The sequence below is a fragment of the Oncorhynchus keta genome, chromosome 15 (assembly GCF_023373465.1).
Source record: "Oncorhynchus keta strain PuntledgeMale-10-30-2019 chromosome 15, Oket_V2, whole genome shotgun sequence".
NCBI classification, from domain to species: domain Eukaryota; kingdom Metazoa; phylum Chordata; class Actinopteri; order Salmoniformes; family Salmonidae; genus Oncorhynchus; species Oncorhynchus keta.
Genome location: NC_068435.1, coordinates 17,340,327 through 17,614,194, shown reverse-complemented (window position 1 = coordinate 17,614,194; position 273,868 = coordinate 17,340,327). Strand labels below are relative to the sequence as shown.

Here is a 273,868-nt window from a genome sequence, read left to right as displayed (position 1 = left end):
CCTAAAATTCACTAAAATGTTGTGCACAACATCTTTAACAACCACCACAGAACATTCCCCTGAGGTTCTTATTAGGTTTCCAGGTAATGTAATAACAACATGTGTTCTGGGAATGTTCTTGCAACATCAGGCGAATTAGCACAACTGGACAGTTTTTGTGTAATTAGACATTTTGGGGCAACCTAATGAATGTTCTGGGAATATTGACAGAACCACTTTTGGTTTGCTATGTAACCTCAAGCTCAAGCACTTGATTACTAGCTAGATAACTACAGATATCTTGAAAAGAGAACGATTTCAGAAAATAATGATAAGACTAAATGTGACTGTAGTTACTCCTTCCGAACAGCATACTTCCTTCCTTTACATCCATGGACAGAAAATCATTAGAGACAGAGCTCAGTGGGGAGATAATATGAAAATCACTGTAATAGTGCTCAATGAAAGCAAATCCTACTCTAATAAGATGCCTGTAGAATAATAAGGCAACGTTTGCCCAGTGTGATCTGACGCATAATTTGTAGAGTGGTTGAAAAACAAGTTTTAATGACTACAACCTAAGTGTATGTAAACTTCTGACTTCAACTGTGTATCCAATCTTGTGTTTATGTCTGTCTGTCTGTCTTCTTCTTCTTCTTCTTCTTCTTCTTCTTCTTCTTCTTCTTCTTCTTCTTCTTCTTCTTCTTCTTCTTCTTCTTCTTTTTCAGCAGCAGCAGCAGCATTTCTGTTGCCACTGTTATTGCCACTGTCCTCCTCACCGTCCTCATAAATCTTAAATCTTATCTTATGTTGATGTCATCATCTTTAACAGTGTTATTCTTGTAACCACTGATGTAGAGAGGGTTTCTGATGGTGATCTGATGAGAGTTTGGTTCCTAATAGTCCATCCTAAAATGTGCTAAATGTGCTGTGACTGTCACAATCCCTCTTCCTAAAAGTTGTGGCCCAGCTAAACAAGGTGGGTGCTCCATAATTTATTCAGCAACCTCATGATTATTTCAAAGGAAACCAAGTATTGTTCCAGTGGCAACCCTGAATTTCTTTAATCTTTTGGTGTATTGCATAATATACATGGCACCCTTTCTAAGTAAAAGGGAGCCGATTGGAAGTATCCTACAGTAGCCACATATTTTTGTAGATTATGAATATCAAATTATGGATTATGAAAATCAGATGTTGATACTGTTATGTCGTTCCCCTCATCATCGAGATCAAAAGGTTCTTGTGATGATAGTACAGCACAGAAACATTGTACAGTGAATATGGAATGTGTTTACTGTGAATTAATTGAATGTATATGAGGAATGAAATACTGTATGCTACAGTAACATCAAGACTGATAAGGTGTCTTGTTTTCCTAGTATTTACTACTGTCGTATTCACCAAGAAAAGCTGACACTACTCACATTCAGATCACCTTGACAATCAGGTAGATTTAATAGAAGGACCATCTAAGACATATTCAGTAACACTTTATATTGTAGAAATGGTTAACTAAGAACATTTCCTTCTTGATAACATTAATTCATCGCGATTTGTTTTAGTTCCCTCATTTTAACAATATTGTGGCATGTCCGTGCACCCTCTAGTGGAATATGCCGAACAGAAAAATATTTGTCTCCTAGTACTAACAACCTGATGACCTCGTTGTTACTGAATGACACACTAGATGAACTGCTGTTTTTTCATATCCAGTCAAACAAGTCCTATTTCATAACATCAAATCAATGTCACCTTTTCAGTAAAGATCCACTGCCATACACCTGAATATCTTTACTAAATTAATCTTTCTCAGGTCGGCACAACAGAAATAGACAGAAAAATACATACAATCCCCTTAGACCTTTTGCAATGAGACAGGGTAACCTAAATCTGAATATAAGATGGTGAGACTTGCCATCCCAATCAGGCATGTGGAGTTGAGACAGAGAGTAGCCTACAAATGGATTTGTCACAGTCCCTAAAATAACGCAGGGTAGCTCAGTCAGCGAGCGAAACTAAACAGTCATCTTGGTTCAGAAACTGTATTTGTCCTCTATGGACAGTCTTGGTGTGATAATAATTTATTTTGCTTTGTTTTTTTTTGCGGTTGCTTAGTGACTAATGTTTAGGTGGTGGCCCAGACAGGACTGGATTGGAGACAATTTAGGGACAGAGAACTGTGAATAATTGCTTTGACAAAACTATCTAATAATAAGAAGAGACAGCAAACACATTCTCCTCCTTTCTCTTCCTAAAGGTCTCATCCTACTAAATTATGAATAATTTAACTAGGAAGCCTTTATATAAAAATGAGGTTGTGTTAATATGAAGGCAAACACTTCTGATTAGCAGCTATGGGACTGGTTTAAGGTTTAGCCTGGTCTTTATGTAGAGGAAACATTGTTTCCGACAGCTTATTCTTCATCTTCACATAGACCTAGAGTTAGCTAGACCCAAGGGAACTACACAATCCCGTCGTCTACCCTTCTATGTGGTTAGACTTGCAGTGTAGACACCGACTGAGAAGGTCGCAGTGGTGAAATTGGATTTTCAGACACTTCCTTACTGCTAATTATGTTTTATTTTTTTCAGGGGTTATCAAACTTTACCAACTTAGTGATACTCCTGTGGTCACCTTGTTGTCACAATGCAAAAGGTCAGATGTTAAATCAACAAGGTGTAACCGCAACAATCTGCGATTCAGAACGACTGCGGCGGACGACGGCAGAATCACAACTCCAAAGTTCACTACTACAGGACAGTTTACTGTACAGCGACCTTATCAGGAGCTGCCACTTCCCACTGGAGAATCACGAAGGCCTAACCAAAACATAAGAAGCCCAAAATCCTGTAAGGGGAAGGCTGTCCTATGCAAACTCACATTTTCTTGCCTGTGCAGCCATATTGACTTTTTCAATCCAAACTTTAGAACTGTAAATAATAGGGAATAAATTGGAACCAAAGGAAAATAGACATCTCCATTGTTTAAAAAAAACCCAGCCATAACTTCCAAATACTGGGGTCCTAGTCCCCTTGGTTGAGATTCACTGCTACACAATGCTGCATCATGACAATCATGAGAGTGGTTAGGGGCAACTTTTACCTACTCATCAGTTTGTTCCAACATGATCCCCTGTGTGTGAAATGTACCAGGTCACCATATTGGAAGCTGGTCCAGGACGGGATGTACCCCTTGAGCATTTCTTGTAGTGGACAACTGTTTGACGCTGTTACAAAATCATTAATAATAATTCGCTTTTTCCCCCATGTGAATACATTCATTAAGATATAAAGTGGGAACATACTGTAGATACATTCAACATAATTCATGAGTTGAATCAAAACCTATGTTTAAACTGTTTCTCATTCTTTGAGTCTTCACATATTTGGCAAAAATCGTGTGACTTAAAACACTAACTTTCTTTCCTTACATGTATGATAGTGTTGTTTGTTGTTAAATCATATACTAAGCATTTAACAATTGAATTACACATTGACCTTGATCCGGTGAACCTCTTGTGTGAAAACCAGTGGCGAATTTAACATGTAATTCTTGGCGGGGCAAACAAAACAAAATGTGGGATGCAGCAAAGCCACACAACACAACACTAAGCAATACATGAATTACATTATATTGGTGACAAACGGTGCCCACAAACTGTTAGGGCCAACATAAATCTGTCCCAACAGCAGAGTCCCAACAGCAGTCCAAACACTTTGGCTTTCAGCAGAGCCTTGTCTGGCAGAAAAACAGTTAATTTAGCCTAATTTACTGCCTTTAAAAAAAAACATTGCTGATATGGCAGACTTGCTTAACCAAATGTGGTTCCTACCGACAATTGAGATGTACAAACTATGGCATAAGGGGACGACAGGCGGATAAGAGGCAATCCGTAATTTCGATTAAGCCATTAATGACCGAGCGACAACGGACATAGTCAATATAACTATTTGTTCAGCAATTTTGAAATGTAAAGCAACAGAATTCAGAACATGTGCCATTCTTACAGTGTACTGCTATCAGGAGAACTGTCAAAGCTGTACAAAAAAAAGTTTGCAAACGAGCACACACCGGGACACGAACGATGTGTTTACAATACCGCGTTGGTAAAAATAGACCAAAATTATTAGGGTGAGGCACATGGGCTACTAACAGCTTACTACACAACATACACTTAGTATTACTTTCTTAGCGACAGTATACATATCTCTCTGACATCCTACATAATTTATGAAGCACCATAAGACATATTTTGACAACATTGTTATGATGTGCTTGAACAGGAAAGTGGCGCGGCGGTCCTTTTTGGGCAAATTTGTCATCAAAAAGAAAGATGCCGGATTTACAATTCCGAGTTGAATGACCACTCAAAACGTATTTTCCCAGTTTGAGCTGTTTATTCCAGACTTCCCAGTTGCAATGCTTGCAGTTAGCCACTGTCACTGATTAATTACGAAGCACTCAGTTGAATTTGCGATATCCAAACTGTTGTGTAATGTTTATGTCCAATGGCCGATGAGCACTGATATGTTTTATCTATATTTATCTATACTTTCTCCTCATTATTTCTCTTCATATGACAAGGATTAAAAAGGATTTGCCAGTAGACTTGATTCATGATCATGACTACTAGCTAAGATTGTGAAAGTAAGATATTTACATGATCAGCCCAGTCAAAGCTACTGTACATATAGCGTGATTTGACGTAATTTCTGTGGCCAATGACCTTGAGCCTTCTTGGAAGGGAACTTGTTATGTAACTCTACGGCAGCACCAAAAGGGCTCACATTTTTTATGTCTACCCTTACTAAAGGCGGGTGACGTAGTGTCCCCAAAGGTGACTTAACACTGAGCCGATCACGGTGCAATGCTTAGCCAATCATGGTGCAATGCTCCTATTTTCTGCTGGCCTGTCCCACCACCATAGAAAGCACTGAGCTAGGGTGAAACACCTGCATTTTGGAGCTGCCTGTTTGTATGCGGCTTTATTAACTGAATGATATATATAATTTTTTTACATTGTTTGCATACTGATTTTAATATTTAATGCTAAAATAACATGCCCCCCCCCAAAAAAAATATATATATATATATAAACTTCGACGTTTCCTTGTTTTTTAAAGACAAGCACATTTCTTGTCCATTAAAATAACATAAAATTGATCAGAAATAAAGTGTACACATTGTTAATGTTGTAAATGACTATTGTAGCTGGAAACGGTTGATTTTTAATGGAATATGTACATTGAAATGTGCCGCACTGCTGAAGTCACTGACATGAGAATGAGAGCAATGGAAATCAACACCACACGCTCCGACGTTGATACTGTTCACGCTGTTGCCAGTCAGACATTCCGACAAAACCAATCGAGGCAGAGTAATACACCACGAACGGTGAACACAGAGAGCCCCATAGCATGTAAATACTGTGGGAATACACACAACCGTGGCAAAGAGCACTGCCCTGCCTACGGAAAACCACGCAGTGCTTGTGGAACTAATAATCACTTTGTGTGTCTCAGAAGCAAAAGAAGGGTGAGGGCAAGATTCACTGTTGATGATGTCACTCAATGTTCAGAGCAGAACAGTGAAAGTGACATTTACATGCATGAATCCATTGGGGCTGTACACTTAAGAGGGAAGAAATGGTTTGTGACACTACGATTACACAACAAGCAACAACAATGTCAACTGGATTCCAGTGCTACATGCAATGTAATGAGCTCCAAAGACAAAATCAATCTGGCACCTGACACACAACTATTGCCCAGCGATACTAAACTAAAGCTCTACTCAGGAGAGCTAATGAGCTCTATGGGCACCTTTGAGACCGAATGTGTTATTCAGGGACGCAAACACAAGCTGGAGTTTGAGATTGTGAAAACCAGTCAACATCCTCTCCTCTCAGGCTCTACATGTGAACGCCTGGGACTGATGCAGTTCACTGTACCAAATGACCTGCACATTGTAGAGCATGTCCAGCATGGACCCCTGTCCAAAGAACAACTACTCAGCAGATATGACAATGTATTCAACAGTCCAGTTGAATCAGTGCCTGGGGAGGTACACTTTGAATTGGATGAGAGCGTCACTCCATTCCAGTGTGCTCCTCGCAATATGCCCATTGCAATGAAAGTGGCAGTGAAGGCCCAGCTGGACAAGTAGGAGACAGATGGCCACATGACATCTGTGACTGAACCAACTGACAGGATCAGCAATATGGTCATAGTGAAAAAAACAGAGAAGCTGAGGGTCTGCATCGACCCAAAGCATCTGAACCAAGCACTGAAAGGATCCCACTACATCATGCCGACACTAGAGGATGTCCTATACGAGCTACCCAAGGCCAAGATGCATTCCTTCAATGCAAGCTGGATGAAGAAAGCAGCTTCATGACTACCTTCTGGACCCGCTAGGGTCAGAAACGCTGGCTCAAGCTCCTATTTGGTGTCTCAGTGGCACCTGAGGTATACCAACGCAAGCAGCACGAGTTACTGGTTGGGCTCAAGGGCATTGAACCCATCGCAGACGATGTCCTGGTCGTAGGCTGTGGTGACACAGACGAAGAAGCAGAATGCGACCACGGTGTGAAGCTCCTGGCACTGATGGTGCGCTGCCGATCGGTTAAGCTTCGTCTTGGCCTGAAGAATCTGTAGTTCAAGGTGAAAGATGTCCACTTCCATGGCCACATTCTCTCTGCAAAAGGCCTGAAGCCGGATCCAGACAAGGTCAGAGCGATCCTCGACATGCCAAACCCTGATGCAAAAGGAGTACAGTATCTCATCGGTTTTGCAAACTATCTTGCAAAGTTCATGCCACACCTATCAGCAATCTGTGAGCCTCTGAACCGGTTTCTGAACAAAGACACACCATGGCACTGGCTACCCAAGCACGAGGCCGCAGTGCAGGAGTTTAAATCTCTGGCTTCATCCATGCCAGTGTTGTGCTACTATAACGTCACGAAGCCTGTCACAATCCAGAGTGACTCCAGCCAAAGGGGACGTGGATGTTGCCTTCCACAGGAAGGCCAGCCCGTTGCGTTTGCCTCAAGAGCGCTCACCTCCACCGAACAAAACTATGCACAAATTGAGAAAGAGTGCCTAAGCATCGTCTTCTCCTGCCAGCGCTTCCATCACTACTTATATGGTCGAGAGCTGGTCACCACTGAAACTGACCACAAACCACTCATTGTCATATTCAGTAAACCTCTCCTCAACAAGCCCTAGAGGCTTCAAAGCATGCTCCTGACTCTGCAAAACTACAGCTTGAAGGTCATTTACAAGCCAGAACCAGAGATGTACATCAGCGACACACTGAGCAGGGCAACAGCACAATGTACAGGCAGAGGCACTGCCTATCAGTGGCATGCCATCTGTTTGCTACAGCAGGAACAACAAGATGTTCAACAGATCAATCAGGCAGACTACTTAAACACACAGATCACTGCCTAGCCCAGATCAGGCAACACACTGACAAGGACGAACACCTACAGTCAAGTCCATGGCTCTTGCAGGGTGGCCATACCTGAAAAAGGAGACACCTTTCACAGTGAGAGAATACTGGACCTTTCGAGATGAGATCAGCGTGCAAAATGGCGTCTTGTTCAGAGGTCAGAAGGTCATTATTCCCAAATCACGTTGGAGTCACGTTGGAGGTGACGCATGCTACCGCCAGGCTCGTGAAACATTATACTGGCCAAACATGGAAGCCAAAATTAAAGACTTTGTCAGCAGCTGTACCACATGCAACGAGTACGCTCATGAACAGCAGAAGTAAACCATGATGTCACACAAACTGCCCACAAGGGCCTGGCAAATAGTCAGCATGGACTTATTCAGCCGCAGACATAAGGACTATCTTCTCATTGTTGATCACTACTCTGACTTTTGGGAAATTGAACTGCTCCCTGACTTGTCTGCAGAGACGGTCATGGATGCAAGGCGCAGTTTGCAATGCAAGGTCAGCCTGACAAGGTCATCACGAACAATGGCCCACAATTCACTGCACAGTTCAAGCGTTTCGCCTCAGAATGGGAGTTTGACCACGTGACCTCCTCTTCAAGACACCCAAAAGCAAATGGCAAGGCAGAGTCAACTGTCAAGATTGCAAAAAACCTGTTAAGCAGGGCCTTGCGTGACAGCAACGACCCATGGAAAGCGATCTTACAGTGGAACTGTAAGAGGAACACACCCACCGAAAACATGAACAGCAGCCCCGTAGCTAACAAACTACTTGAGCCCTGCGTCATGGTTGGTGTCACGGACAAACTGCGTCACAGAAACCAGCTTCCACGACCGGACTGCTCCAGACCTACCAGAGCTGGAGGTGGGTGAAACGATAAGGATGAAACCGCTGCCGGGAGACCACACAGGACTTTGGAGGCTGGGCACGTGCCCAGAGTTGCACCACATTCTTACCTGGTGGATGTTGGTGGCTCCCTCCATCGTCGCAATCGGGTGGATCTGCGCGTAGCAGAGCAGACAAACCAGAACACACCATACACTCACCTAGATGAGCTGGATCACAGTCCAGGCCTAAGGGTAAGGGATGCAGAATTGAGACATGAGCCAACTGAAGGTGATGCTTCTACCCCACCAAGTTCTCCAGCTCGTAGCCCTAATCCTACCCCTGTCAGAGCCAATACTTACTCACAGGTGGGTCGGCTGTGCAAGCCACCGGACAGGCTTACTCTGTAAGCAAGAGGCTGCGTTAACTTCTTATGGCTGAGGGCAGTATTGAGTAGCTTGGATGAATAAGGTGCCCAAAGGTGCCCAGAGTAAACTGCCTGCTACTCAGTCCCAGTTGCTAATATATGCATATTATTAGTATATTTGGATAGAACTCATATGGCAGGCAAAAACCTGAGAAAAAATCCAACCAGGAAGTGGGAAATCTGAGGTTGGACGTTTTTCAACTAATTTCCTATTGAAGATACAGTGGGATATTGGTCATGTTGCACTTCCTAAGGCTTCCACTAGATGTCAACAGTCTTTAGGACCTTGTTTGATGCTTCTACTGTGAAGTGAGGGCAAATGAGAGGGGAACGAGTCAGAGGTCTGCCAGAATGCCTTGAGATCGTGACGCTCGTTCACGTGAGAGCGAGCTCTGTTCCATCGCAATTCTACAGACAAAGAAATTCTCTGGATTGGAACATTGTTTAAGATGTATGTTAAAAACATCCTAAAGATTGATTCTACACTTCGTTTGACATGTTTCTACGGACTTTAACGGAACTTTTGGACTTTTCGTCTACTCGTGCGTCATGAAGTTGGATTACTGGGCTGAACGCGTTAACAACAAGGAGGACATAAATGATGGACTTTATCGAACAAAACAAACATGTATTGTGGAACTGGGATTCCTGGGAGTGCATTCTGATGAAGATCATCAAAGGTAGGTGAATATTTATAATGCTATTTCTGACTTCTGTTGACTGCACAATATGGCGGATATATGTTTGGCTTGTTTGGTATCTGAGCACCGTACTCAGATTATTGCATGGTTTGCTTTTTCCGTAAAGCTTTTCTGAAATCTGACACAGTGGTTGCATTAAGGAGAAGTGTATCTAAAGTTCCATGTATAACACTTGTATTTTCATCAACATTTGTAATGAGTATTTCTGTAAATTGATGTGGCTCTCTGCAAAATCACCGGATGTTTTTGGAACTACTGAACATAACGCGCCAATGTATACTGAGATTTTTTTATATAAATATGAACTTTATCGAACAAAACATACATGTATTGTGTAACATAAAGTCCAATGAGTGTCATCTGATGAAAATCATCAAAGGTTAGTGATGAATTATATCTCTATTTCTGATTTTTGTGACTCCTCTCTTTGGCTGGAAAAATGGCTGTGTTTTTCTGTGACTTGGCTCTGACCTAACATAATCGTTTGTGGTGCTTTCTCCGTAAAGCCTATTTGAAATCGGACACTGTGGTGGGATTAACAAGAAGTGTATCTTTAAAATGGTGTGAAGTACTTGTATGTCTGAGGAATTTTAATTATGATATTTCTGTTGTTTTGAATTTGGCGCCCTGCACTTTCACTGGCTGTTGTCATATCGATCCCGTTAGCGGGATCTCAGCCATAAGAAGTTTTAACTTGTCCTCTGTTTATTAAAAATAAATTAAAAAAGAGGAAGATGACAACTGAAGTAAAAAGAAAATGTAATGCTTTTTCAATTGTTATGACTTGACTGTTAAGAACTTAATGTTATGCCGTTATGTTTGCACTTTCTATTGAAAAGGATGATGTTATGGAGTCTAGTTGATAGGTAATCGACTGGCTGGACTGTTCCCTGGACTCTGAGTGTAGGGATTTGTACAATGCATGAACAAGGCTATTGAACTTGAAATTTGGTGTCTGTCTTTATTCCTTTATCCAACATATCATACTGAAACAGATATTGACCAATACCTTGCACTGCAGTCTTTCACCACAGGACCCTAGAGGTATTACAGTCAATGCTTATGAACTGAATATTTGTATGTGCATTTCCATATATCAATGACACTAACAAACTGGTTGAATTGTTCAGCAACATATCCGGTGAACATGACTTTAGTGATGAAACTTACAGTTGAAGTCGGAAGTTTACATTCACTTACGTTGGAGTCATTAAAACTCATTTTTCAACCACTCCACAAATGTCTTGTTAACAAACTATAGTTTTGGCAAGTCGGTTAGGACATCTACTTTGTGCATGACACAAGTAATTTTTTCCAACAATTGTTCTCAGACAGATTATTTCACTTATAATTCACAATTCCAGTGGGTCAGAAGTTTACATACACTAAGTTGACTGTGCATTTAAACAGCTTGGAATATTCCAGAAAATTATGTAATGGTTTTAGAAGCGTCTGACAGATTAATTGACATTATTTGAGTCAATTGGAGGTGTACCTGTGGATGTATTTTGAGGCCAACCTTCAAACTCAGTGCCTCTTTGCTTGACATCATGGGAAAATCAAAAGAAATCAGCCAAGACCTCAGAAAAATAATTGTAGACCTCCACAAGTCTGGTTCATCCTTGGGAGCAATTTCCAAATGCCTGAAGGTACCACGTTCATCTGTACAAACAATAGTACGCAAGTATAAACACAATGGGACCATGCAGCCGTCATACCGCTCAGGAAGGAGACGCGTTCTGTCTCCTAGAGATGAATGTACTTTGGTGCGAAAAGTGCAAATCAATCCCAGAACAACAGAAAAGGACATTGTGAAGATGCTGGAGGAAACAGGTACAAAAGTATCTATATCCACAGTAAAACAAGTCCTATATCGACATAACCTGAAAGGCCGCTCAGCAAGGAAGAGGCCACTGCTCCAAAACCTCTATAAAAAGCCAGACTACGGTTTGCAACTGCACATGGGGACAAAGTTCGTACTTTTTGGAGAAATGTCCTCTGGTCTGATGAAACAAAAATAGAACTGTTTGGCCACAATGACCATCGTTATTTGTGGAGGAAAAAGGGGGAGGCTTGCAAGCCGAAGAATACCTTCCCAACTGTGAAGCACGGGGGTGGCAGCATCATGTTGTGGGGGTGCTTTGCTGCCAGAGAGACTGGTGCACTTCACAAAATTGATGGCATAATGACGAAGGAAAATTATGTGGATTTATTGAAGCAACATCTCAAGACATCAGTCATGAAGTTAAAGCTTGGTCGCAAATGAGTCTTCCAAATGGTCAATGACCCCAAGCATACTTCCAAAGCTGTGGAAAAATGGCTTAAGGACAACAAAGTCAAGGTATTGGAGTGGCCATCACAAACCCTGACCTCAATCCTATAGAACATGTGTGGGCAGAACTGAAAAAGCATGTGTGAGCAAGGAGGCCTACAAACCTGCCTGAGTTACACAGCTGTGTCAGGAGGATTGGCCAAAATTCACCCAACTTATTGTGGGAAGCTTGTGGAAGGCTTCCCGAGACGTTTGGCCCAAATTGAACAATTTAAAGGCAATGCTACCAAATGCTAATTGAGTGTATGTAAACTTCTGACCCACTGGGAATGTGATGAAAGAAATAAAAGCTGATAGAAATAATTCTCTCTACTATTATTCTCACATTTCACATTCTTAAAATAAAGTGGTGATCCTAACTGACCTAAGACAGGACATTTTTACAAGGATTAAATGTCAAGAATTGTGAAAAACTGAGTTTAAATGTATTTGGCTAAGGTGTATGTAAACTTTCGACTTCAATTGTAAAACAAAAAAAGGGACTTATCAGATTGATACATATTTGCACTACTCATATACTGTATATATTTTTTTGTGAAACATGTAATTTAATTAATTGTCAAAGTTCCAAGATGAGGTAAGATTTCTCAATTGCTGCATATGATTTAGTGCTAATTGACTTAGTAATGAACTGCAGTTACTGTCAATGGTTAGCTGACTGATATATCCTAGCTACTTAGCTAACTATTGATAATCTTATTAAATGAGGCTATACAGACAAAACAACAGCATCTATTGCTAGACTAGAGATATCAGGGACCTTCCGAGTGACACAGCAGTCTGAAGGCACTGCATCGCTGTGCTTGAGGTGTCACTACAGATCCGGGTTCGATCCCGGCCGAGACCGGGAAACCCATGAGGCGGCGCACAATTGGCACAGTGTTGTCTGGGTTAGGGGAGGGTTTGGCTGGCCAGGAAGCCCTTGTCCCATCGCGCGTTAGTGACTCCTTGTGGCAATCTGGGTGCATGATAGTTGTACAGTGTTTCCTCCGACACATTGGTCAGCTGACTTAAGCGAGCAGTGTGTCAAAAAGCAGTGCGGCTTGGCAGGGTCTTGTTTTTTAATCCCTTTTTCTCCCCGATCTCTAACTAATGAGAATGAAGAACTAGAGAAAGTACACAAGCCTTGATAAGTTCCATCCATCTCGTATGATTACCTAGCCAAGGCCAGTGTGCATCCTTCATAAATGTGAGTTCATATTCTTACAATTCATGTGTTGTGGACGCACTCCTTTGTTATGCGAATTTGCATTTTTACTGAGAGCTAGTAACTCTAAGCTTGCTCTTGTTTCTGTCATCCAATTTTAGACATTTAGCATATCAGTGTCTAGTCGTATATTCCCTGTGGTTGTATGGATTTATACTTTATAGATTGTGTGGGTTTTTTGTTAGCAATGACCTTGTGGATGCATTATACATTAAAATTCATGAAGCTGTGTGAGGATGATGGTGCTCCTCAGTACTGTTGTGTAGTTTCACTCCTCTGATCATTCATTAGTGAAGTCACAGCTATGGTGTAAGGTTGTATTGCCCTGTGCAGCAGACAACCTATTGTAGCCATATTATTTATAGCTTATGTAATTGCAGGTTGTACCTTCCTATCCTATACCTTCCATTTACTATTGTATTTAATTTCTCCCTTTTCAGAATCACACACTCTTGGTTAACACAATTGTCAAGCCATGCACTGTGCTGTGCTGTGCCATTACTACGATATGTGAATCAGCGTCATTAAACAACCTCAACTAGATTCCTACCGGTCTGTCATCTGTGCCCTTACAAGTGCCTGGAAGAGAACAAGTAAACCTAACCCTACAGAATATACAGTCCACCAAGTCCTCAACTACAGTAACTACCAATTGGATATAACGAAATTGTGGAGAAACAATGGGTAAAAAGTTACAAAAACATATACCCCCCCCCAAAAAATCTAATAAAGACTAGAGATATCCCCTAGCTATAGCTGGTCGGGGGTTGGGATCCTCTCTCACATCAAAACATACCTGCAGTTGTGAGACAGATGGAGAGAGAGAGAGAGAGAGAGTCATCATAATCATCAGGAGGTGAAGTGCAAAACTGACCTTGGATCATTAACTCTGAGACTACTACATCTCTATCTGTATTTCTATGTAAAACATCTCTTTAATAATACTTCCTGTTGACCCGACCAAGTGACCTCTCACCTCTGAACATGTTGTGCCCTCTATGTAGCCAGTTCAAAGGGGGGAGGGGTTCACCGACACAGCTGATATAACCTAAAGGATTTAGGGAGAAGGTGAGAGAGATAAAGTGAAGGATAGAGACTGTTATTGAGAAAATGAGGTAGTAAAGAGACAATGTTCAACAGGAATATGTGTGTGTGGCCTCACCTGGTGTCCACACTAATTGGCTGCAGAGTACTTTATGCTGAAAAACATGCACAGACACAAGGACAAGCAATATAGCGTAGTTATAGAAATAATGAAGTGTCTTACTATTCTCCATGGTTAGCACTCTTGCTGTTCTTTGAAGGTGGAAGGAGCCACAGTTATACACCTGAGCCTGCTTACTTGCACAACACAATCCATCAATCAGATTGATACATGAGTGTGTAGGTGTGGGTTATATATAGGGTGTCTAATTGTTCTCCATTGTTTCAATATGGATGACTTAAAATATCCTGTTTTGTTTTTGTACAGACATCACACCCTTACCTGAGAAGTAGAAATCAAAGGGAGAGAAACTGGAAATTGAATAACTGCAGTTGACATAGCTAAGTAAATGGAAGAATACTCTTATTGCAATGTGAATGGCTCTTAAAAGAGCCTTTGGTTGTGCATAGTGTAGTCTATGGTGTTGCCATGGAACAGCATCATCTTTGAAGAAGTAGGAGGTGACGATCTCCCACACGGATTGCCTCTCTTGCTGCGTTGTTGGACCCCATCCTTGAAACATCCTGCAGAGCAGCAGACTTCTCCTCTGGCACACGGCGTCGAGCTGCAGATCCCCTCTTGGTCCTCGTTTCCATCCTCATGAAGTTAATGTATGCAGGACACAGGTATCAAATCAAATTGTATTAGTCACATGCACCGAATACAACAGGTGCAGACCTTACAGTGAAATGATTACTTACGAGCCCCTGACCAACAATGCAGTAAAAAAAAATATGGATAAGAGTAAGAAATAAAAGTACCAAGTAATTAAAGAGCATCAGTAAAATAACAATAGCGAGACTATATACCGGGGGTACCGGTACAGAGTCAATGTGCAGGGGCACCGGTTAGTTGAGGTAATATGTACATGTAGGTAGAGTTTAATTAGGTATTCAGGAGTCTTATGGCTTGGGGGTAGAAGCTGTTAAGAAGCCTCTTGGACCCAGACTTGGTGCTCTGGTACCGGAGTTTGCCGTGCAGTAGCAGAGAGAACAGTATGTGACCAGGGTTGCTGAAGTCTTTGACAGGTAACCTTCACAGGCCTGAATTCCCCCAGGAGGCAGTCCCAGATGGTCCAGGTCATCCAACCTTGCAGTGCCCTACACGGTAACTGTAGACAATCGTTTTGAAGGAATCTCCAGTTACAAGGCATCTGTAGGAACAGTGGCGGTTCTAGCTTGTATGGCTCCTGGGCAAGCCCCCCTTCAGCGACCCCCTGAATTTTGGCACCACACGGACAGGTCTGTGAACTCATCTCTATAGGCTGTCTCGTCGTTGTCGGTGATCAGGCCTACCACTGTTGTGTCATCGGCAAGCTTAATGATGGTGTTGCAGTCGTTCCTGGCCGTGTAGTCAAGAGTGAACAGGGAGTACAGGAGGGTACTGAGCACGCACCCCTGAGGGGCCCCCGTGTTGAGGATCAGTGTGGCGGATGCGTTGTTACCTATCCTTACCACATGGGGGCGGCCCGTCAGGAAGTCCAGGATCCAAGTTGCAGAGGGATGTGTTTAGTCCCAGGGTCCTTAGCTCATCGATGAGCTTTGAGGGCACTATGTTGTTGAACGCTGAGCTGTAGTCACTGAATATCATTCTCACATAGGTGTTTTTTTTTTAAATATTTTTTATTTCACCTTTATTTAACCAGGTAGGCAAGTTGAGAATATATATAATAATAATATATGCCATTTAGCAGACGCTTTTATCCAAAGCGACTTACAGTCATGTGTGCATACATTCTACGTATGGGTGGTCCCGGGAATCGAACCCACTAACCTGGCGTTACAAGTGCCATGCTCTACCAACTGAGCTACAGAAGGACCTGTTCTCATTTACAATTGCGACCTGGCCAAGATAAAGAAAAGCAGTTCGACAGATACAACAACACAGAGTTACACATGGAGTAAAACAAACATACAGTCAATAATACAGTATAAACAAGTCTATATACAATGTGAGCAAATTAGTGTTACTTTTGTCCAGGTGGGAAAGGGCAGTGTGGAGTGCAATAGAGATTGCATCATCTGTGGATCTTTTAGGGTGGTATGCGAATTGGAGTGGGTCTAGGGTTTCTGGGATAATGGTATTGATGTGAGCCATGACCAGATTTTCAAAGCACTTCATGGCTACAGCCGTGAGTGCTACGAGTTGATTTCTCCATTGTGTTATTGACTGTACGTTTGTTTATCTAATGTGTAACTATGTGTTGTTTGTGTCGCACTGCTTTGCTTTATCTTGGCCAGGTTGCAGTTGTAAATGAGGACTTGCTCTCAACTGGCCTACCTGGTTAAATAAAGGTGAAATAAAAAAATAAAAATGAGCCGTCCCACATTCGCACCGCCCAACGGTCCCACGCCCTCTCCGCTCCTCACCACTATCCTTCCATTGAAAATAAATGGGAAGCGGTGTTTCACTGCGCGGCTTCGTGTGCTAGTGTACACGGAGAATTAGAGGGTAAGGTGGAGCTCCCACCATGTCACCACCCATCAATTCCTCTCAGATCTCCACAAATGTCTATACTCTTGGCAGTAAGGACTAGGGGTTGTTTCTGGACAGGCCATGTGTATTGTGATTGCTCAGCCAGTCAAGCAGTCTGGGCACAGACTAAAAAAATGTCATAGCTGTCAAATATTTGCTTATTCTGTCCTTGGAAGATTATCTCAATTACATTTCCTTGATTCGTTGCATCCTCATCTCCTCTTCTTCTTCTCATAACCCATTGGATGAGAAGGTCAGGGGTCCCTCCCCTTGATGCAAATAATCAAGGAAATGCAATTGAGATTCTCCCCTAACAGAGGGAGTTGAAGAGACGTGCGACTGCCTGCCTGCCTGCCTGCCTGCCTGCCTGCCTGCCTGATGTGGTTATTCTGAGCTATGAATTTGTGGGTTTTAAGGACCTTACGTGTTTTATAGCACACCATTAGCAATATTCCAGTACTATATAATAGCACTATTTCCTAGTTAATCACTGATAGTTGAAATGTCTGGAATTAATCTTTTCAATAATACTTTCAGTTAGAGCCCCTGGATTCTTCCTGACCATGTTACTTGACCAGGAAAAACTCTGTGTTATGCAGTAGTTGTACTCTATCACAAGGACAGTTTGTCTGGTCAGCTCACATGTCTCAGAAGAACTCAGGGCATTGTTTTATCAGGTCCTTGAAGATGATTGGTCGTCAAGGTACAGTACTAAGGTAGAAGGGAAAGGAAGCTTTTCCAAACAATTGGGATGCTGTCTTCCCTTCTATTGTAATATTAAAGCTCTACCATTAGATGGCAGGAGTTATCTGCTTTGACTTCTGGACACCTGAGGTCAAACACATCTCATCAAACTTTTCTGCAGCCTACACTACAGCAATGGTTAATCCCCAAGCGCTTTTTATCTCATATCTGAAGTAATTCAAGAGAGAGTTAAACTGGAGATGAACGTGTGGGGGGGGTTCCATTTCTGTCTGCATGAAGCTACTGTGGGTTATAAATAAGCTAATTGTCCAGTGTTTATTGGAAGGAGAGGGCAACTGATGGTGTGCTCTGAAATTCCCAAATGCCTTCCAGATAATGAATAAAGCTGAAATGACAGTTACAATACCATGATGATGCAACTGCCACCACCACATAAGAACATGAAGTGAACTCACTGACCACATGAAGGAGTTAACAGACACTGTGGTTGAGCTGAGAGTTTCAATCCCAGATGGGGTGACACATTTCAACTAACTGTCTCAGTATTCACTAGGTTGTCATAAGAAGAGGTGGAAGATGGCAGGATTCTCACACTTAAAGACATGTGTGGAATAACACAGCAAAACTGGATTGGAAAGCATTCTGTAAAAAGGGGAAAACCAGGGGGAAGTTGAGGATGTGTTTGTGTTGTACAGCAATGAAATTGGAGGTGGGTATTTGTGTGTGTGTGTGTGTGTGTGTGTGTGTGTGTGTGTGTGTGTGTGTGTGTGTGTGTGTGTGTGTGTGTGTGTGTGTGTGTGTGTGTGTGTGTGTGTGTGTGTGTGTGTGTGTGTGTGTGTGTGTGTGTGTGTGTGTGTGTGTCCTCTGCATCCAGCTCTCTGCCTGCAGCTCTCTGATCTAGACACTTAGGCTACAAAGGCAAAATTGATTTTGTGTTGATATGAAAATGAACAATTAGTGGTGCAACACTAGAGGGGCGACTCTACAATAGTTATATGTGTAACACATACAAACACTTGTCATGCACCCAGTATTCATTCGGCTATGCGCGTACTCTTATGCGCGCCACCCGTGCGAAAAATAGGTTTTAAGTACATTTGTTCTGACGTCACTTGTATCGATCTTTTTAGCATTTTCCTTCTCGAGTCGTTCCACATCGTTGTCACCTGCAAATACTAAATACTCATAAGGAATGTAATGCAATATTTGTAACATGTTTCTGCCCTCTAGATATCTAAATACGCACAATGTTTTGAATTGTATCATTTGCTTTTGTGGCTGGTTTCGATACAGTGATTCTTTGCGCGAGTGACTGACTGCAGTGGAGTGGTTCCTTCAACACAAGCGCGACACTTGGCGATGGAGCAGAAACCACCAGCTACAGAAGCATAATCTCTTACATTGCCAAAATTACGGGCGGAATTAAATACAACTCTCTGTCTCCGGCCTCTCAAAGGAGAGACAGGAGGTTCATCATGTCTGCAAAAGAGAGATTAAAAGGAAAGGTGACCAAAGACAGCGTTACCTTACTGCCATGTTTCTATTTCGTTGAGGTAGGTGAGTTAATACAATTAGGAATTAGAACATTATAATAATAATATAATTTAATAGAATATCTATGGTTTTGAATGAATATGCGGTCACTGACAGCGGAAATGCAACAAAATGCAGCTGTATCTTATTGTATGCATCTCATTGCCTACAGGTAGCCGCGCAAAATGTGTGTAATTTTCAGACACGGCGCTGTGCATTGGTATGGCAGTCACGATCAAAGCTAGGATTAATGATGAGGTTGCCATAAAGCTACTTATTCAAGGTTAACGAGCTCTCCTCATGTATTTCTGTCATTTGTGTCATATCACAGATTCATACAGTAGCGATGATGTAAAGTGGTGAACATGATAGAGAATAACTCATTTTAATCTTGTGACTCGAATAGTCACATCTCTCTTGTTTAATCTCTATTTTATCGATCATATAACTCAACACCCACATAATTTAGAGAATGTCCGTCCAAAACTAGTTGGATTATGCAAAATTGACTCCCAAGGGTGCGTTCAAGATAAAACAGGAAGGAAACATATTTAGCCCTGTTAGTTTTCTCCCACGCAGTGATTATAATGAAACTGCAAATCATGAATATTGATATGCCATGCTAGTTTATGCAGGATTACTCTGTTATACAGCATGTGACGCCTATGTAAAATGACATAAGCCTATACAGCCAATGGATTAATAAATGCATTAGCATTTTTTTGTGACTAGAGGCCTAACTGACAAAGACAGTAATGTCATCTGCTGAATCTGGGAGCTCTCCATAGTACTGAAGACTGCTGCGTGGTTTCAATGCATTATTATGAGTTTGATGATGCTCCAACACATTTGTAGGTTTTACCATTCATTATAGATCAAGTGAAGATTAACCATAGATGATTACCTGAAAGAGCATCGGGTGTGTCTAATGTTTTCCCCTACATAGGCTGCATTTACACAGGCAGCCCAATTCTGATATTTTTTACACAAATTGATCTTTTGACCAATCAGCTCTGAAAAAGATCTGAATTGGGCTGCCTGTGTAAATGCAGCCATTGAAGGCTATATGGCCTGGTTCTTGGATGTACACATGGGAGAGGGGCACGATGCCCATACTAAGTAGGACAAGCATTCTCAGGGGGCTTCTATAGTGCAGGTAAGGAGGGTTGCAATGCAAACCTATGTCATTGACAAGCAGAGGTTCTCTCTTCTTTGTCTGTTAACGCTGACTCTTTTGGTTTTACATTTACATGTTTTGTCATTTCGCAGACGCTCTTATTCAGAGAGACTTACAGTTTGTGCATTCATTTTACGGTACAGTTGAAGTCAGGCGTTTACATACACCTTAGCCAAATACATTTAAACTCAGTTTTTCACAATTCATGACATTTGATCCTAGTAAAAATTCCCTGTCTTAGGTCAGTTAGGATCACCACTCTATTTCAAGAATGTGAAATGTCAGGTTTGTAGGCCTCCTTGGTCGCACCTGCTTTTTCAGTTCTGCCCACACATTTTCTATAGGATTGAGGTCAGGGCTTTGTGATGGCCACTCCAATACCTTGACTTTGTTGTCCTTCAGCCATTTTCCATGACTTTGGAAGTATGCTTGGGCACATTGTCCATTTGGAAGACCCATTTGCGACCAAGCTTTAACTTCCTGACTGAAGCTTCAATTTATCCACATTATTTTCCTCCCTCATGATCTATTTTGTGAAGTGCACCGGTCCCTCTTGCAGCCAAGCACCCCCAGAACATGATGCTGCCACCCCCATGCTTCATGGTTGGGAAGGTGTTATTCGGCTTGCAAGTGTAACAGTATAATTTCTGTCCCTCTCCTCACCGCTACCTGGCCTCGAACCAGGGACCGTCCGCACACATCAACAACTGACACCCACAAAGCAGCGTTACCAATCGCTCCACAAAAGCCGTGGCAGAGCAAGGGGAACAACTACTTCAAGGCCTCAGAGCAAGTGACGTCACTGATTGAAATGCTATTAGCGCACACCCAGCTAACTACCTAGCCATTTCACATCGGTTACACTCACCCCCCTTTTGACCTCCTACTTTTCTGCAGCAGCCAGTGATCCGGGTCAACAGCATTAATGTAACAGTTTTAGCTTCTGTCCCTTTCCTCACCCCTACCTGGGCTCAAACCAGGGACCCTCTGCACACATCAACAATTGACACCCACGAAGCATCGTTACTCATCGCTCCACAATAGCCGCAGCCCTTGCAGAGCAAGGGGAACAACTACTTCAAGGTCTCAGAGTGAGTGTCATCACAGATTGAAATGCTATTAGTGCGCACCCCGCTAACTAGCTAGCCATTTCACATTGGTTACACAAGCCTCCCCCTTTTCCTCCAAACATATTGATGGTCATTATAGCCAAACAGTTCTATTTTTGTTTCATCAGACCAGAGGACATTACTCCAAAAAGTACGATCTTTGTCCCCATGTGCAGTTGCAAACCGTTGTCTGTCTTTTTATGGCGGTTTTGGAGCAGTGGCTTCTTCCTTGCTGAGCGGCCTTTCAGGTTATGTCGATATAGGACTTGTGTTACTGTGGATATAGATACTTTTGTACTGTTTCCTCCAGCATCCTCACAAGGTCCTTTGCTGTTGTTCTGGGATTGATTTGCACTTTTCGCACCAAAGTACGTTCATCTCTAGGAGATAGAACGCGTCTCCTTTCTGGAGCGGTATGACGGCTGCGTGGTCCCATGGTGTTTATACTTGCGTACTATTGTTTGTACAGATGAACGTAGTACCTTCAGTCATTTGGAAATTGCTCCCAAGGTTGAACCAGACTTGTGGAGGTCTACAATTATTTTTCAGAGGTCTTGGCTGATTTCTTTTGATTGTCTTATTATGTCAAGCAAAGAGGCACTGAGTCTGAAGGTAGTCCTTGAAATACATTAATAGGTACACCTCCAATTAACTCAAATTATGTCAATTAGTGTCACGCGCTGGTCGAAGTATTTTGTGTTTATCTGCATGTATTGGGTCAGGCCAGGGTGTGGCATGGGTTTTTTGTATGTGGTGTGTATATATTGGGATTGTAGCTTAGTGGGGTGATCTAGCAAAGTCTATGGCTTTCTGGAGTGGTTCTCAATCAGAGGCAGGTGTTTATCGTTGTCTCTGATTGGGAACCATATTTAGGCAGCCATATTCTTTGAGTTTGTTGTGGGTGATTGTCCTTAGTGTCTTTGTTCCTGTCGCTGTATTAGTTGACAAGTATAGGCTGTTTCGGTTTTTGTGTTATTTCGTGTTTACGTTTGTTTGATTAAACATGGATCGCAATCTACACGCTGCGTTTTGGTCCGGCTCTCCTTCACCACACCTAGAAAACCGTTACAATTAGCCTATCAGAAGCTTCTAAAGTCATGACATCATTTTCTGGAATTTTCCAAGCTGTTTAAAGGCACAGTCAACTTAGTGTATGTTAACTTCTGACCCACTGGAATTGTGATACAGTGAATTATAAGTGAAATAATCTGTATGTTAACAATTGTTGGAAAAATTACTTGTGTCATGCACAAAGTAGATGTACTAACCCGACTTGCCAAAACTATTGTTTGTTAACAAGGAACTTGTGGAGTGGTTGAAAAACGAGTATAAATAACTCCAACCTAAGTGTATGTAAACTTCCCACTTCAATTGTAGCTAGGTAAGACAACAAGATATCAGTCATAGTAAGTAGAACTGTTCATCAATAAAGCAGCTATCAGCAAGGTCAGTGCTGCTCGATAACAACACAAATGTCCTGCTAACTTGTGAGTGAGAGGAAAACAAGATACGAGTAGTGAAAATGGAGAAACCACACAGTGGTGCACAATGTCTAATTTGAGCACCAAGCAGCGTTCTCTGCTCCATCCTCTACTTCTTCCTCTACCCTCTTTAGCTGAATATGTCGACTGTGTTTGCTATGCTTCAGTAAACATAAAGAACCTCAACAGGACATGAATGCAGGCTAACTCTCTGTCTAAGTGTGACATCAACAAGAAGGATAGCCCTTGGTAGACAATGGATCTGCTCCCTGAGAGAGAGAGAGAGAGAGAGAGAGAGAGAGAGAGAGAGAGAGAGACTCCATCTTGGGAGAGTATGAGGGATCATTGGATTATAAAAGTGTCAAACCCTGGGACCTAAATCACTGGCCTCGCTAGTCACTTGATCTTGTGAGCTGCCCTGGTGGCCCAGTCTCTTCTATCATAGGATTGCAATGAAATACAAAACATTATCTCTGGAAACCATGAACTCAAGTTATGTTGAATAACTTAAAAATAGTGTATGGTCATAGAAATAGAATCGCTAGAATGCCATCCATCATGGCGTTATTGACTTGAATGGGGATTCCTATTTCTATGGTTATGGTTAGTATTCGACGTTTGCTACATAACTACAGCAGACGTGGCTAAAAACAATGGTTGCTCAAACAGAGCCTTCCAGATTTACTGGAATTGCATTTTTGTAATTTGCCCTTTGGTGGGGGACAACCTACTGTTCCTCCTTACCTTCAGCCTATTCAGATGGATGTTCCTTTACAACTGCTTAGTGACAGGCAAGATGGTCGTGCAGATCATCATTCAGTTATTTGCTTCATGGAGCTCAATTATATAGTAAATTAACTGGTGTCATCACAACAAGCAGAAAGCCTACACATAACCTGGATGTCAGTAATCAAACAGATGCAGGAACAGACTTGCATGATAAGCTCTTATTAAACGAGCACAAGGTTGCAAAGTGCTGTCAGTGTGGTGGGCAACCAGGCAGCATCCATGTAGCACAGCTTCTAAGGTGTTTGTTTGTGATTAGGTCCATACCAATAGTTTGCTAGGCATTATTTTGATGCCATTGTTTATGTCCGTTTATTCTTTTGCTCATAAATAGTAGGTCAAAATTCTGGTTTTGGTTGTTTTAGTAGTAGTAGTAGTAGTAGTAGTAGTAGTAGTAGTAGTAGTAGTATAGTAGTAGCAGTAGTATAGTATAGTAGTAGTAGTAGTAGTAGTAGTAGTAGTAGTATAGTAGTAGCAATAGTATAGTATAGTAGTAGTAGTATAGTAGTAGCATTATTAGCATCAGTAGTAGTATTAATAGTAGTATAGTAGATGTAGTAGTATAGTATTAATAGTACTAGTAGTAGTATAGTAGTAGTAGCATTGTCAGCTGTTGTGGTCGTTAGTTGAACCAGTTATCGTAGCATTATATCAATCATGATGATCCTCTTCATTATTTTGTTAATGCCAGTATAATTTTAAGCAAGACCTTATCGTTTATAGTTCTGGTATATTAGCAGGTTGGAAACTGCATGAAGAAATAACCCATTGACCCATACTGGGTTGGTTCTAAATTCCTTCTGGTTGGAGTCTTAAATGACCGGAATTAGTCTCATTTAGAACTAGTGATTCAATCAGATCAAACGTTAATGGGCAGTAGGCGACACCTACATAGCTGATGTTTTGGCGGTGTCAGAGGTGTAACTGCATTGGAGCTGTCAAATCGGGGAACAGCTGCTTGTCACGAACCTACACCCGTCCCATTCGCGTTACAAGTTCAGAAAGAGAAAGTTTAGGCTATATAGAAATAGTTATTTATTTAACCTTTATTTAACTAGGCAAGTCAGTTAAGAACAAATTCTTATTTACAATGAAGACCTACTCCGGCCAAACCCGGACGACGCTGGGCCAATTGTGCGCTGCCCTATGGGACTTCCAATCACGATGGGATGTGATACAGCCTGGATTCAAACAAGGGACTGTAGTGACACCTCTTGCACTGAGATGCATGAGATGCAGTGCCTTAGACCAGTACGCCACTCGGGAGCCCTAATAACAAAGATCAAATCATTCAATTAAATAATTAGGATTTCTATCAGCCTATTGGAAGCAGTTCCACCTCCGACATGTGGATATCGGCTAAAGCAGATCTGATTGAATTGAACCCTTAGTCTCCAGTGCATGATGGAGAAAGCCTCAGGAGGGAGGAGTTGTGTAGGGCCAGGAGTTTTTCCTTACCTTGTGACCTGGTGCGAGAAACTCCTGGTGCGAGAAAGTCCCATTTGTGTATTTACTTTAAAGAGTTCCGTACTGTAACCCCCGTCCCCAACAAAGAACATTGATCTCACTCATGTAAGATCTGTAAATGTAGCTCCTCAGCACTCAGGAAGGATGAGGATCACTCAGGAAGGATGAGGATCACCCAGGAAGGATGAGGATCACTCAGGAAGGATGAGGATCACTCAGGAAGGATGAGGATTACTCAGAAAGGATGAGGATAACTCAGGAAAGATGATGATCACTCAGGAAGGATGAGGATTACTCAAGGAGAATGAGGATCACTCAGGAAGGATGAGAATCACTCAGGAAGGATGAGGATTACTGAGGAAGGATGAGGATTACTCAGGAAGGATGAGAATTACTCAGGAAGGGTGAGGATTACTCAGGAAGGGTGAGTATCATTCTGGAAGGATTAGGATTACTCAGGTCAAGATAAGGATCAATCAGGAAGGATGAAGTTTACTCAGGAAGAATGAGGATCACTCGGGAGGATGAGGATCACTCAGGGAGGATGAGGATCACTCAGGAAGGTGGGAAGAGTGGGTTGTCTTTTGGATGGCTTGTCTGACAGTGCTCTAATGTTAGTCTGTTTTCGGTCTGCTGCTTGCCATATGTTCTTAAGACAGCTTCTAACTTTTCCCCCTCTTTGTCTCTCGTCCCTCATCTCTCTCTCTCTCTCTCTCTCTCTCTCTCTCATCTCTCTCTCTCTCTCTCTCTCTCTCTCTCTCTCTCTCTCTCTCTCTCTCTCTCTCTCTCTCTCTCTCTCTCTCTCTCTCTCTCTCTCTCTCTCTCTCTCTCTCTCTCTCTCTCTCTCTCTCTCTCTCTCTCTCTCTCTCTCTCTCTCTCTCTCTCTCTCTCTCTCTCTCTCTCTCTCTCTCTCTCTCTCTCTCTCTCTCTCTCTCTCTCTAGCTTCCCATCCTGGCCTCCTCTGTGGTCAGTCTGTATTTTCTGGAGCTGACAGATGTGTTCAAACCGGTGCGGTCAGGTTACAGCTGCAATGACCGAAGTCTGAGCATGCCCTACATCGAGCCCGCTCAGGAGGCCATCCCCTTCCTCATTCTCTTCAGTCTGGCCTTCGCTGGACCTGCAGCCACGGTCAGTGTAACCACAAACCTCATTCCTGTGGTGGAATTATTGTAATCAAAAGGAGAGACTTTTAGATTTCTTCAAAACAATCCAACTTTATTATTGAATTAGTGCAGTAATGGAGCTGGTCGGTAAACACCGCTGGAGGTGATCACTGAGAACTCAACGAGGGGATTTGAGCCACAGAATTTTATAGCAAAATCCATCCTCCTGGATGTTCTGGACAAACAACAGATGTATGGAATTAATTTAAGAATTTTAACTCACATGTAGAAAATGCATACATTCTTCATAAAACAAGAAGCATAAAACAATAACTCATTGCATGTGTTCCTGCACGTGACCAGCTGTTATAGCACTGGCTCAGCCTCCTCCCAAGAAACTTAGCACTGTCTCCCATTTCAACCTCCAACACATATTCTAACTATTCTACCAATTTGTCTGGGGAGGTCATGATGCACAGTCACCTGCACGAACCCATGAAGAAAAACATAAGATGCATACAGATTATGAGGTTCAAAGCTATATCTTCATGAAAAGCACATATTTAATGCATAATGCAGTACATGCAACAATGGAGTTGAATAAAATAAGCTTTAGTTATCTAGCATACTCCAATGGATCAGCATGGTGGAAATAGCTATTTCCAACCCAGAAACAGAAATTAGCATATCTTGTTGGACAAATCCAGATAGCGACTCCTGGTTTAAGTCAAATGTATTCTGTTGGTGCCAAATGAACATGACCCAAGACAAGCATCATGATTCCAATAGATCAAATAGATTAGGATCAGTTTTACTCTCCGGATCAGAGTTCACCCTCTCCATTCACCAGAGCATGCTGAGAATAGTGTCAACATCTTAAATTCATAACAGCAGTGTGCTCTTACTCTCAAGGGACCCTAATTGCACTACCAAGGGATCACATCTAAGGCTTTAGGGCCTGTTTGCTGGCAAACTCACTCAGTCCTGGTTTACTCTCTGTGAGTGTGGATAGTCCCCCTCTAAGGGTTCTATATTTAGTGTACCAGCAAAATTCACTTCTATTCATATTTCACTTCTAAGGGTTACTCACGGCCAGCATGTTCTTATACTCAGTGTGTTCCTTCCAAAGGGTTCATCCACTTATCAGTGCTCACATCTTATGGTTTATTCATGCTGAATGAGAGTTCACTCCTAAGGGTCCAGGGAGAATCCAAAGGGTTTGCTTACAATGTCTGGGGTTCATTCCAAAAAGTATCACATTTAATAATTTAGCATTCTCATTTTCCTGGATTAATCAGAAGGGTTTTCTCCCTAAAGTATGCTCAGATGTGTTTACTCATGCAGATGAATTCGCTCATAGGCAATGGGATCACTTCTGAGGGAAGTGTATGCTCCCGAGAGTTTTTTCTTGTAGAGTGGTTCCGCTTTCAGGGTCTAGTTAAGAATAGGATTTCATTGTTTTAATATTTAATATCTCACTCTTCCAGAAGTGTTCTGCTCTTGGGTGTAGGGGTCAAGTGTCATCATTTTGCTAAAGGTCATGGTTTTGTAATAGTATCTTCTATAAAGATAACATCTCTATGTTGTTCTGTCCATGGTGTCTTCTGTATTCTATACACTAGTAATGTGAGAAAACAGCAAACCTTAAGGTGTCTGCGAGACACTTTCCCATGGACTTTTATGAAAAGTGTTGGCCTAAAATATAATGTCCTGATTTTGCTGGTTGATGATCATCCCAAATCTCCATTAATTGGACGTGTTATATTTGTAGAATTCTTAGCATCACTCTGCTGCTGCTCTCTCTCAATGCTCCTCAGCAAATATTCCCTTGACTGCGTTTCGCTCGGCGACACATTCTCTTTCTCTCCTTCGACTGTTATCACCTAGGCAACCTGCGGGGTGGTGCTTCTTGCAGTGTCATGCCTTGTCCACCTAGGGCCACTGTCAGAACATCAACACAGGCAGACAGAGGGACAGACAGACAGAAAGACAGACAGATTTTATGACTTATAAAACAGCTTCCCATGGAAGGCTTTTCTTGTTTTTGTTTATGCTTGAATGACTTGGTTTTGATGTTTGGTCGAAACACACAGATTACACTTGGTTTCTCTCTGTTGCTTTCTTTGACTTTAGCTATGACAACGTTATCGCAGTATGACACTGGCTTCGCAGGCAACTTGGATACGGTTCAGATGTTTAGCTGCGACTTGTAATCAAATTCCTTTTGTTGAGAAGAAATAGGTCACTAGGTCATCTTTAGTATTACACACAACAACTACAGACAGCCATACAAAGCCATACTAAAAACATTTCAGTATAATGGCTTTGCCTCTAGCAACATGTTCTATGATGGTTAATGCAACTCCTATCGCTCTCCTTGAGTCATTAACTTCATATTGGGTCCCTTCTTTAAGAAATGCAGTATCATCTATATAACATCACTACACTGCAGCAGGAGATATGATTGCCTTGACTATATATACTGCCTGTTTAATTTGTTCCCACTCACTGATCCTCTCATCATTAAAGTAAATGCAGGCAATGCCCTATTAAATGTCATGTGCCTCCTACTGTGCCGAACGCACATGTTTTTCTGTACAGTATAGGCTATACAGTAGTAATTGATCCTAGAATCAAAATTTTAAAAAACATAGGCTGTTAAAGAACAGTAACAAAATTTGACAATGAATACTAAGTTGTTCAGCAAGGGCGTGCCTTTGTGTACCTTCTGTATACTTCTGGCCCTTCCTTGGACACTGTGTTAACTAACCTCGAAACGAGCTTCAATGCCATACAATACTCCTTCCGTGGCCTCCAACTGCTCTTAAACGCTAGTAAAACCAAATGCATGCTTTTCAACCGTTCGCTTTTCACCCGCCCGACTAGCATCACCACCCATGGACGGTTCCAACCTAGAATATGTGGACAACTATAAATACCTAGGTGTCTGACTAGACTGTAAACTCTCCTTCCAGACTCATATAAAACATATCCAATCCAAAATCAAATATAGAATCGGCATTCTATTTCGCAACAAAGCCTCCTTCACTCAAGCCGCCAAACTTACCCTAGTAAAACTGACTATCCTACCGATCCTCGACTTCGGCGATGTCATCTACAAAATAGCTTCCAACACTCTACTCAGCAAACTGGATGCAGTCTATCACAGTGCCATCTGTTTTGTTGCCAAATCACCTTATACCACCCACCACTGCGACCTGTATGCTCTAGTCAGCTGGCCCTCGCTACATATTCGTCGCCAGACTCATTGGCTCCAGGTCATCTATAAGTCTATGCTAGGTAGCCTCCCGGGTGGCGCAGTGGTAAAGGGTGCAGTACTGCAGCTCCAGCTGTGCCACCAGAGAATCTGGGTTCGCGCCTAGGCTCTGTCGTAACCGGCCACGACCGGGAGGTCTGTGGGGTGACGCACAATTGGCCTAGCATTGTCCGGGTTAGGGAGCGTTTGGCCAGTAGGGAAATCCTTGTCTCATCGTGCACCAGCGACTCCTGTGGCGGGCCAGGCGCAGTGCATGCTAACCAAGGTTGCCAGGTGCACAGTGTTTCCTCCGATACATTGGTGTGGCTGGCTTCCGGGTTGGATGGCGCTGTGTTAAGAAGCAGTGCGGCTTGGTTGGGTTGTGTATCAAAGGACGCATGAATTTCAACCTTCGTCTCTCCCGAGCCCGTACGGGAGTTGTAGCGATGAGACAAGATAGTAGCTACTAAACAATTGGATACCACGAAATTGGGGAGAAAAAGGGGTAAACATTTTTAAAAGTATATATAAAAATATATATATAAAAAAAGTCTAGGCTAGGTAAAGCTCCGGCTTATCTCAATTCACTGGTCATGAAAACAACACCCACCCGTAGCACACGTTCCAGCAGGTATATCTCACTGATCATCCCCAAAGCCAACACCCCGTTTGGCCGCTTTCTGGTTAAATAAAGGTGAAATTTAAAAATGTGCCAAGGGAAATCTCACACGCTGGTTAGATGGTTCGACCGAGATGTTTAGTGTTTCCACACAGGTCAGTTGTTTCTCCCCAGCAGGTGAGATGGTACGTGCTAGCTGTCTAAGGTTTGTCGCAGCTGCCGTCCTGTTGTAACAGATCTCTACCTCAGCATGTCGTCAGGTGTCACAGGCAGACAGTTAGTGTAGCTGCCCCACAGGCAGGCAGTTAGCGTAGCTGCCCCACATGCAGACAGTTAGTGTAGCTGCCCCACAGGCAGACAGTTAGCGTAGCTGCCCCACATGCAGACAGTTAGTGTAGCTGCCTCATTGTCAGGCTGTCATAGGCACATACTGTAGTTGTTTTAGCTGATTCACAACAGAAGGCTTAGGTGGTGGAGCAGCCCTGCATTGACTTTAGCTATCTCTCCTTCCCTAACAGCTGCTGCTATCCACAGGCAACTCATAACTGAGATTATGAATAACTTATCTGTCAGTTAGTGTCATTGCCATTTAAATTCCAGTCAATTCAGGAATGGAATTGCGCTCCTATTAATAAATTATTTGGTCCAATTATTCAACATACAGGAATTAAACCCTCACTCTGTCTGTCCTTTCTGTCAAATCTCTCCCTAGATAATGATAGGAGAAGGTATCCTGTATTGCTGTCTGTCCAGGAAAAAGAGTGGGGTCAAAACGGAGGCCAATATCAACGCAGCCGGCTGCAATTTCAACTCGTATATACGGCGAGCTGTTCGGTTTGTTGGTAAGTTTTGATATTTTCTCAATCATGACATATGAAAACATATGGTGTATCTCACTTCACAAAACATAAACTCTGTGGGACCTATCTGTGTAGTGAACAGCCACATGTTTTGTATAGTGTTTTGTCTTGTCTTTTGGTGATTAGCTGAGTAATATCTCCCTTGCTCTCCCTCTTTCTGTCCCCACCTTTGCGGGTTGTCTCTCACCTCTTCCTCCCATCTCTCTCTACCAGGGGTCCATGTATTTGGCTTATGCATCACGGCTCTCATCACTGACATCATCCAGCTGTCGACGGGTTACCACGCCCCCTACTTCCTGACAGTGTGTAAACCCAACTACACCATACTCAACATGACCTGTGACGACAGCTCCTTCATCATAGAGGACATCTGTTCTGATGGAGCAGACCCAGCCGTCATCAACTCTGGCAGGTTAGAGTGCTGATCTAGGATCATTTTTGCGTTAATAAACAAGTAATAATAAATAAGATTAAATGGACAGGGAAAATCTGATCCTAGATCAGAATTCCTACCCTTGGACAGTTTATGGATACGGGCCCAGTAAACCAGACTGTACTGAAAATGTATTTAAAATATGCATAGAGGTTGGAATAATGCATGCACCATCACCCTCAGGAGAAACTAGATGGTTGGTAGAACATGTGGTTGACCATGGCAGTCAGCATTTATGAATAATCTCCACTGTGTCTGTGGAAACAGGTGTAGGGTGAAGTTGCACCTAGACCAGGGGTGGGCAAAATACTGCCCGCGGGAAGTATCACTATTTTTATTTGAAGGGGGAGGTATTATTAGAAAAACACTCCAGGCCACTCTTGAATGTCTAAAACTTGACAGAAATTATAATGGACCTGTGTATTTTAAAATAACTGCCCTTTTTCTGGCACGCAAATTGCATTTGTTGAACAAATCAGCCCAAATATAAATCTGTGCGGCCCTCCGCTAAATTTTGAAATCCTGATGTGGCCTCTTCAGCCAAAACATTTGCCCACCCCTGCCCTAGACAGTTTAGCATTTTCCCCACTAATGGTTACGATTAGGACTAGTGTAGGGGAAGCTGATCCTAGATTAGAACCTAGGGCAAACTTAACCTTGGAGCTTGGCCTGCAAGGTCATCTCTAGTGGGTTACCACATATGGTCATTAGCATGCCTCTGTAATGTAGTAAAGTTTGAAACAGTATACAGTGCCTTCAGAAAGTAAAAAATATTGTAGTAGTATACAGAAACTGTAGTAAACGATAGGATACTTTACTACATACTGTAGTATCCCTCGATCATGTGTTGTACTCATAGAATGTTATATTATACTGTAAAATACTCAACACTATAGTATTATCCACAAAATAAAATATCTGCAAAAACACTACAGTCCACAAAAACACTGAAAGACTATAGTAAATACTAGTATTTAATTTGCATATACCATGCTCATTCCACTCTCCCATATCCCGATTTGTGCCATCCGTAGATGAGAAGCCTGCATGCCAAGTATAGACAATATATTGTGTTCCCTACAGGTTATAGGAAATAGCAGAAGCTATGAACTATCCATTCAGACCTACTGTTTATGGAATAATTGCTCTTTTTTTATTTCTTCACTAGGTTTCCTAGAAAGCACCCCCCTCACTTCTATGCCGAAGATAATAAAACAAAAACACTAGTAAATACTACAGTAATGTCCCCAAAAACACTCAAGTAAATAGCACAGTATACTGTACTACAGTCCGCAAAAACATAACAATAAATACTACAGTATACTACAGTCCGCAAAACACTAGAGTAAATATTACAGTATACTACAGTGTGCAAAAACACGACAGTCATTTCTATAGTATACACTACAATTTCTTTAACTACAGTACTTATACTATAGTAAACTGTAATACTACAGTATACTACAGTAAATATTGTAGACTTCAGTCTGCAAAAAAAACTAAAGTGAATACTGAAGCATGAGGGGTGACGTGGAAATTACGTTGATTCAACCAATTTTTGCCCGGTGAGATGTTACAAAATGCTCATTAGCAATGTTAATAACAGTGTAATGTTAATAAAAGTGTAATGTTAATAACAGCGTAATGTTAATAACAGCGTATTGTTAATAAAAGTGTAATGTTAATAACAGCGTAATGTTAATAAAAGAGTAATGTTAATAACAGTGTAATGTTAATAACAGCGTAATGTTAATAACAGTGTAATGTTAATAACAGTGTAATGTTAATAACAGCGTAATGTTAATAACAGTGTAATGTTAATAACAGTGTAATGTTAATAACAGCGTAATGTTAATAACAGTGTAATGTTAATAACAGTGTAATGTTAATAACAGTGTAATGTTAATAACAGCGTAATGTTAATAACAGTGTAATGTTAATAACAGTGTAATGTTAATAACAGTGTAATGTTAATAACAGCGTAATGTTAATAAAAGTGTAATGTTAATAACAGTGTAATGTTAATAACAGCGTAATGTTAATAAAAGTGTAATGTTAATAACAGTGTAATGTTAATAACAGTGTAATGTTAATAACAGCGTAATGTTAATAACAGCGTACTATTAATAACAGCGTAATGTTAATAACAGTGTAATGTTAATAACAGTGTAATGTTAATAACAGCGTAATGTTAATAACAGCGTACTATTAATAACAGCGTAATGTTAATAACAGTGTAATGTTAATAACAGCGCTAGCTTGCAGAAAAACACCCATAGTAGCCTCTACCTCAGGAGTGACTCAATACCAGTCTCAGAGACATTAGTTTGTTAAAGGCACTTAATGTCTCCACTCTATACCAAGTCACTGGCTTAACCTAATGAATACTGTGTCTGACTCACTGAACAATGTAGCAGTCCTAGCTACGGTCTGCTGGTACCGCAATGAGAAGAGAGCGAGGAAAACTGAAGATGGTGTTTCTACAACCCACTCAGTTCATCCCCCGTGCACTTACGAAACAGGGAATGTTGTGGCAGACCTGCCTGCACCCACACACAGCCCAGGCAGCTGAGCGTTTCACAGCTATCATTTTCAGATCTTACCACGGCTGTCACTTCCTGTTACTCATCAATATGCGGAATGTATACTGTGTGTCTTCTGTTCTGTCCAGCCTCTCATGAAGGGAAGTTGGCCTGTTAACATTTGCCCTAACTACGGCATCGATATTAGAAAGTCCCTCAGTTGTCAGACAAAACTTGCTTTTAAGTCCTTTAAGGGTGCTGTTTTTGTATTGTACAGATGATGTAGGGTTTGGAAAACTCTAGTAGACAAGTGGGTCTGGACCATAGACAAATGGTGGCGACAGCACAGCCCTGAAATCAGATTGGCTGTCATTTTATTATTAAAGTAAATAAAGGGCTATTTGTTGACTTTACTGGAAAGCTAGCTTGGTATAAAACAAAAGCCTGCTATGCGTATGTGCTCAAACTGCTTATAATATGGTCAGTGATTTGAGGGGCAAATAAAACCAACTCACTGCTGTGGCAATGCGATCATGGGTTGTACCCTTTACGGTGGATTTCCTTTCAGAGTCTGTCTCACTATCTCTCAAGCAGAAGATTAAAACGTCTGTCTCCCTCCCCTGTCGTTCTAGGAAGTCCTTTCCCTCGCAGCATGCTACTCTGGCTGCCTTCGCTGCTGTCTATATCTCTGTAAGTAATCCAGCTACAAGCACACACGCACACACACACATACTGTAGGGGTACACACGCATACACACACACAGAAACACACACACACATACTGTAGGGGTACACACACATACACACACACAGAAACACACACACACATACCTCCTCTGTCTACTGCCTCACAGGAATCTGGTATAACTGGTTCTCATCAAGTGCACTGGATGCTGGCTGCTCTATGATGATTTTCACTGTGCTTCCTGCAGTCAAATAACAAAATCACCCTCTAGAGGCCTCATGGGCGTAATTTCATAATTAAATAACATAAAAATAAGAAAACGCAGAAAATCTGGTGTTTATGTCAAACGTTTTGTTATATTTAATTATTCTGTGATGTACACTACATTACCAACAGTATGTGGACACCTGGTTGTCTCATTCCAAAATCATGGGCATTGATATGGAGTTGGTCCCCCTTTTGCTGCTTTAACAGCCTCCACGCTTCTGGGAAGGCTTTCCTCTAAATGTTGGAACATTGCTGCAGGGACTTGCTTCCATTCAGCCACAAGAGCATTAGTGAGGTCGGGCACTGATGTTGGCCGATTAGACCTGGCTCGCAGTCGGCATTCCAATTCATCCCGAAGGTGTTCGATGAGGTTGAGGTCAGGACTCTGTAGAGGCCAGTCAAGTTCTGGCAGGTAGCACTCTCTGGCTGAGCCAATGTTGCTTTGAGACGTTTCCACTTCACAATAACAGCACTTAGAGTTGACAGGGGCAGCTCTAGGAGGGCAGAAATATGAGAAACTGACTTGCTGGAAAGGTGGCATCCTATGACGGTGCCACGTTGAAAGTCACTGAGCTCTTCAGTAAGGCCATTCTACTGCCAATGTTTGTCTATGGAGATTGCATGGCGGTGTGCTCGCTTGTCAGCAATGGGTGTGGCTGAAATAGCCAAATCCACTCCTTTGAAGGGGTGTCTACATACATACATGTTATATGTACTGCAGTGAAAGGTTGTAATGTTCTCCAAAACATGAGTCATCCTTGTAATGATTGAATTGGACTGCAGTCATAATGCAAATCAAGTTTTGAACAAGGGGCTACCTCCGTTTGAAGTTAAAAGTCCTTTGTTTATAGTATATTGATTCCAGGCCTCTCTACAGACAATAACAATTTGTTCACAGTAGAATCCTTAATTAAACTGGATATACAGTATCTATAGATAACTGTGTAGAAGACAGCTGAATTATTAGCTGTATGCAATCCATACTAGGAAGTCTTTAGTTAGTTCGTTGGTGACTTCCTGATATGGATGCCGGAGTGTATTGCTCCTCTCTTCTCCAGATGTACTTCAACGCGACGTTGACAGAATCCTCCAAGCTGCTGAAGCCCCTGTTGGTCTTCTCCTTCATCATGGGTGGCATCATCTGTGGGCTGACCCGCATCATCCAGTTCAAGAACCACGCCATCGACGTCTACTGTGGCTTCCTCATCGGAGGAGGGATCGCCGTCTACCTGGTGAGATGCTTCAGTAGAGCTCTAGTAGAGCTACAGATGCCGTATCTTAATTTGATCATGCTGTTGTTACAGAAATTTACCTGCACAGCAGGAAATGCACATTTGTATTCCATTTGAGGTATAAAAAGGCTAATTTCCCCTTAAAAATGTCAGACTTGGCCTCCCGGGTGGTGCAGTGGTCTAAGGCACTGCATTGCAGTGCTAGCTGTGCCACCAGAGACTCTGGGTTCGAGCCCAGGCTCAGTCGCAGCCGGCCGCGACCGGGAGGCCCATGGGGTGACACGCGGCCTAGCGTTGTCCGGGTTAGGGAGGGTTTGGCCGGTAGGGACATCCTTGTCTCATAGCGCACTAGCGACTCCTGTGGCGGACCGCGCGCAGTGCAAACTGACCAGGTCGCCAGGTGTACGGTGTTTCCTCCTACACATTGGTGCGGCTGGCTTCCGGGTTGGATGCGCGCTGTGTTAAGAAGCAGTGCGGCTTGGTTGGGTTGTGTTTTAGAGGACTCTTGACCTGTTGTAGTGATGAGACAAGACAGTAACTACTAACAATTGGATACCAGGAAATTGGGTAAAGAAAATCCATTTAAAAAAATAAATGTTAGACTTGATTAGCCCTAACAAATATTTTATCAACCCCCCCAAAAAAATGTCCATTAATTATAATTTATTTATAATCTACAGGATTATTTTCCTTTTGTGAGAAACTGGGTCAAATTAAGGTACAGCATCTGCAGTACATCTCAAGTAAATCTAGCATATCTCTATTAGATCACTGATCTTCTCGGTCTTGGTCCATGGACACTACCTGGTGATACTATTGTACTATTGTAGATATAGGCTGCTCTGCCAGTCGCACCGTAGCCCCTATAAAGGGCACTATGTTTTCTGGTCAAAAGAAGTGCACTATATAGGGGAAATGGTGCCATTTTGGACACATCCCTAGGCTCTTCAGTCCTGGTCCTGGAGACCGACAGGAGATGCAGGTTTTTGTTCTAGTCCATGTTGTAACATACCTCGCTGATTCATCTAGTCAATGAAATAACAGGTCAAATTGATTAATTGAATTGGGTGTGTTAGTACTGGGATAGAACAAAAGCCTGCATACCCGATAGGTTACTAGGACCAGGATTGGAGAGCACTAATCTAAAGATGAATCTTATTGAAACCATTCAAACGAAGGAGCTGATCGTGGACTTCGGAAGACAGCAGAGGGAGAACACCCCTATATACATCCACGGGGCCACAGTGCAGTAGGTGAAAAGCTTCAAGTTACTCTGTGTACACTTCACTGACAATCTGAAATGGTCCACCCACAAAGACAGTGTGGTGAAGAAGGTACAACAGCGGCTCTTCAACCTCAGGAGGCTGAAGAAATTCGGCTTGGCCCCTAAAACCCTCACAAACTTCTACTGATGCACCATTGAGAACATCCTGTCGGGCTGAATCACTGCCTGGTACGGCAGCTGCACAGCCTGCAAGTGCTGGGCTCTCCAGAGGGTAGTACGGTTTTCCCAACGCATCACCGGGGGCACACTACCTACCCTCCAGGACATCTACAGCACCCGATGTCACAGGAAGGTCAAAAAGATCATCAAGGACATTAACCACCCGAGTCACTGCCTGTTCACCCAGTCATCATCCAGAAGGCAAGGTCAATACAGGTGCATCAATGTTGGGACCGAGAGACTGAAAAACAGCTTATATCTCAAGGCCATCAGATTGTTAAATAGACATCAGAATGCGTCTCCTTCCTGAATGGTATGACGGCTGCGTGGTCCCATGGTGTTTATACTTGCATACTATTGTTTGTACTGAGGAATATAGTACCTCCAGGTGTTGGGAAATTGCTCCCAAGGATGAACCAGACTTGTGGAGGTCTACAATATTTTTTCTGAGGTCTTGGCTGATTTCTTTAGATTTTCCCATGATGTCAATCAAAGAGGCACTGACTTTGAATGTAGGTGTCATGGTTGTTAGAAGAGACGGACCAAGGCGCAGCGTGATTTGAGTTCCACATATTTTATTTGCAGTGAAACTTAACAAAACAATAAACAAACAACAAAACGTGACTTACTTGTTACTTGCAACAAGCACAAGCACAAACAGTATCCCACAAATGCAGGTAGGTACAGGGAGACCTTAAGTATGATCCCCAATTATAGACAACGATAATCAGCTGCCTCTAATTGGGAACCATACTAAAACCCAAACATAGAAATAATTGACACCCCCTAGTCACGCCCTGACCTACAACACCATAGAGAACCAAGGGCTCTCTATGGTCAGGGCGTGACAGTAGGCCTTGAAATACATCCACAGGTACACCTCCAATTGACTCAAATACTGTCAATTAGCCTTTCAGAAGATTATAAAGCCATGATATAATTTTCTGGAATTGTCTAAGTTTTTTAAAGGCACAGTCATCTTAGTGTATGTAAACTTCTGACCCACTGGAATTGTGATACAGTAGATAAGTTAAATAATCTGTCTGTAAACAATTGTTGGAAAAATGACTTGTGTCATGCACAAAGTAGATGTCCTATCCGACTTGCAAAAACGATAGTTTGTTAACAAGGAGGTTGTGGAGTGGTTGAAAAAATAGTTTTAATGACTCCAACCTAAGTGTATGTAAAATTCCGACTCCAACTGTATATACTGTATTTATACTCCGGACTCCGACATTGCTTGTCCTGATATTATATATTTCTTAATTCCATTTGTGTTTATTGTTGTGAATTGTTAGGTATTACTGCAATGTCGGACCAACGAACACAAGCATTTTGCTACACCTGCAATTACATCTGCTAAATTACATTTGATTTTATTTGATTATTCTCTGATATAAGGTGATATAAAATGGTCTGTCTGTATATTGATGGATGTAATGAATGTTTCGCTATCTTGTTTGAGTCCTGTTGCACTTTTGTATAGGGTGTTAGAGATATTCAATCATCTGTATGAATGAGAACAGGATGCTCTAGTTTTGAGCAATATGTTTCATGCTATTATAAACTCAGTAAAAGTCAACTGCGTTTATTTTCAGCAAACTTAACATGTGTAAAATTTGTATGAACATAACAATATTCAACAACTGAGACAAACTGAACAAATAATGTGTCCCTGAACAAAGAGGGGTTCAAAATCAAAAGTAACAGTCAGTATCTGGTGTGGCCACCAGCTGCATTAAGTACTGCAGTGGATCTCCTCCTCATGGACTGCACCAGATTGGCCAGTTTTTGCTGTGTGATGTTACCCCACACTTCCACCAAGGCACCTGCAAGTTCCTGGACATTTCTGGGGGGAATGGCCCTAGCCCTCACCCTCCGATCCAACAGGTCCCAGACGTACTCAATGGGATTGAGATCTGGGCTCTCTCAGTGGCAGAACACTGACATTCCTGTCTTGCAGGAAATCACGTACAGAACGAGCAGTATGGCTGGTGGCATTGTCATGCTGGATGGTCATGTCAGGATGAGCCTGCAGGAAGGGTACCACATGAGGGAGGAGGATGTCTTCCCTGTAACGCACAGCGTTGAGATTGCCGGCAATGACAACAAGCTCCATCCGATGATGCTGTGACACTCCACCCCAGACCATGATGGACCCTCCACCTCCAAATCGATCCCGCTCGGTGACAATAAACGCAAATCCGACCATCACCCCTGGTGAGACAAACCGCAACTCTTCAGTGAGGTTTGCCAGTCCAGCGATGGTGGGTTTGTGCCCATAGGCAACTATGTTGCCGGGGATGTCTGGTGAGGACCTGCCTTACAACAGGCCTACAAGCCCTCAGTCCAGCCTCTGTCAGCCTAATGCGGACAGTGTGAGCAGTGATGAAGGGATTGTGCGTTCCTGGTGTAATTCGGGCAGTTGTTGTTGCCCTCCTGTACCTGTCCCGCAGGTGTGATATTTGGATGTACCGATCCTGGGCAGGTGTTGTTACACGTGGTCTGCCACTGCGAGGACAATCAGTTGTCCGCCCTGTCTGCCTGTAGCGCTGTCTTAGGCGTCTCACAGTACACACATTGTAATTTATTGCCCTGGCCACATCTGCAGTCCTCATGCCTCGCAGCATGTCTAAGGCACGTTCAGGCAGGTGAGAAGGGACCCTGGGCATCTTTCTTTCTGTGTTTTTCGGAGTCAGTAGAAAGGCCTCTTTAGTGTCCTAAGTTTTCATAACTGTGCCCTTAATTGCCTACCGCCTGTAAGCTGTTAGTGTCTTAACGACCGTTCCACAGGTGCATGTTCATTAATTGTTTATGGTTCATTGAACAAGCACGGGAAACCCTTTATAACAAACCCTTTATAATGAAGATCTGTGAATATTGTCAATATTGTAGGCTATATGGTAAGTAGGAAATACGGTAATGGGAATGTGAGAAAATGAAATGTGCATTGAATTAGCTTAATGTGCAGATACATAACATGATTACGATTGGGAAAGATACTGTCCATTTCAGCAATGTGCTGTAAAATCCACTTCCATCTTTGACTGTACTGAATCATAGCAAGTTATAAATATCACATATGCACATCCCACACACACACACCGCCTACACAAACCCATGCAATATCCTCACATTTAATATTCTTCAATCAGAGGTGCTTGAGGCTATGATCGTGCTACTGGTAATTTACCCCAACAGTAATGCAGTTTAGTTTGGACTGCTGCATTCTATCTGACTCAATGACCAAGACAAATCCACTGTCACAATCTTGCAGTCCTCCTGTTGAACAAATGTCTCTTGGCTCTTGGTTAGGCTATTTATGTCTTATTGTGTCAGATACTGTATATTCACTGTGCTTCAATAGTGCTTGAAAAAACGTCATGGAATCCTGGAATTTTATACTAATGTCTGTCTTGAGACGCCTAAGACCATTTTGTTATAGGTAGATATAGACATTGTAGGAATGGAAAGGAAGGTAGAGGTAGTTCAGGATAGGTCATTCAACCTATAATGAATGCTGTCTTCCCAAAAGATACTACTTATTTTAGACAGTTGTAGGTAGATAGATACAGTAGGTAGAGGTAGATTTAGGTTATAGATAAGTTGAACCAATAATGAATGCTGTCATGGTCTCTCCTCTTCTCAGGGTCTGTATGCAGTGGGTAACTTCCAGCCCAGTGAGGACACATCCAGACAGCAACCCCAGCCTCCCCCGCTCCGAGAGCCCCCCAGGAGCAACACTGTGCCCAATGTCAGCCAGAATGCAGGTCGCCACCTGCAGCCCAACAGCCTCAACAGCATGAACAGCCTAAATAGCGTGAGCACCGCGGATGGCCTCACCGCGGCCCACCCCGAGACCATCCTGACCCGGGTGCCCTCCTGCCGCGAGTCCAGCTCCCTGAATAATCTGAAGAGGGCCAGCGCCGATTTGGAGTGCATCACCCCGCCGAGTCCCATGGGTAAACAGGACTGTCTGGTGACCTTTAACAGTAGCACGTTACCCAGGTCACATGGTGGCTCACTACCTGAGGAGCACCGCGTCCCTCGCCGCCACGCCAGCATCCACTCCTCCATGGATTCCACGCGCTCCAAGCAGCTGCTGTCTCAGTGGAAGAGCAAGAACGAGAACCGGAAGCTCTCTCTTCAGGTGATGGACAGCGGGGTGGTTGTGGGACGCCACCATTCAACATCCTCCTCCTCCTCGCCTCAGAGGACCATGGAGCTGAGGTGCAGCTCTGAGCCATCCGCCATGGGCCTGGAGGCAGAGCTCCGTGCTCAGGGACACATCCCCGCCCAGTATATGAAGCTGGCAGCCAGCACCGTGCCACTGTCCAACCACCTCCCCCACAATGGGGGCAGCAGCGGCCTGGCAGGGGGGGCCCGCGTGTCCATCCAGTCCCGGCCAGGCTCCTCCCAGCTCGTCCACATCCCAGAGGAGACGCAGGAGCACGTCAACAGCGGCACCTCCAGTAGGGAGGACGAGGATGATGACGACAGGGAGGATAACTATGGCGGCGGTGGGATTCCTGGTGGGGGAGGCTCGGTTCGCTCCAAGTGGCTGAAGGAGGGCGCCCCCTGCAGGACTAACAGTCTAACTAACCAGCCACGCATCATGCAGGTCATCACCATGTCCAAGCAGCAGGGTCTGCTCCAGCACGGCAGCCCCAAGAGCTCCGAGGACGGCAGCGTGGTCAGCTGCACAGGCTCCATCCAGTACAAGGCCCTGATGGACCAGGAGGCCGGCCAGGGGATCGTGAGGGTGGAGGCCCATCCAGAGAACAAGCCTGTGATCAAGCCTCCGGACGGCAGTGGCTCCTGGAGGTGGAAGCCCCAGGAGCAGCGTGGCAGCATCCGCCAGGCCTTCGAGCTCAACGACCTCAACCGCGACACGGAGAGCTGCGACTCGCTCAAGGACGGCTACGGCTCCTTCGATGGCAGGAGGAGCCAGACAGGCACCGACACCGGCAGCGAGCATGGCGGTGGCAGCGGGGGAGGTGGTCACCCACACGTGCACCACCCTCACTACCACCACCACCACCACCCCCACCAAGGCATCACCACCATCCGTGTGACCCCTGTGGAGGGACTAGGAGGAGGAAGCGAAGCCGCCTCCGAGACCCTCTCCATCGCCTCCAGCAGGGAGTCCACCCTGCGGAGAAAAGGCAACATCATCCTGCTCCCGGATAGAGGTCAGAGTCCAGACAACTCCAGAAACTATTTCAAAGGGACCTCCCCCACACCGCCCCCCACACTGGGACTGGCCTATAGAGAGTGAACAGCTGCCCCAGTCATCCCTTACCCTTACCATTCCCCCTTACCGCCCATGTGGTGGCCTATCTGTCCCCCCATGAGTGGCCTTCTACACTGGGTCTAGTCTGGAACCCACAATAGGACCATTGAACACATTCAGCTAGGACTGTATATTATCAAACCCATCATGGATTCAGTGGTGTTAACTGGGCTGGCTTACCTTTTCCAGTGCTATTCTGAAGGTCATAATTCATTAGCTAGCTCAGTGTGTCCAGTACAGGAAGGCCACTACAGTGTTTTTCCATTCTGCAAAAATCTGTTTTTTTTGTTGTTGTTTTCAGCAGTTTATTGTTAGACTTGGTTTGATAGGACCTGATTAAATGTATTGGTGTGTGTTCTTTGAGAAATGCAGTGAAAATATATATATTTTAAACATGAAATAATGAAGTAAGCTTTACGTGACAGAGTTTTGAGTGCAGACCCATTACACCTCTTTGTTTGGCTGACCTTGCTGTTTTTACGCCCCAGCCAAGCACCATGGTTCTTTTTTGATTTGAAAATGAAACACTATCACACACAATGGTCCTTTAAGAATGCAGGAGATGCTGGAATAATCGCCACAAAGTAATTTTGCGCACACCTTTCAAACCTTATTTCATTACATAAACTTCCATTTGACAAGCACAAGTACTAACTCTTTTAATACAATGGCTATAGTGGTTTAAACTTCGAATTTGATACTATTTGTTATCAACAAGAGGCTTTGATGGCAATGAACCATGCAGGTTATGTATTAAGTTGATGGACATGATGTTTTGTAGGCCTTTTCCATTGATGTACTGTGCGCTTTCTCAGCAACATATAAATGTCCTTGTGTAATGTGACCGTGATTGGGTGTTGCACTGCATAGCAACGCTGGAGGGGCTTTTCATAAGACGACAATTGTGAAAATACATTTTTATATTTTTTGCTATGTACATATTTATAGTTCTCCCGATTGATCTGCAACAATATTCAGATGTTTTCATTGGCTTATTACTAATTATTGATAGTCTATTTTAACAAATATGGGTTTATTCAATGTTGTTTGTTTTTAGAACTTTTGCGGGATATGAATTGGTTTGGCAGGTGATTTATAACAGAGCAATGTTTTAAGAAATCACCAAATATTATCCATGGGTTGCAAAATTCCGTTAACTTTCCCCGAATTCCCGGGTTGTCCAGAAATCCTGGTTGAATTCCCTCACAACTCCAGGGTTCTTCCAACTGGGATTTCTGTAAACCCTGGGAATTTGGGGGAAATTAACATAATTTTGCAACCCTAATTATCGCTGTGAACACACCAGTCTTTCCCTGTGCTTTAGCCACACATTGTATCCCTTGAACAGTATAACATGCTTTTCTTAGCTTACAAGGGCAGCAAATGAAGTATGTTAATAGACAACCAGGGGCAGTGGATACAGTACCTTAATCAAATTAGTTTTGCTTAAAGACTGGAAATTCAAGAGGGACTTTACACTTTGCATCCTGTATTGCCTTTGACGAAGTATACTAACAAGTATTCGCTGTTTTTTGATACAGTGACCTTTTTCCTATTAGCAACCTGTATGGTAGTTTAAGAAAATGTTAGTTTTTTCTGCAAAATGTTTAACAGCTGTACAAGTTGTTAATGCTACTTACTGTGCACTCAAATATTTTTTAAGTAAATGTATCTATTGATGAGTGACATAAAAGGGAAACCACTTTCGGTAGAGGCTGGTCTTCCTGGTACATTGATATGCGCACAATAATTGATTTAATTGTCCAGTTTGATTTTCCTGATTGAACAATGTGGCAGCAGAGCCTGTGCTGGGAACTTTGGTTATGCTGTTAGATTAAAATCAATCATACATTAGTGTTCCTTGGGCGATAATGAACCGTGCATGATTCAGGACTGAGGAGAGGTTGTATAATGGCAATAGCATCCCTCTCCCTCCCACAAGAGAACAGTAAACAAGTGAGTCATACTCAGTATCCAAACTAAGTAAGTGCAACAATAACATTACAAACACTACCATTGGTTAGTGGCACTGTAATTCTAACATTACTCTATGTGTGTTATATGCTGCCATTGAACAATATAATTGTTCAATGAAAACCTTTCAATGATTTTTATCCAGTTTGTTGTGCAAAGGTAGGGCCAATCAACAATACATGAACGGAAGTGTGGCTTTTACAGTACATATAGTATACTATGCTGCAGAGGAAGCTGGTGGGAGGAGCTATAGGAGGATGTGCTCATTGTAATGAGTGGAATGGAATAAATGGAATGGTATCAAACACATCAAACATACAGAAGCATATGGAAACCATTTTTTTTCATTCCAGCCATTACAATGAGCCCATCCTCATATAGCTCCTCCCACCAGCCTCTGATATGCTGATACCTTTAGAAAACTGCCAAGAGCTTACTGTTCATATACATCAGGGGTTTCAAAGACATTTCACCCGGGTCCACATTCTGTCTTTAATGAGGCCTGCGGGCCGTCAGTTTGAGATCCCTGATATACAGTGCTATCTGCATAGAACACTAGCTTTACTCATGACACCTGAGATAGCTACAATAGTGTTTACACTCGTTTTTACAGTGGTCATAATATGCCAGTTGCATTTGGATTACCAATATAATTCATGTATTGAGCTTGTTTGTGTTTGTACCAGAGGTTGGAACTGAAATTATTTTCCAATCGTTTCGTTCTGAACAGTACCAACCATTATTATTTTTTTGTTCCTTTACACTGTTCCGACCAGCTAAATAAAGTTCTGAAACGGTTCGAACCCCAAAAATGGTTAATATCGTTCATTTCTGTTCCTTTTTAAACCTCTGAAATTAAAGTTAAATATATATATATATTTAAATGACTTCATCAATCAGTGGATAGAGCAGCTTGCTATGGAGCTATAGGTGTTTACATTGGACAGACAACTGTAGGGTGCGAGATGTGACAGAAATTTTGCGGGTGGGGAGAGAACAAGAGAGGGTGGAGGTGGCTTGGCTTGAAACACTGAGCATCTTGTTAAGACATGCATGATCTGAATTAGGCCTACAGAATTGTACCTACGTAGGAGGGGCTTCTATGGAGGAACATTGAATGTCTTTGAACCTCCGAGAGTTGGTTTAACGTTGGACCAATGTGAAAGGTAATTACTATAGTATCCTTAACTAGCATTGAAATAGTGAATCCATTCTTCTCCAATTAAAAATGTTTCTCCCTAATTTATGAATCACGCTAGTAATGTAAGTAGGCTGCAGTAGCCTATGCTTCAGATGGGAGGGGCAGGTAGCCTACACACGTACACACACAGGCAAAGATTTTCAGCTGGGTCTCCCGAGTGGCATGGTGGTCTAAGGCACTGCTGTGCTTGCTGTGCCACTAGAGATTCTGAGTTTGAGTCCAGGCTCTGTTGCAGCCAGCCGTGACCGGGAGACCCATGGGGCGGCGCACAATTGGCCCAGCGTCGTCCAGGTTAGGGGAGGGTTTGGCCGGGATATCCTTGTCCCATCACGCACTAGCAACTCCTGTGGCGGGCCAGGCGCAGTGCACGCTAACACAGTCACCAGGTGTAGGGTGTTTCCTCCGACACATTGGTGCGGCTGGCTTCCGGGTTAAGTGGGCATTGTGTCAAGAAGCAGTGCGGCTTGGTTGTGTTTCGGAGGACGCACGGCTCTCGACCTTCGCCTCTCTCGAGTCCGTACAAGAGTTGCAGCGATGAGACAAGACTGTAACTACTAATTGGATACCACAAAGTTAAAAAATAAAAATATATATTTTTTAAGACTTTCAGCTGGCAGTCAGGCAGACACTGGAATATGTTTCTGAGTGACAGAGTGAGGGCTTTGTATAGGCACTTTGTATCATTTTTTGAGGGACAGAAAAAAACATGCCTGGAGCATAAAATAATGTTATTAAATGGTTCCCATCCTTTTAAAATAAGAGTTATGTTCCGGAACAGTATAAATCACTTTCATTCCTGGTTCTGATTCTGTTCCTTGAAAAATGTTGTTTATTTCCAGTTTTTGGTTCTGTTCCCTGAGCTGGTTCCAACTCCTGGTTTGTACACAATAATACAAAAGTAAGACTGGATGTATAGATTTTAGATATTGTTGAACATTTCTATCAATAATCAAGTTTTTTTTTTGTTTTTCATTGAAACTGAATTGATATTATATAACTATTACACATATTTTTTACTTCTCAAAGGGTATATTAGCAGCGACAACTGAAGGGAAAAAGTTGTATATTTTCCTGTATACTTGTACCTTCCATGATGGCTTTAAACTGTGGTCATATCTGCATGGTAATTTGATATGTACTGTATCTAAATGCTTATTTTCTGTATATGACACCTTTTGAAAGTTATGGCTGGTACCTTGATTTATACCTGTACCTATATACCTATTCATCAATCAATCAACCAATTGATTAACTCTTCATTCTTTCTATCACTGTAAATACAATCTTTGTAACTTTGCCATGCAGACAATGCTGTTACAGTGTAGAGTAGGTAGGACAACATATCTACAGAAAGAAATCAGGTTTGGCAGAAGAAGATGTTTGACGTTTAGGCAGAGGATGTATTTGTGACGAGTTGAGAGCATAGAAATAGAATTTATAGAAATATAATCTAGTCATTATATTTCCATGGTTGCTCGGTCAGTTGGCTTTATTATACATCTGTAAGATTGGCCTGTGTGCATTCAGAATAGACGTGGTGATTGGTGGATAGCGTGGTTGCTAACGAAACAGACGTCTCAGTCAGAAGTCACTCTGTATTTCACCATTCTATGAGGTCGACTATGTCTAAATATTGAAATAAATGTTTGATATCAAACTAGAGAAAGGTTTGTTGATGGTGATGTATTTGTCTGTCTCACTCTGTGTCACAGAGATGCATAGTGATATAATGTACTTTTGTCTCACAGGTATACATTGTGGTGTAATGGTATATCTCTGCATCACAGTAACATTTTGTGATGTACATTTTCTGTGTCACAGAATCAAATTCTTTGTGATGTGATTTCTCTGTAACAGCAGGACCGAATTATGACATCACTGTGTCATGGTACATAGTGATATGATTTCTCTGTGTCACAGAGCCAATCATAATGTAATGTATCTCTGTCACACAGGCATTTCAAACTTTCAGGTCCCTGTGACACAGAAGCACAAACAGTATGTTGACATGTAAGGCCTTTTCACACTGCATTGTTCTTAGCCCCCAGGCTATCTTAGCCCCAGGCTATCTTAGCCCCAGGCTAAGACTGGTCCTGGGCTAGCTTATCCTGTGTTCACACAAGCATTTGTTAAGCTGGCGCTAAGCATTAGCCCTAGGCTAAGGATTCACACTTGTATTCCAAAGCCCTGGGCTAACGGACAAACACAATATGCAACCAACAATCTATCTCTCCCATGCGACCAATGTTATAAGTAAGGCATTTATTAACAAATGATGTCCTCTTGCTTCTAGCCTAGCATTGTATTTCCAACAGTGATGGTTTGTAAACCTTGCTGTCTGCCTTTCTGACCTAGGAAACAATTTCTCACTTTTGAAATGCGCTCTTGCCCATCTACGGAGAATGCTGTGCACGGACGAGACAAACTTTTCTGATCCAGACAAAATCATGCAACAATATTATTATCATGGATAGCTATATCTAATTAAATGGTAATAGAAAAGCAATGAAAATGGACACTTATTTTGCTGCCCTTCCAACTGTAGAGTTTGTGGCTTCAGTTGACTGGTGTATTTGCACAGATGAAAGTATTGTGCTTTTTTTGTCCGGTTTTTGTCCTTAGATGGAAAGATTAAATAGTATAGCTACATTTACTTATCAAAATGGCTGCAGAACGCATCACAATCATATTCAAATTAAGTGAAAGTGGAGCTTTTGTGATTGGACAGTGAAAGTTATATGCGTTGTTCTTGACCCCGTTTCACACGGCTTCATCCATAACCAATGGTGATCCTCTTCACTGCCATGACTTTTTCAAGCCTCTGCATTTCCATGACCCCACAGGCAATATTGACTGTTCACCCCTTAACATCCTATTTTCAACTCTTTATAATGACAAATTAATAGCATTGCTGTATATATGAAACACATGCGTGTGCGGACATGTGATGGTGGAAATGGGCCTTGTTATCACGGCACAGAGAGAGAGAAAGAGAGAGGGAGTAATAATCATCAGGTCTTAAGTAGGCCAAGGAGTTGACCTAAATTGAAAGAGAGATATCCTGCTCGTCTCCAGCTTAAACAGCATCCCTGAAGACCAAATGGAATGCGCTGAGGGAGAGAGGAAAGAGAAAGAGAAGGAGAGAGAGAGAGAGAGAGAGAGAGAGAGAGAGAGAGAGAGAGAGAGAGAGAGAGAGAGAGAGAGAGAGAGAGAGAGAGTGTAACGGTTGTCGTCTTCCTCTTCTGAGGAGGAGTAGGAAATATCGGACCAATATGCAGCGTGGTAAGTGTTCGTCATATTTATTTAATGAACACAGGAAACAAACGAACACGCAAATAAAGAAAAACTGAAACAGTCCTGAATGGTGAAAAACACTAAAATGGAAAATAAACACCCACCACCAAAATGGGGAAAACAGGCTACCTAAGTATGGTCCTCAATCAGAGACAACGAACGACACCTGCCTCTGATTGAGAACCATACTAAGCCAAACACATAGAAATATAACAACCTAGAAAAAATAACATAGACTACCCACCCCAACTCATGCCCTGATCAACCTAACACAAAGACATAAAAAAGGAACTAAGGTCAGAACGTGACAGGGAGAGGGAGAGAGAGAGAGAGAGAGAGAGAGAGAGAGAGAGAGAGAGGGAGGAGAGAGAGAGAGAGAGAGAGAGAGAGAGAGAGAGAGAGAGAGAGAGAGAGAGAGAGAGAGAGAGAGAGAGAGAGGGAGAGAGATAGAGAGAGAGAGAGAGAGAGAGAGAGAGAGAGAGAGAGAGAGAGAGAGAGAGAGAGATAGAGAGAGAGAGAGAGAGAGAGAGAGAGAGAGAGAGAGGGAGAGAGAGAGAGAGACAGAGAGAGAGAGAGAGAGAGAGAGAGAGAGAGAGAGAGAGAGAGAGAGAGAGAGAGAGAGAGAGAGAGAGAGAGAGAGAGAGGGAGAGAGAGAGAGAGAGCCTGGTGATAGACAACTATGGGAAAAAGAGAGACAGCGTGAAACAGATGCGCATGCATTTGAGAAGCTTTAGGTGGGAACTAAGGAGTCCAAGAGTTGACACTGAGTTAGAGACTGGCCACTACAACTTCAAAAGAGATGCAGAAATCAAAAGAGCTAGAGACTGGCCACAACAGCTTTAGAAGAGAAGCATAAATCAATGGCCACCTCTCAAGACAGGTAGTGGGCTCTGAAACGGCGCTTGGGGACAAGGAGTGGGTTCTGTGGTGGAACAATAAAATAAAATGACTTCACCTTTTATTTAACCAGGTAGGCTAGTTGAGAACAAGTTCTCATTTACAACTGCGACCTGGCCAAGATAAAGCAAAGCAGTGTGACACAGACAACAACACAGAGTTACACATGGAGTAAACAATAAACAAGTCAATGACACAGTAGCAAAAAAAGAAAGTCTATATACAGTGTGTGCAAAAGGCATGAGGAGGTAGGCAATAAATAGGCCATAGTAGCAAATAATGACAATTTAGCAGATTAACACTGAAGTGATAAATGAGCAGATGATGATGTGCAAGTAGAGATACTGGTGTGCAAAAGAGCAGAAAAGTAAATAAAAACAGTATGGGGATGAGGTAGGTAGATTGGGTGGGCTATTTACAGATGGACTATGTACAGCTGCAGCGATCGGTTAGCTGCTCAGATAGCTGATATTTAAAGTTGGTGAGGGAAATATAAGCCTCCAGCTTCAGCGATTTTTGCAATTAGTTCCAGTCACTGGCAGCAGAGAACTGGAAGGAAAGGTGGCCAAATTAGGTGTTGGCTTTGGGGATGATCAGTGAGATATACCTTATGGAACGTGTGCTACGGGTGGGTGTTGTTATCGTGACCAGTGAACTGAGATAAGGCGGAGCATTACCTAGCATAGACTTATAGATGACCTGGAGCCAGTGGGTCTGGTGACGAATATGTAGCGAGGGCCAGCCGACTAGAGCATACAGGTCGCAGTGGTGTGTGGTATCAGGTGATTTGGTAACAAAATGGATGGCACTGTGATAGACTGCATCCAGTTTGCTGAGTAGATTATTGGAAGCTATTTTGTAGATGACATTGCCGAAGTCGAGGATCGATAGGATAGTCAGTTTTACCTGGATAAGTTTGGCGGCATGAGTGAAGGAGGAGATGTTTAATATGAGTCTGGAAGCAGAGTTTACAGTCTAACCAGACACCTAGGTATTTATAATTGTCCATAAATTCTAGGTCAGAACCGCCCAGGATGGTGATTCTAGTCGGGCCGGCGGGCAGCGAACGGTTGAAAAGCATGCGTTTGGTTTTACTAGCTTTTAAGAGCAGTTGGAGGCCATGGAAGGAGTGTTGTATGGCATTGAAGCTCGTTTGGAGGTTAGTTAGCACAGTGTCCAAGGAAGGGCCAGAAGTATACAGAATAGTGTCGTCTGCGTAGAGGTGGATCAGAGAATCAAGAGCAACATCATTGATATATACAGAGAAAAGAGTCGGCCCGATAGCATGCCTTGTGATGGAACTATGTAATAGAGCAATAGTAGGTCCTCTCATGGAACTCTGTGACAGAGCAATAGTAGGTCCTCTCATGGAACTCTGTGACAGAGCGATAGTAGGTCCTCTCATGGAACTCTGTGACAGAGCAATAGCAGGTCCTCTCATGGAACTCTGTGACAGAGCAATAGCAGGTCCTCTCATGGAACTCTGTGACATAGCAATAGTAAGTCCTCTCATGGAACTCTGTGACAGAGCAATAGCTGGTCCTCTCATGGAACTCTGTGACATAGCAATAGTAGGTCCTCTCATGGAACTCTCTGACAGAGCAATAGCAGGTCCTCTCATGGAACTCTGTTACAGAGCAATAGCAGGTCCTCTCATGGAACCAAAGACAGTGATAACTGCCCTTGTGTGTTAGAACCCTAAAACCATTATGCCATCCGAGATTGGTAAATGATACATTATTTTCCACTGTGAGTGTGAATGGCCTTCAGATAAAAACATTTTTCAAATTGTCTGTATTTCTGCCATATTTTTTCCTCAGGCACATTAAATGGCATAGCAACAGGACAATTGCAAAGAGCATACGGTATGTCCTCTCAATACATCAACATCATATAACATAGATGAATCCTTTATTATTTCAAATCTGTTGTAGGTGCAACGTTCGTCGGAAGAAGTGGACCAAGGTGCAGCGTGGTAGGTGTTCATGATTCTTTATTTAATCCGAACACCAAACAAAACAACAAAAGACCAACGAACGTCACGTTCTGAAGGCTACACAGAGCTAACAAAAAAACAACATCCCACAGCCTAAGGTGGCTAAACAGGCTGCCTAAGTATGATTCCCAATCAGAGACAACGATAGACAGCTGTCCCTTATTGAGAACCATACCCGGCCAAAACATAGAAACACAAAACCTAGAAATAAAGAACATAGACTGCCCACCCAAATCACACCCTGACCAAACCAAATAGAGAAAGGCTCTCTAAGGTCAATGCGTGACAGTAGGAATTCCATGATTGTAGCAACATTGCAATAGACACAACCCACTGGGCACAGATGTCAATTCAACGTCTATTCCACATTGGTTCAACATCATTTCAATGAAATGACACTGGAACAACGTTGATTCAACCAGTGTCCCCAGTGGGAGGGTATTGTGTCTAAATCATGCATTCATATTTCAGATCGATTTCAAAGGGGTTATTCTGTCAGGACCAGTACATTATTATTTGGCTCCAGTATCTGAATCAGCTGTGTGGATCAATTTAGTCCTGTCTACATCATAGAGGAACAAGAAAAACCATGATTGTAATAATGTACAACATTAATACCCAATCTACAGTACATGGAGCTCCATTGGACAGGACTCTTCTTTTTTCTCTCCCTAGCAGAGCACACACACACACACACACACACACACACACTGGTGTCCTATTTAACTGTCACCAGCAGCCTCTGAATCTGTGCAGAGAGAAGCACCGCAACTTTGCTGTCTCACCCGCGTTGCCATGGTAATTCCGGAGAGGCGAGAGCGGGAGCTCTAGTCCCTGTTCTCCAGATAGAAGAGAGTAAGCGTTACCAATCAATGCTTTTTGTCAAAAGATGGGCATGAGTGTTCAGCATTGTGGACTAGACAGTCCCACACACACACACACACATCCAAAAGCAAAACAATCTGACAGTAGATCATGTTTCATTACATCCTTGTGATTAAAGCTGGATGCCCGTCAACACACAGTATTAAAACACCAAGACTATCTTGTTGTTTGTAGTTCAAGATGGGGGAGCTGTCAGTCTCTCTGTGTTGCTATGTGTGTTTGAGCTGATGTCACCAAGAAATAGAACCAAACAGTCATCCCTGTATTAGCCTGATCTGTGGCTTATTATTCTCCAACTCTATGTGGTTTTCAAAATCAGAGGCAGGGAGGGAAAATAAAAAACAACTCAAGAGCTCTAATGTGCTCTCTGGCCCTGAGGTGGGAAACAAAATGAAAACCCATGTCCAATATCTCTCCTGAGGGGATATGTTGTTTAGTTTCTGTATTTTTGACAAGCCGCTACAAAGTACTGTATAATGTTGGAGCCTCGGGAGGTATATAAACAGAAGGATATTGGTGCGTAGACAAGTCATAAAAGCATAATAGTGATGGCTAGATCAAGGCCAGGGGCGTCGATATGACAACCTACTCTAATTAGTTTGTTTCATTCACTGCTTTTATGTGTCTGGGGCATTCCTTTGAATGTTGAATGAATGGTTGATACGACACTGCAGGGTTTCACTTTATCTTTCTATCTACCTCTCTCTCTCTCTAGCTTTTTATTGATTTATTTCAATTAATCTCTCTTCTCGGGGCTACTCTCTCTGTCTCTTTCTCTCTCTCTCTCTCCCTCTCTCTCTCTCTCTCTCTCTCTCTCTCTCTCTCTCTCTCTCTCTCTCTCTCTCTCTCTATTTAAATCCATCTCTCTTCCCTTTCTGGGGTATTCCCAAATGGAGCACTAAGGCAAATGTTCCAATTAGTCGACATGTTGGAACTGCTAATGTGGGTGGGTCTGCTAATGCACCCAATTATTTATTTATTTCTCTTCATATTTATTTATTTACATATTTATTTATTTATCCCTATATTTAGCCACCCATGACCTCTGAGCCAAACAAATGTGGTCAGGAAAATCTAGTCACTCATTTCTCAATGAGACTTCTCTTCCCAGGTAGAGAGTTGGCACTAATATTGAAATACTATGCTCCACTGACAAAATAATTGTCCAATATATCTAGTGTTCCACCCAAGGTAATTTGATGGAGGTCGGCCACAAACATACAAAACATAGCCTAACAAAATATCTCAGCATTCACTGTCAGTATCGTATTACTTGTTCCTTAACGCTTGTGAATAATGGATATTTTTTTTCATTGCTAAGTGATCAGTAGGAATATAAATGTACAGGGAAATGGTGAGAACCATCTTTCTATTAAAGCCAGTGCACAAGTATGATATTTCTCTCTCATACATGACACACTGTAGTGGAATCAGTTTACTACAGTGTAGGAGACGCAGTAAGGTGAATGCACCAATTTGTAAGTCGCTCTGGATAAGAGCGTCTGCTAAATGACTTAAATGTAAATGTAAATGTTATGACCTTGCGTTTGCACTTATGAGCTGCTGAACAGCTGAGTGAAATCATCAGAGCTCTGCAATAGGAGTCATTCTATGGGTGTGACCTGGGTGCAACACAGAACCATTAAAATATACTTTCCTGTCAAAGAGTTGAAGACACTGTACTGGAAGGTCTTTAGGTTCAACTCTATGGTCGTTAATTACTCACTCGCTTTCAACAGTTTTATGTTTGCACACATGTTGCTCTGAACTTAAAGAACTGGATTAAGCCTATCCTTGACTAAAAACCAATGGAGAATCTCCAATGAAATCACTTTTTGGTCCAGGATTAGGTTTATGAGTCCAGGAACCCCAAAATGGTCCAAATGTCATTCAATATGTTAGGATAAAGCACATTGTCTTTGTGAATAGGTTTTAACAGCCGTATTTAAGTAATGCATGTCCTTGTTAGATTTTTACTGCTAATTTTAAATTATGCTGCAACTTTGATGCACCACTGCATCATCCGTTCAGTCTGTCTCTCCTCTTAGCTCAGACCTTACTCAGCTATCGCTTAGCTATGTAGCTTTTGTTTATTTTTATTATATTGTTTTATCCTTTTTTAGTTTTTACTCTCTTGCTGTAGAGTGTCCTTGGGTTTCTTGAAAGGCTCTTTAAATCCCATGTATCAACTCTGTTCGTTGGGCTTTTAACTCTACACTATTGAGTGATTGTTAACTGCTCCAGATTTGGAAATCTTATAATGAAGTTGTTATTTGAAGAATCTACAGTATCCCTTCCTTTTGGTTAGAATTTCCAAGACATGATGTGAATTCGGTTTGGATTTGGGGACTGTGAAGAAACCCCTGGTGGCATGTCTGGTGGGGTATGTACGGGTGAATGTTATTTGATTATGCAGACAATCTGGAATTTCTATCACAGTAATATTTATCATAAAAACTAGAAGAGAAGCAGTTCATCTCTCGTCAATCCTCAACCAGGAAAGACTGGCATGTTGTTGATGTTAGTTCTATATGTGCAGTTAAGGGCAAGATGTGATGATCTGTTTTGAGCTTTCTTTGCTGCTCTTGGCTATATGCTTTTCATTTTAGATGTATTTAAGACCAGTTTGTTATTAATCACCTAATCACCTGATACTGACTGTTACTTCTTACTTAGAATTTCAGTGAGCTCATTGGCTTTGGGTGTTACATGTAGAGTGTGGAATCCTCCGCATGCATAGTCATTCTAGCTTCTTGTAAGACCAGGCTTGTTATTCTTCTCTCAGTGTGAGGTCATCAACACAGACATGACTGATAATATGATCCTTCCACTTCCAAGATGGCTCCCCTCTGGGCAGACGTGTGGCACCATGTCTGCCACCTCTCAACCCCCAATGCACGATACAAATCTACAGAAGGCAGGTGTCTGCTGACCCCCAAATACATTCCACTCTGCATGCATTTCACACACACACACACACACACACACACACACACACACACACACACACACACACACACACACACACACACACACACACACACACACACACACACACACACACACACACACACTACTTCATTGCCTGAACTTGTCTGACACTTTATGTGGAGCCATTTCAGTCTCAGAGTCCAGTCCTCTGTTGTTTAGTGAGGTCTATAAGAGATAAGTGTCTCAGAGTCCAGTCCTCTATTATTTAGTGAGGTCTATAAGAGATAAGTGTCTCAGAGTCCAGTCCTCTATTATTTAGTGAGGTCTATAAGAGATAAGGGCCTCAGAGTCCAGTCCTCTATTATTTAGTGAGGTCTATAAGAGATAAGGGCCTCAGAGTCCAGTCCTCTGTTGTTTAGTGAGGTCTATAAGAGATAGGGGCCTCAGAGTCCAGTCATCTGTTGTTTAACCTCAGACTGAGTCAGTAATGAAGTGGCACACTCTATCAGACGTCAATCAAGCTCATCTCTGACTTGCTGGAGAGAGAGAGAGAGAGAGAGCAGAGCAACAGGCCCAACCCCCACTATTACACCCGCCCAAGCCCTATCCTGCGACCTAAGAGGTATGTATCAGATGCTCAACATGCTCTGCTCACACCTACTGTGATGGTCCAGGCCTAAAGCACACAAAAACAACACTAGACACTATGGAACACAACGTTTTTACTATCTCATCCTTTGGCCTAAAGAGCAGGAACCCAGATGTCATCAAAGAAATTGGAAATACAGACATTGTCATCCTACAAGAAACATGGTATAAAGGAGACGGACCCACAGGCTACCCTCTAGGTTACAGAGAGCTGGGAGTCCCATCCACCAAATTATCAGGTGTGAAACAGGGAAAAGACTCAGGGGGTATGCTAATTTGGTATAGAGCAGACCTAACTCAATCCATTAAATTAATCAAAACAGGAACAGTTTACATTTGGTTAGAAATTCAAAAGTCTGCTATAGAAACTGATAGAAAGTGGTGTTGGGGGAAAAACATACAACATTATAAAATCCTTGTACACAAACACACATTTGTGTGGTTAAAATAGGCAAAATAGGCACAAACATTTCTTCTAAATGGTGTTTGTTCTTCTCTGGCTGCCCTTTTCTTGTGGCAACAGGTCACACATCTTGCTGCTGTGATGGCACACTGTGGTATTTCACCCAGTAGATATGGGAGTTTATCAAAATTCGATTTGTTTTCGAATTCTTTGTTGATCTGTGTAATCTGAGGAAATATGTGTCTCTAATATGGTCATACATTTGGCAGGAGGTTAGGAAGTGCAGCTCAGTTTCCACCTCATTTTGTGGGCAGTGGGCACATATCCTGTCTTCTCTTGAGAGCCAGATCTGCCTACTTTCTCAATAGCAAGGCTATGCTCACTGAGTCTGTACATAGTCAAAGCTTTCCTTAAGTTTGGGTCAGTCACAGTGGGCAGGTATTCTGCCACTGTGTAGTCTCTGTTTAGGGTCAAATAGCATTCTAGTTTGCTCTGTTTTTTTTTTTGTTAATTCTTTCCAATGTGTTAATTAATTATCCTTTTGTTTTCTCATGATTTGGTTGGGTCTAATTGTGTTGCTGTGCTGGGGATCTGTGTGGTCTGTTTGTGTTTGTGAACAGAGCCCCAGGACCAGCTTGCTTAGGGGACTCTTCTCCATGTTAATCTCTCTGTAGGTGACGGCTTTGTTATGGAAGGTTTGGGAATTGCTTCCTTTTGGGTGGTTGTAGAATTTAACGGCTCTTTTCTGGATTTTGATAATTAGAGGGGATTCGCCTAATTCTGCTCTGCATGCATTTGGTATTTGGTGTTCTACGTTGTACACGGAGGATATTCTGCATGCAGAGTCTGCATGCAGAGTCTCAATTTGGTGAATTATTGGTTGGTGAGCAGACCTCAGACCTCACAACCGTAAAGGGCAATGGGTTCTATAAGTGATTCAAGTATTTTTTAGCCAGATCCTAATTGATATGTCAAATTACATGTTCCCTTTGATGGCATAAAACACCCTTCTTACCTTGTCTCTCAGATCGTTCACAGCTTTGTGGAAGATATCTGTGGCGCTGATGGTTAGGGCAGGGTATAGTTTCTTGTGTGCTCTGTGTCTAGATGGAATTTGTATTTGTGGTCTTGGCGACTGGACCTTTTTTGGAACACCATTAGTCTTACTGAGATTTACTGTCAGTGCCCATGTCTGGCAGAATCTGTGCAGAAGATCTAGGTGCTGCTGTAGGCTCTCCTTGGTTGGTGACAGAAGCACCAGATAATCAGCAAACAGTAGACATTTGGTGATGCCGGGTGCTGCAGAGTTTTCTAGTGCCCTCGCCAATTCGTTGATACATATGTTGGAGAGGGTGGGGGTTAAGCTGCATCCCTATATCACCCCACGGCCCTGTGGGAAGATACAACCCATATTTATGTTTATATATTTTCCCTTTTATACTTTAACCATTTGCACATCGTTACAACACTGTATATAGACATAATAGGACATTTGTAATGTCTTTATTCTTTTGGAACTTCTGTGAGTGTAATGTTTACTGTCCATTTTTATTGTTTATTTCACTTTTGTATATTATCTACTTCGCTTGCTTTGGAAATGTTAACATGTGTTTCCCATGCCAATGGAGCCCCTTGAATTGAATTGAGAGAGAGGCAGAAAAAGAGAGAGACAGAAAAAGAGAGACAGAAAAAGAGAGAAAGAAAGAGAAAGAAAGAGAAAGAGAGAAAGAAAGAGAAAAAGAGAGAAAGAGAAAGAGAAAGAGAGAAAGAGAGAGAAAAAGAGAGAAAGAGAAAGAGAGAGAAAGAGAGAGAAAAAGACAGAGTGAAAGAGAGGGCGAGAAAGAGCGAGAAAGAGAAGGGAAGAAAGAAGGGAAGAAAGAAAGAGAAGGGTTGCTCTCTACCAATAAAGACTGAGACAGACACGATAGATCATCGCTGCATTGTGAGCTATAGCCTAATTTTGTCAATGGTAGGGGTGTTATGGGTGCTATAACCGAGATGTTGTATTACTGGTGTCTATATTCAGTATTGGTGGAATAAAACAGCAATCGTTATAAGCAATTGTTGTGACAAACATATTTTCTATTGCCCTGAAGCACCCCCCATAGACTTCAGTTCTCCATAAAATAAATGGAAAACTATTCCTATTGAGATCTCTATTATAGCGCTATCATGTCTTATTCTGGCAGAGAAATTCACGGGGGCTTATTCTCTCTGAAACTAAGAAGAGGGTTGGTCTAGAGAATGTAGGTCAGGCCATGAGAGAGAGATCCTGTGAATGAGTAGAGAAAGAAGGAAAAATCTGCACATCCGTTAACTGATCTTCAATTACCGCTAATATAGCCATTACAATCATTGTTCCTGGTCCCTTTGTGGGTTAAATTACTGAGTGTTTGTCTGTTCTTGTTCCCACTGGTTATTCCACTCAGAGAACAGAGAGAGAATGTGAACCATTTTGATTTTGAGCACAGTACAATGATACATGCTACCCAGAAGCAGGAAGACCTTACTTTATTTCCCTTATGTAATAGAATAAAACAACTCAACAACTATGAAACAGCATATTGTTACTACATAGTATAACAACCATCAGTGGTGTAAAATACTTAAGTAAAAATACTTTCAAGTACTACTTAAGTAGTTTTTTGGGGGTATCTGTACTTCACTTTACTATTTATATTTTTGACAACTTTTACTTTTACTACACTACATCTTTAAAGACAACAATGTACTTTTTACTCCATACATTTTCCCTGACACCCAAAAGTACTTGTTCCATTTTGACAGGAAAATGGTCCAATTCACACACTTATCAAGAGAACATCCCTGGTCATCCTTACTGCCTCTGATCTGGTGGACTCACTAAACACAAGCGCTTCATTGGTAAATTATGTCTGAGTGTTCGAGTGTGCCCCTGGCTATCCATCAATTTAAAAAAAAACTGTGGTTTGCTTAATATAAGGAATTTTAAATGATTTATACTTTTGATAAGTACATTTTAGCAATTCCATTTACTTTTGATCCTTAAAAGTATATTTAAAACCAAATACTTTTAGACTTTTACTCAAGTAATGTTTTACTGGGTGACTTTCACTTTTCCTTGAGTCATTTTCTATTAAGGTATCTTTACCTTTACTCAAGTAGGACAATTGAGTACTTTTTCCACCACTGACAGCAATATCAAATATCACCGGTGACAATGCAGGTTAGGAAAGGTGACAAGTGAAATGTGACCACACATCAATGTCAAATGTACTGTGTATATCGAGTGACATGTTCTGCCGATAGCAGTCACAAGACACCAGTGACGACATAATGCGCTCGGGTTCATGTACGGTTCAGCGCTCAGCCAGGTTTTACCGCAGACATGAAATGAACACAAATGCTCCCACGGCTATAGAATGTCTTCTGCCCGCAGTAATGCAACGTGACTTTCTCTACAGCCCCTCACAAACTAATACCTCAGCTGAATTTCATCCCACAGGGCAAAATGAAGGTTCGATGCTCAAGCTTCATTATATATAAGGCTGGCAGAGATTCAAACACTACCCTGTGGAGAGCTGCTTCTGGGGATCTGTGGGTCGAAGTTGCATCGGGACGGTTTGAAGTGAAAGTGAAGTTCTGTCCCACTGCAGGAGTGCTAGAATAATACTGTAAGAGGATGTAAGTGATAGGGGTGAGTAGTAGCAGTTTCCCACACTGTCACTATAAATAGGTATGTCGGCGTTACTACTAACCCTGGTTTCGTCCCAGTCAAACTGCATGGCCAGGTTGGAAGTAGGAAAAGTGAGGAAAACTAAAGAAATGGCTTACGGGTTGACTATAAACAGTCAGATCAGCATTTGTGTTCAGTAATCAGGTGATCTCCACAGGATGAGCTCCATAGCAGGAGTTCCTCAGGGGGAGGTGCATCGGTAGAATCCCCATGGAGAGGCCCCCCTAGGCAGGTAACCGAGGCTGAAGATGATGGAGATGACAGGGGATTGATTGAACATGTCAGGACCATGGTGCTCTACAGGATACAGCATATGTTACAGGAATGAATCAGACATGATGCAATATGCTTCAATATGTTTTATGTCATTTTTTGGCATTGAATGATTTCAAAATGCAATAATTTGTATATACACCATCTACCGATACAGAAACAGTAGCAATGCTAGTCAACCCTGTTTTCTGCATTTGGCCACAGGTTCTCATCCACATCACATCTTATGGCAATACACCTAGGAAATAATATTTTGGCATACCTGGTCCGTCCCTGGCAATCTTCTGCAGATATGTCCAGGTATCCAGCGATCATTGCATCCAGGAAGGATATTTGATCATGTGGATGGTGTACACGGGCCCCTTTGTGTACATGTGGATGACCACCATGTGGGTGGTGTACACGGGCCCCTTTGTGTACATGTGGATGACCACCATGTGGGTGGTGTACACGGGCCCCTTTGTGTACATGTGGATGACCACCATGTGGGTGGTGTACACGGGCCCCTTTGTGTACATGTGGATGACCACCATGTGGGTGGTGTACACGGGCCCCTTTGTGTACATGTGGATGACCACCATGTGGATGGTGTACACGGGCCCCTTTGTGTACATGTGGATGACCACCATGTGGGTGGTGTACACGGGCCCCTTTGTGTACATGTGGATGACCACCATGTGGGTGGTGTACACGGGCCCCTTTGTGTACATGTGGATGACCACCATGTGGATGGTGTACACGGGCCCCTTTGTGTACATGTGGATGACCACCATGTGGATGGTGTACACGGGCCCCTTTGTGTACATGTGGATGACCACCATGTGGGTGGTGTACACGGGCCCCTTTGTGTACATGTGGATGACCACCATGTGGTTGGTCATAAACCTTCCACCTCCATGAGGAAAATAATTCCTCTATGAGGTTGAGGAATGGAGAGTAAGGATGGAGGAAAAGTGACACCATCTCATCCAGGAATGAAATGCGCTCGGTGTTGTATGGCCCAATTAGCAGTTTGTGTAACAGCCATCCATCAGAGGATATTGCTGCATACATTGTGATGTTGTCCCCTCTGACCCGGGACATCCACTGTGGCTCTTTTCCCAATCACATTCCTCGCCACCGTGTTTTGGCCAAGCTGAAACCAGCCTCATCCACAAAGATGAATATGTGGGGTGTTTGTCTGGCTTCAATCTCCATGACTCTCTAAAATAAATCCACAAGGCAACATAAGAGTTAGGCTTTTACGGTAGTTTACATTATACCTTAAAACAGGCCATTGTGTGCCTCTGCCCTGTTTGGTTTAGTTTAAAACCAGTTCTGTATTTTATAGTCATCTTACCTGGACATATTGTGTTGCTTGACTCGTTCAGAGTTCCTCTCAGAGGGGACAGTGTACAACTGCTTCATCCTGACTTTATGTTGTTTCAGGACTCTAGAAAGAGTTGTTATTGTTACATTGTGAATATTTCCAAATGTAATGTTGTCTGCTAACACTCTGTCCCGAATCTGTGAGTATTATGCCATTGTTTCTGATGACCATATCAATGATTGCATGGCAGTGAAAATCCTACCTCTCCTGCCTGTGGGAGCTAACCGTTTGTTCATAAGCAGAAATACAAAAACAATTACACACATTACACAAGTGGGTTTGGAGGCTTTGCTCAATTGACTTCTGTAATGTGCAGTTCAGTCAGATGCCCCTGCAGAATGCACATCTTACCTGTTGTTTTGCCCGAAATTTCTCACAATAGATGCCACTGTTGAGCATTGCAGATTTGGCTGCACTCTCAGACCAGCCTCTCTCAATGATTGATTATGTAATAAATCATGGTCTGTTATATAGTAGTGCTAATCTCATCTGACACTACAGCTCTTGATATTCCTCTCAGTCTTCTTCCACCACGCATACTGTACATACTCCTCTCCCACTCCCAGCCACTCTTACTCTGTCAGCCACTTCTCTATCTCTGGCTGGGTCCATGTTTACATTAAAGCACAGAATTATTCCTAAAATGTCCCCTTTTGTATAGATGGTAATGAAATTGAAAGACTAACACCTGGGTAGGGGTTCAGCTACAATGGGAATCAGCTGTGGTTGGTCTAATTGTTTTGATAGTATTTAATTTTTAAGATGTGGAATATATTTCAATACGGATTTACTGTAGAAATGTAGCAAATAATATGGTTTTGACCTGCTGTACTAGAGTTCTCTCAAGCTCAAAGAGCCTACGCCTTTTAGAGTCTCAGAGTAGGAGTGCTTATCTAAGATCAGTTTTATCTTCTAGATAAAAAAAACATTTTAACGCTATATGGACAAAGGGGGACCTGATTCTAGCTCATCACTCTTACTATCAGACTTTATTAATATAAGCCCGATAGTAACAAGAACAAAAACACTTCTGCTTTATTACGGTTTTCCCCAATGGTTTACACACTAAAACTAGCCCATGAGGCACAATGACCTGAATCTGTAACTCATTTGGTAGAACCATACACCAAATCTGCAATACTACTGGCACATGTTTTGCTTTACACTCAGATTGTAATTCTGTAACAAACATTTGGCAAAACACAAGACACAATTATTTACCTTTGGCACAACCTTCACAACTAAAATATATTGTGTGTGAAAAGCAACACTGTTCAACAGGTTAAACTCAATTACCAATAGATCCCTTACAGTCTTCATATGTGCAAACACTAATTGCGTAAATGTTCACTTTAAAATCAGACTTTTGGTATGGATTACATTTTTTCTCAATTGCTAAAACACTAAAACCAATTGGCTGAAAAAAGTTCTCAGTTGTCTGGACTCCTTTAGCTAATTATGCAGTCTGTTGTCAATGCCTTAAAACATTTCACATGATAAAACACAATTTGCAGATCTCACTTAGACTTTTCAGCAAAACTCTAAACACATTCTCATTCTCAAAACGCATTCTGCACTCTAATGCACATGTCATCCATACTGGTAAACACAAGTGGCAACAATCAAATACAAATAGAGAACACATGTCATTGATTGAACACAACCACTCAAAATTGATTTAACCTGTTTTAAATTATACGACACAACCAATATAAGCCAGTTCAGAGAGCAAACAGGTTGTTGAAGGTAGGTAGGAGAAAGTCTGATAACGGATAGAAGAAACAATGTGAGTGGACGAGGACGAGTGCGTATGCGAGGTGGGCGACAGGGAGGAAGAGGAGGAGGAGGGCAAGAAAGAGGAAGAGGAGGACGAAGAGGAAGACAAAGAGTGGAAATATCTGATGAAATTCGAGCAACAGTTATAGACCATGTTCTTGTCCACGGACTGACAATGAGGGAAGCAGGACTTAGAGTGCAACCCAATTTGAGCCGATTTTCTGTGTCCACCATAGTAAGGACATTCAGAGAAGAGAACAGGTACAGGATACTACTGTATTTTTGTAATTGCAAATGTACTGTACTACACTATATGCAGCTGTTTCAATAGACATGTGTAAAGTTAATCACTGTATGTATTGTACTGCATGAATATCTTTTGTAACTGCACAACTACTTTTTGTAGAATTGGAAGGCTGCCACATGCAGGTGGAAGGACAGCTATATTCACTCAGGAGCAAGAGGCCGTTATAGTTGGCCTGGTCCTTCAAGATAATGCAATACGACTCAGAGAAATCCAGGAACGAGTGATACAAGACAACACACACTTCCAGGGAATCGAAAGTGTGAGCATTTCCACAATTGACCGTGTCCTCCATTGTCGATGAAGCAGGCTTCAATCTAACAAAGAGGAGAAGGGGAGGCTGAAACATGATTGGACAGCGGGCCATTGTTCAAGTCCCTGGTCAACGAGCTGGCAATGTCACAATCTGTGCTGCTATCAGCAACCATGGTGTTTTACATCACCATGTTACACTCGGCCATATAACACCCAGCACCTTCTAAGATTTATTGCCAATCTAAGAGATATTTTATTTGAGCAGCAGGTTCAAGAGCAGCAGGGTCAAGAGCTAAATGAGAATCCCATTCCCACCTATGTGATAGTGTGGCACAATGTCAGTTTCCACCAAGCTGCTCAGGGAAGGGAATGGTTTAACATCAATGGGCAGTTTATGAACTTGTACCTCCCTCCATATTCACCTTTCCTGAATCCGATTGAGGAGTTTTTCTCCTCTTGGAGATAGAAAGTGTATGGTAGACAACCCTACACCAGAGTAAACCTGCTGCAAGCCATGGATTTAGCCTGTGTTGATATAGGTGAGGAATCATGTCAGGGCTGGATACGGCACACAAGAGGGTTCTTCCCCCGTTGCTTCAGGAGTGGCAATATTGCTTGTGATGTCGATGAAGTGCTCTGGCCTGACCCAGCCCAAAGACAAGAAGAAGCACATTGATCACATGTTTACTCCTTTGATTTTTGTCCCTTTTAGTATTGTATACTGTAGTACAGTGCATTGTGGGCTATATACTGTACAATTATGGCCCTGTATGGCCCTGAACATTGTGCTTTCCATTTATTAACAGTACTGACTGCGCAATAGATTTTTACTGGTTGCAGGTTCATATCAACAAAGAACAAGAATTACAGTATCACAGAGACAAAGGACAAGTTTGTGAGATGCAGGGTACAGTACTGTAAAAATAGGGGTACAAGGAGGAGGAACAAAAAACACTGTAACGTTCTGGGTGTAGTGGGTGAGAAGTCAGGCGCAGGAAGCAGAGAGTTCAGGGTAGTGCTAATTTAATGCACAAAACGGCGAACATAAGCCAACCCCACGAAAACACAGGGCGTAAAACAAAACAAACGCCCCAAACACAGGGACTTAAACTGTCCAGCAAAACCCACGAAATGGGAAACACGTAACCCACAGACGTGCACACAAGTTACACAAAACAATCCCGAACAAAGAGCAGGCGGGCCGGCTGGCTAATAAAGCCCAACTAATCAGCAAATACACAACAGGTGTAACCAATAAACAGACAAGGAGGGGAGACCGGTGACTACGACCGCCGAGCGCCACCCGAACAGGAAGGGGAGCCACCTTCGGTAGGAGTCGTGACAAACACCATGAATGTCTTACCCTTCTCCAGGCAATGGAGGAGGCCTGTGGTGACATTCCAGCAGGGGTGGATGCGTCATGCCACAAGATATTTCCCCTTCTGTCTGGCCAGGGAGAATTTCACCTGTGATGTTGATGGAAATCTGTAGCCGGACCAAAACAACAGACCTAACTGATTTTGTTAAAGCAATTGAGTATTTTTTTTGTTGTGACTTACGATTTAGATTTTACTTTATTTTGACTATTTTTTTAAATCTATTCCATACAATTGATCTAACGTGCAGTACAGTAGTACAAATAGGTCTATTTTTCTTCCTTTGCATATGCAAAATATTGTAGCAACCGGGGGATTGGGCAGGGGGATGGAGCATTGTAAGTTAAGACCATGTTAAGTCATTGAGCTCTCTCTTACGTCTGGTCTTCACAAGAGAAGGTGTCACGGTTTTCTAATGGTGAAGGAGAGTCGGACCATACATTCGTAAACTCCTCTGTGTGGACAATTGTTTCTTTCTGATCTAGCCAGGTCATTACAATGTATTTACTGTATGTGTGTAACAGTATGCTGTCTGGCATGTATTGAGTCATGTTGAAATACAAAACTAAAATGTTTGCCTTTGTGTTCCTTTCTGGTTTGAGTACACAAACAATATACGGTATAACAACAAAAACTTAGTCTACACTGAAATAGGTTCTGATAGTAGTGTTTAGAATATGTCACATTAGTGTGATCTCGGTTGTCACTAAGTTAGATTCATTCATAGTGTGTGTATGTCTCATTTGTTTGCAGAGTTTCATTTTGAGCAGGGAGTACATGATTTTGATTGCTGTGTTTCATTTTGCTAGATGTCTGTGGGGTTTGGCAAAAATTGGTAAGTGTTTTGTGTTTAGAGTTTTGAGTACTTGAGATGTAGTTTCAGCAAACGTGTGTTAACAATTGGGAAAGAAACTGTCATTAAAACCTGGAGTCGATGTTCACCATCCTATGAAAATCAAATTAGCATAATAATACCTTTTTTTTATTGCTATTTTTTTCAGTCTGTTTAACCTCCTGTTGTGTTTAACCCTCCTGTTGTGTTTAACCCTCCTGTTGTGTTTAACCCTCCTGTTCTGTTTAATCCTCCTGTTGTGTTTAACCCTCCTGTTCTGTTTAACCCTCCTGTTGTGTTTAACCCTCCTGTTGTGTTTAACCCTCCTGTTCTGTTTAATCCTCCTGTTGTGTTTAACCCTCCTGTTGTGTTTAACCCTCCTGTTGTGTTTAACCCTCCTGTTGTGTTTAACCCTCCTGTTGTGTTTAACCCTCCTGTTGTGTTTAACCCTCCTGTTGTGTTTAACCCTCCTGTTGTGTTTAACCCTCCTGTTGTGTTTAATCCTCCTGTTGTGTTTAACCCTCCTGTTCTGTTTAACCCTCCTGTTGTGTTTAATCCTCCTGTTGTGTTTAACCCTCCTGTTCTGTTTAACCCTCCTGTTCTGTTTAATCCTCCTTTTGTGTTTAACCCTCCTGTTCTGTTTAATCCTCCTGTTGTGTTTAACCCTCTTGTTGTGTTTAATCCTCCTGTTGTGTTTAACCCTCCTGTTGTGTTTAATCCTCCTGTTCTGTTTAACCCTCTTGTTGTGTTCCTTTCATGTTAATTCATTCTGTGTTCCTGGTCCAAAATGACCGCTCCATTATAGCTGATTGTAAATCCATAATAATCCATATATTATCATATAATGTTGTGTTAGATCTTTTATCAACATAAATTCTTGTGAACATTACACGTTTTTAACTTCTATTTGCTATTTATGGCCTGTAGGCCTCATTGACCTGAGCTCATAAAAATCGCTTTTGTGTTTAAAAAAGCATAATGTATGGATTATTTTGACTATAACACATACTCAGATGAAACATATTGTGCTATTTATCACAGACTACTTTGTGTCAACGTTTAACAAGGACTCTCTCCTCCTCACCAGTGTCATGATCAAAGATATGATCAAGAGCCTCACATACAGTATATAATTTGGTCATTGTGCTGCCACAGAATGAATTGTGAGCAAGGCCTCAAAAAAACTTTATATACCAGAGTTGCGAGAAAAGTTCTATATATTATTGAAACAATGTTGCGATTATTTATGAGAATGCCAACAAGTGTGGTTCCCGTAGGGGAAAGATTCTATTGAGGAAAGGTTCCAGTTGGGGTTGCCATGGAAGCCAAGAAGGGGAGTGAGGTGTGAGTGTGTGTGTGTGTGTGTGTGTGTGTGTGTGTGTGTGTGTGTGTGTGTGTGTGTGTGTGTGTGTGTGTGTGTGTGTGTGTGTGTGTGTGTGTGTGTGTGTGTGTGTGTGTGTGTGTGTGTGTGTGTGTGTGTGTGTGTGTGTGTGTGTGTGTGTGTGTGTGTGTATGTGTGTGTCTGCTCAAACACACATTCATGTGGGGGTCTGGGAGAGGAAGTGTGTCCATCTGATGAATGGGCATGTGCCTGAACTCAATTTTATACACTAATTGTAGTCTCACCCATTCATTTCTAATGACCGGTCATTTTTGACCGGGAACAACACAGGTGTACAAAGTTAAGTAAAACACCAAAAATGCTGGGAAAATCAATAAAAATCATAAACATTTTGTGTGTTCAGATGCCCTGTGTGGACAAAGTCATGGAACCTAATGACAATCAGATTAAATTAACTACATTTTGAGAAAACTTTGTCCAATTCGACTGGAACACAGCAGGAGGGTTAAACTAGACATATCTTGTCTCAATCCACCGCATCCGCCAATGGCCTTCCATATCTGCAGTGGAAGGTGGCCAAGCTACAGTGGTGTTTGTCAGACCATGAGACATCCCGAGAATCGGTCTTCTCACAAAAACGCCCGTAGCGACCGAACGGTTTGGCCTACAAATCTAATATCACCCATCTATGGAAAGATGAAAAGACTCATCTGAAGGTAGCCGGTATCAGTTTAAGTATATATGGAAGTAGTTTAGTGCCAAAGCGAAATTGGTTAAATATGGGCAAAAAAATTAAATAATATTTAACTCATCTTTCTTATATCTCCTCTTAAGGATCGGACCGGACACTTTTTTGACATTTTTGCCTAAAATGACATACCCAAATCTAACTGCCTGTAGCTCAGGCCCTGAAGCAAGGATATGCATATTCTTGGTACCATTTGAAAGGAAACGCGTTGAAGGTTGTGGAAATGTGAAAGGAATGTAGGAAAATATAAAACATTAGATTTGGTAAAAGATAATACCATCATCTTTGGAATGCAAGAGAAAGGCCAGAATGTATTATTCCAACCCAGGTGCAATTTAGGTTTTGGCCACTAGATGGCAGCAGTGCATGTGCAACGTTTTAGACTGATCCAATGAACCATTGCAGTTAAAAAATGTGTATCAAGACTGCCCAAATGTGCCTAATTTGTTTATTAACATCTTTTCATGTTCAAAATTGTGCACTCTCCTCAAACAATAGCATGGTAATATTTCACTGTAATAGATACTCTAAATTGGACAGTGTGGTTATATTAACAATATCAGATATGTCTATGTCTTGGTAAAACTTCATGTTACTTACAACCTCATGCTAATTGCATACGCCTCCATTAGCTCAACAGTCCCGCAGGGGACCCACCGATCCTGAAGAATATCTTTCAGATATAGGACAGACACTTTAAAACAAACTCAATTAAAATGTATTTCTTTTTCCATGTATGAATCGGTTATTCAATGCATTTCTATGGGCTAATAGCAGTAAGGCCAAATAAAAAAATTCATCAAATAAATGTGTTTTATATATATTTTTTATGCCTAAAGCGGTCCTAAAATTCTAAATCAAACACCTAAATGATCCTTGGCATGACCATTTTAAAACAATTCCATGTGTCAGCTTAGTAGAACCCCCAATCCGGCTTAGACTCTTAGGGATTAAGACATGAAAGCAAATGCAGTAGCTACACATTGCATGACTGCCTGTACCTCCAATGTTCTGACATACAGTGCATTCAGAAAGTATTCAGACCCTTTCCCTTTTTCCACATCTTGTTAAACAACCTTTTTCGAAAATGGATTAAATTACATGTTTTCCTCATCAATCTACACACAATACCCCATCATGACAAAGCGAAAACAGTTTTATTTGTGTGTGCGTGGAAATAACAGAAATACCTTACTTACATAAGTATTCAGACTGTTACATCTCTCGTCAGAATGAGGATCGGAACAAAGCGCAGCGTGATAAGTGTTCATGATTCTTTATTACTCAAAAACACTCTAACAAAATAACAAAGTGAAAAAACGAACAGTTCTGTATGACAACTAAACTATACAGAAAACAACTGCCCACAAAACACAGGTGGGAAAAAGGCTACCTAAGTATGATTCCCAATCAGAGACAACGATAGACAACTGCCTCTGATTGGGAACCACACTCAGCCAAAAACAAAGAAATAGAAAACATAGAAATAAAGAAACTATAATGCCCACCCTAGTCACACCCTGGCCTAACCAAAATAGAGAATAAAAGCCTCTCTATAACCAGGGCGTGACACAGACCCTTCGCTCTGAGACTCAAAATTGATGTTTTATTTAACTGGGCAAGTCAGTTAAGAACAAATTCTTATTTACAATGACAGCCTACCCCAGCCAAACGCAGGGCAAATCGTGCACCGCCCTATGGGACTCTCAATCCCAGCCAGATTTGATACAGCCTGGATTTGAACCAGGGACTGTAGTGATGCCTCTTGCACTGAGATCCAGTGCCTTAGACTGCTGCACCACTCGGGAGCCCAAGAAAATGAGGGGGCACCGAATTTCCATTGATCATCCTTAAAATGTTCCTAGAACTTGATTGGAGTCCACCTGTGGTAAATTCAATTGAATGGACATGATTTGGAATGGCACACACCTGTCTATATAAGGTCCTACAGTTGACAGTGCATGTCAGAGCAAAAACCAAGCCATGAGGTCGAAGGAATTGTCTGTAGAGCTCTGAGACAGGATTGTGTCAAGGCACAGATCTAAGGAAATGGTACCGGAAAATGTCTGCAGCATTGAAGGTCCCCAAGAACATAGTGGCCTCCTTCATTCTTAAATGGAAGAAGTTTGGAACCACCAAGACTCTTCCTAGAGCTGGCCTCCTGGCCAAACTGAGCATACCAGGGGAGAAGGGCCTTGGTCAGGGAGGTGACCAAGAACTCGATGGTCACTCTGATAGAGCTCCAGAGTTCCTCTGTGGAGATGGGAGAACCTTCCAGAAGGACAACCATCTCTGCAGCACTCCACCAATCAGGTCTTTATGGTAGAGTGGCCAGACAGATGCCACTCCTCAATAAAAAGGCACATGACAGCCCGCTTGGAGTTTGCCAAATTGCACCTAAAGGACTCTGACCATGAGAAACAAGATTGTCTGGTCTGATGAAACCAAGATGGAACTCTTTGGCCTGAATGGAGGAAACATGGCACCATCCCTACAGTGAAGTATGGTGGTGGCAGCATCATGCTGTGGGGATGTTTTTCGGAGGCAGGGACTGGAAGTCTAGTCAGGCTTGAGGGAAAGATGAACGGAGCAAAGTACAGAGAGATCCTTGATGAACACCTGTTCCAGAGAGCTCAGGACCTAAGACTGGGGGCGACGGTTCACCTTCCAACAGGATAATGACCCTAAGCACACAGCCAAGACAACACAGGAGTGGCTTCAAGACAAATCTCTAAAGGTTCAAGCCCGGACTTGAACCCAATCGAACATCTCTAGAGAGACCTGAAAATAGCTGTGCAGAAACACTTCCCATCCAACCTGACAGAGCTTAAGAGGATCTGCAGAGAATTGTGCCAAGCTTGTAGCATCATACCCAAGAAGACTCTAGGCTGAAATTGCTGCCAAAGGTTCTTCAACAAAGTACTGAGTAAAGGGTCTAAATACTTATGTAAATGTGATATTTCCATTAATTTTTTTAATACATTTGCAAACATTTCTAAAAACCTGTTTTTGCTTTGTCATTATGGGGTATTGTGTGTAGATTGATGAGGAAAAAATGATTTCATCCATTTTAGAATAAGGCTGTAACGTAACGAAATGTGAAAAAATTCAAGGGGTCTGAATACTTTCCGAATGCACTGTAGAACATATAGCAAAGCAAAGCATAGCATCATGTCTCCTGTGTCTTCTCCTCTGACGTAGAAACAACATTCTATTCAACAGCGAGATTATCCACCGAAACAGCTTTTCAATGAGGAAATCTCTCCTCTCATTTCTTCACCAGCCAACCCACCGTGTTATACTACGATACCCCTGGTCTATTCAGGAGAGTGCATCGTTGCGGAGCATTGAAATAGAAATGTATTGTGTAGAAAATGCATTATTCTCTGTCATATACAACAATGAATTTGTGTCAGCTTTATACATTGTATTTCTATCAGGTTGCACTACACTGAATAATCCCTACGTGTAGATTAGTCATAGTTCACAGGCTGATGTTAAATAACACTGTGCGTGTGTGAGTGTATTGATTGAAGGGGTGCTTACAGCTGAATGCTGATTGTTCTTTTCTATTTTTCACAGTTCTATCTTGGTTCTTTATTTCTGTGGGTCTCTCCACAGAAAGCTGCTTGACACACAGTGGAGGGCTGCGGAACATGCCATCCTCGATCGCCCATGTAGAAATTCACCATGGCAACCATGCCACGGAGACAGTGTAAGCTCAGCAAGTTTGAGCGGTCAACACAAAGAGCTCACAAACACATACACACACACACACTGCTTGTGCATGCACAAACACACACACAATTACACAATTAAAGTGTGTGCGTTTGCGTGGATAGGTAAGTATGTGCATGCAAGACAGTTCGAGAGAGAGAGAGTGCGTGACTAGTCAATACAGTATGGATATAGCTGCGTGAGAAAGTGGTTCTGAGTTGATTAGATGTCAGATTAATGTTCTCCACAGCAAAGAACACAGTATGAGCACAATCTCTGTATGGGGTCTATGCAGGGGTGGACTGGCCATCTGACATTTCAGGCAAATGCCAGATGGGCTGGTCTGTCTCACTTGGGTATTTTGTGAAAAATGATAATTATCTGGCAAATAATGAGGGCCTCAAAGGAAAAATGGGCCGGTGTGGTGCCCTCAACAACAGAAATTGGGCCAGTGTGGGGGGCCTAAAGGAAAAAAATGGGTGGTGTGTTAGATATGCCAGGACCAATTTCTGGTCCCAGCCCACCCTGGTTCTGTGGTTGCCTGGTGGTTAACATTCAACCTCCAGGCAATCCCAAACTAACCCCACTCTCCCCTGTAGCCACAGATTCTAATCCCAGGGCTTAATCCCATTTTATTTAGGTTTGACTGAACCCAGAACAGTCAACAACAAGGGTGAGACATTCTCATCAGACAGTGTCAGAATTCACACGCTGATCCACAGACAGACTGAAAGGGAGGATGTACAGTAACTGTAGCTATCAGGCTGCCAACATTCTATCTCTCCTGATAGACTATGTTGTCCTTTTCAAATCAGTTTTGATTGCTATTATGACACAAAATAAGAGTGGTATAAGGGTTCGTTGTTTGTCCCCATAGCATAAGTATTTTTTGGTTCCAGGTAGAACATTTGGTGGTGAAAAAGCTTCCACTTAGATCCTTTTAGAGGCGAAAGGGTTCCACGTAGAACCTTGTATTAGTGAAAGGTTTCCACTTGGAGCCAAAAATTGTTATTTGCAGAGGTTTCTCGTATAGGCACAACTGAAGAACCCTAAATGGTTCTAGGTAGCAGAGGTGAAGCCCAGAGGTATTCAACTTTAGGCCAGCAGGGCTAAAGTGCTGTTGGTTTTCACAGAGTCCACTCCCCTAGCCTCCCAGTTCTAAATAAGTTCCTGATTAGAAATAGAGAAAACAAAGAGTGTTTTGGCCCCTGCTCTATTCATTCACCCATGCTGAGTGGATTTGTGACTGACACTTTGAGAGGTCTTCTGCCTCTGTCGTATCCTCCTCTCTGGTGTCACTCAAAAGAAAAAACCTCTGGAGATGTGACCTGCCATCCCATATGCCTCACTGGATTAGTCTCACTCTCCAGTTTTAAATGAGATGTATCATACTGCCACCTGCTGGTCCTAAAGTATCACCAATACCTAATTAGATTCAGTTTGCTTCTGAAGGTGACAGCAGCCAAAACGTGTGGCCCAATTGGCAAAGTAGGAAGCTTCAGGGTATGCTTTGAACTTCAGCTTGTGAAAAAATAACAATCATCCATCATTCTCTCTTAATAAGCAATAATATATGTTGGGGGGGGGACTTATTGTGATTTTAGCACAGCTGTGATGCGGATGGTCATAGGTAGGCTACGAGGTGCTAGGTCATAGGCTACAGCAGCGTTTCCATTTGGGATCGCCTGATTTGAAAATGGGGTCGTTTTGATAAACTTTAAAATAAAATGTAAAAATTGTGCTCGAGATGAGGTTGTAATAAACAGAGCGGTTTTTCTTCCTACACATGTGGGTTTTTCTACAATCCTGAAAGATAAGACACATGTGGCACTATTTCACAGAGTGGACAAGACCAGGCACTTTACATCAATGGTAATGTATTTTTATCAGAAGATTTACAATCACTGAAAGATAAGATTCTCAGTGGGAACATGTATGTGTCTAGGTATTCCTGGGGTTTCAGGTTCTCCACGTGAGGGAGTTTGTTCCACAATGTTTTCCACAAGCCAGTGGTCAGGCCAGAGGTGGATGACAAGACCAGAGCCACTAAATCAGACTGGGGGGAAAAGAACATCAATGGTAATGTATTTTCTATACAGAAGATCATACAAAATTATTGCCTGAAGATCTTCTGAACTTTCCAATACCTTTTGGATGCACTTCGGTCACTTCAAACCGTACTTCCTTCAGATTGAAATACTTTCAAAAGTACTGTCTGACTAATTTGTAATAGACTGTCATAGCCCATATTAAAAAAGTAAACATTGGCCGTTGATTCCATCACTTTTTTTACATACATGGTGGATCACACAAAAAAATGTATATCAAAATGGGGTCTCGGGCCAAAAAACTTTACAGTGTTGTAATGATACAACTCTCAGAAGTCACAAGGACCTGTGTCTGATGAAGTAACTAGAAACGTTGCTCAAACGTGTCTCACAAAGTGACATTCACTCACATGTACGGGGCACACACGCAGAAGAACCTGCTAAAGAGCCAGACACTAATTCGCAAACAATAGATTAGTTCATGGTAAGTTGCTAGAATTCGGTATCCATGGACAACACAACAGAGCCTACACTGCACATGAACTTGAGGTTGAAAGACACTTATAGACAGTGGAGGAAAAGTACCCAATTATCATACTTGAGTAAAAGTAAACATACTTTAAAAGAAAATGACTCAAGTAAAAGTGAAAGTCACCCAGTAAAATACTACTTGAGTAAAAGTCTAAAGTATTTGGTTTTAAATGTATTTAAGTATCAGAAGTAAATGTAATGGCTAAAATATACTTAAGTATCAAAAGTAAAAGTATAAATCATTTAAAATTCCTTATATTAAGCAAACCAGATGACATGACTTTCTTGATTTTTAAATTTACGGATAGCCAGGGGCACACTTCAACACTCAGACATCCTTTACAAACGAGGCATTTGTGTTTAGTAAGTCTGCCAGATCAGAGGCAGTAGGGATGACCGGGGATGTTCTCTTGATGAGTGTGTGAATTAAATCATTTTCATGTCCTGCTCAGCATTCAAAATGTAACTAGTACTTTTGGGTGTCAGGGAAAATGTAAGGGGTAAAAAGTACATTATTTTCTTTAGGAATGTAGTGGAGTAAAGTAATAGTTGTCAAAAATATAAATAGTGTGCTAGCTGTGCCACCAGAGACTCTGGGTTCGAGCCCAGGCTCTGTCGCATCCGGCTGTGCCCGGGAGGCCCACGGGGCGGCGCACAATTGGCCTAGCGTCGTCCGGGTTAGGGAGGGTTTGGCCGGCAGGGATATCCATGCCTCATCGTGCACTAGCGACCAGGTCGCTAGGTGTACGGTGTTTCCTCCGACACATTGGTGCGGCTGTCTTCCGGGTTGGATGCAAGCTGTGTTAAGAAGCAGTGCAGCTTGGTTGTGTTGTGTTTCGGAGGACCTTCGCCTCTCCCAAGTCCATGCGGGAGTTGTAGCGATGAGACAAGACAGTAACTACTAACAATTGGATACCACGAAAAGGGGGGTAAAATGTTTTATTTATTTTTGAAATAAAAATATATATAAATAGTTAAGTACAGATACACCAAAAACCAACTTAAGTAGTACTTTAAAGTATTTTTACTGACATACTTTACACCACTGCTTATAGACAGTATATAAAATGATCGCATATATACAGTAGATGGCCTATAGATAGTAGAATGTGTCTATTGACTCAACATTTTACTCATTTTCATATGGTTTGTGTGATTTCATTCCATTGGGGTTTACTTCTGCTGCTAGCCATGTAATCACACCAGAACTTTGATTGAGGGATTACATAATTTTGCATATAAACAGGCAATCTACAAATAATATTTTTCTGTTTAGACCAAATATTACAAATGTTTTGTCAGACAACTGTTTCTTTCAGTCCAAAATGTTGCTGCATCATCATCAACAATACAGAGGACGTGCCTGCTTGATGAGGCAACAGAGTGTGCCTGCTTGATGAGGCAACAGAGTGTGCCTGCTTGATGAGGCAACAGAGTGTGCCTGCTTGATGAGGCAACAGAGTGTGCCTGCTTGATGAGGCAACAGAGTGTGCCTGCTTGATGAGGCAACAGAGTGTGCCTGCTTGATGAGGCAACAGAGTGTGCATGCTTGATGAGGCAACAGTGTGCCTGCTTGATGAGGCAACAGAGTGTGCCTGCTTGATGAGGCAACAGAGTGTGCCTGCTTGATGAGGCAACAGAGTGTGCCTGCTTGATGAGGCAACAGAGTGTGCCTGCTTGATGAGGCAACAGAGTGTGCCTGCTTGATGAGGCAACAGAGTGCCTGCTTGATGAGGCAACAGAGTGCCTGCTTGATGAGGCAACAGAGTGCCTGCTTGATGAGGCAACAGAGTGCCTGCTTGATGAGGCAACAGAGTGTGCATGCTTGATGAGGCAACAGAGTGTGCCTGCTTGATGAGGCAACAGAGTGTGCCTGCTTGATGAGGCAACAGAGTGTGCCTGCTTGATGAGGCAACAGAGTGCCTGCTTGATGAGGCAACAGAGTGCCTGCTTGATGAGGCAACAGAGTGTGCCTGCTTGATGAGGCAACAGAGTGCCTGCTTGATGAGGCAACAGAGTGTGCCTGCTTGATGAGGCAACAGAGTGCCTGCTTGATGAGGCAACAGAGTGTGCCTGCTTGATGAGGCAACAGAGTGGGCGTCACAGTTGTTACACAACCCTCCTTAAATTCAGTTAGAAAGAGTCTATTAAAAGACCAGCTTCCAGATGCTGGATGTTTTTATGGGAATGACCACACCATATGGGTATTTCCCACTAACCTGATACATACCTCTCTCATTAGGTCAGTCATGACACAAAGCTTTATGGTAAGAGTACTAAGATAGCATTGGGACCTAGAAGCTAGAAGAACCGCGCATCAATTCAATTCAACTCCCATTACACATTGGTTCAACGTAATTTAATTGAAATGACGTGGAAACAACATTGATTCAACCAGTGTGTGCCCAGTGGGTAGCAATTGTGGTTCTCAATGTTCAGCAATTTTTTACTGCTATGTACAGGTCATGAAGTAAAAGATTTTTTCAACAAAAAAAAATCAAGCCGAATGGACACATTTGCAACTATGTTGACTTGTCTTCTAGAGCCTAAACCACTGGGATTCTCTGCCTCTAACCCTATTACAGGGGCTGAGTCACTGGCTTACTGGTGCTCTTTCATGCCGTCCCTAGGAGGGGTGCGTCACTTGAGTGGGTTGAGTCACGGATGTGATCTTCCTGTCTGGGTTGGCGCTCCCCCTTGGGTTGTGCCGTGGCGGAGATCTTTGTGGGCTATACTCGGCCTTGTCTCAGGATGTTAAGTTGGTGGTTGAAGATATCCCTCTAGTGGTGTGGCAAAGTCCCTCTATCCCTCTTGCTTTGGCAAAGTGCGTGGGGTTATATCCTTCCTGTTTGGCCATGTCCGGGGGTATCATCGGATGGGGCCACAGTGACTCCTGACCCCTCCTGTCTCAGCCTCCAGTATTTATGCTGCAGTAGTTTATGTGTCGGGGGGCTAGGGTCAGTTTGTTATATCTGGAGTACTTCTCCTCTCTTATCCAGTGTCCTGTGTGAATTTAAGTATGCTCTCTCTAATTCTCTCTTTCTCTCTTTCTTTCTCTCTCTCGGAGGATCTGAGCCCTAGGACCATGCCTCAGGACTACCGGGCATGATGACTCCTTGCTGTCCCCAGTCCACCTGGCCGTGCTGCGGCTCCAGTTTCAACTGTTCTGCCTGCGGCTATGGAACCCTGACCTGTTCACCGGATGTGCTACCTGTCCCAGACCTATTATTTGACCATGCTGGTCATTTATGAACATTTGAACATCTTGGCCATGTTCTGTTATAATCTCCACCCGGCACAGCCAGAAGAGGACTGGCCACCCCTCATAGCCTGGTTCCTCTCTAGGTTTCTTCCTAGGTTTTGGCCTTTCTAGGGCGTTTTTCCTAGCCAACGTGCTTCAACACCTGCATTGCTTGCTGTTTGGGGTTTTAGGCTGTGTTTCTGTGCAGCACTTTGAGATATCAGCTGATGTATGAAGGGCTATATAAATACATTTGATTTGATTTGGATCCTCTCACAATGGCTACAGTTGAAAAGCCTCAGTAGCTTTTCTAGTATGGCAGGTCATTGTAGATTAATGAAGAGGAGAAATGATCAAACACAAAGCCTTTGCCTGACCACATCCATCTTACTGGACTGGAGAAGGGTCCTAGGAAAGGGAAACAAGGTAACAGTCAGAGAGCTAATGGAAGGAAGAGATGGATAGGGAGACACAGGTAGATGATTAAAGAGGAGGATGAGACAGAAAGAGAAATATAAGAGAATTGGAAAAGCAGAGGAGAAACAGAGAGAAGGACGATAGAGAGAAAGAGAAAAGACTGTGTGGAAGAGGGTGAGAGAGAAAAACAGAAGGAAGAGGAAGAGGGCGAGGATCTTGTAAGAGTTCAGAATCCCTGGGCGTAGTCTTGAATAGCGTCTGAGGACTGTGGCTTACGGTCTCTCTCAGTTGTGGCAGCAGGTAGCCTAGCGGTGAAGCGCATTGGGCCAGTAAAGAAAGGTAGCTAGTTCAAATCCCTTAGCCGACTAGGTAAAGAATCTGTTGATGTGCCCTTCAGCAGGGCACTTAACCCTAGTTGCTCTGGATAAGATTGTCTGCTAAATAACTAAACTGTCAAATCTGAGTGTCTCCATAGGATCAACACCTCTTCCCATTGGAGGGAAAGAAGACAGAGGCCCTGATTGGATTAAGGCTGTACGTAGGTTAAGTGTCCACATGCCTGAACCACACAAACACAATGGCTCTTTACCTGACACAGGGCTGTAACTCCCAATGATGTCAATTAACACAAATTATATTTTGGAGCGAGAGAGGAAGATTATGTGATGGTGTGTTGAATGACTTGTCTACGACAATAGCCAACCACATTGGCAACCATTACTTGACACATACAGTATATAAACAAAAGTATGTGGATGCCCCCTCAAATTAGTGGACTCACGCACCTGACGCACACATACAAACAAACAAACACACTCTTTTGGGATCCCTCGTGGGCTATATCATTTCTCTCTTGGAGCCTGAACTTGTGAACTGTGTAACTCTGGTCATGACCTTCTTGCCCTGGGTTGAACGTTCATAGTTAAATCTTGTGATGGTTAGAGGAATGCCCAAGGCTATAGCCGTACCATACACAGGCACAGGAGTTTTTCCTGACAATGTTTCCTGAACAGGAACAACTCTGGGCCCTAGTTATGTAGACTATTGCAGGCCTGTAGTTTTTCCTTGTCAGATTACATGATCAGGTAAAACTCCTGGCCCTAGCTATTTGTGTCTCTTCTTTGTGCTTTTGGGCGGCAGGTGGCCTAGCAGTTAAGAGCATTGGGCCAGTAACCGAAAGGTTGCTGGTTCGAATCCCCGAGCTGACAAGGTGAAAAATCTGTCGATGTGCTGTTGATCAAGGCACCTCACCATAATTGCTCCTGTTAATAACTCTGGATAAGAGCTTCTGCTAAATTACTAAAATGTTAAAAATAAGTTAAATGTAATTGCCTCAGTGATGAGGCAGGACAGGGAAGGTCACTGATGCTCTCTCTGGGTGGTCTGACTGTTGCTGTCATTGAAGAGGACAATAAACCTGCTGGCTAACAAAAACCTTTAGACGTCATTGGAGCATTTAAAGAACACTGTAATGTGATGGCTGTACTTGAATGACCTTTGTTAGAGTAGTGCAACATAGAAAAGAAAGCATCTGTTGTGGGCTGAGTCACCTTACTTGTGTGTACAATTATTAAACACATATACAGTACCAGTCAAAAGTTTGCACACACCAACTCATTCAAGGGTTTTTCTTTATTTTCACTATTTTCTACATTGTAGAGTAATAGTGAAGACATCAAAACTATGAAATAACACATGTAGGAATCACATAGGAACCAAAAAAAATGCTAAACAAATCAAAATATATTTTAATTTGAGATTCTTCAAAGTAGCTGCCCTGTGCCTTCATGACAGCTTTGCACACTCTTGCCATTCTCTCAACCAGCTTCATGAGGTAGTCACCTGGAATATGTTCCAATTAAAAGGTGTGCCTTGTTAAAAGTTAATTTGTGGAATTTATTTCCTTCTTAATGTATTTGAGCCAGTCAGTTGTGTTGTGAAATGGTAGGGGTGGTATTCAGAAGATAGCCCTATTTGGTAAAATACCAAGTCCATACTATGGCAAAAAAGCTCAAATAAGCAAAGAGAAATTACAGTCCACCATTACTTTAAGGCATGAAGGTCAGTCAATGCAGAAGTTTCTTCAAGTGCAGTCACAAAAACCATCAGGCGCTATGATAAAACTGGCTCTCATGAAGACCGCCACAGGAAAGGAAGACCCAGAGTTACATCTGCTGCAGAGGATAAGTTCATTAGAGTTACAAGCGTCTGAAACTCCAGCCCAAATAAATGCTTCACAGAGTTCAAGTAACAGACACGACCTCAATCCAATTGAAATGGTTTGGGATGAGTTGGACCGCAGAGTGAAGGAGAAGCAGCCAACAAATGCTCAGCATATGTGGGATCTCCTTCAAGACTGTTGGAAAAGCATTCAAGGTGAAGCTGGTTGAGAGAATGCCAATAGTGTGCAAAGCTGTCATTAAGGCAAATGGTGACTACTTTTAAGAATCTCAAATCTAAAATATATTTTGATTTGTTTAACATTTTTTATGGTTACTCCATATGTGTTATTTCATAGTTTTGATGTCTTCACTATTATTCTACAATCTAGACATTTTTAAAAATGAAGAAAAACTTTGGAATGAGTTGGTGTGTCCAAACTTTTGACTGGTACTGTATGATTGCCATGATTTCTGCTTCTGTATGGGATTTGAGTACTCAAAGACATTTGATACTCAAATCCCACAAGAAGCCTTTTGCGGAGTAGGAATTATGTTAGATATACTGTTAACTCAATATCCTCTCTGTGTGTGTGTGTGTGTGTGTGTGTGTGTGTGTGTGTGTGTGTGTGTGTGTGTGTGTGTGTGTGTGTGTGTGTGTGTGTGTGTGTGTGTGTGTGTGTGTGTGTGTGTGTGTGTGTGTGTGTGTGTGTGTGTGTGTGTGTGTGTGTGTGTGTGTGTGTGTGTGTGTGTGTGTGTGTGTGTGTGCATGCGTGTGTCACTGCCTGCGTGTTCTGATCGCTACTGACGTGTTCCTGTTCATTAGAGGCTGCACTAAGAATGTCTCATGCCACCGAGGGTGACATTTCTTAATGGGAGCACAAACAAGCGCAACACAACTTAGGAATGTCTCCCACCAGGGTGTGTTCTGGTGCAGTCTGTGAGCTGTCCCATGCTGAGGTGATTTGTGGATGCATTATTGTTTGACCAGCAGGTCTACTCTGTACCTATGAGCTAACTGTTGGACGTTCCACTGAGATGAGAGAAGGAGACCTACAACATAGCCCAAAAATGCATTCCTGGAAATACTCAAATAGAAATAAACACACTGAGCTTAGAGGAGAAAACAGGCAGGGAGTGAAGCCACAAGTGCAAAACCTTATAACATGACTCACACAGACAGACATGGGTATTTGGAGACGTGTGTTGTTGCCATAGCTACACTCCCACTTCCCACACCTGTCCCCACATGCCTGCATGATGGATGTGCTTGGAGCACGTGTCAGTTATTTATGGAATCTTTAATGACTTGGCCATAAACATGCATGTGCTATGGGTGTTCAGGACACGGTCTGTCCCATGGTCGAAGTAGTTGATAAAAAACTCCAAAACATTCCCTGGAATGTGACATAATAAATAAATGAATTGTTCAAAATAGCATGACTGTGATGGATGACTATTTTGGGTTTCTAATTATTCTAGGTTCTGGGTCAATGTCTGTCCATGTTTGTCAAGGAGGATCAAAGCAAAGACAGCTATGCACATTTAGAGAAAAGGCCAATTTGGAACTTTGCAAGGAAAGCAAAGAGGAACTTTGTTTCACAGTGAGATGATGAGAGCAAGCACATGGTTTTCTCAAAACTTCAGATAACGGGTAGGAAGCTGTTTTTACTCACCAATGTAACAACACAGTGTGGTCAGACTCAGTAACTTAGTTGTAGTCACAATCTGGTTACCTATAAGTACAGATGTAGTTATGTTTTTGAGTTATTACATATTTATTTACTTATTTACGGAAAAAAAGGCTAAACTACCCACAATGCACTATTTCTCAACGTAATGTGGAGTGTCTACTCTGTGCTATCGAGTTCTTATCCTAGCTCAAGCTAGCCACACCTCATGCTATTCACAAACTTTGTGGCTGTGTTATCTAGTGGTAACCCGTTAGCCCGGCAGGCTTTGGTGCTTTCTTGCCGTGGGCTCAAAATGAAAGAGAAAATCATACCTGTTTGCTCTATTGTGTAGTACCTCGTCTGTTGTCATTTTTGTTTTGTCAACTTCTCGGCATGTTCTCTGTGAAGTAGGCTACGGGAGTTTTGTAACTTTTTCTGGAATCTATCTATTTTGGATTTCGGCCTGGTGAAGCGCCCACCTTCCCCTTGCTTTGGTAGCTAAAAGAGCCTGCACTCTTTTAAAAGTTTTCGGGTGGGCCCCAACAATCAATCTGTAAATCTCTGCTCGTACCCCTTACATTCTGAAATTGCATTTTTGTCCCCCCCAGTTTCATCATTGGAATGTGGTACAAAACCAGCCGTGGTGTGCTTTAGGACCATGCGGACAACTCCGAGCAGTCGGGTAGGCTGTTTGGAGTGTTTATCCGACTATATTAACAAATATATATTATGTCCCCCGCACTTCTAAAACCAAAGTTGCGCCCCTACATCACAGCCTTGAAAATACATGACTTCGGAGTTCTTTCGGAATACTGATCAGTTTTATGTAATAACTCCAAAAATAGAAAAGTGCATTGGGACTTTTGATGCATATACTAACGCAAATCTCGTTGAATCAACATTTTTCAAAGTAATTTCAACTACAGAAATCTATGTTATGACTTTGAATCTAGGTGGAAAACTGATTGGATTTGCAAAAAGTCATCAATGTTAGGGAATCTCGTTTATTATTATCTTTATCAAACCCAAATCCAATTACATGGTGACATTTTTGGTTGATTTCACGTTGAATTCACGTTAGTGGACAACACAACCAAATGTGACGTTGGCGTTGAACTGACATCTGTGTTCAGTGGGATACACCACTTGCCCTGTTGCTATTGGTGTAAAGGCAAGCTGCCAATCATGCATTCGCTTGGCTCTGTTCAAGGCACCCGCGCTGTACCTGACTGTCGCGTTGTTTAGGACAGAGCGCTTTACGCTGTCCACCAATAGTGAACTTGGGTCACCAAGGCATTTATAATCCATATCCAGCATTTGTTCACGCACAACTGGTGAGTGTTCTTGCCATTTTCTCAATCCGTTTTTGCTTGGCAATATTGTAAAATAAGGCTAATAGCCTAACCACCGATCAAGCAACATTATGGACTAAACTTTAAAATCATGTTGCTGCTCTGTATGCTGCTGTGACAATATAGGTCAAATTAAGATCCTGCATATATTATAACTTTGTATGGGTTTTAGGTTTTAACCTGAGTTAGTTATTTTTAAATCACTTCAACATAAATTCACTCTCATATGTTCAATTTCTCTTTTAGCCTGCATGTATAAAACAATTGGACAGGCGCACTGCGGGGTCTCCAGTGATCTCTTCATTTAAACCACTTCAGTTTTTACCGCCAGTGTTCCTGTTCTAACATGCGAAGGCATGGGGATTTATTGTAATTTTATATGAACTTTTACTTGGGACACTGTTTCACTCATGTGAGAGCTGCAAAATCACAGACGACTATTCCTCAGTCCAATGTTTGGGCAGTGTACTCAAGCGCGTGTTCTCCTTTTGTTTCCTTCGTATTCACCTTATACTTGTGTGAATAAACTATTCTAATTTACCAAAATAGGTCCAGAATATACAGCAGTTATGTCTCATCATTTGGGCATTCTTTGTGCATCTTGGCTATGGTATTGACAAATACTTTGCATGAGCCCTATACTCATGCAAAGCCCTATATTGGAATGAAATACACACCCATTAAATAATAGCATAAAGCATAAAGAAAATGAAGGAAGAATGCACATGAAATTGTATACTACAAATATGCATACTGTTTTACCATCCTACTGTACATGTGCCCTTTTGAAAACCATGTGTCCATGCAGTTACTGTTGTGGAAGCAGATGCCCCAACAGATTTGCTGCCTGGCTAAATCACCGCAGTGATCAGCTTAGGGCAGGCAGCTTAGAGAAAACCTCCTTCCACTAGAACTGTCAGTCTGCCTGAGGAGGGATTGGAGCTGGGAACTGACCATCACAGTTTGTAGCTGCCACTCTTCACATGGGGACATATTGGGGACATATTGAAACACATCCGATTGATCTGGGCAGGTGCTGATGAAGAAGTAGCCTATAATATGTCTATAAAGAAAATAAAAGAGTCTGCATACTGCAACGCTCTATATGCGCCCAAGTGTGATATATCAGGCCAGCTAAACATGTTTCTTAAGTCTTTCATCAGGTCTCAAACCTTATTAGAAGTGATGAACTCAGGGTCAAAGCTGTGTCCAGCCAAATTAGGCTTGGTTTACACAGGCAGCCCAATTCTGAGCTTTTTTTCACTAATTGGTCTGCTAGATCTGATGTGAAAAGATCTGATGTGATTGGTCAGAGAAATGCAGTCTTTGTCACACGTGGGAGGACATATGGCACAGTTCATAATGCTGACCAGGGTTGGGATCAGTGAGTCCTGTTTCAGTTCTTTCTAATCAGGAGATTCATTGAAATTCCCCTTCAAGAACTGAAAAGTGCCATTCATTTTCAGTGAGGATTTTTCTAATGTATTCTTGTTTAAAATAATATTTAGCCTTTTGATTTTAAACATGAAAATAATTAGAATTTGAATTGCATTGCATTGTTTATACAGAGCTGTGTGACGATGTCACTGTAATCATGATAGACATAACTGGCCCTATGCCACCTGGCAATATTTCATCACAAGGGCTTTATGTCAATAACATTTACAACCATAACAGCTGCCCAAATGTTTCTACATCACCCCATTTCCTCCTACAATATCAGAGTAGTGTATCTCCCATGTCCTCATAGAAGAACCCCAAAAATGTAATAACATGTAAATGAAGAACAGGAACTGTACTTTAGTTTGCTTATCTCTGTTTTGGAGACAAACAGACGCATGCTTTGCCGCAGAGTGCAACACTTGTCTATTGTTGTTATGACCTCCTATTTATAGACTCTCCTTGAGTTTACAGTGTCTTCAGAAAGTATTCAAACCCCTTGACTTATTCCACATTTTGTTGTGTTACAGCCTGAATACAAAATGGATCAAATATTTGCAAAAAAAGTCTCACCCATCTACACACAATACCCAATAATGTTTGCACATTTTCTTGGAAATGAAATACAGAAATATCTCATTTACTTAAGTATTCACACCCCTGAATCAATATTTTGTAGAATCACCTTTGGCAGTGATTACATCTGTGAGTCTTTCTGAGTTTATCTATTAAGAGCTTTCTACACCTGGATTGTGCAACATTTAACCATTATTTTCAAACGTCTTCAAGATCTGTCAAATTAGTTGTTGATCTTAGCTGGACAACCATTTTCAGGTCTTACCATAGATTTTCAAGTAGATTTAAGTAGAAACTGAAACTTGGCCACTCAGGAACATTCACTGTGTTCTTGGTAAGCAACTCCAGTGTAGATATGGCCTTGTTTTATAGGTTATTGTTCGGCTGAAAGGTGAATGGATCTACCAGTGTCTGGTGGAAAGCAAAGTGAACCAGGTTTTTCTCTAGGATTTTGCCTGTGTTAAGCTACATTCCGTTTCTTTTTTATCCTGAAAAACTCCCAAGCCTTAACGATTACAACCATACCCATAACATGAGGCAGCCACCACTATTCTTGAAAATATGGAGAGTGTGTCACAATTGTGTGTATAGGTGGCAGGGAAGTCAGGCGCAGGAGAATTAACCTTGGTAAAATTGAGTAATTGAATAAAACAAAACATAACTCCAAAAACCATAAATACAAATGAAACAAATTGGGTACGAGGGCCCGTCGCGCACCAAGTACAAACAACACAAAACTGAACATAAAACAATCTCTGACAAATACATGATGGGAAACAGAGGGTTAAATACACAACAGGTAATGAATGGGATTGAAACCAGGTGTGTAGGAAGACAAGACAAAACCAATGGAAAATGAAAAATGGATCAATGATGGCTACAAGACCGGTGACGTCGACCACCGAGTACCACCCAAACAAGGAGAGGCATCGACTTCGGCAGAAATCGTGACAGAGTGGTACTCCGTAATTTTTTGTATTTGATTTGTCCCAAACATAGTACTTTGTATTCTGGACAAAAAGTTAATTGCTTTGCCACATGTTTTCCAGTATTGCTTTAGTGACTTGTTGCAAACAGGATACATGTTTTGTAATATTTTTTTTCTGTACAGGCTTCCTTCTTTTCACTCTGTTAATTAGGTTAGTATTGTGGAGTAACAACCATGTTGTTGACCCATCCTTAGTTTTGTCCTATCACAGCCATTAAACTCTGTACCTGTTTTAAAGTCACCATTGAACTCATGGTAATATCCTTGAGCGGTTTCCTTACTCTCCGGCAGCTGAGTTAGGAAGGGTGCCTGTATCTTTCTAGTGACTGGGTGTATTGATACACCATCCAAATTGTCATTAATAACTTCACCAGGCTCAAAAGGGATATTCAATGTCTTCTTTTTTTACCCATCTACCAATAGGTGCCCTTCTTTGCGAGGCATTGGAAAACCTCCCTGGTCTTTGTGGTTGAATCTGTGCTTGAAATTCCCAGTGCGACTGAGGGACAGATAAATGTATGTGTGGGGTACAGAGATGAGGTAGTCATTCAAAAATGTCCATTCAACTTATTATGTGACATTTTTCTCCTGAACTTATTTAGGCTTACCATAACAAAGGATTAAATCATTATTGACTCAAGATTTTTCAGTTTATCATGTTTTATTAATTTGTTACAATTTCAAAAAACATAATCCCACATTGACATTATGGGGTATTGTGTGTAGGCCAGTGACCAAAAATCTCTATTTAATCCATTTTAAATTCAGTCTGTAACACAACAAAATTTGGTCATGGGGTGTGACTACTTTCTGTAGTTAGGGTGTATATTGTAGTTAAGGTTGCAAAAGATAAACTTTCCCTGAATCACCCAGTTTTTGTTTATTTCAGGAATTCCAGTTCGAGGATTACCAGAATCAGGGGGAATAAGCAGTTACAGTTGCAGTCTGAAGTTTACATACACCTCAGCCAAATACATTTAAACTCAGTTTTTCACAATTTCTGACATTTAATCATTGTAAAAATCCCCTGTTTTAGGTCAGTTAGGATCACCACTTTATTTTCAGATTTTAAATGTCAGAATAATAGTAGAGAGAATGATTTATTTTACTTTTTCTTGTCAGATGTTTACATACACTCAATTAGTATTTGGTAGCATTGCCTTTAAATGGTTTAACTTGGGTCAAATGTTTCAGGTAGCCTTCCACAAGCTTCCCACAATAAATTGGTGAATTTTGGCCCATTCCTCCTGACAGAGCTGGTGTAACTGAGTCAGGTTTGTAAGGCCTCCTTGCTCGCACACACTTTTTCAATTCTGTCAACACATTTTCTATAGGATTGAGGTCAGGGCTTTGTGATGGCCACTCCAATACCTTGACTTTGTTGTCCTTAAGCCATTTTTCCACAACTTTGGAAGTATGCTTGGGGTCATTGTCCATTTGGAAGACCCATTTGTGACCAAGCTTTAACTTCCTGACTAATGTCTTGAGATGTTGCTTCAATATATCCACATCATTTTCCTACCTCATGATACCATCTGTTTTGTGAAGTGCACCATGCCCTCCTGCAGCAAAGTACCCCAACAACATGATGCTGCCACCCCCGTGCTTCACAGTTGGGTGTTCACGGTCTGGTGTTCTTCGGCTTGCAAGCCTTCCTCGTTTTTCTCCAAACATAACAGTGGTCATTATAGCCAAACAGTTCTATTTTCGTTTCATCAGACCAGAAGAATTTTCTCCAAAAAGTACGAACTTCCAAATGTGCAGTTGCAAACCATAGTTGTTTTTTTAAATGGTGGTTTTGGAACAGTGGCTTCTTCCATGCTGAGCAGCCTTTCAAGTTATGTCAATATAGGACGCGTTTTACTGTGGATAAATATACTTTTGTACCCATTTCCTCCAGCATCTTCACAAGGTCCTTTGCTCTGGGATTGATTTGCACTTTTCGCACCAAAGTACGTTCACCTCTAGGAGACAAAACGCATCTCCTTCCTGAGCGGTATGACGGCTGCATGGTCCCATTGTGTTTATACTTGCGTACTATTGTTTGTACAGATGAACGTGGTACCTTCAGGCATTTGGAAATTGCTCCCAAGGATGAGCCAGACTTGTGGAGGTCTACAATCTTTTTTCTGAAGTCTTGGCTGATTTCTATTGATTTTCCCATGATGTCAAGCAAAGAGGCACTGAGTTTGAAGGTAGGCCTTGAAATACATCCACAGGTACACCTCCAATTGACTCAAATGATGTCAATTAGCCTATCAAAAGCTTCTAAAGCCATGACATAATTTTATGGAATTTTCCAAGCTGTTTAAAGGCACAGTCAACTTAGTGTATGTAAACCTCTGACCCACTGGAATTGTGAGACAGTGAAAAATAAGTGAAATAATCTGTCTCTAAACAATTGTTGGCAAAATGACTTGTGTCATGCATAAAGTAGATGTCCTTACCCGACTTGCCGAAACTATTGTTCGTTAACAAGAAATTTGTGGAGTGGTTGAAAAAAAGGTTTTAATGACTCCAACCTAAGTGTATGTAAACTTCCGACTTCAACTGTATGTACAGAACATTTTACCATATTCTCCTCACTTATCAGACTATCTCTTTCAGGTTCCTACCTCTATGTGAAGAGCAAATATAGAGGCTGCTGCTGAGTCATCCCATTAAGGGGGCTGTCTGAGAAAATAGCTAGTCTAGAATATCTGTGGAGCATGGTGAGAGACAGGAAGTCTGCGGTAGGGCTCACATTTCGTGGAAAGATGTAAGGAGAGACCAGGGAGATGCTGGCATGCCCTTTCAGGGCCATAGGTCATCACTGTCACTGTCACTGTCACCACACACAGAAGCACACCCCTAAGGTACCCCAGAGTGCATTTGTTTTTGCACTTTATGATTTTTGAAAGTATGTGTATCGGCATTCCAGTTGGAGACTCTTGCCTTGTAGGTCAGTACATTTCTGTAATATGATATTAGGGGCCTGAATGCTATGCTCTCTCAGACCAAAAATTGAGTGTGTTATTGGCTAGACCAGACTCTTGTTTCAGGTCTGGTCAGGTAGAATTGAGTGTGAAATCCCTAATCCCTAAGTGTCATCTGTGGTGGAACTCAAACCCTCTTGTTTCTGGTCAAATTTTTCTAGTCACTCTTTCAAAGTGTGTCAATCACCACTGACACTCTTCCTGGTTCAACTGTTAAAGGGATAGTTCACATAAAAAGGTGACGTATCCCTTTAACCTTCCCTCTCAATGGATCATAAAGCCCTATTCACTGGATGACTGGTATGTGTGTCAACGCATCACATTTTAGCTGTTGTTTTTGTTCTAGAGTTTCCTTCTCATCGCCATTGTTTTTTCTTTCTTAATTTTTCTTTGGTCCAGGGTCGGTATGGAAGAGGCAGACCTGGTCAAGGAGCGGCTCCAAGCCATAACGGTAAACTGACCTAGAGTTCTGGTTCTCTTACAGCAAATCAACGACTGCATAATATCTGTGTCAAGTACTTTAAGGTTCACAACTTTCTTTTTTAAATACTTTATCTGCAGGATAAGAGGAAAGTCCAAGAGGACATTGCTCATAAAAAGCTGGAGATTGACAAGGAGAAATTAAAGCTTCAGCACTTAAAGGTACAGTTAGGTAATTTGACCATCAATGAAGTGCAAACATTACAGTTTCTTACTGTCATATTGTCAAACCACATTGTTTCAATAATTCGTAACTATCTGATGACAGCGAGAGTTCCAAGTATATAAGCTGGATGACAGTTTGTACATTTTATGGTCACTGTGGCTGAGCAGTCCATTAAAGACACATGTTAGAGTGCAAAAATAACACGTCATTCATGACAGTTAAGAAATAATGCTGTGTCACCCTCACTTACTTTGAACAGAAAAAGTCCTTGAGAGAGCAATGGCTCATGGATGGAGCAGCCATCCAGAGCCCACAGCAGAGAGAGACTTTGAGGGGAGATCAACAACAAACTAAGCTCCTCCAGACCAGCATCCACAGGTACAGTAAGCCAGGACAACTGATACTCCATTTGTTCATGTCTAAACTGATCTACAGTATGTTTACATTGCTCGTTTATTAACATGGCTGCCTGATGGAATATAGGCCTTGGTATGTCGAGATATGCTTTTCATCTTGGATGCTTCATTCGATTAAACCTTACCCATGTTAAATCTGTACCACTTACGGTGAAGTGTTGCTTTTAAATGGGGACGCCCTGGCAACGTGTATTGGACTGTCTGCGGTGAAGGGTAGCCCCTCAACTGTCCAGTTAGAACTATATTTGTCCGTAGATTGGTCCAAGTGGCAGTCAGTGCGATCCCTGAAACCCATAAGGTGCTGGTAATAAGACACCCGTAACTGAGATGGAAGTAACAGAGTTCCTTTTTTTTACCTAATGAAAACCACCTTGGATTTAAACATTTATGTATTTGTCATTACTATGAAAGGGTGGTGTTCTGGCCTTTTTGTTTCTTTAGTAAGAGTGAGGGACGTCAACAAATAGACTCATTGTATTTCACAGGGTAGGTTCCAATCTGTTAGGGTCGTACCGCTTTGGGGTATAGCCATTTGAACTGTAGGTGTCAAGTGGCAGGGTTGTGCTATTCTAATGGGGTGATTTAATGCCAGTTGGGTGGGATAGCACAGCATTGATGGGGTTGTCAGAGGTGGGATGCCCTGGTGGTTGACCCTGAGTCTGTCTACTGCCAGCCATGATCAGTTTGCCAAGTTACACCTCTGACGAGATTAGAGCCAGAAAAGGAAGTCTTCCGAAGATGAGAAAACTGTCAGTTCACTGATCCGTTCTTCATCCCTTCTCCGCCTGTCTATGAGGTGATATGACCTTTGACCCTTTCTGTCTCGGCTTGCAGGATTGAGAAAGAGATTGAGGCTATGGAGAGGGAAGAGACGATGATATCAAAAAACGAGGGCTTCATACTGAAGAGACTGAAGGCTATTGAGAAAACCCCCGAGGAGATAATAAAGGTACTTGGACATAACATAATTGACATATTGACATATATAATTGAGATATTTCTGGTTTAGATGTTTTGCTTTGGCCACAATGAGGGTACTGTTAATATGAGGTTTTGTTGATCTGAGTTGTATCTCTAAAAGTGCTGTATGTATGTTGTCTTACAGGAGGCAAATGAGAATTTCAAAGAAGGTAAGGCCTTTTGCTAACTTTCTGATTGCGTTATTCATTTAATGTATTTGATCAAGCGTGTTACACTATACACATAATCATTGTGTATAGTGTATGATACAAAAAACATAGCTTATTTTTTTCACAGAGACAATCTATATTTCCCCAGCTACTCTAGATGTCCCAAAGTTCTACAAGCCTCAAATTTCAAGGAAGCAGTCCTTTAAATTTAATAAGGACACACCCAAACAAAGTAAGAAACTTCCTAGTAACATTTATTACAACAATAGCGTGTACTGTAGATATGTCAAAACACTATTTGTATCTAATTTCAACCCATCTCTCTCTCCATCTCTCCCTTCCTCGTACTCTCTGTCTCTCCTCCTTCTCTTCTCCTCCAGCCATGTTTGCAATGGAGATCAACGTCCAGAAGGACCTCCGTACCGGGGAGAGCCGGGTCCTGTCTACATCCACCGTCACCCCCCAGGAGCTCCAGCAGAGAGGGGTTAAAGTCTACGACGACGGCCGTAAGTCCGTCTATGCCCTGCAGTCTGATGGGTCTCACCTGGGGAATGGAGTGGATGAGCTCAGCCCTATAGAGGTGGAGGAGCTGCTGCGAGCAGCCACAGAACAGAAGAAGTCTCAGAGAGGACCTCGGGGCCACCAGGGCCATCAGGAATCAGCACCTGCATTCTCCCCCAACTATAGCCCTCGGGGCCACCAGGAACCAGTGCCTGTAATTTCCCCCAACTGTGGCCTTCGTGGCCACCAGGAAGCAGTGCCTGCATTCTCCCCCAACTATAGCCCTCGGGGCCACCAGGAACCAGTGCCTGCATTCTCCCCCAACTGTGGCCCTCGTGGCCACCAGGAAGCAGTGCCTGTATTCTCCCCCAACTGTGGCCCTTTGGTCCACCAGGAACCAGTGCCTGCATTCTCCACCCCCTGTGGCCCTCGGAGCCACCAGGAGCTCAGCCCTATGGAGGTGGAGAAGCTGCTCCGAAAGGCTATAGTGCAGAAGATGCCTCAAAGCGGAGCTTTCCCACAGGCCCATCAGGTTCACCAGGAATCAGTGCCTGCATTCTCCACCACCTCCAGCAGGAGTGCCTCAGCCTCCAACAGGCCCCAACAGAGTCATGCTAAAGTCCTCCAAGGAACCAATGGGAATGGGTATCAGCAGGAGTTGTATGAGCATGACGTCCTCTCCAGGAAGGAGCTCCACTACATTGATGGAGTCCACTACTCAGGGCCGGAGAGTCTCTCCTCCTCCCCTCACATTCCAGTCCCCTCTTTCATCTGCAGGAAGGACGAGGAGTACACAACCAACCGGTACAACCAGAACCCTTTCTCCTATGGCGGGGAGTTTCACCCCACCCACAACTCCTACCATAGCCCTAGAGAGAGCCAGCAAGGTGGGATGTTTTACAACTCGTCGGCTAAAAAGGACCAGAAAACATCTCCGATCTACCAGGAAGACTTGCACTTCAGTATCCTGAACGCCATAGACACATCGGAGCCTATCACTGCGATCTTTATGGGCTACCAAACCGCCAAGGATGACAGTGGACGTGGTCTGGGCTACGAAGGGTCCATCCGGGCTGAGATTGTCGTCATTGGCGATGAGGATGGGGTGGACGAGAGTAACCCTCAGCTTAACACCTACGACCCGGATGGATGCAACAACTGGGGTTATCATCACTCTCAACCTCAACAGAAATTAATACAGTACATGGCAGAGCCCACCGCTAATATTAACGCTAACAATGCGTCACCGTACACAGCGTCAAAGAAGTTGGTCTACCCTGGTCAACAGGCCAAAGAGGCATGCTACCCTTATTCAGACGGACAGTTGGACAGGACAGAGAAGCACCCAGTCCCAGGTATCAGAAAGATTCAAATGATTCAAAAGAGAAAGAAGCCATGCTGCATGCTCATGTAACCAACCTGCAACTGTTGACACTAGCTACCTAACATCATTTCCTTTGCTTTGACTGACAGCACTTTTGAGGTTTCTCATTGGCTGGCTAGTGTGTTGAACTGTATTCTGTATGCTGGCTTCTCTGTTGCATCAGTTTGTTCTTGTCTTAATCATTGTAACACATACTGACCTGAAACTCTCATTCTAATCACACTCTGTCACTGTTTACATACACAGTGATGTTGTGTATCCATACCAGAGCTTGTTTTGATACTTGAAGTCAAACTCTGCCTCTCTCTAGTGGCTGGAAGACAGTAATGCTGTAACTTTGGTTTCCTACAGGCCAAAATGTGCTTGACTGCTTGTATAATATGTCAAATATTATTGGATATTTTTTATGTTTATACTTTTGGATAACAAAGTTAGAATGAACTTTTTTACTGACATATTATAAATAACTGGTCTGAAGGTACAGTGCAAATCAAATGTACACTCTGATTAAATCATTGTTTTGCACTAACTTAATATTTATTATTTTGCATGTGTTTTTTAGAATCTCTTTTCCACATTGCAATGTTCTTATGCCATGTCTGTACTCTGTATACTTACAGTAATATGCATGATTTCTTGCCCAGTAACTTAAACAGTAATTAACTCATTATTGACTGCCTTAATCCTCTTGTGTAACAATGATCTGTGTGTGTGTGTGTGTGTGTGTGTGTGTGTGTGTGTGTGTGTGTGTGTGTGTGTGTGTGTGTGTGTGTGTGTGTGTGTGTGTGTGTGTGTGTGTGTGTGTGTGTGTGTGTGTGTGTGTGTGTGTGTGTGTGTGTGTGTGTGTGTGAGAGAGACATTGCGCTTTTTGAAATAAACACGTAACAATATGAATGGAGAATGCAAAACATTAAGAACAATTGATCTTTCCATGACATAGTCTGTCCAGGATGAATCCAGGTAAAAGTTATGATCCCTTATTGATGTCACTCGTTCAATTCATTTCAATCAGTGTAGATGAAGGGGAGGAGACAGGTTATAGAAGGATTTTTAAGCCTTGAGACAATTGAGACATGGATTGTGTATGTGTGCCATTCAGAGGGTGAATGGACAAGAAAAAATATTGAAGTGCCTTTGAACGAGGTATGGTAGTAGTTGCCAGGCACACCGGTTTGTGTTAAGAACTGCAACAAAGTTGGGGTGGCAGGGTAGCCTAGTGGTTAGAGCGGTGGACTAGTAACTGGAAGGTTGCAAGTTCAAATCCCCGAGCTGACAAGGTACAAATCTGTCGTTCTGCCCCTGAACAGGCAGTTAACCCACTGTTCCTAGGTGGTCATTGCCTGACTTGCCTAGTTAAATAAAGGTAAAACAAATAAAAACCGCTACTGGGTTTTTCACGCTCAACATGTGTATCAAGAATGGTCCACCACCCGAAGGACATCCAGCCAACTTGACAACTTGACAAGTAAATATTAGGAAGGTGTTCCTAATGTTCTTTACACTCAGTGTATTTCTGCTGAACAATTGTTGTGTATTTGTTCAATGTTTGCTTTATTTATTATTAAAACATTTCATCACACCGTCACTATGTAGCTAATGAGATTCAGAACAAAGTGGAAGAAAGTGCATGGCAATATGTTAAGGTCTTCAGTAGAACTGTAACTGAAGCTAATGTCAGAATAATTTCCTATACATAACCATCACTGTGTTATTACTGATCACTTCACATCTGAGGAGTCAAAGGAAGAGGGATAAGACATGCGTTCCACCCACCCACGCACCCACGCACGCACGCACGCACGCACGCACTCACGCACGCACGCACGCACGCACGCACGCACGCACGCACGCACTCACGCACGCACGCACGCACGCACGCACGCACGCACGCACGCACGCACGCACGCACGCACACACACACACACACACACACACACACACACACACACACACACACACACACACACACACACACACACACACTTTAACACCATCTGACAGTGCTAATGACCTTTCTGTCACCTCTCATGATCTCTCTGAGGACAAGGACAGTGGATGGTCTGGACCTTAACAGACTTAACGGTCCAGACATCAATCAGATCATTAGACATGGATGTCTCCCGAACTAAGAGGCTTTTAAAAGGAATGTGTCATCCTGTAATATGTGATTGAGACAAACTTATATAACTATAATTTGAGTTACATAAATGCTGATGACACATGACTGAGGACATACACCAATCTTAGCTCTCCTGGGGTTGGTTCAGACAGTGTTTTTCCTCACAACTTTGTCTGCTTGATGGGTAGGCTATTGGAAGGGTGGTGTTAATATACTTCACATAAAGACTTGTCCCATACTTTTGTCATGAGGTTATTTCAGGACACACATTACTATAAACATAACACAACTAATCTGGACGAATCTTAATTAGTCTTAATTGATGTGATATGATATTTACATGGTAAATGTGTTTTATTTTCCCTTACATTTCCTACAGCTTCAAGTACGTGTATGGAGAAACCGGAACAGTTTGTGTAGAAATACTCCAGGCAAGACTCATCAACCCTTCAAGGTCCATGACGAGAAGGAAGAAACACATGTTTGCGCAACACATTCGACGAACACCGAGCACACTTCTGTGAGGCCATCAACTTTATATTTGGATTCAAAATATAATTCTCAATACAAGGTTCTGTTTAAAAGTGTAATATGTGTTTGCTCATAATGTTTCCTTACACAGAGTATTAGAGCTTAAAATATACCAATGATGTCATTTCGAGAAGGAACAACCAGTCTAAAACAGACTTTTGAAGGGAATCGCTGATCTTAAATGAAATATCTGCTTGTTCAATGTTCCTGAAGATATCAGTGCATTTGATGTTTACTCTCCCGCCTTTACGCTGCTGTCAGATATATTTTCCTCCTCTACTGTAGGCTACTCGCCAGCACTTTTGATATGCTAATAAACCTTTTTAGAGTGCCTTAATGTAATTTGCTGTTGAAACTGTAACCTGCTTGTGTATTGGTATAAGAAAGTCATGCTAACAAAATCATTAAAAAGCTCATTGTCACACAACTGAGTGTTAAGCTGTTATACAAAGGAAATGCCAATAAGTCGTTGAAACTGAGTTTTTCTTAGAATGTCCCTTGACAAAGGCTTTGATTTAACTAGAGTGTGGTGATGTGATATTAACTTTCTTTCCGCTCAAGGGGAGGATGCTGCAGATATTTGTCTATATCCATTATAAGACACAGAAACCAATATATATATATTGTCTCGTGCCCCCAAATATCTCTCACTTAAGATATAATTGTCTTCACTGACCCTATAGAACAGTGTTTCTCAACCTTGGTCCTCGAGTACCCTCAACAGTACACAGTTTTGTTATAGCCCTTGACAAAACAAACTTCATTCAACTCATTGAGGGCTTGATGATTAGTTGACAGTTGAATCAGGTGTGTTTGTCCAGGGTTACAATAAAAATATGTACTGTTGGGAGTAGTCAAGTACTAGGGTCGGGAAACACTGTTATGGAGGAAAGATCAATTGTGAAGGCAGAAAAAAATCCATATTCACAGACCTTGATTCTACCATTTAAACTCCCTGACAGGAGTAGTATTTGGTATTTTCTAAGGATCCCCGTTAGCTGCTACTAACGCAGCAGCTACTCTTTCTGGGGTCCACACAAAATCTGACAGAGTAGCTAACGCTTAGCTGTGTAGGAGGCTGTGTGGGGGAGTCTTTGTATTCCATCCCAGCTGTTGGTGCCATGCATGTAACAACAACACATCAAATAGTCAGGTTGTTGTTTTGCATCTTTATTCTGCTACTGCTGCTGCTCTGAGCCAGTGTGATTAATGAGGATGAAGGAGATTAGAATGTCAAGTTGACAGATGTAACACGTGCCATATGTGATTATGAAAAGTAGTAAGTCCTTTGAAAATGTCATGTTGTGTGTGTGTGTGTGTGTGTGTGTGTGTGTGTGTGTGTGTGTGTGTGTGTGTGTATGCAAGATCTACACTGAGTGTACAAAACATTAGGAACACCTGGTCTTTCCATGACATAGACTGACCAGATTTAAGTTATGATCCCATTTTGATGACACTTGTTAAATCCATTTCAATCAGTGTAGATGAAGGGGAGGAGACAGGTTAAAGAATCAATTTTAAACCTTGAGACATGGAATGTGTCTGTGTGCCATTCAGAGGGTGAATGGGCAAGACAAAATATTGAAGTGCCTTTGAACGGGGGTGTGATAGTAGGTGCCAAGTGCACCGATTTGTGTCAAGAACTGCAACGCTGCTGGGTTTTTCACACTAAACAGTTTCCTGTGTGTATCAAGAATGGTCCACCACCCAAAGTACGTCCAGCCAACTTGACCCAACTGTGGGAAGTATTGGAGTCACCATGAGCCAGCATCCCTGTGGAATGCTTTCGACGCCTTGTAAAATCCATGCCCCAATGAATTGAGGCAGTTCTGAGGGCTAAAGGGGGTGTAGCTCAATATTCTGAATGTTTTGTACAGTCAGTGCATTTACCGTGTCGCTGCCCTTAGCTTGTGATATTCAATGTGTGAGCCTGTGAACGCATGTTGCACACACAACTGTCATCAAAGCTTCTGTTTCGTGATTGGCTGATTTCCACACACCCGATTTGTGTCGCTGCCTGCCGCTGTGGTGACTGTGTGTGTGTCAGACAGATGCAGACAGGCACACTCCACCACTGGACCAGTACGAGCCCGAATCACTGTGGAAAGACCCTGAGAGGTAAGAGATCAGTAGGACAACATGACATTTGGTCATCACCTAGTTATTCAGCATCAAGCTGATGCTTGATGCTGATTAGCGACACTTTAGAGACGGTGACCAAAGTAGGAAGGTCACAAAAATGTGCTTTGCACTTGATAGTCTTGTAGAGGTGGTTACCAGTTCAGAGTATTGATTTAGTAGTGCTGGGATTGTATTCTGGAAGGCAAAAAGAGTGATAAATATGGAGAGTGTTTGAGAAAAACAGGGAAAGAGAGATACAGAGAGAAAAAGTGAGAGAGGGGGAGATAAAGATAGAGATGTAGGCTAGAGTGTGAGAAAAAGAGGAGGAGAGAGCTCTGCTTTAACATAAGGTAGGTTGTGTTATTGGTATTTGGTTGATTCGGTTCTTACTGTGGCTTAAGTGTGTGGTTGAAGTGGATAGAAACAAAGCTCTCCTCCAGTGAGCCAGCTGAGCTGAGGAGAACATAGAGTGAGGGTGGATTAAACTGTAAAAACACTCACAGCAGCATTGAGCATTCCTGCATACACTAAAGAGGTTGTCAAGCTGACCACTGGTTTAAGACTGAGAGTAGTGTTTTTAAAAATGTGTTTTATAGGTTTTAATGCTGGATGGAGAGCTGAGAAAAGTTGTAGTGAGTTGAGGAAAGCTACTCTGACATACAGTTTAGGGTATTTTGTACAGCTGGAATGCCCCCCTGGAACTCAAAATGTCAGAGTTATACAGGCCATTCACATTACAAGAGACAGATATATATCCAGGGTTGCCATTTTAGCCAATTTGGGCCACTAAAACTAACTGTGCTTTGTAGACATTTTGTTTAGCATTTGGGGTAGATATGGTGGCTTTTGTTGGGGTTCTCCTCTTATTTTATTGAATTATTATTTTATTTAGTATTTAACCTTTATTTTATCAGGGAGTCATATTGGGAACAATGTCTATTTTACAGATGAGCACTGAGTTACATAAATTACAGAAAATACACACATCAAAATATAAATAGAAAATGGAAGCAGAAATGAAAACACGGTCCTAAAAAACAAACGTGTTCAGCAGATTAACTGAACACCTTTAATCGTGGGCATACGGCCTCATTTATCCCAGCATGCCCAAAGTGAACAACTGATCCCAAATGTTGGACATAGAACAAAAGTGGAGCATTAAAAGATTAAAAAGCCAGTCCTGCCAAGGCACTCTCATCCACCTCACTTAAAGATCCATCATTGATCCAGATTGGAATGGCTTTTTAACAACTGTGTCTAGGGGTTATTCTTCAATACAGTACCCTCACCAGAGACTTCACTCACTTGCACCACTCAGCTCTGGTTTATCCTTGAAACGACTGAAATATTTAGATGTTCTAATTGTCCACTTAGTCACAGAAGATTAATACTATAACCCAGACAGCCCAAGCAATGAACTTAGGGGTCAGTCAATTTAAATAATTGTATGGACAAATCCTGACAGCTGGTAAAACACTGAAGCCCATTATGGGAAAGGATTTTAATGGACCACAATGAATAATCAGTGAGCTAATGATTTCAGAGCAGCAGTGACGTTGGTCATGGAAATCGACAGGGTTCTAAAAAGTGCAGGCAAAATCAAACGTTCCATAGCTGGTCTCTGAAAGAGAAGGAGCCTGGGGGCGATAGCTGGATGCTGCAGTATCCGATGCATACGCGCCCAACGTATCTATCTGTATGGGGATTGGGCAGGATGCTGTGAGAGAAGCGCGGGGGGTCGCGGGCGATGCAATGCATTTCAGTGGCGTTTATGCCAATACTTATTGCGTCTGCTCTAGTTAACTTCAGACAAATTTGCCTTTCGAATCGATAATTCCGACCGACACCTACCACACACCCCCACATAAACGCGAATCTCTTCCTCCTTCAAATTAAACCTATGAATTACTCGCAACGGGTGGCGGCTTGGTTGAGTTCTCTACCAGTGAATGTAGTTCAAATAATATGTGGTCGATTCGGTAAATTGGAGATGATATCCTTCTGGTTGCTCTGTTGGAGGCTGCTGGTAGGTACCAGATATGTTATTTTATCCAAGTATACTGTATATTTTCGCCACGGCCATCCTGTTTTGATTGGCAGCTCAAGGCTTGGATGGGTACATAAATCGCATGGATTTTGCACAGCTACGGCACGTGAGTTAATCTGTCACTATGCTGGGCATTTGCCTGGTCGGTGCATGTCTGTTTGCTATCAACATCACCCCGCAGAATGGTGGACATGTCTGTAATTTGCGCAGTGGGGTATCCTAAGCATTTTGCGCGTGACTATTTTATCTGTTGTCCAACATGTCTTTGGTCCTCAGCCATATGACAGGTGGTTGGCCTTTACGAAGATTTTTAAAAATGTCCCTTTAAATTAAGGCATTTTTCACATTATTATCAGCCAAGCAATTCATTCTCATAAACATATTTACTCTCTGAGATTTCCTAGAATTGAATTTTCTCATTCTGTATCACTGCAAATGGTGGATCATTTTCCCATTGGTTGGGTATCTTGGGAAAATTGTGAACAGGTTATTCAGAGTACATCACTCAACCTTTGATGTAACAAGGGAAGGGGTGTGAGGGACTTTCCTCATACTCAACAATCAAGTCATCTTTCAGTTGTATTTTCCACCTCCCATGTAAACTGAACTGAGGGATTTCATCCTACTGTAACCAGCTGTTGATATCATCCTTGTTGTGTCTGCAGACGATCAAAACAGTAAACCTATCTTGGCTGTGCAGACCACAGACTCCATTTTGCAATGATTGAGTAGAAAACAGAACACATTACCTGTAGGATGTGCTGGGTCCATACACCTACAGCAGGCCACGTAGTCATGATATAACAGAAATGAGTTGCTGATAGCCTGGCAGGTGAATCCATCCCTAGGCTTGTGGTAATTTGACCTTCTGCAAAGCACTCAAAATATTTATTTCTCATTGAATTTTCAAACTGTACATGTAAACATTCATAATGCTATTCAGTAAAATATTTGTGTGTGTAAAGTAAAGCTTCCCACTGAGCACAACCTGCTATTGCAATTGGTCTCCCATCCCCGGGTTTAACCAAGCCCAGCTTTAAAATGTGTCACTAACTACTACCAATGTGTTACCGTGAGAATGATTATTTAGAGATTTCTTAATAACTAAATATATTCACCATTGCTATCGAAGTCATTCAAATTACATTTAACCATACTGTATAAGTGTTTGCAAAGAAATCAAAAGCTATTGTTTCAATTCAGCCCAGGGTTCAACAAAAATAAACAATACATATAGGCCTAGGGTTCAACAAAAATAAACAATACATATAGGCCCAGGGTTCAACAAAAATAAACAATACATATAGGCCCAGTGTTCAACAAAATAAACAATACATATAGGCCCAGGGTTCAACAAAATAAACAATACATATAGGCCCAGGGTTCAACAAAATAAACAATACATATAGGCCCAGGGTTCAACAAAATAAACAATACATATAGGCCCAGGGTTCAACAAAAATAAACAATACATATAGGCCCAGGGTTCAACAAAATAAACAATACATATAGGCCCAGGGTTCAACAAAATAAACAATACATATAGGCCCAGGGTTCAACAAAATAAACAATACATATATGCCCAGAGTTCAACAAAATAAACAATACACATAGGCCCAGGGTTCAGCAAAATAAACAATACACATAGGCCCAGGGTTCAGCAAAATAAACAATACACATAGGCCCAGGGTTCAACAAAAATAAACAATATATATAGGCCCGGGGTTCAACAAAATAAACAATACATATAGGCCCAGGGTTCAACAAAATAAACAATACATATAGGCCCAGGGTTCAACAAAATAAACAATACATATAGGCCCAGGGTTCAACAAAAATAAACAATACATATAGGCCCAGGGTTCAACAAAAATAAACAATACATATAGGCCCAGGGTTCAACAAAAATAAACAATACATATAGGCCCAGGGTTCAACAAAATAAACAATACATATAGGCCCAGGGTTCAACAAAATAAATAATACATATAGGCCCAGGGTTCAACAAAATAAACAATACATATAGGCCCAGGGTTCAACAAAATAAACAATACACATAGGCCCAGGGTTCAACAAAATAAACAATACATATAGGGTCAGGGTTCAACAAAAATAAACAATACATTTAGGCCCAGGGTTCAACAAAATAAACAATACATATAGGCCCAGGGTTCAACAAAATAAACAATACATATAGGGTCAGGGTTCAACAAAAATAAACAATACATTTAGGCCCAGGGTTCAACAAAAATAAACAATACATATAGGCCCAGGGTTCAACAAAATAAACAATACATATAGGCCCAGGGTTTCAAGCTTTAGTGAATGTCAAATTTAATATGTTGGATTCACGTCTCCATTTCAACCAGAAAATCTAAGTTAAAAGAACAGGAATAAATCAAATCAAACTTTATTTGAAGTGCATTTAAAGTTTGATTTGATAGTCCTGTTTTATTACTTCGAATTTTGGTTGAGATGGAGATATTTGGCTGCGTTGACAACCAAACACAATTTAATCTCACTTTTGCAATACGTAAATAGCCTATTAACTTGTTGGATTCAATAGTCTACATGTTGGATTCACGTCTCCAACTAAAACAAAAATAAAAGCTAACGAATAGGATTAAGCCAGTGGCTCAGATGAAACTACCCAAGCTTTAGATACATCTCCTTTCAAATGTTGATATTTGTTTGTCAACCAACACAATTCAATGTAACTTTTGTAATTCAGTAAATAGCCTAAAGTTAAGGCTATGTAACAGTTTTAATTCAACTCATTCATGGCCACATTTAGAGGTTACTGTAACTCTAAAGGTCTTATTATGTCATCATTTTTAATATAATTAATGATATTATATATTAACAAATATAATGAACAAATGAATAAATCTTGTAATATAATCTCAACTACAATCCAGGTCATTTGGTCGTGCTATTAGATGAAGCACAGTGATAACACCTTAAATTGTAGTATAAATACAACATATCTGACATTGTAATCCCATTTGAACCTTGTTGTGTTTTTAAATGGTTGAAATTGAAGTCGTAACACATTTAGATGACAACTAAACCAAAAATCTGACATTGTTTTTCCATGGGGAATTTGGTTGTGCTTTTAGATGGTTGAATGCATGTGATAACACATTGGGAATTCAACAAACTTCTGGCTGTCTTTTTGAGTGGGTAAATAAAGGTTGACATTTCATTGATCAACGTCTCAACCAAAAATGAGCCACATTTCCATCTTGAACTGACGTGGTGTGGCCAGTGGGTTAGGCTACCCTACTTTTCAACATATGTCCCTGTTGTATCATTCAAGATAAATCTGGTCTATCTGGCAGATCTAGCCATTACTGCTATTGCAGAGAGCTTACTGTACATTTAATACTGCTCTATGTACATTAAATATGACCCAGAGGATAAAACATGTGAAAAGGCATCTCTCTTACAAGCTGCTCCCAGGAGGGCTTGGATTTTCATATCAGCAAGTTTCTAGGCAACCGTTCCAAAGCTATATTTATACCATATACAGTACAGCATGTTTGCTAAGAGATTCACACCAAGTGGACTTGATCTCCATCCAGGAGACAGTCAGAAACACCAGTATATGGGAGGAATAGTTTGTATGGTGGTGCACTGGAGAAGCAAAGCTAGTGCAAGTTAAGAGCTTCAAAGAAATCACTCCAACCATCAGCATTAGGATTGATACAGCATTATGGATGAATGACCAGTACATGTTGAATTCAGGTCTTAGTACAGTGTGGTGGATGGAGGATGGGTTGGATGCCCTGAGGGCTCGAATGTACTGATTCCCTGTACTGCAGTACCAGGACCCAATGTTCAAACGCTATTGGGACACAACCGAAATGACGGGGGCCGAGGTATTTCATTCTTACATAATGGATCCAATTTGTTCTTTCAGATGGGTTTATTCTGTTCTCTTTCCAATGCCATTGTCACAGTATGCAGCGCCACATGTTTGCAACATGTGCGTAAACAAACACACACACACACACACTCAGAAACATGTGCAATGCTTTCAGCGTATTTTTGTTTTTCTTCAGATAAAGAAACTGTTGATTATTTGCAGATATGGGGTCTCCAAGCTTTCAAACAACTTAGGCAATAAGCACGCTACACAGCTTCACTTGAAAAATAAGTGCTGTCCAACTGGTGGACAGTAGCCTATGCCAACTCCAATGGTGTGAATTATCAGTGTTGGTGTGTGGGTGTATTCACTATGCAATAAATGTTGTCTTAGCAATAGCTAGGTATGTTGATTAGGGCAACTGTGTGGGCTGATTTGCTTACATCCCCCAATCAAGAAGTCAGTTTTAATCACATGTAAACTGTTATTAAGGGCCTCAGAAAATGGTCTGGTCACCATGTTTCATGCATACATGTACTGTATGTAGACAGCTTGCATCTCTTGTATGAAAACCTTATCCAAACGTTCATCTAAAGACATACAATATGTATGAGAACAAGCCCATCTCCCTTCACCTAGCCATTTTCTGTGTTTTTTTTTATGTATGTCAGTACTATGTTTGTTTTGACATCAACATGTTATCCCTGGCAGAATCACATGCTTGGCTGTGAAATGATCAAAATCATGCTAATTCTCACCCACTTACAGCGAAGCCATGCTCGGTTTGAAGCATGTCTCATGGTATTTTATGCTTTGAAAAGATTTCCTCCCACCCTCGGTGAGCACCAGAGTGAAGACGGCGTTTTGATGAAATTAAAATGGCGTGGTGAAACCCTGGTGTGTCACATCACAGAGAACCAAAATGATAACCAGTTAACCAGTTACTGTGGTGGGTGTTAAAAGCATAACATTATACCACCTATAAGGATAAACTATATATTTTTTACATGGAACTGAGGGTACTGGCTGGTATAGGTGTTACTTAATTTGAGATTCACTAAATAAGGAATTCCACTCGCCACCACACTTCATCAAAAGAGCCATCGAAGAAAGACAAAAATACCTCATACCAGGTTCAGTAGGCTATCCCATTGATCTATTCAGATACCGTTTTTTTTGTGTCTCTGCCTTATCCTACCCTTAAAGTGCTTTATTTGACTTCCATAGAGAGCCACCGCTGGAGTGAAGAGGATAAAGGGGAATGAAGTGAGAGAGAGCTGCAGTGCCAGTGCCAGCGACACTCCACAAGAGAAACAACAAGAACAAGAATCCCACTCTGGGGCCGTAGCCATGGAGACCAGCCAGCTTTCAGAGACGGACGAGCTAACAGACTATAAAATGGATTCTGGGGAAACGGAGGACCAGAGACCCCTGCTTAGTGAGAGCGAGGAAGAATGTGACCAAGAACCTTTCGCAGAATACAGAGGAACAAAAGAGAACATAAAAACGTCAGTGGATGAACCAGACGAGGATGATGAACATGTGGAGGGAAACAGAGAGGAGGGGATTCTCAACTTTGGGACAGGACAAGATGACTTCAGTCTAAAAGAGTTACTCAACTCCTCAAGTATATTTGGGAGTGAACCCGTTTGCAAGGTGGAAGACCTGCTTGCAGAAGCTGACGTGGACATCTCTGCTCCATCAGAAGTGATGGTGACACAAGAGTCCATCTTGGAGCAGCTTATCCGAGAGGAGGTCTCCTCTGACGTTTCTACGGGGTCCTGTCATGACCTTGACCGAGACGACCTGAGTGACTGTCTGCAGGTAGAAATGGCCATCGTGTCATCAGACAGCGAGACTGATGACCAATGGAGGTCCACTTTTGCATCTACAGTCAACAAGGAGGAAAGGTGTGATGGAAATGCTCAAGATGCTCTCAAGAAGGATACATTTGCAGGGGAGGCAGAGAATGGGGCCAAGAATGAAACTGCAGATAGTCCTCACGAGCTTGAACAACCCGATTGCCCCACAGAATGCGAGATCCAAGACCAAGATATGTCCTCTGGCCAGTTCAAGGTCTTATCAGAGATTCCAGAGGATGAGGAAGAGGCCAGCCAAGGCGGAGCTTGCAAAGTACGTCGTTCTACATCTGCAAGCTCTTCTGTAAGCTCTGACCCTGACAAGAAGGTTCCTCAAGACTACTGTGTGATACAAGAAATGACGAGCAAGAACGTTAGTACAGAGCATGTGGACTTCCAGGGGGCTCGGAAGCAGTGGCGCCAAATGGAGGAGCAGACCAAAGGACAGGTCCAGGTCCACCAGCCCACTGTCAGACAGCAAGGGATGTGCCAGGGAGGCCACAGCGCCATGTACACACCCGTCAGGAACATCGACCGACCCAGGAGGGACACCGAACTCGACAGCCTCGCCCTGGGTGACTTTCATCACACCCAGTTCAGCCCATGTTCAGAAGACTCAGGTCTGGATGACCTCAGCTACAGGTCCCCTTACGAGGACTCAGACAACCCTGTCGAAAGGGAGATACGACAGACCATAGAGCGCGAGGAAAACTTCAGGCGGGAGAGAGGGATCGCAAAACAGGGTCAAGCTGGAGAATCGTCTGCACATCCCAGACCAACCACTCTCTACCCCGGCAAGTACGGGAAAGGTTTTTGCCAGGAGGTGGAGGAGAAACGGAAGATGTTTGACTCTAGTGATCCCGGATGCAGGCCACTGAGGTCTCCCGACGCAAAAACCCCAACCTTCTCCATAGCCACCTCCCCCTCACCCACACCGAGGTGTGCGACCTTCCATGAAATGACCGCCCAAAACGTGATCATCCTGGAGCCAGACTCCTACACCACCAGCCCAAGGCACCGCACCCGAGGATCCCTGCTCTCCCCGGGTCCCAGCCGTTACAGCGAGTGGCCTTTGGAGACGTCAGCCAACGTCATCATTCTAGAGACGTCCAACCTGATCATTCGGAGCGCCTCAGAGTTCTGCCTGAGCTCGGCCTCCTGCCAGGAGACCCAGGAGAGCACATTTGTCAACAACCCCTTCTTCAAACTGCGCTCGCGGAGCTCCATGTCCCTGGTGGACCAGGAGATTAAGATGGTGAAGCAGAGGGAGGAGGAGTGGAGGAGGCAGAGGAGCCAGATGCACACCAGGGAGAAGTATGACACTGTTGTGGTGTCCCCGAACCTGGAGAACCTGAGCTTTGATACAGCAGGTATGTGCTGATGACTGATGAAGAGCACAGTTAATATGGGAAAGAGTTTGTGGTTTGTAGCTGTGTTGTGTTTTCATTGCATCACTAGTGGTCACCACTTGTCCAAATTCGTGATATAGGTCTCTAAGCATATGAATGTATGAGTATTAATGGTTTCTCTTTCTTCTTCAGAAGTGCCACTGAAATGTGTGTCTTCCCCTTCATCACCATCAAGGACTCGAAAGCTGGACCGCTCCACCCTGTCATGTGACCATAGGGTATGTCCTATCTTCTCCAATCGTAATTAATCAACGAACAGATGTTAGCCTAGTCACCTGATCAAATGTTTGTGCTTTAGTCAACTCCCTTGTGGTGTTCGTTGTCATGCCAATTGCAAAACATGACCAGTGTAGAAAAATATATTTTGTCATCTGATTACCTCACTAAATGTCATCTGAATGCCTCACTAAATAACATTGCATGTGCTCATATTTAATTGTGTTCATTACATTTTCTGATACTGTTTTTTCATTACAAACCATTTTATACACCATCCATTTTCACCTTGAAACTGCATGCAGTTTTACAGGTGAAACTCTTTCCCCCAGTTCCCAGAATCACTCTCCACATTACCAAGGAAAAAGAATGCGATGGCTCAGAGATGGGAGGCAAGACTATTTGTCAACCACGAACAAGAGTGAAGAACATTCAAACCTGAATAATCCCATTCCATATTACTACAGCTGCCAACTTCCTGAACTTTGCTAGATGTTTCCAGTTCTATTATTGATACAGCTTGAATATATATATATTCATTACTTGTACTGTACTTTTAAAGTTATTGTGAAATAAAATATGTAATGGTATTGTAAGAGATATGACACAATGTAATGAACATAGATGGACTACCGGATGAGTACATTACGATATTGTTCAGTTAAGATCTTTACATATTTTTAAGTACCGTCTTGGTTATACAAAAGAAAGATATTTATGGTATTTTCGTATTGTATTTTCCTCTAAATAGAGTTTAAACTAAAGAGGCAATAAGAATGTTATGATAAATGTGGAAATCCAAAGCAGTAAAAAACGAAACTATCATTGTTCTAAAATAAAGAATGCATATTATGATTACCTATATAATTAACTTCATTTAAAATGTTTAATGTGATAGCCACTTATAGTATAGGATATTCAAAGCTTGACCCGACATTGCCATTTTGAGATGCCTTTTTCAACTATACTACTGTTTTTTATGCTTCACAATGTGATCTTTTTTTGTTTGCAGGTGGTCTAGTATTACGTACTAAACTAATGCAAAACTCCAAGGTGAATACTTTAAAGTTTAAATTGCATTCTCTGTTATTTTAAGTGTTAAGTTGTTCCATGGAGATTTCGCTTTTGTTTGTTTTTGTTATTCTCAATTAATAATTCTGCATCAAAATAAAGTTGTATTGACATTAAGGAAAATAATTGACTTGTCCTCTTGTTACCTAGAAATGGGTGTGCCTGTAAGTGTGTATGGTTGTGTGTGTGTGTGTGTGTGTGTGTGTGTGTGTGTGTGTGTGTGTGTGTGTGTCACGTTCTAACCTTATTTCCTTCGTTATGTCTTTGTTTTAGTTTGGTCAGAGCGTGAATTGGGGTAGGTAGCCTATGTTCGTTTTTCTCTGTTGCGTTTATGTGTTTGGCCTGGTATGGTTCTCAATCAGAGGTAGGTGTCGTTCGCTGTCTCTTTTTGAGAATCGTACTTAGGTAGCCTTTTCCCACCTGTGTTTTGTGGGTGATTATTTTCTGTTCGGTGTTTTTCCATTCACCGTACAAGACTGTTCGTTTGTCGTATTTTTGTTCAGTTATTTGATTAAAAACATGGACACTTACCACGCTGCGCATTGGTCCTCCTCTTCTTCCACCTACGACGATCGTTACAGTGTGTTGATTGGGTTATTGACTGGGAAGTCCACACTAGCTATAACACCAATAAAATAAAATCACAGGTACAGTAGTCACAGGACGGGATAGTTAACTACAAATTCATGCATGATTAATTTATACAGTAGTATACTACAATATACTACAGGATACATTCCGTTTTGGAAAGATATCTGACATGCACATTAAAGTTCAAGAAAAAGTGCATTTTCTAATTATTAATTAAGATATCAATAATTGATTGAAAGAATAATTTGTGCATTCTCCCTTACAGCGCTTTACCAACACTTAGCAGAAATGTAATACACATGAACTCATATGGGACAAGGTTGTATCAAGATAATGCATTTCAATATACAGCTTAAATAGTTACATTCAAATGGTTCTCAATCAACCATTCATTTTTTTATATGAAATTACACAATCTACATTTAAAGTGGCCTGTATGAATGTAGCTGCATTATACTGAGTATAACATTGAGGACAAAAACTTGAAAAAAACACTTGAATCTTTGCTATATGGCATGCAGTACAGAGCTGCTCTGTTCAGATATAGACTAATTATAGTTATCTTTCAACAAAATGTGAAGATTGTAATCATGATAATAGATTTACAGTACTCTGCATTTTCCTGAGAAGTTGGAATAACAACATAAGCACAAAATCAATAGTACAAAAATGCTTTTGTTATGTGTGTGAAATTGATCATCTATCCAGTAAAAATGTTTTTGTTTAAATTATTCCCTACCATTTCCTTTCCCTCGATCTAGAGATCGTACATCTGGTTCAGTGCCTTGATCTGCCTGTGGCCTGAATCTGAATAAGAATCACAATCCTTCATCATTCTAACAGCCAGTGACTTGTCCTGTATCATGAAAAGGCCATCCTCACAGTTGTCACAATACAGCGATGGTGTAAATAAAGCTGAGCAGGAAATCCGCTATTCCCAATAACAAAGGTAACCATTTTGAACCATGCATCCTGTGAAAAAAGGATGACATTATATTAAATTGTCAAAAGTGCACAATTAAATAATATCCGACAAATAAAAATGGTGTCTTTGCACCAATCTGTCAAGACAGCCATAATATGGAACTGTTAATAATTAGCTAAAAACCAGCAGCTGATTAGGTTCTGGGGCCAATATTATACGTTGCACAATCAGTTATTAGTAAATCCCAAATATTTACTCATGAACATGAGCTTCTTGCGATATCTAGTCAAACCAAGACAATTTCATCAAAATATCAAGTTCAGTAGAAGAGTTCCATCCTAATTATCCGTCAATGGCTTTAAACCTGAATTCTTACTGGCCCGTATACTTCAAATCACTTAAAAGCTTCACAGAGATAACTCTTAAGTCTGTGCTTATGGTGTTACCCAAGTGCAGCCCTCTGAGTAGTAAGCAAGAATCCCCTGCTGGTCATTAGGGTCACTCGCTGTGGAAACAAGGTCACAACATCACAAAACAGGAAATTGGTGCTGAAAAGCTTTTCACCTTTGAATATGAAACAATGACAGCTCTTTCTACAGAAAGTGTGATCAATCACCTTTAACCTGCTATACATGTTAAAATTAATGGGAAAAGTGCATTGTCTGAAAATAATTTATATATTCAAGTAACAGACCTATAAATCATGAAACAAGTTACGTGTTTTCATGTAGGCTTTTTTATGGAGCCCAAGGAACACTCTCAAGGAGAACCCCAGTCAGCACCCCCAGCCACCAGGGTTGAGGCAGACTGCTGACCAATCCCCCAAAACATGGCCGACTGCATCACAACAGGAAAAGAGTATCACACGAAAAGGGTTGTCAGTAGCTTTTATAGACACAGTCACAAACCATGCCCATTTCCACAATTTATCTTCTTAAAATTAGATTTTCAACCTAACCTTATGCCTAACACTAACTTTAAACCAAAGAGCTAATTTTGTAGCTAATTTTGACTTTGTGGCTGTGGAACCTGACTCAGTGACAGTGGAACCTGACGTTGTGACTGTGGAACAGGACCTTGGGACGGTAGAAACTAGTGGAAACCAATGAGAAGGGCTAATAATTTTCATGGCCAGACGGTCAGGAAAAACTATGGGCCCAAGTTATAGATAGGGTGAAGAGATTTTCCTGTTAAAGTCAGGAAAAACTCCTGGCTCTAAACAACAATTATTCAATGATGGGAAGTGGTCATAATCAGCTAACTGCGCAGTAACAGTGACATGAAATACGACAAAATTAGGATAACGTATGCACTTTTAAGTTATTTAGCTTGACTATCAAATAGAAAGATGTACTAAAATAACACAAGTTCCAAAGGTGGACTAACCAGCCATAATCTCCCCATTGCATCCAGTGAAATACCCACCTCCTGCATCGAGAGAACAGCTAATCAGTGGTAAGAGTACAGTTTAATAATAGAAGCACACCTTATATAACAGCCATGGAGAGGATTTACAGAAAACAACAGCACCCCATTAAACACAGCATCCATCCACACATACACAGGTAATAACCAAACATCCATACCAGCAGCTTAGAGAAACCTTATTTTACAGCATCAGCATCTTGAGAATATAATCATGTATGTGATGTAGATGACAGTTGGGCGTTACCTGGAGAAGGTCTGAGAGAGGCCATTATGGGCTGAAGTATAGCCAGGGCTGGGACAGTACAAATTCAACCACACCTTTGTTTCATCACAAAACCGGAGAGCAACAGCTGTCTGGTGAAGTCCACAAAGCATGTGGTATTAAATGACCGACAACATGGTCAAGCAGGTTAATGTTTCTGACTAGTAAACAACTATTGATTTAGAACCAGAGTGTTATCGCAACTCACAAAGAAAACAGGAGCTGCCTCCACTATTTCAGCACCATTTCAACATCAAATAATCTATGCTTTCCGTTACACCCAAAATTATTACATTTTGAATGCTTAGCAAGACAGAACATTTTCCCAATTCACACGTAACTAATCCCTGGTCATCCTTACTGATCTAGCAGACTCACTGAACACAAAATCTTCCTTTGTAAATGATGTCTTGAGTGTTAGAGTACACCTGGCTATCCATAAATAAATCAAAAGAACAAGAAAATGGTGCCGTCTGGTTTGCTTAATATAAGGAATTTTAAATGATTTATACTTTTACTTTCGATACTTATATATTTTAGCAGTTGTTTACTTTTGATACTTAAGTATATTTAAAACCAAATACTTTTAGACTTTTACTGAAGTAGTTTTTTATTAGGTGACTTTCATTTTCTATTAAGGCATCTTTACTTTTACTCAAGTATGACAATTGGGTTATTTTTCCACCACTGCATACAGGATTATCACCCAATTGTATTTTTATTTTATTACCATTTTAATATTAATTGTACAACAAGTATGCTGGCAGGCTTGGGTTACCACAAAACCCAGCTCTCAAAAATAAAATATTCTGGGAAAAAAACAAAAAGACAGACTCAACACATATATATACACACACACACACACTGCCATCCTCCGGCACCCTAGGCTCCCTGCCTACAAGCAATCTCACTCCACACTCAGTTTGGCAAACATGGTTCTTCGCATGTGTTCTGTAAATCTGCATGCTGTCCTACACTGTCGGTGAAAGGTTGCGATGCTCCCTGGGTTGGTAGGGTGGCCATGTCCTCCTCAGCCTTTCTCTTCCTTGGGGAAAGGGTCAGTGTGAGATCTTTATCCTGTGGGACAAGTCCTTTCATTTCCTGCAATAGGCTTTGCAGATGTGAAGACAGGCCAGTCATGTACTGTTCATCTTGAAGATGATATGTGAGGTCTGTGATTTCTTTTAGATAGCCTGCACATTGCTTCTGCAACATCTTCAAGTTCTTCTTAGAGGACCTCTTTGGGATAAAGAATATGGGTTTATCACAGAGGAGTAATTTATAAAAAATAAAAGTATATCATTCTTAGGTAGGACAGCTTGCATATACATATATATACACACATACCTCACCAACAAGTGCGTGTGAGCTATGCTCAGAGAGAGAGGGGAACCTGACACAGTAGACAACCTCTGCCTTCACAGAGCTTGGTTTTTCACTTAGAGCTGCCTTCAGATCTTTGGAGGCCTCCTTTTTAGAGCGCACAGTACTCTCCTCAATCTAGACAGGAAATAACATGCTTGTTAAATGTGTACTGTTATGTACAGCATTAGACGGTCAGTTACAGGGCTAAATCATGATAGTTCTTCATATTTACCTTAAAACCAGGAAAGCGGATAATGTGGGCGATGTTTATTAAAGCCTTGCAGTCCACCTTCTTTGTATTTTGTTTCCGTCTCTTTAAGGCATGGTCTTCAAGCTATGGAAGGTGGCAAAACATTTAATAATAATTGATTGGAATTATATAGCAATTTGAGACAACTGAAGCACTTTACTGTGTAGGGGGAACTCACCTCATCCACCAATTTATACGTAACTGCCAAAATAAAGGAAACACCAAGTTTCTTAATAGGGCATTGGGCCACCAGAGCAGCTTCAATGCGCCTTGGCATAGATTCTACAAGTGTATTTGGAGGGAGGCAACATCATTTGGTGTTTTGTTGGTGGTGGTGAAAAACGGTGTCTCAAGCACCGCTCCAGAATCTCCCATAAATGTTCAATTGGGTTGAGATCTGGTGACAGACAGCCCCTATACTTCTTTGAGACCCCTCTTTCAAAGTTACAGATCTCTTCTTCTAATCATGGTAGCCAAAATAATGGGCAACTGGGTATTTTTTATACATGATCTTAAGCATGATAATTACTTAATTAACTCACAAACCACATTTGTGTGGAAGCACCTGCATTCAATATACTTATTATCCTTCATTTACTCGTGTTTCCTCTTTTTGGGCAGTTACCTGTATCTCACCCACTACCATTTTGATCCAGACTGCTCACCACACATCAGCTATCATGGTGGAGAGACGAGGAGTGATATATATGCCAATTACAAGAATGATAATGGAATGAGGCCTGGTTGGGAATTGGATTTTAGCCAGAGGCTACTCTTGCAATAAGTGCCATGGGATCTTTCTTTAGTGACCACATAGGGTCAAGAAACCCATTTAACGTCCAATCTTCTATTTCATTGAGTTAGTCTATTGTTAGTTAGCCTAGTACACTTCAACATTATTGAAATTAAATTAATGTTGCAAAAGAGTATGGTAGAAATGACAGCAATCCGACTTTGAACTTACCGCCTTCTTGTTCATTTTAGCAGCATGTTTCTCTTTAGCTTTTACTTGTCGGTCTTTCCCCTGATGGCATTCATATGTGCTTGTGCCCACAACCTGAAATGGAACGCCATTGAATGGGTGACTTTTTACCTCCCAGCTGATCTTCTTTCCTTCCAAAGGGTGTGCATCTGTCGAAGGACAAGAAACGGATATATTACTATTGGGAAACTAACGTAGGGCGGCAGGTAACCTAGCAGTTAAGCACGTTGGGCCAGTAACCGAAAGGTCGCTGGTTCGACGCCCCGAGCAGACTAGGTGAAAAATATGTGGATGTGCCCTTGAACAAGGCACTTAACCCTAATTGCTCCTGTAAGCCGCTCTGGATAAAAGCGGCTGCTAAATGCAAAAATAAATAAAGAAGCAAAGTTTCTCTATCCAAGAACTCCTCTGTGCTTGGAATATAATCCCATATGCTAGAAACTATTAAAGATATTGTCTGTTCCAGCTGGCTGGCTGGGTGTTATTAGATAGGTAATGTTTGGTGTGACACAGATCATTTGACCAACCTTAACGTGTTGATACTTCCTGACTCAGACAACCAATGTCTTCTAAACGTCCATATCTAGCTGCAGGGGGTTTGTATGAATTTAGAAAATGATCGGGAGTCTACAACAGCTCAATACAATGGAGGTGACAAAGATGCATTTTTTTTTAGGTTGTATGTAGCTTGATGATAGCAATCTAAACTCCATACTTGGTGACTATCTAGCATATTTTCTCATTATTAAACTTGAAAAGCTGGTGAATGGCTGCTTCCTTGGATCCTGAGAGGTGCAGCGGTCTAAGGCTAGAGGCGTCACTACAGACCTGGGTTTGATCGCGGGCTATATCACAACCGGATATGATTGGGAGTCCCATAAGGCAGCGCACAATTGGCCCAGCATCATCCAGGTTAGGAGAGGGTTTGGCCCGGGGTAGGCAGTCATTGTAAATAATAATTTGTTCTTAACTGACTTGCCTAGTTAAATAAAAAATTCTGGGCTTAAAAGGAGATTCACCATATCAACAGCTCCTGTAAGGCTAGTCCTTGATCATGACTCTCAGTTCCATTACATTACAGATAAGTCATTGGATGAAGGTGTCTTCTATACAAGGGAGTTTTGTTAAGAGCACGCCACTCAATCTGAACATAAACATATCACTTCCAGTACAGTTTTGGAAGCATAAGGACCTTATCTTCCATATCATTGATAAGGTTTGGTTTAGCATTCCCATACAGCCATATCCCCATGTTTCAGCGCATGTTTACGGAAAACAGACAGAAGACCACCTATGCTAATTACAGTGCCTTGCAAAAGTATTCATCCCTCTTAGCGTTTTTTCCTATTTTGTTGCATTACAACCTATAATTTAAATAGATTTTTATTTGGATTTCATGTAATGAACATACACAAAATAGTCCAAATTGATTTAGTGAAATTAAAAATATTCTATAAAATAAAAAGCTGAAAAGTGGTGTGCGCATATATATGCACCCCATTTGCTATGAAACCCCTAAATAAGATCTGGTGCAACCAATTACCTTCAGAAGTGACACAATTTGTTAAATAGGGTCCACCTGTGTGCAATCTAAGTGTCACATGATCTGTCACATGATCTCAGTTTATATACACCTGTTCTGATAGGCCCCAGAGTCTGCAACACCACCAAGCCAGACACACCATGAAGACCAAGGAGCTCTCCAAACAGGTCAGGGATAAAGTTGTGGAGAAGTAAATATCAGGGTTGGGTTATAAAAAAAGTATCTAAAACTTTGAACATCCCACAGAGCACCATTAAATCTATTATTTAAAAAATGAAAGAATATGGCACCACAAAACTGCTCAGAGAGGGCCGCCCACCAAAACTCACGAACCAGGCAAGGAGGGCATTAATCAGAGAGGCGCCAAAGATAACCCTGAAGGAGCTGCAAAGGTCCACAGCGAAGATTGGAGTACCTGTCCATAGGACTATTTTAAGCTGTACACTCCACAGAGCTGGGCTATATGGAAGAGTGGCCAGAAAAGCCATTAATTAAAGAAAATATGCAAACATGTTTGGTGTTTGCCAAAAGGCATGTGGGAGACTCCCCAAACATATGGAAGAATGTACTCTGCTCAGATGAGACTAAAATTAAGCTTTTTGGCCATCAAGGAAAACTGTCAGGCACAAACCCAACACCTCATCACCCTGAGAACATAATCCCATGATGGTGGCAGCATCATGCTGTGGGGATGTTTTTCCATCGGCAGGAACTGGGACACTGGTCAGGAATGATGGATGCCGCTAAATACAGGGAAATCCTTGAGGGAAACCTGTTTCAGTCTTCCAGAGATTTGAGACTGGGATGGAGGTTCACCTTCCAGCAGGACAATGATCCTAAGCATACTGCTAAAGCAACACTTGAGTGGTTTTAGGGGAAACATTTAAATGACTTGGAATGGCCTAGTTAAAGCCCAGATCTCAATCCAATTGAGAATCTGTGGTATGTCTTAGATTGCTGTACACCCGCAGAACCCATCCAACTTGAAGGAGCTGGAGCAGTTTCGCCTTGAACGGGCAAAAATCTGTGGCTAGATGTGCCAAGCTTATAGCGACATACCCCAAGAGACTTGCAGCTGTAATTGCGGCAAAAGTTAGGGGGGGGGGTGAATACTTTCACAAGCCACTGTAGCTATCTAACATGCTCTAAACACGTGTGTAAGCGTAACTCGGAGTTTAGAGGAAGTGTAGTTTTGTCAACTAAAGGCACCCATAGCTGTACGGATCTGTGCAAAACTGCTACAGTAAGTATATATTTTTTTATTTGAAGGATTCTTTCTCGCTGATGAAAGATATGTTTTGAAAGCTGTATCGCAAGCGATGCTTGCCGTTTTTTAACAAAAAAAAAACAATTAACAAGGTTGTCTTTGTGGCTGTGGTAACTAGTGACAACCTCTATTAGCCCATTACCAAATGGACATACCTAGAAGGCATCGCGCTTTTGTCAAATTAACTTAAAGTTGAAATGTTTAGCATTTTAGTTGACCCTTTTCTGAACCTAATTTTCCTAACCTACTGAGTAACTTCTAACCTGCTATGAAGTCAAATCTGATGTGAATTTGACCAAAGCTGGAGCCAGTCTAGTCATGACCATTACAATCAGTTTTGCCAGGTCCAAGTAAAATTTCCTACCCAATGACCTCTGAAAACCGCCCCACAAGGCCTGAGAATTGCCCCCCCCAAAAAAACATTTTTTTTGCAGCATGAGGGTGTTGCCACATTTATCCATGAGACCCTTTTGCCATATTATTGAGCGAAATAAGGAATATTGACAATTGAACTACGTAGCCAATGAAGGAAAATGTGGTTTTCCACCAGAAAAATATAAAAAATATAAAATAAGAATATAAGAAAATAAGAATGTCGCAAGAAATCTCCCTTAAACTCCCCAGAATTTTTCATCAATAGATGTCAACTTAACTTGTTTTGACTGCCATGATTAAACAATAAGGCCCTAGGACATGGTAGATGGACAATATACCACAGCTAAGGGTACATTAAATGGAAATAGCCCGTAGCCATGGTATATTGGTCATATACCACTAATCCCTGAGGAGCCTTATTGCTATTATTAACGGGTTAACAATGTAATTAGAATTGTAAAAATGTTTAAATTGTCATTCCCATAGTACACAGTCTGATATGCCATGGCTTTCAACCAATATGAATTCAGGGCTCAAACTACCCAGTTTCTAATTGTAAATAAGTCTAGTTTGTGCATGCGCGCGCATAACTATAGACAAATCCTATGGGAAAGTGAGTGATAACTTGGACAGAGGGTCTCAATCTCTGTGCAGGAAACACTTGGAAGAACTTTAAAAAAACAATGTTAGGCTATTTTCTGGCAATTGTGCCTTCATTATGTGCCAGATGTTAAGACTACAATCTGTTATAAATGGCCTCTTTGCGAGATTGACTTGTTATTTCAATAGGCATAGGCTAATGACTAAAATCTGGGGTTATAATTGCAATTAAACTTTGCCATGGTTTACTGAGCTAGATGCAGATGTCCTTCCAGGGGCTATAGGCTCTCATTTCAGGGAAAAGTCCACAATGAAACTGACATTAAATGTGGACACAGATACATTCGCGATAGAGCTGTAACCATGATCACAATTGATAACTTCCAACTTCCAATTTAATTAACTAAACATGGCCATAAACGATTGCATAACACAAGGCTACAACAACAAAAACGGAGTTATAGGCTATTAATTCCGTTTGCCAGCTCCGGCTAGGCTACACAAGTGACACATGGATTTGCAATGACTCCAGTGATTTCAACATATTTATTGTACTGTATCAAATTGTAGGCTACAGTAGCCGAATGGCATTGCAATTAATAGCCTACTTGACGGCAAACAAATCCAAATGTAGCCTATCATTCAAGGTAATTTTCATTGGACTTTTCTCACATAACAGAAGCACGCGAGGGAGTTAGATAATATCACATTTCCACTCGCAGCGCTCCAGACCCTGGAACTGAACATGACTAAACCCTTCGTTTGATATGGTTAACCATGAGAAAAGTCGACATTTGAATGTAGTTTACTTTAAACCACCTTTTTTAGTGAATTTATCTAAAGAGCTTTGTCGCTGTTATAGTTTTATGGGAAAAGTGTCATTGTGGAGACATTCTACCAACTGGTAAAAAAAGAAAAGTTGTGTTGATGTGCGCGCGCTGTTCTCTCGTTGACTCAGTTGCAGCACTCTCTCAAAGCGCACCCCCACCCCCTCTCTCTGGCCATCCCCTTGGTATCAACCTGCATATTGCCTGATAGTCAGCAGCAGCTAGTTACAGATAGATAGATAAGATGCCGCGGTGCCAATTAGAAGTAGGCCAAAAACCCGCCACCAATACATTTATCCGCGACATCGTTTTCAAAGTAGCCCAATTTGGCAAAAGAAGCGGGGGCATGGCAACCCTGGTTACAATCTGCTAGCTAGCGTTAGCTCATTTTAAGATGTGGAGGAAGAGGCAGTCCTTTACTAAATAACCAGACAAAAAGCTACAGACCTAGTTTGCTAGCTATTCCCACAGCATGTCTACATCGTTATGTTACTGTATACCCCAGTGGTCTACCTACACCAGCTCAGCATGGCCACAGTGTACTAACTAGCTAACGTTAAACCATCTTAACGTTAGCCACTTCGCCCCGGGAGTAAGTAGCCTAGTACATCAGACGGTGATAGGCAACTAGCTTACCCTTTCGCCCAAAACGTTTGTCTTTGCGCAAGATTATGTATTTCAACGACGTTGTCTCTTCTTGTTTTGCTATTTCTTTAGTTATTTGGTCTTCACTATCAAACTCGCTTATTTGCAATGTTGCTGCCATTTTGAAAATGACGGGGCTATCACTGCCTCATCTGATTGGTTGGATGATGGTGCTTCCTACTTTGCAACTACTTGGCGGAATAAAGCAAGTCAGCGTGTTCTTTGATTTGATGACACCAAAAATGTTAACTCATATTATTTGGGGATTTATCATTTGACACATGGACAGTGAAAATAAGACAACCATTCCAGTTGAGTATTTTGTTTTTGTATAGGCTTCTCCTGCACAGCAGGTGGTGCTATGCCTGTTGTTGACAGTGGACATGCAGCAGGCAAGAAATTCCCGAAGAAGATTGTTTACACTCCTTATATTGTTACCCAACCAAACACCACCCAGTGTGGACTTTCAAGATCATCTATCGACTAGACTAGCCAGTTATCTAGATACACTGTAGCTGGTGTAGTTAAACAATAATGGAAGATAGAAGCCTTCCTCGTATTGTGGTCATTGCACTGTCTGTGCTGATCTACATTTCTGCTTTAGCAATTAATGCCATGGCAGGCACTGGAAAGGGTGAGTCTCATTTAACTTAGCTAACGCTAACTCATGTGAACGCAGTGTTGTGTAACTTGCTATGTTTTAACTGTGTAGCGCTTCCTATATGGCTTTTCATACTAAACTGTAGGACAGGAAATAACATTTTATTGGCAGCACAGCTGCACATTTATTCTGTTCTTAAGTAGAAACGTTAAAAGTTCCTAGCTTTATGTTTAGCAAGGGACATGTAGAAGCCACCCTATTACACAAAGTCAATGACAACCTTGTCCCCAAGGGAGGAAGTCTGGTGCTTGAGACTACATAACTGACTGATGCAACACTAGTTTCCCTAACAGTTTTGCTGTACTTGTTTTGCAATCTCCTCTCTCCTAGGACCATTCCATTCGAGTACAGGGAACATTTCCAAGAAGTATGAAACCGACATAACTCCGGCCGGATGGACCTTTTCTATCTGGGGGCTCATCTACACCTGGTTGTCTCTCATGCTCATCTATGTCATCTCCTTCCTCTACAGAGGGTACAGACACAATTATTCACCTACCTATATCAGTCAATCAATCAATAGCTCAACCATGCAGCCATCTATCTTTTAAGCTACTATTCTATAGTATTCTATTATTTTAGGACACCATCCTTCTGCTGTAGTATCAACACGTAGACAGTGAAATGCAGTAATGAATGTATTAGATGTATGGTTATGTAGGTATTACAGCACAACCGGCCGTCATTGGGAGTCCCATAGGGCGGTGCACAATTGGCCCAGCACCATCATTGTAGATAAGAATTTGTTCTTAACTGACTTGTCTAGTTAAATAAAGGTTACATTTAAATAAAACATTTTTAAAACCTACAGTAGAATGTTTGTTCTGATGCCAACTTTATTTTCAATTCCTCAGGAGCTGGACCCTCTCTGTGCTGCCGTACGGTTTCTACGTGTCCTGGATAGTCAACATGGCCTTCAACATGACCTGGCTTGTCCTATGGGTTCAAGAGTGCGTAACAGTATTTTAACACCTAAACCAATGAGTTCCTGTTGCCTGACTAACCTGTTTTTAAATAGATGGGTGGAAGCAAAATACCGCATCTCCACTTCCACCATGGCTAGACCAGCCCTGCGCCATTGTTCGCGTGATCATTTTGCCAGGCGCAATCATTACATGTAGGTTAAAATATCAAAATCAATATTTATTTCCAGGCAGGTTGAAACATGCATGTTGCTAGCTCGTTTGTTTTGGTAGATTAACATTGGGTTGTTTAACCTGACATGCATATGGTCCTCTTTATAGCTGGTTCTTTGTAAAAATAAATAAAAAGGACCCAGATTCATACAAAATTGTTTCTCTACTCAACAGATAAAAAGGGAAACTTAGTTTGTTGTTAGTTATCTCTGATGAATCACTCCTCGTCTGTCTTTGTCATCCACGTAGGTTTGTATCTTCCTGGTAACCAATAAGGAGGGCATTTGCAGCCCGTCGAGCATCTTAAATAGAACCAAGTTATATTTACCGCCTTGCTACGCTACACAGACACTGTGACGCGTGATTAGTTTGGTTGAAATGATTGAATAACATCTGTGTAAATTTATTTTGGAATGCTCGCACACGTAACGTGGACGGTGTATTCAAGGTGTTACTATAACCATACCACACCTACCCACACTGTGGGCCTCTGCCAGTCTGTAGAGAACATTGAGAGAAGTTGAACCACATAGGCCTAGCGTTCCCCCTTAACTTCTTTACTTTACAATTAAAATAGAAATGCATAATGTATGAATAAAATGTTACGACACAAGGTTCATATAATTGGACCCATTGAGATTCATCGTATTTTTGTGGGTCTCTATCATGCTGTGATAATAATAATAATAAGATTGTAGGACAGGAATTCTGTATACCTCTGGCCCTTTGTACACTGTTAACTAACCTCCAGATGAGATTCAATGCCATACAACTCTCCTTCCTTGGCCTCCAACTGCTCTTAAAGGCAAGTACAACTAAATGCATGCTCTTCAACCGATCGCTGTGCGCACCTTCCCGCCCGTCCAGCATCACTACTCTGGACGGTTCTAACTTAGAATATGTGGACAACTGCAAATACCTAGGTGTCTGGTTAGACTGTAAACTTTCCTTCCAGACTCACATTAAGCATCTGCAATCCAAAATGAAATCGAGAATCGGCTTCCTATTTCGCAACAAAGCATCCTTCACTCATGCTGCCAAACATACCCTCGTAAAACTGACTATCCTACCGAGCCTCGACTTCGGCGATGTCATTTACAAAATAGCCTCCAACACTCTACTCAACAAATTGGATGCAGTCTATCACAGTGGCATCCATTTTGTCACCAAAATCCCATATACTACCCACCACTGCGACCTGTATGCTCTCGTTGGCTGGCCCTCGCTTCATACTCGAAGCCAAAACCACTGGCCCCAGGTCATCTACAAGTCTCTGCGAGGTAAAGCCCCGCCTTACCTCAGCTCACTGGTCACCATAGCAGCACCCACCCGTAGCACGCGCTCCAGCAGGTATATCTCACTGGTCACCCCAAAGCCAATTCTTACTTTGGCCGCCTTACCTTCCAGTTCTCTGCTGCCAATGGCTGAAACGAACTGCAAAAATCACTGAAGCTGGAGACTCCTATCTGCCTCACTAGCTTTAAACACCAGCTTGTCATAGCAGCTCACTGATCACTGCACCTGTACATAGCCCATCCAACTACCTCATCCCCATACTGTATTTATTTTTCTTGCTCCTTATCTTGCACCCCAGTATCTCTACTTGCACATTCATCTTCTGCACATCTAACATTCCAGTGTTTAATTGTTATATTGTAATTACTTTGCCACCATGGCATATTTATTGCCTTACCTCCCTTATCCTACCTTATCCTACCTCATTTGCACATACTGTATATAGACTTCTCTACTGTATTTTTGTTTATTCCATGTGTTACTCTGTTGTGGTATGTGTCGAACTGCTTTGCTTTATCTTGGTCAGGTCAGTTGTAAATGAGAACTTGTTCTCGGCTAGCCGACCTGGTCTGATCAAAACACCAAGGTAACTTGTGGATCAATGAGAAGTATTTTTTTTACTGTTCCACACAGGCAGATGACTGCTGCGTTGATTGTACTGTGGATCATTGCTGTCACCAACTACTCTATGATCTTTTTCTCCTGCTATGGGCTGAGTGTTTACGGAGCCTGGCTCAGCCAGAACCAACCTCGTGATCTTTGGTGCATCCGGGTGCTGGTGAGTTTAATTTGAGGCTTAATTGAGTTAGTTGTTAGACTCACACCATCCTCATGATTGTAGCATGGTCACAGATGTGCTTTAGCCAACTCAAGTCAGAGTATTGTTTTTCATAGAATTCACTTATCCCATTTAGTTTTATGGCAACACTTAGTTAGGTTCTAAATAACAGGGTAAAAACAGACAGATAAAAGCTAAAACCAAGTTTATTCACCCAGACAGCTGAACACGCAAAGACATGTTCCCACCAGCGTGTGGGCATGTACAGTTGAAGTCGGACGTTTACATACACTTAGGTTGGAGTCATTAAAACTTGTTTTGCAACCACTCCACAAATGCCTTGTTAACAAACTATCGTTTTGGCAAGTCTGTTAGGACATCTACTTTGTGCATGACACAAGTCATTGTGCCAACAATTGTTTACAGACAGATTATTTCACTATCACAATTCCAGTGTGTCAGAAGTTTACATACAATAAGTTGACTGTGCCTTTAAACAGCTTGGAATATTCCATAAAATGATGTCATGGCTTTAGAAGCTTCTGATAGGCTAACTGACAATTTGAGTCAATTGGAGGTGTACCTGTGGATGTATTTCAAGGCCAACCTTCAAACTCAGTGCCTCTTTGCTTGACATCATGGGAAAATCAAAAGAAATCAGCCAAGACCTCAGGGGAAAAAAACATCGGAGACTACATGTATGGTTCATCCTTAGGAGCAATTTCCAAATGCCTGAAGGTACCGCAATCATCTGTACAAACAATAGTACGCAAGTATAAACACCATGGGACCACGCAGCTGTCAAACTGCTCAGGAAGGAGACTCGTCTCCTAGAGATGAACGTACTTTGATGCGAAATGTGCAAATCAATCCCAGAACAACAGCAAAGGACCTTGTGAAGATGCTGGAGGAAACAAGTACAAAAGTATCTATATCCACAGTAAAACGAGTCCTATATCGACATAACCTGAAAAGCTGCTCAGCAAGGAAGAAGCCAGCGCTCCAAAACCGGCATAAAATTGCCAGACTACAGTTTGCAACTGCACATGGGGACAAAGATCGTACTTTTTGGAGAAATGTCCTCTGGTTCTGATGAAACAAAAAAACTTTGGCCATAATGACCATCGTTATGTTTTGAGGAAAAAGGGGGAGGCTTGCAAGCCGAAGAACACCATCCCAACCGTGAAGCACAAGGGTGGCAGTATCATGTGGGGGTGCTTTGCTGTAGGAGGGACTGGTGCATTTCACAAAATTGATGGTGTCATGAGGCAGGAAAATTGTGGATATATTGAAGCAACATCTCAAGACATCAGTGAGGAAGTTAAAGCTTGGATGCAAATGGGTCTTCCCAATGGACAATGACCCCAAGCATACTTCCAAAGTTGTGACAAAATGGCTTAAGGACAACAAAGTCAAGGTATTGGAGTGGCTATCACAAAGCCCTGACCTCAAATCCCATAGACAATTTGTGGGCAGAACTTAAAAAGCGTGTGCGAGCAAGGAAGCCTACAAATCTGACTCAGCTACACCAGCTTTGTCAGGAGGAATGGGCCAAAATTCACCCAAATTAGTGTGAAGCTTGTGGATAGTTACCTGAAACATTTGACCCAAGTTTAAATTGTTTAAGGTCAAATACTAATTGAGTGTGCAAACCGACCCACTGGGAATGTGAAATAAATAAAAGCTAATATTATTCTGACATTTCACATTCTTAAAATAAAGTGGTGATCCTAACTGACCTAAAACAGGGATTTTTTTTGTAGGATTAAATGTCACGAATTGTGAAAAACTGAGTTTAAATATAATTGGCTAAGGTGTATGGAATATTCCAGATTAACTGTATTTACAGAGGGGAGAACAAGTATGAGACACTGCCGCTTTTGCATGTTTTCCTACTTACAAAGCATGTAGAGGTCTGTCATTTTTATCGTAGGTACACTTCAACTGTGAGAGACGGAATCTAAAACAAAAATCCAGAAAATCACATGATTTAAGTAATTTGCATTTCATTGCATGACAAGTATTTGAAACATCAGAAAAGCAGAACTTAATATTTGGTACAGAAAGCTTTGTTTGCAATTACAGAGATCATACGTTTCCTGTAGTTCTTGACCAGGTTTGCACACACTGCAGCAGGGTTTTTGGCCCACTCCTCCATACAGACCTTCTCCAGATCCTTCAGATTTTGGGGCTGTCGCTGGACAATACAGACTTCCTCCAAAGATTTTCTATTGGGTTCAGGTCTGGAGACTGGCTAGGCCACTCCAGGACCTTGAGATGCTTCTTACGGAGCCACTCCTTAGTTTCCCTGGCTGTGTGTTTCGGGTCGTTGCCATGCTGGAAGACCCAGCAACGACCCATCTTCATTGCTCTTACTGAGGGAAGGAGGTTGTTGGCCAAGATCTCGCGATACATGGGCCCAACCATCTTCCCCTCAATACAGTGCAGTCGTCCTGTCCCCTTTGCAGAAAAGCATCCCCAAAGAATGCTGTTTCCACCTCTGTTTCACGGTTGGGATGGTATTTTTGGGTTTGTACTCATCCTTCTTCCTCCAAACCGTGCAAGTGGAGTTTAGACCAAAAAGCTCTATTTTTGTTTCATCAGACCACATGACCTTCTCCCATTCCTCCTCTGGATCATTCAGATGGTCATTGGCAAACTTCAGACAGGCCTGGACATGCGCTGGCTTGAGCAGGGGACCTTGCGTGCGCTGCAGGATTTTAATCCATGACGGCATAGTGGCATACTAATGGTTTTCTTTGAGACTGTGGTCCCAGCTCTCTTCAGATCATTGACCAGGTCCTGCCGTGTAGTTCTGGGCTGATCCCTCACCTTCCTCATGATCATTGATGCCGCACGAGGTGAGATCTTGCATGGAGCCCCAGACCGAGGTTGAATGACAATCATCTTGAACTTCTTCCATTTTCTAATAATTGCACCAACAGTTGTTGCCTTCTCACCAAGCTGCTTGCCTATTGTCCTGTAGCCCATCCCAGCCCTGTGCAGGTCTACAATTTTATCCCTGATGTCCTTACACAGCTCACTGGTCTTGGCCATTGAGGAGAGGTTTGAGTGTGTGGACAGGTGTCTTTTATACAGGTAACGAGTTCAAACAGGTGCAGTTAATACAGGTAATGAGTGGAGAACAGGAGGGCTTCTTAAAGAAAAACTAACAGGTCTGTGAGCTGGAATTCTTACTGGTTGGTAGGTGATCAAATACTTATGCCATGCAATAAAATGCAAATGAATTACTTAAATCATACAATGTGATTTTCTGGATTTTTGTTTTAGATTCCGTCTCGCAGTTGAAGTGTACCTATGATAAAAATTACAGACCTCTACATGCGTTGTAAGTAGGAAACACTGCCAATTTGGCATGTTATCAAATGCTTGTTCTCCCCACTGTATGTATCTATCCACTACAATTTGGGTTAAGTCTCCTCCTTCCCTCAAAACATTAACTTCTTGCCTAGCAATAAAGATGTAAGTGATGCGGGTAATAAACTGTTCCTTCTCCCTTAATGTGACCTGACCTCGGCCCCCATTCCTCACTAATCCACAGCTCTCCACCCTTATCAGTGACCGCAACCATATACATTCCTTCTCAAGATAACCATTAACATCTGGTGTAGAAACCAGACTGTGGCCCTCCTCCTTTCCATAGGATACCTGATGATTAACAATATTTCAAGTTTAGAAGTCAGAACTCATCACAGTGCCTTTGAAGTATTCACACCCCTTGACTTTTTCTACATTTTGTCATGGTACAGCCTGACATTTAAAATGGATTAAATTGAGATTTTTGTCACTGACCTACACACTAAAAGTGGAATTATATTTTCTGAAATTATTACAAATTGATTAAAAATGAAAAGCTAAAATGAGTCATTACGTATTCAAACCCTTTGTTATGGCAAGCCTAATTAAGTTCAGGAGTACAACTTTGCTTAACAAGTCACATAATAAATAGCAAGGACTCACTCTGTGTGCAATAATAGTGTTTATCTTTTTAATTTTTTATTGACTACCTCATCCATGTACCCCACACATACGGTATAATTAGCTGTAAGGTCGAGCAGGGAATTTCAAACAAAGGGCACCTATTGGTAGATTCGTTCCAAAAAAATAAAAATCGTGGCAGACATTGAACGTCCCTTTGAGTATGGGAAAGTTATTAATTACACTTTGGATGGTATATCAAAACACCCAGTCACTACAAAGGAACTCAATTGCCAGAGAGGAAGGAAACCACTCTGGGATTTCACCATGATGCCAATGGTGACTTTAAAACAGTTACAGAGTTTAATGACTGTGTTAGGACAAAACTGAGAATGGATCAACAATATTGTAGTTACATCACAATACTAACCTAATTGACAGAGTGAAAAGAAGGAAGCCTTTACAGAATAAACATATTCCAAAACATGCATCCAGTTTGCAACAATGCACTAAAGTAATGCTGCAAAAAATGTGGCAAAGCAATTCACTTTTTGTTCTGAATACAAAGTGTTAATTTTGGAGCAAATCCAATTCAACACATTACTGAGTACCACTCTCTATTTTCAAGCATAGTGGTGGCTGCATCATGTTATGTCTATGCTTGTAATTGTTACGGACTGGAGAGTCAGGATAAAAAGCAAACGGATTGAAGCTAAGCACAGACAAAATCCTAGAGGAAAACCTGGTTCAGTCTGCTTTCCACCAGACACTTGGAGATGAATCTTTCAGCAGGACAATAACCTAAAACACAAGGCCACATCTACACTGGAGTTGATTACCAAGAACACAATGAATGTTCCTGTTTGGCTGAGTAAGATTTTCAAGCGGATTTAAGTTAAAACTATGGAAATACCTGAAAATACCAATTTGACAGAGCTTGAAGAATTTTCAAAAGAATAATGGGCAAATGTTGCACAATCCTGGTGTGGAAAGCTAATAAAGACTCACAACTGTAATCACTGCCAAAGATGATTCTAACTTGTATTGACCCAGGTGTGAGATTTCATTTTCAATACATTTGCAAACATTTCTAAAAACACGTCTTTACTTTGGCATTATGTGGTAGTGTGTAGTAGGTTGAGGAAAAATAAAACCATTTTGTATTCAGGCTGTAACACAACAAAATGTGGAATAAGCCAAGGGGTATGAATACTTTCATACCCCTTGAGATTAGTTTCCTAAAGCACATACAACTCTGGCCATCCTACTGCATTTTACTTTACATAATCATTCTATTGTAATGTTTTAGTTAATCCACTTTTTCAGTTGCTCTTATCCCTTCCGCTGTCCTCTTATGAGGAATTCTACAGTCTTGTACTACAAGTAATGTTTTGTTAAATCTTAGGTGCAGAATGGCATTGCCCTGTATACCACATGGACAACCATCGCCACTCTGATCAACTTCACCCTGGTGTTGGACCTCTCTGGAGTGGCAAATAGCACTGCAGCCACCGTGTCTCTCTGTATCCTACTGGTGGAGGTGATCGGATGGTAAGCACAGTTTAACAACGTCTGTCTTATGAGAATCCGGCTCATCGTCTTTTGATTACATTTTTGGGCATGTGATCCAATCCCACTCGATATGTTTTATTTGTTAATTATATAGACGTTACCAATGTAAATTAGACTCTCAGCACATTTGTGCACACAGCCACACACTTTCAATGGTATCGTAATGTGTTTATTGTAGGTTTGGTATTGAGAACTTCCTGCTGGATCAGCATGTGAGGTACATCCTGACTATTTACCCTGTGGTGATCATTGCTCTGGTTGGGAATGTGTTCAAGCACTATGATCCTGCAGCACCAAGCGCAAATGCTATCTTCATGGGTGAGTAGGCCTCATCTCTCAGACTAGAGATCTATTACCAAGTAAAACTTAAACCCTTGTTTCCTAAACCTGAAAACGTATTGTAGATCTGAAAGGATTGGATGTGTGTAAGCAATAGCTCCACGAGTCATGTGATAGGCTAAATGGCGTTCCCACCATATTGCTTAGACCCAACAGATTCTTTCAGATCTACAAGAAAAGTCTAACTTCGTTTTAGGACTGGGCTCAATACTCTTCATGTGAAACACTTAAACGTTTCAGAACCTCCCTCTCTATTCTCCGTAAATCATAGTAGAAACTAATATACATGTTAAAGATAAATAGGATCATTTACTCTGTCTTCTATCACTTCCAGTTTGTCTCTTGGTGATTTCCTGTGTGCTCCTGGTGGTGCGAGTTGCCTTGGTGTTCAGGAGAAATCGGAACCAGCCCCTGTACGCTGGCATGAGCCTGGAGGCTCTGATCTCGCCCAGCAGCCTGAACAAGAATCAGAATAAGATATTCATGTAGAAGACTGGTACACACCACAATACCATCTTTTCACGAAGTGTCAAACCGTAATAATCTATAACACATTGCCTATATTAAACCATACACATTCATTATTCAGTTTGGACAAGAAACAGATGAAGATATTAAGACTGGTAGTCTTCTACATAGTACGATCTGTAAACGATGATACGAAGTGTCAAAGCCTATGCTTCCGAAAAAACATATAATCCTGTATTACGCACACTGTATTAAAAAACCTGTGTTCATCCAATCATAACATTCCACTACATTGTAATGCATAACACTTTCTATGTTTATAAAACATGTAATAAGATATATTTATACACTAATCAATGCACTGAATAATCATACAATTCCAGTGTAAATAACTTGATTCTTACTATTTTGTATTGATCTGATCCATAAAAACATATTTTGCCTATCCTGTTTTGACAATGCTATTTTCACTTGATGAAACTATTAGTCTACACACTGAGTATGAGTAGAAAGATGGAATGCTAAAATAAAATGGGATGTTAATGTTTTATTATATGGTTGATGTGGAGTTAGGACATTTTGTTTCCTATGATTACATACAGTTGAAGTCGGAAGTTTACATACACCTTAGCCAAGTACATTTAAACTTAGTTTTTCACAATTTCTGATATTTAATCCTAGTGAAAATTCCTTGTTTTAGGTCAGTTAGGATCACCACTTTATTTTAAGAATGTGAAATGTCAGAATAATAGTAGTGATTTATTTCAGCTTTTATTTCTTTCATCACATTGCCAGTGGGTCAGAAGTATACATACATTCAATTAGTATTTGTTAGCATTGCCTTTAAATTGTTTAACTCGTGTCGGGTAGCCTTCCACAAGCTTCCCACAAGTTGGGTGAATTTTGGCCCATTCCTCCTGACAGAGCTGGTGTAACTGAGTCAGGTTAGTAGGCCTTGCTCGCACAAGATTTTTCAGTTCTGCCCACAAATTGTCTATGGGATTGAGATCAGGGTTTTGTGATGGCCACTCTAATACTTTGACTTTGTTGTCCTTAAGCCATTTTGCCACAACTTTGGAAGTATGCTTGGGGTCATTGTCTATCTGGAAGACCCATTTGCGACCAAGCTTTAACTTCCTGACTGTTAACTTGAGATTTCGCTTCAATATATCCACAATTTTCCATCCTCATGCCATCTATTTTGTGATGTACACCAGTCCCTCCTGCAGTGAAGCACCCCCACAACATAATGCCACCCCCATGCTTCACGGTTGGGATGGTGTTATTCGGCTTGCAAGACTCCCCCTTTTTCCTCCAAACATAACAATGGTCATTATGGCCAAACAGTTCTATTTTTGTTTCATCAGACCAGAGGACATTTCTCCAAAAAGCACGATTTTTGTCCCCATGTGCAGTTGCAAACTGTAGTCTGGCAATTTTATGCAGGTTTTGAGCACTGGCTTCTTCCTTGCTGAGTGGCCTTTCAGGTTATGTCGATATAGGACTCGTTTTACTGTGGATATAGATACTTTTGTACCTGTTTCCTCCAGCATCTTCACAAGGTCCTTTGCTGTTCTGGGATTGATTTGCACTTTTAGCACCAAAGTACGTTCATCTCTAGGAGACAGAATGAGTCTCCTTCCTGAGCAGTATGACAGCTGCATGGTCCCATGGTGTTTATACTTGCGTACTATTGTTTGTACAGATGAAGCATTTGGAAATTGCTCCCAAGGATGAACCAGACTTGTGGAGGTCTACAATATTTTTTTCTGAGTGTTTGGCTGATTTCTTTTGATGTCAAGCAAAGAGGCACTGAGTTTGAAGGTAGGCTTTTGAAATACATCCACAGGTACACCTCCAATTGACTCAAATGATGTCAATTAGCCTATCCGAAGCTTCTAATGCCATTACATCATTATCTGGCATGTTCCAAGCTATTTAAAGGCACAGTCAACTTAGTGTATGTAAACTTCTGGTCCACTGGAATTGTGATACAGTGAATTATAAGTGAAATATTCTGTCGGTAAACAATTGTTAGAAAAATTACTTGTGTCATGCACAAGGTAGATAGATGTCTTAAACGACTTGCCAAAACTATAGTTTGTTAACTTCTTATGGCTGCAGGGGCAGTATTGAGTACATTGGATGAAAGGTGCCCAGAGAAACGGCCTGTTCCTCAGTCCCAGTTGCCAATATATGCATATTATTATTAGTAATGGATATAAAACACTGAAGTTTCTAAAACTGTTTGAATGATGTCTGTGAGTACAACAGAACTCATATGGCAGGCAGAAACCTGAGAAAAAATCCAATCGGGAAGTGAGAAATCTGATGTTGGTCGATTTTCAACCCAGGCCCTAATGAATTCACAGTGGGATATGAATGAAGTTGCACTTCCTAGGGCTTCCACTAGATGTCAACCGTCTTTATAAACTTGAATGAGGCTTCTACTGTGTTGTGGAGCTGAATGAGCCAGGTGTCTGGCAGAGAACCAAGGGCTGGTAATGTGCAATTCACATGATAGCGACCTGCGTTCCATGGCTTCTCTACACACAAAGGAATTCTCTGGTTGGAACTTTATTGAAGATTTATGATAACACCCTAAAGATTGATTTTACACTTAGTTTGAAAAGTTTATTCTACCTGTAATATAACTTTTTGAAGTTTTTGTCCGACGTTCGGATGGACCTGTAGGAGCGTTTGGATTTGTATACCTAAGCCCTAACAAAAGGAGCTACTTGGTCATAAATAATGGACATTATCGAACAAATCAAGCATTTATTGTGGAACTATGATTCCTGGGAGTGCATTCTGATGAAGATCGTCAAAGGTAAGGGAATATTTATAATCTGATTTCTGTTGACTCCAACATGGCAGATCATTTTATTTATTTTCTGAGCGCCGTCTCAGATTATTGCATGGTTTGCTTTTTCCGTAAAGTTTTTTTGAAATCTGACACAGCGGTTGCATTAAGGAGAGGTATATCTATAATTTCAAGTGTATAACTTGTATTTTTCATCTACATTTATGATGAGTATTTCTGTTGAATTGATGTGGCTATGTAAAATCACTGGATGTTTTTGGAACTTGTGAACGTAACGTGCCAATGTAAACTCAGATTGTTTTTATAGAAATATGAACTTACAAAACATACATGTATTGTGTAACATGAAGTCCTATGAGTGTCATCTGATGAAGATCATCAAAGGTTAGTGATTCATTTTATCTCTATTTGTGCTTTTTGTGACTCCTCTCTTTGGCTGGAAAAATGGCTGGGTTTTTCTGTGAGTTGGTGGTCACCTAACATAATCGTTTGTGGTGCTTTCGCTGTAAAGGCTATTTGAAATCGGACACAGTGGTGGGATTAACAACAAGATTACCTTTAAAACGGTATAAGATACATGTATGTTTGAGGAATTTTAATTATGAGATTACTGTTTTGAATTTGGCGCCCTGCACTTTCACTGGCTGTTGTCATAGCTGTTTAAAGGCACAGTCAACTTAGTGTATGTAAACTTCTGGTCCACTGGAATTGTGATACAGTGAATAATAAGTGAAATAATCTGTCTCTAAACAATTGTTGGAAAAATGACTTGTGTCATGCACAAAGTAGATGTCCTAACCGACTTGCCAAAACTATAGTTTGTTAACAAGGAATTAGTGGAGTGGTTGAAAAACTAGTTTTAATGATTGTATGTAAACTTACGACTTCAACTATACATCTTTACACAGGGCTCGTTTGAATGGTGAGGCTGAAACAACCGACTGCAGACAAATGTCGAGGAGAGTAGTCGGTGAGAGGTGCATCTCCGACAGTTAAGTCAGACACTGATGTGGTTTTCCAACAGCAAGGCTCGGTGCAACATGGCAGTGTTGCAGTTGTTTATTCAAGTTTTTCTTTGTAATGTCGAGAAACACTTCAACCCCCATATCACACAGTGACATACTAAAATATGTGTTCAATGTACAGTCAATGAGACAACCTCAAATAACACATTCATTTGTATGTATCCACTATACATGAATCTCTGCAACGTTTGTTTCAGTCATGTCTTTGGTTACGTTTGGGTGTCAAACAAAAACACCCTAATGATTGGTTGACAATAGAGCCTTCCACAATTCATTCAATAGCTGCAGGATGAAGTTGATATGTTGGCGGAAGTCGGAACAATTTCCAACCCCATAATGCAACACATTTTGAAAGGAGGTGACTGACTTGAAAAAAGGGATCCGTTCCAATGTGCCCACAGTCAACGTGCCCACAGTCAACGTGCCCATAAGTCAAATTGGAAATGTTCTTGTAGTGTGAAATGAGCTGCAGAAAATAATACATATATACCACATGATTAAATAGAAAACACAGTAATATTGGGCGTGTTAGAGCGGATGACTTTTGTCAATTTGGTGACAATCAGTGGTCAAAGAGTTATGTGGATAAAAATTGTCCAACTTGCGCCTGCCTACATGAAGAATGCATGAAATTGACAAAAACCATTTGATCAAAGGTCATTCAGTTTTGACTGCAGTGGCCTACAAATTTCAGAAGTTGCTCTTCACCAACTTCCTCCTGCAGCCATCACCTGCATTGTGGGAAGCTGGATTGTCAACCAATCATTAGGGTGTTTTTGTTTGACCCATGCGAACGTTACCAAACATTTAATCAGGAACCAAGGGGATATGTACAATTGAATCATATATTTGAGTCTCTCTCTCACCAATTGATACTACAATATACACTGGTGGAGGCTGCTAAGGGGAGGATGGCTCATAATAATGGCTGGAATGGAGTATAATGGAGTGAATGTAATGGTATCAAACATGGTTTCATGTGTTTGATACCATTACATTCACTCCATTCCAGCCATCATTATGAGCTGTCCTGCCCTCAGCAGTCTCCATTCATATACACACATATATTTTCCGTTTGTGATATGGGGGTTGGAGACTTGTTTATTTCGACATTATAAAGAATGGCAACACTGCCATGTTGCACTGAGCCTTGCTGTTGGAAAACCATCTCCCCGACTTCACACCTTGGATTTCGTCTACAGCCACGTCTTCTCGGGCTGCTTTCACCTTACTACTCCATCGAGAACGTTCTTTAAAGCGCGTGAACTCTATTGAGTTCTGCAGTGCAGTCATGTTTCCTACATGTTACCTAACACACGTCATCTTCCTGTAGAAGCAGCGCAATTCTGTTCGAGGTTCTATATTGTATCGTTTCTTATTTAATAAATTATATTGCAACATTTCGTGTTTCAGTCGAATGGTGCGCTGTAATAAGGCCATAATGTTGCCAAACAGGTAAGATTTGTATTGCACCTGTCTACAAGAAAGTATGATAATACAGCTTTCTTATATTCGTAAATGTACGGTATTCGGGTTAAAGAAATCGACACGCCCCCCTGCTCAGATGCCAAGCCTATTCTTCAATACAGGAAAAATACCGATACTTTGTATTTTTGCAAATGACATGAAAGCAACTTTTCACGATGCGTTGAGTATTTAAAGGTTGGTGTTACAGGTGCATAACTTTTTATTTTCGATAGTTTGTAAGCTACGCATAATGTTTCAACACAATTTTGTGTACAGTTTTCGCATCTTGCAGATTCAGGTTTTGTGGTTGTCTGCTTGGTCCTTATACTTTAGTGAGTGGCCGACAGACTGGACACGGTAGATCGAGTATTTAATAGCTTGGTTGGCCTTTTAAGCGACTGAATTCTGGACCTTATCCAGAATGAGTTATGATTTAAATATGGACACTCATGCGCTGCGCAATTTCAAGTGGGCGTTTGTTGACAGTGCGTGTTGGTGATGCGCGCATTGTGGACGCGAGGAGCGGTGGGATACAACTGAACAACTGAAAAAGATTCAAAATTAGGTCTGCCGAATTTAGTTGATAATGGACCGGATTTAAACTGGACCATTGGCTAGTTACATGTTTTCCAATTCTGGATAAAAGGCTGCCGCCAATTGCGTCAAGTGACAGCTCCACTTCTAAGAACTTCACCTTTGTAGTGACTATTATCACATTCCAAATGCATTGATCTTTAAGAACTGGATCCAGTTGTCCAATTTCAACCACACCATTCAGCTGTCACAACATGTCAACAATATTATGTTAGAAACTGCAATAGGCTGCTAAAATGTAACTATTTTTAGACAGCTGAAATATGTTGTTGATGGCTGGTGACATATTACTTTTTTTTTCAACAGGAGGTTCTCGGAAAAAGAAAATCCATATCATCATTCCCTGTACAGTAAAGGACGACCTATATAGGCCAAGTCAAAATGTCCCTCCAGACAAAACAAGTCAGAGTCCAGGTCCTCAACGATATGGAACAGCTGGGAAGGACACTCTTCCGCCTGGACCAAGGTACCTGGACATTATTTCCCTTTTTATGCATGACTTAGGCCACCAGGGTATTGATTAATTGAGAATGAGAATAATGTTACAGTTAAGGTGGTATTTAAACATGAGACGTGTAGAAATATTTGCTAGTGTGCTGTTTCTATAGATAGCCCATGGGGAGTATGGTTGCAGGCAGACCCTGTATTGTTGCATTGCAGTTTTTGAACATTTTGTTATTTTGTAGTATTTTTTGTTGTTGTTCTTGTGAGGTGAGAGTTGCCTTGTTTTAGTTTAATATAGACCACATGTTTTCATGAATTAAGACATCTGTTGGTCATCCAAGATTTCCAGTATACAAATGCATCAACGTTTTCTAGATAACACTGACGTTATACATAATCCCTAATAGCCTCATCCCAGCCATTATTCATTTTAATTCAGTGATATCTGATAACATGATACTATTATGAGACAAAGCTAACATAGTTTTCGTCCTTAAGAAGAGATTCTGGTTTAGATGATTCAAATAATCTTGTTCATTGCCTAAATTATATTCATAAACCACAAGTACAGTTGTAGAGCAACAACAGGAAATAGTGGAGATCCAGTATCACTCCACTTCTCCAGTTGAGCAACTGCAGCGTTGCAGTCTCAACCATACTTGATAAGGCAGCTGCTGCTGAGCTTATCAGCAGAATCTATTTTCAGAGATCAGACAACTCATTGTTATTCCTATATCTATCAATAACTTATAGTCTAGGGCAGGGATGGGCAACTTTAAAGGGGTGGGGGCCACAAAAAAAATCTGAACTCATCGCGGGAGGGGGCCGCAGTGGCTCTCGGGTCTGCGTGCCTACCCACATTCATACCCACACATGCAGTCAGAGCCGGCCCTAGCCTTTTGGGGACCCTAAGTGAAGTATTTTGTTGCCCCCCTCCCCTCTTGACAGTGGAGAAAAGAACTTGAAGTTTTAGAGTTAATTTCTGAAATTGTACATAGTTTGTCCTGGGACAGAGAGATTTGGAAATGTTCTAACTGATTTCATGGAATTCTACTTGTTTTGCCATGGTGGCGGCGAGAAAAATGTTCCGCCCATCCCTGGTCTCTGGCAACTAGACTTTAAGGGGTGGTTTAGCAGATTAAGGGGTGGTTTACACAGATTAAGCCAAGTACTAGACTGAAAATCAAGCTCAATGTAGAGTTGAAGATTATTTGTAGTCCGGGACTAGGCAAAATATGTGTCTGGGAAACTGGTCCCAAATTTGTTAGCTGGTTCATTAATAGCAATGTGTAAAATCTCCTTTCTTGCATTTTTTGGAGAATGAGTAGCAAATGTTGGTTGAAACGGATTGTAATCAGTTAGTGGTGCATTCAAAAGCATGGCGAAAGGGGGGGCGTAACTTGATCCATGTGCCTTGCAGCATACAATCATAGAAATGTATTGTATGCTCAGGCCTGTTTGTACTATATGTTTCTTCTAAGGCTTTGAGCTCCAGTTCCGTCTGGGCCCTACTCTCCAGGGAAAACATGTGCATGTGCACACTAACTACCCTGCTCCGGGCAAACACTTTGACCGTCACACCTTCCAGGCCCTGGCCTGGCACAACCCCATGGGAAGAGAGGACGACTCTGACAAGTTTTGCACCCTAGACCTACAGATCGCTGGATCATACCAATACTACTTTGGTCACGGGTGAGAGTTAAGCACTATTGTAATAGAGACCAGTATTCATATTGCATTTCTACATGAGCCACAACATCACTGAGCAACTATAGCTTCGTGTTGTATGTTCAAGTTGGACCATTGTCCAGATTGTCTTCATATAATAATTTATTGTCCTTATGTAATGCTTGATATCACCACTATAAGTCAATATTCTACATGTTTTCACCCCCAGCCATGAGGAGAAGTCAGGCGGTGGCTACATAGTGGTGGACCCAGTGCTGCGTGCCGGGGCTGACAACCACCACGTCCATCTGGACTGTATCACCATCCAGACCTACCTGTCCAAATGCCTGGGACACCTGGATGACTGGCCAGACAGACTGAGGGTGGCCAAGGAGTCTGGTGAGAGAGAAGGGTGACGTCTTTATGCCAGCCTGCTTTTACCTGTACTTCTCTTCCATCCTTGTCCTGGAGGGCTGTCTAGTCTGTGTAGGGCTTTAATTGTTCCAACCCAGGACTAGAGTACCTGATTCAACTAGTCATCAACTAAATTAGCTGTCCAGTATTAGGTGTGTTATGCTTGCAGTTTTCCTGGATCAAGAGCAAAGAATAGTCTTGTAAGTCCGTCGTCTCACCAGGAAGTTTGAATCCCATTTAACAGGTTTGGCAGAATTAGTTTTAGGCCACCTACGGACACCAGTTCAGTTCATGGTTCCAAGTCAATGTATACACTACATTTTCATCTTGTCATTTTGCAATATCCCAGGCTTGTCCTGACTTGACAATAGAAAGAGGGGTAGTTTAATCATTAACAAACTGGTTCCAAAACACATACTGTATGTAGTAGTATTAACCGTACATGCATTAAAGTGAAATGGAAAGCATAGCTATCATGCCATGCGAGGACGCCATTCCCTGAGTTTTTCGTATGAAACTTAATCAACTAAGTAAACTGAGAACATTTAGCTCCAATGCTTAGATATTAACAAATTCATTTTGTTTGTTTCACAGGCTACAACATGATCCACTTCACCCCACTCCAGACTCTAGGGATATCCAGGTCCTGCTACTCTCTAGCTGACCAACTAAGCCTGAACCCAGAGTTTTCACCACCGGGAAAGAACTACACCTGGACAGAAGTGGGAGAGTTGGTGCAGAAACTGAAGAAAGAGTGGAATATGATCTGTATCACTGACGTGGTCTACAATCACACAGGTGTGTAGGTGGGACGTGGGGTGAACGTGTGCCTATGCGAGTGCGTGTCTCTGTCTGTTTGGTTGAAGGGTCATTGCAACAGCTGCATATTAGGTTAGAGATGTTGCTTCACAGTCAGTAACTGTGAGGCCATACCTAAAGAGTAGTTCCTCTTAAAGTCCTGAGAACAAGTACCAGCATTGTCAAAGAGCCAGGCAGGTCTCACAATTCATAGTTTAACAGTCTTATATCATTAAATAACCTCTACATCTACAACATATTTAAAGTCCCACTCTAGCCGATGTTTGCATACTGCATGTCTCTTACTGAATGTAGACTAGGGAAAGGTCACTAGGAAAAGGCCACAGTCTCTAAAATAAGGACGAGTCACGGTCCTCGAGTCTAGTGCGAGCTTTAAAGATGAGTGGCGTGTTAAAAATACCCTCCCTAGATAATTCTGCACCACTTGGTCATGGCTGCTGGTGAACCCAGTCTGTGTGTGTGCAGCCCTGCAGCCAAGCTGTTGCATAACAGAATCTATGTGACAAGCATGCTAAGCTAAAAGAGAGAATGCTTTCGCTGACTCAAGCTCCTATTGATTAGATGTGTTTTGAATGAAACCTGTGTCAGTGGTTCCTTGCCATTGGTTCAGCGCTGGTTTCTTTTGTCTTCAGTGTTTGAGTGTGGTGTTTGCTTGGAGGTAGTTGAGTTGTTTTTCTATTGTCTACTAGTTTCTATTCAGGGCAGTTGTATCCTTTATGGTTTGCAAGTGTCTGTAATAAGGTTCAGTGTACTGTAGGTAGCCTGCTTCAGAAACCTAGGTAAGGCTTGGAGAGGATGAGGTCTTGAGAGCAGCACTCTATGGCCAAGACCCAGTATTGTGAAAGGTCAGATGGTCAGAGAAACCTTATCTCCATGGCAGCTTAAAGGCCATGGGCTGACTGATGTCCAGAAACCTGCTGAACTCTATGATCTGTGGTCAGTGTATTATCTGAGAAATAACCTAGATCAAAAGTGAAAATGTTCTGTGTTTTACATAAAAACAACATATTTTTCATGCAAAAAAAGTCTCTAGGGTTTACTCGAGTGCAGAGATACTACCGCTGCCATTTTGGTCATGTGCCCAACGATTATCCTACCACTGATAGAAGGTTAGTTCTCAGGGAGTGTCTGCATAGAATCAATGAACCTTCATTCCCCTCTGTAATATTCCTTGACAAAGGCCTCAATGTCCTCCATAACTGAGGATTTCAGTGTGGTAACTGTTGCTTTGTGTGCTTTCCCTGCCTGTGCAGCCGCCAACAGCCCGTGGATCAAGGAGCATCCTGAGTGTGGTTACAACCTGGTCAACTCCCCCCACCTGAGGTCAGCCTGGGTGCTGGACCGGGCCATATGGCACATGACCTGCAACATGGCTGACGCTAAGTACGCTGCTATGGGCCTCCCCGCCCAGGTCCAAAACGAGGGGCACCTCAATGTGAGTGTCTGAGGTTTACTTTCTCGGCTAGGATTGTGAAATTCCAACCTTCCCAAAATTCCCATGTTTAAAAAAAATATATCCCGGTTGGAGGTTTCTTGGAATCAGGAGGGAATAAGCAGGAGGGAATCCTCAAACTGGGAACTTAAAGGCACAGTGCAGTCAAACATTTGATATTTCTGTGTTTTATATATATTTCCACACTGAGGTTGGAATAAAATAGTGAAAAGATGATAATCCCCTTTTAGTGTAAGAGCTGTTTGAAGAGACTGTCTGGAATTTCAGCCTGTTTTGGTGAGATGGAGTTTTGGCCTGCCTGGTGACATCACCATGGAGTAAATTTGTCAATAGACCAATAAGAAAGAGTTACAAATCTCTCTACCAATAACATTCAGTTTCCCCCTCTCCACTCAGAACACTCCCAGACAGTCCTAGCAAAATTCTTACTTGAGAAATTGCTATTTTCTAACAAGCTATTTCTTTTTTTTTTTACCATTTTAATGAAAAGAACCACAGTAAGGTGCCTAATTGTTATCCAGAAATGATTTGATATTGAGATAAAAATGGCTGCATTGGACCTTTAAGGAAAGCTTACTTCATTTTTGTACCCTGGCAAAAGCACTATAATGGTGGTCTAGAGTTTTTCCTGGTCATGTCAGATGTGGTCAGGAAAAACTCCAGGGCCTAATACATAACACCTCGTTCAGTTTGTCTTAATGAAATTGTGAGCTCCTTTTGTGAAGACCTAAACCTTTATTTGTTTATTTTACCTCTCTTAAGGCGATCCGCAGTGTTTTGTGGGAGCATGTGTTCCCCAAGGTCAAGCTGTGGGAATTCTTCCAGGTCAAAATCGAGTGCACTGTGGAGGAGTTCAGGACCCTGCTCACAGAAGGTGGGAGCATTCAACTGAGCACTGTACAGCACTGTCTTTATCTTTCTGTTCATGACATCTGCTGTGTCATTATAATAAATTGTGTGTATTCACAAGGAAGCAAGCAGGCCAAAACGTTGAGAGACCTACCTACTTCCATGAACTTGTCCAATAACAAACTCTCATTTTCATTGCAGAATGTTTAATACGGTTTGCTATGGTGTGCACTAATGAATACACCTTTGATTTATAAACACCTTATGTCAGACTGTTGTTCAAAAGAGTGACCATCTCCTTTTCTTATGAGCTCCACCTGTCCAAACAGTGACCGTGTATGGATTCACATGAGAAGTAGAGCCAAGTCACAGTCAAACAGGCACCTACCTCCACCTCAGTTTGTCCATGTCTGATGTGAAACAAATGACTCCATAAAAAAGAAACATCATATAAATGAGGAGAAATTGCAAAAGTGTTGTTGATTTATCATTATCCAATGTTCCTTTTTTGACAGCTATAATTTCTCAGTCAGAGAAATTGTGATTTGGTATTGAGGATATGCTTGAATGTGTTGGTATTGATGAAGTCATTTATATGTTGTGGTATTATGTGATTGGACTCAGGAGTGAAACCAGACCAGAAGAAGACTGAGGGTAAACAGGGACTTAAGATCATCCAGGACCCCAAGTTCAGGCGGTTCGGAAATAAAGTGGACATGGACTCTGCTCTGGAGACCTTTGTGCCTCACAGGTGTGTGTGTGTGTGTGTGTGTGTGTGTGTGTGTGTGTGTGTGTGTGTGTGTGTGTGTGTGTGTGTGTGTGTGTGTGTGTGTGTGTGTGTGTGTGTGTGTGTGTGTGTGTGTGTGTGTGTGTGTGTGTGTGTGTGTGTGTGTGTGTGTGTGTGTGTGTGATGAAACAATGTGTGTGATGAAACGATGATCATGACTTAACATCAGTTCATTGAGTAGGTTCTCTTGAATGAATCGATCCCCAAATCTAAAGCCAAGTCTCATCCTGCACATTGTCGATTCTTTGTCCCTGTCCAGCCGCAGTCCTCAAGCCATTCTGGAGGCCTGTAACTGGCTGTGGGGGAGATTGGAGGAGATCAATAAAGAGCAGTACCAGCAGATGTTACAGCACCAGGAGCAGGTAGGGCACACTCCCGCCACCCCCAGCAGTAGCTCTGGTATGTACCATACGTGTTTCTGGTTAATGTAGTCCATCCATTTTACAATTCTTTGTTCTGCTTATTTTTTTCCAAACAGGCTGCTAACTGCATTGTGGGAAATGTTGTTTATGAGCGCCTGGCTGACCATGGGCCCAAGCTGGGCCCCATCTCCAGGAAAGACCCTATTGTTACCAGGTATGCTGCGTGTGCTGACTGTATGTAGATTTTAAAAGGCTTGATTAATGAGTTTACTTCACTCACATTAATATAAAAACAGATTCAGAAACAAGGTCTACAGTATTAGGACTGTCATGTTAAAGAAGGAGATTCACTTCATTTCCTGGCATTGAAAAAAATGGGGAGTTCCATCTGTGACATCAGCGATTATATCATGCTAAGCTTATTTTAACAGGAGTGCCTTCCTTAGAGCCAAAGCAGTCATGCACATCTAAATACAATTTGGATCATTTGTTTACACATCTCATTCTGGGTCCAAATAAATAAATGCATTTGTATGTTGACAGATACTTCACCTTCCCATTCGAGGAGAAAAGCCTGGAGGAAGACCTGCTAATGATGGACCAGCCAGACAAGGCCCGTCACTTCCTGGCTCACAATGGCTGGGTGATGGGAGATGACCCTCTTAGGAACTTTGCTGAGCCAGGTCCATACTTTTTATTTTACATTCATTCATTCCTGCCCATTGTGCCGGCGGGCACTGAGGCAGCAACAAAATAATCTTCACTTCTGACGATCTTCGGCTTTTTCTCCACTGTTCCCCAGCTCTGGGGATGTTGGAGCTCAGTCAATTGTTTTAAATTATAATAATTCAAACGTGTGCTTTTATCTAGAACAACTTGCAATAAGCGCATTCAGCTAAGGAAGATAACTTTATGCTCACTTTTTTCTTCAGGGCAAAGACCAGTGTCTCTCTATGGGTCAATGACACGCAAACAGTGTAGAGATGCGTGATCAAGTCACTCTGATTAAGAACAACTCCTATATTACCAAACATATTTAGCCTAAGTGATAGAGATGAATATAAAGATACATTTTTAGTTCAGACTTTATACACAAAAAGCTGGAAATGGTGATGCTGGTTCTGTGGTAACCTGATCATTCCACAAGGGGGAGCCAGTGTGATATAAATATCATTCCCAGTGTTACTAAAGGCCAAGTCTGAGAATTGAAAGAAAACAAATGCCTCTCCATCTTTCCAGGCTCCAACGTGTACATCAGGAGAGAGTTGATCTGCTGGGGCGACAGTGTCAAACTTCGCTACGGCAACAAGCCCGAGGACTGTCCCTACCTGTGGGCCCACATGCAGAAGTACACAGAGATCACGGCCAAGCACTTCGCTGGGGTCCGCCTGGACAACTGTCACTCCACCCCTCTGCATGTCGCTGAGGTACTGTACACAATTCCATTCAGTCTGAGCCATTGAGTTTGTTATTACACTCCGTGTAGGACATGCTATCTATGAAACCCATAACGTTACTGTATGGCCAATTAATACGATTCAGGTATCTTCCAAGATAATTGATACAGTTGATGTATGAGTAAAGTTAGTGATAATTCGCTGTAAAGTGACAAAACAATGTCATTACTGAAACCACTCTCCTTCCGTAGCACATGCTGTCTGCAGCCAGGGCGATCAGGCCCAACCTGTATGTAATCGCTGAGCTCTTTACGGGCAGCGAGCTGATTGACAATGTGTTTGTTAACCGCCTGGGGATAACCAGTCTTGTCAGAGGTACTGGACGTTGACATGTAGTAGATACAGCACTGGAGTGGTGGGGGTTAAATCCCAGGTTACACTTTATTTGACATATCTGGTGTTTACTAAACATTCAATCTCAAATGTTTATTTAAATGACATAATTGCATTTTGGTGTCTTTGAGATTAATTGAAAAACAGATATATTTGTAACATCTGGTACCAGTGTCTTCAAAGCAAATACCAGAAAGTATCTTTGGTTACAACATCATTTTTGAGTAAACACCAAATACCATCTTAGGACTGTAAAATAAAGTGTTACCTAAAACGTTTTGTTTTGGCATGACACTAAATCTAGTCTCTGTTTTTGTCTCTTTCTGTGTCTCTCTTTTCTCTAACATCTCCCATTTACAATCGTCATTTCATCATTCCTATACCTCACTTTACATACTATCTCGCTCTCTGATAAACATTTTTGCATTAAACATATCACCTTTCTTTTACTTCCTGGTCTAAACACCTCATTGACCTTTTGACCTTTGTCATTGGCGTCCTCCTCACCCCTTTATCGGTTCCCTTCTAATATTTCTGTCTCTTTGTTTGGTTTGTGTTTGGTGTTTGGCTTGTTTTCTTTTGAACCTTGAACCCCCTCTTCCATACTAACCTGCTTTCCTGCTTAGCTTCACCGTACCTCCCTACATTTCGACTTCTTCTCCCTCTCCTCCCTCTACCCTCTACCCCCACCCCCCACCCTCTCTGTGCTTTAACCCAACGTTGACTGACCTGTGGATGTGGACATGTAGTACATGTTGGACGTGGCTCGTGTGTTGAGGCCCAGTCTGTACGTGGTGGCTGAGCTGTTCACGGGCAGCGAGGACCTGGACAATGTCTTTGTGACTAAGCTAGGCATTACCTCGCTCATCAGAGGTAGGATTGCACACCACTAGCTTGGTCCCAGAATGGTTTGTGCAGTCTTGCCAACTCCTTTGGTTATTGTCATTAATAACCATAGGAGTTGGTAAGACACCACAAACAGATCTGAGACCAGGTTAACGCATCACTGCATCTGTGAATGAAACATTGTACCAACGGGCGTTCTCAATTGCTGTATGTTGACACCATTTTATGTGATTTAAAAGACTACAAACTTATACAGTGGTGTAACTGTGAACCCCTCCCTCCCTCCCCCCTCCTCCCCCTCCCTCCCTCTCCCTCCCTTCCTGGCCCCTCCAGAGGCAATGAGTGCAGGGGACAGTCACGAGGAGGGCAGGCTTGTGTACCGGTACGGAGGGGAGCCTGTCGGGGCCTTCGTCCAGCCCAGCCTCCGCCCCCTGGTGCCCAGCATCGCCCACGCCATGTTCCTGGATGTCACCCATGACAATGAGTGCCCCATCCAGGTACTTTATTCTTAGCCTATCCTTAACTTCCGCTATTCAGGTACATCACAGTGTTATAGTGGCCATTGCTGTTTCATTGCTGTAAATAAAATATCTCGGCACTATTTCAATATGCACAATAGCTGGCATACTGCTGCTTAGAATGAAGCAATTATATTGGCCATGCATTCTAAGTGGTATGCTATTGTGTGCATTGCAGGACAATTCTCCTGCAACAAGGTGATCTGTTGAGAGCCTGGTTGATTTCAATATGAACTTTTGGTTTAATTCCAGCACAATATGAAACTCCAGTGAGGTGTGTGTGCTGTTTCCATGTTTACTCTCTGGGAACATTTCCCCTAGTGGCAAAAAAGAGACAACCACAAACCTTGGTGTGTGTCAATTCCTTTGTTGTTGTCTATATTCCAGCTCCGCTCTTCGTATGACTCACTCCCCAGTTCTGCCATCGTCTCAATGGCCTGCTGTTGCTCTGGCAGCACCAGGGGATATGATGAGATGGTGCCTCACCAGGTAACTCTCACACCTTTTCTTGGTCATAACAGTATAATGACTTTTAGACAGATATTTGTATATCTTAAATGCATATACAACACTATAGCGTCACAATATCTTAAATCACTAAGTATAAAGCCAAGGAGTTTAGAATGATGGTAGCTAGTTACCCCTGGTATCATATGTAGAATTTCAGGAAAGGAGATTTAAAACTGCAACATGTTCTCTACTCCAATAAGAGGGGTGTGAATATTTTTTTATTTATTTACATTTTTTAATCTTTATTTAACTAGGCAAGTCAGTTAAGAACAAATTCTTATTTACAATGACGGCCTAGGAACAGTGGGTTAACTGCCTTGTTCAGGGGCAGATTCTATCTTTACAACCATTCGGTTACTAGTCTAACGCTCTAACCACTAGGCTACCTGCCGTGGGGTCTCAAATAGTACTTGAGCACCGCTGCCTGGACTAGACTCTTTAGTGACCATCTCTCCTTCCTGGACTAGACTCTTTAGTGACCATCTCTCCTTCCTGGACTAGACTCTTTAGTGACCATCTCTCCTTCCTGGACTAGACTCTTTAGTGACCATCTCTCCTTCCTGGACTAGACTCTTTAGTGACCATCTCTCCTTCCTGGACTAGACTCTTTAGTGACCATCCTTCCTGGACTAGACTCTTTAGTGACCATCTCTCCTGCCTGGACTAGACTCTTTAGTGACCATCTCTCCTTCCTGGACTAGACTCTTTAGTGACCATCTCTCCTTCCTGGACTAGACTCTTTAGTGACCATCTCTCCTGCCTGGACTAGACTCTTTAGTGACCATCTCTCCTGCCTGGACTAGACTCTTTAGTGACCATCTCTCCTTCCTGGACTAGACTCTTTAGTGACCATCTCTCCTTCCTGGACTAGACTCTTTAGTGACCATCTCTCCTGCCTGGACTAGACTCTTTAGTGACCATCTCTCCTGCCTGGACTAGACTCTTTAGTGACCATCTCTCCTTCCTGGACTAGACTCTTTAGTGACCATCTCTCCTTCCTGGACTAGACTCTTTAGTGACCATCTCTCCTGCCTGGACTAGACTCTTTAGTGACCATCTCTCCTTCCTGGACTAGACTCTTTAGTGACCATCTCTCCTGCCTGGACTATACTCTTTAGTGACCATCTCTCCTGCCTGGACTAGACTCTTTAGTGACCATCTCTCCTTCCTGGACTAGACTCTTTAGTGACCATCTCTCCTGCCTGGACTACTCTCTTTAGTGACCATCTCTCCTGCCTGGACTACTCTCTTTAGTGACCATCTCTCCTTCCTGGACTAGATTCTTTAGTGACCATCTCTCCTTCCTGGACTAGACTCTTTAGTGACCATCTCTCCTGCCTGGACTAGACTCTTTAGTGACCATCTCTCCTGCCTGGACTAGACTCTTTAGTGACCATCTCTCCTTCCTGGACTAGACTCTTTAGTGACCATCTCTCCTTCCTGGACTACTCTCTTTAGTGACCATCTCTCCTTCCTGGACTACTCTCTTTAGTGACCATCTCTCCTTCCTGGACTAGACTCTTTAGTGACCATCTCTCCTGCCTGGACTAGACTCTTTAGTGACCATCTCTCCTGCCTGGACTAGACTCTTTAGTGACCATCTCTCCTGCCTGTCTGCCTGTAGATCTCAGTGGTCAAGGAGGAGCGTTTCTACCCCAAGTGGAACCCTGAAGCCAAGGCCTCGTCACCCGGGGAGGTCAACTTGAAGACGGGTATCATCGCTGGCAAGCTGGCCCTCAACAAAATGCACCAGGAACTGGCTTCCAAGGGCTTCAACCAGGTGGGTGTGTGGGGGAATGGGTGTTCGTCTGACTCAATCTCAAACCAATTTCTTGCCCATATCCATAGGCCTTTGAATGGGTATTGGCAACATGGTGAATGGTAATTGTAGACTAGATTAAATAGATATGACATAGCAGTTACTCCTATTTAGTCCTTTGAGATGTGAAGAGGAGTCAATAATAACCAATGGATCATTTTGTCCCTACAGTATTCAGGTCAGTATGTGTGTGTGAATGTGGAAATGTATTTGCCTGATAAAAGTTGTTTGTAACACTGCTTGTCTCCTGGCCCTCTCCTAGGTGTACGTTGACCAGGTGGACGAGGACATTGTAGCGGTGACACGTCACTGTCCCAGCACCCACCAGTCTGTGGTGGCCGTGTGTCGCACTGCCTTCCATAACCCCAAACACCACCAGTACAGGAAGGAGGTTCCACCCATGTTTATCCCTGGTGTGATGCTTCACTGTTATCATAAACAAGACACTATCCTCAGAATGGGCTATCTATAAAAATACAATTATACTTGAGTGGCCTATGTCATTCATCTTCAGAACTCTAGAATGTGCTGATAATGGCAGCCATCTTAGTCAGGGATAATTAAAAACCAGTATAATTGGAGAGAAAAAAATGTCAAGAGAGGCACAGGAGAACACTACTGACCTGGATGCACCTACTATTTTAAAACAATCCCCTTCATCTCTCTCCATCTCCAGGTAAAATTGAGGAGGTCATTCTGGAGGCGCGTATCATTGACCGGCAAGCCGGCACTTACAAGAAGTGCGAGAAGTACATCAACGGCATGCCGGAGTACACCGTGGAGATTAAGGAGCACATCCAGGTGACGTGACGCTGGGAATGTGGGTAATAATTAGTTGTTTAGGCCTCCTGTCACAATGGGCTTGAGCAGTAAAGATCGCCTTGTGACAAATATTTCCTCTCAAACCAAACAAATCCATTTTCAGACTGGCTCTTGAAAAACAAGAAGCTTCAGTGGCATCTGGTTACATTTCACAAGCTGGTATTGTGTCTGTATTCTGTCTGGAATGTTTGTCAGTTTCTGTTGAATGCCATTTAGTTTACAGTGCATTTCTAAAATATTCAGACCCCTTGACTTTTTCCACATTTTGTTACATTACAGCCCTATTCTAAAATGTATGAACAATAAAATCCTCCTCAATCTACACACAATATTTGGTTATATAGACCAGCAAAAGCCATTTCATAATTGTCCTCAACTCTCCTCTCAATCGCCCATTGTGGACCATCATACTGTTTTGTGTGGTAGTGAAACATTATTCACCCCTGGTCTTCTGTGTCCCCTGTCACCCCAGCTGAAAGATAGTGGTGTTGTAAAACACGCAGGCGTGACGTCTAAGGGCAGCAGTGAGTTTGTCCAGGAGATCATCTTCGAGCGCCTCACCCCTGGCAGTGTCATCGCTTTCAGGTCAGAGGTCATGATGAGCAGACCAATATATACACCCATTAAATAGAATTTCAAAGCATAGTCTATTGTAACACACACCAATGAGGGATATTCTCTGGCCAGTTTGGCCCCCTATTGTACACTGTTGTTTAGTCCCTATTGTCCACTCACAACTCACAGATAATACTGTTGACTCTGCACCCCTTCGATAACTCAGTTGGTAGAGCGGAGGACTGTAATTAAAATAGCAGTGGTCCTTAGGTCGCTGGTTCAAATTCGGCTCGAAGGAAGAAACCTTTCCCTCTAGCTTTTGGCTGACCTTTCATGGCATAAATCCAGGAATCTCTCCAGCCTTGAAGAGCCTGTACAGTATGTCTCCTAGCCTGACCCCAAATCGGTTAGGTCGGGGGATTGTGGACGCCAGGTCATCTGATGCAGCACTCATCACTCTCCTTCTTGGTAAAATAGCCATTACACAGCCTGGAGGTGTGTTGGATCATTGTCCTGTAGAAAAACAAATGATAGTCACACTAAGCCCAAACCAGATGGGATGGCGTAGTCACTGCAGAATGCTGTGGTAGCCATGCTGGTTAAGTGTGTCTTGAATTCTAAGTGTGCCTTGCTCCCTTTGGTCTCAACAACGTAGACTTTGATCTGAAACCATTCTTGTGATTATTGTGAGTTTTGCTATTGTAATTGTTTGTAAGCTTGTGTAGTCTAAAATTAATCTATGATCGTATGCTATCCATTTGTTGTTTGTATGCTGTTCTTTGTATGCCATTTTAATATTTGAGAATTAACCAATGATATTAGGCCATACTTGGCCATGATTACAACACCTGTGTGTCTTTTGACACTATATAAACGAGTCACCCTGCACTGTTTGTGATTATACCCTGATGAAGACAGCTTGCCTGTCGAAACTTTAAGTGTGAAATTCACATGCAGAGATCATACGCTCACCCACAGCATTTCACAAAAACATTGCGGTTAGAACCAAAAATCTCCCATTTGGACTCCAGACCAAAGGACAAATTTCCACCAGTCTAAAGTTCATTTTTCGTGTTTGTAGGCCCAAGAAATTCTCTTCTTATTATTGGTGTCCTTTAGTAGTGGTTTCAATGCAGCAATTCGACCATGAAGGTCTGGTCACTGCAGTTTCCTCTGAGCAGTAGATGTTGAGATGTGTCTGTTACTTGAACTCTGTGAAGCATTTATTTGGGCTGCAATTTCTGGGGCTGGTAACTCTAATGAACTAATCCTCTGCAGCAGAGGTAACTCTGGGTCTTCCATTCCTGTGGCGGTCCTCATGAGAGCCAGTTTCATCATAGTGCTTGATGGTTTTTGCGACTGCACCTGAAGAAAGTTTCAAGTTCTTTATGTTCCGTATTGACTGACCTTCATGTCTTAAAGTAATGATGGACTGTCGTTTCTCTTTGCTTATTTGAGCAGTTCTTGCCATAATATGAACTTTGTCTTTTACCAAAAAGTGCTATCTTCTGTAACCACCCTGACCTTGTCACAACACAACTGATTGGCTGGAACACATTAAGAAGGAAAGAAATTCCATAAATTCACTTTTAAGAAGGCACACCTGTTAATTGAAATGCATTCCAGGTGATTACCTCATGCAGCTTGGTTGAGAGAATGCCAAGAGTGTGCAAAGCTGTCATCAAGGCAAAAGGGTGGCTATTTGAAGAATCTCAAATATAAAATATTTTTGATTGGTGTAACACTTTTTTGGTTACTACATGATTCCATATGTGGTATTTCATAGTTTTGATGTCTTCACTATCAAAGAAAACCCCTTGAATGAGTAGGTGTTCTAAAACTTTTGACTGGAAGTGTATATGTGTTTCCCTCACCAGGGTGAGTCTGGACCCTAAGGCTCAGGGGCTGGTGGGAGTCATCAGACATCACCTGATCCAATTCAGCCCCAAGTACAAGCCTGGCAGTCTGCCTGACCAGCACACACCAACCATACTGGAGATACCACTGGCACAGTGAGTATACATCACACAAAAACACGCAAATGTACCTTTACACACACACACTGCATTGCAAACATATACAGTGCATTTGGGAAGTTATCAGGCTCCTTGACTTTTTCCACATTTTGTTACATTACAGCCTTATTCTAAAATGGATTAAACAAAAACATTCCTGAGTCAATCTACACATAATAATGATAGCGAGAACAGGTTTTTAGACATTTTTGCAAATGTATTAAAAAGAAAATATGTAAATATCACATTTACATAAGTATTCAGACCCTTTACTATGAGACTCGAAATTGAGCTCAGGTACATTGTGTGTCCGTTGATCATCCTTGAGATGTTTGTAGAACTTGATTGGAGTCCACCTGTGGTACATTCAATTGATTGGACATGATTTAGAAAGGCACACACCTGTCTATGTAAGGTTCCACAGTTGACAGCACATGTCAGAGCAAAAACCAAGCCATGACATGGAAGGGGATTTGTCCGTGGAGATCCAAGACAGGATTGTGTTGAGGCACAGATCTGGGGAAGGGTACCAAAAAAGTTCTGCAGCATTGAAGGTCTGCAAGAACACCGTGGCCTCCATCATTCTTAAATGGAAGAAGTTTGGAGACTCTTCATAGAGCTGGCTGCCTGACCAAACTGAGCAATCAGGGGGAGAATGGCCTTGGTCAGGGAGGTGACCAAGAGCCTGATGGTCACTCTGATAGAGTTCCTCGTATGGAGATGGAAGAAACTTCCAGAAGGCAACCATCTCTGTAGCACTCCACCAATCAGGCCTTTATGGTAGAGTGGCCAGACAGAAGCCACTCCTCAGTAAAAGTCACATGACATCCCGCTTGGAGTTTGCCAAAAGGAACACAAATGACTCTGACCATCAGAAAGAAGATTCTCTGGTTTGATGAAACCAAGATTGAAACCTTTGGCCTGAATGCCAAGCGTCCCGTCTGGAGGAAACCTGGGACCATCCCTACGGTGAAGCATGGTGGTGGCAGCATCATGCTGTGGGGATGTTTTTCAGCGGCAGGGACTGGGAGACTAGTCAGGATCGAGGGAAAGATGATGAGGGGAGTAAAGTACAGAGAGATGAAAACCTACTCCAGAGCACTCAGGACCTCAGACTGGGGGCGAAGGTTCACCTTCCAATAGGACAACAAAATGGTTGTGCAGCGACGCTCCCCATCCAACCTTAGAGCTTGAGAGGATCTGCAGAGAAGAATGGGAGAAACTCCCCAAATACAGATGTGCCAAGCTTGTAGTGTCATACTCATACTGGAGGCTGTAGTCGCTGCTTAAACAAAGTATTTTTTATTTCACCTTTATTTCACCTTTATTTAACCAGGTAGGCCAGTTGAGGACATGTTCTCATTTACAACTGCAACCTGTCATGGGTATAGGGTACTGAGTATAGGGTCTGAATACTTATGTAAATGTGATATTTCAGTTATTCCAAATCTGGTTTTATGGGGTATTGTGTGTAGATCGATGAGGGGAAAAAAACAATTTAATAAATGTTAGAATATGGCATTAACGTAACAAAATGTGGAAAAACTGAAGGTATTGGAAAAGCGTTACTATACCTTTCAAGCCATTGTAAGCGTTTGATTTTTCCTGGTTGGCTATATATTTGTATAGTGATGAATTGTGTCCATACAGTTTGTGTTGAAATACTGATCAGCAGGGCTCTGTCGTCTCCAGTTGTGCTCTCAGGTGGGTGTGTTCTAATGTTATCTGACTCCATCTTCTGTCCCCATTCAGGATCATGTCTAAGCTGACTCTGGGCGACATGAACATGCTGCTGTTCCGCTGTGACTCTGAGGAACAGGAGGACGGAGGAGGCTGCTACAACATCCCTTCCTGGACCAGCTTCAAGTACGGTGGCCTGCAAGGTACAGTTTTTAAATTTATTTAACCTTTATTTAACTAGGCAAGTCAGTTAAGAACAAATTCTTATTTACAATGATATCCTACTGTACCCCAGCCAAACCTGTATGATGCTGGGCCAAATGTGCCCCGCCCTATGGGACTCCCAATCACGGCTGGTTGTGATACAGCCTGGATTCGAAACAGGATGAGATGCAGTGCCTTAGAACGCTGCGCCACTCGGGAGCCCAATTTTGCCCCAGTGCACAGTGAGGTGGTCCAGTCAGCACCAGGATTGGGGTCAATTCCATTTAAATTCGGTCAATTCAGAGTAAATTGGAATTTTACAGTTTACTTCCTGAATTGACTGATTTAATCCTAACCCTGGTCAGCACACATTGTGGAAGTTGCCCCAACCACTGATACAGGGTCAGATATTTTTCCATCCCCCGCAATGGTTAGGATTTGAGTTGGTTAGCTCATCTTAGAGCTGTGTCTACAAGCAGCTGTACACATATTGTTGAATGAAACTGGACTTAGACATTGAAAACGGGATTCATTGTGTTCATACAGGTCTTCTGTCAGTGATGGCGGACATTCGTCCCAAGAACGACCTGGGCCACCCGGTGTGTGACAACCTGAGACAGGGGGACTGGATGATCGACTACGTCAGTAACAGGCTGGTGTGCCACAGTGGCGCTCTAGGAGAGGTGAGCGGTTTGAGTGACAGTAATTTAAACTGAATGAATGAATCACATTTTGATTTTTTTATAGGCCTTATGATGGTAAGAAGTAGACAAACAAGATGGTCTGAACTTGACAATGATTATTGTAAATAGAAATTAATCCTACAACTCAGCCCAGCTAAGGTCTAAGACCTGAGTTTTAAATCAACCACTGTGGTAGCAGTATGATAATAGGAAGATGATTATCATCATTGTCACCATTTTCCGTTGTCATAATCTTTAAGTTTGGTGTTATCCAGATAACATGTGTTGTTTCCAGGTGGGGAAGTGGCTCAAGGCGATGTTCCATTATCTGAAGCACATCCCTCGCTATCTCATCCCCTGCTACTTTGATGCCATTTTAGTGGGAGTCTACACCACGGCTCTTGACACCACCTTCAACAAGATGTCCAGGTACAAATTTAGGATCTTAATTTGATCACCCTGTTGCAGGAAATGTCCTGCACAGCAGGAAATGCAAACCTCTAGTGTATTCAAGGTTTAAAAAATATTCAAAAATGTGTAATTTACAGTTACACATTTCAGACTTGATTTGTTCTAATTATGTAACAACCCCTACAAAAAATCTCCATTAATTATAAACCACACATAATTCAGATTTCCTGAAGTTGCAGGATTATTTTCCTCCTGTGAGAAACTGGTCAAATTAAAATCTTGCACCTGGATGTCTCACACTTACAACCCTATAACGTTTATCTCATACCCAACATACATTGCGGAAATGATGCAATAGAAGAATGGAATATTCTTAAATTATTAGATTTAGTGAGAATATTTGTATTAAAAAAGGCCTTGCACCTTTAAGGGTATTTATGCCGAAACCCAGAACCATACCATTAAATGTTTTTGACAATATCTTTTAACCTCTATCCTTTTTTACAACATATGTATTTTCTTGTGGCGTCTTCAGTTTTGTCCAGTAATGGTGCACAATATTTTTTATGTAAAACCATGGTTTTTTTTCTGGTTTCTGTCTCTTTCAGTTTCGTCCAGAACGGCTCGACCTTTGTCAAACTGCTAGCTCTGGGCTCGGTCCAGATGGGTGGTGTGGGAAGTTTCCCGGCTCTGCCTCCCTTGTCCCTGGAACTACCCGACGTCCCCTACCGCCTCAACAAGGACACCGGCAAGAAGGAGCAGTGCTGCATCTCCCTGGCCGCAGGTCTGCTAGCAACAACCAATTTCTATTATATATTCTATTCTACTTCTGTAAACAGTAGTCGGATGCCAACCTAATAACCATAATTCTTCTCTGTTGATATTCACGAAAGTGGTGTTTAAGTCTATTGTTGGTCAGCAAAATGGTCTATTGTAGTCAGTTGCTTGGTATTTTTAAGCTGACACAATTCTATAAGCTTCAGTCCAATCCAGTAGGTCAGCTGACAAAGTCCTACTTGTATCTCGGTACCGTTTTGAGAATTGGTGTTAGAATTTCAGCTGCATTTGAACGTCTTCTTCCTTTATTCATCTCTGCCTTCCTGTTTCACAGGTCTGCCTCACTTCTCCTCTGGGATCTTCCGCTGTTGGGGCCGAGACACCTTCATTGCTCTGCGTGGACTCATGCTGGTCACTGGTCGTCACCTGGAGGCTAGGTGTGTATTCTGTCTGTACTGTAGTAGTATCCTAATTGAACATCTTAGCTATTAGAAAAGATATAACCAGTGGTGTAAAGTATTTAAGTGAAAATACTTTAGAGTACTACTTAAGTCATTTTTTGAGGGTATCTGTACTTTACTATCGATGTTTTTGACAACTTTTACTTCACTACATTCTTCAAGAAATAATGTTATTTTTCCTGCATATATTTTCCCTGACACCCAAAAGTACTCGTTCCATTTTGAATGTTTAGAAGGACAGGAAAATTGTGAAATTCATGCACTTATCAAGAGAATATCCCTTGTCACCCTACTGCATCTGATCTGACGGACTCACTAAACACACATGATGTTTGTAAATTCTGTCTGTGCCCGTAGCTATCCGTAAATTTAAAAAACAAGAAAGAAAATGATGGCGTCAGGTTTGCTTAATATAAGGAATTTAAAATGATTTATACTTTTAAATTTTAATACTTAAGTATCTTTTAGCAATTACATTTACTTTTTGATACTTAAGTATATTTAAAACCAAATACTTTTAGACTTTTACTAAAGTAGTATTTTACTGGGTGATTTTCACATGACTCATTTTCTATTAAGGTGTCTTTACTTTTTTTATGACAATTGGGTACTTTTTCCACCACTGGATATTGCACTGGAGTACAGTTGATATATTCATTGAATGTCTCTTTTTCCTACAGAAACATCATCCTGGCATTTGCAGGCACCCTGAGACACGGTCTTATCCCCAACCTGTTGGGCGAGGGCATCTGTGCCCGCTTCAACTGCCGTGATGCCGTGTGGTGGTGGCTGCAGTGCATCCAGGACTACTGTACCTTGGTGCCCGAGGGCATTGCCATCCTCCGCTGCCCTGTGGTCAGGATGTACCCCCGTGACGACTCTGAGCCCCAGGTCCCTGGCACTCCGGTAGGTCATATCTATACATACACATTATGCATACACACACATCCCTCTCTCTCTCACACACACACACCCACGTGTACACATCAGACACGAACACACATGCATAAACACATACATACACTCCCCATCTATCTCTCTTTGTCACCCCCCCCCCCACACACACACACACACACACACACACACTCCATCTCTCTCTCTTTCCCACCAACACACTCTCACATGCACAAATATAGACACACATATCCATAAACACATACAGGTCCACACAAACATACAGTGCCTTCAGAAAGTAGTCTTACCCCTAGACTTATTCCACATTTTGTTGTTACTGCCTGAATTCAAAATTGATTGAAAAAATGCTTTTCTCTCAGCCATCTGCACATAATACCCCATAATGGCAAAATGAAAACATGTTTTTAGAAATTGTAGCTAATTTATTGAAAATGAAATATAGAAATATCTAATTTACATAAGTATTCACACCCCTGAGTCAATAGATTTTTGAGGGGTAGACGAGCTTTAGTATTGCAAATAGATTGTAACTTCTATCAATGTAATTATCTGCATCATTTTCAATCCCCCATATATTTTTTGTTAAATATTCTATTTGCTATATACAGTATTTTTCAATTGTGCTATGATGTTTCACGAAGGTTCTGAACCTTTCTATTCTCAAAGATTCTACAGATTGTAAATTAAAGATCAAATGTTTTGCTAAGAGTATTATTATATTATTGATCAATTGACTAGGAGTTTTCATATCACACAGCAGTGCTATTTGCAGTGCTATTTGAAAAAACTCAACATTTTTTGTGTATCAGTTCATTAACCATGTGCCATGGAATCGGTACATCGAAAATCTCTTTCCAACTGTTTTGCAGTCTGTATGGCACAGCTGTCATTTTTTGGGTCCTTAAATTAAACTTGTATACTTCTTTATTTATCACAATTTTCTTTAACCAGTTTTGTTTTTTAATCTAGGGCATTTTTGCAGAAATGCTGCAATTATATACTGAACAAAAATATAAACGCAACATGGTCCGACGTTTCAGGAGCTGAAATAAAAGATCCCTGAAATGTTCAATATGCACAAGGGGCTTATTTCTCTCAAATTTTGTGCACAAATTTGTTTACATCCTTGTCAGTGAACAAGTACATTTATTTCGGGATATGAATACCTATTATGCCCACTTCACCGTTTACCATTTTATTGGTAAACTACATGGTAATGTCAAATGTAAAAAAAACTAAAAAATCCAATACGTAAAGTACACTTAATTAGGTTGTAATCCAGAGGTTAGGGAAATGATTTAGATCCTCTGAGGCTGCGGACTGATCCAAATTGTGGATTTAAAAGAACATAACATGACTCATCAGTGTACAATGACACATTTGTATAAGCACCTTTGGCAGCGATTAAGTCTAAGTGCTTTCCGGCCTCCCGAGTGTCGCTGCATCGCAGTGCTAGCTGTGCCACTAGAGATTCTGGGTTCGAGTCCAGGCTCTGTCGCAGCCGACGACCGTGTGCCACGACCGGGAGACCCATGGGGTGGCACACAATTGGCCCAGCGTCGTCCAGGATAGGGCAGGGTTTGGTCGGCAGGGATGTCCTTGTCCCATCGCGCACTAGCGACTCCTGTGGCGGGCCAGGCGCAGTGCACGCTGACACTGGCCAGGTGCACTGTGTTTCCTCTGACACATTGGTGCGGCTGGCTTCCTGGTTAAGTGGACATTGTGTCAAGAAACGGTGCGGCTTGGTTGGGTTGTGTTTCGGAGGATGCACGGCTCTCGACCTTCGCCTCTCCCGAGTCTGTACGGGAGTTGCATCGATGAGACGACTAACTTCCAATTGGATACCATGAAATTGTGGGGTAAAAAAGAAAGTCTGGAGCTTTCTTCACCTGGATTGTGCAACATTTGCCCATTTATTATTTTCAAAATTCTTCAAGCTCTGTCAAATTGGTTGTTGATCATTGCTAGACAACCATTTTCAGGTCTTGCCATAGGTTTTCATGTAGATTTAAGTCAAAACTGTAACTCAGACGTTCAGGGATAGTCAATGTCTTCTTGGTAAGCATCTCTAGTGTAGATTTAGCGTTGTGTTTTATGTTATTGTCCTGCTGAAAGGTGAATTCATCTCCCAGTGTCTGTGGGGAAGCCAGGTTTCCCTGGTGAACCAGGTATTCCTCTAGGATTTTGACTTGTGCTTAGCTCCATTCCGTTTTTTTCTTATCCTACAAAACCCCCCTTGTCCTTAACGATTACAAACATACATATAACATGATGCATCCACCACTATGCTTGACAATATGGAGAGTGGTATTCAGTCGTGTTGTGTTGGATATGCCACAGATATAACACTTTGTATTCAGGACAAAAAGTGAATTGCTTTGCCACATTTTTTGCAGTGTTACTTGCATTGTTGCAAATAGGATGCGTGTTTTGGAATATGTTTATTCTGTAAAGGCTTCCTTTTCACTCTGTTGATTAGGTTAGTATTGTGGAGTAACTACAGTGTTGAACCATCCTCAGTTTTGTTCTATCACAGCCATTAAACTCTAACTGGTTTAATGTCACCATTGGCCTCATGGTGAAATACATGAGCGGTTTTCTTCCTCTCCGGCAACTGAGTTAGGAAGGACACCTGTATCTTGTGACTGGGTGTATTAATACACCATCCAAAGTGTAATTAAAGGTTCAATAAAAATAAACAATGAATTAATAACTTCACCATGCTCAACGGGATATATTTTTAATGTATGCTTTTTTATTTTTACTCATCTACCAATAGGTGCCCTTGTTTTCGAGGCACTGGAAAACCTCCCTGGTCTTTGTGGTTGACTCTGTTTGAAATTCGACTGAGGGACCAGTGGGGTACAGGGATGAGGTAGTCATTCAACAATGTCTATGCAACTTATGTGATTTGTTAAGAAAATTTTTACTCTTGAACTTATTTAGGCTTGCCATAACAAAGGTGTTAATACTTATTGACAAATTTTTAATTAATTTGCAAACATTTCCACATTGACACTATGGGGTATTGTGTGTAGGCCAGTGTCACAAAATTTCAATTTAATCCATTTCAAATTCAGGCTGTAACACAACAAAATGTGGAAAAGTCAAGGGGTGTGAAACATTTCTAAAGGCTCTGTACATCACGCACAGGTAAAGTCTAACTTGATCCTTGTGTGTTTCAGTCCCTGCTCACACAGCCCTTGTGTGATGTCATCCACGAGGCCATGCAACGTCACATGCAGGGTATCGACTTCAGAGAGCGCAACGCAGGACCAAAGATCGACATGCACATGAAGGACGAGGGTGAGTTTGCCACAGTCTAGTTACCTCTCGTTTCGGTCCCACTTTGAGTAAATAGTAGTACCAGGAGTTTTTACTGACCAAGTTACCTGACGAGGAAAAACTCTGGGCCACCTGTTATTCCCTTCAAGTGGCTCTTTTTGGTTTTTAAGGTTTTTGTTATGAGGTGCACATTGTCTTGTTGTCTTGCTTCAGCAAATATGGTATATTGTTATTATTCTCCTTGCTCCCAGGCTTCAATGTTGTGGCCAAAGTGCACCGTGATACTGGCTTTGTTTACGGTGGCAACCGCTTCAACTGCGGAACATGGATGGACAAAATGGGAGAGAGTGACAAAGCTCGCAACAAGGGCATGCCTGCAACACCCAGGTAAGACTCTATCCACTTTACCCCTATTTCTCAAAGGTACAATTCAGCTGTTTTTATCCCAATATCAAATCATTTCTGGGTAACATTTAATCACCTTAATGTGATTGAATTAAAATGGTCAAAATTAAACTAAAAATAGCTTCTTAGCAAAGAGTAATTTCTCAAACAAGAATTTTGCTAGGACTGTCTGGGAGTTGTCTGAGTAGGGAGGGGACAACTGAAAACGAGCTGTTTTTGGCAGAGAGGTTTGGAACGGTCTTTCTTATTGGTCTATTTACTAATTTACCAGGCAGGCCAAAATTCCATCCCACCACAACAGGCTGAAATTTCAGCCGGTCTTTTCAAACAGCTCTTACACTAAAAGGGCATTACCATCATTTTCACAATTTCGCAGTATTATTCCAACCTCATGGTGTGTAAATATAGTATATAAAATACAGGAAAATCAAGCTTTTGACTGCTCTGGGCCTTTAAACCTACAAAACAATACAATTAAACCAAACTAGGGAAAAGGGAAAAGCCAGTGTATGTTTAGTTGGGTGTCTTTCCTGCTTCTCCTGAAGTTTGTAAAGATGTAATAATGCATATTAAATTGATTTGATGTGACTTGTCTCCCTGGTTGTGTGTCTCCAGAGATGGGTCAGCCGTGGAGATTGTGGGCCTCAGTAAGTCTGCGGTGCGCTGGCTGGTGGAGCTCCATAAGAAGGGCCTGTTCCCCCACAGCTCCATGAAAATACACCGGGACGGTGAGTGCTGCCTGGACACACACACACACACACACACACATGCACCAGCAGTGCTGGCATACACACACATTGACATGTATGCAAACATACATGTGCAATGTCCCTCCCTCAGAGACAATTGTTTCGCTAATAAGACATAATGAAACATGTTTTATTATATGATTGGTTTCCCTTGCAGGTAAGGAGGTGAAGGTTTCCTATGAGGAGTGGAACCACAAGATCCTGGCCAACTTTGAGAGGAACTTCTATGTGTCCCAAGACGAGAAGGACCCCAACGAGAAGCACCCCGACCTGGTCCACAAGAGAGGCATCTACAAGGACAGCCACGGAGCCTCCAGCCCCTGGTGTGACTACCAGCTCAGGCCCAACTTTTGCATTGCCATGGTGGTGGTGAGTTGCCATCAGTGTGGCATCAGCCCATGCCCCGTTCCTTCAATCCTTTGCATGTTTTTTTCTCATAGAGAAGCATTGGAATTTCAGTTTTCTTCCAGCATTGACTGAATTGAAATGGAATTGACACCAACCCTGGTCCTTAGCCCATATACACTACCGTTCAAAAGTTTGGGGTCACTTAGACATGTCCTTGTTTTTGAAAGAAAAGCACATTTTTCAGTGTAGACATTGTTGATGTTGTAAATGACTATTGTAGCTGTAAACGGCAGATTTTCTTATGGAATGTCTACATAGACGTACAGAGGCCGATTTATCAGCAACCATCACTGCTAGGCAGAGTTGCAAAGAAAAATACATAGCTCAGACTGGCCAATAAAAAATAAAAGATTAAGATGGGCAAAAAAACAGACACTGGACAGAAGAACTCTGCCTAGAAGGCCAGCATCCCGGAGTCGCCTCTTCACTGTTGATGTTGAGACAGGTGTTTTGTGGGTACTATTTAATGAAGCTGCTAGTTGAAGAGGCGTCTGTTTCTTAACCTGTTGGGGCTAGGGGGCACAAGGAGTTCCCTAAAGGGATCCCATTCAGCTGAATTTTTTTATTATTTAGAAAAATGTAACTTTCACACATTAATAAATCCAATACAGCAAATGAAAGATAAACATATTGTTAATCTACCCATGGTGTCCAATTTAAAAAAATAAAAAAATATATAAAAAAGTTTTACAGCGAAAACACAACATATATCTATCTACGTTAGATGACCACCAAATTCAAAAACACACACAGCGATTTTTCAGTCACAAAAGCATAAATATAGATAAAATGAATCACTAACCTTTGATTATCTCCATCAGATGACACTCATAGGACATCATGTTATACATGTATTGTGTGTTTTGTTCGATAATTTGCATATATATATATAAAATCTCAGTTTACATTGGCGCGTTACATGCAGTAATGTTTTGATTCCAAAACATCCAGTGATTTTGCAGAAATACTCACAATAAACATTGATAAAAGATGCAAGTGTTATTCACAGAATTAAAGATAAACGTATCCTCTATGCAACCGCTGTGTCAGATTTTTCAACAACAAAAAAATACGGAAGAAGAATAATCTGAGAACGGCGCTCAGAACCCAAAGAAATAGCCTCCATTTTGGCATCAACAGAAGCTACAAAAAACACAAAATATTCACTTACCTTTGAATATCTTCATAAGAAGGCAGTTCCAGGCATCCCAGTTCGACAATAAATGACTGATTTGTTCCATAAAGTTCCAAAAAGCCCATAATTTAGCCACTTGTTGTTAGCTTGTTCAGCCCAGCATTCAATCCTCAAAAAGCACGAGCAATTCTTCCAGACAAAAACTCAAAAAGTTCCGTTACAGGTCGTAGATACAAGTCAAATGATGTATGCAATCCAGGATGTTTTAAACATTAATCAGCAATAAGGTTCCAACCGGAGAATTTAATTGTCTGAAGAAATGCATTGGAACGTGAGGACACTCTCTCGTGACCGCGTGCAATGAGACCGAGGCTTTCTGCCAGACCACCCACTCAAAGAGCTATTATGAGCCTCACCTTAATAGTAGAATCATACAACCAAAATCTAAAGACTGTGACATCTTGTGGAAGCCCTAGGAAGTGCATGCTCATCCATATCTAAGATGGACATCAAATGGCACTGTTTTCTAAATTGAGTTCTCACTTCCTGTTTGGATTTCTTCTCAGGTTTTTGTCTGCCATATGAGTTCTGTTATACTCACAGACATAATTTAAACAGTTTTAGAAACTTCAGAGTGTTTTCTATCCACCGGTAATAATAATATGCATATATTCCCATCTGGGAAAGAGTAGGAGGCAGTTTACTCTGGGCACGCCTTTCATCCAAAAGTGAAAATGTTGCCCCCTAGCCCCAACAGGTTTCATTAACTAGACACTCTAATCTACTTGTCCTCTTGCTCAGTTGTGCACCGGGGCCTCCCACTTCTCTCTCTATTCTGGTTCGAGCCAGTTTGTGCTGTTCTGTGAAGGGAGTAGTACACAGCGCTGTACGAGATCTTCAGTTTCTTGGCAATTTCTCGCATGGAATAGTCTTCACTACTCAGAACAAGAATAGACTGATGAGTTTCAGATGAAAGGTATTTATTTCTGGCAATTTTGAGCCTGTAATCGAACCCACAAATGCTGACGCTCCAGATACTCAACTTTTCTAAAGAAGGCCAGCTTTAATTAGTACAATAGTTTTCAGCTGTGCTAACATAATTGCAAAGGGTAATGGGCTGACAATGGGCCTCTGTATGCCTATGTAGATATTCCATAAAAAATCTGCCATTTCCAGCTACAATAGTTATTAACAACATCAACAATGTCTACACTGTATTTATGATAAATTTGGAATTGGTCCCCCCTTTGCTGCTATAATAGCCTCCACTCTTCTGGGAAGGCTTTTCACTAGATGTTGGAACATTGCTGCGAGGACTTACTTCCATTCAGCCACGAGCATTAATGAGGTTGGTGTTCGATGGGGTTCAGATCAGGGCTCTGTTGAGGCCAGTCAAGTTCTTCCACACTGATCTCGACAAATCATTTCCGTATGGACCTTGCTTTGTGCACGGTGCCATTGTCATGCTGAAACGGGAAAGAGCCTTACACAAAGTTGGAAGCACAGAATCGTCTAGAATGTCATTGGTAGTCCGTCGGACTGCCAGATGGTGAAGCTTGATCACACTCCAGAGAACGCGTTTCCACTGCTCCAGAGTCCAATGGCAGCAAAGCTTGTGTGTGGCTACTCGGCCATGGAAACCGATTTCATGAAGCTCCCGATGAACAGTTCTTGTGCTGACGTTGCTTCCAGAGGCTGTTTGGAACTCAGTAGTGAGTGTTGCAACTGAGGACAGATGCTTTTACGCGTTATCTGCTTCAGCACTCGGCAGTCTTGTTTCTGTGAACTTGTGTGGCCTACCACTTCGTGGCTGAGCTGTTGTTGCTTCTAGACATTTTCACTTCACAATAACTCTTATGGGTTAATAAGTTGACCTGAATGGTGTTCTCTATTCTGTCCTTGAGGCTCCTGAGTTGTTCACTGTGGAGAGAGCCTGGAAAGCCCTGGGAATTGCTGAGAAGAAGCTGCTAGGACCTCTGGGAATGAAGACGTTGGACCCAGAGTAAGAGACCTCATTATCCCTCATCACCATGGGACCTGACCATGAGAACCTAGGGCCCTGAGTTTTTCTTATTCAGGTCATATGTTCAAGAAAAACTCCTGGCCCCACTCATACTTGTTCATTAACTGATTCATTTTCAATACTTATTTTCCTGGCACATATACTGACATCAAGTTAATTTCTCCCCTAGTGATATGGTGTACTGTGGTGTCTATGACAACGCCCTGGACAACGATAACTACAACGTGGCCAGAGGTTTCAACTACCACCAAGGACCGGTGAGTGTCCCTTACTGAGGAATTGAGTTGTATTATACCTTGAATTAGGAGTTATTGTTAACTTTATTATGTCAATGCTCCCGAGGGTATAAATAAAATTGTATTAAATTTATCTGATTGGTTTAATGACTTTTTGTTTGTTTTTTAGGAGTGGCTATGGCCAATTGGGTACTTCCTGCGAGCAAAGCTCTATTTTGCCAAGAAGCTTGGGAAGGAGACCTATGAACAGACAGTGTACCTGGTGAAGAGCATTCTCTCTCAGCATTATGTCCACCTGGAGAGGTAAATACACACACTAACACACACATTTGCACATGCGCACACACACACTTTGAACTTTCATCCATGTCTCTTCCTACCCTCTAAGGTCTAGCTGGAAGGGTCTGCCAGAGCTGACCAATGAGAATGGCCAGTACTGTCCCTTCAGCTGCGAATCACAGGCCTGGTCCATCTCCACGGTGCTGGAAGTCCTCCACGACATATAGCACCTTACTTCCTGTGGGCGGAGACTCGCCCCATGATCTAATGTCCTCCTGTAGTCCGGCACTGTTTTAATTCACCTTCATAGTGTGGTGTTTGTTGTCTTGTTTTGGACCACATGTACACCCTATGCATTAAACCTACTGGGCTCGCAAGTATACAGTAATGCCTTGTGAACACCAGCAATTCTAGTGGTTGTGGACGGCATTGGGAAATTTTAGCTGACGGCCTCATTTGACGGCTGACTTAGTGTTGTCAAGGTATGATCCCTGAGTTACAGTAGACACATGAGCTAATGTTAAAGCACTTAATGATAAAGTATTAAAGATAAAGTATTGGAAGGGTTTGGAAGACCGACTGTTTTTAAACCAGCTAACCTCATAGGCAGTTGAACTTTAACCGTGTGTCGCCTGCACTGCTACCCGGTCCATGGAGATCCTTTTAAAGATGGTATCAAAATGTACTGTACTATGAAATTAGTCAAGTGACAACCCATTGCTGTGTGCTTCCATGCCTTTTTATTAGAGATTAGATCCCTAAAAATAAACCTCTGTGGAAAGCATCACTGTGACAGAAGAACTTGTAGAGTAGCTGTTCTATCCATAACCCACCCTAAATGTGATGCATCGCTCCTTGTGAATCTGGTGCCACTTTTTATTGGTCAGCATGCTCCCAGTTTATAGTGTGATTCATAAGTGTGTCTGTCTACATAGTGTTGTCACATAAACAGTCTGCAACATGAGACATTCTGTGTCTTTGACTTGATGTTTGTGTTGAGGTGAAGAAAACCATAATAGGGTTAGCCTGTTCACCAGCTTTTTTCTCTCTGGATTGTTAGACACAGCACAAAATAAATGTTTTTTATACAGTACCCGTCAAAAGGATGAACACACCTACTCGATCAGCTCCTTTGTCTCACAACCTCTCCCTAAGTATAAGCAAGACAAAGGAGCTGATTGTGGACTATAGGAAAAGGAGGGCCGAACAGGCCCCCATTAACATTGACCTTGCTGAAGTGGAGTGGATCGAGAGTTTCATGTTCCTTGGTGTCCACATCACCAATGAACTATCATGGTCCAAACACATCAAAAGACCGTTGTGAAGAGGGCACGACAAAACCTTTTCCCCCTCAGGAGAATGAAAAGATTTGGCATGGGTCCTCAGATCCTCAAAGTTCTACAGCTGCACCATCGAGAGCATCATGCAGTAACAGTGTACAGTCGTGGCCAAAAGTTTTGAGATTGACACAAATATTTTTAAGAGACCATCACAACTCTGTTTTCTCACACAATTGCATAGCTTATAGAAACGTTGCGCAACATGGGCTCTCATGAAGTGTTTGATTGGATTTGACATTGTATTTGAATTGATGTCAGAATATTCGAGGGGCAATAGAGTGCCAGGCAGTTAGCAAGTCTGGTAGGCTACTAATGACCATCAGCAGCATCAGAGCTCGGAGAAGCCTAATTACTGTGACTAAACGGTCACGTGGAATCTGGCTGCCGTTATGACTCGTGACTGCCGGTGTGGCGGTAATACGGTCAATGTAACAGCCCTAATTCACACCATCAGGTCCTAGTCCGTGAGAACTCTGATGTGATGTCACCTTGGTGGACACTCCTCCCAGTGCAGAACTCATGTGTGGGTTCAGGTCTGGTCACGGTGTCGCAGTAAGTCTCGTCCACCTCGAGCCATCATAGTGAACACACCGATACTGATACCTGCAGAGCATAGACTACCATGACCAATATAATACTAAACAATCAGGCTTACACTAAATATCCCACTGAACATGTATCCTTTATGGTTCTTTTGTTCATGAGACTAAACTATCTTTAGTGGGAGGTATGATCAATGTGTAGAGAAGAGACAATAACTGATTTGCCAGTACTGGTATGTGTGTTTGTTAATGTTGGTGTAATGTATGTGAATGTGTTTGAGAGTATATGTAAAGTGTGTGTATGTGTACATTGTATGTGTGGTGTGACTGGTAGCTGCTCCTGTGGTACATGTTGAACTGCAGGGTGCATACACAGATACCTTCCATCTGTACAAGTCAGCAAGGCTGATGTCATGGTCTAGCAATCGCACCTCAAATCCATTGCTGCTGGAACGCACGGGAGAGAGGAGAAAGAATGATAAAACCAGAGGATAGGAAAAAGAGATGAGACGCACACAGAGGGAGAAAGGTGATTGAATGTCTGAATTAAACTAAATTGAAGCCAACAAATTAGGTCATTAATATAAAGGTGCAAAGAGCCTTCAAACAAAAGCACATCTACAGTTGAAGTCAGAAGTTTACATACACTTAGGTTGGAGTCATTAAAACTCGTTTTTCAACCACTCCACAATTTTTTTGTCAGCAAACTATAGTTTTGGCAAGTCGTTTAGGACATCTACTTTGTGCATGACAAGTAATTTTTCCAACAATTATTTACAGACAGATTATTTCATTTATAATTCACTGTATCACAATTCCAGTGGGTCAAAGTTTACATACACTAAATTGACTGTGCCTTTAAACAGCTTGGAAAATTCCAGAAAATTATGTCATGCCTTTTAGAAGCTTCTGATAGGCTAATTGACATCATTTGAGTCAATTGGAGGTGTACCTGTGGATGTATTTCAAGGCCAACCTTCAAACTCACTGCCTCTTTGCTTGACATCATGGGAAAATCAAAAGAAATCAGCCAAGACATCAGAAAAAATGTTGTAGACCTCCACAAGTCTGGTTTATCCTTTGGAGCAATTTCCAAACACCTGAAGGTACCACGTTCATCTGTACAAACAATAGCACCTAAGTATAAACACCATGGGTGTCATGTTCTGACCTTAGTTCTTTTGTTATGTCTTTGTTTTAGTACGGTCAGGGTGTGAGTCGGGTGGGTTGTCTATGTTCATTTTTCTATGATTTGGTATTTCTGTGTTTGGCCTGGTATGGTTCTCAACCAGAGGCAGCTGTCAATCGTTGTCCCTTATTGAGAACCATACTTAAGCAGCCTGTTTTCAACCTTGAGTTGTGGGTGATTATTTTCTGTTGAGTGTTTATAGTCTGCACCAGACAGAACTGTTTCAGTTTCGTTCGTTCACTTTGTTTTTTTCAGTATTCAATTTCTTTATTAAAAATATGGACACTTACCACGCTGCGCATTGGTCCTCACCTTCCACCGTTGTTGGGACCACGCAGCCATCATACCGCTCAGGAAAGAGACTCGTTCTGTCTCCTAGAGATGAACGTACTTTGGTGTGAAAAGTGCAAATCATGTAAACTTCTGACCAACTGGGAATGTGATGAAAGAAATAAAAGCTGAAATAAATATTTGTCTCTACTATTCAATCTGATATTTGTTGGTAAAATTATGATTAAATGACTGAACAAATCATTTTAAATGTAACTGTAACTAAGTAAAACTTATACTCTGTGTTATTGTATCTGATTAACAATATGAGTTCATAAGAAGGGATTGTGTGACACAGACAAGGAGTAATTAAAGTTAATGAACACCATTCCAACTAGGAAGAAACGAATGGGTTGGGGACTGTGTAAGTAAACACACAAGGTCGTTAACCTAGCGTTGGAGCTACAGAAACTTAGCTCTGGGGTTTTTAGATAAGTGCATTCCTAGGTTTTCTGTTAATTAGAACAGTCAGCTCAGTGGTGATCGATAATGTTGAGGGGTCAAAAGTTACCTGGGAGTGTGTTAGTAAGTTAGAATGAACTTTTCACCTCACTTTGTCCCGGTCGAGAGGAGGGGATTCTGTTAAAGCAATGAAATGACATCATGATCTGTATATAAACTGTTGTTCGTGGTTAAGTGGCAGCGCGCTCCGAGAATAAATTATGTTACCTATTATTGAAAGACTGGTCTGCGTCTTTTTTATGTAAACAAGAATATTATAAATTCTCATAAAATAGATTAAGGGTTTTCAATTGATGAAAGCACATTGGCATAATTAAATTACAGTAACACATTTCACATTCTTAAGATAAAGTGGTGATCCTAACTGACCTAAGACAGGGAATCTTTATGCAGATTAAATGTCAGGAATTGTGTTTAAATGTATTTGGCTAAGGTGTATGTAAACTTCCAACTTCAACTGTATATGACAGCCATATAGATTTTAAGACAAACTCATTTTACATCACCACATCACCACTTTGAACACAAGAAGAGGTATGAAATCAATTATTTTGTTGAAATCACAAACATGGGTAGAACCCCAAAAGTCTGACAATTCTGTAACTCAACTAGGGTACTAGAGTGATGCATGTACAAACAAGAATGTGCAGGCCCCACTTTTCAGGTTTTAATGCACAAGGCTATCAAACCCGGAACCTCCCGGAAGTTCCAAATCACTACCTTTTTTGGAGGTGGTGGCGACCAGCAGTGGGGACGATTGTTGCCCAGCCATATCAAGGACGATTGTTGCCCAGCCATATCAAGGACGATTGTTGCCCAGCCATATCAAGGACGATTGTTGCCCAGCCATATCAAGGACGATTGTTGCCCAGCCATATCAAGGACGATTGTTTGCCCAGCCATATCAAGGACGATTGTTGCCCAGCCATATCAAGGACAATTGTTGCCCAGCCATATCAAGGACGATTGTTGCCCAGCCATATCAAGGACAATTGTTGCCCAGCCATATCAAGGACAATTGATAGTTACTTCCCACTCTGAACACACTGGTTAAATCAACGTCATTTCCACATAATTTCAATTAAATTACTTTGAACCAATGTGGAATAGATGTTGAATTGACGTCTGTGCCCAGTGGGTTTAGACAGAAGCAAAAGTAGGGAGGTTGGTTGGTCGGAGAGGATGAGTGGGCGTAAAGGCAACTGTCTAACAATCCAAAGGTTGTGCGTTCGAGTAGCATTTTAGCAAACCCTTCCCGTAAAACTTTTCTAAACTTAACCCAATTCACCTAACCTGCTATATAAATTCACGAAACCAATGTCGTTTTAGTTCTCGGATCCTCTTCACGTATCCTAACCTTCTTCGTTAGTTCATCTAACCACCAACGTAAATTCTCCCCATAATTAGGGGTTCAAGTAGCGAAGCTGTGTAAAACCCTTTTGTATTTGTTGCAATTCATTATTATTCCCCTGCCGATGATTTGGTGAAAAGAATATAAATTCCTGTGAGATGGTAAGGCTTAGGAGGTTGCAACCTTGCATGTTGGTAAAGCACCAAGGGCCACACCCTCTCATGCAATGCCATGCCAATGGCCACGTGATGGTGCTATTACACGTGATTGAAAATGCAAACTTTGAAAGGTCAGGCCCCTTACCCCGTGTGACCTAGTCATTAAATTCAGTACATATGACCCTCTCCCCACAAGGAACAAAGTTGCCTCAAGGATCCATAAGGTCCACCATGATGGATTTTCTGCTATTTAGAATTTTGTGAAAAACACATAAAACGCTATTCCTCTACCACCAAATAATCGGTCTGCACGAAACTTGATACATGGCATCAATGGACCAAGGTCTTTCAAAGTATGTTTTTACAGACTAGTATGTCGAAAAATATGTCCGATACTGGCCAATAAAGACTCAAGTGGATGTGACCTGGCACATAAATGCATATAATTCAGACAGAGACATTCGTATTGTAATAAAACTTGATTACCATGTTCCAAACACTGTCAAGACTCAACATATGGAAGCACATTCAGATCGACCATACGGTGGCACTGTTACAGGATTCATATCCCTTGATCTGTTTGACTCACAGTGGTTACATTTCACACACATGCTCGGGGATGTGATCCTAACTAACCTGTAGAGAACGGTTGATTTTGGCCGCATGTTGGCGCTGTTGGACAAGAAAAAACATTTATGCAGCTCATTGGCTTACAGGGGCTGTGTTGTTTTAGCTAGACTCTTGGAAAATGTTGAGTTTAAAGATGTGCATCCATAGATGCTATTGCCGCCTGTCCCTTTTAAAAGCCGAGCATCAGCACATAATTCACCAAATAAACGGCTGTTTCAAATAAACGATGGGTCTAAATGAATTGTTAATGAGTGAACTACAGTGAGTACCAAAATAAGATAGGGCAAAAGAAGATAGAGGAGAGCAACATCATTGCCATGGATGAGACAGCACTGTGGTTTGACATGGCCATGGTAAGGTGTTCAGAAGTAGCTCGTCCTAGGGCGATGTGTCCTAATGGTGGTGCTGTGGGACCATAGCTTGACCCCCGGCATGGCTGCTTACAGCTATATTTCTTCTTTGTTGTTAGGATATACCAAGCAACCTGGTCTCAAATAAAGATTATAGTACTATACGTACTCCAATATGTATTATAAATGATTTCATCTGTAGTGACGTGCTAGGACAGTTTTGTGTGCTTGTGTTCTGACGTTCTGTTGTTGTGTGGTTATCAGGGCACGTTTACCAGTTACTCAAGAGTTTTGCGGGGTACAGCATACCAGCCTCCCTGCTGTCTGCTAGGGCAGGGGGCTGGGCACCACAGGTTGTGTTATGTTTCCATGCTTGATTATTCTCTCTCTATCTTACGTCCTGGATCAGTGAGATAGCTTACATTTACATTTACATTTAAGTCATTTAGCAGACGCTCTTATCCAGAGCGACTTACAAATTGGAGCTATATAGCTATCAGAGTTAGTGATTTATGTATAACGATTTACTGGCGTAGGCTACGGACATACGTGTTCGAGTTGCATAAAAAACTGTTTGATTCGAGAAAGCGATCCACTATCTTGGATATTATTTTACTAATGATCTATCAAGGTCATTACAATATGACAATATACGTCCTCTAATTCGTATGATATTGCACGACCGCTATTCCATTCATAATGTAACCTAATGTAATGTAGCATGTGATACTAAAGGGAGAGTCACAGATTTACATACAGAATAATACAAATTCCCTGAGACCATGTTGCCAGTTGGACATTGGTCAGTTTCACTTCAAAGTCACTGGAGTTGAGCAGGTCTGGTGCTGGTCAGGTGGAGGCCATGTAGATGATTCAAGAGGCTTGAGTATATCAATAATAGAAATGAACCCTTGGAATTGGAAAACCATGTGTCACTAAACAGCTGTTTTGACGCATCTAGTAGGCTTGAAGTATGTCTGTAAAAAAAAGTTGGGGAAAAGGTTCAAATAAATATTTTTTTCCAGAAGCTGTTTTATAACGGTTCCCCTGACGGTGGTTAGATGTAGACTAGCCTAGACTGTTTTGTTAACGCATTAGAGCATCGTCCCATGTCAGACGTCTACAGACTGCCTTCCTTCATTTAGAACTAAAGTAGAACCCTGTACCGTATCCATGTCTCCCGCCCAGCCTCATTAGTTTTGGTCCAGTGGACTACGAAGTTCTCTAATAATATGCAGCCACTTCAACTGCTTAGGACATTTCCAGGCAGACATGTAGACTCCAGCTGGGGCTTTGATATTGAAGCATAAAAGGTCCAGAAACAGTATTTCGGCATAAAACGGAGTGGGGGGGGAGAAGGCGCAAAACCTACATTTGGCTAATACAGTCCCAAATAGATTGAAACTGTTGTGGGCAAGCATGGGTTAGTAGTCTAGAAACAGAGTATCCTCTTGCCATCTGAAGGCTTTAGTTGCAGACAAGTACCGGGATACATGCACATGTAGACATTTGAGTTGAGAACAAGGATGTTTGAAGCGCACGGCTTTCTGCACAAGACGGATTAAGATTATAAAATAACTTTTATGAATGAAAAGTACGCGATTTACCTTAAAGTTGCTGGTGGAAGCTCTCTCAAAGGTTCAGAATAGCAAGACAGCGCTGTGATTAAGAATAATACCGAATCTTGCGCTCCCCCCCAACCTAAACCACAGCTTGAAAGGGAGGGTTGCACTAAGAGGCCTATTGGTAAGAAAATCCTAGATGCTTTTTAATGGCTTTACAACCTGCAGGCCTGGAGGAAAAGGATGGTTGGTCAAGCCGGCTTTGATATACATTGTAGACTTGCAGAACCTTGTACTCTAAAACCTACGTCTGGCTCTTTCAATAGTGACTGCCTGCAGGGGTAGAGGAGTAGTTCTCCTCTCGTGTGTGTGCGCGTGCGTGCGTGCAATGCGCGTAATGCGCGTGTGGGAGTCAGTGAGTGAGTGAGCTTTTACAGGGTGTAAGAGAAGCAATTATTTATAGTATTAAAATGGGAAAAGACAAGACCTATGGTGTTATGATGTAACAAGACCTATGGTATTATGATGTAACAGAAGGGGAGGTGGGGTAGTTTCACTAAAATCTCATGTCCTGCTTATTTACATTTACATTACATTTAAGTCATTTAGCAGACGCTCTTATCCAGAGCGACTTACAAATTGGTGCATTCACCTTATGACATCCAGTGGAACAGCCACTTTACAATAGTGCATCTAAATCTTTTAAGGGCGGGGGGGGGTGAGAAGGATTACTTTATCCTATCCTAGGTATTCCTTAAAGAGGTGGGGTTTCAGGTGTCTCCGGAAGGTGGTGATTGACTCCGCTGTCCTGGCGTCGTGAGGGAGTGTGTTCCACCATTGGGGAGCCAGAGCAGCGAACAGTTTTGACTGGGCTGAGCGGGAACTGTACTTCCTCAGTGGTAGGGAGGCGAGCAGGCCAGAGGTGGATGAACGCAGTGCCCTTGTTTGGGTGTAGGGCCTGATCAGAGCCTGGAGGTACTGAGGTGCCGTTCCCCTCACAGCTCCGTAGGCAAGCACCATGGTCTTGTAGCGGATGCGAGCTTCAACTGGAAGCCAGTGGAGAGAGCGGAGGAGCGGGGTGACGTGAGAGAACTTGGGAAGGTTGAACACCAGACGGGCTGCGGCGTTCTGGATGAGTTGTAGGGGTTTAATGGCACAGGCAGGGAGCCCAGCCAACAGCGAGTTGCAGTAATCCAGACGGGAGATGACAAGTGCCTGGATTAGGACCTGCGCCGCTTCCTGTGTGAGGCAGGGTCGTACTCTGCGGATGTTGTAGAGCATGAACCTACAGGAACGGGCCACCGCCTTGATGTTAGTTGAGAACGACAGGGTGTTGTCCAGGATCACGCCAAGGTTCTTAGCGCTCTGGGAGGAGGACACAATGGAGTTGTCAACCGTGATGGCGAGATCATGGAACGGGCAGTCCTTCCCCGGGAGGAAGAGCAGCTCCATCTTGCCGAGGTTCAGCTTGAGGTGGTGATCCGTCATCCACACTGATATGTCTGCCAGACATGCAGAGATGCGATTCACCACCTGGTCATCAGAAGGAGGAAAGGAGAAGATTAATTGTGTGTCGTCTGCATAGCAATGATAGGAGAGACCATGTGAGGTTATGACAGAGCCAAGTGACTTGGTGTATAGCGAGAATAGGAGAGGGCCTAGAACAGAGCCCTGGGGGACACCAGTGGTGAGAGCACGTGGTGAGGAGACAGATTCTCGCCACGCCACCTGGTAGGAGCGACCTGTCAGGTAGGACGCAATCCAAGCGTGGGCCGCGCCGGAGATGCCCAACTCGGAGAGGGTGGAGAGGAGGATCTGATGGTTCACAGTATCGAAGGCAGCCGATAGGTCTAGAAGGATGAGAGCAGAGGAGAGAGAGTTAGCTTTAGCGGTGCGGAGCGCCTCCGTGATACAGAGAAGAGCAGTCTCAGTTGAATGACTAGTCTTGAAACCTGACTTATGCTTATGCATAACATTGACTGACTTTCCTTAAGAGCATATCCTCTTTGTCCTGGTCTTCAAGAAAGGAATATCTCACAAATCCTTTAAACACAGACACAATGGTCCTGGCTGTGAGTGAACAATGCATAGGCTTTACTGTACAAAACCAACATTTCTAATATGGGCCCCAATCTATCAAAAGTGGTTAGAGTTCCACAGCTAAGGCAAAAATATCCAGCCAGGTTATTCAAGATTGATGTTGAAATTGGACGTCTATCCATGTCCTGACGACCTCAGGTAATGCCTTCCAAACCAGCCACTAGGGGCAACAGTGAGCAATATTGCTATCAAGTGGGCATGAGTTTTGCTAGGGCATTGTGGATGTGGATGTGGGTGGTGGTGGATCAGAAGGTTGTGTGTTCAATCCCAGTCGTAAACACTGGTTTTCATTGGAGAAATATGGAATGATACAGAGCAGGAGGAACTTCAAAATGTGACGTTTGGAGAACGTGGATGAACGTCTAATTCTGCAGTAAGACTGTGAAAGCTTGTTGAAATAACCTTCTTCCCATGCTGCTAGAAAGTAAGTTGGAATAACCTTCCTCCCATGCTGCTAGAAAGTAAGTTGGAATATCCTTCCTCCCACGCTGCTAGAAAGTATGTTGGAATAACCTTCCTCCCATGCTGCTAGAAAGTAAGTTGGAATATCCTTCCTCCCACGCTGCTAGAAAGTATGTTGGAATAACCTTCCTCCCACGCTGCTAGAAAGTAAGTTGGAATATCCTTCCTCCCACGCTGCTAGAAAGTAAGTTGGAATATCCTTCCTCCCACGCTGCTAGAAAGTAAGTTGGAATATCCTTCCTCCCACGCTGCTAGAAAGTAAGTTGGAATATCCTTCCTCCCACGCTGCTAGAAAGTAAGTTGGAATATCCTTCCTCCCACGCTGCTAGAAAGTAAGTTGGAATATCCTTCCTCCCACGCTGCTAGAAAGTAAGTTGAAATATCCTTCCTCCCACGCTGCTAGAAAGTAAGTTGGAATATCCTTCCTCCCACGCTGCTAGAAAGTAAGTTGGAATATCCTTCCTCGCTGCTAGAAAGTAAGTTGGAATATCCTTCCTCCCACGCTGCTAGAAAGTAAGTTGGAATATCCTTCCTCCCACGCTGCTAGAAAGTAAGTTGAAATATCCTTCCTCCCACGCTGCTAGAAAGTAAGTTGGAATATCCTTCCTCCCACGCTTAGGAATGGAATATCCTTCCTCCCACGCTGCTTCCTCCCATGCTGCGCTGCTAGAAAGTAAGTTGGAATATCCTTCCTCCCACGCTGCTAGAAAGTAAGTTGGAATATCCTTCCTCCCACGCTGCTAGAAAGTAAGTTGGAATATCCTTCCTCCCATGCTGCTAGAAAGTAAGTTGGAATATCCTTCCCACGCTGCTAGAAAGTAAGTTGGAATATCCTTCCTCCCATGCTGCTAGAAAGTAAGTTGGAATATCCTTCCTCCCACGCTGCAGAAAGTATGTTGGAATATCCTTCCTCCCATGCTGCTAGAAAGTAAGTTGGAATCCTTCCTCCCACGCTGCTAGAAAGTATGTTGGAATATCCTTCCTCCCACGCTGCTAGAAAGTAAGTTGGAATATCCTTCCTCCCACGCTGCTAGAAAGTAAGTTGGAATATCCTTCCTCCCACGCTGCTAGAAAGTAAGTTGGAATATCCCCACGCTGCTAGAAAGAAGAAAGTAAGTTGGAATATCCTTCCTCGCTGCACTGAATATCCTTCCTAGAAAGTAAGTTGGAATATCCTTCCTCCCACGCTGCTAGAAAGTTGGAATATCCTTCCTCCCACGCTTGAAAGTAAGTTATCCTTCCTCCCACGCTGCTAGAAAGTAAGTTGGAATATCCTTCCTCCCACGCTGCTAGAAAGTAAGTTGGAATATCCTTCCTCCCCTGCACGCTGCTACGCTGAAAGTAAGTTGGAATATCCTTCCTCCCACGCTGCTAGAAAGTAAGTTGGAATATCCTTCCTCCCATGCTGCTAGAAAGTAAGTTGGAATATCCTTCCTCCCACGCTGCTAGAAAGTAAGTTGAAATATCCTTCCTCGCTGCTAGAAAGTAAGTTGGAATATCCTTCCTCCCACGCTGCTAGAAAGTAAGTTGGAATATCCTTCCTCGCTGCTAGAAAGTAAGTTGGAATATCCTTCCTCCCACGCTGCTAGAAAGTAAGTTGGAATATCCTTCCTCCCACGCTGCTAGAAAGTAAGTTGGAATATCCTTCCTCCCACGCTGCTAGAAAGTAAGTTGGAATATCCTTCCTCCCACGCTGCTAGAAAGTAAGTTGAAATATCCTTCCTCGCTGCTAGAAAGTAAGTTGGAATATCCTTCCTCCCACGCTGCTAGAAAGTAAGTTGGAATATCCTTCCTCCCACGCTGCTAGAAAGTAAGTTGGAATATCCTTCCTCCCATGCTGCTAGAAAGTAAGTTGGAATATCCTTCCTCGCTGCTAGAAAGTAAGTTGGAATATCCTTCCTCCCACGCTGCTAGAAAGTAAGTTGGAATATCCTTCCTCGCTGCTAGAAAGTAAGTTGGAATAAATACGCCGGCGTAAAGTTGATTTTGTTTCATACCGGTCATACTGTTAACATTATTTTATTGATTTACACAAACCCAAGCTTGCATTCATTCTCTCAGTGCTGGAAGGATGTTGCTTTTGTCTTCCCCAGGAAACACGGTTACAGACTTTACAGACGCCAACAACTGTTCCACTTAAAGCCGAAAATCTATGAAACCTGTATATTCTATTAAATAGGCTTATGGAAGTCAAACCCAGCCCCAACAACTGGTAATAAAGCCTGTAGCTGTTTCACTTGGTTTTCTGGCCAAATGTCTCCATGTTTCCATCAATGTGTATAAGCTGTTCCATATGGAGCGATGTAAAAGGAGGGAGTAAAAGAAGACCAAAGCCCAGGGGGAGGTGTATGTTTTGTAGTAGTTATTGTTACTACAAAACATTTCCTGCTCCCCAACAGAAGATCTTACATAGAGGTCAATGAATGTAATATTTATGGACTTTGATGGGGTCTCTTTAATGAACAGATTGCAGGAGATTTCCCAGTTCGGTAACCTGCTGAATATATTTCCTGTGGTCGGTTGCACCAACCCATCTGAACTCCAACCAGACAATAGTATATCACCTTGGATAATGCAAGCTTGTTCTAGTGTTACTGTGAATATAAAGGTTGAACTGAAGAGGCATGTTCAGACGTTTCACCCAAAATAACTTTGCTTTCAGTGTCCCTCTTTTAGGAATTCACTATCTTTGTGGTTCACTGAACACATCATGTGGAATACTTAAAAAGGAATCTTTCACCTTCAAAGTTCTTTGGGGAGGAAAGGAAACTGTATCAAATGTAAAACAGTCCTAAACCAACCAAGTGTTTGACCATGCTAACCATAACATGAATTATTTATTACTTCTAAAAAGAAAAGAAGTAAATCAGTGAGACCTTATACCCAACAAACAACTCTGACCTCCTACGCTGACTAATAATACACAATTACATTTTCTACTTTTCTTCAACCCCAACGACAAAATAAAATATTATCACTGAGATTAGTAGCTGCCCTCCCTGACATGTTGTAATACTATTGCAGGTATTTTTTAAACAAAAAGGATCTGTGATGTCACTCACACATTGTACCCAATAGGACCTCTAGCGGCTGTGGCATAGTTGTAGGTTTCTGTCAAAGCAACAACTTCAACCTCCCGAGCTGCCACATATTGCTACTGCTGAAGGGCTCTGTACCTACACAATAGACTGTTGTCCTAACAGCTTTGAATGAGGGATGCCAAGCTAAACGGATCTGCACCTCTCACCCTCTCACCCTCACCTATTTAGTCATCCACCAATTGTGCAAATTCTCCCACTTAAAAAGATGAGAGAGGCCTGTAATTTTCATCATAGGTACACTTCAATTATGACAGATAAAATGAGAAAAACAAATCCTGAAAATCACATTGTAGGATTTTTAATGAATGTATTTGCAAATTATGGTGGAAAATAAGTATTTGGTCAATAACAAAAGTTTATCTCAATACTTTGTTATATACCCTTTGTTGGCAATGACAGAGGTCAAACGTTTTCTGTAAGTCTTCACAAGGTTTTCACACACTGTTGCTGGTATTTTGGCCCATTCCTCCATGCAGATCTCCTCTAGAGCAGTGATGTTTTGGGACTGTTGCTAGGCAACACAGACTTTCAACTTCATCCAAAGATTTTCTATGGGGCTGAGATCTGGAGACTGGCTAGGCCACTCCAGGACCTTGAAATGCTTCTTACGAAGCCACTCCTTCGTTGCCCGGGCGGTGTGTTTGGGATCATTGTCATGCTGAAAGACCCAGCCACGTTTCATCTTCAATGCCCTTGCTGATGGAAGGAGGTTTTCACTCAAAATCTCACAATATATTGCCCCATTCATTCTTTCCTTTACACGGATCAGTCGTCCTGGTCCCTTTGCAGAAAAACAGCCCCAAAGCATGATGTTTCCACCCCCATGTTTCACAGTAGGTATGGTTTTCTTTTGATGCAACTCAGCATTCTTTGTCCTCCAAACACGACGAGTTGAGTTTTTACCAAAAAGTTATATTTTGGTTTCATCTGACCATACCATATATTCTCACAATCTTCTTCTGGATCATCCAAATGCTCTCTAGCAAACTTCAGACGGGCCTGGACATGTACTGGCTTAAGCAGGGGGACACGTCTGGCATTGCAGGATTTGAGTCCCTGGTGGCGTAGTGATTTACTGATGGTAGGCTTTGCTACTTTGGTCCCAGCTCTCTGCAGGTCATTCAGTAGGTCCCCCCGTGTGGTTCTGGGATTTTTGCTCACCGTTCTTGTGATCATTTTGACCCCACGGGGTGAGATCTTGCGTGGAGCCCCAGATCGAGGGAGATTATCAGTGGTCTTGTATGTCTTCCATTTCCTAATAATTGCTCCCACAGTTGATTTCTTCAAACCAAGCTGCTTACCTATTGTAGATTCAGTCTTCCCAGCCTGGTGGAGGTCTACAATTTTGTTTCTGGTGTCCTTTGACAGCTCTTTGGTCTTGGCCATAGTGGAGTGTGGAGTGTGACTGTTTGAGGTTGTGGACAGGTGTCTTTTATACTGATAACAAGTTCAAACAGGTGCCATTATACAGGTAACGAGTGGAGGACAGAGGAGCCTCTTAAAGAAGAAGTTACAGGTGTTTGTAGGTGACCAAATACTTATTTTCCACCATAATTTGCAAATAAATTCATAAAAAATCCTACAATGTGATTTTCTGGATTTTTTTCTTCCAATTTTGTCTGTCATAGTTGAAGTGTACCTATGATGAAAATTACAGGCCTCTCTCATATTTTTAAGTGGGAGAACTTGCACGATTTGTGGCTGACTAAATACTGTTTTGCCCCACTGTACACATTCCATAGCACAGGGAATTATTAATCAAGTATTACTCAACCAGGAGAACTATCCTTCAGAGGGTGAGGAGGTTATTGTAACTGGTTTGAGTGGCTTGTGTTAATAAGAGCACAGGCTGTTGAACCTTTCTATTCTCTCTTTAAGAGAACCTTTCAGAACTACCTACCAAACACAGAATAAAGTGTCTAAGTTGGAGCAAAGGTGAGATGAAATTACTTGAAAATACATATTTGACTGTTTCTGGCTCCCAGACGTTATATTTGGGAAACAAGTTCATTAGCCCCAAACAAGGTAATCAAAAGTAAGGTGTAAGTAAAACCTACAATATTGGCATTTGTGTTCATACTTTAGGCATTTGAGTACAATATTCTGCATTAGAAAAGTTGACTTATTGTCCACCTACTGATCTAAGGAACAATTGCAAGACCTGTGGCCTGTGTATCAAGACCAGTATACCAGTAAATAACTGCTGAACAGTTATGACAGGATCCACAATGTGAGGGAAATGCACATTATTATTAAATACACTATGTATCATGGCTGTTCACTCTAAATAATATATAACGGATAATACTCATTTATCTTGATTCCCACATTGCTGTAATGGTGGGAGAATTAATGTCCATCACATAAACCGACGATGACAGAAATAATCCCCTAGATGGCGCTATGGGGTAAATTTGGGGCTCACATTTTCTCATTATTTCAACCACAAATAGCCTATTCTAAAATTGTGTCAGATTTATGAGCTTCATTCTGCAGTCCATCAAATAATATCACCTATAATAATACCCTACTAGTCAGGAATTATATAGCAAACATTTACCAATGGCCAGAAGAGGCATTTATACAACTATACAGAAGAAAGAACATTAATGGCCAAATATTATGTTTGAAAACTATTGTTTAATCTCTTGTAACATTCTGTGAGACAGACTGCACCCTGTATCCAATAATGATAAAGTCCGTCCCACCTATCCATAACCAACCATTAGAACGTTCACTTGCCTGTTCATTCACCTCCAACCATCAACAGGGGTCATACCTATCACTTACAGCGAGGGCAACACAATCATTTCCACAATCATTTTCAGGACTCTAAATACATCTCGGATTAACTTCCATTGCGAGATCACATTTTTATTTTATTTTATCATGGACATCTTATTATAACATTTGAATATTCCTTATTATAACATTTGAATATTTCAAAATACTTTATTATTTTTCAAATTCGCTGCAGAGAGTTTCAAATACATCATTTTTTGATTAGCAATTTATCAATTGTGCACCTGGTAATTTAGGAGATGGTGTCTCGGTTGCAGATATTGCTCTTGTTGTGGTGTGCGGTCGCTCTCACTTGGGCACAAGTTGCATTCAGCGACGTAATGGATAATGGAATAAAAGAGGAACTAGAACAGACCGACGGACCACTGCTAGATGATGAGATGGACAACCAGGAGAACGTTTTAACTCAGGTATTTACGACCTTCCTCGGTATTTGTAACAGGATCGATTAGATAGCCTAATTTGACGCATATCCCATACCTATCTAAAGCCAAATGCGACGGTTAATGAGAATAACAAAGAGGAAGAATGATGTAATTTTCCCAAGCATTTTAATTCCGTTTAGTTTAGGATATTAATAATTGACACTTCATGGTCTATGAATCTTGGCCTTGGAAAAGTTTACCTTATTACGTGCATGCGGACTTACGCATGCACACCGAGCGTTGTCATTTTAGTATATAGTTACTTTAGTTTTAAAATGTTCTCCTAAATGTGAAATATGTTCGTTAGACAAAAATATTTTTCATACCCATATAAAGAGTGAAAAAGCAGTATTTTTTTTCTACATTTTCTACATTAGTCGATTTCAATGTGCAATGTGCATAAAATATTTGGTATCAGAGAGATGAGATGGTAATTTTTCCTATGTAGTGATAAATGTATCCATGCTCATTAATATTCTATGTTGATCCATCCTATAAGTAACTGCACCAGAGGAGGCTGGTGGGAGGAGCTATATGAGGACGGGCTCATTGTAGTGGCTGGATTGGGACTGGAACAAAGAGAATTTATTTACATTTACATTTACATTTAATTTATCAAACCAACATGTTTGACTCAGTTCCATTTATTCCATTCCAAGGAAAAGGGGAGACCTAGTCTGACTAGGTAACTTAATGCCTTGAACTGAAATGTGTCTTCAGCTTTAACCTCTGAATCAGAGAGGTGCAGGGGCTTCCTTAATCAACATCCACAGCACCCAGGAAACAGTGGGTTAACTGCCTTGCTCAGAGGCAGAACAACAGATTTTTACCTTGTCAGCTCGGGGATTCGATCCAGCAGCATTTAGGTTGACCCAATGCTCTAACCACTAGGCTGACCTCCTACATCTCCTTCCACCAGCCTCCACTGAACTGACCCTATGCATGTGTCAATGCCTTGTGTCTGTGTGAATTGTGAAACGGTGTGCTCCTAAATTGGTAGACTACCCATGCTCTACCCATCTCTTCTCAATTATAGCTGCTGGGAGATTATGACAAAGTGAAAACACTGTCGGAAGGCTCAGACTGTCGCTGTAAATGTGTTGTCAGACCGCTGAGCAGAAGTGCCTGCCGGCGGATAGAGGAGGGCACCGCTAAGCCCGAAGACTTTTACACAGTGGAGACCCAATCGGGGCCCAGTTGTAAAAAGTGTGCCTGTATAGCCCCGCCCTCTGCTCTGAATCCCTGTGAGGGAGATTACAGGTTCAAGAAGCTGCAGGAGGCGGGGAAAGATGACATCAAGGTAAAAACATAAGCGCCTACCTCTTAGGGCAAAGAACACTACAATGGTCCATCATAAAATAACCCATAGGCTTTGTCAAACAAGGAGTTAGCCAGGTCCCTTTGCAACAGAATATTTCCTCAAACTTTATTTGATCTGAATGAAAATGTCCAAATCTGTGATTGAAAATATGTGGTTGAAAACCGCGTGAGACAGGACCACGACATGTACGTTATCTAAAATGTACTGCAATGATTCTGATCTCTTTCTCTTACAGCTCTCAACAGTAATGGAGTTACTGGAGGGAGCGTTTTACGGGATGGATCTATTAAAGTTGCACTCAGTTACAACCAAACTCCTCAACCGGGTTGACAATATAGAAAAGGTTTGTTATCTGACACCCATAGGCATTTCAGAATGGGCAGTCATAGCTTGCATAGCTTACAGCAGGGTTCCCTAACTGCTGGCCCGAGGGTGATTATATTTTGGGGGGAAGGGCATAAAAGACTGTAAAAACACCAACAAATCAGCTCCAAGTGATTTTCATTTTGGAAATCTGTTCCAAATTATTCACACACATGATAGCGAGATATATTTGATCGTATACAAATGTAAGCAAGGTTTGAAATGATTGTTTTAGTTATTTTTGTTTTATATTATAGCTGTTGGTGCTCCGTGAGGTCAATTTGCAGTCTACAAGTTATTTGTAATAATGTTCCAGCCCCCTGACCATCCGCTCAAGAAAATAATCTGCCCCCGGTTGCATCTAGTCGATGAGCCCTGCCTTAGAGTCTATGGTCATGGTACTGGCTTCTCACCATTTTGCTTTGTCTCTGTGGGTGTCCAGACCTTTTCTTGTAACCACACGGAGAAGGATAAAGTGAGTATGAGGAGCCCCTCTAGTGAGGAAAAGGAGAGAGAGAAGGAGAGAAGAGCCCAGCAGTGGATGGAAAAGAGAAAACGTCTGACTGAGCTGGAGCCGTCCCTGCAGAAGGATACAGCTGCAGCTTATGCTAACACAGAGGTAAGACGCACACACATACACACACAAAGTCTATGCTAACCAAGGCAGTCAGTCTCTTTGGACTTGTAGTGGAAACGTTGGCAAGACATTAAGGTAGCCAAGTAGCCTGGCGCTGTCTTTAATACAGTGTGGCAGGATCAAAACCAGTCTGCTTTTTGGACTACAACAGTTTCCAGATGTCTCAGAAAACAATGAATTTTCTTCAGACTTCAGAGTATTTGACAATAAATTACTTTCTTACTTTGAACCTCAACTGCATACATTTTCAGAAAAACAATGTTCAAAACCATAGCATTTGTTTCTGTAGCCTAGTATTACAATTTCAAATCAGAAACAGAACTTTACTGCCATGCGACAAATGGCTGCTAAGAACTTATTGTAACTAAAAATCAACAGGTATAGTATGTAGTACAGTTGTCTCACTAAAAGCTTTACGATAACACAATGGTAACGTTTGGTCCTTTGTGATTGGATCCTCCTATAGAAGAAGTATGAGGAGCGCTACATTGGGGCCAAGGGCCAGGGGACCACCAGGCCCATGCTGAAGAGGAGCCAGCAGCAAAAAAGGGAGGAGCCCCAGAGGCCCCTGAACGGCATGGTCATCAGAGGAGTGACTTTCTACAAGGCCAACACGGTGGACGATGGAGCCGCTGAGGAGCTCAGTAAGTCCATTAAAATACTGGACATATACTAGAACAACTAACATAGCAGTGGTCTATCCAGTTCAGAACATACAGCACATCTTCCCAGGGATTTTAGTGTTGTCGACGGCTTCTTTTTGGGGGTCTCTATATTGGGTCTGTGCCTATAGACATGTTTTGTTCTGGGGTTTAATATGAAATTGGAGAGGCTTCTTGAGTATATTGGTGTACTGTAGATGATGCTTGTGATGCTCATTCACCAGCAGCAGACGAAGCCCTGAGCGGTGATGGTTCCATGGACCTGCTCATCGATGACCAGCTCCTGAGACCCACCCAGCCCAGACCTGTAGCAGGCACCCAGACACCAACATCACAAGACAGGAAGTGGAACCCAGACAACCAGGCCACTCGTGCCTCCAAAACAGCCCCTAGTCCCCAAGGGAATCCCACCACATCTGCCCCAAGAGCTACCAAGACACCATCAACCACTGTCTTCATCCCGACCACAACCATTCCAACCACAACTACGACCGCAGCAACCATCACTACTACAAAGGTTGCGACAAGCGCAAGCACCACTCAACCAGTGGCCACTACGAAACCTGAAACCTTGTCTGTTTTGACCACGTCTCTAACCGCTGCAGTGCGACAGGTCAACAGCACCACAGCCCCACCCAGCAAGGTGACTGGTGCACCCAAACCCAAGCATCACATCAGCTGGACAGAGGGCCACTCAGAGGTCCCCTCGGCGATCCCTAAAGTCCCTGGTAAAAAATATCTTTGGTTGATCAGATTTTTTATTTTCCAAAGTGAAATTCAAATTTGATGCTGAAAAAGGCATGATTTGTATTATACACTACATTGATCTTTTTGGGAGGGAAATAGTGTTATTTGTTTGATCGTTAAATACCTGAGGTGAGTACAGATTAATTTTATCTCTGTATGTTTACTTACAGGCATGTGCAAAGACACTCTGGCCTCCATCTCGGACCCAGTGACCCATAACACCTACGGCCGGAAGGAAGGGGCCTGGATGAAGGACCCAAAAGGCAACGGAAATGTCATATATGTCACCAACTACTACTACGGTAACCACCTACTGGAATTCCGCGACATGGACAACTTCAAACAAGGTATTTTCACAATAGAAAGCCAAGTAACTGCTTTGGTTCTAGGTGCCATGATTACGAGACAGACATGGCAATAGATTCATGTAATGGTGTCATTTGATTTGTGCAATGTGTGCTGCTCAGTATTGAATACTTTATTATTTCTCTGGTCTGTTTCCTGTCAGGACACTTCACCAATTCCTACAAGCTACCGTACAACTGGATCGGCACAGGCCACGTGGTGTACAACGGAGCTTTCTATTACAACCGCGCCTTCTCCCGTGACATCATCAAGTTCGACCTGCATCTGCTCTACGTGGCGGCCTGGACGACGCTGCACGATGCCGTGTTAGAGGAGGAGGACGCCTCCTGGAGGTGGCGAGGACACTCGGATATCGACTTTGCGGTGGATGAGAGCGGCCTGTGGTTAGTGTACCCTGCTCTGGATGAGGAGGGCTTCCATCAGGAAGTAATCATCCTAAGCCGTGTGAACCCGACCGACCTCAGCCTCCAGAGTACGTTCAGAACGGGCCTGAGGAGACACTTCTACGGAAACTCCTTTGTCATTTGTGGTGTCCTGTATGCAGTGGACAACTACGAACGCACCCACGCCAATATATCCTACGCCTTCGATACGCACACACACACCCAGATGATCCCCAGAATACCTTTCACAAACAACTACACATACACGACGCAAATCGACTACAACCCCAAGGACAAAAAGCTGTATGCATGGGACAACGGTCACCAGGTGACCTACAATGTTATATTTGCATATTAAAAAGCAGACGAGTAGTGATCCATATAATAAAGGGACGAGCACTTATTTGTATTAAATATCCTAAATATATACACTACCATTCAAAAGTTTAAGAACACCTACTCCTTAAGAACACCTACCTAAGACATCAAAACTATGAAATAACACATGGAATCATGTAGTAACCAAAAAAGTGTTAAACAAATCAAAATATATTTTTTTATTTGAGATTCTTCAATTAGCCACCCTTTGCCTGGATGACAGCTTTGCACACTCTACTTTAACCAGCTTCACCTGGAATGCTTTTCCAACAGTCTTGAAAGAGATTCCACATATGCTGAGCACTTGTTGGCTGCTTTTCCTAGACTTTGCAGTCCGACCCATCGCAAACCATCTAAATTTGGTTGAGGTCGGGGGATTGTGGAGGCCAGGTCATCTGATACAGTACTCCATCACTCTCCTTCTTGGTCAAATAGCCCTTACACAGCCTGGAGGTGTCCTGTTGAAAAACAAATGATAGTCCCAGTAAGTCCAAACCAGATGGGATGGCGTATCGCTGCAGAATGTTGTGGAAGCCATGCTGGTTAAGTGTGCCTTGAATTCTAAATAAATCCCAGACAGTGTCACTAGCAAAGCATCCCCACACCATAACACCTCCTCCTCCATGCTTCACGGTGGGAAATACACATGTGGAGATCATCCGTTCACCCACACCGTGTCTCACAAAGACATGGCAGTTGGAACCAAAAATCTCTAATTTGGACTCCAGGCCAAAGGACAAATTTCCAGCGATCTAATGTCCATTCCTCGTGTTTCTTGGCCCTAGCAAGTCTCTTCTTTTATTGGTGTCCTTTAGTGGTTTCTTTGCAGCAATTCAATCATGAAGGCCTGATTCACACAGTCTACTCTGAACAGTTGATGTTGAGATGTGGGCTGCAATTTCAGAGGCTGGTAACTAATGAACTTATCCTCTGCAGGCAGAGGTAACTGGTTATTCCTTTCCTGTGGTGGTCCTCGTGAGAGCCAGTTTTATATCACTTGATGGTTTTTGTGACTGATTGGCTCAAACGCATTAAGAAATTTACAAATTAACTTTGAACAAAGCACACCTGTTAATTGAAATGCATTCCAGTTGACTACCTCATGAAGCTGCTTGAGAGAATGCCAAGAGTGTGCAAAGCTGTCAAAGGCAACGGGTGGCTATTTGAAGAATCTCAAATATATTTTGATTTGTTTGGTTACTACATGTCTTATTTCATAGTTGTCTTCACTATTATTCTACAATGTTTAAAAAAAATAAAGCAAAACCCTTGAATGAGTAGGTGTTCTCAAACCTTTGAATGGTAGTGTACATTTGATGTCTTAGTGGATTGTAGATCAGTCTACAGGGCCATTGTGTTTTGCACTTTATAATCTCTGCTCTGTTTGTTTTTTTTCTCAAAATGTCTCCCATTTTGTCCCAACACACGTTATTGTATTTTTATATTTAATGGTCACCATTTAACTGCCCAAATGGCAGCAGGCAAGATCATTCAGCGAAGTAAGACACAGTTATTTCTTACTGCTTGTTAGAAGTTTAAAACGTGTATGTTGTGTATACTGTAATTTAAAATGAAGCTTTTAAAAAAATAAATGCCTTCAAACATGAATACTGACACACACTAGTCATCAGTATTAGAACATGTTACTGTCCATGGTTTTATTTCTGAAAAACTCTGAAAACCATGACAAACTCAAACAAAACAAATTCATTTTTACACCCAAAATGTACACTTTTCTGAAAATAATGGCCACATCATACCTTACATCATGTTTGTGTGATACTGCTACTGCACAAAAATAACATACCTTACATCATGTTTGTGTGATACTGCTACTGCACAAAAATAATATTAATTCAACTGAACCACACTTGCACTTGACCCCCCACCCCTTTCTAGCTCTGACTTTCCTGATAACTACTGAGGAAAGCATACTTACTATGTCTCTGATATGTGGTTGTCCCACCTAGCTATCTTAAGATGAATACACAAACTGTACGTTGATCTGGATAAGAACATCTAAATGACAAAAATGTAAATGTATTGCTTACATTGTTTGGGATTTTAGTAAGTCATTTTGTTCACTCAACATGGCTTCATAAAAAGTAAGAATCATAACTCCACCAGATATGTCTATTAACAACTTTAATATATGTGAAAAGGATCTTGTTAACGTGGCTTGGTTCCATCAATAGGGTCCAGAATCAATTACTGTTTTGTATAAAGGTATTAGGTTACATTTGGTAAAATTATGGCTCAATTAAAAGAGCGCAATAGCTGTAGTAGGGTCAAGACAGTGAAGGAATTTTTTTAAGGGGTTACACAGGGTTCAACATTAAGTCCCATATTTATTCTAACAAATGACCTAGATGCCTGCATTGGCAGCCTGTCAATTTAACATAAACCAGATGCTCTAAACCAAGCAATATGGAGGCAAACAGTTGCTGGACAACTTCTTTATAAATCTTGATAGATTTATAACATCGGAGGTACAAGGACTTGTGAAATGTGGAAGACAGAGGATGTGCGAAATTGATGCAGAACATTTCCAGAGAGGATACAGAGCTACATTTATTGTCACAGTTTATCAATATATCAAAATGTTGGCTAAATTATAGCCTTTCAGATTGGCAGGTATTCTGGTTGAAGTGATATTCAGGCAGAGTCTGATAGAACACCAACCGATGCTGCAGCCTGGAAGTCAGTGGTGTTGGCACGTAGGAACTCTGGGATGCTGGAGGTTTTGATGTGGAGGATCTTGGTGTCCATGACCTCACAGTCAATCTGCATCATCACTTCAAATTTGTCGTCCTTGATGACAGAGTCTGTAATGAAATACAATAAGTAAAAAAATATGGTTAAAATCTTGGGTCAAGACATCCAATGAGGATCTCGAGGTGATCCCCTTCTAGTGTCTCTCTGTGAGGATCCAATCCCAAAGTCCGTCCTCTTAGCGCTCTAGAGCCCAAATGCAAGTCATTATTTGGTTCACTGCCTTCTCCCAGAGACCGTGTCTGGTGTCAGGTGGCTGAGGAGCCTGCAGGACAGCTGGAGGCTGAACACCAGCTCCTGGAAGAACACTGGCTGAAGCCATCAGCCTGGCTAGAAAGGCCAGGTCCATGTGGCTTAGCCAGCGGGAGGACTGTATTGGCACATGTAGGGATCAGGCTCTGGATCTAAAGGTGATTAATGCATATGGAAATTAAATTGAAAGGGTTATGCAGCCGATCACATTTTGTGAACACATGGACGTTCAAAGTATGTGTGTTTCTACTGTATGTTTGATGAAAACTAATATGATAAGCCCATAGTACCTGAATACACTACTGTAGATATACTATTCAAAAATATTACCCACTAAAGATAAATTCTATTTAACACTTTTGTTACTGTTTTTTTTTTGAGAGCTGAATCCGCCCGTATATCTGTGGAAGGAATCTGAGTTTTAGCTGCCAGGTGTACACCTCCATTGTCTCGAGATTACAGTTTTAAGGCTTGGAACTTGAAGGTGTTGAGTTGTTTGGCAGACACACAGCTTATTTCATAGCTAATTCCAAATGGAACACTTGTGTATTTATACAGACCAGACCTTATTCCAAATGGCACAGCACTTACCTGAGCATAGCTAATTCCAAATGGTGGAAGTATTTGCGTCAGACCAACCATAAATTAAACTATGTGAACATGAGAAAATATGTTGGTCTGTCAAGACAACACAGTGAAATGGCTTATTTCAAATCATGAGAACGAAAATACTCAATTAACCTTCATTATCCTCCACATACCATGCAGCCTTCAACTGAGGCCAATTGGTTATGACAGTTACCCAAAAGGCCACTCGGCATTCTTGCACCGTATGTTGTAGCCCAGAAGAGTGATTCTGAGGACAAAACTATGGTAAATCTTCTATTCAAGTAGCGAGGAGTATCAAACTGATTTCTACAGATGGAAGCTATTTATGGCAAGAATATGTCTTTCTAAACAACCACACTCTGTGGCTGGGGAAAATTACAACCTACCGTTACAATCACCTGGCAATTATATGCAGCCACCACTGTGCCTCTCCAAGGATATTATCTAATGATATGTAATAAGCATAGCATATCCTTTCAACAAAGCCATAAGCACATCAAACAAATTCCTCTCTGGCATCCACTTCTGCACCGCAAAAAAAACTGAAAACAAAAGAAACCGAGACGGTGGTAACAAAAGAAACCGAGACGGTGGTAACAAAAGAAACAGACTGTGAACAAGAGAAACAGAGAAAGAAATAAACCAAAAGCATTCCCATGACAGGACTGCATTGTATTCCACCAACGCCTCTATCCAACTCTCTCTCTTCTCCTCATAATCACTCTAAAGCTGTAATCTAGATATTGTCACCCATCTATGAAATTGCATAATAGCAGATCCAAAACATGTTGGCTAATGTTATGGGATCTAATGGCCTAGACCTTAAACAAAGAAGTTAATTATGAATCTTTCCCTACAAAAACAAGCCAAAACTTCAGATTTATATGTCTGGATTCAGAGAAAGCAAAACTGCTATCAACAAGCAGTCAGCATAAAGTTTGGTTTTGTAGGATGATGCATGTTTGCATAACAAACTTGATCCATAAGACTCAGGAAACAGGTCTTGGAATGTTTCAGGACCATTAACAGTGTAAGGCGGGTAAGAGCAGCCTCTGCAATGTTCTGTACTGGCGGGCCTCTGGGACCCACTAAAGTATGTTTACAGGGGCCTGGCTCAAGGCCATAATGGCGAGGCTCCTGCACTGAAGGCAGCCGATCCCCAGAGGCGTCCAGGGAAGGAGGTTTTCCTTTGGCCGGAGGCGCTTGTCTGTAAGGGCTGAGCTCTGAAAGACAGTATTGGTGTGGAATGAACGAACCATGATAATAACTCCAAAGCATGGTGGTCTCACAGCATTTAGTGCTGAGCATAGAGCCTTTATGAGAAACGGACGCTATGAGAAACATCAGACGCTTAAATTCTCAAGTGCAGTGGTTGCTTTGTAATCTGGAATTTTCACACTTCATCTACCCTTTTTTTTAAACAGTTAAATGCTAATCATAGTACATAGTATGGAAATACTTACTAGCTTAAAATACATACACTTGAAGTCGGAGGTTTACATGAACTAGTTTTAATTACTCGAACCGAAGTGTTTCAACCACTCCACACATTTCTTGTTAACAAACTATAGTTTTGGCAAGTCGGTTTGGACATCTACTTTGTGCATGACACAAGTAATTGTTCCAATAATTGTTAAGACAGATCATTTCACTTAGAATTCACTGTATCACAATTGCAGTGGGTCAGAAGTTTACATACACTAAGTTTACATACACTAAGTGCCTTTAGAAACAGCTTGGAGAATTCCAGAAATTTATGTCGTCATGGCTTTAGAAGCTTCTGATAGGCTAATTGACATCATTTGAGTCAATTGGAGGAGGTTTATCTGTGGATGTATTTCAAGGCCTACCTTCACACTCAGTGCCTCTTTGCTTGAAATCATGAGAAAATCAAAAAGAAATCAGCCAAGACCTTGGGAAAAAAATTGTAGACCTCCACAAGTCTGGTTCACCCTTGGGAGCAATTTCCAAACGCCTGAAGATAACAGGTTCATCTGTACAAACAATAGTACACAAGTATAAACACCATGTGACCACACAGCCCTCATACCGCTCAGGAAGGAGACACGTTCTGTCTCCTAGAGGTGAACGTACTTTGGTGCAAAAAGTGCAAATCAATCCCAGAACAGCAAAGGACCTTGTGAAGATGCTGGAGGAAACAGGTACAAAAATATCTATATCCACAGTAAAACGAGTCCTACATCAACACAACCTGAAGGCCTTTCAGCAAGGAAGAAGCCACTGCTCCAAAACCTCCATACAAAAGCCAGACTACAGTTTAACTACACATGGGGACAAAGATTGTACTTTTTGGAGAAATGTCTTCTGGTCTGACAAAACAAAAATAGAACTGTTTGGCCATAATGACCATCGTTATGTTTGGAGGAAAAAGGGGGAGGCTTGCAAGCCGAAGAACACCATTCCAACCGTGAAGCACAGTGGTGGCAGCATCATGTTGTGGGGGTGCATTGCTGCAGGAGGGACTGGTGCACTTCACAAAATAGATTGCATCATGAGGTAGGAAAATTATGTGGATATATTGAAGCAACATCTCAAGACATCAGTCAGGAAGTTAAAGCTTGGTCGCAAATGGGTCTTTCAAATGGACAATGACCCCAAGCATACTCCCAAAGTTGTGGAAAAATGGCTTAAGGACAACAAAGTCAAGGTATTGTGTGGCCATCACAAAGCCATGACCTCAATCCTATAGATTGGGCAGAACTGAAAAAGCATGTGCGAGCAAGGAGGCCTACAAACCTGACTCAGTTACACCAGCTCTGTCAGGAGGAATGGGCCAAAACTCACCCAACTTGGAAGGCTACCCGAAACATTTGACCCGAGTTAAACAATTTAAAGGCAATGCTACCAAATACTAATTGAGTGTATGTAAACTTCTGACCCACTGGGAATGTGATGAAAGAAATTAGAGCTGAAATAAATAATTCTCTACTATTATTCTGACATTTCACTTTATTAAAATAAAGTGGTGATCCTAATTGACCTAAAACAGGGAGTTAACTTGGATTAAATGTTAGGAATTGTGAAAAACTGAGTTTAAATGTACTTGGCTAAGGTGTATGTAAACTCCCGACTTCAACTGTACCTGCAACTGTATTTAAGGTTTAAAGGGGCTTCTAAATGTGTAATTTCCACTTCCAATTTCTGATTTGATTTGCCCTAACAACAAATGTATCAACCCTACAACAATTTTCATGAATTACAATCCACAGAATAATTCACATTTCTTGCTGCTGCAGACTAATTATCCTGCCATGAGAAACTGGTAAAATAAAGATCCTACATACGTAGTATAAGCCAACTCGTATTTTCAAACTATTTATCTGGCTCCCCCAGACAAGCTCTTCTCGAAAGCTTAACCCTCCCCTGCTACTGGAGAGACAGTAAATCACCTAAGATTAGAAAAGCAAATGTACCTACCGTACAGTACTGTTGTCTCTGAACTTCAGAAAGTGTACATTCTATCCTTGGAAAATCTGTATTCTACTTATTTTCTTCAGGGTAGAATGGACACCAACAGACCAATACGATTGCCCTTAGCAAAATAGCCTAATTCATTGCGCATGACAGAAGTAAAAAAAATTGCTTAGTTTACACCTGAAAGCTATTTCTGTCACTAATACAATAGGAAGTAAATATAGAGGAAAGATTTCAAGACGAAAAGAAAAAGAGAGCATTCAGCCATCACAATAACAGTAATTTGTTCAAGCTGTAACTAAACTGATGACTATAGTGTATAGTGAGCGTAGGTTGTCTGTTTATACACAGAAGGAAGGTGGAGATGTAAATTGGCTGTGGCTTCTGATTACGTGAAAGCTCTTCTCCAAAACGTACATCAATAAACTTCCTTAGAGTTTAAAGTCAAATGGTTATTTTTGGCTTGCTTTTGCTGAGTTCCTAGTCCTTACCATTCACATTAACAGCTGGTAACACTAAGGACATCTTAGGCCTTCTCCCTTTGCTGTGGTTGGTCGCAGGGAGCAGAAGGTGATCCTACAAGGAAAGAAGGAGTTGGCGTTAGATAACTAATGACTAACTGCATTAACTAAGTTGAACTGGTCCTTAACCCATTATAGTCTAAGCCGGAGGAGGAGGGGGGGGGGTTCTATTAAGCTATATGGAATTGTTTTAAGAAGGTCATATCAATGGTCATTTTGCTATTCGAGTTAGAATTTTAACACCCCTTGAAGTATAAAAAAATGTTTTGGCCTAACACTGATTTTAGCCCATACAAACATATTGAATAACAAATTCACTACATGGAAAAGTAGAAAAAAAAATCTAAAAGAAGTTTGTTCTGAAGTGTCAGTTCTATATCTGAGAGATAAAAGATCAGGATTTTAGTTATGTAATGTATTTTGTGGTACTAAACAGTTTCTATATACAATATATTCAGAAAGTATTCAGACCCCCTTGACTTTTTCTACATTTTGTTTCGTTACTGCCTTATGTAAAAAATAAAATAATTACATCCCTCATTAAGCTACACACAATACCCCATGACAAAGCAAAAACAGGTTTTTAGAAATCTTTCCAAATTTATTAAAAAAAATACAAAACTGAAATATCACAAATACATAAGAATTCAGACCCTTTACTCAGTACTTTGTTGAAGCAATTACAGCCTCAAATATTCTTGGGTATGACGCTACAAGCTTGGCACACTTGTATTTGGGAAGTTTCTCCCATTCTTCTCTGCAGATCCTCTCAAGCTCTGTCAGGTTGAATGGGGAGCGTCGCTGAAACAGCTATTTTGAGGTATTTCCAGAGATGTTCAACCGAGTTCAAGTCCAGGTTCAATCGGGTTCAAGTCTAGGCTCTGGCTGGGCAATTTAAAGACTTTCAGACTTGTCCCAAAGCCACTACTGCGTTGTCTTGGCTGTGTGCTTAGGGTCGTTGTCCTGTTGGAAGGTGAATCGTCGCCCCTCAGTCTAAGGTCCTGAGAGCTCTGGAGCAGGTCTTCATCAAGGATCTCCCTGTTCTTTGCTCCATTCATCTTTCTCTCAACCCTAACTAGTCTCCCAGTCCTTGCTGCTGAAAAATATCCCCATATTATGATGCTGCCACCACCATGCTTCACCCTCTGGAGTGTTCCAGGTTTCCTCCAGACGTGAAGCTTGGCATCCAGGCCAAAGAGTTCAGTCTTGGTTTCATCAGAACAGAGAATCTTGTTTCTCATGGTCTAATAGTCTTTTAGGTGCCTTTTGGCAAACTCCAAGCAGGGCTGTCATGTGCCTTTTACTGAGGAGTGGCTTCCGTCTGGCCAACCTACCATAAAGGCCTGGTTGGTGGAATGATGGAGAGATGGGTGAACCTTCCAGAAGGACAACCATCTCCACAGAGGAAGCCTGGAGCTCTGTCAGCTTGGCCATCGAGTTCTTGGTCACCTCCCTGGCTGGGTGGCCAGCTCTAGGAAGAGTCTTAGTGGTTCCAAACTTCTTCCATTTAAGAATTATGGAGGCCACTGTGTTCTTGGAGACCTTCGATGTTGCATACATTTTTTGGTACCCTTCCCCAGATCTGTGCCTTGACACAACCCCGTCTCTGAGCTCTACGGACAATTCCTTTGACCTCATGGCTTGGTTTTTGCTCTGACATGCACTGTCAACTGTGGGACCTTATATAGACAGGCGTGTGCCTTTCCAAATCATGTCCAATCAATTGAATTTACCACAGGTGAACTCCAATAAAGTAGTAGAAACATCAAGGATAATCAATGGAAACAGGTTGCACCTGAGCTCAATTTGGAGTCTCATTGCAAAGGAATACTTATGTAAACAAGGTGTCTTAATTTTTAATACATTTAAAAAAAAAATCTAAACCTGTTTTCACTTTGACTATTGTTTGCAGATTGATGAGTAAATTCATTAAATAGTACCCACAAAATGCCAGTCTCAACATCAACAGTGAAGACGCGACTCCGGGATGCTGGCCATCTCTGTCCAGTGTCTGTTCTTTTGCCCATCTTAATATTTTATTTTTATTGGCCAGTCTGAGATATGGCTTTTTCTTTGCAACTCTGCCTAGAATGCCAGCATCCAGGAGTCGACTCTTCACTGTTGACTTTGAGACTGGTGTTTTGTGGCTACTATTTAATGAAGCTGCCTGTTGAGGACTTATGAGGCGTCTGTTTCTCAAACTAGACACTAATGTACTTTTCCTCTTGCTCAGTTGTGCACCGGGGCCTCCCACTCCTCTTTCTATTCTGGTAGAGCCAGTTTGCTCTGTTCTGTAAAGGTAGTAGTACACAGCGTTGTATGAGATCTTCAGTTCCTTGGCAATTTCTCGTATGGAATCGCCTTCATTTCTCAGAACAAGAATAGAGACTGACGAGTTTCAGAAGAAAGCTATTTGTTTCTGGCCATTTTAAGCCAGTAATTGAACACACAAATGCTGACGCTCCAGATACTCAACTAGTCTAAAGAAGGTTTTATTGATTCTTTAATCAGAACAACAGTTTTCAGCTGTGCTAACATAATTGCAAAATGATTTTCTAATGATCAATTAGCCTTTTAAAATGATAAACTTGGATTAGCTAGCACCATGTGCCATTGGAACAAAGGAGTGATGGTTGCTGATAATGGGCCTCTGTACACCTATGTAGATATTCAATAAAAAAGCTGGCGTTTCCAGCTACTATAGTCATTTACAACATTAACAATGTCTACACTGTATTTCTGATCAACTTGAAATTTTAAAGGACAAAAAACATTGCTTTTCTTTTAAAAACAAGGACATTTATAAGTGTCCCCAAACTTTTGAACGGTAGCTTAGGTGTTCCTTTTGTCCAGGTCGGAAAGGGCAGTGGGGAGTGTGATTCATCACCTGCGGATCTGTTGGGGCGTTACGCGAATTGGAGTGGGTCTAGGATTTCCAGGATGATGATGTGAGCCATGACCAGCCTTTCAAAGCACTACATGGCTACAGACGTGAGTGCAACAGGGTGGTAGCGATTTAGGTAGGTTACCTTAGCTTTCTTGGGCACAGGGACTATGGCGGGCTGCTTGAAATATGTAGATATTACAGACACGGTCAGGGAGAGGTTGAAAATGTCCGTGAAGACACCTGCCAGTTGGTCCGCACATGCTCTAAGTACACGTCCTGGTAATCCGGCTGGTCCAGAGGCCTTGTAAATGTTGATCTGTTTAAAGGTCTTGCTCACATCGGCTACGGATAGCATGATCACTCAGTCGCCCAGCTGGTGCTCTCATGCATGCTTCAGTGTTGCTTGCCTTGAAGCGAGCATAAAGGCATTTAGCCCATCTGGTCGGTTCACGTCATTGGGCAGCTCGTGGCTGGGTTTCCCTTTGTAGTCTGTAACAGTTTGCAAGCCCTGCCACATCTGACGAGCGTCAGAGCCGGTGTAGTAGGATTTAATCTTAGTCATGTAGCATGTGGCACTTTGCCATCACTGGTTCATCTGAGGGCATAGAGGGATTTCTTATAAGCGTCCGGCTTAGTGTCCCGCTCCTTGAAAGCGGCAGCTCTAGCTTTTAACTCTGTGTGGATGTTGCCTGTAATCCATAGCTTCTGGTTGGGATATGTAAGTACGGTCACAGTGGGGTCGACGTTGTCGATGCCCTTATTGATGAAGCCAGTAACTGAGGTGGTATACTCCTTAATGCGCCAGCAAATTGGCCTTGTAGCTTAGCAGACACGTCATCGGACCACTTCGGCTGTACCAACTTCAGACGAGTTCTAAGACCCGTTTAGGTGTTGTAGGGAAAAACTGAGAACAGCATCGTGTTCATGAGTCTCTCATGAACAGGGAAAACAGTTGACGCTACAGACGATTTTGTGAGAAGACCAATTTTCGGGATGTCTCATGGTCTGACAAACACTGCTCTAGCTCTGTCACATTTCACCGCAGATGCGGAAGTGCAACATAGGCGGATGCGGTGGATTGAGCCAGTCGTCTGGGCCCCTTCCAAGGAGCCCTAGCCTTTAAACACAGTAACTAAAAGTCTTGATAAATATTGGTGGTCTGGGAGAGCAGATCCATGCATGGTTGAGAAACTGCTGTCACCAGCTTGACCAGACCAGACGGTTCCTCTCCCAGTTGGAATAGAGCAGCAGTAAAAGTACTTTCCATGTTTGTTTTCACCTGCCTGGGTGGTGTGTTTTTCAGTTTTGTGACTATTCTATTGGTTCCAAAGCGCCAGGCAAGCTCAATCAAGCCCAGCTAAAGTATTTGAAAATACTTCAAGGAGTATTTGAACCCAGGTCTGGTTAAAACGGAGCTGTCCCTGGGAAAAGAGAAGAAGTCATGGAAAAACTAGGAACTTAATCCCAAAGCTCACTGATGTAGCACAGATATACTATAAAGTAGGCCTATACTGTAGGCTTTGAAGGGGCTATGAGGTCCCTTCCTAAACACACCATTGAATTTAGGGCACTAGTTTTCATACCAAAAGACTCAAAAAGTCAGACGTTTACAGTGTAGAGTGACGGCACAGAGGTAAATATTTTGTTTTGAAGCCAGCTGCCACTATTGGGAGTACATGTGACTGTGCCTCAGATCAACATAGCTGGCTAAGGTAAACATTAGCGTGTGCTAAAGGTAGCAAGCAACATGATTAGTCTGCTTCCGAGTGAAATACGGAATGGTTTGGATCAGCGGAACGGTTTGGATCAGCGCAATACAGTGTGTAAATAACAGTGTAAGTAGGTGGAGATAAACATTGAGACTTCTGGCTTAAGACAGTCCTTGATAACCCCTAACACACATTTTGTTGCAGCCCCAGACAAGCACACCTGTTTCAACTAACGATCAAGCCCTCAAGGAGTTGAATCACGTGCGTTTGTCTGGGGCTACAACAAAAATGTGTGCTGTTGTGGGGTACTCAAGGAATGGAGTTGGGAAACACTGCTTTAAGACATGGAAGCCAGGGACAACTCGTCTTGAAATAGACAGAGACTGGTTCTGATCCAGCCCTTCAAATAACACCAGTTCTAAACATCTGACAAAACTATGGAGCTTTGATACAGTGTTAAACACATAGAAATAGATTGAGTAAAACAGGCGTCCCCATTCAAATCAATGATGGCATAATGGTGGCTATTGCGAGTATAGCCATAGGAGCAAAGCAGGAAGTAAAAGCTTCAAGTGATAGTGCTAGCTATCTGTCAGTGGCAGTCACTGCCATTTCAGATAAGGGAGGAACATTTTTTTTTTAATGAGCATTTTATTTTCTATTACAGCATATTGGATGACATTCATATTCCATTCACCCAGTTAAATATAACAGCGATAGGTTTAGGCTACTACATGATACTCAAATTTTCCCTATACCCATCATGAGGTTGCTACAACCTAGCCTATGAATGAAAATTTACAACGTAGGGGCACACAGGTCGAGAGACAAAATTGATGTGACAGACAGTGACACGGACAGATAGCGACATTCAATACCGACTTGCACACTCTTGCCTGCATCTAGCTGTTAGTGGGTATAATTAGTCCAACAGTTACAAACGAGAGTTTCTATTGGACAAATTCAGGTATGTTTATCCCCGTTTACTTCTGTTTAAGAAACATTTTTCAACAGAATCGGTGGAATGAATACACCACAGATCACACGTAAACACAGTTCACAGTTTCATAGCAGCCACGTTGTATTCCTTCTCACATCTTCTTTACACCGGAGGGCCCCAGTGGCATTACATTTGTAAAACTAAAAGCTTACCTTGACTTGGAAGAGTTCCAGTATTGTGCTGGATAGACATAGCCAGCTAGCTAACATAGCATCCCTCTGTTTGAGCAGGGTGTTTCAGGAAGCTAAACTAGCTAGCTGCATTTGCTAGCTAAGTAAGTGAAACTAAGTGAAAAAAAAGGCAAAATGATTTTTTTCAAAATAGTTCTGAGTCAACAACTCCCCACATTCTATGCACTGCAGTGCGAGCTAGCTGTAACTTATGATAGGTTGGAGGACATCCTCCGGACATTGTCATAATTACTATGCAAGTCTATGGAAGAGTGAGAACCATGATCCTCCTAGGTTTTGTATTGAAGTCAATGTACTCAGTGGAGGATGGAAGCTAGCTGTCCTACGGCTACACCATGGTGCTACCCTACAGAGTGCTGTTGATCAATTATTTAGTGATGTGATTATATTTAGTATAGTTTTATCTAAAAAGGATACCTTTTTAAATGTTTTAAATTTAACATTTGAATGAAATTCCCTTTGGAATTCTCTTTGGCAAAGATTGTAAAAGCGGGTAGCCCTGAACTCGGAGATGGAACGTTTCCATGAGCTTCGGGAATTTTTTTTTTAATTGGGAAACATTTCTACCATTTTGTCAAAAAAATTCTTTGCCCTTTGCACAGTACCCCAGCGAGCCAATTATCATCATCAAAAGTGATTCAGTAAAATACTGTATGAATATATTCCTGATCATCATGTTCACCTACAAAACTTTGGGCTCAGCTTTGGGCTCAGCTTTTCTTTCCCACAGCAGCCATGGTCCAATGCATTAAGTTAGCATTCTGCTCTTTCCGTCACTTGCGCCACGGCGTGCTCTTTGAGACAGGCGACAGAGCAGACGCTGCTCTGTTCATCCCATCAGGCCAGACAGAGAGCTTAGGTTTAGGAGAGCCGGCTGCAGCTGCACACCCTCGTCTAAAGTACATTCTCCTCTACTGAATGATAAAAAAAAAAGGAAATTAATGAATGACATTTTATTTCCGTGTCAAATACCCAGTTGGCAACCCATCCCTTATGGTATTAATTGACACATTAACAAATATTACAATAATTTACTGTGATAACTCAGTGATAATTATTCTTACGGTGTTCTCTGCAGTGTGCATCGCATGAAGAGTGAAAAAATGAATTTAAATAAAAAATCGATCTACTAGTACAGGGACTCCAATCAAATCAAATCAAATCAAATTGTATTTGTCACATACACATGGTTAGCAGATGTTAATGCGAGTGTAGCGAAATGCTTGTGCTTCTAGTTCCGACAATGCAGTGATAACCAACAAGTAATCTAACTAACAATTCCAAAACTACTGTCTTATACACAGTGTAAGGGGATAAGGAATATGTACATAAGGATATATGAATGAGTGATGGTACAGAGCAGCATACAGTAGATGGTATCGAGTACAGTATATACATATGAGATGAGTGTGTAGACAAAGTAAACAAAGTGGCATAGTTAAAGTGGCTAGTGATACATGTATTACATAAGGATGCAGTCGATGATGTAGAGTACAGTATGTACATATGCATATGAGATGAATAATGTAGGGTAAGTAACATTATATGAGGTAGCATTGTTTAAAGTGGCTAGTGATATATTTACATCATTTCCCATTATTAAAATGGCTGGAGTTGGGTCAGTGTCAATGACAGTGTGTTGGCAGCAGCCACTCAATGTTAGTGGTGGCTGTTTAACAGTCTGATGGCCTTGAGATAGAAGCTGTTTTTCAGTCTCTCGGTCCCAGCTTTGATGCACCTGTACTGACCTCGCCTTCTGGATGATAGCGGGGTGAACAGGCAGTGGTTCGGGTGGTTGATGTCCTTGATGATCTTTATGGCCTTCCTGTAACAACGGGTGGTGTAGGTGTCCTGGAGGGCAGGTAGTTTGCCCCCGGTGATGCGTTGTGCAGTCCTCACTACCCTCTGGAGAGCCTTACGGTTGAGGGCGGAGCAATTGCCGTACCAGGCGGTGATACAGCCCGCCAGGATGCTCTCGATTGTGCATCTGTAGAAGTTTGTGAGTGCTTTTGGTGACAAGCCGAATTTCTTCAGCCTCCTGAGGTTGAATAGGCGCTGCTGCGCCTTCTTCACGACGCTGTCAGTGTGAGTGGACCAATTCAGTTTGTCTGTGATGTGTATGCCGAGGAACTTAAAACTAGCTACCCTCTCCACTCCAATGGCTGGCTGAATGACCCATTTGAGGGCTAGAAGTACAGACTGTACAGAAGCAGGCAGCCATTTCCAATGACAACACAACTCTTGTTTGAGGTTAAACCAGGTGCAATTCATGCAATTACTGTACGTGTGTGACACTCAGCTTAAGTGTCACACGAGTGTGGGATTGACACATTGACAACAGCTCTCAATGTACGGCGTATGTACAGTACCTTCTGGAAAGGAGCATACTTGGTTTGCCAGCAAAGGGTTTCTATTGAGGCCATGATACAAAACAATGGCGATTGTACAAGAGCTTCTTATCCGGACTGAATGATGCAGGCAGGTCTGAAGGCAGGTGGTGGGGTGGGTGGGTTGATGCCTCCATCGGGGCTCAGTTAATGGGCCTTTAGGAAACAGATATCTGATCCTGGATAAAGGGCCCTCAGAGAGCAGAGCTGATGGGCACACAAAAGAGCTGAAGAGGGGCCCCTTGGAGTTGATGCTCTGAATTAATTGAGTTAAGAGATTGCAATCAGAGCTCACTTTCCTTCTCTCTGTCTGTTTCTCTTTCTCTCTCAGGTTCTCACAAAACAGACATTGGCAGGCCATCAAGGAGAATGGTCCTTGCTGACTTTCCTGACCAGTCATCAGGTTAGAATAATGTTGAAAATCAAACCAAGACTTCAGAGGGGCTGTCTGAATAGATGGCTAAATGAATAGGGTGGTGTAAGGAGTGTTAGGGGTGCAATGGTTGAGAATAAGAATAAAACAGACAGAACTAAGAAGGGATTCAGCCGATGAGCATCATGAGACTGCTTTCACAAAGCCTCAGAAGTGTATAAAATGCTCCATCAAATGTATAAAGGAATGTCTGGAGACATATCAGAGGAGACGGAATAACAGATATAAGAATCTCATAGTTTACAGTTGATGGGTCTTTTATGAAAATGGAGGTATGCATTCTCGTCATCGAAAATACTTTCCTGGCAGAGGTTGCCGATAAACAGTTGTGAATATGATTTAAATTTTCACTTTAATGTAAATGTATTGGAGATGTTTAACTACATCATTCCACTTCACCAGAGAAAAGATTTCAAGATGTGTGGGACGGAAGGACAATGTGCTCAATCAATACATCAAAAAGATTCAGTGGTTAGGCTACATCAAATAAAAATTGCAGTGAAATTCCAATCTGGTAGCTTAACAAGAAACGGACACCATTGGTTACCGTAAATGGTCATTTCAGCCAAAACACCACACAGAATGAAAGGAATATAAGAACAGCATCAAGGATTATCTTTTTATTGTTCTAGATGGACACCGATTGAATTTGGACACTGATTTCATAAGGTCTACATGCCTTAGGTCTCTGAAAACCATAACATTCCTTCCGAATGTGCTCGCTCAAAATCCAAAAGGCCTACATCAAAACACACAAATGCAATTTGTGTCAAGGTCAATTAGTGAATCATTAACTGTACACTGATAAAGTTACAAATCACATATAAATGCATTACATACGCTCATATGTGATGATTGAAACGCTAATGTACATGTTTAATCAACAGCACCAGCCATTTTTCTAACCCCATTCATTCATGCATTTGGGAGGTAAAATAGGAAGGAAAGAAAAACAAATATTTCCATTAGCTTCAAAAGATCATCTGCTCTTGAATTTGGGTGCCCTGGATTAGTGCTCAGTATGCTCTTCAAAAATAGTTTCACAACCACTTCATGATTCCATTTCTTCCCTACTTATCAGTTTCATCCGCTGAAGACTTGCTGAAGGCAAAACTGTGTCATGAAACAGTTACAGACCAGATTTTAATTTGGCCTTGAGATCAGCACATTGTCACAACCAGAAGGATACATGGTTGCCTGCTTCTACGGAATATGCTATGGAATATGCATGGAGTGACTCACCCGGCGAAAGGACACCATATAGAAAGTATCGCCTCGTCGATTTAACTCATCGAAGAAGTCGCTGTAGCTTTGATGGTGTGAGTAGTACACCAGAACCTCACTTCCTGGTCTGCTGAAAGAGAGCGAGGTGGCAGTGAAATAGACTATATGACATATCAAAACTAAATCTAACATAATAGAAATCTGTGTAATTAAGGTTAGTTGACATCTTAAAGAAGGTCTGACTATATTTATGACTGCAGCCTGCTGTGTCAGTGAATTTAAAAGAAAGAGACCTAGAAGATCTTGATTAAATGTAACTACATTTACTGTATCTAAAATCACCATCTCCTTCACATGAAACATTATTACAAAGTTATTACCATGCTATTACTATGTTTAAGGGAATAAGTAATCTAGAAATAGTACTCTAAGTTCCCCTGTTGAATCTAGAGGAACATCTTCCCACTTCTAGCTCACAGTGTAACACAAGTTGTATGTGTGGGGCATCAATGTATCATAGGTCTACCATTGACTTGGTAGCAAAGGCTACTGTTGTAGTTGGGCTGGTAAATAGCAACACAACTGTTTTGGCCTCTCTTTCTCCACAGTAGTGGAGCCAAAAGGGAAAACATGACCATAAAATAATTTTGAAGAGTTTGAAGTAAGACACTGAAAATACTGTAGGGTCCATTTAAAATGTATTTGCACAACACATTGTTTATGCCATTTTTGATGAATACTTACTCAGAGTAGCTGACTGTTACCACCTGGTTACTGGACTGGGTCGTCTGAGGCCTCTCAGGTGACTTCTGTGAAAATGTTATAGAATGGTGGTCAGTGAGTCACTGCTATTAAACCAGACCGCTCCATTCTGAAACTTGAATCATTGAATGAAGAACACTATAGAATTGTGTCTTTTGTCTTTGCTGATTGATGACAAAAAATCAAGTGGAACTTAGAGACATTTTGTTTATATATGTGGCACTTTTTTCTTGTATTTGACCATGTCCTTAGCCAGTATGGATTTACCCATGCTCTCTGACAGCATTGCCCACTGTATTATGTATTTGACCATTTCCTTAGCCAGTATGGATTTACCCATGCTCTCTGACAGCCTTGCCCACTGTATTATATATTTGACCATTTCCTTAGCCAGTATGGATTTACCCATGCTCTCTGACATCCTTGCCCACTGTATTATGTATTTGACCATTTCCTTAGCCAGTATGGATTTACCCATGCTCTCTGACAGCCTTGCCCACTGTATTATGTATTTGACCATTTCCTTAGCCAGTATGGATTTACCCATGCTCTCTGACAGCCTTGCCCACTGTATTATGTATTTGACCATTTCCTTAGCCAGTATGGATTTACCCATGCTCTCTGACATCCTTGCCCACTGTATTATGTATTTGACCATTTCCTTAGCCAGTATGGATTTACCCATGCTCTCTGACATCCTTGCCCACTGTATTATGTATTTGACCATTTCCTTAGCCAGTATGGATTTACCCATGCTCTCTGACAGCCTTGCCCACTGTATTATGTATTTGAACCGAAAAAGCACTGATCCTCATCCTGTCTCTGCTCTACACATATCCTGTGATTTACATGTAAAACAGAAGCACAGGTATATAACCTTCAAAATAAATGTAAGCTGAAAAGTTCCTTTAAAATATTTTGAAGGAAAACTCTAAATAAAAAATGTATACAACTGTTATTGTTGGATGACACATGCAATATTACTGTAAAAACCAACATGGATGGGATGAAAGTAACACTTTATAAACAATTGACTAAAGCCTATCAAAGGCAATGACAGAATCCAGGCATGCCAGTTCAAAGGGTCACTGCATGAGTGGCCCACGGCTGAGAAAACATGTTTCACTGTGGATGAAGATCAGTGTGTACATTTTCGGACACCATCAGCCTCAAAACTCACCCCTCAATGAGTAATGACAAAGCAAAAACAGGTTTTTAGAAACTTTTTCAAATGTGTTTAAAAAAGGAAACTTATTTACATAGGTATTCAGACCCTTTGCTATGAGACTCAACATTTTTCAATTGATCATGATTTGGTAAGGCACACACCTGATTACATAAGATCCCACAGTTGACAGTGCATATCAGAGCAAAAACCAAGCCATGAGGTCGAAGGAATTGTCCTTGGAGCTCCGAGACATGATTGTGTCGAGGCACAGATCTGGGGAAGGGTACCAAAAAATGTCTGCAACATTGAAGGTCCACAAGAACACAGTGGCCTCCATCATTCTTAAATGGAAGACGTTTGGAACCACCACAACTCTTCCTAGAGCTGGCCGCCCTGCTAAACTGAGCGATTGGGGTAGAAGGGCCTTGGTCATGGAGGTGACCAAGAACTTGATGGTGACTGACAGAGCTACAGAGTTCCTCTGTGGAGATGGGAGAACCTTCCAGAAGGACAACCATCTCTGCAGCACTCCACCAATCAGGCATTTTAGGTAGAATGGCCAGACAGAAGCCACTCCTCAGTAGAAGGCACATGACAGCCCGCTTGGAATTTGCCAAAAGGCACCTAAAGGACTCAGACCATGAGAAACAAGATTCTCTGGTCTGATGAAACCAAGATTGAACTCTTTGGCTGGAGGAAACCTGGCGCCATCCCGGTGGTGGCAGCATCATGCTGTGGGGATGTTTTTCAGAGGCAGGGACTGGGAGACTAGCCAGGAAGTGGGGTAGTCTGTGCAAAAGGAGATAGAGAGGCAAGGGATTGTAAATCTAGAAGATGCTCGTCCAACTCTCCATAATTCAGCAAGTTAGATGCTATCGAAAACAGTCTCACACACAGATGTGCTATACAGAAACCGATAAAAACAGATAACTTTTTCTGTGCCAAGTTTCTCAATTTAGGACACGCTCCTCTTCACAGAGATAGAGAGGTAAGAAATCAAGATAAACCAAACGCAGGCATTGACACGCACATCAGAGAAACCAAAAATGTTACAAAAGAAATCAGTTTCTACTGCAGAATCTGAGACAGTGGCGCCACTTTAGCTTGAGTTTTGACTTCTGCCTGACTGTATCAGATACAGTCTGTACTGTAAGTTTGATTCCCTTTTCACCTGAAATTTCCATCCTCCTAAAACTATGCGTGCTAGCCTTATTCCTGTGCGACTAGACGAGTGGAGCAAAGCGGTTTTCAAGAAGAGCTCTGCAACGAATCTGGCCTGACCTGGTAGGACACGGCAGTATAATATTTCAAGTGATATCACAGGAAATATGACAAAAACAAACCCTGTCTCCTCTTTGTCCCTTTTCTTTCTGCACAACAGGTTGGTGAGGATGGAGAGAGAGATTTACAGGCAGGCGTTTTTCATCCAATTCGACGAGGGCTCTCCAAGTCTGTGCTTTACCGTGCATTTCATTGGGATCAGTGGGGGTTTTTCCCCATAAACTCAAAGTCTGGGGTTGAATCACACAGGGCTAAAAAATATCTAACTGCTTTTCATCAAATGGCAAACAAAACTGATTGATAAGTGTACTTTAAAGTTGGAACTCAGAAAAAAGCAGTGCATGATGTTAAAGTGTGAGGATATGCCAACATTATGCAAAGCTACATAGACAACATCTCCTGGTCTGACAAATCATGAATCTCTATTGTGCCTCTTCAGTTGGTAGAGCAAATGCAGAGGGGTTTTCCCAAAGTCTGGACGAAGTTAAACACATCCAGAGGGACAGTGTGCAAACTGTAAATCTCACTTATAAAAGTACTCCCTTGAGAAGAGTTTATCACTAATACTATATGCCAGGATTCCCCAACTGGTAGCCCACAGGTCAAATTTGGCCCACATGTCATTTTATTTGACCCCCTAAGTTTTTCGAAGCAAAACAAATATATACAGTATATTTTTATTGTTGGACATAAGACTGTAAAAACACCAGCAAATCAACTCAAAGTGATTTTAATTTTGGAAATCTGTTTCAACGTATTCCCACGCATAATAGAGAGATATACAGTATGTGATTATATACAAATGTCAGCAAGGTTTGAAATGATTCTGCTTTAGACAAATATTATATCGGTTTGGGCTTCTTGACTTCAATTTGCAGTCTACAAATGATTTGTAATTATGTTCTGGCCCCCTGATCATCCGTAGTAGTGCACTACACAGACAATATGGTATCATTTGAGATGGAGCTAATGAAAAGAAAGGCTGAGTCAAGGACCAGGTCTAGCCCTGAGGGTTACGTGTGTAGGAGAGCCTTGAGCATGAAACGCTGCACAACTAACATTATTAAACATTCATTTATATCCTCTTCCTCACTTACCATGATCATCAGATAATTCCCTAACTTCCTGGAACTCCCTGAGGGTGTAATACACAGTGGAAACCCCCCACTTCCAATTAGGCAACCCCTAAATATGTCTTACACAGGAAGCTAGAGATGCACGGGGAATCAGAGAAGAAACACCATTGGTTATCATTTTCTTCCCATGTCAACTAATGTTAGTGGCACCATATCTTTGGGTGTTTTTACTAGTTTGTTTTCTTTCTAGAGTAAGTGGTGCATACAGTAACACAATGTATCAACAATAATGTCCTCAAACCATTTGTATATGTAACTGAGCCTGACACACTGCTGAGTACTGGCTGAACGTGAGAACCAAAAGACAGTGTGAGCTTCACAAAACTGTATGAAGACATTGTTACTGGCAAAGTTAAAACAGCAAAACACAAAAATTCAAAGACTGTAAACTCTCCTTCCAGACTCATATCAAACATCTCCAATCTAAAATCAAATCTAGATTTGGCTTTCTATTCTGCAACAAAGCCTCCTTCACTCACGCCGCCAAACTTACCCTAGTAAAACTGACTATCCTACCGATCCTCGACTTCGGCGATGTCATCTACAAAATAGCTTCCAATACTCTACTCGGCAAACTGGATGCAGTTTATCACAGTGCCATCCGTTTTGTTACTAAAGCACCTTATACCACCCACCACTGCGACCTGTCGGCTGGCCCTCGCTACATATTCGTCGCCAGACCCACTGACTCCAGGTCATCTACAAGTCCATGCTAGGTAAAGCTCCGCCTTATCTCAGTTCACTGGTCACGATGGCAACACCCACCCGTAGCACGTGCTCCAGCAGGTGTATCTCACTGATCATCCCTAAAGCCAACACCTCATTTGGCTGCCTTTCGTTCCAGTTCTCTGCTGCCTGTGACTGGAACGAATTGCAAAAATCACTGAAGTTGGGAGACTTTTATCTCGCTCACCAACTTCAAACATCTGCTATCTGAGCAGCTAACCGATCGCTGCAGCTGTACATAGTCTATCGGTAAATAGCCCACCCAATTTTACCTACCTCATCCCCATACTGTTTATATTTATTTACTTTTCTGCTCTTTTGCACACCAATATCTCTACCTGTACATGACCATCTGATCATTTATCACTCCAGTGTTAATCTGCAAAATTGTAATTAGTCGCCTACCTCCTCATGCCTTTTGCACACAATGTATATAGACTTTTTTTTCTCTACTGTGTTATTGACTTGTTAATTGTTTACTCCATGTGTAACTCTGTTGTCTGTTCACACTGCTATGCTTTATCTTGGCCAGGTCGCAGTTGCAAATGAGAACTTGTTGTCAACTAGCCTACCTGGTTAAATAAAAAAATAAAAAAAGGACTTTGTCTCCAAGTGGGACCAATATTTTAGGCCTGTAAAACTGATTTAATGATTTGGGCTCCTCACATTCTGACTGCAGCACAGCAGACTACAGACTTGACTCACTGAGTCTGAGTTCAAATGGAAGCCAGTCAAACTGTAACACTTCACCTATAGCCCCCAGTATTCTACCTCTCTATTTAAGCTGTCAAAGACAACACATTCCAGATGTCAAAAACAAAATAAAAAGTGCTATATCAAAAACAAATCAAAAACAATCAACTAATATCAGTATCTAACCTAAGGAAGGATTTATCACCCGGAGGTTAAATTTGAGTGTTAGTTTTAACAACAAAAACATATTTAGCTATTTGTCACGTGTGCTCCCTCTCCGGCCTCTAGGTCACCAGGCTGCTCGTTAGGGCGCACACCTGTCACCAGCGTTAGGCGCATAATGACACTCACCTGGACTCCATCACCTCCTTGATTACCTGCCCTATACATGTCACTACTTTTGGTTTCTTCCTCAGTCGTCATTGTTTCTGTTCTATGTCGGTGCGCTGTTTGTGTTCGTTTTGTTCTTTTATTTATTAAATGTTTTCACTCCCTGAACTTGCTTCCCGACTTTCAGCGTACATCGTTACAATATTAGCCAAATGGTGTCAGATGTCGGCAGCTGTGACCTCATAACAAGAAAGATAAACAGTCTAGTGAGAATATGTATATGTTGCTGTGGCAGCTCTACTTAATGGACCATCACGGAGAGACGTGTTGACAAGGGCCTGAAACCTCTTGTGGAGTACACATTGGCCTACATACTGACAGTTTAAATAGCCTCTGAGGTACAGCTTAACCTGTCCAAAAATCAGCAAGGACCATTACTGGTCTGATCAGACATGAAAATGTCTTCATTATTAGGGCCATGTAACCTGCATGACCAGGGAAAACTTAGGAACTAGTTAGTATCTTTTTCCCTGTTTTGTAGGGAAGAAGCGTGTCTAACCTACCAGGACAGTTTTGGTTGTGTGCTGTTCAGTTGTTGTATGTCTGGATTGATTGGTGGTAGAACGTGTGGACTTGGTCCTCTCCTCTTCGTGTCGATGAACCCAGCCTCTCAGGTTCTGAGCCAGACTAGAGGGGGAGAACCAATATTCAGTTAGAAATCATACTTTATTAACTTGTTTTGATTGCCTGAAAGAAAATTAGCTTTCTATTCATCTTCGGAAGTGAACTTGGTAGCCATATTGTATTTTATTATGACGGAATTAAAAAACTTGATTTTCAGGGATTTTTCTATGTAAAAGCTGTTGAAGACTGCTGCTGGCTTTCATACAGTATGAACCTCATCCAACCTCATGGGTGGAGCTAAAGTGTGGGCCATCAGTTTTCATACTGAGCACCATCCATCTTGTCAGTCAACTGTGACGGCGTCAAAACGACTGGTGAAGACTTGTTTGATGAGTGGTCCACGTGGATCACATTACAGTCTACTTAACAATGAGGAGGACAAAGTCTAGCTCTTCAAAGAGCACCGAGTGGACTCATTGATACTCAATTGAGGTAGCTATCACCATGATTTCAATATGGAATTCAAATTCTGAAATCGATGTACCCAAGTGTTACCTAACCGGATGTTCTAATCTTGCTTTCATATTGGCAATATAGACAAGGCTGGACGATTGAGGCTAAGTACAGATGTAATATCTTAATTTGACCTATATTGTCACAGCAAAATATTCCTGCAGCAACTGGATTTGAACGTTTAGTCCATAATGTTAATTGAACGGTGGTGAGGCTATTAGTTGGCCAAAAGTAGGCAACATGAAAAGTACAATACTGATAATATAACTGTGGGTTTTCAGTGAATATGTCAATCGCGAAGCTCACACTAAAAATTCTCAGCAAAAAAAGTGATCAAATTAAGATCCTACAGTTGTAGAACCGAATTATCTGCTGGTAGGCTACTGATCAGATTGACTTGGTTAGTACTGACCGGAGGGACTTGGTCCTGGAGACAGGAGAGTGGGAAGCCATCTCCTCTGGAGCATAGTCCTCCCATCTAGAGCACAGATAGATGGGGGGGGGGGAGATAACAGAAACAAAGGGAGAGATTGAGAGAGAGACAGGAAGCGAGGGCGACATTAATCATCAACAACACATTCCCCTCCCCTCTGATCTCGTTGTGATTCAGCAGCTGATATGCTACAGGACCATGCTGCAGTACGTTGTGGGTTTTCCTTGTGGTCTATAGACCTTAATGCATTAACCGGAATACCAGTCACTTACTCTGGATGTCCCAGGTGTTCATCAGTTCTAAACGGGCATCTGGAACAAAAACTCTGCACATGAGTGAATAGACAAAACAACTTGATGAATGAAGTCATAAATTAAAGAACGAGTTGAGTTGATGAATGATGTTGTCACGCCTGCTCCCGCTCTCCCTCCCTGGCGCTCGAGGGCGCCAGGCTGCCCAGCGTTACACACTCCTGCCACCATCATTACGCACACCTGCTTCCCTTGTCACACGCATCAATCACCTCTGTCCTTACCTCCCCTATATCTGTCTGTTGCCGAGGTTGTTCCCCGACGTCAGCATATTGTCATGTCGTTTGTTCCCCGTTCTGACACTGTTCCTGTTCTGTCACTTGTCCGTTCATTAAATGTGTACTCCCTGTACCTGCTGCTCATCTCCAGCATCGGTTCTTACAGATGTCATAAATTAAAAGGTGTTGAGTTTATGAACAAAGCCATAAATAAAGGTGTTGAGTTGATGAATAATTCCATACATTAAATAAGGGGTTGAGTTGATGAATGATGTCATAAATAAAGAAGGGGTTGAGTTGATTAATGATGTCATAAACTAAACGGTTTGAGTTCATACGTTTTACGGAGTTCTGCTCAGTGAGCTGCAACAATAACCAGCAGAGCCAGTGGGATCTTCACACACACAAACGCAGGTAGGCACAGACACACACAGCAGGAGCAGAGAGGTTGGACTGGATTTCTCCTGGGAATAGTTAGATAAATGGTCTGTTCCTGAAATCTGTGTGGAACATCCACTTGTCCGGATGAGCCCTGGGCTCCAGATCAGAACAATAGGGTGGAGAAAGGGCATTAAAATGGTCCATAAGCCAAAAAGGAGGAGTCCACACACATTGTGCTGGTGAAAATATACTTTGATGATATTCAGTATTGTGTTCTGTAGCCTGGGCCCAGATGACTAAGCTATCGGTTACATAATGCTCCACTCCTTAAGTGGTTTCTCTCAGTGGGAGACTATGTAACCTTCTCCAAGCCTTCCAGTTAGACTACTGCTGTACTACCACAAGGTATTTGTAGTGAAGTTATGTAGTACTTTGTAGCAGAGAGCTGGACACATGGGGACAACCGGTGGTGAGCCAGGAGTTTATAATGAGTCTGTCAATCTGGATATGAATAGATTGTTTGCAGGAGTGACATACAGGAGGACTCATACACGGCACAGCGCATGCTTCCTGCAAACATGTCTGTCATCTCTTAAGGCCTCTTGTGTGCTTTGCATCACTCGTGCCAAAATAAATACTCAGTCAACTATATGACTTGTACACGCAAGGTCATAATCTTTGACTGAGTGAATAAAGATGTAGGATCTTAATTTCATCACTATTTTGTTTTTAAGAATTAAATGCAAACTTGTAGTGTATTTCTCATTTCCACATAGAAATGTTTTTCTTGATTTGCCCTAACAAAAAATGTATTAACCCCTACAAAAATGTCCATAAATTATAATCCACATAATAATTCAGATTTCCTGTTGATGCAGGATTGTTTTTCTGCTGTTGCAAACTGTCTCAAATTAAAATCCTACAGCTGCACACACAACACGAGTATAACTAGTGCTGAAATTATACACTGATGTTAAAGAGGAAACTTGTGAGACAACATTAGTTTGCCAAGTTGGTTCAAATTAAACTGGCCACTAAAAAGTAATACTATTATATTCTGCTCTGCTTGCAACGCTCCTATTCAACACAGTGATTTTTCACCACAGAATAATGAGTCTAAATGAGTCTAAATAAGGTAAATATAGGAGTCCTGTATAAGCTTTTGGCTAGCCCCGGCACATTTACACGGATGTCGAATTACTGTAATATTGATGAATGTGCACTGTCCCCTATAAATAAATAAATGGATGTAAATATTATCACCAAGATAAAATGAGCAATCTTTCCATTCCAACAAAGAAAAACAGGGCTGGAAATAGATGCTTAGTCAAACTGAAACGACCGGCCAATTCCTCTACGGTTCTGGTTCCCTGGACAGAATGAAGTTCTCTTGGATGGATCCGATTCTCCTCCAGAAGCCAACACTTGAGGGTACCCACTTCTCTTTAATTCAGCTTTTTTGTCCTTCTTAAAAAAACAAAATATTCTTCCTGGTTTGTGAGCATTTTGCAAAGGCAAAGATGTGATTTTAAAGCCTATCAATCCAAGCCTGTGCCTAACTCTAATGCACCCGATGTGTAAATAGACTTGTTAATTAGAAGTCAGTGAGCGATTTAGCAGAAACCATTGGATCTCCTTGTTACATAGCGCTGCACCAAAGCAAGTAGGCCCCCCCCCGCCCTCTCTCTCTCCCTCCCTCAGTCCGTCTGTCTGTCTGTCCGTGTGTGCATACAGTACACAGCATTATATGTATATTGGGCCAGAAACTCTCGAGGACCCTAATGTTCTTGTTGTGGTAATTACCTGTCCTGGGATTGGTGGGATTGTGGGTACTGGGCATCCATCGGCTCCAATGGGGACTGGGGGGCTGGTGTTTCCTCCCCTCTCCTCTGTTGTTGGTCGGGGGAGAAGCTGAGCAGATGTCGGCTGCTTTGTGGCGTCCCCATGGACAGACTGGAGCTGCTGGGCTCTGACTCCCACACACTGAGACCAGAGGGACAGGGTCTTCAGTTACACAAGCCAGGCCAAACACGGCAAGAACAACATGGACTAACACACACATGTTCAAGAACATTAGAGCATTACAGACTTTAGAGCATTTCCCTTTGAGGACCGAATCGTTCTGCAGTGAATCAGTCACACACAAACACGCATTCACATCCAATGGTGGCTAAAGCCATTACAAAGATCAAAAAAAGTTTCTAATTTCCCAAATTCATGCTAGTGTTTAATTTGTTATAAATCCATAAAGGCTCTTCAAATCATTTTCTCAAAAAGTTAAAACGTTTTATCAAAAAGGTCCAAATTCACACAAGCAAGATGGGTATTGAAGACAAGAAGAAGAGTGATCACAACAACAGGTTAGGAAGTAGAGGATTGGTCATTGTGGCCAGACTACAGACATAAAACCACACAGAGACTTCACCTGGCTTAGGAGAGGCATGACTTACATCCATTGTGTGTGAACAAAATCAAAGATTTTAATTTACACTCTAGGCTAAATTTTAAATACTTTATCTGAATCCACAAATCACATTACATCAAGGAATGATTCAAACATTTCAAAGTTATTGGATACACGGGCATTTTAGGATATAAAAAGTACCTTCTCCACCCAGCTAGGCTGCCCATAACTGCTGAAACAGAGCAGTAACTTGCCAGTTTCTTTGCCTTAGTCTTAGACAGGCCTGCAATCTGAAGGCCACATACCGTAAGCCTACGTATACAGACACACACACACACACACACACACACACACACACACACACACACACACACACACACACACACACACACACACACACACACACACACACACACACACACACGCACACGCACACTTGCACATGCACACTTGCACATGCACACACACAGAAGAGGATAATAAACTTGTGGCCTCCTACTCGAGCCAAAACAATACGAGACCCAGTAAGATTTGACAGAGGTACTCAACACAACAATGCCAAAGAGTGGTCAAAATCTTGTGCAGTAGCATCAGATGAAAACACACCCCATAAAATAAAACACACCCCTAACCAATGCCTTTTTCTAAATGCCTGGAAATGAATCCAAACGTCTGAGTGACAAAAGATAAACCCAGCAGGACCTTAATAATTGAAAAAACATTTGATATCGACTTGAGCTATGACTGGAAACATTAGCGAAAGTTCAGTCCCTGGCCAGGGTTTATTGAATCCTCTCAAAGGAACATGTCCAATCGAAACGGAGTGATAGAAACATTTGGAGTCTATAAATAAGCACGTATGTGCAGCTGATCTCCAGGTTTCATTTCCGAACCGGCCGGTGTGAAAGGGAAGCAACGCTCCCCCATTCCTAGTTCTGCAATTCTGGGAAGCCTGAGCGTATGGAAAACTCAAGCGAGCCCTTCTCCTCTCCCGACTCTCAGCCAACTTTCCGAAGCCTTCCTCCGTGAGAAAAAAAGGCTTCAATTTGGCCCTTTTTCTGAGACATTGGGAGAAAACGCGTAATTTATACAGCATGTTAGTGAATTATCGGGCTCTGGACATGGCAAAGAGATGACTGACTGGCTGGCTGACATAATAGCCCCCCATTGACAGACAGACAAAATGCTCACCTCAGGGGACCAGTGTTGAGCACGAAGAACACCAGGATGACCATGAGACACACAGCCCGCCTCTTTGGAGCAGTCACCTTCAGCACAGTGTTCTGTGAAGAAAAGTGCAGAAAAATTACCTGACTGGATCAGTACAAGCTCTGAACTGGCAACTGTATCAAATCATCCCAGATCAGTGATTATTGCACATCAAAACAGCGAGAAATAGAAATGGATGTGTTCTACAGATGTAGGATCTTAATTTGAACCAGCAGCAACAGAAAATGTGAATTATTATGTGGATTAAGATTAATGGACATTTTTATAGGGGTCAATATATTTTTTTTTGTAAGGGAAAGTGGAAATTACACACTTCAGAAGCCTTTTTAAACCTCAAATACACGACAAGTTTAGGAAAGTTCTCCTGCAATAGGGGGATCAAATTAAGAACTCACATCTGTATGAGTGGGTGATCTGGTGTCTGAAATCAGTGCATATGTGAAAGCAGTGGAATGGAACCCTCACTTAAACCTATAAATTCGTGTCAGATCAGTCATTGCTTCAGGAAGCGAGGAAGTAAGGATACGTTTGGAAAGTATTCACACTGGGGCCCTGTGTGTCAATCCCGGCTCACCTCAGTGAGCAGTCCGTCCAGCTGGGTTCTGAGGGATCCGTTTTCCACGAGCAGCCTCTGGTTCTCACACAACGCCCCCCTGAGACGGGCCTCCAGGGCCTGCAGCGCCTCCTTCCTCCTCAGCCTAGACAGCGTGGCCGACTCACGGTTCTTCACCATCCTTTGCTGCCGCCGCTCCACACACACCTGGACAGGTGGAAAGGGAGGGATTGATCAAATAATGTGACTGACATCGTCATACAGAGATGCTTTTATAGGAAAGTTCAAAGTTCATACATATTTCAGCATGGATGTATGAGAAAATCAAACGCATACAACCATGGTGTTGCAAATACCACGCATCAGCTGACTACTCCTACTCAGAATACATTAACAATTCAAAATTCAACACAGGAGAGCTTGAGGATTATATAATACGAGTACATTGGCCTTGGCATGCAGATGTTGTTGGCTGTAGGTTTACAAAACCAATCTGTTGACGTCAGCCATACCCGGCAGTAACACCTTTTGGTCGCCATCTTGTCTGCCCAGACAGAGCACCTGCAGTACGCAGCTCTAGATACTTGTTTGTCTAACAGCACATATATTTAGTCACTTACTCCCTCATTCACACCCAATAGGTGCAGCTGCTGAAAAAGATGGAAAAACTGACGCAGAATCAATTACAAGCTGATAATGACTCCAGCATGTTTCTGCAGAACAGACTTCACACACACACACACACACACACACACACACACACACACACACACACACACACACACACACACACACACACACACACACACACACACACACACACACACACACACACACACACACACACACACACACACTGCCTTTTTCCATCTCTGAGTGGACTGAGAGCTGGATTAGTGGTGGGATTATTTAATGATAGGGAAGAAAAGAGAGAGGGAGGGAGGGAGGGCATTATCAGAGTGAACTAAATTACCAAAAGAGGAATGTTCTTGGAATGTTTTAGGTGATAAAATAAACAACTTTATGAGTAACAATGCACATTTAAAACAGCATCAGTTCCAGCTCATTTGTATAAAGCAGACAGCATTTGATTATGTCAATCCAGACCCATATATAGAGATTGATTCTATATCTAGACTAAGTCTCCACCTACTGGGCAAAAACTGGTTGAATCAATGTTGTGTCCACGTCCGTTCAACCCCAAAAAATCAATGTGATGATGTTGAATCAACGTAAGGGCATTTAGTCTTTTTTTGACCAAACTTTTAACCTAAATTCACCTAAAAAAAATGTTTTATTCACGTTAGTTCACAACTCAACCCAATGTATATCAAAACTAGACATTGAACATTCATAACACTGCCTAGCAGTAGCAGTTGACTAACATACATTCTGTTGTCCTCCAATGCCCTCTGAGACTAGTATTTCTACCACTGAGATCACAGGAGAAAAGCTAAAGTCTACTGCTCCAGCTCTTTCACTGCTTTCTGCTCTGCTCTATAACATATCTGATAGCGTGGCTTTTGGAGCTATGCAAATTCAGACTACACTGTTTAATTTAGGCTCCGTAGAAACAGATTCGATTCGGGGGGAGTGGGGAGGGGGAGGGGGGGGGGGGGGCCCTGCCAGGTCCTGAGAAATCAAAAAGAGCATGTCTGGTTACCCAATGCTGGGGGAGTGGGGGATACACGTCCTGCAAGGGGAAAGTCAACCCTGCCATTAAGCAACCACTGTATAGTCAACAGAACAAACAGACAGAGTCAGCAATCTGGCACTTCACTGGCTCTGGTGTAAACTGGGAGTACGGGGAGCCTGAATAAAAGGCTGAAAATGAGTTTGATATGAAGCTATATGAATCGGCATATGAGTCTCTACTCTCTAGTGATGTAGATTTCAGCTGTTGACTGCAGGTTTGTTGATGTTGCACTCTGATTGGGCGGTGGGGTGGAAAAGTCAGCAGTTTTTGTGCAGTGAAATAACATAAGGCTTGCAGAACCATGAAATTATTGTTTTACGGTGGAGAACTTGCCGTTGCAATGTTTATACAGTGCCTTTGTTTACAAACGCATGCACGCACACATCTTAATCTGAGAATTGGCATCTACAGCACCTGAGAGGGATGTCTACCTGGTAGTCCTAAAGAATAGGTTTTAACAGTACCCAAAACCATTCAGGGATTTTATTTGATCACAGGAAAACGCTACTGACCCCTCAGCCTCCAGTATTTATGCTGCAGTAGTTTGTGTCGGGGGGCTAGGGTCAGTCTGTTAGATCTGGAGTACTTCTGTCTTATCCGGTGTCCAGTGTGAATTTAAGTATGCTCTCTCTAATTCTCTCTCTCTCTTGGAGGACCTGAGCCCTAGGACCATGCCTCAGGACTACCTCGCATGATGACTCCTTGCTGTCCCCAGTCCACCTGGCTGTGCTGCTGCTCCAGTTTCAACTGTTCTGCCTGCGGCTATGGAACCCTGACCTGTTCACCGGACGTGCTACCTGTCCCAGACCTGCTGTTTAACTCTCTAGAGACAGCAGGAGCGGTAAAGATACTCTGAATCATCGGCTATGAAAAGCCAACTGACATTTACTCCTGAGGTGCTGACTTATTGCACCCTCAACAACTACTGTGATTATTATTATTTAACCATGCTGGTCATTTATGAATATTTGAACTTCTTGGCAATGTTCTGTTATAATCTCCACCCGGCACAGCCAGAAGAGGACTGGCCACCCCTCATAGCCTGGTTCCTCTAGGTTTCTTCCTAGGGAGTTTCCTAGCCACCGTGCTTCTACACCTGCATTGCTTGCTGTTTTGGGTTTTAGACTGGGTTTCTGTACAGCACTTTGAGATATCAGCTGATGTAAGAAGGGCTATATAAATACATTTGATACTACATACAGTAAATACCAAGATGCGAGTTTGATTGAATTGAGCGATCAAGTCATCATACTGTACCCTGACTTACTGTACAGTCGGAAAGTATTCAGACCCCTTGAATTTTTCCACATTTTGTTCAGTTACAGCTTGTTCTTTTCTCATCAATCTACACACAATACCCCATAATGACATAGTAAAAGTTTTTTTTTTTTTTTTTAATTACAAATAAAAAAACAGAAATACCTTATTTACATAAGTATTCAGAACCTTTGCTATGAGACAAAATTAAGGTCAGGTGAATCCTGTTTCCATTGATCAAGTTATAGAAACATCTCAAGCATGATTGGAGTCCACTTGTGGTAAATTCAACTGATTGGACATGATTTGGAAAAGGCACACACACGTGTCTATATAAGGTCCCACAGTTGACAGTGCATGTCAGAGCAAAAACCAAGCCACGAGGTCAAAGGATTGTCCGTAGAGCTCAAGGACAGGATTGGGTCAAGGCACAGATCTGGGGAAGGGTACTAAAACATTTCTGCAGCATTGAAGGTCCCCAAGAACACAGTGGCCTCCATCATTCTTAATTGGAAGAAGTTTGGAACCACTAAGACTCTTCCTAGAGCTGGCCGCCCATCCAAACTGAGTGATCGCGGGAGAAAGGCCTTGGTCAGTGAGATGACAAAAGAACCCGATGGTCACTCTGACAGAGCTCGTCTGTGGAGATGAGAGAACCTTCCAGAGAACTATCTCTACAGCACTCTACCATTCAGGCATTTATAGTAGAGTGGCCACATGGAAGCCACTCTTCAGTAAAAGGTACATGACAGCCCTGCTTGGAGCTTGCTAAAGGACTCTCAGAAAATGAGAAACGCGATTCTCTGGTCTGATGAAATCAAGATTGAACTCTTTGGCCTGAGTGCCAAGCATCACTTTGGAGGAAACCTGGTACCATCCCTACGGTGAAGCATGGTGGTGGCAGCATCATGCTGTGGGGATGTTTTTCAGCGGCAGGGACTGGGAGACTAGTCAGAATCGAGGGAAAGATGAACCGAGCATCGCTGCAAAAGATCCTTGATGAAAACCTGCTCCAGAGTGCTCAGGACCTCAGACTGGGGCGAAGGTTCACCTTCAACAGGACAACGACCCTAAGCACACAGCCAAGACAACGCAGGAGTAGCGTCGGGACAAGTCTCTGAATGTCCTTGAGTGGCCCAGGCAGAGCCTGGACTTGAACCCAATCGAACATCTCTGGAGACACCTGAAAATAGCTGTGCAGCAACACTCCCCATCCAACCTGACAAAGCTTGACAGGAACTAAATAGAAGGGAGAACCTCCCCAAATACAAGTGTGCCAAGCTTGTAGCTTCATACCCAAGAAGACTGAAGGCTGTATTTGCTGCCAAAGTTGCTTCAAAGTACTTCAAAGTACTGAGTAAAGTAGATATGTGATATTTCAGTGGGGGGTCTGAATACTTTTGGAATGCACTGTAAACTGTATTTTTTCAAAGACAGTGAATTATATTCCAAATCCAACAAAGGTTCTCCACCACCAAGAGCCATACAAATTATCTATCTATTCCTACTGTACTTGTCTGTTTGTTTTTCAGTGCAGCTAAGCCAGTGATACAACTACAGTACATCACAACAGGGAACATGGATTCGGTCAGTGAGAGGTGATGTCACAGGTTTGATGTGTAAGATCTGCTGAGGTAAAGGGTTTCATGGAAAACATCCAATAGACACTAGACAATTACATTTTGATAAGTTAGCAGATGCTCATATCCAGAGGATAGCATTTTTCGTCATGAATCTTGTTCGAGGCAGGTCTGTAAAGTGGTCACTAGCTAGCACAGCCACAAAATCATACTATCTGATTTTAACCCTAACCAAACTGCTAAATCTAATGCCTAACCCCAATCTTAAATTAAATATTTTTACAATATAGACAATTTTGACTTGTAGCTGGTATATACAGTTGAAGTTGAACGTTTACATACACCTAGCCAAATACATTTAAACTCAGTTTTTCACAATTCCTGACATTTACCCTGACATTTAAAAATTCCCTGTCTTAGGTCAGGTAGGATCACCACTTTATTTTAAGAATGTGAAATGTCAGAATAATAGTAGAGATAATGATTTATTTCAGCTTTTATTTCTTTCATCACATTCCCAGTGGGTCTGAAGTTTACATACATTCAATTAGTATTTGGTAGCATTGTCTTTAAATTGATTAACTTGGGTCAAACTTTTTGGATAGCCTTCCACAAGCTTCCCACAATAAGTTGGGTGAATTTTGGCCCATTCCTCCTGGTGTAACGGAGTCAGGTTTGTCGGCCTCCTTGCTAGCGGAACCCCTCGACAACATTTTGCTGAAAAGGCAGAGCGCGAAATTCAAAAATATGTTTTTGAAATATGTAACTTTCATACATTCACAAGTGCAATACACCAAATTAAAGCTTCTTGTTAATCTACCCATCGTGTCCGATTTCAAAAAGTCTTTATAGCGAAAGCACACCATATGGTTATGTTAGGTCAGAGACTAGTCACAAAAACACACACAGCCATTTTCCAGCCAAAGAGAGGAGTCACAAAAAGAAGAAATAGAGTTAAAATTAAACACTAACCTTTGATGATCTTCATCAGATGGCACTCATAGGACTTACATGTAAATAAAGTTAATATTTATATCCAAAAATCTCAGTTTACATTGGCGCTTTATGGTCAGTAATGTTGAGCCTCGAAAATATCTAGGGAGAATATTCAGAGACCGACATCAATTTACAGAAATACTCATAATAAACTTTGATAAAAGATACAAGTGTTATGCACAGAATTATATATATACTTCTCCTTAATGCAACCACTGTGTCAGATTTCAAAAAAGCTTTATGGAAAAAGCAAACCATGCAATAACCTGAGTACGACGCTCAAACACAAAAACAAGCCATGCAGATACCCGCCATGTTGTGGAGTCAGAAATAGCGTTATAAATATTCACTTACCTTTGATGATCTTCATCAGAATGCACTCCCAGGAATCCCAGTTCCACAATAAATGTTTGTTTTGTTCGAAAAAAAAGTCCATAATTTATGTCCAAATACCTCCTTTTGTTAGCGCGTTTGGTAAACAAATCCAAACTCACAAGGTGCAGGCAATGCGAAAGTTCAGACGAAAAGTTCAAAAAGTTATATTACAGTTCCTAGAAACATGTCAAAAGATGTATAGAATCAATCTTTAGGATGTTTTAAACATAAATCTTCAATAATGTTCCAACCGGAGAATTAGAATTGCAATGGATTGCAATGGAACACAGGTTGCTCTCACATGTGTGCACGTGATCAGCTCATGGCACTCTGGCAGGCCTCTGGTTGAATCAGCTCTCATTCGCCCCCACTTCACAGTAGAAGCCTCAAACAAGGTTCTAAAGTCTGTTGTCATCTAGTGGAAACCTTAGGAAGTGCAATATGACTCCATAGACACTATATACAATAGGCAATGAGTTGAAAAACTACAAACCTCAGATTTCCCACTTCCTGGATTTTTCTCGGGTTTTCACCTGCCATATGAGTTCTGTTATACTCACAGACATCATTCAAACAGTTTTAGAAACTTCAGTGTTTTCTATCCAATACTACTAATAATATGCATATATTACCTTCTGGGCCAGAGTAGCAGGAAGTTTACTCTGGGCACGCTTTTCATCCGAATGTGAAAATGCTGCCCTCTATCCCAAACAGGTTAAATTGTTTAACTTGGGTCAAACGTTTTGGATAGTCTTCCACAAGCTTCCCACAAAAGTTGGGTGAATCAGTTCTGCCCACAAATTTTCTATGGGATTGAGGTCAGTGCTTTGTGATGTTGTCCTTAAGCCATTTTGCCACATCTTTGGAAGTATGCTTGGGGTCATTGTCCATTTGGAAGACCCATTTGCGACCAAGCTTCCTGACTGATGTCTTGAGATGTTAGTTCAATATATCCACATACTTTACCCTTCCTCGTGATTACATCTATTTTATGAAGTGCACTAGTTCCTCCTGCAGCAATTGCACCCCACAACATGATGCTGCCACCCACGTGCTTCACGGTTGGGATGGTGTTCCATCGGCTTGCAAGCCTCCCCCTTTATCCTTCAAACATAGCAATGGACATTATGGCCAAACAGCTCCATTATTGTTTCATCAGACCAGAGGACATTTCTCCAAAAAGTACAATCTTTGTCCCCATGTGCAGTTGCAAACCGTAGTCTGGCTTTTTTTTAATGGCGGATTTGGAGCAGTGGCTTCTTCCTTGCTGAGTGGCCTTTCAGGTTATATCGGTATGGGACTCGTTTTACTGTGGATATAGATACTTTTGTACCTGTTTCCTCGAGCATCTTCACAAGGTCCTTTGCTGTTGTTCTGGGATTGATTTGCACTTTTAGCACCAAAGTACGTTCATCTCTAGGAGACGGAATGTTTCTCCTTCCTGAGCCGTGTGACGGCTGTGTCGTCCCATGGTGTTTATACTTGCGTACTATTGTTTGTACAGATGAATGTGGAACCTTCAGGCATTTGGAAATTGCTCCCAAGGATGAACCAGACTTCACCTTCAATTGACTCAAATTATGTCAATTAGCCTATCAGAAGCTTGTAAAGCCATGACATCATTTTCTGGAATTTTCCAAGCTGTGTAAAGGCACAGTCAACTTAGTGTATGTAAACTTCTGACCCACTGGAATTGTGATACAGTGAATTATAAGGGAAACAATCTGTCTGTAAACAATTGTTGGAAAAATTACTTGTGTCATGCATAAAGTAGATGTCCTAACCGACTTGCCAAAACTATAGTTTGTTAACAACAAATTTGTGGAGTGGTTGAAAAACGAGTTTTAATGACTCCAACCTAAGTGTAGGTAAACTTCCGACTTCAACTGTATCTATAGGGAAATCGCTCAATTCTTCCTCCAGGACAAGATTCATGATCCTTAACGTCAACCTGCTCGACATACAGTCAGACTGCATAATGGAGTTCAACATAATCACTGTTCAGTAGCTGTTACCAGTCTACAACAAATGATCGGTAAGAGTCCACCGGAATTGAGAGTGGTAAAACTACATTGGTCCTACATATATTTAGTATCGCAAGCTGCCTAATCTGGCAAGCAGGGGTAATCAGTCTGGTATTTACGAGGCTAAAACAGATTACTGAATGGCTCTAAAACTATACCATGCGGTCATGTGTGATAGGATAAGTAACAAAAAAAGGCTGTGAAAGTCTATGCTAGGCTGTGAATATATCAGTGCTAAGGGGTGTTATTAGGTACGAGGCAAAGCCAGAAGCCACTGTCATGTTTTACCAGTGATGTCCATGATTGTTTTATCTCCTCTTTGGTTTGACAGAAAGATAAATCACCCATCCTATGGGCCTCCTCCGCCCTTGGGAACAGACAGATTGGGTCTTTTGAAAGTCCTTTCAGACACTATGCCCCGCTAAGGTTCCCACGGGGGTTAAAGGTCAAACATAATTCATTACCAGCCAGACATCAGTCCCCTGGGACTGGACAAGGATCCCTGGCCTGATGGTTGGTCCGTTATCATAAACAAACAACTTCCTCACATATGCGGATGCACACACAGGCACACCCACACACACACACCCACACACAGGCACACCCACACACAGGCACACCCACACACACACAAGCCATCCTTGTCTTCTAGAAAGGTGACAAGCCACATGACACAGCAAAATGCTTATCTTTCAAAGAAACTTCCCAGCACTAAATTCTTGCCATCGCACAGTAATGAAGCTTTGGAGACGGCTAATGCTTCTAACACAGAGACTCAAAGAAGGTCTGGAATCAAACAGAATATTTTGGTGGGTGGTTTGCTCACAGCTCTTTTTGTGCAACTGTGAGTGAGATTGCCATTCCAGTTGATCTAATCTGTTGTGTTATGCCATCACATTCTAACCACAGTGGCCTTGTAGTTAGAATGTCTGCCCTGAGATTGGAAGGTTAGGAGTTTAATCCAGCTGAGTCATACCAAAGACTGTAAAAATGAGACCTGGTACTATGTTTAGCTCTCAACATTGGGGTACGGCCCTGCGATAGACTAGCGTCCTGTCCAGGTGATCTACATCAAGCTGTCTCACGGTACAGAAACAGGACTCATTCCTGCTCGCACCTCGCAAGGTTACTTACTTATGGCCAGTGATGGTATCTTGTCAATTGAGAGCTGTGTAGAGAGAGCTAGCACACTTAACCATATAATATATCTGACCAAAAAAATAATAACCCTGTATGGTTCTTCAAAAGGTTCCTTGTAGATCCTTTGACATTGATTAAATTCTCAATAAATGTTCTATAAAGAGCCATTCAAACCCTTTTTGGTGCTATATAGAACCTTTTTTTAAATAGTAATTTATAGAACCTTAGGAAAGGGTTCTTAATAGCACCACAAAGGTTCCATTTAGAACCGTATGAGCATGGTTCTTTATAGAACCATCAAAAAAGGATTATATCGTTACGAGCCAAAGAACCCTTATTTGGCACTATATAGAACCATTTGTTTTTATAGTGTATAGCTCTTAGATATCGAGGCGGGAAAAAAACACTTTCACTGCAATTAGAGAGTAATAACATTTTCTGAGGTTGTCTAAGAGTTCAGCCAAGGTCATGATGCAGCCTGAAAATAGCACTGTCATATTGAGAAAGTAGGAAATAATTATGAAATTATGTTTTCTTCGTTGACTGTTTTATGTCTCTGTTGGGCTAAAATATCAATATTTCAATTTCATATTTTTCCAGCAAAGTTTGAAAAAGTATTAAACTTCTAGAACTGATTACAAGCTGTTAACAAACTGACTGAGCGAACACAACTCTACATTTATTACTAGGGCTACTGTGTCAAATATTTTTGCCAAGCTCTACCACAGTAAAACCCAAATAGCGTAGCATTAATTAAAGAGATTTTATTGGAGAAACCTCTGCCTCAAAACAATAAGATAATATATTTTTTTATTCTTCTAATGTTGGCTTATCCACACCACTCTCTTCAATTTGAGAAAAGTCCGATAATAGTATTGCACGTAACACAGTGCTACATATGGTCCTAAACAGTGATTAACCGTTATAATGTTACTATTCCTTCAAGACAAGGCTAAATAAACCAGTCGCTCCAGCTGTCCTTATGTCACCTTGTTGGAATGGTTAAGTAAAGTGAAGGGGCTTTCCTATGCAGACCTGAGTGCAACTATTTGAAATCTGTCAAATACATGTACCGTTTGTTCCAGCGGGAAGAGTGGACCAAAGTGATATGTGGACCAAAGTGATTTGTGATATGAGTTCATGATACTTATTTTCAAGAAATACTCAAACAAAAGTAACAACTACCCCCCACTAAACAGAGAATAACACCCCACCCCTATTTTTTACTCTCATGCTGGGTTTACCTAGAAGTTGGGTCTTTTAAAATGTATGATACAATGCCTACCAGCGCAAGGTGTCCACAGTAATACTAACATTTACCCTACATGCCAACAGGCCAAATCAAAACATATGTCCACTTTAGGGACCACTTCAAGAACACACTGAAATATCCCAGTTGTGTAACGAGACAGCTACATGTTTTGCGTTATGAAAAGACAATGTTCTAGATGTTTCTCTTCTCGAAAAAGAAAAGGAGAGCCTCAACCTCTAGGAGCTCAGATGCAATCATTTGATACCAACGTGTGGACAGCTAAGCTGTCTTCATCAGGCTCTAATGACAGCCAAGCTGTCTTCACCAGGTGGTAAAGACAGCCAAACCATCTTCACCTGGCTCTAATGACATCCCAGCTGTCTTCATCAGGATTTAATGACAGCCAAGGTGTCTTCATCAGGCTACTATGACAGCCAATGTGTATTCATCAGGCTACTATGACAGCCAAGGTGTCTTCATCAGGCTACTATGACAGCCAAGGTGTCTTCATCAGGATTTAATGACAGCCAAGGTGTCTTCATCAGGATTTAATGACAGCCAAGGTGTCTTCATCAGGTTATAATGACAGCCAAGGTGTCTTCATCAGGATTTAATGACAGCCAAGGTGTCTTCATCAGGATTTAATGACAGCCAAGGTGTCTTCATCAGGTTATAATGACAGCCAAGGTGTCTTCATCAGGCTATAATGACAGCCAAGGTGTCTTCATCAGGCTCTAATGACAGCCAAGGTGTCTTCATCAGGCTATAATGACAGCCAAGGTGTCTTCATCAGGTTATAATGACAGCCAAGGTGTCTTCATCAGGTTATAATAACAGCCAAGGTGTCTTCATCAGGTTATAATGACAGCCAAGGTGTCTTCATCAGGTTATAATGACAGCCAAGGTGTCTTCATCAGGTTATAATGACAGCCAAGCTGTCTTCATCAGGCTATAATGACAGCCAAGGTGTCTTCATCAGGCTTTAATGACATCCAAGCTGTCTTCATCAGGTTATAATGACAGCCAAGGTGTCTTCATCAGGCTTTAATGACAGCCAAGCTGTGTTCATCAGGATTATAATGACAGCCAAGGTGTCTTCATCAGGCTATAATGACAGCCAAGGTGTCTTCATCAGGCTATAATGACAGCCAAGGTGTCTTCATCAGGTTATAATGACAGCCAAGGTGTCTTCATCAGGCTTTAATGACAGCCAAGGTGTCTTCATCAGGCTTTAATGACAGCCAAGGTGTCTTCATCAGGCTATAATGACAGCCAAGGTGTCTTCATCAGGATTTAATGACAGCCAAGGTGTCTTCATCAGGTTATAATGACAGCCAAGGTGTCTTCATCAGGCTATAATGACAGCCAAGGTGTCTTCATCAGGATTATAATGACAGCCAAGGTGTCTTCATCAGGCATATAATGACAGCCAAGGTGTCTTCATCAGGCTATAATGACAGCCAAGGTGTCTTCATCAGGCTATAATGACAGCCAAGGTGTCTTCATCAGGCTATAATGACAGCCAAGGTGTCTTCATCAGGATTTAATGACAGCCAAGGTGTCTTCATCAGGCTATAATGACAGCCAAGGTGTCTTCATCAGGCTATAATGACAGCCAAGGTGTCTTCATCAGGCTATAATGACAGCCAAGGTGTCTTCATCAGGCTTTAATGACAGCCAAGGTGTCTTCATCAGGCTTTAATGACAGCCAAGGTGTCTTCATCAGGCTATAATGACAGCCAAGGTGTCTTCATCAGGATTATAATGACAGCCAAGCTGTCTTCATCAGGCTTTAATGACAGCCAAGGCTGTCTTCATCAGGCTATAATGACAGCCAAGCTGTCTTCATCAGGCTATAATGACAGCCAAGGTGTCTTCATCAGGCTATAATGACAGCCAAGGTGTCTTCATCAGGCTATAATGACAGCCAAGCTGTCTTCATCAGGATTTAATGACAGCCAAGCTGTCTTCATCAGGCTATAATGACAGCCAAGGTGTCTTCATCAGGCTATAATGACAGCCAAGCTGTCTTCATCAGGCTATAATGACAGCCAAGCTGTCTTCATCAGGCTTTAATGACAGCCAAGCTGTCTTCATCAGGCTTTAATGACAGCCAAGCTGTCTTCATCAGGCTATAATGACAGCCAAGCTGTCTTCATCAGGCTATAATGACAGCCAAGGTGTCTTCATCAGGATTTAATGACAGCCAAGGTGTCTTCATCAGGATTTAATGACAGCCAAGCTGTCTTCATCAGGCTATTATGACAGCCAAGGTGTCTTCATCAGGTTATAATGACAGCCAAGGTGTCTTCATCAGGCTATAATGACAGCCAAGCTGTCTTCATCAGGCTATAATGACAGCCAAGCTGTCTTCATCAGGCTATAATGACAGCCAAGGTGTCTTCATCAGGATTTAATGACAGCCAAGCTGTCTTCATCAGGTTATAATGACAGCCAAGGTGTCTTCATCAGGCTTTAATGACAGCCAAGGTGTCTTCATCAGGCTCTAATGACAGCCAAGGTGTCTTCATCAGGCTATAATGACAGCCAAGGTGTCTTCATCAGGCTATAATGACAGCCAAGGTGTCTTCATCAGGCTATAATGACAGCCAAGCTGTCTTCATCAGGCTATAATGACAGCCAAGGTGTATTCATCAGGCTTTAATGACAGCCAAGTGTCTTCATCAGGCTATAATGACAGCCAAGGTGTCTTCATCAGGTTATAATGACAGCCAAGGTGTCTTCATCAGGATTTAATGACAGCCAAGGTGTCTTCATCAGGTTTAATGACAGCCAAGCTGTCTTCATCAGGCTATAATGACAGCCAAGGTGTCTTCATCAGGTTATAATGACAGCCAAGGTGTCTTCATCAGGCTACTATGACAGCCAAGGTGTATTCATCAGGCTATAATGACAGCCAAGGTGTCAGGCTTCATCAGGCTACTAATGACAGCCAAGGTGTCTTCATCAGGCTTTAATGACAGCCAAGGTGTCTTCATCAGGTTATAATGACAGCCAAGGTGTCTTCATCAGGATTTAATGACAGCCAAGGTGTCTTCATCAGGATTTAATGACAGCCAAGGTGTCTTCATCAGGCTATAATGACAGCCAAGGTGACTTCATCAGGATTTAATGACAGCCAAGGTGTCTTCATCAGGCTATAATGACAGCCAAGGTGTCTTCATCAGGCTATAATGACAGCCAAGGTGTCTTCATCAGGCTATAATGACAGCCGAGGTGTCTTCATCAGGCTTTAATGACAGCCAAGGTGTCTTCATCAGGCTATAATGACAGCCAAGGTGTCTTCATCAGGCTATAATGACAGCCAAGGTGTCTTCATCAGGATTTAATGACAGCCAAGGTGTCTTCATCAGGCTATAATGACAGCCAAGGTGTCTTCATCAGGCTATAATGACAGCCAAGGTGTCTTCATCAGGCTATAATGACAGCCAAGGTGTCTTCATCAGGTTATAATGACAGCCAAGGTGTCTTCATCAGGCTATAATGACAGCCAAGGTGTCTTCATCAGGCTATAATGACAGCCAAGGTGTCTTCATCAGGCTATAATGACAGCCAAGGTGTCTTCATCAGGCTTTAATGACAGCCAAGGTGTCTTCATCAGGCTATAATGACAGCCAAGGTGTCTTCATCAGGCTATAATGACAGCCAAGGTGTCTTCATCAGGCTATAATGACAGCCAAGGTGTCTTCATCAGGATTTAATGACAGCCAAGGTGTCTTCATCAGGATTTAATGACAGCCAAGGTGTCTTCATCAGGCTATAATCACAGCCAACGTGTCTTCATCAGGATTTAATGACAGCCAACGTGTCTTCATCAGGCTATAATGACAGCCAAGGTGTCTTCATCAGGTTATAATGACAGCCAACGTGTCTTCATCAGGCTATAATGACAGCCAAGGTGTCTTCATCAGGCTATAATGACAGCCAAGGTGTCTTCATCAGGCTATAATGACAGCCAAGGTGACTTCATCAGGATTTAATGACAGCCAAGGTGTCTTCATCAGGCTATAATGACAGCCAAGGTGACTTCATCAGGATTTAATGACAGCCAAGGTGTCTTCATCAGGCTATAATGACAGCCAAGGTGTCTTCATCAGGCTATAATGACAGCCAAGGTGTCTTCATCAGGCTATAATGACAGCCAAGGTGTCTTCATCAGGCTATAATGACAGCCAAGGTGTCTTCATCAGGCTTTAATGACAGCCAAGGTGTCTTCATCAGGATTTAATGACAGCCAAGGTGTCTTCATCAGGATTTAATGACAGCCCAGCTGTCTTCATCAGGTTATTATGACAGCCAAGGTGTCTTCATCAGGTTATAATGACAGCCAAGGTGTCTTCATCAGGCTATAATGACAGCCAAGCTGTCTTCATCAGGCTATAATGACAGCCAAGCTGTCTTCATCAGGCTATAATGACAGCCAAGCTGTCTTCATCAGGCTCTAATGACAGCCAAGCTGTATTCATCAGGTTATAATGACAGCCAAGGTGTCTTCATCAGGCTTTAATGACAGTCAAGCTGTCTTCATCAGGCTCTAATGACAGCCAAGCTGTCTTCATCAGGCTCTAATGACAGCCAAGTTGTATTCATCAGGCTATAATGACAGCCCAGCTGTCTTCATCAGGTTATAATGACAGCCAAGCTGTCTTCATCAGGCTCTAATGACAGCCAAGCTGTATTCATCAGGCTTTAATGACAGTCAAGCTGTCTTCATCAGGCTATAATGACAGCCAAGTTGTCTTCATCGGGTTATAATGACAGCCAAGCTGTCTTCATCAGGTTATAATGACAGCCAAGCTGTCTTCATCAGGTTATAATGACAGCCAAGCTGTCTTCATCAGGCTATAATGACAGCCAAGGTGTCTTCATCAGGTTATAATGACAGCCAAGGTGTCTTCATCAGGCTACTATGACAGCCAATGTGTATTCATCAGGCTACTATGACAGCCAAGGTGTCTTCATCAGGCTACTATGACAGCCAAGGTGTCTTCATCAGGATTTAATGACAGCCAAGGTGTCTTCATCAGGTTATAATGACAGCCAAGGTGTCTTCATCAGGATTTAATGACAGCCAAGGTGTCTTCATCAGGATTTAATGACAGCCAAGGTGTCTTCATCAGGCTATAATGACAGCCAAGGTGTCTTCATCAGGCTATAATGACAGCCAAGGTGTCTTCATCAGGCTATAATGACAGCCAAGGTGTCTTCATCAGGCTATAATGACAGCCGAGGTGTCTTCATCAGGCTATAATGACAGCCGAGGTGTCTTCATCAGGCTATAATGACAGCCAACGTGTCTTCATCAGGCTATAATGACAGCCAACGTGTCTTCATCAGGATTTAATGACAGCCAAGGTGTCTTCATCAGGTTATAATGACAGCCAACGTGTCTTCATCAGGTTATAATGACAGCCAACGTGTCTTCATCAGGCTATAATGACAGCCAAGGTGTCTTCATCAGGCTATAATGACAGCCAAGGTGTCTTCATCAGGCTATAATGACAGCCAAGGTGACTTCATCAGGATTTAATGACAGCCAAGGTGTCTTCATCAGGCTATAATGACAGCCAAGGTGACTTCATCAGGATTTAATGACAGCCAAGGTGTCTTCATCAGGCTATAATGACAGCCAAGGTGTCTTCATCAGGCTATAATGACAGCCAAGGTGTCTTCATCAGGCTATAATGACAGCCAAGGTGTCTTCATCAGGCTATAATGACAGCCAAGGTGTCTTCATCAGGCTTTAATGACAGCCAAGGTGTCTTCATCAGGCTATAATGACAGCCAAGGTGTCTTCATCAGGCTATAATGACAGCCAAGGTGTCTTCATCAGGATTTAATGACAGCCAAGGTGTCTTCATCAGGATTTAATGACAGCCCAGCTGTCTTCATCAGGTTATTATGACAGCCAAGGTGTCTTCATCAGGTTATAATGACAGCCAAGGTGTCTTCATCAGGCTATAATGACAGCCAAGCTGTCTTCATCAGGCTATAATGACAGCCAAGCTGTCTTCATCAGGCTATAATGACAGCCAAGATGTCTTCATCAGGCTCTAATGACAGCCAAGCTGTATTCATCAGGTTATAATGACAGCCAAGGTGTCTTCATCAGGCTTTAATGACAGTCAAGCTGTCTTCATCAGGCTCTAATGACAGCCAAGCTGTCTTCATCAGGCTCTAATGACAGCCAAGTTGTATTCATCAGGCTATAATGACAGCCCAGCTGTCTTCATCAGGTTATAATGACAGCCAAGCTGTCTTCATCAGGCTCTAATGACAGCCAAGCTGTATTCATCAGGCTTTAATGACAGTCAAGCTGTCTTCATCAGGCTATAATGACAGCCAAGTTGTCTTCATCGGGTTATAATGACAGCCAAGCTGTCTTCATCAGGTTATAATGACAGCCAAGCTGTCTTCATCAGGTTATAATGACAGCCAAGCTGTCTTCATCAGGCTATAATGACAGCCAAGGTGTCTTCATCAGGTTATAATGACAGCCAAGCTGTCTTCATCAGGTTATAATGACAGCCAAGGTGTCTTCATCAGGTTATAATGACAGCCAAGCTGTCTTCATCAGGCTATAATGACAGCCAAGGTGTCTTCATCAGGTTATAATGACAGCCAAGGTGTCTTCATCAGGTTATAATGACAGCCAAGGTGTCTTCATCAGGTTATAATGACAGCCAAGGTGTCTTCATCAGGCTTTAATGACAGCCAAGCTGTCTTCATCAGGTTATAATGACAGCCAAGCTGTCTTCATCAGGCTCTAATGACAGCCAAGGTGTCTTCATCAGGCTTTAATGACAGCCAAGGTGTCTTCATCAGGTTATAATGACAGCCAAGGTGTCTTCATCAGGTTATAATGACAGCCAAGGTGTCTTCATCAGGTTATAATGACAGCCAAGGTGTCTTCATCAGGTTATAATGACAGCCAAGGTGTCTTCATCAGGTTATAATGACAGCCAAGCTGTCTTCATCAGGTTATAATGACAGCCAAGGTGTCTTCATCAGGCTTTAATGACAGCCAAGCTGTGTTCATCAGGTTATAATGACAGCCAAGCTGTCTTCATCAGGTTATTATGACAGCCAAGCTGTCTCAATCAGGCTATAATGACAGCCAAGCTGTCTCCATCAGGCTATAATGACAGCCAAGCTGTCACTGCGGGTCACTAGTTTATATAGTTTGGAAGGACACACAGGTGTCTGTAGTTATGGCTGGGTGTGCCTTGATGTCATTGGCTGATTTACAGACATAAATAGAACATGTCAAAAGAATGAATGGGTAACATATGATCATAAATACAGTTTTGCAACAAAGCCCTACAAACATTTACAATGAATAGCAAAATCACAAGTATGGCTTCAGATCAAGTCTACGGTGGCTTGTGAAAGTATTCACACCCCTTGACATTTTTCTTATTTTGTTGCCTTTACAACCTGGAATTAAAATGGATTTTAGGGGGTTTGTGTCAGTTGATTTTCACAACATGCATACCACTTTGAGGATGCAAAATATATTTTATTGTGAAACAAACAAGAAATAAGACTAAAAAAACTGAAGACTTGAGCGTGCATAACTATCCACCTCCCCCCAAAGTCAATACTTTGTAGAGACACTTTTTGCAACAATTACAGCTGCAAGCCTCTTGGGATTTGTCTCTATAAGCTTGGCACATCCAGCCAATGGGATTTTTGGCCATTCTTCAAGGCAAAACTGCTCCAGCTCCTTCAAGTTGGATGGGTTCTGCTGTGTACAGCAATCTTTAAGTCATACCACAAATTCACAATTGGATTGAGGTCTGTGCTTTGACTAGGCAATTCCAAGACATTACATGTTTCCCTTTAAACCACTCGAGTGTTGCTTTAGCAGGATGCTATGTCCCAGTCTCAAATCTCTAGAAGACTGAAACAGGTTTCCCTTAAGAATTTCAGATGATTTAGCACCATCATTCTTTCAATTCTGACCAGTTTCCCAGTCCCCGATGATGAAAAACTTCCACATAACATGATGCTGCCACTAACATGCTTCACTGTGGCGTTTTTTTGTACCTTTATTTAACTAGGCAAGTCAGTTAAGAACAAATCCTTATTTTCAATGACGGCTTTGGAACAGTGGGTTAATTGCCTTGTTCAGAGGCAGGACGACAGATGTTTACCTTGTCAGCTCGGGGCTCACCTTTCGGTTACTAGTCCAATGCTTTCACCACTAGGCTATCTGCTGTTCTCGTGGTGATGAGAGGTGTTGTGTTTGCACCAGATATAGCATTTTCCTTGATGGCCAAAAAGCTAACTTTTGTCTTATCTGACCAGAGTACCTTCTTCCATATGTTTGGGGGGTCTCCCACATGCCTTTTTGGTGAACACCAAACACATTTGCTTATGTTTTTCTGGCCACTCTTCCGTAAAGCCCAGCTCTGTGGAGTGTACAGCTTAAAGTGGTCCTATGGACAGATACTCCAATCTCCGCTGTGGAGCTTTGCAGCTCCTTCAGGGTTATCTTTGGTCTCTTTGTTGCCGCTCTGTTTAATGCACCTCACTGCCTGGTCTGTGAGTTTTGGTGGGCAGCCCTCTCTTGGCTGGTTTGTTGTGGTGCCATATTCTTTCCATTTTTTAATAATGGATTTAATGGTGCTCCGTGGGATGTTCAATGTTTCTGATATTTTTGTTATAACTCAACCCTGATCTGCAACTTTGTCACTGACCTGTTTGGAGAGCTCCTTGGTCTTCATAGTGCCGCTTGTTTGGTGGTGCCGCTTGTTTAGTGGTGTTGCAGACTCTTGGGCCTTTCAGAACAGGTGTATATATACTGAGATCATGTGACAGATCATGTGACACTTAGATTGCACACAGGTGGACTTTTTAACTAATTATGTAACTTCTGAAGGTAATTGTTTGCACCAGATCTTATTTAGGGGCTTCATAGCAAATGGGGTGAAAACATATGCACATACCACTTTCCGTATTTCTTTTTTGTTTATTTTTTTTAAACAACTTATTTTTAAAATTTCACTTAATCAATTTGGACTATTTTGTGTATGTCCATTATATGAAATCCAAATAAAAATCCATTTAAATTACAGGTTGTAATGCAACAAAATAGAAAAATGCCAAGGGGGTGAATACTTTTGCAAGGCACTGTATGTTGAGACCGAAGGGAACAATGTTCTTTAAATTAAAGATCCAGGCAGCGTTTTGTTATAACAATAACTTGTCTCTTCTCAACACATATTATAAGCTGCAAAACATAAATCTTATAAATATTTAACTTAGCAAACACATAAGGACGGACCCCACCCCTCTACCCCCTAAATGTTCCATCCGTGAGACATACTCCCCCAGGTAAGTGTTACCACAGTAAAAAGCCAGGTGCTCAATATCTGTCTGTCTGACCACCCTCAGGGCCTATTGGTTTTAAAGTGGCCTTGCCCTCCTAACTACCAACCACCTCCACTCCTCCCACCTCTCTCCAGATGTCTGGATGGACACTGGGCAGACCCCAGCATGTCCTCTATTTTTGTGAGATTGAGCACCTAAGAAGACTGGGGTAAGATGTTACTTTAGGCTAGATGTTTCCGCACTGTGTGCCTTTAATCTGAGGGAATAAATCAGTGAATAAAACAGAACACAATGCTGAAGGCTCTTCTCCAAAAAGGTCAAGAGGGAAAGCAGACATGCTGTATGGAGGTCAGATGCATTTCAAACATACCTCAGTGTCCACAGCTGTGTTGTGATAGGTCATTGCCATGGGATGGGTGGGGCCAGAAACAGCAGTGGTCTCCATGGTAACATGATGGGGTACAATTGGCATGGTGAACACCTGGTTGGTGACAGCGAGAAGGGGAGGGGCTGGGGAAGCGATCTGGGGTCCAATCAACAGTCTCGGCTGGAGATGCATCGTGGGAACTGCTGCTGACAAAGACCAGATACAGTTAAAAAAGAGGTCAACCCTTCTGTCTGTTTTAGCCTTGTCCTAAACCTGGATGTTAGCCATCTCTGAATAACTCATGAGGCATAACAGAGTCAGAAGTGTTGGCTAAAGCACATCCAGGTCTGAGATCATCCTATGTCCCTCTGGGGTGTCCTTCACTCAGCGTACATCACTGTAACAAAACTAATTGAATACAGTCAGTGTACATCACTGTAACATAACTGACTGAACAGTCAGAGTAGCCAGCATCCTTAGAGCTGAGGAACATGTACAATAGATCTTCACAATGTTCATCTCACTGATCAATCCTGGGTTCAGATAAAATTGGTTTTCTTTCTAATCCAGACTGTAGTCTTTTTTTCTCATCCGCGATCACTAAGGATGTCAGGTCACCTGTATGGGATACTGACCCCCCATAATCAGATCCATCCCACTCCCTGCCCAGAGTCAGACTCTTGTTTAGTGCTGAGAGCCTGTCCCTCCCTCAGACACCTTCAGCAGTCCTCCAAGGATCCATTATCAAACATATAAAGCCCTCTCATGGTCCCCTTCAAAGCCCTGTCACGCTCCCCTTCAAAGCCCTGTCACGGTCCCCTTCAAAGCCCTGTCACGGTCCCCTTCAAAGCCCCGTCACGGTCCCCTTCAAAGCCCTGTCACGGTCCCCTTCAAAGCCCTGCCACAGTCACCTTCAAAGCCCTGTCACGGTCCCCTTCAAAGCTCTGCCACAGTCACCTTCAAAGCCCTGTCCCGGTCCCCTTCAAAGCCCTGTCCCGGTCCCCTTCAAAGCCCTGTCCCGGTCACCTTCAAAGCCCTGTCACGGTCCCCTTCAAAGCCCTGCCACAGTCACCTTCAAAGCCCTGTCACGGTCCCCTTCAAAGCTCTGCCACAGTCACCTTCAAAGCCCTGTCCCGGTCCCCTTCAAAGCCCTGTCCCGGTCCCCTTCAAAGCCCTGTCCCGGTCACCTTCAAAGCCCTGCCACAGTCACCTTCAAAGCCCTGCCACAGTCACCTTCAAAGCCCTGCCACAGTCCCCTTCAAAGCCCTGCCACAGTCACCTGAAAAGCCCTGCCACATTCACCTTCAAAGCCCTGCCACAGTCACCTTCAAAGCCCTGCCACAGTCACCTTCAAAGCCCTGGGCCTACTGAAGTCTAATAGAGTGTATTAGGGGCCTACAGAGGAAAACACTCCCATGCTAATTATACTGTAATAATACAAGTAGACCTAAGATCCTACTGAGGTTAAAGGATTTTAGTCTGGCTACTAATGGGCCATGACCCTGCTGCCTCAGAGAGAACTCAGAGGGAATTATAGACAAAAGAGCAGATCTGATTGGTCAAAAGACCAATTCGTTGAAAAAATATCAGAATTGGGTTGCCTGTGTAAACGCAGCCTCAGATGGATGTACTGTATCTGTTTGATCATTGGTATATAAATGAGAGGTTATGACGGGTGTAGTTGATATGAGTGTGCTCTGTGCTGACGTTCATGAAATATACGTTTTAAAACAACAATATTTCTACAGTGGTTTTTAGAGTCTGTCCTCGAGGATCCTGCATGGTATGCACTGGTCATACACTGGACATTGTGTTACATTTGAGGTAGTCTTGGCTGAGTCCCTAACAACCGGATGTTCCGAATTCAGAGGAAATAGAAAGAGAGCCTGTGACATAACTTCCGCTTTTGGATGTTAAAAAGGCAAAACTCCATCTTAACTCCTCCTCTACATTTACTGGATTGGTTGAACAGTGCAGAAGATAACCTCCCCCAATGTTTTTTTTGTTCTTGTATGTAGGGGATCTAGTTTCAGGCGTTTATTTTGCTGCTACTTTAGGTTACATTTGAGGAGAAGCCAGTAGCTTTCTTTGCACAGCAGCCACTGTTTTGAGGACACCTTGTGGTCAATAACAAAAGGTGCAGTCACAGGAGTTACAAATACACATTCTATTTTTAATTTTGTTCACAGAATGTTGTTTCAGCTTCTTCATTACCTTACAAATACCATTATGTAATTACATGACGGTAGCTCAAACGGGGTAAGAGATATGCTTGTTCAAAGTTTGGAATTCCAGATGATTACTATAGCAAGACGCATCATTCACCCAAGTTTCGTCAAAATCGGGGCCAGTGGGGTGTGAGATATTGCATGTGACTAACATAGTACCCCCCCTGAGGAAGCCATATAACCTGAATTACTTCAGTGAATAAGACCCACCAATATAAAGGGGCATTCGTCACAACAAAACTGTGCAGAACACTATTCAAACCCCTCCAAATAATAATAGACATACAAAATACTATTTCATTGTAAGATAACACAAGAGTAAAGTTCAAGTATGAAAGTTCAGACTCTCACCAGTAGGGGGTACAGTAGCATGCACAGTCACGTGCGGTGGATCCTTGATCACTGAGACCACAGTCTGCAGGTCAACGGGCTGGATGACAATGGTCCTGGTTTTGAGAAGAGGGGCCAAGGGTTGGGTGAGGAGGACAGAGGGGGGAAGTTTGGGCTGAATGGACACCCTCTGGTTTGGGTGGGTGGGTCGCTTGGCTGGTGGGAAAAGAGTAAGAGAATAAGTAAGAGTGTTTTTGTATATATATATTTTTAAACCGTTATTTAACTAGGCAAGTCAGTTAAAAACACATTTTTATTTACAATGACAGCCTACCCTGGCCAAACCCGGGCAAATTGTGCACCGCCCTATGGGACTCCCAATCACAGCCAGATGTGATTCAGCCTGGATTTGAACAAGGGACTGTAGTGTCGCCTCTTGCACTGAGATGCAGTGCCTTAGACCACTGCGCCACTCGGGAGCCCCCTGGTTAATACAGGGGTGAACTATGATACAACTAAACAGACACTTTCAATTCTTTTTTGGAAGATATCCACCATATTGTGACATGTACATCAAAGAGACGTTTCACCTCTGGGAGATGGGCTGACTCGCTTGTGTATTTTCTTTTCAGGAGACAACATAGTCGGTAAAGGCTGCATAGACACATCATCTTCCTGCTGGTACGCATCGGCAGGGACAAGACAGAAGTTAGTGAGAGTAGTCAGTACTTAGCCTACTATTTACACATAGGGGGAGAGTGTTGAACAAATTGAAATCTTACTTTCAGGGATAGTGGTGACAGTGAGGAGGAATCACTAACCGCAGATCCAGATGATAGGGAGGACCCAGGCACTCCTACATCTGCCAACGAAACAATTAGAACTCAATTCAATTGACAAGCAGGGGCATCACATTGCCGATCCTCTTTCACGTCCTGTGTGATTGACCTTACAACAGTCTGGGGGCCTCACAGGTGCAGCAATCCCACGCCCAAGACAGCCACCTAATGTCTACTGACTAGGGCAGGGATGGGCCCCACACACACACAAAAAACTGTTGGTTGTACATTTTTCTGCTGTTATGTCAGTCACTGACAGTCACTCAAATAGCCCATATCAGCTAACATTTTTTAGATTGCTAAATTAATCCAGCCAGGTATCTAAACTTGTAGTAATCATGGACGAATTAGCGACCGTAGACCCCAATTGATTATGTTAGTCAGATATCATATAAACAAAATGGTACAGTATGTGCGGGTAGATGCAGACAAACGCATTTCCTTGGGGAAGGGAAACAGTACATAACTGTTATGTCTTGTGGGTTTCATAACCACATCTTTATAACAATTCAATAACGATGAGACGGGAGACAGGAATCAGTCCAACCATGTATCTACAACGTTCAGATCTTAACACACAACCCCCATGATGCTCTGCGGCACAACCCCAATACGCCACATCTCCTCCCCTCCTACTTAAATTGTTCCCATTATGAACAACATTCCTGAGAAGATGACTGTGAGCCCCTAGGCGGCGACTACTGGGTCAGAGTGTCACGGAGTCAGAGTTCTGGACCACTCTTTACTGACTGGTGGTTCTGTCGGTGTTGCATTATTCAACATTAACTGATGCAGGCGAAGACTTGCGTGCAATGTGTTCCTGTAGGATACTGATGCAGTGTCCCTTGACCTTGAGACACTTTTAAGGCATGTTTCATGGTCTGTATGAATCTCTCCGCCAGCCCATTAGTTGATGGATGTTACGGTGCGGACCTGATGAGTTCGCCATTCACCTGTGGGAACGTGGCACTTTCTTGGGACAGGAGCTGCGGTCCGTTGTCCTTAACGAGTTGGAGTGACGAGCCGAACCGTCTAAACACTTCTCCAAGCTTCCCGATTGTCTTCTCTGCCCTAGTAGATCTATATAATACTGCATCGCAGTGCTAGAGGCATCACTACAGACCCGGTTTCGATCCCAGGCTATGTAGCAGCCGGCCGCGACCGGGAGACACATGAGGCGGCTCACAATTGTAAGGGAAGAGTTGGGCCGGCCAGGATGTCCTTGTCCCATCCCCCTCTAGCGACTCCTTGTGGCAGCCCGGGTGCATGCACGCTGACTTTGGTCGCCAGTTGTACTGTGCACCACGCATTGGTGCGGCTGGCTTCCGGGTTTACGTGAGTAGTGTGTCAAGAAGCAGTGGAGGACACATGGCTCTCGAGATTCGCCTCTCCTGAGTCTGTACGGGAGTTGCAGCGATGGGACAAGACCGTATATCATGAAATTGGGGAGAAAGTAAGAAATATAATAAAATAAAATAAATCTCATGATGGCAACATCTGGCCACTTGCTATGAGCATCCACGTCCACAAGAAGCATAGTCTTCGAATGAACCTGCGAATTCTATGTGTATGCATTGCCACGTCTCCTCCGGCCAATCCCACAGGTGCAAGTTAACGTACCTTGTGAACCTTCTGACATGAGGAACATATTTTCGCTTTCACCTCAATGCTTCCATCCAATGCAGGCCACCAGAAGTAGCTTGTGTGATTTCATTCATGCAAACCACAATGACCTGAGTGTAGCTGATAGAACACTGGTTTCCACAGCGATGGTGGAACGATAACTCTCCTCCGTCACAGCAGACAACCGGACTGTACTGACAGCTCAGTTGTCCTGGAAAGGTAAGGTTTCAGTTCCGTAGCAACTCCTGCAACTTGTCCATCACTTCAGGTAACACCGGGTAACTTCTGGTGTTTCTCCGCACTTGTGTTGAAGTGACTGGTGTGTTTTCCACTTGTCTGAAGTAGAATATGTCCACTTTGTGTGACTCTGGCTTGACCACAGGTTGTGGTAACCTGGAAAGTACATCTGCATTCAGCATTGCAGTGCAGTTCTGCAGTGCAGACTTGCGGTACTTGATGTCCTAGGTGTGTGCTGACAACAACAAAGCCCGCCTTTGCATTCTGCTTGCAGCAAGTGAACGAATCCCACTCAAGATCTGATCTATCGTCCTCTGGAACAGTGCTGGTGCACTTGGGATTCCAAACGGTAGACAACAGAACCTGGAGAGCCAACTATGTGTCACAGCGGTCAGCAGCTCCATTGACTTTCATCCACATGCATCTGCAAATAGGCTTGGCAGAGGTCAATGTCCTGAACTTTTGACCCCAGCTAAACCCACGAAAAGGTTGTTGATGTGTGGTACCGGATACTGCTCAGTGAACAACACAGGGTTAACTGTGACTTTAAAATGTATGTCTAAGTGTCACGCCCTGGTCGAAGTATTTTGTGTTTATCTTTATGTATTGGGTCAGGCCAGGGTGTGGCATGGGGTTTTTGTATTGTGGTGTGTTTTGTCTTGGGGTTTTGGTATGTATATATTGGGATTGTAGCTAGTGGGATGATCTAGCAAAGTCTATGGCTGTCTGGAGTGGTTCTCAATCAGAGGCAGGTGTTTATCGTTGTCTCTGATTGGGAACCATATTTAGGCAGCCATATTCTTTGAGTTTGTCGTGGGTGATTGTCCTTAGTGTCCTTGTTCCTGTCTGTGTTAGTTTTCACTAGTATAGTCTTTTTCGTTACGTTCTTTGTTTTGTAGTGTTTGTATTTTAGATTCGTGTTACGTTTTTTGTTCATTAAACATGGATCGCAATCTACACGCTGCGTTTTGGTCCGACTCTCCTTCACCACACCTAGAAAACCGTTACAGAATCACCCACCGTAAACGGACCAAGCAGCGTGTCAACAGGCAGGAGCAGCCCAAAGAGGAGATGCGCAATAAGGATTTCTGGACATGGGAGGAAATCCTCGATGGGAGAGGACCCTGGGCTAAACCAGGGGAGTGTAGCCGCCCAAAGGTGCAGCAGGAGAAGAGGCAACAGGAGCAGCCCAAAGAGGAGGACGAACTGGACGGTGAAGAACCTTGGGCTCAGCCTGGAGAATATCGCCGCCCCAAGGAAGAACTGGAGGCGGCGAGAGCGGAGAGGCGCCAGTATGAGGAGGCAGCATGGCGACTCGGAAGGAAGCCTGAGAATCAGCCCCAAAAATGTCTTGGGGGGGGGGGGGCTCACGGAGAGTGTGGCAGAGTCAGGAGTCAGACCTGAGCCAACTCTCCCTGTTTATCGTAAGGAGCCAAGGAGGAGACCAGAACCAGAGCCGGTGTTGGAGGTGAGCGAAGCAGAGACTGTGAAGGAGTTAATGGGGAAATTGGAGGAGAGAGAAATGAGGGAGTTGCTGTGTTGGTGGTTTTTGCATGGAATTCGCCCGACGGAACGTGTCAGGGATTTGATGGCACCTGGGTCAGCTCTCCATACTCGTCCTGAGGTGCGTGTTAGTCGGCTGGTGAAGTTGGTGCCAGCCTCACGCACCAGGACTCCTGTGCACATCCCTAGCCTTGCACGTCCTGTGCCAACACTGCTCTCAAGATCTCCAGTACGCCTTCACGGTCTAGCCCATCTTGTGCCACCTCCACACACCAGCCCTCCGGTGGCAGCTCTCCGCACCAGGCTTCCTGTGCGTGTCCTCGGCCCAGTACCACCAGTGCCAGCAACACGCATCAGGCCTACAGTGCGCCTCGCCTCTCCTGCGCTGCCGGAGCCTCCCGCCTGTTCAGCGCTATCAGAGCCTTCCTCCTCTACAGCGCTGCTGGAGTCTCCTGTCTGTTCACCGCAGCCAGAGCCTTTCTCCTCTCCTGCGCTACCGGAGTCTCCCGCCTGTTCAGCGCAGCTAGCGCCTTCTTCCTATACAGCGCTGCTGGAGTCTCCTGTCTGTTCAGCGCAGCCAGAGCTGCCAGCCTGCATGGAGCAGTCAGAGCTGCCAGCCTGCATGGAGCAGTCAGAGCTGCCAGCCTGCATGGAGCAGCCAGAGCTGCCAGCCTGCATGGAGCAGCCAGAGCTGCCAGCCTGCATGGAGCAGTCAGAGCTGTCAGTCTGCATGGAGCAAGCAGTCAGACCTGTCAGTCTGCATGAAGCAGCCAGCTGTCAGTCTGCATGAAGCAGCCAGAGCTGCCAGTCTGCAAGGAGCTGCCAGTCTGCAAGGAGCTGCCAGTATGCAAGGTGCTGCCAGCCTGCATGAAGCAGCCAGAGCTACCAGCCTGCATGGAGCAGTCAGAGCTGGCAGTCTGCATGGAGCAGCCAGAGCTGTCAGTCTGCATGAAGCAGCCAGAGCTGTCAGTCTGCATGAAGCAGCCAGAGCTGTCAGTCTGCAAGGAGCTGCCAGTCTGCAAGGAGCTGCCAGTCCGCAAGGAGCTGCCAGTCTGCAAGGAGCTGCCAGTCTGCCCAGCGCCGCCAGTGCCACCAGTCTGCCCAGCGCCGCCAGTGCCGCCAGTCTGCCCAGCGCCGCCAGTGCCCCCAGTCTGCCCAGCGCCGCCAGTCTGCCCAGCGCCGCCAGTCTGTCAGGATCAGTTAGATCCGCCAGTCAGCCAGGATCCGCCAGTCGGCCAGGATCTGCCAGTCGGCCAGGATCTGCCAGTCGGCCAGGATCAGTTAGATCCGCCATTCAGCCAGGATCCGCCAGTCTGCCAGGATCCGCCAGAAGTGCCAGTCAGCCAGGATCCGCCAGAAGTGCCAGTCAGCCAGGATCCGCCAGAAGTGCCAGTCGGCCAGGATCCGCCAGTCGGCCAGGATCCGCCAGAACTTCCAGTTGGCCAGGATCTGCCAGTCAGCCAGGATCCGCCAGTCAGCCAGGATCTGCCAGATCCGCTAGTCAGCCAGGATCCGCCAGTCAGCCAGGATCTGCCAGTCAGCCAGGATCTGCCGGAACCACCAGCCAGCCAGGATCTGGTAGATCCATCAACCTGCCTGAGCTTCCTCTCACTCCTGAGCTTCCTCTCACTCCTGAGCTTCCTCTCACTCCTGAGCTTCCTCTCACTCCCGAGCTTTCTCTCACTCCCGAGCTTTCTCTCGCTTTCTCTCACTCCGAGCTTTCCTTCAGTCCCGATCTGCTCCTCAGTCCAGTGGGGTTCTGGGTGAGGACTACTAGGCCATGGTCGGCGGCGAGGGTGGACAATCCAGGGACGTGAGGAGAAGGGACTAAGACATTGACTGAGTGGGGTCCACGTCCCTCGCCGGAGCCGCCACCATGGACAGATGCCCACCCGGACCCTCCCTATTGTTTTGAGGTGCGTTCGGGAGTACGCACCTTAGGGGGGTATTTTGTGTTTATCTTTACGTATTGGGTCAGGCCAGGGTGTGGCATGGGGTTTTTGTATTGTGGTGTGTTTTGTCTTGGGGTTTTGGTATGGATATATTGGGATTGTAGCTAGTGGGGTGATCTGGCAAAGTCTATGGCTGTCTGGAGTGGTTCTCAATCAGAGGCAGGTGTTTATCGTTGTCTCTGATTGGGAACCATATTTAGGCAGCTATATTCTTTGAGTTTGTCGTGGGTGATTGTCCTTAGTGTCCTTGTTCCTGTCTGTGTTAGGTTTCACTAGTATAGGCTGTTTCGGTTTTCGTTACGTTCTTTGTTTTGTAGTGTTTGTATTTTAGATTCGTGTTACGTTTTTTGTTCATTAAACATGGATCGCAATCTACACGCTGCGTTTTGGTCCTACTCTCCTTCACCACACCTAGAAAACCGTTACACTAAGTATCATATTTATTTAAGTAGTTTTCTATAATTATCTGTTGCAAGTACTGATGTTCCTGTTTAACTGCCAATATTAAATGTCTGCCAGTATTAAATATCTGCTAGTATTAAATGTCTGCTAGTATTAAATGTCTGCCAATATTAAATGTCTGCCAGTATTAAATGTCTGCCAGTATTAAATGTCTGCTAGTATTAAATGTCTGTATTAAATGTCTGCTAGTATTAAATGTCTGCTAGTATTAAATGTCTGCCAATATTAAATGTCTGCTAGTATTAAATGTCTGCTAGTATTAAATGTCTGCCAGTATTAAATGTCTGCCAGTATTAAATGTCTGCCAGTGTTGAATGTCTGCCAGTGTTGAATGTCTGCCAGTGTTGAATGTCTGCCAGTATTAAATGTCTGCCAGTATTAAATGTCTGCTAGTATTAAATGTCTGCTAGTGTTAAATGTCTGCCAGTATTAAATGTCTGCTAGTATTAAATGTCTGCTAGTATTAAATGTCTGCTAGTATTAAATGTCTGCTAGTATTAAATGTCTGCCAGTGTTGAATGTCTGCCAGTATTAAATGTCTGCCAGTATTAAATGTCTGCTAGTATTAAATGTCTGCTAGTATTAAATGTCTGCTAGTATTAAATGTCTGCCAGTGTTGAATGTCTGCCAGTATTAAATGTCTGCTAGTATTAAATGTCTGCTAGTATTAAATGTCTGCCAGTATTAAATGTCTGCTAGTATTAAATGTCTGCCAGTGTTGAATGTCTGCCAGTGTTGAATGTCTGCCAGTGTTGAATGTCTGCCAGTATTAAATGTCTGCTAGTATTAAATGTCTGCTAGTATTAAATGTCTGCTAGTATTAAATGTCTGCCAGTATTAAATGTCTGCTAGTATTAAATGTCTGCTAGTATTAAATGTCTGCTAGTATTAAATGTCTGCTAGTATTAAATGTCTGCCAGTATTAAATGTCTGCCAGTATTAAATGTCTGCCAGTATTAAATGTCTGCCAGTATTAAATGTCTGCCAGTATTAAATGTCTGCCAGTGTTGAATGTCTGCTAGTATTAAATGTCTGCCAGTATTAAATGTCTGCCAGTATTAAATGTCTGCCAGTATTAAATGTCTGCTAGTATTAAATGTCTGCTAGTATTAAATGTCTGCTAGTATTAAATGTCTGCCAGTATTAAATGTCTGCCAGTATTAAATGTCTGCTAGTATGTCACGTTCTGACCTTTATTTTCTGTGTTTTGTGTTTAGTTAGTATGGTCAGGGCGTGAGTTGGGTGGGCAGTCTATGTTTGTTTGTCTAGGTTTTGGGAATTTCTATGTTTCGGCCTAGTATGGTTCTCAATCAGAGGCAGGTGTCATTAGTTGTCTCTGATTGAGAATCATACTTAGGTGGCCTGGGTTTCACTGTGTGTTTGTGGGTGATTGTTCCTGTCTCTGTGTGTGCACCAGATAGGACTGTTTTGAGTTTCACATTTCTTGTTTTGTTAGTTTTGTTCATGTGTACCTTATAGCATTAAAAAGTACCATGGAAAATTACCACGCCGCGTATTGGTCCTCTGATCCGTTTCGCCTCTCCTCTTCGGAAGAAGAGGAGGAAACTCATTACAGAATCACCCACCACAATCGGACCAAGCGGCGTGGTAAAGGACAGCGACGACAGCAGCAGCAGCATCAACAACAGAGGCCACCATCACAGGACTCCTGGACATGGGAGCAGATATTGAACGGAGAGGGACCCTGGGCACGGGCTGGGGAAAATCGCAGCCCCAAAGCAGAGCTGGAGGCAGCGAAAGCTGATCGGCGGCAATATGAGGAGCCAGCACGGCAGTGCGACAGGTACGAGAGGCAGCCCCAAATTTTTTTTTTTTTTTTTTTTGGGGGGCACACGAGGTGTGGTACTAAGCCAGGTAGCAGACCTGAGCTCACTCCTCGTGCTTATTATGAGCAGCGCATTACTGGTCAGGCACCGTGTTATGCGGTTGAGCGCACGGTGTCGCCAGTGCGTGTCCATAGCCCGGTGCGCTATAGGGCAGCCCCCGAGAGTGCCATGCGAGTGTGGGCATTGAGCCAGGGCGTATGGTGCCTGCTCAGCGGGTCTGGTCGCCGGTACGCAGTCTTGGTCCAGGTTATCCTGCGCCGGCTCTGCGTGCTGTGTCTCCGGGCGCTGGGAGGGTGCAGTGCGTCCTCTGCCTGCGCTCCGCTCGTACCGGGCAACTGTGGGAGTGGAGCCTAGGGGAGAGGTGCGTGTAGTAAGCACTAGATCTCCCGTGCTTACCCACAGCCCGGTTCAACCTGTGCCTGCACTCTTGAGGGTCCGGGCTCGAGTAGTTGTCCAGCCTGGGGAAGTGGTGCCAGGTTGCGCACCAGAGCTCCAGTGCTCCCCACAGCCCGGTCTTTCAGGCTCCTCCTAACACCAAGCCTCCTGAAAGTCTCCCCAGCCTGGTAGTTCCTGTGGCAGCCCCACGCACCAGGCTGTCTCTCAGTCTCCTCCCTGCAGGTGCTCCCGCCTGTCCGGCGCTGCTGCCGGAGCCTCCCGCCTGTCCGGCGCCGCTGCCGGAGCCTCCCGCCTGTCCGGAGCCTCCCGCCTGTCCGGCGCCGCTGCCGGAGCCTCCCGCCTGTCCGGCGCCGCTGCCGGAGCCTCCCGCCTGTCCGGCGCCGCTGCCGGAGCCTCCCGCCTGTCCGGCGCCGCGTCCGGAGCCTCCCGCCTGTCCGGCGCCGCTGCCGGAGCCTCCCGCCTGTCCGGCGCCGCTGCGGAGCCTCCCGCCTGTCCGGCGCCGCTGCGGAGCCTCCCGCCTGTCCGGAGCCTCCCGCCTGTCCGGCGCCGCTGCCGGAGCCTCCCGCCTGTCCGGCGCCGCTGCCGGGCCTCCCGCCTGTCCGGCGCCGCTGCGGAGCCTCCCGCCTGTCCGGCGCTGCTGCCGGAGCCTCCCGCCTGTCCGGCGCTGCTGCCGGAGCCTCCCGCCTGTCCGGCGCCGCTGCCGGAGCCTCCCGCCTGTCCGGCGCCGCTGCGGAGCCTCCCGCCTGTCCGGAGCCTCCCGCCTGTCCGGCGCCGCTGCCGGAGCCTCCCGCCTGTCCGGCGCCGCTGCGGGCCTCCCGCCTGTCCGGCGCTGCTGCCGGAGCGTCCCGCCTGTCCGGCGCCGCTGCGGGCGTCCCGCCTGTCTGGCGCCGCTGCCGGGCGTCCCGCCTGTCTGGCGCCGCTGCCGGAGCGTCCCTCCTGTCCGGCGCCGCTGCTGGAGCGTCCCGCCTGTCCGGCGCCGCTGCCTCCTGTAGCAGCTCCACGCACCAGGCTGTCTCTCTGTCTCCTCTCTGCAGGTGCTCCCGCCTGTCCGGCGCCGCTGCCGGAGCCTCCCGCCTGTCCGGCGCCGCGTCGGAGCCTCCCGCCTGTCCGGCGCCGCTGCGGAGCCTCCCGCCTGTCCGGCGCCGCTGCGGAGCCTCCCGTCTGTCCGGCGCCGCTGCCGGAGCGTCCCGCCTGTCCGGCGCCACTGCCGGGGGCGTCCCGCCTGTCCGGCGCCGCTGCCGGAGCCTCCCGCCTGTCCGGCGCCGCTGCCGGAGCGTCCCGCCTGTCCGGCGCCACTGCCGGAGCCTCCCGCCTGTCCGGCGCCGCTGCCGGAGCCTCCCGCCTGTCCGGCGCCGCTGCCGGAGCCTCCCGCCTGTCCGGCGCCGCTGCCGGAGCCAGAGCCCCTCAGCCCAGAGGCGCCAGAGCCCCTCAGCCCAGAGGCGCCAGAGCCCCTCAGCCCAGAGGCGCCAGAGCCCCTCAGCCCAGAGGCGCCAGAGCCCCTCAGCCCAGAAGCGCCAGAGCCCCTGTCCCTCTGTCCAGAGCCCCTGTCCCTCTGTCCAGAGCTTCTGCCCCTCTGTCCCGAGCTGCCCCTCTGTCCAGTGGGGTCATTGAGAGGGGTTGCCATGGTGAGAAAGCCACGGAGGCGGACAAAGACAATGGTGAAGTGGGGTCCGCGTCCCGCGCCAGAACCGCCACCGCGGACAGATGCCCACCCAGACCCTCCCCTATAGGTCAAGGTTTTGCGGCCGGAGTCCGCACCTTTGGGGGGGGGGTACTGTCACGTTCTGACCTTTATTTTCTGTGTTTTGTGTTTAGTTAGTATGGTCAGGGCGTGAGTTGGGTGGGCAGTCTATGTTTGTTTGTCTAGGTTTTGGGAATTTCTATGTTTCGGCCTAGTATGGTTCTCAATCAGAGGCAGGTGTCATTAGTTGTCTCTGATTGAGAATCATACTTAGGTGGCCTGGGTTTCACTGTGTGTTTGTGGGTGATTGTTCCTGTCTCTGTGTGTGCACCAGATAGGACTGTTTTGAGTTTCACATTTCTTGTTTTGTTAGTTTTGTTCATGTGTACCTTATAGCATTAAAAAGTACCATGGAAAATTACCACGCCGCGTATTGGTCCTCTGATCCGTTTCGCCTCTCCTCTTCGGAAGAAGAGGAGGAAACTCATTACATAGTATTAAATGTCTGCCAGTATTAAATGTCTGCTAGTATTAAATGTCTGCTAGTATTAAATGTCTGCCAGTTTGAATGTTGAATGTCTGCCAGTATTAAATGTCTGCCAGTATTGAATGTCTGCTAGTATTAAATGTCTGCCAGTGTTGAATGTCTGCCAGTGTTGAATGTCTGCTAGTATTAAATGTCTGCTAGTATTAAATGTCTGCTAGTGTTAAATGTCTGCCAGTGTTGAATGTCTGCCAGTATTAAATGTCTGCCAGTATTAAATGTCTGCTAGTATTAAATGTCTGCTAGTATTAAATGTCTGCTAGTATTAAATGTCTGCCAGTATTAAATGTCTGCCAGTGTTGAATGTCTGCCAGTATTAAATGTCTGCCAGTGTTGAATGTCTGCCAGTATTAAATGTCTGCCAGTGTTGAATGTCTGCCAGTATTAAATGTCTGCTAGTATTAAATGTCTGCTAGTATTAAATGTCTGCTAGTATTAAATGTCTGCCAGTGTTGAATGTCTGCCAGTATTAAATGTCTGCCAGTATTAAATGTCTGCTAGTATTAAATGTCTGCTAGTATTAAATGTCTGCTAGTATTAAATGTCTGCCAGTATTAAATGTCTGCCAGTATTAAATGTCTGCCAGTATTAAATGTCTGCCAGTGATAAATGTTATGGTTAAAGTTTGATGCCAGACTGGATTTGAGGACACACTCATAATATACAGGTAACATAAAGTGTCTTAATAGGGCGTTGGGTCTCCACGAGCCACCAGAACAGCTTCAATGCGCCTTCGCCTAGATTCTACAAGTGTCTGGAACTCTACTGGAGGGATGTGACGTCATTCTTTGGTGAGAAATCCCATAATATGGTGTTTTGTTGTTGGTGGTGGAAAATGCTGTCTCAGCTGCCACTCCAGAATCTCCCATAAGTGTTCAGTTGGGTTGAGATCTGGCGATTGCGCCGCACGCACGCACGCACGCACGCACGCACGCACGCACACACGCACGCACACACACACACACACACACACACCCTTTAAACCCCCTATGCTCCTTTGAGACACATCTTTCAAAGTCACTGAGATCTCTACTTCTAGTTTTGTAGCCAAAATAATAGGCAACTGGCCATTTTTATGCATGATGGGATGTTAATTGCTTAATTACCTCAGGAACCACACCTTCCTTCAATATACTTTGTATCCCTCATTTACTCAGGTGTTTCATTTATTTAGGCAGTTACCTGCATCTGTGACACTGTGTGATTCTGTAGCAGTCTATATTGTGACTTCCTACAAGCCTCTCAGGCTGGTGTTTACAGAACATTTGGTGCAGTGTGATTAATATAATATATAAGGGCCTTCTCAGAGACATTTTCTTTGCTTCGGCTCTGGATGTGTTCACACTGAAATCTTACTATAAACCGGATAGATTGTTTTATTTATATTATCAACGAATGCTCTCCTTTCTATTCACTGGAAAATCCCCTTTACAGTGTGGATGTGTGTTTCCTATATGAGATTTGAATCTATTACCAGGAAGACACAGGGTTCTAGTAGTGTTTCTGACGGTTGGCTACACTCAGCCTACTTTGCCTTGGCTTGGCTGTTATCGTTCAACTGAAAGTGATGCAATCCTGGTGATTTTTACCTGCGCAGCAACCGTCAGTATCTCCACTGGCGAAGGATCTCCATTGTAACAGATTAATGTCATTCACCTGAGAAACATGCAGTCTATTAGCTGTCACTTTCAGTCACTAAGACTGACTGTAGGTTAGGCAGCTACTATTACCAACTATTTTAGATGTAGCCTAGTATGATAATAACACATAGCATTAAATAGCGGGGTAATGTGGTGTAATACCTCTTGTTGCAGTGTTGTTTCATTAGGTGGTGTGAACTCAAATTCTTGAAGCAATTCTTCTGCATCATTTAGGTTTTCAAGTTCTTTAAACAGGTTGATGTCTGTAACAATGTTGCAAGCGGGAACAGATCAGTGAAAGAATCCAACGTATCTATTCTAATACATTACGCCTGTAAAAATGTTGTAAGAGACAGTGAGTTTCCAAAGTAGCTTCAATACATAAAAAAAATACAGTAAGGGGGATGTTGCTTATTGACACTCAGTCAAAACAAGTACTGCTGCGCCTGAGCATTAAAACGTATGTTACATTCAATAACGTAGAGTATATTCATTATATCCAGACAGTCAATGAAGTTGCACGTTGTGTTTACAACACAGCTATTATTATATAATAAGAATCTCACTTACCCCATTCGCCATCATGATCAATGCAAATATCGGCTAAATCGCTGTCAAATAGCCCATATTGTAGATGACTGTCTACATCCAAACGTAACTCTGCCATTTCTAATGTTAGAAATTGTCAAGAGTCACAACAAAGTGTTCACATTTCCTAGTTTGCCGTCAACTCTCCACTATAAATACCATAAATAAATAAATACACGTCCTGCTATTAGTACGGAACCCGCGATGGGACATTTACAAAACATGACAGTTCCCAGCCGGTCTCGCCTGCTAGTGATAAAGGTTATTTGAACTAGTAGCCGCACACTGAGGCAAACATCTACAGTGCATGTCTGGAGATCTGCTTCTTCAAAATGCCAATGCATTATGATATGGGGGGTGGGGGGCATAAAATAATAATAATAATCATTCCAATTAATAATGTAAGCAGCAGAAATACTGGTAAGACAGACAGACAGAAATATAGAGAAAGGTATTCTGAAAGAGAAATACTTATTTCAAATCAAATCAAATGTTATTTGTCACATAGGTGCAGTAGCAGAGAGAACAGTCTATGACTAGGGTGGCTGGAGTCTTTGACGGTTGGAGGCCAAGCAGTTGCTATACCAGGCAGTGATGCAACCCGTCAAGACGCTCTCGATGATACAGCTGTAAAATCATTTGAGGATCTGAGGACCCATGCCAAATCTTCTCAGTCTCCTGAGGGGGAATAGGTTTGTCGTGCCCTCTTCACGACTGTCTTGGTGTGCTTGGACCATGTTAGTTTCTTGGTGATGTGGACGCCAAGGAACTTGAAGCTCTCAACCCTCTCCTCTACAGCCCCATCGATGAGAATGGGGGCGTGCTCGGTCCTCTTTTTCCTGTAGTCCACAATCATCTCCTTTGTCTTGATCACGTTGAGGGAGAGGTTGTTGTCCTTGCACTACATGGTCAGATCTCTGACCTCCTCCCTATGGCCTGTCTCATTGTCGTCGGTGATCAGGCCTACCACTGTTGTGTCATCAGAAAATGTAATGATGGTGTTGGAGTTGTGCCTGGCCGTGCAATCATGAGTTAACAGGGAGTGCAGGAGGGGACTGAGCACGCCCCCCTGAGGGGCCCCGTGATGTGGATCAGCGTGGCGGATGTGTTGTTACCTACCCGTACCACCTGGGGGCGGCCCGTCAGGAAGTCTAGGATCCAGCTGCAGAGGGAGGTGATTAGTCCCAGGGTCCTTAGCTTGGTGATGAGCTTTGAGGGCACTATGGTGTTGAATTCTGAGCTGTAGTCAATGAATAGCATTCTCACATAGGTGTTCCTTTTGTCCAGGTGTGAAACGGCAGTGCAATAAAGATTGCATCATCTGTGGATCTGTTGGTGCGGTATGCAAATTGGAGTGGGTCTAGGTTTCTGTGAAAATGGTGTTGATGTGAGCCATGACCAGCCTTTCAAAGCATTTCATGGCTACAGACGTGAGTGCTACGGGTCGATAGTCATTTAGGCAGGTTACCTTAGTGTTCTTGGGCACAGGGACTATGGTGGTCTGCTTGAAACATGTTGGTATTACGGACTCGTCCAGGTAATTTGTCTGGCCCAGCGGCCTTGTGAATGTTGACCTGTTTGAAGGTCATACTCACATCGGCTGTGGAGAGCGTGATCACACAGTCATCCGGAACAGTTGGTGCTCTTTTGCATGTTTCAGTGTTACTTAACTCAAAGCGAGCATAGAAGTTATTTAGCTCGTCTGGTAGGCTTGTGTCACCGGGCAGCTCTCGGCTGTGCATCCCTTCATAGTCTGTAATAGTTTGCAAGCCCTGCCACATCCGACGAGCGTCAGAGCCGGTGTAATACGATTTGATCTTAGTCCTGTATTGACGCTTTGCCTGTTTGATGGTTTGTCATAGCGATATTTCTTATAAGCTTCCGGGTTAGAGTCCCGCTCCTTGAAAGCGGCAGCTCTACGCTTTACCTCAGTGTGAATGTTGCCTGTAATCCATGGCTTCTGGTTGGATTATGTACGTACAGTCACTGTGTGGACGACATCCTCGATGCACTTATTGATAAAGCCAGCGACTGATATGGTGTACTCCTCAATGCCATCGGAAGAATCCCGGAATATATTCCAGCCTATGCTAGTAAAACAGTCCTGTTTAGCATAAACTTCATCTGACCCCTTTTTTTATAGATTGAGTCACTGGTGCCGACATGTAAGAAGTGGTTACCCTTGATGTCCAGCAGTGACTGCTAGTCATCAAGGGTAACCACTTACATGTCGATTACATGTCACTTAATTTAAGTTTTTGTTTATGTCTAGCTGTCTTCTAGACTGCTTTGAGTTCAGTGACAGACACACCTCAGAGAACTTGGCAGAGGAACTGTTGAGAGTGGCCAGAGAATGGCAAGTAGATGGAAAAGTGGTCTGTTATGTTAGCGGCAATGCAGCTAACATAACCAAAGCCATGAAAATGTTCAAATGGACCCATCCTCCATGTCTTAGCCCACACAATCAACCTGATTGTAAGAGATGCTCTGAAGGTGATAAAGCCCACCGTGGACAAAGTGAAAGCAGCTGTGGAATACTTCCACACAAGCACAGTAGGTGCTGAAAAACTAAAGTCTACACAATGCCAGATGGGGATGCCTGAGCTGAGGCCTAAACAAGACTGCAATACAAGGTGGAATTCAACATTTTATTTGTTGAAGCGGTTTCTTCAGTCCAAGGATGCCATTATCTCTACCCTGGCCATTGTCAATGCACCTGTTGATGCTCTGACCCAAGAGGAATAATGTGAGGTGATGGAGGAGGTGTGCAGAGTCCTGGAACCCTTTGAGCAGGTCACTGTGGAGATCAGTGGAGAGAGGTCCAGTAAGCAGTTATTACTACATCATTATTTAATCCAGTATTATATATGTATATGAACAGTAGATGAGAATGTAGGATTAGTAGACAAAACATGAACCTGAACTAATAAGTTACTTTTCTCTTTTTTCAGCTATGTGACAGCCTCGAAAATGATACTCCTGTGTCAGGGTCTGCAGCGAATCACAGCCAGCCGCCAGAAAGTTGATGGACACCCCATGTTCATCAATGGACAGAAAGTTCCACAGAATGGAATATAATCACGTGCTATCAGAAACCGCTGAACTTGACCCCATGTTTAAGAAGTTAGCCTTCAATGATGCCAGAGAGATGGTGAGGCTCTTCAAAGAATAACCTCAGAAGCAGGGAGGGACAGCCCCAGCAGTCAGCTGGCTCAGGCACCAGGGCAACAGGAAGAAGAGGGATCCGATGGAGCAGAAGCACCAGCAGTAGTGCCACAAACGTCTGCTTTTGGATGCTGTTTGATGAGAGAGCAACTGAGGATGCAGCACGAAGGAATCCCTCAGCAGATGCCATAAAGGAGGTCCGATCCTATTTGGAGGAGCCCCTCCAAGATCTGCAGATCCTCTGAGCTGGTGGAAGAACAAGGCCTCTGTCTACCCACGGCTTACTAAAGTCATGACAGGGAGACTCTGCATAGTGGCCACATCCGTTCCCTTTGAGAGGGTCTTCTCGAAAACGGGAAAAATAATTACTGAGAGAAGAAACCGCATCAGCCCCTCGAAAGTGAGGCAGCTTGCATTTCTGAACGCAAATCTCTCATAAAAGCTAAATATGGTCAGCATTGCTCTGTGCTGCTGGTTATAACATGGCAACAGAGAGAAAAGAGGGACCAGTTTAATGTTTTAAGTGGGATGCTGCAGTTTTGCAAATTATTTATTTTTCTTTGATATGGTGCAATATTCTATTATGCTGTTCAGATTGTATTCATTTTGAACGGTTATACTTTAAATACAAATGTTTAATAGCATTCTTTTTCATAACAGACCAATGCATTTTAAATAAATTGTGGTTAAGGTAGAGTATGATTTAATTGAATTAGAATTGTTTTAACACCAATCATAGTCAAACTATTGCAAACTCTTTGACTTGAAAAACTACAAAACATATTTTTTTAAAGAGCTGTTTGGGAACCAAAAGAGCCGGCTCTTTTTGGTGAGCTGAGCCGAACGAGCCGGCTCACTGAAAAGAGCCGGAATGCCCATCACTAATAACCTCACAAGGCACCCTGATCTTTTTCCTCAAAATCTGTTTCCTTCTCCAGCGAAACACGGGGCCGGGTGTCAGCAGTATAGCCCTTGCGTCCATCTCATTGAAGAAAAACATCCAGTTTGAGGTGAGCAAACTGTGCTGATTTGAGAAGCTCTTTTCGGTCATAGGAGACGGTAGCAGCAACATTATGTCCAAAACAAGTTACGAGCAATGAAAAAAAACAAAACAAAAACACTCAACAGTTTGTGCAATCTGCTTCAGTTGCATGTAATATAGAAAAATAAATACCATCTCGTTAGGGGCAATTCCACAGTGACAGACTCAGATGTCACTTTAAATGTTGAACAAAAAACAATGATTGCGTGGTTAAATAAACCATACAACTCCACTCACAAGGACTACTTTCAACAATTTCCGCAGAAAATCTTACAAAAATACAATTAGTCAAAGATGCAAAGTTCAGTACCAGAATGATGACACAAACCGTCCTTCTGGTACCAAACTCTGCATCTGAACTGTTTTTCAAGGAAATATGTTTATGTAAAATGTTCGGTGGAAATTGTTAAAAGTCTACGTGCACAGAGTTCTATGATTTGTTTAACTTTGCAATCATTGGTTTTTGTTTGACATACATTTTAAAGTGACAAATCTGAGTCTCAGTGTCAGTTACTTTGGATTTGCCCTCGGGCTACTCATTCAATTAATATGCAAGTAGGAGAAATAGTCTCAGTAACCTAAAATATCTATGAACCATCAATGGCAGACAGGGAAAGATGGACACAGCTATTCTGAGAACTTTATTACAGATATGAATCATTTTGACATTTTCATGATTTGAGTGTGGCTATACTGATGTGTTTGATTTCATCCACTCTGTTTTTATGCATCTGGAAGGCTGGAGTCACCCATCGACCACAGGAACACTGCTCCCCACACCAGCTGAATGAGCCCAACTTGGAGCTACACTTTGGGCACAAGATCTATAAAAAATAAGAAATACAAGTTGTTTTTAAAAATATATTTAGAAGACACTGAATATAACAAGTAAATGCTAAGTTAATTATTCTCAAATGTGGTCATCGAGGAGTCTCGTTTGTAGGTTTTCATACCCACAAACCTATCATTCAGTTTGAATTCTGTTTATTAATTGATCTGCTAAATATAGTAAAGCCGCTTCAGTAAGTCTGTTATATGCATTCTCATTTTACACTGAACAATGTGACTAAAACTGACTTAAACTGAAGAAAAATGTCTGAATATTCTATGCCAGCATTAACTAAGTACGACTATTCCATCTGAAAGCGAATTGTCATTTTTACCTGTCCATCCATCACCCCTAACAAGGCCTGTTCCATCCACTGGACAGGCTCAGTGAAGTAGGAAGTACATTGGGTCTGGTCCCCACTCGGTAGGTTACTCATCTTCTTATAGGCAAAAGCAGTCGGTCCATTGCCAATAGTGTGACCGAGGATACTGGAAGCGCGGAACAGTGTCCGTCTAAAGGGGAAGACAGAAGGGGGTAACAACAGAGGGCGAACATGAAGAACATTTGTGTTGCTTGCTGACAGCCTTTATTTTTCACTCTCACTTCAGTCTCTGTTCAGCATCTGAAACCGTAGGGTGTGTGTATTCTTCATTTATTCACTCATTCAGTTCCCTTACCGACATTTTTTACACCTGTATACCACCTCAGAACAGGTGCTTAGGTAAGGGTCCACTGCAAACAACTCCTTTGGGACATTCTGAAGCTCTGCGTCAAGGATAAACAACAGTCTTAAGAGGATCTCTACAAAACAGAGCTGGCAGCAATTCAATTCACATGGATGAATGTTTCAATTAGGTTAAACAGAGTAATGTCCCCTGGTACAGTGAAATAAACTACAGCGGTCCTGAAACAGGAAGAAAGAAAAAAAAGGTGGCAGGTTAGTAGCCTAGCAGTTAAGAATGTTGGGCAGTAACCAAATAGGTGCTGGTTCGATTCCCCGAGCCAACTAGGTGAAAAATGTGCATCTGCTAAATGTAAATAACAGAAAGGATGAAGAGGTGAGGAAAACAGCAGGACATACCTGGGTATTTCTCTGTGAGTTTCTGGAGTCTGTACTGCTTGTACTGGGGGCTGGTGACATCTACTTCACAACGCAATGACTCATATAGTGCTAACTGGTCCACAAACCCCTCATTCATCCTAAACATTAATTAAATTCATTTAACAATGGACATAGTTGACAAAGATAACAGTACTTCCTTTAAATAACAATGTGTCCTTAATAAACATGAACAATTCAGACCCTGCAGTTGAATGTTATAATAAAATCACATCTTTTTTTGCTTACTTTACATCAGGTTTAAGTTGCTGGAGTTTGGCATAGGCATCGCCGAAGTTCATTTTATGACATTTCATCAAGTAAGCAGTCACCACCGCCGCACTCCGACTTTGCCCTACGTGGCTAAAACATAAACACAGCGTTGCATGTCAAATGCATGTGAGGCTATCATGATATGCATTAAATAACTCAGGATTTGATAGGCCTCACGCACCAATGCACAAGGACAGATTTTGATGCCTCGCAAGCATCACATATGAAGCGTATGCAGTCATCAAGGTGGCTGAGTAGGTCTGTGGAGGATTCGTCCAGGGAATAGACATACTTCATCCTAAATGGCCCATCAGGTGAAGCTGGCTGCTCTGAGTCCACTGTGAGTATGTGGGTGATGCCAGCATTGGTCAGGTCCTGGGCATCTTTCAGGTCAGATGCTGCCCCGATGTAGACTCCTGTCTCTACCTGAATCATGACTTGGCAATCAGGATTTCTCTATGGTAGAAGACCTGTGAAATACACCTGTTGTTAGCATGTGACATTTAAAGACTGCATAGCTATACATGAATATGATATAGTGAATACGTTAAGACATTCACTACGTTCGCTAGCTACTGGCATCTTTTTTTTGTATATGTTGTAATAAATAGCTTCCTTCCTGAATATCAGAATATAACATATGTATATTTTATCCACAAATTGATGAGGTATGATCTGTCCATGAATAATCTTCACTCAATGATCATTTTGACAGATACGTAGCTATAGCTAAACACAGCTTGCTAGGCTAGCTAACGTTAGATAGCTAGATTCATTTATCCGGCTCTGCTAAGTCAGCCTCAAGTTTCTAGCCTAAATATAATTGTTATTCTATTCGTAAAAAATATCAGTCGTGCCTCTTACAAACGAAGTGTGCTATTTCAGTGAGTTGTTAAGAACCAAGCTAGCTACCTACTAAACATAACTAAACACGTAATGCATGGCTGCTAAACTGTTTGGTCCGGTTATTAATTGTAACCAATCAGGGAACAAAAATTGAACACTTTTAGTTCCGGAGATAGCTCCACTTTAGTTCCTACACGGCGAACGAAGTTTGAAGCTGTGTTAGCTGAGGAACGCTCAACTCCGTATATTGAGGCTGAGATGAGTATTGCGAACTTGTCTTGCGAGAACGGAGTTGTGCGTTCATCAGCTAAGCTGTGAATAAACGGTTTGCTGAGTGGTACACTCAGCACTCAACTCAACACTCAACTCAACACTCAACTCTTAGTACAAAACTGAACTGGTCACAGTGAAATGTAATGAGACCATTGGTTTAATCTCCAAAACACAACATAATGATATATTTTAAATTGTGTCATTTTAACCACCAGTTAATCCAAATAGCAAACAATGCAAGATACGCATTTCAACAGAAGAGAGAGAGAGAGAGTGAAACACTAGAGAACCTCTGTGACAAGGTGTGGGGGGGGGGGGGGGACGACGACAGTGAATCATTACTTTAAGACACGAAGATCAGTCAATTCGGAAAATTTCAAGAACTTTGAAAGTTTCTTCAAGTGCAGTCGCAAAAACCATGAAGCGCTATGATGAAACTGGCTCTCATGAGGACCGCCAGAGGAAAGGAAGACACAGAGTTATCTCTGCTGCAGAGGACACGTTCATTAGAGTTACCAGCCTCAGAAATTGCAGCCCAAATAAATGCTTCACGATAAGCCATCCCGTCTGATTTGGGCTTAGTGTGACTATCATTTGTTTTTCAACAGGACAATGACCCAACTCACCTCCAGGATATGTAAGGGCTATTTTACAAAGAAGGAGAGGGATGGAGTGCTGCGTTAGATGACCTGACCTCTACAATTCCCTGACCTCAACCAAATTGAGATGGTTTGGGATGAGTCGGACCACAGAGTGAAGGAAAAGCTGTCAACAGTAGTAAAAAATAAAGTAAAACCCTTGAATGAGTAGGTGTTCTGAAACATTTGAAAGATTGTGTATTTTTGAATACGGGTGTTATTCATATGTATAGCAAGTAACGACAAGAGAATTGTTGAAGATGCACATGGGGTAATGGGGGAGATTACCGAGTGTGTTTGGGAATAGTACTAAGTGAATGTGGATGTGAAAGTTGTGTGATTGTGAGATGTGACATATTAAGCTGTAACATAAATTACTGAAATTTGGATAATCAATGGATTGAAATTAGTACTATTACGATTTAAATGTGGATATTAAACTGGTGGGAGCTGAGTTTTCCAGTTCTGTGGGAGCTGATCTATAACATTATCTACGTTATCTACAGGTAGAGGATATGGTTCTGCCAGTCTGTATGTTTAGGGAAAGCAGCCTTTATAGCGGTGAACACTGCATCCAGCTGGTCACCACGATTAGCCACTAATACATCGCGATCCAACATGTTTATAGTCCTTCCATTTACATTTTAAACAACAGCAGAGTATTTCTTCAATTTCTCTGGTGGAGGGGTTGTACATGGAGATGATTGTTTTTACCTCTTCTTCAAAATTTACAGCATCTTTTGCTGGGTCAGTGACATCACCCACTATTGCCTTAATTTCATCAACATCCCACGGTCTATCCATTTCCAACATAATAATAATATAATAATATATAATAATATATAATAATAATAATAATATAATAATATAATAATAATAATAATAATATATAATATAATAATAATATATGCCATTTAGCAGACGCTTTTATCCAAAGCGACTTACAGTCATGTGTGCATACATTCTACGTATGGGTGGTCCCAGGAATCGAACCCACTACCCTGGCGTTACAAGCGCCATGCTCTACCAACTGAGCTACAGAAGGAAGGACCACCAACATGCTACCACCACCATTGGGGATGGAGTAGCGTATTAACAGATACATTCCCGGGGAGGTTTTCTTTCTCGTATATTTTCTGTTTTTTTGCCCTCATTGCTGTCATCACTGCTGCTTGTATCTTCTTCATCTCGGCTACTTTTTTACTGACGTTCTTCCAGCTGCTTGCACTCCTTCATTTGCATTTTGTATTTCTACATTCTCTCTTCTCTTTTTGTCTCTTCCATTTCTCCAGTTCTCTTCTGACAAACACAACTGATTGGCTCAAATGTGTTAAATTCACTTTTAAGAAGGCACACCTGTTAATTGAAATGCATTCCAGGTGACTACCTCATGAAGCTGGTTGAGAGAATGCCAAGAGTGTGCAAAGCTGTCATCAAGGCAAAGGGTGACTATTTGAAGAATCTCAAATATAAAATATATTTTGATTTGTTTAACACATTTTTGTTACTACATGATCCCAGATGTGTTATTTCATAGTTTATTATTATACAATGTAGAAAGAAAAGAAAAAACCTTGAATGAGTAGGTGTTCTAAACCTTTTGACCAGTAGTGTACCTCATGTGATGTTGTAGTGGCTGCAGACCACACAGACATTTCTTATAAATGCCTACAGAGAGCTGTTAGTGGGACTTTCCATAGTACCGTTAAGCCTTCGCTATAGTTTTCTCATTAAACTAGTGAATAGTCTTCTCTCTATAAGGCTATGCGTACCATTTTATTCATTAATCGCCTCAATTTCATTATTAGTATTTTTTTAAATACAAATTAATTTAAATTGACTTACTGAAATTCAGAAGACATGTCCCTCAGAGTTTCACATATCGAGTATCTTCCCCCAGGACTGATCTCAGTAGAAGTCTGGTCCACGTCACCTTTTATGGTCAGAAGGGAAATTCCCTTACGCTTTCCCACTAGGGAATGCAGCACCGGTGTCTCCCCTCTCAGACCTTCACTGAGATGCTCCACAGGTGGAATCACTGATCCTGTTCATTGACACCAAATTTAGGAAATTCTTATAGAGGACCCTCAAAGTCAATATACATTATATATAGTTATCATGTATCATACATATAATTTAGATGTTTATACTTGTCACGACTTCCTCGGAAGTCGGTCCCTCTCCTTGTTCGGGCGACGTCACCGGTCTTCTAGCCGATCCACCTTTCATTTTCCATTTGTTTTGTCTCAAATTACATGTTGTGTATTTAACCCTCTGTTCCCCACATGTCCTTGCCCGGTATTGTTAATTGTAAGAGTTTGTGCACGTTATGTCTGGCGTGCGAAGGGTTTCGTCCCATTGTATTTATTTATTGTTTTTGTTCACTGTGATTTTTATTATTAAACTGTGCCGTTGTAACACAGTCTTTGCTCTCCTGCGCCTGACTTCTCTGCGCCAGTACGCACGCATTACAATACTTTACAAACACACATTTTATTTCTGTAGTTCTCTAAATCCATATATAGCAGACAAACCAGCTTGAAATCTATAGGATTACCAAATGGTTAAATGATTAACCATTAAGCGCTGTTGGGTTAAGTGATGGTCAAACATTGTCAAACAAATGAGAAGAGAATAATATGAAAATTATTGTTAGCATTGCTTTGTGAAAGGCAATTACTTTATATGAAAGATAATTATAGATGAAACACTGATTAGGTTATTATCAAATTATCCCACTAGGTACAACCCCAAATCCGTAAACACGGGCACCCTCATAGATATAGTGGTCCTTCTGTAGCTCAGTTGGTAGAGCATGGTGCTTGTAACGCCAGGGTAGTGGGTTCGATCCCCGGGACCACCCATACGTAGAATGTATGCACACATGACTGTAAGTCGCTTTGGATAAAAGCGTCTGCTAAATGGCATATATTATATTATTATTATTATAGATATCATCCTAACTAACTTGCCCTCCAAATACACCTCTGCTGTTTTCAACCAAGATCTCAGTGATCACTGCCTCATTGCCTGCATCCATAATGGGTCTGCGGTCAAACGACCACCCCTCATCACTGTCAAACGCTCCCTAAAAAGCTTCAGCAAGCAGGCCTTTCTAATCGACCTGGCCCGGGTATCCTGGAAGGATATTGACCTCATCCCATCAGTAGAGGATGCCTGGTTATTCTTTAAAAGTGCCTTCCTCACCATCTTAAATAAGCATGCCCCATTCAAAAAAATGTAGAACCAGGAACAGATATTGCCCTTCGTTCTCCAGACCTGACTGCCTTTGACCAGCACGAAAACATCCTGTGGTGTTCTGCATTAGCATCGAATAGCCCTGTGATATGCAACTCTTCAGAGAAGTTAGGAACCAATATACACAGGCAGTTAGGAAAGCTAAGGCTAGCTTTTCAAGCAGAAATTTGCATCCTGTAGCACAAACTCAAAAAAGTTCTGGGACACTAAAGTCCATGGAGAATAAGAGCACCTCCTCCCAGCTGCCCACTGCACTGAGGCTAGGAAACACTGTCACCACCGATAAATCCACTATAATTGAGAATTTCATAAAACATTTTTCTACGGCTGACCATGCTTTCCACCTGGCTACCCCTACACCGATCAACAGCCCTCCACCCCCCACAGCAACTCGCCCAAGCCTCCCCATTTCTCCTTCACCCAAATCCAGATAGATGATGTTCTGAAAGACCTGTCAAATCTGGATCCGTACAAATTAGCTGGGCTAGACAATCTGGACCCTCTCTTTCTAAAATGATCTGCCAAAATTGTTGAAACCCCTACTACTAGCCTGTTCAACCTTTCTTTCGTATCGTCTGAGATTCCCAAAGATTGGAAAGCTGCCGTGGTCATCCCCCTCTTCAAAGGGGGTGACACTCTAGACCCAAACTGCTATAGACCTATATCTATCCTACCCTGCCTATCTAAGGTCTTCGAATGTCAAGTTAACAAACAGATTACCAACCATTTCCAATCCCACCGTACCTTCTCCGCTATGCAATCTGGTTTCAGAGCTGGTCATGGGTGTACCTCAGCCACGCTCAAGGTCCTAAACGATATCATAACCGCCATCGATAAGAGACATTACTGTGCAGACGTATTCATCGACCTGGCCAAGGCTTTCGACTCTGTCAATCACCACATTCTTATCGGCAGACTCAACAGCCTTGGTTTCTCAATTGATTGCCTCGCCTGGTACACCAACTACTTCTCTGATAGAGTTCAGTGTGTCAAATCGGAGGGCCTGTTGTCTGGCAGTCTCTATGGGGGTGCCACAGGGTTCAATTCTCGGGCCAACTCTCTTGCCTATAAACATCAATGCGGTCGCTCTTGCTGCTTGTGATTCTCTGATCCACCTCTACGCAGACGACACCATTCTACCCTTCTTTGGACACTGTGTTAACTAACCTCCAGACGAGCTTCAATGCCATACAACTCTCCTTCCGTGGACTCCAACTGCTCTTAAATGCAAGTAAAACTAAATGCATGCAATCAACCGATCGCTGCGCGCACCTGCCCGCCCGTCCAGCATTACTACTCTGGACAGTTCTGACTTAGAATATGTGGACAACTGCAAAAACCTAGGTGTCTGGTTAGACTGTAAACTCTCCTTCCAGACTCACATTAAGCATCTCCAATCCGAAAATTAAATCTAGAATCGGCTTCCTATTTCGCAACAAAGCAATCCTTCACTAATGCTGCCAAACTTACCCTCGTAAAAACTGACTAGCCTACCGATCCTCGACTTCGGCGATGTCATTTCCAAAATAGCCTCCAACACTCTCCTCAACAAATTGGATGCAGTCTATCACAGTCCCATCCGTTTTGTCACCAAAGCCCCATATACTACCCACCACTGCGACCTGTATGCGCTCGTTGGCTGGCCCTCGCTTCATACTTGAAGCCAAACCCACTGGCTCCAGGTCATCTACAAGTCTAGGTAAAGCCCCGCCTTACCTCATCTCACTGGTCACCATAGCAGCACCCACCCGTAGCACGGGCTCCAGCAGGTATATCTCACTGGTCACCCCCAAAGCCAATTCTTACTTTGGCCACCTTACCTTCCAGTTCTCTGCTGCCAATGACTGGAACGAACTGCAAAAATCACTAAAGCTGGAGATTTACCTCTCTCACTAGCTTTAAGCACCAGCTGTCATAGCAGCTCACTGATCACTGCACCTGTACATAGCTCATCTGTAAATAGCCCATCCAACTACCTCATCCCCATACTGTATTTATTTATTTATCTTGCTCCTTTGCACCCCGGTATCTCTACTTTCTTCTTCATCTTCTGCACATCTACCATTCCAGTGTTTAATTGTTATATTGTAATTACTCCACCACCATGGCCTATTTATTGCCTTACCTCCCTTATCCTACCTCATTTGCACATACTGTACATAGACGTTTCTACTGTATTATTGATTGTATGTTTGATTATTCCATGTGTAACTCTGTGTTGTTGTATGTGTCGAACTGCTTTGCTTTATCTTGGCCAGGTCGCAGTTGCAAATTAGAACTTGTTCTCAACTAGCATACCTGGTTATATAAAGATGTAATAAAATAAATAAAAAGGTTTGGTGAAAAAGTTACTGTGTGATTTTGTGTGTTGTACTTAGTCAATTGAAATTGTGCTTCAAGTTTTTTTTTAAATGCCTTTTTGATGATCTGTTTTGAGTTTTGTACTAAGAGTTGCAAAATGTTACCACATACTTGTGAAAATAGTACCAAAGCGATAAAAAAAACTGTAATCAGATTTGTCCCGCCATTCTCAATTTCTTGTCTTATTTGTATTTTTTCCCCTTACATTTTAATTGTTTGACATTTTACTGCATTGTTAGGCGCAATTAACATAAGCATTTCGCTGCACCCGCTATAACATCTGCTACTGTAAACTGTGTACACGACCAATAAACTTTGATTTAATATTACATCTTTATTTCACTAGATGGCAGCAAATACACGTTTTAAACGGATGCATGGAAATGGTGACACTACTTCAAATCAAATGTAATGTTATTTGTCACATGCTTCGTAAACAACAGGTGTAGACTAACAGTGAAATGCTTACATACGGGCCTTTCCCAACAATGTAAAGAGAATACAAACAGAAATAATAGAACAATAATAACACGAGGAATAAATACACAATGAGTAACAATTACTTGGCTATATAAACAGGGTACCAGTGCCATGTCGATGTGCAGGTCTATGAGGTAGTTGAAGTAGATATGTGCATATACAGTATGTAGGGATAAAGTGACTAGGCAACAGGATAATAAACGGTAGCATCAGTGTATGTAATGAGTCAAAGAGTTAGTGCAAAAAGGATCAATGCAGATAGTCCGGGTAGATATTTGGTTAACTATTTAATTATCTATTTAGCATTCTTATGACTTGGGGGTAGAACCTGTTCAGTGTCCTGTTGGTTCCAGACATTGTGCATCCGCACAGGTTGCAGTGCTGTAGCAGAGAGAACAGTCTATGACTTGAGTGGCTGGAGTCTTTGACCATTTTTAGGGGCTTCTTCTGACACCGTCTGGTATAGAGGTCCTGGATGGCAGGACGCTTGGCCCCAGTGATGTACTGGAATGTACACACTACCCTCTGTAGTGCCTTGTGGTCAGATATTGATCCGTTGCCATACCAGGTGGTGATGCAGCCAGACAAAATGCTCTCAATGGTGCAGCTGTAGAACTTTTTGAGGATCTGAGGACCCATGCCAAATCTTGAGGGGGAAGAGGCTTTGTCATGCCTTCTTCACGACTGTGTTGGTGTGTATGGACCATGATAATTCCTTAGTGATGTGGACACCGAGGAACTTGAAGCTCTCAAACAGCTTCACTACAGCTCCGTCGATGTTATGGGGGCGTGCTCAGCCCTCCATTTCTTGTAGTCCACGATCAGCGATCTTTGGAAGTCTCCAAAATGTATTGATAAGTATAAAAGAGAAAATGAATTTATAAACATTTGGGCCACTCAACATATGGATCCACAACACGTGCATCAACATTTTGAAGTGTTTGTGAAAATGATATATGATACAACAGTTTATTCATGTCACAGTGTTGATAGTTCAAGTTTTATTGTCACAATACAGTGAAATGCTTAAATATATGAAATATTAATTTGTTTACAAAGTACACTGCACATGCTATCATGCACTTTCCTCTGAACTCAACAACACCCATTTCTTATTGATCCTGCCAAGTCAGATTTTTGATGCTAGTCCATGTCTGCTCTCCAGTTTCAGCGAGTGTCTCCAATAAGCCTTTGACTTACATTATAAATAGAGAGAGCTGTTCCTAGAGGGTGTGACGACACGGTTAGGCTACCCTCAATTTACGGCCCTCATTGAAAAGTAGTCCCTCCGTGTCCAATTTGGACATTTCGTCCTGGTTTGGTCACTGGAGTGACCCTGTGATTTTGACAGTAAAATACAATGCTGCACCTTCATATTCCTCTGCCCTCTCCCCAAAAAAGTATCTAAAATGGAGTGTTGTTTGCTAGAAATGATACTACTGCCATTTTTGTTTTGGCTGTGTTAAATGTGATGTGAAAGCTGATACGATGACATTTGAGCAAGTGTGAGTCACTCTTCAAGGGCCTCTGCAGCCTTGATGTGGACTCGGGGCTGCAGAGCTGCTCTGATCTAAAAATCACAGTTATCTCCCGTGTACTTACTTATTACTGAGATACGTGGTTGTCCCAACTAGCTATTTTAAGATGAATTCACTAACTGTAAGTCGCTCTGGATAAGAGTGTCTGATAAATGACTAAAATGTAATGAAAAAAGACCGTTCTAAAACTATGAAAGGAGGGTGAAACATGCTCTTTAGTGGTATAGAAGAACAAACAGTTCACAGCAGACCAGACCAGTGTGACATGAAGAAGCAGGTGTCTTTGGCCCTAATCTGATTGGTCCCTTCAGGACAGGTCCAGCTTAACCTGAGGTGTTCTAGGCGAATCCCTGGTCCAGCCGTCTCTTTTACAACAGTGTCTCTAAGCCAGACCACAGATTCGGTATTCTTGCACGCATATAGGATGCAATGGGGTGGGATTATTTTTATTTCTGTGTAATTTGCGTCTAATTTTTGTTTGGACAACATTAGCAATCATTCAAAATAGTGGCTGGGGTTATTCTTAGGTCAGTTAGGACTGGGCCACATCAACATCATAGATTTTTTTATGCGGTATGACAAATCTAATGGTCTGGTTGGCTTCATCTCAATTATTTGTTGTAACCCTCTAGACAGAACCAGGGATTTAACAGGTTCATAAAATGCATCTTTCGAGGCCTTCTGGAGATGACAATTGGTCCTCGGAGAGGGTGGAAATAGAACAACTGTAAGACATGTGTTTTCTAAAGGACAGTGCATGTGGACTGACCACCACTCTTGAATAGCAAAGGCCTATGTACAGGAAAAATACACTGAGTATACCAAACATTAGGAACACCTTCCTAATATTCTACAGGGATGCTGACCCATGTTGACTCCAATGCTTCCCACAGTTGCGTCAAGTTGTCTGGATGTCCTTTGGGTCGTGGACCATTCTTGATACACACGGAAACTGTTGCCCGTGAAAAACCCAGTAGCGTTGCAGTTCCTGACACAAACTGGTGTGCCAGGCACCAACTACCATAAACCATTCAAAGGTACTTAAATATTTTGTCTTGCCCATTCACCCTCTGAATGGCATACATACACATACATGTGGTCCTTCTGTAGCTCAGTTGGTAGAGCATGGCGCTTGTAACGCCAGGGTAGTGGGTTCGATTCCCGGGACCACCCATACGTAGAATGTATGCACACATGACTGTAAGTCGCTTTGGATAAAAGCGTCTGCCAAATGGCATATATTATTATTATTATATTATACACAATCCATGTCTCAATTGTCTCAAGGGTTAAACATCTTTCTATAACCTCTATGGGATCGTTGTCCACCCCGCGGGACAGTTGAGCTAAAGTAGGCTCATGTTATTCGCATGAGGATGTAAGTAACAAAATAATTTCCCAGGACATAGACATATCTGATATGGGCAGAAAGCTTAAATTATTGTTAATCTAACTGCACTGTCCAATTTACAGTTGCTATTACATTGAAATAATACCATTCTATTGTTTGAGGCGAGTGCACAATTATGAACTTGAAAATGTATTAATTAACCAATTAGGCACATTTGGGCAGTCTTGATACAACATTTTGAACAGATATGCAATGGATCATTGGATCAGTCTAAAACTTCACATCTAGCGGCCAAAATCTAAATTGCGCCTGGGCTGGAATAATACATTATGGCCTTTCTCTTGCATTTCAAAGATGATGGTAAAAAATATAAAAGATTCTTTGTATTATCTTTTACCAAATCTAATGTGTTTTATTCTCCTACATTAATTTCACATTTCCACAAACTTCAAAGTGTTTCCTTTCAAATGGTATCAAGAATATGCATATCTTTGCTTCAGGCCCATGAGCTACAGGCAGTTAGATTCGGGTATGTAATTTTAGGCGAAAATGTAAAAAAAGGGTCGGATCCTTAAAAGGTTTGCTCTTCCCCTTCATCTACACTGATTGAAGTGGATTTAACAAGTTACATCAATAAGCGATCATAGCTTTCACCTGGATTCACATGGTCAGTCTGAGCTCAGTGTATGTGATTACATCATGGCCACTATGCCATCACAGAAAAAATATGACACCGACATAATGTAAATTCATCAAGTATAAAACTAGTGCTCTTGTAGTTGCCAAAATATGTGAGATGGCGAGTGAACATGACATTTCATTAAAATGAAAAATGGGCCATAAAATACTATTGTGGTGCATTTTTCGATCTTGTTCTATAACAACTGTACCGTAATGTGTAGATCGCGCAGTTAATTGTGATATATTTAAGATAGTCAGCACATGGAATAACTCCTGACCCTAGTTAATTGTGATATATTTAAGATACAGCATTTCCTTTTTGTCCAAAATGCCAGAATGTCCCTTGCTCTCTTTTTGTTGTCCACTACACTGCTACATTCGGACCTGTTGTTGTCGCAGGGTTTCACTGTCATTGTACTTTTAAAAATAATTATTCTGGCAACTATCTTGTTTGGAAAGGAAGAGCCTTGTGTGTTCCTTCAATTTGGCAGCAGGTGGGTACTCTCTTCCTCTGTTAGTTGATGGTGTGTGCCCCCGGTCACCCGCTCTGGCCTTCTTTAGGCCCTATTGATTTTGCTCTGTTGTTTCCTGTCAAATGTCCTCTTGAAGATGTCTGTTTTAGCCCACTGTTTGGCCACTGTGCTGTGCTTCAGGTGGAGTTCTCAAGGGAAGGGCCAGGTGATTTCCTGTTGTTTGTCTCCCGATTGTTCCCAGATTGACTCTTTGTTTGGTCTGTTTGCTGGAACTGTAGGTGTTTTGGTGAGCCTGCCTCACTACACTTTCCTCGTGGTTCCAACCCTTCGATGCTTGCAGATCTGTAAGGTGGACGCCATATGGTGTAAGCTAAGCCAGTGCGCTGCTTTTACCTATCCAGACCCTCTGGACCTGCAAACATTGAGGGGTTAGGTAGGCAAACGGGGAAGACAATGAAGCGAATTGGGACAGGCTGTTGGTTAGCTTCACGCACCAGACTCATGGGCTCGCTTCGTAAGTTACAGCAGCTGTTGAAAGAGACTATGGGAGCCTGAACAAGGACCGGGTGGACACATTTCACCCTCTCGGTCGTTCCCCTACTTGAATGCATGGGATCTCTCCAATGGTTGTTCTGCTGATAAAATGGTCAGAGCATGCTGTCCATCTGGTTAGCTGCTAAGCTGGCTTTCACAATATGTTGCAAACTTGGCTTCCCCTTTTGTCTCCCTGCCTATGAATTATTGCTCAAGGTTCTTGTTGTTGAAGTAATACTTATTTCGATGCCAAGGATCCCATAGGCCCCTCTCAACTCCATTGATTCCATTGGGATTAGCTGATTGCTAATGATGTCCACTCTCCCTGTAACATTTACCTCAGAAAGTCAGCTAATTTCCCAATGTGATGAATTGGACAAACATTTTGATGCCCGACTGCAGTTTACAATCCAGCTTGGATCAGCTGTTGGATGACCTTGGGACTGGAAAACAATTCCAGCTTTTTTGGGGGTCTCTCAGGGTTGAGCGTTGGGCCCGTGGTGGAGCTCTCATGTGTTGATCAGTGTGTCATGGTTCAGGTCCCATGAGCCCGGCTGACAGATCTGTTGAGTAAGATTTACGACAGACTTCCTGTGCCGCTGAAACGATACGCCAGTCATGAGGTTATGCTGCTCTAGCTGTCTTTCCTGTTGGTCAGGGTTTTCTCCAGTAAAACTAACGTTTAGATCCTGTTTGGAAGTAACCGCAATGTCTCCTGTTCTGTCTGTTTGTTAAAGAACTGTGTGGTGCTTACCAAAAATTACGAGTACAAATCTTCTCATGTTTATCAAGTCAAGATCATAGAATGATACAAGCTGGTTGCCATTTCAAATTTCCACAGACTTGAATGTCCACTTTCACCTCGAAATTCCTGTGTCTTCATCGGGCCATGTTGACTCAACATGTTGACTCACCAATCCCCGAAGGGCAGTATTTCTGTACTTCTTTAAGTTTTTATTGACTTGGCCAAACAAAGAGAGGCAGATACAGCAAATGATTGAAAAATTGGCCCCTTTTACAAAACTTCAGATTAGAGCAAAGGTCTCATCTTGGAAGTACAAAGAGTTCCTAGATAAGTGACTGCCATATTTTCAAACGCTGATGAGAAACCAAACCAAACTGTCCATTAGCCTCATGAAGCTTCATGTTCAACACACTTTACTGTGGCTATAGATCTCATCATACAGCCTCCTAGCCTGGAACTATCCCTGACATGGTTGTTTTTGTTTCAGTATCTTTAACTCAACTGAACGCATGGAAACTTAGCTGAGGCCAAAGAAAGAGCTCACAATGGAAAGTTGGGTTGCACGTTTCATCTTTTGTGCTCGGAGATTGATGATGTATGAGATTGATGATGTTCTACACGCCTGCGTTGGGTGCTGTGCGGGAGGGATGCACTCCGCAGCAGTGTGGGGGGTGATGATGGGGGAGGAAGAGGGGAGGGGAGGGCAAGAGGGAAGGGAGCTCATAGAGGCATGATTAAGAGTTCATGGAAGATGGAAACGACTCAGCCAACCAAGCCGAAGACCGTTCACAAACACACACGT

At 42.5% G+C, this 273,868-nt stretch overlaps 9 protein-coding genes across 35 annotated transcripts; 6 read left to right on the top strand and 3 right to left on the bottom strand.

Annotated features, from left to right (window-relative positions):
• The first annotated feature begins 17,889 nt into the window (after nt 1–17,889).
• LOC118394552 (phospholipid phosphatase-related protein type 4) lies at nt 17,890–47,444 on the top strand. Of its 3 annotated transcripts, none has more exons than XM_052463532.1 (7): nt 17,890–18,029; nt 25,816–26,001; nt 30,564–30,693; nt 30,925–31,123; nt 34,299–34,356; nt 35,677–35,850; nt 40,944–47,444. In XM_052463532.1, the coding sequence occupies exons 1-7, from the start codon at nt 17,997–17,999 to the stop codon at nt 42,570–42,572; spliced, it is 2,409 nt and encodes an 802-aa protein (XP_052319492.1). In that variant the 5' UTR covers nt 17,890–17,996; the 3' UTR covers nt 42,573–47,444. The 3 variants fall into 3 exon arrangements, with proteins under 3 accessions (XP_052319492.1, XP_035643723.1, XP_052319493.1); XM_035787830.2 differs by lacking the exon at nt 17,890–18,029 and adding an exon at nt 18,435–18,873; XM_052463533.1 differs by lacking the exon at nt 17,890–18,029 and adding an exon at nt 25,350–25,436.
• A 36,384-nt stretch (nt 47,445–83,828) lies between these two features.
• palmda (palmdelphin a) lies at nt 83,829–97,067 on the top strand. Of its 2 annotated transcripts, XM_035788888.2 has the most exons (9): nt 83,829–83,926; nt 90,323–90,374; nt 90,485–90,565; nt 90,829–90,947; nt 91,820–91,934; nt 92,091–92,115; nt 92,264–92,347; nt 92,496–93,971; nt 96,499–97,067. In XM_035788888.2, the coding sequence occupies exons 2-9, from the start codon at nt 90,330–90,332 to the stop codon at nt 96,537–96,539; spliced, it is 1,986 nt and encodes a 661-aa protein (XP_035644781.1). In that variant the 5' UTR covers nt 83,829–83,926; nt 90,323–90,329; the 3' UTR covers nt 96,540–97,067. The 2 variants fall into 2 exon arrangements, with proteins under 2 accessions (XP_035644781.1, XP_035644779.1); XM_035788886.2 differs by lacking the exon at nt 96,499–97,067 and having other exon boundaries at nt 92,496–94,859.
• Nucleotides 97,068–98,629: 1,562 nt separating this feature from the next.
• si:ch211-153l6.6 (uncharacterized) lies at nt 98,630–109,361 on the top strand. 4 transcript variants are annotated; one of them, XM_035787829.2, is made up of 4 exons: nt 98,630–98,768; nt 105,914–107,915; nt 108,087–108,172; nt 108,503–109,361. In XM_035787829.2, exons 2-4 carry the CDS (start codon nt 106,037–106,039, stop codon nt 108,593–108,595), a joined length of 2,058 nt encoding a protein of 685 aa, XP_035643722.1. In that variant the 5' UTR covers nt 98,630–98,768; nt 105,914–106,036; the 3' UTR covers nt 108,596–109,361. The 4 variants fall into 4 exon arrangements, with proteins under 4 accessions (XP_035643722.1, XP_035643719.1, XP_035643720.1 ...); XM_035787826.2 differs by lacking the exon at nt 98,630–98,768 and adding an exon at nt 100,391–100,797; XM_035787827.2 differs by lacking the exon at nt 98,630–98,768 and adding an exon at nt 100,391–100,797 and having other exon boundaries at nt 108,476–109,361.
• Nucleotides 109,362–111,583: 2,222 nt separating this feature from the next.
• On the bottom strand, nt 111,584–120,466 carry LOC118394550 (uncharacterized). 2 transcript variants are annotated; one of them, XM_035787824.2, is made up of 5 exons: nt 120,293–120,466; nt 115,027–115,193; nt 114,045–114,146; nt 113,795–113,947; nt 111,584–113,686 (listed from the first exon to the last, which is right to left on the bottom strand). In XM_035787824.2, exons 1-5 carry the CDS (start codon nt 120,420–120,422, stop codon nt 113,366–113,368), a joined length of 873 nt encoding a protein of 290 aa, XP_035643717.1. In that variant the 5' UTR covers nt 120,423–120,466; the 3' UTR covers nt 111,584–113,365. The 2 variants fall into 2 exon arrangements, with proteins under 2 accessions (XP_035643717.1, XP_035643718.1); XM_035787825.2 differs by lacking the exon at nt 120,293–120,466 and adding an exon at nt 115,572–115,713.
• A 224-nt stretch (nt 120,467–120,690) lies between these two features.
• LOC118394549 (uncharacterized) lies at nt 120,691–130,935 on the top strand. The gene is made up of 7 exons (XM_035787822.2): nt 120,691–120,935; nt 121,293–121,437; nt 121,817–121,912; nt 124,028–124,172; nt 129,517–129,662; nt 129,862–130,001; nt 130,357–130,935. Exons 1-7 carry the CDS (start codon nt 120,836–120,838, stop codon nt 130,509–130,511), a joined length of 927 nt encoding a protein of 308 aa, XP_035643715.1. The 5' UTR covers nt 120,691–120,835; the 3' UTR covers nt 130,512–130,935.
• Nucleotides 130,936–135,862: 4,927 nt separating this feature from the next.
• On the top strand, nt 135,863–166,686 carry LOC118394547 (glycogen debranching enzyme-like). 4 transcript variants are annotated; one of them, XM_035787819.2, is made up of 34 exons: nt 135,863–136,001; nt 136,707–136,866; nt 138,326–138,536; nt 138,742–138,911; nt 139,521–139,724; nt 140,999–141,180; nt 141,961–142,072; nt 142,672–142,798; nt 143,094–143,196; nt 143,313–143,410; nt 143,740–143,879; nt 144,436–144,623; nt 144,845–144,968; nt 146,166–146,329; nt 146,738–146,839; nt 148,485–148,640; nt 148,942–149,092; nt 149,356–149,480; nt 149,974–150,086; nt 151,934–152,068; nt 153,824–153,954; nt 154,502–154,638; nt 154,934–155,067; nt 155,658–155,833; nt 156,161–156,263; nt 156,968–157,193; nt 160,388–160,508; nt 160,739–160,874; nt 161,508–161,620; nt 161,799–162,010; nt 165,089–165,186; nt 165,377–165,464; nt 165,613–165,746; nt 165,832–166,686. In XM_035787819.2, exons 2-34 carry the CDS (start codon nt 136,782–136,784, stop codon nt 165,947–165,949), a joined length of 4,617 nt encoding a protein of 1,538 aa, XP_035643712.1. In that variant the 5' UTR covers nt 135,863–136,001; nt 136,707–136,781; the 3' UTR covers nt 165,950–166,686. The 4 variants fall into 4 exon arrangements, with proteins under 4 accessions (XP_035643712.1, XP_035643713.1, XP_035643714.1 ...); XM_035787820.2 differs by having other exon boundaries at nt 135,886–136,014; XM_035787821.2 differs by lacking the exons at nt 135,863–136,001; nt 144,845–144,968 and adding exons at nt 136,221–136,371; nt 145,736–145,859.
• Nucleotides 166,687–182,039: 15,353 nt separating this feature from the next.
• On the top strand, nt 182,040–188,997 carry LOC118394546 (olfactomedin-like protein 2B). Of its 2 annotated transcripts, none has more exons than XM_035787817.2 (8): nt 182,040–182,511; nt 183,563–183,826; nt 184,083–184,190; nt 184,653–184,829; nt 185,314–185,491; nt 185,737–186,237; nt 186,427–186,603; nt 186,765–188,997. In XM_035787817.2, the coding sequence occupies exons 1-8, from the start codon at nt 182,341–182,343 to the stop codon at nt 187,361–187,363; spliced, it is 2,175 nt and encodes a 724-aa protein (XP_035643710.1). In that variant the 5' UTR covers nt 182,040–182,340; the 3' UTR covers nt 187,364–188,997. The 2 variants fall into 2 exon arrangements, with proteins under 2 accessions (XP_035643710.1, XP_035643709.1); XM_035787816.2 differs by having other exon boundaries at nt 185,734–186,237.
• A 13-nt stretch (nt 188,998–189,010) lies between these two features.
• Nucleotides 189,011–253,703, bottom strand: LOC118394543 (cyclic AMP-dependent transcription factor ATF-6 alpha-like). Of its 14 annotated transcripts, none has more exons than XM_035787804.2 (17): nt 253,463–253,701; nt 253,055–253,155; nt 252,842–252,908; nt 240,951–241,030; nt 240,759–240,843; nt 240,190–240,384; nt 237,614–237,816; nt 217,588–217,773; nt 216,975–217,066; nt 215,183–215,362; nt 212,742–212,780; nt 212,449–212,514; nt 211,463–211,586; nt 205,548–205,612; nt 204,822–204,933; nt 194,943–195,027; nt 189,011–190,208 (listed from the first exon to the last, which is right to left on the bottom strand). In XM_035787804.2, the coding sequence occupies exons 1-17, from the start codon at nt 253,557–253,559 to the stop codon at nt 190,039–190,041; spliced, it is 1,947 nt and encodes a 648-aa protein (XP_035643697.1). In that variant the 5' UTR covers nt 253,560–253,701; the 3' UTR covers nt 189,011–190,038. The 14 variants fall into 14 exon arrangements, 13 of the variants coding, with proteins under 13 accessions (XP_035643697.1, XP_035643694.1, XP_035643701.1 ...); XM_035787801.2 differs by having other exon boundaries at nt 240,759–240,846; nt 253,463–253,700; XM_035787808.2 differs by having other exon boundaries at nt 240,990–241,030; nt 253,463–253,700.
• Nucleotides 253,704–258,315: 4,612 nt separating this feature from the next.
• Nucleotides 258,316–260,883, bottom strand: LOC118394542 (dual specificity protein phosphatase 12). 3 transcript variants are annotated; one of them, XM_035787799.2, is made up of 7 exons: nt 260,746–260,883; nt 260,070–260,358; nt 259,865–259,978; nt 259,598–259,716; nt 259,194–259,281; nt 258,851–259,028; nt 258,316–258,511 (listed from the first exon to the last, which is right to left on the bottom strand). In XM_035787799.2, the coding sequence occupies exons 2-7, from the start codon at nt 260,321–260,323 to the stop codon at nt 258,359–258,361; spliced, it is 906 nt and encodes a 301-aa protein (XP_035643692.1). In that variant the 5' UTR covers nt 260,324–260,358; nt 260,746–260,883; the 3' UTR covers nt 258,316–258,358. The 3 variants fall into 3 exon arrangements, with proteins under 3 accessions (XP_035643692.1, XP_035643693.1, XP_052319486.1); XM_035787800.2 differs by having other exon boundaries at nt 260,753–260,875; XM_052463526.1 differs by having other exon boundaries at nt 260,801–260,819.
• Nucleotides 260,884–273,868: the final 12,985 nt, after the last annotated feature.

Bases quoted from the DNA above. Each gene is read 5' to 3' on its own strand.
- LOC118394542 (XM_035787799.2), bottom strand. From the start codon at position 260,323: ATGATTCAGGTAGAGACAGGAGTCTACATCGGGGCAGCATCTGACCTG. The intron at 259,979-260,069 runs GTGCGTGAGGCC...TTTATGTTTTAG, and splicing joins AAATCTGTCCTTGTGCATTG to CCACGTAGGGCAAAGTCGGA. The intron at 258,512-258,850 runs GTAAAAATGACA...TATTTTTTATAG, and splicing joins TAGGGGTGATGGATGGACAG to ATCTTGTGCCCAAAGTGTAG.
- LOC118394546 (XM_035787816.2), top strand. From the start codon at position 182,341: ATGGTGTCTCGGTTGCAGATATTGCTCTTGTTGTGGTGTGCGGTCGCT. The intron at 182,512-183,562 runs GTATTTACGACC...TCTCAATTATAG, and splicing joins AGGAGAACGTTTTAACTCAG to CTGCTGGGAGATTATGACAA. The intron at 184,830-185,313 runs GTAAGACGCACA...ATCCTCCTATAG, and splicing joins CAGCTTATGCTAACACAGAG to AAGAAGTATGAGGAGCGCTA.
- si:ch211-153l6.6 (XM_035787826.2), top strand. From the start codon at position 100,672: ATGAATTACTCGCAACGGGTGGCGGCTTGGTTGAGTTCTCTACCAGTG. The intron at 100,798-105,913 runs GTAGGTACCAGA...TGACTTCCATAG, and splicing joins TGCTCTGTTGGAGGCTGCTG to AGAGCCACCGCTGGAGTGAA. The intron at 107,916-108,086 runs GTATGTGCTGAT...TTTCTTCTTCAG, and splicing joins CCTGAGCTTTGATACAGCAG to AAGTGCCACTGAAATGTGTG.
- LOC118394549 (XM_035787822.2), top strand. From the start codon at position 120,836: ATGGAAGATAGAAGCCTTCCTCGTATTGTGGTCATTGCACTGTCTGTG. The intron at 124,173-129,516 runs GTGAGTTTAATT...GTTAAATCTTAG, and splicing joins TTTGGTGCATCCGGGTGCTG to GTGCAGAATGGCATTGCCCT. The intron at 129,663-129,861 runs GTAAGCACAGTT...TGTTTATTGTAG, and splicing joins CTGGTGGAGGTGATCGGATG to GTTTGGTATTGAGAACTTCC.
- palmda (XM_035788886.2), top strand. From the start codon at position 90,330: ATGGAAGAGGCAGACCTGGTCAAGGAGCGGCTCCAAGCCATAACG. The intron at 90,375-90,484 runs GTAAACTGACCT...CTTTATCTGCAG, and splicing joins AGCGGCTCCAAGCCATAACG to GATAAGAGGAAAGTCCAAGA. The intron at 91,935-92,090 runs GTACTTGGACAT...GTTGTCTTACAG, and splicing joins CCCCCGAGGAGATAATAAAG to GAGGCAAATGAGAATTTCAA.
- LOC118394550 (XM_035787824.2), bottom strand. From the start codon at position 120,422: ATGGCAGCAACATTGCAAATAAGCGAGTTTGATAGTGAAGACCAAATA. The intron at 115,194-120,292 runs GTAAGCTAGTTG...GTCCTTCGACAG, and splicing joins CAAACGTTTTGGGCGAAAGG to ATGCACACCCTTTGGAAGGA. The intron at 113,687-113,794 runs GTATGTGTGTAT...TTTATCCCAAAG, and splicing joins CACACGCACTTGTTGGTGAG to AGGTCCTCTAAGAAGAACTT.
- LOC118394547 (XM_035787819.2), top strand. From the start codon at position 136,782: ATGTCCCTCCAGACAAAACAAGTCAGAGTCCAGGTCCTCAACGATATG. The intron at 139,725-140,998 runs GTGTGTAGGTGG...CTGCCTGTGCAG, and splicing joins CGTGGTCTACAATCACACAG to CCGCCAACAGCCCGTGGATC. The intron at 154,639-154,933 runs GTGAGCGGTTTG...TGTTGTTTCCAG, and splicing joins ACAGTGGCGCTCTAGGAGAG to GTGGGGAAGTGGCTCAAGGC.
- LOC118394543 (XM_035787801.2), bottom strand. From the start codon at position 253,559: ATGGCAGAGTTACGTTTGGATGTAGACAGTCATCTACAATATGGGCTA. The intron at 217,067-217,587 runs GTGAGCCGGGAT...TTTTCTTCACAG, and splicing joins TGGACGGACTGCTCACTGAG to AACACTGTGCTGAAGGTGAC. The intron at 211,587-212,448 runs GTCAGTACTAAC...CTCCCCCTCTAG, and splicing joins TCCAGGACCAAGTCCCTCCG to TCTGGCTCAGAACCTGAGAG.
- LOC118394552 (XM_035787830.2), top strand. From the start codon at position 18,796: ATGTCTGCAAAAGAGAGATTAAAAGGAAAGGTGACCAAAGACAGCGTT. The intron at 26,002-30,563 runs GTCAGTGTAACC...ATCTCTCCCTAG, and splicing joins TCGCTGGACCTGCAGCCACG to ATAATGATAGGAGAAGGTAT. The intron at 30,694-30,924 runs GTAAGTTTTGAT...TCTCTCTACCAG, and splicing joins GCGAGCTGTTCGGTTTGTTG to GGGTCCATGTATTTGGCTTA.